Raw genomic sequence first — 288,358 nt, forward strand, 5'->3', positions numbered from 1 at the left:
CCCTCGCTGGTTCTTTCATGTTCTCCTTCCATATTTGGATGTCCGGCCCACTCGGCAACCAAATCCTGCGCACGCCACTGTTATGGTGTATTACAAAGCTGTATTCCCATACCAGCACCACACTGACAATGCACAGGGGGTAAATAAATGCACGGCGAGCGGAACCCCCATAGTGTGAAAGGGGGCTGCAAAAATAGGCTCATTCAAGGACGGGAGGAAACTCGTTTTAGTCGCTCTTGCGCTGCTCAGGCAGCGGTTGCAAAAGGGCGAACTCTCTCCTTCTGTCTCTGTGGGCGCTGATAAATTCAGAAGCAAGCCCGCGCGCTCGGCGCCGGCTCAGCGGAACAGGTGCCTCTCAGCGGACAGCGTCCCCCCCCCCACTGCACTGCAGCGGAAGCGACGCTCAAACCGCGTACGCAGAGCGCGTCAGCCACCACACGCGGCAGCGCGAGAGTACCGAGCCCCCGCGGTCCGGCTTGCGACGGCATGCGGTCACGCGCGGTGGCATGCAGCGTCAAACAGCACTTGCGCAAGTGCCTCTGAAGAGCGCCGGCCACGGGGTCATGGTCCGCCGTCCTACATCCGCGGAACTGCTGCTGCCCTGTGCAACGGCCGCTGCTGTTGTTGTAAGGGCCATTAGCGTTGTAGGAATCGGCCGTGGGCTATGGTTGCGAGCCGTATGGTCCGCGGGTGAGTACCACTTTGCGGCCGCCGTGAACTGTCCGTTTGCAGGTGTGTACTGTTGCGACCCTTGCTCGTTTTAATTACACGTAACGTAATTGAAACGTTCGGAGACGTTGTCATGCGAACGTTATGAAACACGTGCGAAGCAAGATTCACCAGCTTGCGGTGCGTTAGTCATGATATAAATACAAAGCAGCATTTCTACAAAACAGCCTCCGCCCCCCCCCCCTTCCCCCCCTTCCCCCCCCCCTCCCCCCCGGTGGGATTCTCAAGCCTGTTTCATAGTGCAGTGTGTGGCCCATATTAGGCAAGGCATTCTGCCTTGTCTAATATGGGCCACATACGATTTTGCTTCTATATTCTCCAAAAAAGAGGGGAGGGGGAGGGGGGCGTACGTTACGTCCTTACTAAGGGCACTCATTACGCTTCTGTTTCGTTTCCTTTCCGTTGGGGCTTTTTTTTCTCTCCAAAGTGTGCAATGCGGTGTCGGTATTGCCTGCAAGATAGCAGCAGTCAATAACAACGGGGAGTCTCCTCGCTTGCAGTGTGCCATTAACACCAGATGTTGCTGCTGCTGATGATGATGATCACTAAGGCTACTATGATGTTGATGATGAGAATGACTAAAGTGTATAACTGCAGACCACACTAACTGATCAGCTAATTTTACGCTTAACCTGTGAAGATTTCAACATTTCAATGTTATCAGCCATTTTATTACGAAATGTTACGTGCATGCCGGTCTCCGAGTAAAGATTTGTCTGTCGTAGGTTCATCACGGTACACAGCGATCATCATTCACAATCATGACGGCCCGCACCTCACCACCTCTGTGCTCATCAATCGTGTGTGGAGAGGATCATCCCGTAAAAAAAAAGCAGTCAGGCATTCCACTTCGCCGCTGCCTGGCTTAGATGTCATTACAACTGGTTTGCCTCTGTACACTGAAGCTTGATTTTGGGACAGCAAATATTATTAGTCCTGTAGCGAAAGTGCTGCGCCGCATCCTCCAAACGAACTGCCCAGTGAGCATTTTTAAATTTCGCGCTTCTGAGAGAATAAGGGGCAATGGTTTACTCTGCCCAGGTGTATGCTACGAACGACATGCAAACAAATTCGCTTGTAGAAGACGCAATCTATATTTAAAAACTGGAAAAACTGATGCGTGTCATTTATCGTGCGCTGTTCTAGCGCTTTGTCTGGTATTGCAAAAAATATTGGCGCAGCTTGCACTAATGGTGCAAGGCTGGAGAAGCAGCATAGCTGGCGGCCCCTCTCCCTTCGTCAGAGACCCGGCTATTGCACCTCACATTTATTACCGAACTTGCCGCCGAAAGTTATCCGTGAGTAGCAGGCCCGGATCGTTTCGTCCGCAGGCTTTCACATCTATCCGTTAGCACGCGCTAGAACCCGCGGTCAAGTTCAAAGCCACCGCCCGCGCTACCAACACAAATGAAATGCTGTGCGCCCGGAATGCGATGGTCGCTTCTGCCGCTTCTCGGGGGCAGAAATAAACACGGCCAAGTCAGAAGGAGCTTGGCTGGGTGAGTGGGTTCGTATGCCCAGACACCTCTTCAGCATCGACTGGAAGGAGAGTGTTGGAAATTGCCACGGCGTAAATCTCGACTTACGGGAGGCGTGCGTGCCAAGATGGCGGGGGAAACTGGCGGCTGCCGAAAGAAAACTCCAGCCACGTAGGACGAGGCACATCGCCATTTTCCCAAGGGCACAAGTCTGCAATGCCTTTGTATAGCCTGTCATGCTGTACGGAGCACGCATCACTACGATTCACGCCTGCCCAATAATCAGATATCACCGGTTATGGGCCGTCTTCGTCTGGAGGTCAGCATATGGCCCCTGCGTCGCTCCAACCTGTTTTGGAGTCTGGAGAAGGAGGTGCGGGAATTGTGAACGTGGAGCTCAACGTGATCGTACAGCACTTCTTGTACTTCCGCGACCATCCGGATTCTTTCCTCCGCGCGACATTACAGTGGTTTGGCTCCCTACACCTAACCATGTGGCTCGCCCTGTCAGGAGGCCTTAACCACGGTCTGAGTCACACCGTTTTCAACCAAAAGGTCGCCGCAGCCATCGTAACTTTGAAGGAGCAGTTTTCGTGGTGGTATCTCCTCACCGCTAAGCCATGAAGGCTTTACTGGGACAGGACCTCCTGGCGAACTTCCTTCCGCCTCCTCTATATCGGCAACCTTTCGAGAGAGCGCCAGGCCCGAATGTATTGACACGTTTCCGAGCCCTTCCTGTGCCCACCGAATCTAAAGATTTCTTTCGTGTTCAGGCCGGAGTGCTGCCAGTTATGGCGCAGCAGGAGTTTCGGGGCTGTATTATGCCCTGCGGCCCGGAATGCATCCTGTGCGGTAAAACAGAGACGCCTGAGCCCGTCCTCCTGGCATGCAACTCTGCCGACTGCTTTGGGGCGAAATACAGACTATCTTCGGCACACGATGCCAAATTACCTGGTCGAGCCTGCAGGTACCTAAGTGCGGAAGCGGTATGTCCCGTCCTTCGCGACTGTGTTCTCCTCCTGGGCATCCACTCCCTCTGGAGGGCATGGTCGGAAGCGCTTGAGTGTGCTGTGAGCCCAAGACCCGCCTGGCCTAACTTCGTTAAAAAACTCAACTGAACGACAAGTGCACGAGGAAGCACTGCGCAATGCAATGGCGCCAGGTTGTTAGGTGGCGATTTCCTTTAAGAAAAAGCAGGCCATCCGCCGAGACAACCACGCTATTCGAAAGGTGTAGGCGTGGAAGGCGTAAATCCCGACAATATGCGGGCAGTATCTACCATCGCCATTTATTGTTTGTTTGCTTTTTATTTACTACTGATACTTTTTTGTCAGGACTTTTTATGCTTCGAATACCGCAGGGTCCGCAATTTTTTATTGGAGTTGTTTTTTCCTGGTGCACTGTGAGACATTTCCAAAGGACAATACAAGTTCTTTAGCCTTAATCGAGATCTTTTTTTCACTGTGTGTTTATGTGTAAGCATGTCCATGTGTGAATATGTAACGTAGTCTCCCTCGGCTGTGCTCTCATGCTTTCATATCATACCTCGTCCTTTCATGTCCCTTGTACCCATATTTATTCATGTAAATAAGAAGAAACTGTGGCATTTGTACATAGTGTGTATAGTTCGCTTGACCAACCACCTGACTAGTTCCCTCTTTTGAACGCTTGTGTGTGTTTGCCTGAATTTTGATGTATATGTGCTTCTCATAACTTCAGTGTATTCTTTTGTTTGCTTGTATTACTCGTACTGCAACGTCTGAGCGCATTCGCCCATGTAATAAAGAAAAAAAAAGGTAGCTCATACGGATAGACGTTAGTCGAATAACGCGAGGGACCCAGGTCCGAATCCGTCCACGGAACGCGTTTTTTTTTTTTTTTTCAATTGGCTGCACATGTTATTCCCCTCCGCTGCTAACCCCACGCCCCTCGGGCCCAGAGGTTAGGTTGCCGGTTGCACAGCGAACGGTCCCGGGTTCGGGTCCTCCCCAACCACGTTTTTGTTCTTGAGGTTTCGGAGTTTTTTGGTGCGACGGACGGAAAAGGCTCCGCCTAAACATCTCAGCTGTTAGAACTTCCCAGCTTTGCAAGCCCTTTGTGGCGGAGGAGGTGGTGATAGCATTGACCATTACAGTTACCCCAAAATAAAATTCTCAATCATCACGAACTCCCACGCCACCTGCCGCCAGCAAAAAAACCGGCTTCTAAATTTGTCACCAAATTCTTACCACCCATACCCCTGAACGAATTCTTACAATATCTGGGATATGGAGTTACAAACTCCCACGGTGGGAAGCGAATGCACTCAAGTGTCAGCCGTAGTTTTGACCCTCCGCGCATCACCAGGACAGGGAGACACGTCCTTCCCGATCTCTAAACCAACCATGAAATCCTCAAACATCCTATCTTCGCCGCATAAAAACTGTAACGACAAAACCGCCGATTGGCGTATGCAATGAAGCAACGCTTACCATTATCTTCTCCTCCAACGCTCCATAACCCCACCCTTTGCACCACGAACAGATACAGTGTTTAACTATAGTACCATCGTCGAAACCTTACAGAATTTGCATAACGCCTTTTTTTTTCATTTTAACTTGACTTTCGCAACCCTAGATGCTACTGCCATGGAACGTCACTCCACAACATACAGATATTGCTAGAAATGCATTACCCACCAGGACCTTTGGTGCGAACTTGGGTGGCGCGTATTCCGAACCTTACTATAGTTTTGGTGAGTTGAGTAAGGTTGAAACACAATTTTTTGTCTTCGCAGTGGCATTTCTCCGCATGGTTTTGTGTGTAAACGAAGTCGCTTATATCTTTCATGGGAACGTAAATCACTTTTACCGCGAGTATTTTTTTCGCCGTGCTCATGAAAACCAAACTTAGCTCAGTAAACATGCAAGCTAGTGGCGTGCGCGGGAGTTCATTTGGGGCGGGGGTCGGCCTCCAAAAAAATGAAGCGGAACATAAAAAACGGGAAAAACGCACGGTAAACAACAAAAAGGTAAACCAAAAACCTATACAAAGATTCAACTCAAAAATATTATAAAAATAACTTCGGGATCCTGTGGGAATACTTTACATGACATTCCGACTGTTTTTTTTTTTTCATAAGTATTACAAAATTGGGGATCGTCGTGGTGAGAACAGGAATGGAAACCTCACAAGGTAAGTGCGTAGATTACGACAGACAAATCTATAGTAGTCATTTCATGATAGGCAGAGTTACCTTGTCCGTCTCCCGTATCCAGAAGATAAAATTTCAGACGGCGGTGGGTCCGAGAGGGCGTACGCGAGTGATTTAAGCACAATCCTGCAACCTGAACATACGCCCCAAGTTCCGACACGCCTAATAAATGAGAAGTAGGCAAGAACTAGATTTTTAAACGATTGTAACTGCGTATTTGTCACGCGTTTCGGCGCCGTCCCAGGTGCAACTACGGGATGGGTCATCCTGGCGCGTGTGAACCACAAACCGAAGCGGTCGAAGCCGCTCCTTCCCAGACGCCTCGCTTTCGCTTCCGATCTCCCGTGCCGTAGCTCGTCGTTGGGTTACTCGATCGTGGCAACACGCTCTAGCAAGCCAATGTGAAGCCTGAAAACATCGTCATATGTGCGTCCAGTCCATTAGAAATTGCTCATCGGCTCACGTTTTGTTTTTAATGCGCTCAAGTTGCTAACAAGGGAGATGACAAGTGACAATAAAACTTTACCTTGCATCATCACATCCACCGGGAAGTATTGAAAATTGGACATTGAAATCTGCGACCTGAGCTGCAGGGGAGAGGCGTTATAGGAGCGGCAGCGTTTTGGGCGCTCAGGCACTCTGGCATTCCTTGTGCCTACTTAATACTTGTGCAGGTGGTAACAAGATTTATCAACACGCATGGGCTTACCCAAGGAATAACTCGACGCTGAAGTTTACGTTGCTTCTGCTAGAAAAATCGCCACGTTATCGTGAAAAATGTCGTTGTCTGCGCTAACGGCTACAATCAGGCGAACGAAAATTAAATGATGATAAATAGTGCAGCTGCTTCACTTTTACTGAGTATTCGAAAATTGAATCACGTTACCAACCCAATCTAAAACAGTACCATGTTGGGCTAGTTGGTAGTGAGATACAAAGGTGGAAACAGCGCACATTTTGACGTTTTGACATAGGACGGACACAATCACACAATCAACTCGCCGCTCGTGATGAGAAGCTCCGGTGCGCGTCGCAAAGCACGCAGAGCACTGGTGTGCTGCAGTGAAAGCAGATGACGAGTCCACGCTTGCACAAATTACCAACTTTAAGAACCTAATTTGTGGCTAAAAACAATATTTGTGCAAGAAAATTTTTGAACAAGACAAGAAGCCAATATATTGTTACGAGGAAGGCGCAAGGAAAACTGGTGTATTAGCAGGTATTTACAAAAAATCAGTCCGAGTGGAAGGAGTGAACAGTCCGGCAAGGTGGCCGCAATATTGTTGTTGTTGTTGTTGCGCCTTTTGGTATGGCACATACCCAATCAGGGGATCGGCCAATCAACAGAGGATGGTTAAAATGAATGGAATTCTTATCTAATCACGAGACGTTTAGGAAAGATAATTTAGACCGGTTTGAAAAATGTTTGGGAAAAAAGGAAAAAGAAAAAAAAATCCTGAAAAATCAAAGCGAGGGTGACCAATCGCAATCATAAAGAGAATCGTTTTGAATTTTCAATGTAGCGCAGGAGGGCAGAGCATACACCAGCGAGAGACAAATCCTCGTCTTCCTCTTCGTTCCCTGTCAGCGCTAGGCGCATAGCCGGCATGGCGTGGGCACATAGCCCCATGGTCTCTCAGGCGGCAACCATGAGGTTTCGCCACATCATCCTCGGAACAATATGCAATTAGGTATTTCTTTTTTCTTTTGCTCACTGATGTGAGTTTGAGACCCCTCCCCTAAACGAACTTTGGCAGAGCTAGGTGCTTTGGTGAGAATTTTGTGATTGAAGCTTTAATATTATTTTAGATTTAAAATATAAAAATGCAGAATCTATAAATGTGCGTATAATTGGTGAGGAAGCTTATGCTGAAGAAGGCACGCACGCGTGACATCATGTGAGAGCAGGAATTCAGCAGGTCGTACATCATGACATCATGCCGTACCTGTCATGCACGAAATTGATTGATGCCATGTAGTCAGTGATATCAGGAGCGTGACCTGCAGGGAAGCATTAGTAAGCACGGAACACAAGGTTCTTGTTGCCGAAGAGAGGCTGAAACTAGCTGAGAATTCCCGTAAACGTGGTGCCAAATTAACTATAAAAAAGGGAGAAGGGACAACGAATAAGCATTCAAGTAAATGGAGTTGATGAAGCAGCCGTGTCTTCAAGGGTGGTAGGGCTAACTGTACTCTTGCTGGGAACATATTGGAAACTACATGTTTGGTCGAGTTGTTCTTGCTGGGCGCGTAAGAGCTGAATCTAGTGGTGAAATGAGGGATGGGGCATGGAACGCAAACGCCGCTGGCGGCAAACTAAGGACCCAATCCCTAAAGGGGTTAGGAATACAAAATACAACTTTGTTTAATTTTAAGGAAATAGGCTTCAGTACCTCACTCAGCTCCGTTCCTGCCATTCAAGACGTTTCTTTAACCGAAAAAACGCAAGAAGTGTTGAAAAACTTTCAAATTTCGCGCTACGATGACGTGATAAGGGGCGGAGCGACGTCATATAAGCAGCATAAAACGATTCTCAGTGTGTTAATTGCACGCTAGCATTCAAGTGATGCGATAAAACGAAACTGGAGGCCAATTACAATCGCCTAGTCGGGACTTGGTGATGGGTTAGCTCGGCGGCCTCGAATCACACAAACAAGATTTTGTGCCGTAATGGGCCAGTTGCCGAAAAGTGGCTAGAAAGTCGCCACTGTTTCACTTGTTTTCTTTAATATTGCTATTATTTTTTCGAAGTTTGCGATAAAATTGGTTGATTGCTATCGGGGCAAAGCAGTATTTCTAATGAATCAAAATGGCCCCTAAACCTGACTGCGTCTCAAATAAGTATTCATTGCTTGCAATAAGCTAAATGCATTTCGAGCATATTTGAAGCACGTCGAAGTGTGCCTGTAACTTTTTATCCTAAACATCGGCCTGGGTAGGTTTTAGTGGCTCCGGCGTTTCACGCAGAATGAGTTGGTTGATATCGATATACTTGCTGGTACGCAAAAGGATAGTGCCATTAGGAGATATATTTCCACCTCAGCTTGAGGTTGCAGAGGTACTTCCCCAGCGATCGCAGTCAACATGCCCTCTCAAAGTACACTTTAGAGAGAAAGCTCTATTACTTCGTGTACAAACCCAGAAAGCGCCTCATTCCGTCAATCTGACCTTCAAGCTCAGCTAAGGTCAAACCAGCGCCTCGTGCGGTTGCACAGCGAAAGTTTCTCATTTCTTTTTCGTTCCAGTGGAAGGAGTGCAGGTCAATGATAATAGGAAAGAATAAGGGTGCACTGGGTGCACGCGTCGCCATTATAAAATGTGTTTGTCCACTGGGAGCTCTCGGGGCGAATATCGAGCTATCTCTCGACTCGGCTTCATTCCCACTCTGCGCATTCACTGCGCACTAGCGCTGACGGCGCAGAGCACTGTATGTGCATTGCTTGGGGTACCATTGTAGATGTGGTTGTTGCTGCTACAAAAGCGGCTGTCTAGCAACCGCGCTTCGCCAGAACCGAACTATCGCTCGACAAACGTAGTTTAACCACGTTCAACTACGGCAATTTTTCTCGTTCGTGACTTTCCACCCGAATTACAAAGCATTCCTTAAAATTTTTGTGGCGTTTGTTTATGCTAGATCATAGCAGATGGCACAACTTCTTTTAAATATAATATGTATAAAAAAGATTTACACGATGCAAGAAGTTTTCCAGGAGTTGGCTGGGGGATCATGTATTTGTAAATATGAGTGACAGAAAGACCACAGTAAATGAGAGTGAGTGTCACTAGAAATTGCACGAGATGAACACAGCTAAAGAGGAGAAAGCAGACTAATAGGATAAAAATTACTTTATTCGCGGAAATAGCTAATAGGACTAATCATCTGGCTTCAATAAAATCTTATTTCAATTTAACTCTCAAAGTGTGCACCACTTTTTTGCAACACGTCAGAGAAACGCGCATTTTACCATTTTTTTTTATCAGCCTTCATGATCTAATTGTACAAAACTCGAGTTCCGTATCAAATTAAATTTATTTTCCGCTTCCCTCCCCGCCGTGCGAGATACTGCACACCTGAAAAACGCATTTTAGTCTGATTCACCGCAACACACCGAAATAATTATTGATTACCATGAAATAACCAAACTGGGCCAGTGGTGAAACCCACCACCTGACTTGAATCGAAAGAATGCTTGATTGCGGTGTGACAATTACTCAGTGCAACCACGATATTTTGCATTTCGGGATGTTGCGGCGAGGGTAACATTTTCGAAACATCGTACCCGGCACCACGTAATCGCCACACCAGCCCCTTGGATTCAGTGATTGGCCATTACTGTGCAATGCGGCAAACGAGACCCTCGGGGATTTTTCAGAGCGGAAAGCCGTTCCAACGTCTCCTAGGTCCGAAACGTGCGACCAGAGAATGATCGTAGCGTGGATGCATTGGGAAAGCGCGGCGTGAGTGCCAACAAAGCCGCGCCACTTCCTGCATGTTCGGCGGCCCGTAGCTCAAACTCACAGCATGATTTAAGGGCTGCCCCGTTCGCGCGCGTTACAAGCTTCTTACCCCGCGTAGAGCTACTTGCAGCATACGGCCATGACTGCTGAGTGAACGTATATTATGCTGTGAGGAAACGACCCGCTGTGTGAACAAGGGTGGCCTCTGTTTTCAGTGTGTTCTTCCGTGTATTCTCTTGGGCGCGCTGGCTGGCCCACGACATATGCGCTACCACCGTGATGGAGGCAGAGTTTCTCCATCCTGCCTTGTGGACAATTTATTTCCACTGAGCCTGTTTTAAATTTCCAAACGTCGTCACTGAAAAGCAAGCAGGAAGAACCTCCGGGCAGGCGAGGTGATGGCTGGCGACCTTGCGTAGGGAAAATATTACGACGTCGCCGCATTTTTTGTAACGCCCAGTGATGATTCCGGGGTTGGCCTATACGCACAACAGACGTGCGTAAACACATTCTTATCGCAAGCGCAGTTTGGTGTCAGCTTCGTTTCACCACATGACGTTCGTCTACAGAACGCGTAGCTGGCTCCACGCTCACTCTATACCCGCATGCGAGGAGCGACCATTTGTCTACCAGAGCGCACAGCAGAAATGGACGTGCAGTACCGAAGAGTGTGGGAACGATCACGCGTACGAGCTTCGCGATTGCATAGAAAACAACACATCATGTCTGTCACGTCATGTGGAGGGTATACATTTCTATTTAACAATTTCCTTGTTGAGTTTATGTGTGCCGCATGGTATTTATGTGCGTCTTCTCTTACACCCCAGTGATGGAAAGTTTTTGGCGCGGCAACTGGTTTTCTTTTTGTTCCTTTTTGTTCCTTGTCACTGGATGTGCCCCTGGATTTTAGAAGGTAAACTTTTCAAACGCAAAAAAAAAAATAATTCAGGGCCTGCGCGTATTGCCGGACTTTACTGGTCCAGTTCACCTTACATAAAAAAACTTCACTCATCGCAAGTTTAAGTAAACGTCGTTGTTACACCAATTCGTTTGTTCGCTGTATTTTATTGGATCTATCTACGTGGGAAAGTATACAAACTCCTTATTTTTTCACTAAATAAATTTTCTATATAAAAAAATTAAGTATACATACTGCAATCTGCGGAAGCAGTACATCTAAACACCATGTCCTTGTGGTGGTCTCTTGCGGAGACGGGTGTTTCTCATCTGCGCAGCCCATGACACCCATCCGACCCGCCGCGATGGCTCAGTGGCTAGGGCGTTGTGCTGCTGAGCACGAGGTCGCGGGTTCGATTCCAGGCCGCGGCGGCCGCTTTTCTGATGGAGGCGACAAGCAAAAGCGCCCGTGTGTACAAGATTTCGGCGCACGTTAAAGATCCCAAGGTGGTCAAAATTAATCCGGAGCCCTCCACTACGGCGCGCCTCATCGCCTGCGTTGCGTCGGCGCGTTAAACACCACAATCAATCAATAAATCATGACACCCATCCATCATACACTTGTCACGAATAGTAACAGCAAGCACCAAATTACGGAAGGTTATGGAGCTGGAATGTGTGAAATGAACAATAAACATCGTGCTTAAACAAATAATTAGGACAGCATACCACTCTCTTCAGTTAGAGGGTTACCATGGCGTCATAGCAAATTTTAAACATTCCATTTATTAATACAAATATGTCCGTTGGGCGCAGATTGCATTTATTCATGTTTGATGATAAGAAAATTGATTACAGGGTAGCGGCCCCTTGTGGCACTGCGCTCACTCAATGATAGACATCACTGGGAGACGTCATCGACAGGTCTAAAGGAGGTCGCACATACTGTTGAAAACAAACGCGAAATCGCCAAAGGCCTGGGGCCATTTGTGAAAGGCCGTTGAGCAGAACGACTTGAAAGCGTCGGTCACTCTAGCCCCTCCTCGAGAAATCAAAATCAGTGGATGTAACAGGAACTAGTTGCGCCCATATTTTTACAGAAACATTGAGTGTTCAGGTGGGCTTATACTGTAAAATTTGAGTTTTATACAAACTTGAGCTTGAAGTTAATCACTTGAAGCACGCATGAAACCTATGAACAGGATTTTGCACCGAGGAAACGCTCCGTAGGTTTCATACGTTTAAAGGGTCCCTGCAACACCTTGTTCAGCTTTTTTGTAACCTTAAATGCTTGCACAAGGTAGTCATCCACCGCACCCAGTACTTAGATTATAAGGTCGCAAAGTACCTCAGCCAAAAATTACAGCTTTATGCCCATCAGATAACTTGTAAACTCGCTCTAAAGATTTTTCTCTCTTTCCCGGTCTTGACGTTCTTCAATGGCTCGAATTACGTCACAAAGGCCATGTAGCGGCTGTTGGCCGGTTTTCCTTCAGTTGCGGCAATGAACGCTTTTCGATAGCAACTTAAAAAAAAGACACGAAAGCAAAGTACAAATGGAAAGCGTATCTGGTGCGACGAGCAAATCACGCAGTGTCGCTCCGTGCTGGCGATAACTATAGCTCTCGCAGTGGTTCCAGACGCGAAGGAAAGAGTGAAAGCGCTTATCGAAAGTGTTGCAGGGTCCCTTTAACGGTGATAGCCGAAGTTTCGCTTTCTGTCGAACTGCACCCATTTGCGTGTAGTCAGTGTACAAAGTGCCCTCATTTTTCCAGATACGTAAAATACGCCATGAGACTTTCTGCTACGTCATAAGACTGTGTAAGAAGTGGTTAGGTACAAATATGTCAGTTTAAATAAAAAGTCCCTCTGTAACAGAAATAGTTTGAAGCGAAGGAAAATTATAGAGAAGAGTGAACTGCCAAATCTTCAGAAAAAAATTGTATGTTGCCTTCAAGATCACTTCAAGACCATTCCCAGCCGGACTTCCTGAAAACGCCGCCCGGCATACACGGGCGTTATTTCTTATCAAGAATTCATTGTTGTGAAATTCTATGAAGAACCCACCGGCATCATCCGCCAAGATGTTTACGTGGGCTTCATAATAATCTAATAATGTAAATGGACGCCATCACACCTATGGATCCCTCAGCAGGCACCAATTCACTCGTTTCAATCGAGGTAAAGATGCCAATTGCGTCGCAGCACGTTGTACAGCCTGCAAAAGCCCACGTCACCCCGCCGTTTTACAAAATAACAGTGATATCAGCAGACATCCTTCATTCTGAACACTTAGTTCTGTGTCACGGGAACATACAAAACAGTACACCAGGCAACAAGAAAGGACACCTTCCGTTGACGCAACTGCCACAAGCAGAAAAAAATACATTCCACCAGACGACCTCACCACAAGGACAAACAAGCTCTCGAGAAAAGCTTTAATCGTTATTACAGCTTCTTGCACTTTGTCAAGACGCCACACGCAAATTTTTAAATGGGAAGAATAGTGTACCACGAAAAAAAGTCAGGTATGAAAACAATAGGGAAGGGTTCGAATAGACTAATTTGTTAATCACGCTACTCCAAACGCGGTTGTGTAAGGTCAAGTTTGCCCTCAACATGGGTCAGCACTGCTGCCATTCATGAATACAAATGATTCGCTGACGCTTCATCAGAATCACGCGCTTACTTCAAGCAAGGCAGGTCTCTGCAGTTTACACAACCCTTTATGTACGCGTTGTACGGTCTCTGCAGTTTACACTAACCGGAATAACACCTGTTCAGTTATTTCTTGTCATAATTAGGTAGTTCACTGGGAAGCCGTACATATTTAGGAATTCCCGCGTGCTGTCAAGGCGTGGGCTCCTACCGGAGGCGTGTGGTAATTTTTTTTGTTTAATTTCAGCAATATTGAGCTCTTGCATCGTCCGTGTTGCAGTTCCGTGTTGCAGTTCCTTGCTGATCCGTGTTGCAGTAACACAGCCCTTTATGCACCCGTTGTTGATTGATTGATTGATTGAAGGGTTTAACGCGCCGACGCAACGCAGGCAATGAGGCGCGCCGTAGTGGAGGGCTCCGGGTTAATTTTGACCACCTGGGGATCTTTGACGTGCGCCGAAATCACGAACACACGGGCGCTTTTGCTTTTCGTCTCCATAAGAAAAGCGGCGCCGCAAAAAGCGCTTCGATATTAAACGGGTGAGCGAGATAATACCAAATTTACGAAAACACAATTTCCGCCTTTCCCTCTGTTAGGAACACGATTTCGAAAAATACCGCCTTCTTGAGTCCCTACACCATGACACAAATGTACTCCCGCAATTTGAAGTCCCTAGGTCTAGCAGTCTTGGCTGTGCGTTGATGAGTCAGTCAGTCAGTCAGGGAATTTATAGGTATAGATTATTTATCACGCCGTACAGACGGTCTCAGGTCCTCTTTGGGAATGTGACGGCCCGACAATAGCCCTATAACGCTAGGCTTTGAAGTCTAACGTCGTCACCGGTACCCGCAACTTAACGTACAATTAGTTTGACGCTGCTTGGCACGTAATTAGGCTCAACGTTAGGGTCCATAACGTTAATCCTGAATGCAGGGCTTATGCATGCTTACTCACGTAAATTCTTCAGTGAGGATGACAGTATCCGTCAGAATCTCATGGCCAATTTACCAATTTCCACTCGTCTGCGACTTCACAGGCTCACCCAAGTGGATTGACAATCGACAGTTACAACTGCAGGGAGAAGCTCGGTGCCAATTCACCGTTTCTCATTTGTCCAGGACGTCAAGGTACGGAGCTACAAAACTGCCATGCCCACTCAGGTTCATTCGCCAGTGCCGATGACCGCAGCCGTCAGTGGTTCGTGACCGGTTCACAGGTTCCAATTGACAGCGACGTCGACATATATGATTTCACAATTCAACGAGGTTTGTTCACACATTTTCATGGCATAAAGAAGTCTTAGGTGCCCCACGACTTTTACAGACACTCTGTTTATGGCTATAGGATCCGGCACTCTATAGCATTCGCGCGTAATAATTCTACACTGAAAAGTTAGAGCGACAGAGCCAAGCGAGAGAGAAAAATCTAACAAAACAAAACAACAACAAAAGCTAACGCATATCACCAAAAGAACCGCATATCACCGCTCGCGTCGGAACTGCGTCTCTGTGAATGTATGACGTAGTGCGTGAGGCACCGTGGGCCTGGTTTATAGACCAAGGAGAGTTTCAGTACCATTTCGCTCCAGCACTGTCCCGGAACCATTGGCGGTGTATCAGAGCAGCCGTTATCATTTGCGGGACAAAATAAGGATACCAAAACAGAGAAATTCAAACACAACGCCAATAGTGAATCTCTCTGTATTTGCACGAAGGGTATATTACATGGCAATCACATGGTTACATAAAATGCGTCTAATTACATGTCGCGTGACTACTAAATAGGCAATAACAGCTCCACCAACCACCATACGCTGCTCAACCACCCTGACAGAAAGGAATGGCAGACGATCTTTTTCATGCTATGGATTGCAAGTGAACTGTGCAGCGTGGGTTAGTTCCGACATCTTTTCTAGTTCCGACAGCGTTCCAACTTGGAAATTTTCTCTTCCAGCGGAAGGATTCGCAGCTACTGGGTGATGTAGAATTTGGGGCGGCAAGTGCGGCAGCGGCTTTCGGTCGTTTTTACGCCCATTCGCGATTCTGTGCATTACCCGCAATCATTTGATAACGGTGCTACCTCCGTTTTCAGCCGATTGCGCAACCTGTGAAAGGCACATCGGTGGTGGAGAGGGGAATAAAAGTTGTGATAACAGTTGTGAAAGAGGGGTCGGCGTGGCATGGAGGCGCCCCTGAGTGGGGCCGAGTAAATCAGCTTCACCGGAATGAAAAAAAAGGTGGGGGGGGGGTTAGACATATACTGCTTTGCAACAAAATTCCGATAATCTTCTGGCTTACCTGGCACAGTTTTCTTTCCGGTATGACGTCATTACCGTCACAGAAACATGGTTAAAGGGAGGGGAATCTGATTTTTACACCGGGCTACGAAATGCTATCGCTGCCTAGGTGCAGCTCTACTTGCGGCGGTGGCGTAGCCTTTTAGATGCGACGCTGAGAGGAGCATCTCTTGCCGGCGGCCCTGTCCTTCCTGCGTCGTCGTCGTCCGCGTCCGCACAGCTGCGTCTCTCCTCCGCTCACCCCCTCTCCTCTCTCCGATAGCGAACACTCTCGCCCAACATCTGCGGGCGCGTGGCGCAGCGCACTCTCACTCCGCCGATGGGCGGCGCAAGCGCGGCGCAAGCGCGGCGCGAGCGCGCTGTGTGCATGTGCAGCGCCCTCTCTCTCCGCGGTCTCCTCTCCTTCGGGCGCGCTACGCATATAAGCGGAGTGCCGCGCTCCGGCCGGTCTCTCAGTCGACGGTCGTCCGTGCTACGCTTGCTCTCTCTCTCTCTCTCTCTCTCTCTCTCTCTCTCTCTCTCTCTCTCTATCGCATTACCCGACGATTGCTGACGCAATTCGAGTAATCGATCCAACGGAAACGCACAATGGAACCCCCTTCAGCGTCGCATCACACCAGGGTTCCCGCGAGGGGAGGTGGGCGTAATTTTTTTTGTCAAAGCTGGACTTTCCTATATTGCACTTCTGAAGTTAAGTGCCACACCTGAAGCCATTTTCGTAAACTTTCAGTGTGGCCTCATGATTGGTGTTATTTAGCGTCCGCCGAATTCTCCAGTGCGAAAATGTGATGTCATATGCGACAAGAAGCAATCCCATTGTAGCCTGCGGTGATTTTGACATTGATCTATTACCGGACGAGTGCCTTTGCCATTCTTTTGCAGTCATTAAATTTAAAAAATGTCATTAACTCCCTAGCTCGAATTACCAGTCAATCTGCATGTCTTATTTATCACATGTTGTGCAACCTAGATATGAATTTGCGTGCCGGTGTGTGCGATGTCGTTGTCGCCGATCATTGTCCAACGTCCACGTTCCTGCCACGAACCTGTATGATACCGCATTGTCAAAGTCACCCGAAGTGAACTTGTCGTATTGATTATGGGAGCGTTAGAAAATTACTTGAGCGTGATAACTTCGAAAACCTGGTTATTGACAATGTCAATATTGACTTTGAAAATATTGTTTCGTATATCCCAAATGTAATTGCTCAATCTACACGCGAATATGTCAAACATAATAATGAAGATCCTCTGTGCCCCTGGATAACTCGAGACATACTTGTTCTTAAGAGTAAGGACTCGTGCTACAACAGATGGAAGAGAAAGAAAACAAATGAGTATTACCGCAAGAAGTTTAGTATTACAGAAATACGTCAGTAGAAATGATTAGAAAATCAAGAAAACCGTGGGACGCAAAACTGGTTACACAAAACAAAGGTGACGCGAAATAACTCTGGGAGCTAGTCAGAAACGTAATTGGAATAGATCGACAAAATAATGTCACACCCAATACAATAAACTTTTGGCTGAAAAGGGTATCAAAACCTCCCATGGCGCGCAGTTTTTAAAGGCATTTTGGCTACAAAAAAGGGTGTAAAAATGAAAAAAAAGGGCGTTCGTGTCCCTGAAAAAAGGGCGTAAGGTTGCTTAACGCCCTAAAGTAAGGGTGTGGGCAGCACAGCTACGTGTGACAATGTGGGTCGGCTGAGCATGACATAAAGACACATTCAACACGCACAAGACACACTTGGACCACAAATGAATTGAGCAAGAAAACCAACGCGATGCATGGGTGCATCGAGTGCATACTTACTCAGATATACATGTGCTCTTCTTGCTTTTATATCCAGCAGAGGAAAGCCCTCCGATAGAGTCGGCGGGCTTGTCACAAAAACGAGATATTTTAGCGCTAATTTTGGAAATAAGTATTTTAATGTGAGCATATACAAATCAGCATGCGGATTTGAAAGAACGTTTAAATCTCGAGGTAGTTATTATGTTCAACAACTCATAGAATTTTATTAAACACCAAACAAATACTCCCCGCAATCTCAACATCTTTTAAATAGGGTATTCATTATTTCAACACCCTTTTTCCCACAAGGGTGTAAAGCTACAAATTGGGGTGTTGGAAACTAAGAAAAAGGGTGTAAAGAAGAGGGGTGTAAGGAAAAGGGTGTACGAAAAGACCGCCCACTGAGAAAAAGGGGGTAAGAGACCTCCAACTTTGTAAGTGTTATGTACCTGTTTACACGGGTGGACTGAACATTTTCTACAAGCGGGGGATGTTTCGTACCTCATGATGTTTAAAGCAATATAAATTGCTATAATTTATTACCAGTAAAGCTGTTTAAGCTTGAGTTCATTTCGGTGGCGTTACCAAAAAAAAACCAAGAAAAAGGACTGCGCCGCCTGTAAAGGGCGTACCACAGCAAATTCGGTATTATTTGTTTATTTTATTTAATACATACTGCAGACCACACTTCGGTCGAAGCAGAAGGGCATGGTACAATGCAAAGAGCAATACAATAAAACATACACAAAAAACAATGCACAGTTACCCAGCATCGGAAGGACTTCATTCGGTTACCTGGTTCCAGTCTGAAATGGTGCGTGGGAAAAACGAAAATTTGAACACGTCCGTCCTCGCGAAGTACGGAGTTAGTGCGTTTGGTTGGTGATGTCTTGTCGGTCTTGTGTTTAAGGTTTAATTATAACAGTGAAGCCGCCTTTCGAGCCTGTTCCAGTGTGAGCACAAGGGGCGCATGCATATGCGCACCTCTTATTATACCATTGCAAAGGTACTAGCACTTTTGGGATTCTGAAATTAAAAAAAACTGGAACTGGTACTGGTGGTGCAAGGCTGTAGAAACAGCAGAGCTATGGGTCAACCTAACTTGTTTACCCCTTGGATCCGCTGTCAGTGTGGGGGACACACTGGAATAGCCTTGTAAAATCCGGCTAAACTTGGCCTCACCCCGCAGCACTTAGCCTAGCCTAGCAAGAACATTGCAAAACATAAAAGTTATCAAAGCCTAGCAAAATGTATTCGAACTTAGTAACACCGGAAGAAGCTAGGTCAATCCCCAGCTCCGTTGTTTTTAGATGCGAAGCATCTCATGGTCGGGGCTATGCCCCTCCCTTGTCGTTGTCGTTGTTGTTGCGCCGTCCACACCACCACTGCGCATGCTCGGCTTGCTGAACGCCCAGTCCCTTCTACGGCTCCTGGAGCGACAGTGTTGCCGGTGTCTTCCTGGGCCGGCACGAGACGAGCACGCTTCACGCCCCTTCGACGTTTCATCGTCGTCGTCAGCGGCGTGCGTTGGCTAGTCTCGGCGGGCCGTGATTACAAGCGGCCCACAACCATCCGGGGAACGTGCATCGACCTCATCTTCAGCAACTTCGGGGTTCATACACCACAACAGCCCTTGACTTTACATTTCACAGACCATAAGGCGGTCATAATCAAAGCGGAACGCCAACCACAGCTCGGCGTCACCTACGTTGAACATGATGGGGATAATGCTTAAATAAAGACAAACTCATACCACGTACAACGTCTCTCTCTCTCTCTCTCTCTCTCTCTCTCTTTATGTCTCTCCACTCTAACACCCCCCCCCCCCCCAACATCCCCAATAAAATTACACCACCTTCCCGTAGGGGAACCCTGAGTAGTATGCGAAACAGCCATGGGGTCAACGCAACTTCCCATTTCGTAGTTCCGGTAAGTGAAAGGTGTGGTAGTTACCATGGAAACCAAAGGGTAAATATACGTACCTCAACCTCACGGAAACGACGAACTGAAAACTAATGGGCACTTGAATCGACCCCATGCCTGCTTCGAATACTACTCAGGGTTTCCCTACGGGAAGATGGTGTAATTTTTTGCAACTGAACACCTATTTCGCACCCTTTCAACACCCTACAGAAGACAAAGCGTGTTGCAGTCGGTCAACATCTTTTTCGCCGCAGAAATATAATCTTCTTAATTTTAAAAGTTCAAATTGATGTTTCACGTGCCAAAGCTAAACTCGGGCAAGGAGGCGTACCACGTATATGGAAACGAGCGATCACTGCACGCGAACAATATGTTTTTGCTTTTGAACATTTCTTACGAGGTGAAAAGGAGGGTATGAGATGATCCCTTGTACTTCAAAGTGCAATTATACATGCGTGCATGGCGTTAATGAATCAAAAGCTGAACACTTGTTGCACACCCATTCAACACCCTACGAAAAACCTAGGGCATTGAAATTGGGGAACACAGTTTTTCAACACAAAAAGGGTGAAAAGCTACGAAAAGGGTGTTGAGATTCAAGAAAATGGGGTGTAATGGCCTCCCAACACCCTTTTTTCACGTGACTTATGCTACACCCTTTTTGGCCAAAATTGGTGTAAAAACGTTTAATGTAAAAATTATCCCCCCGCACGTTGCTAATAAATTTAATGATTAATTCATTAATGTTGGTTTTGGTCTTACCAGGCAATTTCCTTTGCAGTTATCTACTGCACAACTTTATGTAATAACTTCTGTTTTCATAAAATTTCTATAGGAGATGTAATATCTTCCGTGAGATAGGATGGCAGTAAACAAAGAAGCGGGCGTTGATGACATCCAGATGCGGGTTATAAAAGAAAACAGTGATATCATTGGCCCTTACTTATGCCACCGGTTCAATCACTCCCTTGAAAATAGCTGTTACCCTGATATACTCAAAGTTGCAAAAGTGGTCCCGATATATAAAGATGGAGATCCAAACAAACTAGGTAGTTACAGGCCAATATCATTACTGAGTGCGCTCAACACTCTCTTCGATAAGCTAATTGCGCAACAGGTAAAAAAAATTCTTAAGGAAAATAATATTATCACACCTCAGAAAATAGATCTACTTCAACGGTTGTACTTACTTTATCCCAGGCTCTTGATTCCCCGATGCATCAAAATAACATAGCTGTCGTTGTTTTCCTGGATATTAAAAAGGCATTTGAAATGGTTTACCATGCGATCTTGCTGCAGAAATTAAAAAGATAAAGCTTTACAGAGAGCTCACCTAAATTCTTTCATAGCTATTTAACCTCCCGAAAGCAAAGGGTACTTATTAATGGTTTCATATGGGATATTAAAGAAATAACTTGCGGTGTACCACAGGGCTCCGTTATGGGTCCCATATTGTTCTCAATTTGTATAAAAGGCCTCCCAAAGCCTCTTAACTATTCATAATTAATAACGTAGGCAGATCATGCCACTCTTATTGTTACTGGAGCATCTCTTCCCTGTAATTCAAACCAGAATAACGAGTGAGCTGAAAAACACGTCTTCCTCGTTTTCTGAAAACCATTTAACACTTAATGTAGACAAAACTAAGTACGTCATTTTTAACTCCCGGTACAAGACCCCCAACAATTTTTATACACTTGCTCTTAGTAGCTCGTTAATAGAGCAACTCTCGTATTTCAAATACCAAGGAGCTATTTTTGATTCTCATTTACATTGGAGATAACAAATTAATAACGTATGCAAGAAACTAGCTTTGGATGCCACGAGCTCTTTAAGGCGAGATATTATTTTCCGTACGATGTACGACGCTTCATCTACTCTGCTTGATGTCATTCACATATCAGTTATTGTTGTGAATCTTGGGACAAATATATACACCTACCTATCGCCTTTATTTCGTATGCAAAAACGAGCATTGACCGCGATGACTACTAATTCAGGTCATTGCAGGAGCAACGTTTTCCATGGTAATCATGTACTGTACTGTCGTTTTGGTCCTTGCGCAACTATAAAATTACGCTCTTGATCCACAATACAATAAACATCAATTCTCCCCTTCCGTTAAGCCTTTTCGCCTTACCATCTCGTAGTACAAGGCAAGCCTCAAATTGCAATTTTAGCCTTCCCAAATGTAACAATGTATATGGTGAACGCCTAACGAGTTTAGTCGAGTCAAAATATGACACGAACTACCGACAGAAGTGAAAACAGCGAGATATTTTAAAGTGGCCACAAACAGCATTACAAGTCTAGTGAAAGTTTATCTGAACATCTTGTTATGTGAATTTTTTTAGTGTCATATTTTTTTCTTCTTGGATTTCCTGTGTGTGTATCTGTGAGCAAGTACACTTACAGTTGTATGGGATGTAGTATTGTATATCTAAATTTTTTCTTCAGCCCTTCACGCTATAGGTTAATTTCTTGTAAATTGCTTGTGAATTGCTTCTATTTTTTTATATTTAACCGACCACTAGCCTTTGCAGCTATCGGTCCATACAGTGTTTTGTACATAATTCGTGTTTTATGGAAGAAAGATTCCTATTTAAAAAAATAGAATGGCTATGCGACTCACCAGCTCATCTACCACACGAAAACATATGACGTCATATGCACACCCGCGCGATTGTCTGGGGCCGGCAAAAGCAAACGCAAGTTATGCATGGCTTATATGCTTGCAGAACAAGCCATTTTCTCTTAAATGTAATGTATATTCCTTTCATAGCAGTAAGAATGGTGGGGTAAACAATGAAGTTAAGAAAGTACACGTAAACATAGAAGTGCCACTGCGTACACATCTTGGTACTGCGCGCGCTACGCTTGTCATAGCTGCACAGCAGTCCTGCACTTTTGGAGTTGTTTCACACGACACTGGCCGATTGGAGTAAGAGATATTGTCTTACGCGACCCTGTTTGTCGAGCATACCCCATGTTTCACAAACAATTTCTACCTACCGTAACAAAAACAAGCTAGGTGCTAATACGGTCAGAAGCAAATTAAAGGCGAACAGCGGTTTTGCCGAATGTGGCGGCCGTCTAAGAGAAATGACAGCAAACAAGGCGTTCCGCCGTCCACTGCGGACTAAACAGCGTACTAACATTCGTTTTAAGACCTGCCCTTTTTGCGTCATTGCAGACGTCACGAAACATGATTTGGCGGCAGAACGAAAATTTTTACTTAAGTGGAATAATTTCTCAGTCAATAATACGTTTGCTGCCGCACAAGTGCTGGGGACACTATAAAACACCAAATCTTTCGAATATAAAAATCCCGGGTCATCTCCAGTAACGCGAATCCTGGAGAGGGGTGAAGCATGTATACGTGTATTCAGAAATTGAAAGTCCCTCTCTTGCCACACAGCGCGCGCTGATTGGGCGCTGGAGACGCGCCGGTGAGAAAAGCGATCACGCGCTTGCTGAGGCGGTGGCGCCCTCTCTTGCGTTGAACCGGATTTAAGCAATTAAATGAGACAGACTGGCCGTAAGTTGTCTTCGTGTTCCACGCCGCAGCATCCCAGAAGTATGCTCTCAGGAGAAAGCTGGCATTTGAAACCAAATTGGAGACGGAATTCGAGACGGAATTTCGAGGTGGAGGGTAGGTAATGTTTCCCGTCGTCTCACCGGGTTTGTCCCTGGCGCGCGGCACTACATCCTTCAAGCTATTAACACCACGCCCCCCACACTCCCTACCCCTCCCCCCCATACCAGATCACAACCGCGCACACATTAAAGTCCGCCCTCTCCCTAGACACATGCACCCCACATACCATGCAGAATTTTGCTGTTGATGGGGATGCTGGCAGCCTGGAGATCACAGATATAGGTCGGCAAACTCACTCATGAGTGCACTCACACACCCCCACTCACCACTCACGAGTGAGTGGTGAGTGAGCCTCACCGTCGTTTTGGCCTGGTGAGTGCGAGTGCGAGTGAGTGCGAGCGCCACTCACGGTGAGCCCCGTTCACCACTCGCGAGTGCGAGTTCCACTCGCGGTGAACCTGGCGAGTGCGAGTTGCACTCGTGGTGAGCCCCACTCGCCACTCGTGAGTGTGAGTTCCACTCGCGGCGAGCCCCGCTCAGCACTCGCGAGTGCGAAAGCCACTCGCGGTGAACCCCACTCACCACTCGCGAGTGCGAGTTCCACTCGCAGGGAGCCCCGCTCACCACTCATGAGTGGTGAGTGAACGCGGGCTTCTTGCGCGATGTGCGGGGCGTACTGCGGTGAACATCACTCGCTGTTGGCATTCGTCACAGGAGCCGCTTGCTGCGTGGTAATTGCTGCTGGCGATATCCACTCGTACGCACAGCTACTAGTTAATGGAACGACTGCCTTTAGCTTCGGGAATATGTGGCTACTCCCCTTTATAATTAAGGCACCGTGGAATCAACTCTCCAGTGACCTGTTTATTTAGGAATACGATTTGGATGGACGTCTGACGCCATAATGCACTGATACTCTCACTGTCATGACATCATTCCGCGCACTCTCGCTGAATGATGTTTCTGGCTCGCAGCGTTTTGTGTTGGAATTAGTGTCAGTAACGTCGTCGCAACAAAGCGATTGCACTTCACTACCGCTGAGCGCTGCGATGGAGGCATTAGGAAGCACCGTGGTCTAGTGCCGTAGTACTTGGTGTACATAATTGGCCGGCTTGCTGCAGCTGTCAATAGGCCAGCTGTTCTGAAGCGCGAATTGTGAGTGCCCGTATTCGTTTGCAAAAGGTATCGCCGATTTTCACGGATTCGCGTATCAGGATGGAGGAACGGTTTGGATGGGCGAGTTGTGTGTTGTGGAAGCAGTAGCTCATTTTTGAGGCATTGGCGTATTAAAAGTATAAGTGTTTGCCATTGCTTGTTACGGCTGCGCTCTGTTATGATGCTCGCTTCCACGCGGACCTGGCATCACACATCCTTCTACGGCAGTAGCGGTGCGTACCTTGAGGCATGTGATTTGCTGCTGTCCGGGTGTTTGACACACCTGAAAACTTCACCACTGCTGTTTTATTGCAAACTTCACCAGAACGTTTACGTTTCGTTATGTTTCGTGAATATTGCATTGACTCATATACGCCGATGCGCGTACCTTTCGCAAGCAAGCGAAGTAAGCTCACTTTAGCATTATCTCACATAGTATTTGTAATGATGACTCGCCGACTGCACCCCTTCGTTTAGTTCCCTGTCTCCCTCTGAAGTTTGTGTAACCGTTCGTGCAGATTCACAAGGATCGTACGTTATGTCTGACTCCTCATTCGCCTTACCGAATGCGGAGTTCGAATCGTTACTGTTGCGTGCATTTTGTGAAATATATATTTCATATCTTCAGATCGCGAAAGGTAAGATACTCGCTGTTCGTGCTGCTCTGTTGTCATCGACCGTCATTTACCATTACGCTTGTGAATTTGCCTGCCCGAGTAGAAATTGTGTCGCGATCAATAGCGTTGTGGTCAGCCCAAACACTGTAGTCCCCGTCATGCTTGCTGCGCTGATTCGCTGAAAAGGGCTTCGCAGTCTAGTGTTCCTCATCTTTTGTGCCCCGTATGTAGATCGTCGTCCGCGTGCCGATGGTGTGCAGACTACCGGAGGGGTACTGTGACCCCTGTGGGGTGTGACGAATAGTACGCGTTCCCGGCAGTCGGATTTATTTTATTATTTATTTATTTATTTAGTACCCACAGCGCCTTGCGGCATTACAGTGGGGGGGGGGGGTGTACAAAAAAGGCAGTCACAAGAAGTACTTATCAGCAAGCAAGAAAGCAAGTTATAAGAGAACGCATATATACATTTCAAATAGCTGAAGACATTCCACGAAAAAATACTGCATTATTACAATACTTCAGAAAAAGGCACTCACAAGTACTTTACACAAGCGGGAATCGAAGGTTCAAAAAACGACAAAGCAATGGAAAGGGCATATAACATTTTCGATAGCCCTCAGACACACCACGTGAAAAGACGGCATTGGTACGATAATTGAAAAAACAGTGCGTTCGGCGAGGCTGAAAAAATGCAATTCATGTAATAAAAGAAGCAATTACAGAATAGTGAGCGGACAGGTGATTTGAGGAAACAGCAAAACCTGCGCTGTAGAAAACACATGACAATGTTAGTTTAGGCCTTCGAGTGACGTAACTGTGGGCAGGAACGTGTTACTAGAATGGTGTACAAATACGGAAGGAGGTAATCTGTTACACTGACGAATGGTTTTAGGAAAAAATGAGTGAAAGAACGCACTAGATTTACAATCCATCTCACGAACTTTATAAATATGGTCTATGCGGGCGGATATGTGATGAGGCGGGAAAATATACGATTCGCGCGGCATACCATTCTGTGAAAAATAAACTTCATAAAATAATTTTAAGCGAAATACAGTTCTGCGATGCTCAAGTGATTCCCAATTCAGTAAGTTCAAGCGGGTATTTCTACTAAAACTTGTCTCTTTTGCCAATTTTCCTAACACATACCTGGTGGCGAGGCTTTGAAGTTTTTCTAATTTAGCTTTATCAAGCATGGTTGGCGGGTCCCATACCGTGCAAGCATATTCGAGTATAGGCCGTATGCTTGTTTTGTACAATATTTCTCTCACAGTTTGCGGAAAGGTGCTTGTGTTGCGGCGCAGGAAACCTAATGTCCTTGAAGCCTTACGGGTAATATAATCGATGTGTCTGTGCCAGCACAGTGTTGATGTAAAGTAAACTCCTAAGTATTTAAATTCCCTTACACACTTTAATGAGCAATCTCTTATTTTATAAGTTGGGTAGTGGACTTTTTCTTTTCTGGTAAACCTAATAAAGACAGTTTTTTCCAGGTTTAATGACATGCCCCATTTTTCGCACCAAGTATTAATCTTGTTCAGATCATTTTGAATTACGTGGGTATCACTTTCACAAGAAATTTTCCTGTACAGCACACAATCGTCAGCGAAGAGCCTCATGGATGATGTAATGTTATCACTGATATCATTTATATAAAGCAGAAACAACAAAGGCCCCAAGACCGATCCCTGTGGCACCCCTGACGACACAGCTGAGGTATGAGAGGCTGCACCATTGATGATTACATATTGTTGTCTACCGGTAATGTACGCTGAAAGCCATGACAAAGTCTTAGGGGTGATACCATAGAAGGACAGTTTTTTCACTAACAGTTTATGTGGTACTACATCAAATGCTTTTCTAAAATCTAAGAAAATGCAATCAACAGATTCACGACCATCAAGTGTTAGTGCGATATCATGCGTGAACTGTATGAGTTGAGTGACGCAAGATAAACCCTTCCGGAATCCATGCTGCGATGGGTTAAACAAAGCGTTATTTTCAATGTGTTTTACTATGTTGCTACACAAAATATGTTCTAGGACCTTGCAGCACACACTAATTAGAGAGATGGGGCGGTAATTTGATACAACAGAACGTGGGCCGGTCTTGTGAATTGGAGTAACACTCGCTATTTTCCATTCATGTGGAAGGACGCCCTCTTGGAAAGATTTTTCAAAAATTATTCTTAAATATGGTGCAACAGAAGACGCGCAAGGCCTTAGTAGTGCATTTGGTAATTGGTCTGGGCCAGCTGCTTTTGAAACATTTAAGTTCTCCAGCAGTTTTTCGATTGCGCGTGTGTCAAAAAGTATATCTTCCATTGGTTTTTGCACTACAAGGGTACTTATGCTATGTTGATCAGTTGGCGATAACGCCGATCGAAATACAGAACTAAAATAGCGATTGAAACATTGCGCTTTTTCGAAGGCTTCCTCCGTAACACTGTCACCTTCAACTAGAAGTGGAATCGAGATGCTGTCTTTTTTACTACTTTTCATGTATTTCCAAAGCTCTTTTGGGTTCTGTTTAAGCCTATATTCAAAAGAATCGAAAAATCGGGACTTGGCTTCTGCTATGGCTGATTTGACATGGTTAGATATTCTTTTAAGCTTATCTGCATTTTCTGCGCATGGACTGTGCCTAAAAAGCTTATAAATCCTCTGTTTTCGTTGTGTGAGCCGGTGTAATTCTTTTGTGAACCAAGGTTTATTTTTACTACGTCTTGGAGTTAGTGACCATGATGGCACGTATTTATCGCGTAGGTCTACAATTTTATTTTTGAAGATGTGCCAGAGCTGATTTACAGAATGTGATTCCGCCAGCGTTTCAAAAGTAGGGAAATAATTATTTAACGCGGCATTGATTTCTGCTATGTTAGCTTTTGAGTAATTAAAAATTTTCCGGCAGTTCTTATTGTACGAGTTAGTATTCTTTAGGTTCATTTCACAAAGGACAGCTTGGTGATCACTAATACCAGGCATAATGACAGTTGATAGCCCCTGTTCAGGTGCGTTGGTTAAAACGATATCTAGAATGTGGTTGCCTCTGGTGGGCTCTAATACCATTTGTGTTAGTGAAAGCAAGTTTACAAAATTAACCATTAATGTGTTAAGGCTACCAGATATTCCTGGAAAAGCGTAATTTGTGAGTGGGTGAGTGAGTGAACGAGTGCATGCGTGTGTGCGTGTGCGTGTTCACGTGAGAGCGTCTGCGTGCGTGCGAGTTCGTATGTGTGTGCGTGCATATGCGTTTGTGTGCGTGCGCGCGCGTGTATGTGTTTGTGTGTTGAGTGCCTGTGCGTGCTTGTGTGCGTGCGTGCGTGTGTGTGTCCGATGACTTATTCTTCCCGTTATTTCGGGTAAACTTTCGACGTGAACTTGTTTCGGTGCCCGGTGCGGGCGCATGACGGTGTATTTTAGGATCAAGCTGTGGTTTACTGTCAACTACTGTCAAATATTGCTAGCAATTCGCTGATTTTTTTTTCTCTTTGCCTGAAAAGGTCCCTGTCCCTACTCACCGAGTTTCCGTCCGGCCCTCCGCCTTTTCGGCTTCATACAACTTGGACCTCCACCTTAAAATGGTACCGAACCTTGTTTCTGTTAAGTGCGAACTGAGAATAGATGAAGCAAGACCGTAATTAACAAAGTAAGAGCCAACAAGGAAACAAAAAGGCCTTTAAGCTTGCCCGAACGCTTTGTTCTACGGTTTCTGCTTTCGGAATTACAAAAAATTTCACGCTGCTGACGTTCCCGGCATTTGATGACTGCACCACGATACAAAAAAAAAATGGTGCCCTTACACTCTGTGAAGAAGGATGAGCTGCGGAGCTGGACGCAGTACACGAAATGCACGAGACAAGACACGTTGGTCTGTAGTTTGCGATCGAGCAATTACCATTTACCACATCGAAACTAGGAAGAACTCGAAATTTATTCTAATGGAATAACCTGAAGCTGTCTGTTTCCCTCCCGCATCGCAGGCATCTTAGTGTCTGCGTAACACCAGCCCAATCCGATGGACCACGGAGGACACCGGAAAGCTCGCATTGCAATGGGGCGGTGGAAGGACACTTTCAACCTTCCGCCAGCACAATGGGCATGTCATTAGTGAGGGCATGAAACCGATATATGTGCGTGCCCCCCTCCCCCCGCCTTCCCTCTACTTCCAGCTCGGGCCTGAAAACGGGCAACCAGTTATGTGCGTGTGCTTAGAAGTGAAAGGCACCGCCCGAATTGTCGCTCTGAAAGCCCTTTAAGCTGAACAAGAAATATTGGCTCACACCGACGCTGCTGTTAATCCGGGAGAGATTCCCAGCTACTCGGCAAGCTGGAATGTGCGGTAGGAACGGCGGCGGAAGCGGTTTTCTGCTGTTTTCACACCCATTCGCGCTTTTGTCCGGGCAGACGCTCATTCGATTCCCGCTATTCTTCCTCCGACTGAACGACACGCGTCTGTCCATGGGGAGTTAAAACCTGGAAATTCTCGAACTTTATTCTAGCTAGTGGACAAACAGGTTGCTGTCCGTTTCCGTCCCGCGTCGTAAGCATCCCACTGTCTGTGTGACACACCAACCCAAACCGCATTCAGCACAGCTGACAGGTCGAATTGAGCCGCGAGAATTCCATGTTTAAATTTCCCGCCAGCACGATGCGCATGCCATCGGTAGCAGCATGAAGACTAGCTATGCATGCACGCCCCCTCCTTTCACACCAACCAGTGCACGCATAACCCGGCAACCGGTGATGGCCGCGTGCTTAGGCGTAAAATACAGGGTAAATGTAACTGGTAGCGAAGCTTCCATAGAACCCCATACGTTCAGAAAATGGCGGCTCTTAAGCTGCTCATGGGGCTTAGCGCCATCTGTGTGAGGAGGGAACACTTCCGGCGGAACAAAAAATAAACAGGGTGTGACGCAAGATACGGTCCAGAAAGTGACGTCATTTGGGTGGCATTTGCGCGAAAATTTGAGTTCAAAATAGCTTTAGCAGGCCTCTGATCACTGAGGGCTCATGTCACTGCTATCTGACGCAAGTTGGCGAGCCCTTGGCGTGTGTGCTTCAACTCAACGCCAGCTTAACTAGTACAGACTCGTGACTAGAGAAACGTACTTTTAAATACTGTCGTATGATCCGCCTCGGTGTTAATAAAAACATCTTGCATTTTCTCTTAACCTTTATTCTGTATTCATGCCTTCCACTGCTGTATAAACGCAATCAGTTGTATTGTGATTGCAGTGGGTGGCAAACCGGTAAGGGAACGTACCCTCCCGCCTCCCCCCACCTCTGCTCCCCCCCCCCCCCCCCGACCGGAATTTTTAAATGCAGCGCATTTCTTTAACTCACGATGTTATGCGTCCGTAACTCAGCGTCCGCACCACGGCAGCTTCGCCCTCTCCCCCACTCCTCCTCGCCCTCAACACGCTTGCAACAACAGGTGCAGCGCGCGCTCCGGCGTTGCAAGCACCGTAGCAACAGCAGGTGCGGGCGCGTCGTGGCGTGACGGTGGCGTGATAGCGCGCTCTCTCTCCGCCTCCTCTCCCTCTACTGCGTTCGTTGGGAATATAAACCCGGGTGTCGGCGCGTCAGCCGCACTAAATAATAATAATAACACTTGACGTTACCTAATACTCGTCTCTTCTCTCTCTCCCTAATCATACCAACAACAACAACAACCCTACCACCACCATTACAACACCCATCGCCACCGCCACGCGCGTAACGCCGCTAATGCTGTGCATTTGATTGATTGATTGATTGATTGTGGGGTTTAACGCGCCGACGCAACGCAGGCGATGAGGCGCGCCGTAGTGGAGGGCTCCGGATTATTTTTGACCACCTGGGGATCTTTATCGTGCGCCGAAATCTCGTACACACGGGCGTTTTTGCTTTTCGCCTCCATCAGAAAAGCGGCCGCCGCGGCCGGGAATCGAACCCGCGACCTCGTGCTCAGCAGCGCAACGCCTTAGCCACTGAGCCACCGCGGCGGGTAATGCTGTGCATTTACTCGTGCCCCTCCCGCGGGGGCATGTCGGGGTCCCTTTTTTTTTCTGCCTTGGGATACAGAGCGCAAAATGACACTTCACCACTCTCCCCGGCCCCCCTTTCATATCAAAAACGTGCCCACTCCTTAACCCGATACAAATTTCTACCAACGCCACTGCTGGGTTTAATTGCGTCGCACATACGCAGGTTGCGTGCGTGCCTTAAGTATAGATCAAGGTTATATAATGCTTGCTCAGTTTGTGTACCTCTGTTCTAAGAGAAGAAATAACGCATAGTCATGCTATAATCAAGACATTTGAATTTTATTCTAGGATGAAGATAAAACAACTTTACCACACTGCAGAAAATCAGCACGTATACAATAAGCACAAAATGTTCGTAGGCACTACATGCATTATGATTTTCCTTACGCGCCGAAAAATTGACTTTACCCGTAACATAGCATTATGAGCAACGACAGCGTCAAAGCAGAACTACTTCGAAACAAAAGAAAAGAACTAGGCGCTGCATCTTGACGCAGAAAACCGGGCCGCAGGAATGCCGATTCACGAAAGTGCAGCGAGCACACCGCAGCTGTCCCGGCGTCTTATCAAGTACACATGGGTTTCTACAGTAAGTTCACTCAGCATTCACGCCGGCCTGCCATTTCCTGGTTGCATTGTTAGGTAAGTGTCGCAATAGACAAGTAAAAAGAGAAAATATGGATCAATGCAAAAGAAAGCGACGGCAGTATGTAAAAGCACATACCAGGAAAGATCTGGCAGCAGCGCAGCACGCAACAGCACAACACAGTACTGCGATGAAAATAATGATTACGCATACAAGTGCGGGAAGCAACGATCACTACAAGCCTTCTAATGCAATAGAGGAGGCACTGATATAGACAATTAAAGCGACTCGTTTAAATTCGAGTGGTACTACGCTGTGAACCCGCCGCGGTGGCTCAGTGGCTAAGGCGTTGCGCTGCTGAGCACGAGGTCGCGGGTTCGATTCCCGGCTGCGGCGGCCGCTTTTCTGATGGAGGCGAAAAGCAAAAACGCCCGTGTGTACGAGATTTCGGCGCACGTTAAAGATCCCCAGGTGGTCAAAATTAATCCGGAGCCCTCCACTACGGCGCGCCTCATCGCCTGCGTTGCGTCGGCGCGTTAAACCCTTCAATCAATCAAACTACGCTGTGAAGTCCTAGAGTAATTGACACCACTTGCTCCGAGCCAGCCTGGGGTGAAATCAAGATTGATTGATTGATTGTAGGGTTTAACGCGCCGACGCAACGCAGGCGATGAGGCGCGCCGCAGTGGAGGGCTCCGGATTAATTTTGACCACCTGGGGATCTTTATCGTGCGCCGAAATCTCGTACACACGGGCGTTTTTGCTTTTCGCCTCCATCAGAAAAGCGGCCGCCGCGGCCGGGAATCGAACCCGCGACATTGTGCTCAGCAGCGGTGAAATCAAGAGATAACTGTGATATAACGATTTCACTGCGATATAACAAAGCTGTAGACCCATTTTTTTGAAGCACCACCAGGTCTCCTTACACAACCCCCGTGCACGTATTAACAGTACTATAGTTTCGCGTTACCTGTGGAAATGAGAGCAAAATGGTGCGGTAAAACGCCAGGCATACGGGAGTTGCTGTTGCAACCTTGTACAGCACATCATTTCCGTAGGTACCGCGGAAAGCTCTCGGCTCCAACCGTTGGCAGCATCGTCCCGTAGTTCACCGTACCCGCCGGGCACGATACTAAACGCGTTCACCGACGATACAACGCACCTCGCAACTCCACGCACAGCAAAAATTAAGTTCACACCAAATTAACAAGGACAAACGAATGCAAATGCGCACCACCAACACACGCGAAGGGAGCAGACGAACTATAGGAGCGCCTTTCCGAGCACTAAGTCTGCCTCACAGAGAAATGACATGTGCCATTCTTTAGAGGGCGCTACAAAAAAGGTTTTTGAGAATGAACAACATTTGCATAACTTTTTTCCACACTGTGCCTAAATAAATGTGATTCAGAAATAAATATCGTTCGTAAAATATCAATGCTGTTTTATTGTTGAACAAAGCTTGGTTTTTTGTTACTAGTGTTTGTTCCCTCCGCACCTAGTCGCGCTTCAATCGCCACTCCCATAAGCCCCCATGCTGATGTCGCTGTCAATAGGTTCTGAACCGCATTTCGCCCGAAGTTTAGCTACCATTTATATTTACCTTGTAAAATACATGGGCGAAAATATCGCGCGGAAACCTCTCGTGCTGAAAAATTAATGGCTCACGTTGGCGTTTAAAGCCGGCAAGTTAGTCTCGTAACGCCTGATAAGGGCGCTACCGCCGTTATCAGCCGGTTGCGAAGCTTGTGAAAGAGAAATCGGTGGTGGCGAGGGGAATAACAGTTGTGAAAGTGGTGTGAACAGTGGCGAGGAGAAGTCTAGTTTGGTTCGCATTATTGTGGGCTGCGTTTCAGGTTTCATGGTACACCAAAATTAGCGAGATCACACGAACCAAGGGGACAGCATAAACCCAGGTATCAACTTATTTATTACAAGTACAATATTTGCACGGACATCATGAGGGACAGCAAGATGCCTCAATAAGAAGCTTCAAGAACACCGCCACACATGACAGTAAACAGCCACCTCAGGCAATCTGTCGCTGCACTGGATTATTGAGAGTGCAGCCCAATGTTTGAAAATTCTTGTTTTGGAAAAATAACAGATCAACCACTCGCGAAACTACGAACCACTCGCGAAACTACGAACCCCTGTCACCTGTGAGTTATAGTAAAAAGTTTCCCACACTTGCCCCTCCCCCCCTTCTATTTGTATCTTGTAACACTACCGACGTGTTTGGTCTCCAAGGAAATAATGTACTTGTAATAAATCAATTTACAGTAGCGCTTACACTGTCCACTCCGTGTGTCTTAATTTTTTTCACCCTGTAACCTAAAGCGCAGTCTACAAAACGGAGGTTAAATTCATTCTCTTTGACGCCACAATTTTTTGGGGCTACCGTTCTAGCTTCTGCGACGAATTTTCGCAGTTTATTCCTAACTAGCACTGATCAGCGGGATGCCCTTTTAACTTCCCCTTAAAATTTGATACCCTCCACTCTGCCAGAATTTCGTTAAATTTTAACCTAATTTATGACTTAGCATGACTATCGCATGAGCGTAACGAGAAAGCATCTCTTATTTGTCCCAAGTTATTCCCCTCGCCAAGACTTTCAATTTGATACCACATACCTCGCAGTGGCATCACTTTGATTTTTACCCTATGTCATGATTATGACTATGACTATGACTATGTCATGATTATGACCAGGAGGAATTTTTATTGGTCTCACATGATTTCCCTCATTGAGACCTTCAATTTGACACCCCACAGACCCTAGCACACATCACTTTGAATGTTAACCGTAACAATGACTCACCATGACTGTGTCACAATTATAACCAGGTAGCATTTTATTGTCCAACGCGAATCCCCTCACCCCGATCTTCAATTCGATACTACCCACGCAGTAGTGACATCCCAATGAAATTTAACCCATTTTATGATGCATTGTGACTATGTCATTATTACTACCAGGATGTAATCCTTATTTGTCCAATGTTATTTCCATAATCGAAACAGTTATGTGAGATCCCTTACGCCTAGGGGTCATCATTATGAAATCCAACCTTTGTTATGACTCACAATAACTAAGTTATGATTACGACCACAAAGTATTTTTTGTTTGCCCCACGTTATTTCCCTCCTCGAGACCTTCAATTTGATACCCCGCATGCCCCAGCGGCGCATCAGTTTAAATTTTACCCCAATCTATGACTATCCATTACTCCCATGTTACACGATTCCCGATTTCTGATATTGCTTATTATTATTTCATTTGCTTAGTCTTTTTTTTTTAATTTTGTTCGATCATTCATTTGCATTTACGCTTTTATAATGATTACAGGTTGAACTTCTATGGTATCAGCATTTTTGTGGAAATGCAGGGCGTTACACGATCCTGGCCGAGGGAGCACTAGGAGGGTACCCGGCAAATAAGGCTACGAAATAAGAAAATGCTCAAGGAGAACCCCAACAACGACTACAAGGAACTGCTCCGCAAGCTGCAAGTGAACATGCTCAAGGGCGTGGAAATGTCTGCGCAGGAGGCCGCCTGGTTCTTGCTGCGGCAGGAAACTAAACATCCCCCTCGCGAGGGGCACGATCAAATGCAGAGCATTTCCGGGGGCGCACGACGTTAAGTAGTTTGCGTTACGTTAATGTTGTTGCACTTGTTGCTGCTGGTTGTTGTATTGTAATTAAATGAGGAGACGTAATTACGTGGTCACGTTACATCATTTATTAGCAGGTGGGCATGATTACTGTGGCGCAGTGGGAAGAGCACCATGTACATCGCGTTCCGCCCACAGGTAGTGAATGCGTTGTATCAGCAGCTTCTTGACGTAGTTTGAATGAGTCAAGGATATAAGGCGCGTTCGTAGCCCTCCATTCTGTGTCGGCTTTGTGGCGCAGTGGGTAGAGCACCATGTACCTTGCGTTCCGCCCGCAGGGTCGTGGGATCGAAACCAGGCGCCGGTAAGTATTATTTTTTTATATAGTGTAGGGGGAGGGGTGCGGACTACTACGGACAACTAAAACGGGTGACATCGTGAGTTAAAGAAATGCTCTGCATTTAAAACGTTTAATGAGCCAAAGGGAAGGGGTAGAAGGACGTGGTTAGCCTCCTAAGTCCAGGAGGCTTCTTGTCCGGGCTGCCTCCAGTGCGCGCCGCACCAGGGCCACCTGGCGCTCCGGTGCGGAGCTGGTCAGCTCGAACTCCCCCTGCTCAGTGGAAGGGGAAGGGTGGGGATGTAAGTGTTGGGGCAGGAGAAGACGAGGTGGTCGGTGTTGAGAGGGATGTGACAATGTGGGCAGTCGGGAGGAAAGAGAGAAGGGGAAATGGGGGATAGGACGATGTGGTTAAAGTAGGTTTCGGTCTGTAGTCGGCGCAGGATGTATCTGTTGGTCAGTGAGGGAAAGGTGTGGAGGCGGGTATCGCCGTCGGGATTTAGTGTGGTGGGAGAGGATGGAGTTGTACGTGGGGTCGAGAGGTGTCAGGACTGCCGGTCGGGGGGTGGGGGAGTTGCTTGGTCGACGCGAGGCGCGGGAAGTGCCCGGGTAATGAGTGCGCGGGCTGCGGCGTGGGCCGCCTCATTCCCTGCCAGGCCGGAGTGGCCGGGGGTACAGACAATGGAGAGGTCAATGTCTTCAGGGAGGCGTTGAAGGAGGTGAATGGCTGCTGGAGGGGCGAGGCCGGCTTGGTAGAGGCGGCAGGCTTCCAGCGAGTCTGTGATTATGGTCAGGTAGGGTTGGTGGCAGTGGGTCAGGTCGGTCGCAGCGTAAATAATTATTTACAGCCTCTTTTATTTGTCAGTTTCGGTTTCGGCAAAACGAACACCGAGGCGACCTTCACGACCGGACGGTGCTCGTGACGTCACTGTTCTTGGCGCGCTATTGCCGATCTGGACGCGCGCGTGCGCGCACACGTCCAGACCGGCCGTGGCCTCCGCCGTCTTCACGCCCCGGGGCAGCATGACGTCAGTCCCAAAACCGTGACGGGATACACACGCCGGAGCATAGCGCGCCAACCGCATCCAGAGCGTTAGCCACAACCGCAGCCAGCGCCATAAACGTTGGTCAGCGCGTTTTTTCACGTCGGCAGTTAAAGGCCAGGGGGAGCAGATGGCGTCATGCTGATGCCGATTCCGAAAGGATATTCGTTGTGAGCTTTCTCGGGCTCGGAAAGGCGGAAATGGATTTAAAATAAGTTACACCGAACGGTTGCTGTTGAAACTTGCTGGGAGATATCCCCATAAACAAAGGAAGCCTTCTACATAGTTATCTCAGCTTTCAAATTTCGTGTCAGTGCTCCTTTAAACATCTGTGCTGTTAAAAAGACATGTTTGATCCCACAGGATATGAACCCGGGCCTCCACAGCAGCAGCCAAACGTGCTAGCAGCTGCCCTGCACGCGCACGCGTGGTTTCTTTCTTCACAGCACATGCCCACGTGGGGGATTGAGAAGGAAGCAGGGGCTTTTGGGGGCTGATATTCACGCTTTACAAAACCCTGAATTGAAAACGCAAATGTTCTAGCGTAGTGCATGGGAAGAGAGAACAGGTGCACGCTAGCCGCCGCAGAACTCTGACTCAAGGGAAGCTGCGGCGTACCGCGGTACGCGTCGTTCGGGAGAAATTTGCGCCCTAAGATAAAAAAAAAATGAAGGCGAAGAACGACACGTAAAAGAAGCCGGTGGAAGTAATTCCCAGCAAAATACAAAGTGCATGAAAGCAAAGACAGAGACGCAAAGACAATGCAGCAGTAAGTTGTTAATAAGCATCGCCAGACTTTCATCTTCAAAGCCTGTAAGCAGACAATTTCCTAGAGAAATTTTATTTTTCGCTGCCTAGTGACACGTGCGCGCTTGCCTTTTGCTTATGAAAACTTCGCGTTGGTATCAGAGTCTTCACAAAGGTTCGATAGTGGAGCGGGAAGTATTTGTATCTCAAAATTGGCCTCCGGTTTGGCTCTTGAAAGCGTACACACTGTCGGCGCTGGGACGCACAAACACGCTTGGCATCGTTATCACCGCGCGCAAGAAGCGTGTCTCTGGAAGTGCCCCATCCAAGCAGAGCAGGGCGAGTGACGTAAAGAATGCACTGGAACGATCCATCGTTACAAGAAGGAAGCTTCGCGGGCGGCACACGTTGGATTCTTTTTCAGCAGAGTGGTCACCGAGGAAATTCCCCTTTCCTAACGTTGTGGAAACGGCTGACTGTTGCGCAAGCAGCAATGAGAAAGTTTATTACGTTCTATAGAGGCGAACAGTATAGAAGCGCAAAGGGATAAGGAGAGTTGCGGCAGAGGGTTAAATTACACTCGTACTTCGTCATCTACGTGGTCGTGATGCGGGTCTGGTGCTGTTGAAGCTCACCGTGAGCGGCCGGAAGGAGCTCGATGTTCTCTTCATTCGCGTCGAGTTCATCGAGGTTTTCGACGTGTCGACGGGGTCGAAGTCGTCGTCGCCGCAGCGTCGTAAGTCTCAAACTCGTCGTCCGCCGTTTTTCAGAGAGCACTAAGTACGTTGTCACAGGGGTCAGCAGTACACAGACACAGGGAAAAGAACGCGTACAAAGCAGCAGATGAGGGAGCTTTTTTTACACACCACGCAATCACAATGAGCACGTACGGGGATAATTTTGGCCATCACGAAAGAAAAGTGGTGTTCAGTGAAAAGGAACCGATGATGATGATGAATAAACATTATCGGAGTAAAAAAAGTCAAAGGAGGCGCAAAAAAAAAAAACAAGGTCGTGCAGGCTTGAGAAGAGTTGAAATCTTCAGCGCAGCTCCACCACCTTCACTGTGCTAGTGGCAGTTCCTTGCGCTGAGGCGTCTTGGAAGGCAGGAGGGCGGATTGGATCTGGGGCACCACTCCACCACCTGGAAGTATGACCCCCCTCATGAGAGGGGATAACTCCGCGTCCATGCCGATGGCCAAGGCCAGGTCTCGCGGCCGAATCCGCCTCTTGGAATTGTCCTTGGCACATTTGCCGCTCAGGTACAACATTTCTGCTACTAGGTACTCCAGCGTCGCTGCCAGGTACACAGCAGCGGTGGGGCTGATGCGGCGCCGGAGCAGACTACGCCGCAGGCCCCGCCGCACTCGAGGCACGGACAGGACTAGGCCTGCCCGCGCTGTAGTCGACTTCCGGCGGGGACGTTCCATCGTTACCCCTGTAAGACAGTGTTGTGTAGAGTTACAAACCCATCTCCCGCTCAATGTTTGACAGAGACATCTTCGTTGGCGGTATCAATCCATTCAGACAACCTCGGCAACTGGGACATCAATACAGCGCGCTATTAATATATGACATCAATAAAGCTCGTTCACGGCTGCATAGCCGCCGACTACCGGGGCCTCGGGGGCCCGAGCCCCTGCTGGCGATGCTGACGCCGTCCCCCCTCCCCTCCTCCTCCTGCTCCCCAAAGTGTCATTGCCAGAGTTCGGTTACCTACATAATTTCAGACTTCTGTGGAGTTGCCTCTACCTTTTCAGTTAAAAAATTACCGATGCAAAATGGAGAGACAAGCTAGTTGGTGAACATCCATGAGTGAAACTTAAGTGCAAAGAGACAAATCTTTTAGTTCATAGTAAACGCTGCTGTGGTTTCCCTTTCTCGTCCCTGTGTCTGTTTGCGCTTAAGTTTCACTCATAAAAAATTACTGTGGCAAAATGCTTACTCTGAATCACCTGAAATCACCGGCGGCGTGGGCGTCATCCGTATTTTTATTTCATTTTTTAACTGATTACTGTGAAGGCCGGGTGCACACAAAATATATTTAAATATAAACACAGGGATAAGTCTATTATATTTTTTAAAGAGAACGACGCAGTCTGCTCGCCTTCATTTTCTGGTGTTACAGATAGCCTATGCTCAGGGACTGAATATGTTGCTGCACGTTCACTTGGTTTTAAATTTCTTTGCGTGCTGTTTCGAGCCTAAAAAAAGGCGTCAGTCTTCAGTGACCACTTCGGCAGAATTCCAACAGCGGAGCTGTTCCGGCTGAGCATTATCCGTTCGTCGCACCGAAAAACCCCAAGTGAGAGAAGGTGGCCAGGAGGCAGGGAACCCACGAGCAGGTGTTGGGAGTGCGTGCCTCAAGAAAAATATGTGGTTAGTGAGGTCCCGGGAATTAAATTTGGATACCTTCACGCTGTAAGAACGGCTACCTAACCACTGGGCCACGCCGACGGCTCGAGGGGTACGGGGTTAGCAACGGCGGGGAACAATAACATGAGCAGCCGATTGGATGATGGTGATGAACAAACGTTTATTATAGAGCAAAGGGGTAAGGGCAGGGGGTTTGGTCAGCCTCCTACGTCCAGGAGGCCGCGAGAGGACGCCGCCGTCACCAGCCGCTCGAACAGCATAGCTTGATCTTCACGGTCGGAGCTGGTCAGCAGCCTCTCCCACTGCTCCCGGGAAGGGATGGGGTCAGTAATGCACCTGGCGACGCCTACAAACAGATACCTACTACCAGAGTTACTTGATATAGGAGTTGCGAAACTCCCCATAGGCCCCATATATCAAAAAGTGGCCCTACGATTGGTCCACTGCTTTGGATCTTGTTTTACAGTGGCGCCATCTTTTGGTGACAAAATAAACTATAGAACTTGCTTGGGCACTCGAGGACCTGGGCGAAAAATGGTATTTGAGTGCTTACGTAAATTTGTTATGCCAAAGGAGCCCAATGTGTTGAACTATGAAAGTGTTTTATATATATAGGCAGCAAAAGTAGTAAAAAGAAATGCGACCACGGGGTCAACCATCGCTTACGCACTGTCGTCTGCTGCGCGTCCTCTTCGCTCTTCTGGCGGCAAAAAAATAAATAAGCCGCTTCGACGGCTTTATGCAAGCTGAAAATGATTATTTAGAGCCTCGTGATCGGCTACTCGATTAGTTTTGGCATACAATGAGCTGTAGGCCAAACGATAACTCCAAATTTGGTACTTCAGTTCGGACCAGTTCGGACCTATGTTGTGCCGGACCGGAGTGCCCGCACAAGCGAGGCAGATGCGCGGACGCAGACACAATCGCCACCTAAAAACCGGAGTTAAGATAGCAATAAATAACTTATTAAAGCACAAAAATAAGGAATTATGCACTTTAAACAAAATTTAACTTTAAATTGTCAATTTGAATAATTAGTTTGTTTTTTGGATAGTGCAGTGGCACCAAGGTACGCACGATCCAAAGCAGGTGGGTCCAGGTGCGGGCCGTTTTTTGAGGCGGAGTTTCGCAACTGCCTACATCCAAGAGCTCTGACCTACAACAACTGCACACGACTTCACCACATTGCTCCAACGCTCTACACGAAAACCTGTCAACCATGTGACACCCCACTAGACGCTTTCCATCTTGTCATTGAATACCCGCACTCTCCACCCCCACCACCCCGATTGACCCCCAGCCGATTAGAAAGAGAAAAAAAACGCTTCACGTGGTCGGAATTCGACCTGGGGCGGTATTCTCGTAACTGTCCCTTTTGAAAACGTCCCTTTTGCGCCCCTTCCTCGTGACGTACTACCGGTTAAGTAATAAGCGTTGGCAGTAGGTTTTCCGCGTTTGCGTTACGTCACTTCCGGTTGTTTGCTTTTAGCCAATCAGGGCTTGCCAAAAGGGACACTTTTGAAAGGGACGCAAAAGGGACAAAGCTCGAGAATACCGCCCCTGGGTTCTTTCGAGCTATGAAACCGGCGTCTGCCCGATTGAGCTATCTTTTTTTTTTTCTTGGTTACCGATTGCGCTATCATCGCATTCCAGGCGCAAATCATTTCATTTGGGTTCGTAGAGCGGGCATTGGCTTGTGACTCGGCCGCGGGTTCTAGCGCGTGCTAACGCAGTCTGCTTTAGGAGAATGCGAAAGCCTGCGGACAACACGATCCGGGCCAGCCAGTCATGGAGAACTTTCTGCGGCAAGTTCGGAAGCCCATGTGGGGTGCAACAGTCAGGTCTTCGGCGAATGGAGAGGGGCCGCCAGCTCTGCTGTTTGTCCAGCCCTGCAGCACTAGTGCAAGCTGGCCCAGTTTCTTTAGGGCTTGGTAGTGCGAATTCACGCCGTTTATACAAACTTGTTCTAACGCCGCCGAGCAGATCCATGACCACGTATTCGGTCTGAAACGCTTCGCCCACTGTTATGTCGCTACGGAGCTCACTATGACAGTGCTGGCCAAAGCGATCTAAGAAGTGATTTAGCTGGGCGTGCCAGTCGCGTTGCATTGTACGAGTCAAAGCTGGGTTGTCGTTCCGGGGCACTTGAATACGCTTAGGCTCCCCTTCCCTACGCTAATGAAGACAAGTACGTTAGGCAGCATCGACATCTTCCCTCAACGCTCGTTGCGTGTAACATCCAGGTAAGCAAGTCTGTCAATTTCGGTGTTTCCTTTCCCGAAGGAAACCACAGTTGAGCAGAAAAGGTATAGGTGTATAAATTTTTTGTAACCTATCAAAATCTGGACAGGTTTTATGCGCTGAAGGTACAAGTGGGTTATGAGCGCCGTATTGGAGAGCTACGGGTAAATTAGTTCACCTGGAAATGTACATGCTTTTCAGCACAATGAACTTATTCATTCGAGCTAGCTTATACAGCTGTGGGAAGGGGTCTGACGCAAGGAAAACCGCTGTAAATCAACACTGCGGTCATTATTCGAATTCTACTCCACAACAACGTCCTCTCGGTAGGAGCCCGTAAGCTACAAATTCTGCCAAAATTTTAGGCGTTGTAAACACGAGAAAGTGAAATGTACAATTCAATCGCTGAACCTAACCAATGTCCGGAAGAAGAAGGCGAAACGAGACTGGGCGCTGTCGCCAGTCTCCAACCAGCGCCCAATCTCGTCTCGTCGGCTTCGTTCCGTCGTAGCGCGGTTTTCTGGAACCTTACCAAGCGGGGAGGATGCTGTGCTTACGGTAGCCTCGACTTCCAGTGATAACGATAGTGATGACGATAGTTTGTCTTCCAAGATCATGCCCCGTGCATAGGAATGGGATTGGCCGGGACTAAACAAAATTTTGCTTGCGCGAACACGGAGCAAAGACCAAGCAAGCAATAAAGAAAAAGGCGCAGCGAAGAAATCCCAAAGATAAATAAGAAGAACCCGATATGCTGTATCTCGGAACATGGCTTCAACACAAGCATCGGGCGCGTTCGCTCAGAAATGCGAGAACAAGATTAAGCTACGTTTTCTTTTAAGGCAAAGCTTTTTACCTCTACCCCCCAAAGCTTCTTTCGCAACCGTTGGTGTCAACAGGAAACTCCAGCGAACAAATAAAAGAATTTACTGGCACCGCTGGGAATCGAACCTGGAACTAGTACACTAACAAAGCCAGAGCCCGTTGTCTTACCGATTTAGATACGAGCCCACGAAAACACGGGGAAGACAGGTGGTGTACTCACCAAGCACATCTACGGGTTAACCCCCCTGCATTCTCGCTGAATGCCACGTGAAAGAGACACGCGACCTCTCGCGCCGCTGTGCGGTCCGCCCACGGCCCGTCTAACGGCCCTGTGCGCGCCTTGCGCATGTGCTAAGAGTTCAAAAAATGAAAGAAAACTCACACCAATGCATGGCATCTCACTTCTGGTACGCCAATGTGCTAAAGCCTGTGGCCTCCAGTGTTCACGTAAAAAATCACAGCTCCTTGTCGCCCGCCCTCACGCAAATCAAGGAACACATTCAAATACTCCTTGATGGCCAGGCCATCACCAAGAGTGACGTTTCCTTGCAGCGCCTCAAACACAGCATTCATCAAATCATACACATGATCAGGCGAGTTGCCACCACAAAGCGAGGCCTCAAGGAATCTGACACCTTAATTGAAGCATTTGTCCTCTCGAGAATCACTTATGTCAACCCCCTGTCTTCTTCTCAGCAAGGAGGACATAGAGATGCTTTATATAATGATTAGAAAGGCGGTTGAGCAGGCCATTGGTCTTCCCATGAGTGCGTCCACAGAGAGGCTGCTTAGCACGGGGCTCCACAACACGGTGGAAGAGCTGATAGAATGCCTTCTTTCTAACCAGAAGCTCCGACTCGGAACTGCGACGGTCCCCGCACGTTTCACCACATTGGCTGGGCAGCACAGAATGTCACTCCGCTTGATGTACTCCCGGACTCTTGGCGATTAAAACTAAGGATGATCCCTTTGCTTAAAAATATGAACCCCTCACACGACGAGGGTCGCCAACAATCACGGGCTCAAGCGCTGAACACCACCCCCGGTGGGGATCATGCACTTATCTACACAGACGCCTCACAACATCGAGGCTACCTCCAGAACCAACCTCCTTGCGTGTACATCACTCAAGACCCAAGAAATGACGGCAGCATAAAAGGCAAACATAACCTTGGCTCTCACTCAACCAGGGGTTCGGAAGGTAGTCACCGATTCCCAGCAAGCCTCCCGGAATTACCAGTCGGGTCGGGTGTTCCGACCTGCACTGCGTGTGCTAAAAACCACTCCCGAAACGGTTTCATTCAGCACATCCAGACACCCGCCCACGCTTCCATGGATACGCCCACCAACAAGCCTGCGCTTTTACCTCCCGTGCTTACCCGCTTAATAGACCCTATGCAAAATGCGCCCCGCCGTCTCACGTCGACTCCAGTAACCAGGTCCGCCATTTTGGTACGGTCGTTTGAAACCGAAACCAATTAGCAAAACATAGAAGGCGGGCATTGACCGCTCTTGGTGATGGACTACAATGCCGGACCATTGCTTCGTGCTGCAGTGCACGCAATGTGGAAATACCGGTCCAAATGGAGAAAAAATACGTGAAGTTCCACGTTTTTGAACGAACTTTCTGACGCGAACTATGCCGGCGCCAGCAACCTTTGTGATACGCTGGGCGCGGTGCGCTGGGAGCGAATATTTGTCGTTGGTTCGCTAAGCGCGGGATTCCGTAGTCGCTGTCCGGATGAAAAATACAGCTGCGTTAGAGTTCTGTGGTCCAGCCTTTGTATTCTAAATGGAGCCTGAGCGTGCGCCACCTATTCATGCGACTGACAGCGGCGCTCGACCGGGAAAACAGTACCACACGTTGCCAAAATTAGGCTGTTTCTTTACTCGTCCCTGTGGCTCTGTGCCCGCTTCATTTCATTGTTAAATGGTGCCGCTTAGCCCCTACACGAGCCCTTATCTTACCTAGGGCCGTAAACAAACTTTTCTTGCCGCACTACGCCGTCACGGCACGGTTGAAAATTTCCTCTCTGGCAGGTGCGCACGGAATGGGAGTGTGTTGTTGGTTTCTTTTACGTTGCATTTAGCCGCGTGTCGTTGCAGAAGTGGCGTACAGGTGCCGTCAGGAGTAATTGGAGCACGGGAGCTGTGGCCGAACCGCATCGGAGCGCCGTGTAGCAGCACCGGCAATAAACGAAATGAGCAGAACACGCATGCGCGCCTGCCGACGGTGATAGCCCATCTATACTTCTCAACCCATTTCTTTTAACGCGGCTTCGAGTGAATTATTCGCAGCATACTGGTCTCGGCGATGGCGCTGATAGCAGAGGTGGTATCTGGCAGCGTCGCTCACACACTTTCAGCGCCCGCGAGTTGCTGGAGAAGCGTCGAAATCGCAAGGGTCTGAAACGACAATTTTTCTTTTCGAATATGTTTAGGTGGGTATGCTATCAGCGCCATCGGTGAGACCAGTATGCTGCGAATAATTTGCTAGAAGCCGCGTTAGAAGAAGTGGGTTGAGAAGTATAGATGGGCTATCACCGTCGGCAGGCGCGCATGCGTGTTCTGCTCCTTTAGTTTACCGCCGCGCAGCTACAGGGCGCTCCTATGCGGTTCGGCCACAGCTCCCGTGCTCCAATTACTTCTGAAGGCACCTGTACACTGTTTTATGATGATCTAACGATGGAAAATTCGAGCTTTTGCACTTGGTTCCCGATTTGCCAGGCTGAAAGGTTTGTTGTTACGTCAAGTTAACTTGGTGTCCATTGTCATTTCAGCCACGATGTATTTACTGTCGAATATTTTGCGACTAAAATACACACTCACTCCTCTAGTTTGTCACATGCTGCATGCATGCCTCCGACGTAATGATAGTGGCCATTGATGTAGGTAGCTGAGACAATTTTCAAGTTTTATTAAAAAAAAAGAAGAAGAAAACGGCCAGAGTTGCCTCAGGCCGCCGCGCATTAGCTTGAGTGCTTTTGCATTTTTTGTATCCACAGAGAAAATCCCAGTAAATTAAACTACTTTGCTGATTTATAGCGCGTAAAGTATAGCAAACTGGGGATATAAATTGAACAAAGGGAAGCATTCGCGCACCCCAGCATGCCGTGGTCTAGTAAACACGACGTTGCCCAGCCTCTGCGTGCTCGCGAGATGACCATGGGTAAATGTGGCATGAATGCTTGCTGGTAACTCATAGATTCAAGTGCCATGCTAGTCCTTGTTTCTGTCACTGTTGGGGGTGAGGCCAGCACAACTGGGGCAAAAAAACCCATTCCCAAGGCTACCAAGTTTTCTCCCAAGCGCCTGCACGGCACTTTGTTGCTGCTCGCATTGCTCCTGTACTCGACGTGCATCGAACAGACGCATTGGCAAGGGAAGGGAGGGTCCATTTTCTCGCGGGCTTCTCCAGTCAATGTCTTGGAAACTCGCTGGCTTGATGCCCTGCTGTCTCGGACGTCCCCACTGTTGTGGCAGCTCAGTGCACGCAAGCTCCGGTGGCGCCTCTTAAAACCTTCGGCTTGCAAGAGGGCGAGTAGGTGCACAGCAGCCAGGATGTGACACCATGCTCCACTGCAACATGCCGGGGAATCACACGCTGCCTCACAATCGCCCCACTGTCCGTCTCAAACGTGAGGCACACAACATAGGGCCGGACCCTTTTCTTCTGGGAGCGAAAGCAGTTGCTGAGCACATAGATGAGGCCCAACCTGCAAGAACAGAGAGAGAGTAACAGTAAATAGCACTCAGGGAAGAACAGGACTAGTCCGCTACAGTTTATGGCAAAGGGACAGAGCAGAAAGAAGTGGCCGCAAGGAACAGACTCAAAATGACCAGATTTTGTGTCTTGCTTAACACTGTTGCAAGAAAATAATCTACACCTCAAACAGCAATGATGTCAAAATTGTTTGTCAAGTTCGAGCGTGCAAGTATCTCTGCATGCTTTGTTAATGCATTTTCAAGAGAAGGAAGTTTTAACATTTAAAAACCTCACCATGGGTAATGATACCAGTACCCGCATAATCGTGTTCGTCATAACTTAAGCAAGCAATAATATGATTATCTGGAACTCACTTCCACAACCTTTCGAGATAAACAGGTGGACATTCGGGCTATACCGATGACCCATCGAATTAAAAAAAATCTTCTAGTTCAGTGAGTTCGAGCTAACGAGGTTTTACTGTATTATCTATTCGTGCACACCAAAAACATGCGCTTTAGAAACAAACACAACCACCCCACCACCAAAAAAGGAGAAGAAAGGCACACAAACAGATTTTTGCGCCAGAACATGCGCAATAAATAATGAAAATACACACAAAAAAGAAAATTCAAGGCGAATGTGCACTTTTGTAGTTGACTTCGCCGCAAAGCGCGATTGCTTTGCGGCAAACGCGCGGGCGGACGACCGTCACGGAAAACAGCCGCAACCTTTCCGTAAACATCTTTGCCAAATATCATCTCGTAAATTCGATGTACAGCATTTGAAAATACCTAATCCACCCACTAGCGGTACGGTCTGGCGATTGTCGCTTTCCTCTTTCAGGGTTACTGCAAAAGGGTCGCCGCTACACATTTGCATGGTAAACAACGGTGAACAAAGTGCTATAAAAATGCTCATACCGGTTAACTCGCGTCACGTAAAAAACAAAGAAGGATTTACTTACTGCGAGTCGCACGTGTTTATCCGCACCGATGAAGGCGAGCAATGCGCCTCAGTGGCTAGGCGGCATGCCCTGCGCCGCTGCCGCTCGGATGGGTTTTTGGCGTGGCACCCGAGTGGGATGAGTCTTCAGACACAGTCGGCAGCGCAGACAAGTCCTTCGTCCACAATCCGCGGTCGGGAGCCGGAAAACGCCGTCCAGTTTGAGCCATACCGCGTTACCTTCACCTACTCTTCCACAGTAAACAATACGAGACTTCCCAATCGGCGCCCGTACCAATATGGCCGACGGTTTTGTTTACAGCAGTGTTGCTAGATCACCAAGCAATTTTGCATAAGGTCTATTGTCATGTTCAGGGCGATAACCTTGCATTATCGCTTTTAGAGACAGACCCTACCTTCGCCTTACCCTCACCTTTCCAGACAACAACAAACTACCCTACGGCTCATACAATCCGGCTCCTTCCCACACCCGACGCGTCTTCACTAAATGCACCCGAATCGCTACGACGCTGAATGTAAATTTTGCTCAGAAGTAGGAACAGTCCGCCACATAATTAGGGTGTGCGACTTTAGCCCTGAGCTCTCTCCTCTCTTTCCGTCAGCTACCCAACAAGAGAAGGGAGATGCCGCTGTCCAGCACCTCTCTGCCTACGCAGCTTCCGCTGGTGGACAGAGCACAGCGGCGGCGCGGACTGCATATGGGTTCCAGTGAAGAAGGAACCACTCCCCTGGGTCGCACTTTGGGCCGTGCATAAATCGGAATCGAAGTATTTCCTCCCCCTCCTCCTCCCGCTCCTCCTCTTTCTCCTCCTGCGTTTCTGCCGCAAATCTCGTCCCCGTCCGCGGCGCAGAGACGGAGAAGCAAGATCGTGTAACACCGAGTTTCAGCTTCCTTTAATTTTATGAAAAAAGAGTTTCCACTCATGTGCTACACCAATACAACTCAACCAACCACCATTCATGCATCATGCATTGATTTAACCTTACCAAGAATATCTCTTTGAAGCAATAAATGGTGTGGTTCAGTGCATTTCACTTCCCTCTGGTTTCACTATTTGTACAGCGACGTGAGTAAATTTAAGTGGCGTTGGCTGGGTAATCATTGTGGGTGCCGTTTACAGCTTTGCTTTTCAACCACATTCACAGGGTGGATTGGCGCGATTTTTTTCTTCTGGCTATGTGATCTTCGGAGTGCACGTTGCGGGGAAGTGGTTTGATTATTAGCTTTGCGTGGATGTGTGGTGGTAAGGTGTGTATAGTTGGTGTGGTGTCCAATAGATAGCTCTTGGAGTATGTGTCTCCCTGCGGCTGATGGTAGGTGGACCTCGATAATTTCTCTGACTGTATTGTGGAGGCCTAAGCCTTTGAGGCGGGCAGTGGATGTGCCGGGGATGAGGCCAGGTGCAAGTTTATATGTTCGCCTAATAAGTACATCGACCCGTTCTATACCTTGCCTAGTCAAGCGAAGGTGAGAGAGAGAGTATATCAGACGACTTAAATCGAACGCCTGTAAAATGCTAACTTTTTCATTCTCTTTCACGCCTTGATGACGATCAGGGATTCTGCGTATTAATTGGGCCGTTTGGGTAGCGTTTTTTTTTTTTTCATTATATTTAGGAACTCTCCATTTTTTCGGTCATTTTGAATAAGTAAATCAAGTACACGGATGCGCGAGACCACTTGGATAGGGTGTTCTTGAATGTGTAGCTTAATTTTTTCTTGTCCGGTTTACGGGTTTGTGGTGATAGCAAAATTAACTCTGTGATAGCAAATATTAACGTATCGACACTTCGGGCCACGGCACTGCCGCTGCGGATCAACGCTCACCCATCATGTATCTGCAGGTGCTGCTTTTTGCCGTCGTGGGCCGGCTGTCCTCTGTATCATCGGATGACCTACGGACTACAGTCATCGAAGATTCTGGCGTGTGCTCGGGTACACCTTTGAGCAGCTTTTACGCGCACCACAGCCCGTTTTTTCGGGCTTCGTATGGTTGGCCGTCCGGCAACATGATGCAACATCGGCTGACCCACCTTTTCAAAAGCGCGCCGACTGCATCGACACTTCGGGCCACGGCACTGCCGCTGCGGATCAACGCTCACCCATCATGTATCTGCAGGTTAGTTACTACGGCTGTTGTTCCTACCGGGATGATGATGTTTGCCTTTTGGCGGCGTCGTGGCCTTTTGGGTTTTTGAAATTTGCTCGGAGTGCAGCGTTGTTCCTCAGCCGCCTTTTGTTACTTCACGGTGACGTGGAGGAAAACCCTGGACCAATGAACAAGTCCCAGGAAGAAAAATTGAACTTTGTGCTCGATGCTGTTAAGCGCCTAGAAAACAACAACGCTACCTTGCTGGAATCCGTAAATAAGGTTTTTCTAACCCATATTGCTATTCAAAACGATGTAGAACAGCTCAAAACTCGGGTACAGGCTATCGAATCCAAAATGCAAACCAAAGATAACACCGTAACTCTACCGACCCACGACCAACATTTTTCCGCATTACATGACAAAATCGACGACCTGGAAAATCGCTCTCGGCGTTCCAATGTTCTTTTCTTTGGCGTAGGTGATAAAGAACCATCTGAAACATGGGATGCAACTGAGGGTCTCGTTAGAGAATTTTGCGCGTCAATGTTAGGCATAACAGTAGGTTCCGTTGCCCGAGCTTATAGATTGGGTCGTTTTGTACGGGACAAAAAGAGACCCATTATAGCCAAGTTATTTAACGATAGGGAAATTGAAGCAATTTTGAACAAAGGACCTAAACTAAAAAATACGCCCTTCAGCATCTCGCGCGATTACTCCCTGCCCGTTCGCGAAAAGCGCCGAAAACTTGCCCACTTCAAGAAATCAGTGGCGAAGGAGGGAGACCGCTGCCGCCTGGTATTTACTAAGCTGTTCGTGAATGACGACATCTACGTGTGGGACACTGAAAATGAATGCTGAAACGAACACGCCGGGGCAGTGGCTGGGCCAAGACAAAACGTTTATTGCGATAGCGCGGGTTAATGTAGCCTTGTGCGAGAGGGGTTAAGAGGGAGGGGAAGGAGAAGGAGCAGTGGCTGGCGTGACGTCACAGATACATCGTTTCGCTCTCCCTACGGTGAGTAAAGGTCTGGCGGTTTGCGTTGCCGCGCCGACCGACGCAACACCGGAGTTGAGGTGCTCCCGGCGATCTCGTTGCTTGTTGGCACTCGCCTCGGTGTTCCTCCTGCTGGGGGTCCACCGGCAGTCTCCTGGCACCCGGAGTCACTTGCTTCTCCCTGGTCGTGCTCCAACTCCCGTGGCTTCACCTGGTCCCTGTGGCGCCGAATGGTTTCCCCCGCCGGACCGTCGGCATTCACTAGGCGGGCTCCGTCTGTCGATGTAATGCTGGCTGGAGTCCACGGCTCGCCTGGCCCGAAGTTCCTCACCCAGACTGGCTCACCGGGCTGCCACACATCGAGGGAGGGACGGTCAGCTGGCGAGGGTGGAACGGACACTGCGTTGTCCAGCCTGGAGCGAAGATCGTAGCCCATTAGGAGTTGCGCTGGTGTCCGGCCCCCGGCATGCGGCGTCCTGCGGTACCTGTGCAGAATCCTTGCAAGGCGGGTTTTCAGTGACCCTTGCACATTCTTCTTGAAAGAAAATTTGACAGTACGAACAGCCCGCTCCGCGAGCCCATTGGACTGGGAGTGATACAGTGCTGTTCGGAGGTGTACTATGCTATTCAGCTTCATAAAATTGCGAAATTCCCAACTCGTAAACTGTGGGCCATTATCGGATACCAGCGTCCGGGGCAACCCGAATGTACTGAACAAGGTGCGCAGAGCCTCTATCGTGGCGTGCGTGGTGGAACTCTTCATGGGTATCGCTTCTTTCCACTTACTGTGTGAATACACCACAATCAGTAGCATGTGACCATCGATCGGCCCCGCAAAATCAATATGCAGCCTCGACCAACGCTCATCCGTTTCCGTCCATGCAACAGGGGGTTTCTTGGGGGGCATAGGGGCAGCTTGGATGCAACTGGGGCAGGACTTAACCATGTGCTCAATGTCATTATCGATCCGGGGGTACCACATCAAGGAGCGCCCTAGCCGCTTCATTGAGCAAATTCCTTGATGAGTATCATGCAGCAGACGTAACATTACTGCTCGGGCATTCTTAGGGACGATCACTCGATGGCTCCAGTAGAGAAGCCCGTAACTCCCCGTTATCTCAGCCTTCCGGTTGAAGTATGGCATCAAGTGCTGGTCCTCAGGCCCCAAATTTCTTGGCCACCCCTCCTGCACCCATTTTTGCACCTTTGCTAAGTCGTCATCGAGCTCCGTGAGAGTGCCCAGTTGCTTCGCAGACATGACACCATCATTGAGGGTTTCCGTGAGCAGGACATACTCACCGGCCCCAGTTTCTTCCTGCGTCCTTGGCTGGGAAGTTGCTGACGTGGGGAGCCGGCTGAGGGCATCTGCTGGAACGTTGTCTTTCCCAGGCTGGTGTTTGATGACGTAATCGTATGCGCTCAGCAGCAGGGCCCATCGCTGGATTCGCGCAGCGGCCATCACGGGTACTGGCCTGTCTGGATGAAAAAGTCCCACAAGCGGCTTATGGTCCGTCATCAATGTGAAAGTATTGCCCAGTAAGTATTGCGGCTTCGGCTGGCGTGACATCACAGATACATCAAATGCGCTGTCCGATTAAATCCTCGTGATAACGTACACGCGGCGCTAACCCCCGTGAGTGACACGAGTGAATGACTGGCTCTCCCCCGAGAATTAAGTGTTCTTCGCCACTTATACCCCGCCCCATAGTCAAGCATTTTCCATTCTTGTTTACAAATATCCGTAGTGTTCTTTCAAAAACTGTCCCTCTTTCTTCACTGATAGACTCGTCGTCAGCATCAGTAGTAATATTAACCGAAACATGGCTTAATGACACTGTTAGTGATAACAATATCTTTGTTTGTGCATCTGAATTCATGGCTTAATGACACTGTTAGTGATAACAATATCTTTGTTTGTGCATCTGAATTCAACTTTTTTCGTTGCGATCGAAAGCACCGAAGGGGTGGTGGTGTCCTCCTTGCCGTCAAGAACGATCTTGTTGTTACCCCCCCCCCCCCCCCCTCAATATGTTCTTTTCTAGAATGTGCCTTTGCTTCCTTGAAGTGCGCTGGTAATCATGTTATAATTGCTGTTTTTTACCGTCCCCCCGATATGGGTTGCATGTTTTCGGATGAATTTTCCCGTGTTCTGGGCGATATTCATACCCGTTTTCTGAACGCTGTTCTTATCATTTTCGGTGATTTTAATTTTCCTGCCATTAATTGGAGTGACCTTACCGTTCCACCAAGTGATGTTGAAGCGCACACATTTTTGCAGTGTTGCCTTGACTTTTCTTTAACTCAACTAATAAGTTTCCTACACGCTGCTCAGCAACAAGTTCGAATATCCTCGACCTAATTTTAACAAATGAACCCGATGCTTGCTCGAACATTAATATTTTTGGTGGTCTTTCCGACCATGCCATTATTACCGGAAACCTGATTCGCCCACTCGTCGAAAGAATAACAACTAACAAATCGATTAGGTGCTATAACAGAGGTAACTTTGATGGCATAAATAATGAATTATCGGCCTTTTACGAAGAATTCATACATGGTCACCTCCAGCGCACCACTCAAGAAAACTGGTTGCTATTAATAAATAAACTTACTGTTAGCATCAACAAATTCATACCTGTCATCACTGTGAGAACCCGAAGCACGGTTCCTTGGTTACTTAGCAGCTCCGACGGTTGAACAACAACAAAAGTTTATATAGACAGGCTGTCCAAACGGATACCTCTAACTCCTGGGCGAAATACAAAAAATGCGGTAAAGAATATCAGTCGCTTTTAAAATCTACCCGCCGCCATTTCTTTAACCATGATTTATCATCTATACTTGCAAATAAACCACGCAGATTCTGGCACGTTGTTAACCCCAAATGTTATCCTGATATAGTCCTAAGCAATAACGATGACGTTTCAGTTCCCACATCGCAATGCGCAGAGGTCTTAAACCAGGCGTTTTCCTCAGTTTTTACCAGAGAAGACGTTTCATCCGCTCCCATATTGCACAGTTTCAACAGCACAGTCATGCCGGAGATTGTTATCAGTGAGGCGGGTATTCTGTCCCTTTTACAGAAACTAAAAATTTCTTCCACCTCGGATAATATAGGCTTTAATAATAAAATCCTCAAATCTATATCATTCACCATCACCCTGTTTTTATGCGTTCTCTTTTCAGTCTTTGTCTACCGGAACTCTACCTCAAGACTGGCTAACAGCTAAAGTCGTCCCCCTCTTCAAATCGGGTGACCGGTCCTCAACGCTAAATTACAGGCCCATTTCCTTAACTAGTACCATTTGCAAACTCATGGAGCATATCATACACACTCAAGTCATAAACTATCTGGAACGTCACAATATCATCATCAATTTTCAGCGCGGTTTTCGCAAGGGATTTTCATGCGGCACCCAACTTGCCGGTTTTGTTCACGACCTTCATAAATCTATGGATGCTGGTTGCCAGGTCGACGCAATTTTCTTAGATTTCGCTAAAGCTTTTGACCGCGTTCCTCACCACAGATTACTACTAAAGCTAGAACAACTTAACATTCATCCTAACGTTCTTGCATGGATAAAAGCTTTTCTTTCCTCCAGGTGTCAATTCACCTTTCCTATGAATGTTTATTCTTCCTCTTTACCAGTAACATCTGGTGTACCCCAAGGAAGTGTTCTTGGTCCTCTACTCTTCCTCGTTTATATTAATGATCTCCCGAATTCTTTACCTTCACACGTTCGACTTTTTGCGGACGTCTGCGTAATATACCGTAACATTTCTTCTGATTCGGACCGCTTAGCTTTGCAATCTGACCTTAACAAAATTAATCATTGGTGTTCAACTTGGCTTATGTCTTTAAATGTTTCTAAAACAAAGTGTATGTCATTTACTAACGCTGCTACCCGTTTTCCTAGCCAATACTCGTTGAATAATATGAAACTTGAGTTAACATCTACTTACAAGTACCTCGGCCTCCACTTTCAATCGGATCTATCATGGCACTATCATATAGAACTCACTCTTGCAGCTGCTAACCGGTCTCTCGGGTTATTGAAACGAAATCTTAAACAGGCTCCATCGCATTTAAAAAAGCTTGCTTTTACCACTTTAATTCGCCCTAAAATAGAATACGCCAGTGCCATTTGGGATCCTCATCAAGCCTACATCGTATCAAATATTGAATCATTGCAAAAACGTGCTGCTCGTTTCATTTACTCAGATTATTCTTCCTATTCCAGCGTCACTAACTTAAAAAAACCGTGCTGAGCTAGAGGATTTGGCCCTTCGTCGGAAATATGCGCGCTTATCACTTTTCCACAAACTTTACAATCACCCGTCATTACATGACAGTTTCTTTGAACCCCCCTGTACCATCTTTCCACGCCGTGATCATCCTAACAAAGTTAAGCGCCCGCTATCTCGCACACTTCGTTTCACTTAGTCATTCATCCCGCGCACTATTATTGAGAGGAACAGTTTACCCGCACACATTGCCACCGAGAAAGACTCGGCTAAGTTTTTAGAGCTCATGCGCGCTACGGTGACCAACTAATTATTTTTTTTTGCTTTTGTTGTTCTGTTTTGTTTCTCTTTTTTTAACTATTGCATAACGCCATGAAATTGCTGCTCGTATTCATGGTTTGCGTTTTGTTGCAGTTGTTACGTTGCATTGTATCTTGTTGTACTGCTTTTTTTCTGTTTTTTTTTTTCTTTTTTGGTTGTTGTTTACACACCATGTTGTATTGCCCCCCCCCCCCCCTACCCATGTAATACCCTCTTCTAGAGGGCCTTTAGGGGTAACCTGAATAAATAAATAAATAGACTTATAAGGTGAGCATGAATGTCCTACCTTGGCGGCTTCTTCGACCACGACCTATATGCCTTGCTGGAGGACTTCCTCTATATGCGCGTCACTGCCTCGGTTTGCCGAGAACGTAATGTCGTAAGCGTATAGGCTATGGTAAAGACCTGGGATTTGGCTAAGTTTTTGTGGTATTGTTAGAATGGCCAGATTAAACAGAAGTGCTGATATGACCACTCCCTGGGGCGTGCCGCGACCCCCTATGTCGATGGCGGGGGTGTTTAGGCAACCTGCGGGAAGGTGGCTAGGCTGTTGCTGAAGGTGGCTAAGCTGGCTCTTGCGCAGTGCTTGATTCTCTGACTGCAAGGCTAAGTTATCTTTTTGTAGTTTCGACATGCTTTGTTTGAGCAATTCGATTTCCGCTCGAATGCTAGCTAGTTCTTGTGCAAGTGCCAAGGAGGGATGGAGGGTTTGATGATACTGAGGAGGATGGGAACCCGCGCCGCCCCAGCTCACATGCTTATTGTTGTGCTGAGACGGATTTCTCTTTGCTTGCCGAGCAACGTTTTTTGTTGACCGATGAATTGGAGCGGCTTCTTTCATGTTCCGGAAGACCAGGCCAATCTTTTGGCCTCCTGAGTTGAGGTGGCGGTGGTGGTTGTGGTGGAGGAGGGGGTGGCTGTTGCCAGGGTAACTGTTTATTGAAGGGTGGTGGTCTCCTCATTGGCTGGATCCTGCATTGACATTCCGCAGAGCCGGTGATGTGAGCGCCGTTGCACACTACACATTTGGGCTGGCACGGGTCATCTGTATTTGGGTTGAGTAGTCCGCACTTTGGGCAACGCCCCTGGGAGGTTGGGCAGACGTCCGGTTGGTGTCTTGTGGGTCAGCATCGGGTGCATGCTTGTTTTTCGTCGGAAAGGTTGGCATCGGTAGGTTGCTCCTCGGTATAAGACGTGGTAGGGTATAATAGTAGCGTCGAACAGGATTCGCACCGCGTTGTAGTTTCCCATCCTTCTGGCGTTTAGGATGCTACTTGTCGGGTTGAATTTTATGAGACTTTCAGTAATGGCCCCAGGAGAGTCGTCAACGGGGACGTTGAATATTATTCCGGTCGATGTGCGAGATGTGGCGGCGACATTCGTGGCGACCTCGAAGGTCCAGCCTCTGACATTGATATGCTTGATCGAGGCTATTATCTGCATCTCTCCTCCGAAGGGGTGTTGAAGATGAAGTAGTCCGAAGTCACGTTCCTTCTTAGTTGCTCACCTTGTACATATGATAGCCCTGCTAACTTGTACATGCAATCCAGGATGTCGGCTTGGCTTGTTGTGCGGACATTGAGTCCGTCATGAGGTCGGAAGACGATCTTGAAGTCTTCTTCAGGGAGCTTCTATAGAGGTCGAATGCGTCGCTTCGGGCGAGGGTGATGCTGCTTGGTCGCATCGTCGGCCGAAGCTGTTGGGTTGGGCGCTTCAGCGATCGTCTTGGCGGTCGCGTTCTCACGATGTGCATGGTGGATGTGCTTCTAACCGTGCTTTTGTAGTTCGTCAGGGAGGATGTCTTTTCCTTCCACGACGACTTCCATGGCGCCTCTGGACGCCGGAGTGGACGCTCGGCCTAACGGGGTAAGCCTAGTTCCAGCTCGCTTTTCTTTGGTGGCAATGACTCCGCAGATCTGGGCCCGGGGCCCAAAAAACTCGTATTGGTCGAATACTTACACAGCACGGGTCCTTTTTGCCAAAACACGCGAGGAAAAACGCTGGTGTTCCGCTCAAAAGCCGAAAAACGACGGAGCCGAAGTGAGGCACGTCTGTTCGCTGCGGCGACTAGAGCTCCCCACCCCCCTCCAGGCCATCGACTACAGCACGCGAGCATGGGCGGGAGCCAGTCAACATAGCATCGGTTCCGACTTCCCAGCAGCACCGCCAGCGTGCGCATTCATGGTCCAAGCGGCGGCGGTCGGGCTTCTGCGTCCAGCATCAACGCTTAGTAAACATACCCCCCCCCCACCCCCCGGCTACGCTTCCAGATCGTCCCGGTGCCCCCTGCTGCAACAGGGACGTGTCCCCAAGTCAGGGGCTGGCTGCGGCTGCCACAGGGGTATCCACCGAATACCCACGTCGGGACGCGCGGCGCAATGACGAAATCCCTCAAAATATCGCGCAAAGCGATGACCCTCCCCCCCCCGGCTACCACGGCATCATGGCCATGCAACATCTACACCACGTCAGCCCGAATGACAGGGGTAGGCCCGTCCACTGGAGACATGTAGTTGTAGGACATTGTAAACATTGCATTTATAATCGTTAAAGGGGTCATGAAGACAAAATACAAGTTTGTTTTATTCGAAAGATTTAATGTATTATATGTTTTATAGAACCCCAGGGCTTGTCCGGTAGCAATCGATGCTTTATTCAGTAAGAAAGTAATAAATTTAAGTAAAATTTTGATTGTCCCGCCAAATCGTGTTTTGTGACGTCTGCGATGGCGTAACCAGGACAGGTCTTCAAACGAACGTTAGTACGCTGTTTAGTATGCAGTGGACTACGGAACACTTTAGTTACTGCCAGTCCTCCTAGATGGCGCCACCATACTGCGCAAAACCGCTGTTTGCCTGTAATTTGCTACTGACCGTATTTGCTGCTGGTTTGTTTTTGTTACAGTAGGTAGTTATCGTTTCGTGAAACACGGGGTATGCGCGACAAACAGGGTCACGTGAGACAACCCCGAAGCGCCGCAGTGCTGTGCAGCTGTAACAAGCATAGTGAGCGCAGAACCAACAGGAGTACGCACTGGTATGTCTGACGTGCACTTTCGTGACATCCATTGTTTACCCCACCACTTTTACTACTATAAAATGAATATGCATTACATTTAAGCAAAAATAACTCGTTCAGCAAGCTTATAAGCCCTGCCTAACTTCCGCTTGCTTTTGCCGGCCTCAGTCAATCGCGCAGCTGTGCATATTACGTCCTGCTAGTGAGCCGCATTACGAGCTAGTCAGCCGCATGGCCGTTCCTTTTTTCCTAATTATGTAGCTTATTTGAGCGAAGTTTGTGTTAAAAGTGGTGCCAGCATGATTTAACAAGGCAATCATTTGAATGAACCAAACTTGTGTTTTTTTTCTGCGTGCCGCCGTTAAGGGTTTATTTAAATTGACTTTGTAAAAATAATTGTACTGAATTTTTGTTTCCCTTGGCTTGTCCATTATGATGGTTGTTTAGGGAATTCAGTGTTGGTTGGTTTTGTGTTGTTTTGTTTGTAGTATGGTTTGTTTTGCGGTTTCTTGGTGTAAAATAAATGTCTGTTTTATGCAACTTGACATTTCCAATAATTATATTCCAAGACATCACACAACACTACCGACTAGATGGTCAACATTACCTCCTCCCTTCCAAATCCCAGCCCACATACAACTCCAGAGAGCGCAGGAAAGACAAAGCTGCGCCATCCGGGGAAACGCTTACCGCCACTGCGCACGAAATCACATCCTGGCCGCATCCCCCCGCAGCGTCGATTCTGCGAAGCCCCCTGGGCACTCTTTCACAAAGCAGGCGGCTGCGAGCGAGCCCCACTACCACCCCCAAACATCTACCCCACTCACTAGTTTTCGGAAAGAACCTTAGCCAGCTCCAATTCCAAGGACTAGCGTCACTCGGCCGAGAGAGCAGACAGCGTGTCCCGTGCCCAAGGTATCTTGAATTGGGAAAGCCATGCTTAAAGGAGCCATGAAGAGAAAACACAAGTTTGGTTCATTCGAAAGATTGCCTCGTTAGAGCCATAACGACACCACTTATAACGCAAACTTCGCTCAAATAAGCTACATAATTAGGAAAAAAGGAAATGACCATGCGACCCAACAGCTCATTTTCCGCAACAGAACCTATGATGTCACTCGAGAATGCTCTGCGATTGGCGGAGGCCGGCAAAAGCAAACGCATGTTAGGCAGGGCTTACAGTTTGCATAGCGAGCTAAATGCCCGTGAAACATACTGCACATTCTTTTTGTGACAAAGAACGGTGGAGTAAACGGTTGAAGTTCCGAACGAACACGCAAGCGTGTATGCCAATGCGTACGAAACTACCGCCAGCCAAACTCGACATCTCGCCGTCGCCACCGTCGCGCAGACGAATTTTCGGGTTCAAGGCTCTTCGGGGCCAACGAACCGTCCCAGCACGCACAGCCGCGACCTTGCTTGGTATCGTAATCCCTTCACAGGAGGTTGGCCGTCATATCGCCAACCAGCAAAGGAAAAATAGAAACAAGGGGAGTAAGGAACACAGAGCAGCAACGAGATAGTGCCACTCGTCGCACAGGTTTCGGTATGGAGGTTGTGTTGGCTTGCTGCTGTCGTTACGAGCTCGTTTACAGTTTACAACCACTGAAAACTTCAGTTTGTTCGAGTACTTTACAATGAAATTTCTTTGCTGTGTTTTGAAATGCCCATGTAGTACGGGCAAATCGTCGAGGGAGTGCGACATCCCCGCCGGTGAGATCTCCTTTCATAAGCTGCCCAACGACGAACCTCGGCGAAGCAAGTGGCTACGTTTTGTGAACTTTGCAAACGGAGGAGAAAGAGAGCTAAAGGAAGTACGAGTGTGCTCGCTTCATTTCCGAGGAAGTGATTACGGCAGGGACCCGGACATGCTGGCGCTCGTCGCCGACTTCGTCAAAAGCGCTCTGACCTTGGGGAAAAAAATTGCCGTACACACCGCGCATTGACGCTCGAATCTTTCTGGTCGGAGCAGAGAGCTCGAGCGAGCGGCTTTCCATACACGATACCGGCCAACTGGCATAAGCGATACTGCTACTGAAATTGAAAATACGGCACATACGTACCAGTCTGTATTCGTCCGTCGCGACGGGGCTGACGAGGCAGCGGTGCCGACGGTTGGGCGTTCGTCTGTTGTGGCTATCGCGGAATGGTCGCTTTCCCGTCCACCGCGTATCCCACAACTCTTGCCGCTCGTGCACTTAGAAGCATTGAGCGTTCAAGTGGTGTGAGGTTGTTAAATGCAAGCCCGAGCTCCTCGGCGAGAGTTTTGGTCGCCGGATCAGGCGATTCCATGACTAGGGCTGCGGGTGCACTAGGTTTTACTAGTATTTTTAAAATGGCCGCCGTCTCGGTCGACTCCCGCGTGTGGGTGCTATATGGAGTCGACATACTAAGTATCTGTTTCATGGACCGGCTCGTATGACGCCATTGTTCACGTGGCGAAATGTGCAATTTTAGCGGGAGATTAAAAATTTTGTCTTAAATTTCCTTATTTCTCAGTGAATAAAGCATCATTTGCTTCCGGGAAAGCGCTTGGGGTACTATGAAACACCTAATCTTTCGAATAAAACAAACTTTTGTTTTCTCTTCATGGCTCCTTTAAGCCGCGTGCTATCGCTCACAAAAACATTTATTTCACCTCTCCCTCACATCATGTTAGAAGAGGAGGTTGCACAACAGAGTTGCCCTGGAGAGAAATATTTAGAGTTGGTTTATAAAATTGTTTCATGTAAGGTTTGGCTTCAGACACTTTTTACCGTTGCGTTTATTGCTCCTAGCTTTCCGGTTTTCCTGGTGGATAATCGAGGTTGCCTACTACCGGATTACCGCTAATTCTGCCGCGCTCCTTCACCATCCGACGGACCAGGGTTATGTTAGCAATCGCTGCTTCTTTATCCGGGTCGGTTCGCTGCTTGCGCGGGGGTTAGAGCTGCAACGACCAACACGAGCACGCCACGCTCCCCGCCCGTGACCCCGCGTATTCCGCAACCTGAATGGGAAGACACATGGCGTTGACAAAACAGGGAGGAGGGGGGCTCTCTCGCCGATTATTTTATAGAAAAGCTTTACTTCTTTCGTCCAGCGGTTTCGCCGCGGATGCGCAAGTTCACCTTATGACCGCAGACACACCCCCGCAACACACCCCTTGAAGCGCATCGCGTGATTTGCCGGGCCCGCTTTCGGCGCTGCGCACAAGGCCCCGTTTTCAGTCGTTCTGCTCAGTTAGCGGTGGCGGCCGCCGCGGTTGCGGGCGCTCAGCTGATTGGCAGCCGACCAACCCCGCCGTCTCCCACGCATGCGCCGCTGGGTCACCTCCGGCTACGTGACTCGTCTCGCGCCCGGCGAAGAGCAACGCCGCGTTCGTCGGAATGATAGCGAGGCGGGCGTCCTTCTGTGGGCGTTGCACGGAACCGAACAGCGTTGAGCCGTTGTCGGCAATATAGGTACATGATAGGTTAGCCAAGCGAAACCGAGACTCAACCATCTAAGCCAAGCTTTTGCTTTGCATTTTCAAGGTTAGCTGACCTAAGCCGCAGCCATTTTTTCACTACATTGCGGGACAGCGCTCAACCTTTACAGCCGCAAAGGTGCGGCCTCGGGACCCTAGATAGAGAGCTTGCGCTTCGACGTGCAAGCCTGTCAGATAGAATTAAAGAGGCTCAGCAAAAATAAAACTTTTTTTACGCATATCTGAACGAGTGTAGCCGAACGTAGCTTCAACCATGGATGAGCCTCTCAGATATAAATAAAAAGGCAAAGCAAAAAAATCGCGCCAATCCACCCTGTGAATGTGGTTGGAAAGCAAAGCTGTAAGCGGCACCCACAATGTTTAGCCATGCAACGTCACTTAAATTTACTCACGTCGCTGTACAAATAGTGAAACTAGAGGGAAGTGAAATGCACTGAACCACACCATTTATTGCTTCAAAGAGATATTCTTGGTAAGGTTAAATCAATGCATGATGCATGAATGGTGGTTGGTTGAGTTGTATTGGTGTAGCACATGAGTGGAAACTCTTTTAGATGCGACTCCATCTCATTCACTCGCCTTGTCCCTCCATACGGCGTTGTTGTCCGTCCACACCCCTCCCCCTACATACAAATAAAAATAGTTAGCGGCGCCCCGTTTCGATCCCACGACCCTGTGGCCGGAACGCGAGGTACATGGTGCTCTTCCCACTGCGCCACAAAACCGAGACAGAATCAAATGCTACGAACGCGCCTTATATCCTTTACTAATTCAAACTATGTCAAGAAGCTATTGATACAATGCATGATGGGGCAATGATTAACACTTGCAATAAAAGAAAAGGAGCTCCCACTTACAGCAACAATCATGGAGTAAAGGACGTTGCGACAGCGAAGCCCCAAGCATACCACTTAGAGAGATTGACCAATATTGGCCAATAAAACATAATAATAATCATAAAACATAATAATCATACGCATTCCCGACACGTTTCACGCGATTTCAGAATCAATCCAACGGAAACACCAAGTGAACCCCACGATGCGTCGCATCTACACAGGGTTCCCCTCGCGGGGAGGTGGGCGCAATTTTTTTTTTTTTTTACAAAATTTAAGGAAACTGAAACTCGGTGTTACACGATCTTGCTTCTCCGTCTCTGCGCCGCGGACGGAGGCGACGAGATTTCGACAGAAACGCAGGAGGAGAAAGAGGAGGAGCGGGAGGAGGAGGAGGAAATACTTCGATTCCGATTTATGCACGGCCCAGAGTGCGACCCAGGGGAGTGGTTCCTTCTTCACTGGAACCCATATGCAGTCCGCGCCGCCTGTGCTCTGTCCACCAGCTGAAGCTGCGTAGGCAGAGAGGTGCTGGACAGCGGCATCTCCCTTCTCTTGTTGGGTAGCTGACGGAAAGAGAGGAGGGAGCTCAAGGCTAAAGTCGCACACCCTGATTATGTGGCGGAGTGTTCCTACTTCTGAGCAAAATTCACATTCAGCGTCGTAGCGATTCGGGTGCATTTAGTGAAGACGCTTCGGGTGTGGGAAGGAGCCGGATGGTGCGAGCCGTAGGGTAGTTTGTTGTTGTCTGGAAAGGTGAGGGTAAGGCGAAGGTAGGGACTGTCTCTAAAGGCGATAATGCAAGGTTATCTCACTGAATGTGACAATTAAGCGGGTGACTGTCCTCGTGCAGCTCTAGCACGGGAGGTAAAAGCGCAGGCTTGTTGGTGGGCGTATTCGCTGCCCTCCATGGAAGCGTGAGCGGGTGTCTGGATGTGCTGAATGGAACCGTTTCGGGAGTGGTTTTTAGCACACGCAGTGCAGGTCAGAACACCCGACCCGGCTGGTAATTCCGGTAGGCTTGCTGGGAATCAATGACTACCTTCCCAACCCCTGGTTGAGTGAGAGCCAAGGTGGTGGCTGCCTTTTATGCTGCCGTCATTTCTTGGGCCTTGAGTGATGTACACGCAAGGAGGTTGGTTCTGGAGGTAGCCACGATGATGGCGTATTGCTGCCCTCGATGTTGTGAGGCGTCTGTGTAAATAAGTGCATGATCCCCACCGGGGGTGGTGTTGAGCGCTTGAGCCCGTGCTTGTTGGCGACCCTCGTCGTGTGAGGGGTTGATTTTTCTAAGCAAAGGGAGCATCTTTAGTTTTAGTCGCCAAGAGTCCGGGAGTACATCAAGCGGAGTGACATTCTGTGCTGCCCAGCCAATATGGTGAAACGTGCGGGGACCCGTCGCAGTTCTGAGTCGGAGCTTCTGGTTAGAAAGATAGCCTTCTATCAGCTCTTCCACCGTGTTGTGGAGCCCCGTTCTAAGCAGCCTCTCTGTTGACGCACTCATGGGAAGACCAATGGCCTGCTCAACTGCCTTTCTAATCATTATATAAAGCATCTCTATGTCCTCCTTGCTGAGAAGAAGACAGGGGGTTGACGTAAGTGATTCTCGAGAGGACAAATGCTTCAATTAAGGTATCAGATTCCTTGTGGCCTCGCTTTGTGGTGGCAACTCGCCTGATAATGTGTATAATTTGATGAATGCTGTGTTTGAGGCCCTGCAAGGAAACGTCACTCTTGGTGTTGGCCTGGCCATCAAGGAGTATTTGAATGTGTTCCTTGATTTGCGTGAGGGCGGGCGACAAGGAGCTGGGATTTTTTACGTCAACACTGGAGGCCACAGGCTTTAGCACATTGGCGTACCAGAAGTGAGATGCCATGCATTGGTGTGAGCTTTCCTTAATTTTTTAACTCTTAGCACATGCGCAAGGCGCGCACATGGCCGCTAGACGGGCCGTGGGCGGACCGCACAGCGGCGCGAGAGGTCGCGTGTCTCTTTCACGTGGCCTTCAGCGAGAATGCAGGTGGTTAACCCGTCGATGTGTTTGGTGAGTACACCACCTGTCTTCCCCGTGTATTCGTGAGCTCGTAGCTAAATCGGTAAGGCAACGGGCTCTGGCTTTGTTAGTGTACTAGTTCCAGGTTCGATTCCCAGCGGTGCCAGTAAATTCTTTTATTTGTTCGCTGGAGTTTCCTGTTGACACCAACGGTCGCGAAAGAAGCCTTGGGGGGTAGAGGTAAAAAGCTTTGCTTTAAAAGAAAACGTAGCTTAATCTTGTTCACGCATTTCTGAGCGAACGCGGCCGCTGCTTGTGTTGAAGCCGTGTTCCGCGATACAGCATATCGGGTTCTTATTTATCTTTGGGATTTCTCCGCTGCGCCTTTTTCTTTATTGCTTGTTTGGTCTTTGCTCCGTGTTCGCGCAAGCAAAATTTTGTTTAGTCCCGGTCAATCCCATTCATATGCACGGGGCATGATCTTGGAAGCCAAACTATCGTCATCCCTGGAAGTCGAGGCTACCGTAAGCACAGCATCGCTTCGATAACACTTTGCTCCGCGCTTGGTAAGGTTACAGAAAACCTTAGTTACAGAAATCCTCAAATTTTGGCAGAATTTGTAGCTTACGGGCTCCTACCGAGACGACTTTGCTGTGGCGTAGAATTCGAATAATGACCGCAGTGTTGATTTACAGCGGTTTTCCTTGCGTCAGACCCCTTCCCACAGCTGTATAAGCTCGAATGAATAAGTTCATTGTGCCGAAAAGCCTGTACATTCCCAGGTGAACTAATTTACCCGTAGCTCTCCAATACGGCGCTCATAACCCACTTGTACCTTCAGCGCGTAAAACCCGTCCAGATTCTGATAGGTTACCAAAATTTATGCACCTATACCTTTTCTGCTCAACTGTGGTTTCCTTCGCGAAAGGAAACACCGAAATTGACAGACTGCCTTACCTGGATGTTACACGCAACGAGCGTTGAGGGAAGATGTCGATGCTGCCTAACGTACTTGTCTTCATTAGCGTAGGGAAGGGGAGCCTAAGCGTATTCAAGTGCCCCGGAACGACAACCCAGCTTTGACTCGTACAATGCAACGCGACTGGCACGCCCAGCTAAATCATTTCTTAGAGCGCTTTGGCCAGCATTGTCATAGCTCCGTAGCGACATAACAGTGGGCGAAGCGTTTCAGACCGAATACGTGGTCATGGATCTGCTCGGCGGCGTTAGAGCAAGTTTGTATAAACGGCGTGAATTCGCACTACCAAGTCCTAAAGAAATTGGGCCAGCTTGCACTAGTGCTGCAAGGCTGGAGAAGCAGCAGATCTGGCGGCCAGAGGTCGGCGAAGTCACTCATGAGTCCACTCACTCAGACTCATTTGGACTCAAACTCACGCGTGAGTTTGAGTTTGAGTGAGGGCGAGGCTAGTGTGGCATGGTGAGTTTGAGCTTGAGTGAGTTTGAGCCGAGTGAGCCCGACTGAGTTTGAGTACGCCTGAGACCTAGTGAATTCTGAGTCTTCTGAGTCCATTTTGAGTTCTGAGTACATTTTGAGTTTGAGTCCATTTTGAATTCTGAGTACATTTTGAGTTTGAGTCCATTTTGAGTTCTGAGTACATTTTGAGTTTGAGTCCATTTTGAGTTCTGAGTCCATTTTGAGTTGAGTCCATTTTGAGTTTCAGTACATTTTGAGTTTGAGTACATATTGAGATTTGAGTACTTTTTGAGTTCTGAGTACATATGAGTTTTGAGTCCATTTTGAGTTGTAGTACATTTGAGTAGCCTAGCAGCAGCTATGGCTTTCTGTTAAGTTGCATGCGTCACCCGCCGCGGTGGCTCAGTGGCTAAGGCGTTGAGCTGCTGAGCACGAGGTCGCGGGTTCGACTCCCGGCCGCGGCGGCCGCTTTTCTGATGGAGGCGAAAAGCGAAAACGCCCGTGTGTGCGAGATTTCGGCGCACGATAAAAATCCCCAGGTGGTCGAAATTGATCCGTAGCCCTCCACTACGGCGCGCCTCATCGCCTGCGTTGCGTCGGCGCGTTAAACCCCACAATCAATCAAGTTGCATGCGTCGCTGTGGGCTCGGAATTCTGGTTACCTGCGGGTACGGCACCATTCGCGATCCGCATGATCGGTTTGGAGGGAGGGGTGTCTGATTTTTTTTAGTTTCTTGTGGAATTTTCTTGACCCTAAGCACTTGCTGTATACCAAGTTTTCGCGCCTGGGCGCGTGAGTGATAATTGACTGGTGAGGTCATAAAAAAGGGTTATCTTAACTTTCCCTCCTGATGCATCCTCTAAGAGGGTGAGAAAGGGTGGTGGAAAAGCATACTGCGACACCTGCTTTCTGGTTGTTCGCCTGCTACTGTTAACGGCTTGATATACTAGGGGTAACAAAGGAAGAGGTGAGAGCCGGGGGGAAAAGGGGGCGGGGGCTGTCCCTTTTGCTGTTTCAAATGAATTAGCTGAATTGACTGGGCAACGCTCCTTTATACAGAATAATGACCGCATTAGATTGTGTGAAAAGTCAAACTGATGACGCTAAGGCGTGTAAGGTATCAAATGAAAGGTCCCGATTAGCGGAATCACGCGGTGTAAATAAAAAAATGCTTCCTGATTGTAGTCATAAGGCAGTCATAATGAGTCATAGATTGGGTTAAAATTCAAAATGACGCTGCAAGGGCATTGGGGAATCAAATTCAAGGTCTCGATATGGGGAATCATTCGGGACAAAAATGAGTTATGGTTATGTCATGAAGTAGTCATGGTTAGTTACAAATTCGGTTAAAATTCAAGTTCACGACGCTAGGGAGTGTGGCGTATCAAATTAAAGGTCTCGATGGGGGTAAGCGCGTGCTTCCTGATTATTATCATGACATACTCAAGGTGGGTCATAAATTAGGTTAAATTCACAATGACGCCACTGGGTGTGCTGGGCATCAAATTGAAGGTTCCGATGAGGGAAATCATGTGGGAAAAAATGCGGTATGGCTATACCATGAGATAGTCATGGTTAGTCATTGATTGGTTTAATATTCAAATTGATTCCGCTAGGATGTGATGGGTATCAAATAAATGGTCTTGATGAGCGGAATCACGTGGGAGAAATACAAAAATGCTTCCTGGTTATAACCATGAGAAGTCATGGCGAGACTTATATTGGGTTAAAATTCGAAGTGACTCCACTAGGGCGTGTAGGGTATCAAACTTACAGTCTTGACGAGGGGAATCCCGTGGTACAAATAAAAAAAGGCTTCGTGGTTTTAATCAGGAGATAGTCATTATAAGTCATAGATTGGGTTAAATTCAAGGTGAGGCCGTGAAACCATGTGGGGTGTCAAATTGAAGGTTTCAATTAGGGGAATCACGTCGGACATTTAAATAATGCGTCCTGGTTAAAGTCATGAGAGTCATGGTTAGCTTGACTGGTATGAATTCCATATGATCCTGCTAGGGTGTGTGGGGTATCAAATTAAAGGTCTCGTCGAGGGGGAACACGTGGGACAAATATAAAAATGCTTTCTGGTTATAGTTATGAGGATTTAGCAAAAGGTATTGCTGTGTCGGGTTTAACCAAAATTTCTCGCCAACCCGTAAGGCAGTTGTGCTATATACATGCGAAGGCTTGTCCAGAGATGTCCATCAATTCGGTATATAGTAATAGAAATATTGGCGTCTAATTGCTTAATCATCGAGGCAGGATGGCATGGGGTAAAAACAAAAGCCATGCGAAGCTCTCGAGCTTAAATCACCAGACTCAAAAACTCTCTGCTTATAACTGCCGTTCAAACGTCACTTCCTGCATTTCCCCGTGTCCCAACAAACAAGCAATCCTTCGACACATATGGTGTCGTGGAAATTGTGGACGACCATAGGTAACAGGGGGCATCACAGTATATCAGAAAGGCGAATTTCACATTTGTTTATGAGTAAGCCTTGCGGGCGCGTTTCGTATCCGTAATTTCCTTCCCTCAGTGTACCAACGTGCACTCGAATCCAGAATTGGCCAATTACATGTGAGACATTAACTCCTTGCTAGAGTGTAGGAGATAGAGAGGCAACAGAGCCACCAAGACATAAACAGACATTGCGACAGAAGGAAAACACTTCAGAAAAATAAGCAAGCGCAGTTTGTGTGTGCGCTCGAACTGATTTTATTACAATAAGAAATCAGCGCAAGATATCAAAACTAGCACATGATAACAATGTAAAGGAAAAGAATTAACTCGGGCTCTGCAGTTCTCCAACGACTACATGTCAAACACAATGAAAGAACAGATGACTGACGCAATACACACACACACGCCCACACGCACACACGCCCGCACGCACACGCACACGCGCGCGCGCACACACACACACGCACACACACACACACACACACACACACACACACACACACACACACACACACACACACACACACACACACACACACACACACACACACACACACACACACACACAAACACACACACACGTGCATGCTGGAAGTTAACAGCTGGGTACGGTGGCGGTAATTGCTTGCAACGATAGCGTGGTGCTTTTCCGAGCTACGAGAGCTCATCCCACCTAGCAAATGCTAATAAAAACTAATACAAGTGCCTCAGCAAACAGCGAGGCACTTTTCTGTTTGTCCCATGTGATTTACCTCTACGAGACCCTCAATTTGATACCCCACATTCTTTAGCGCCACATCTCTCGGAATTTTAACCCAATCTGAGGCTATCCATGACTCCCGTGTTACACGGTTCGCCATTTTCGATATTTTTGTATTATTTTTTTAGTTGTTTAACATTTGGTTTGATCAATTGTCTACATTTACGCTTTTATGATGATTACAGGTTGAACTTCCCTGAAATCTGCATTTTTGTGTAAATTCAGGGCGTTATATGAACCTGGCGGGGAGAGGGGGAAGGGGGTACTCGGCAAACAATGCTACGCAATAAAAAAGCAAAGGCATATCCATGAACGCCTCTCGCTTCAGAGATTCGCGGGGACAGTTCGCTTTGACACAAGGCGTTTTTTCAGGATGCAGAGCAAGAAGGCACGGAACCGTAACCCTAAACAGCTTCGACGTAAATGAACGGAGCAGTGAGCGCTCGTCCCCTCGCCCAATCTTGCTTGTTTCGACCCAGGGACCCAGCACACCATCGAGTCTGGACCGCCTCTGTCATAAACACGAACACGGACCCTACATCAACAATTTGGTATCCAATATATACGTACAATTGCTTGCAACCAGCGCTAGTCATCATGGGCAGCAGATATAGCTGTATTAAATCTGCAACGAAAATTCTTTCCGACCTCACAGGAGCTACGTTGTCATGTCATGCCGAATGCAAGAGTTTGAGCTCACGAATTTGCACCCGTAATTTTTTTACCACGCGTGAATTTGAAAACACTGAATGCTAATGAAATCAGAGTCCATCTGAGCCCGAGTAAATTCCTAGCACGAGAGAGTTGTGAGGCCATTTGAGTTCTGAATTCATTTTGAGTTCTCAGCCCATTTTGAGTTCTGAGTTAATTTTGAGTTTTGAGTACATTTTGAGTTTTGAGTCCATTTTGAGTTTTGAGTCCATTTTGAGTTTGAGTACATTTTGAGTTTTGAGTCCATTTTGAGTTTGAGTACACTTTGAATTTGGTACATTTTGAGTTTTGAGTACATTTTGAGTTTGAGTACATATTGAGTTCTGAGTACATTTTGAGTTTTGAGTCCGAGTGAGTTCTGAGTTTTGCGCTCAATGTAAGTTTGAGTTTGAGTGAGCGCAGCATTGAGTCTGAGTTTGAGTGAGTGGTGATTCGAAAAAAAAAATTGTAAGTGAGTTTGAGCGAGCCGCGCCAACTTTGCCGATGTATGCTGGCGGCCCCTCTCCCTTCGTCGGAGACCCGGCTGTACGCACCTCGCATGGATTTCCGTCATGCCGCTGAAAGTTCTCCTTCGTGACTGGCAGGCCCGGCTCGTTTTGTCCGCAGGCTTTCACATCTCTCCCAAAGTGGACCGCGTTAGCACGTGCTAGAACGCGCGGCCGAGTCAAAAGCCAATGCCCGCGCTACGAACCCAAATGAAATGATTTGCGCCTGAAATGCGATGATAGCGCAATCGGTAATCAAGAAAAAAAAATATAGCTCAATCGGGCAGACGCCGGTTTCATAGCGCGAAAGAACCCAGGTCGGATTCCGACCACGTGAAGCGTTTTTTTTTTTTTTTTCCAATCGGCTGGGGGTCAGTCGGGGTGGTAGGGGTGGAGAGTGCGGGCATTAAATGACAAGATGGAAAGCGTCTAGTGGGGTGTCACATGGTTGACAGGTTTTCGTGTAGAGCGTTGGAGCAATGTGGTGAAGTCGTGTACAGTTGTAGTAGGTCAGAGCTCTTTGATGTAGGCAGTTGCGAAACTCCGCCTCAAAAAACGGCCCGCACCTGGACCCACCTGCTTTGGATCGTGCGTACCGTGGCGCCACTGCACTATCCAAAAAACAAACTAATTATTCAAATTGACAATTTAAAGTTAAATGTTGGTTGAAAGTGCATAATTCCTTATTTTTGTGCTTTAATAAGTTATTTATTGCTATCTTAACTCCGGTTTTTAGGTGGCGATTGTGTCTGCGTCCGCGCATCTGCCTCGCTTGTGCGGGCACTCCGGCACAACGTAGGTCCGAACTGGTTCGAACTGAAGCACCAAATTTGGAGTTATTGTTTGGCCTACAGCTCATTGTATGCCGAAACTAATCGAGTAGCCGATCACGAGGCTCTAAATAATCATTTTCAGCTTGCATAAAGCCGTCGAAGTGGCTTATTTATTTTTTTTTTGCCGCCAGAAGAGCGAAGAGGACGCGCAGCAGACGACAGTGCGTAAGCGATGGTTGACCCCATGGTCGCATTTGTTTTCACTACTTTTGCTGCCTATGTATATAAAACACTTTCATAGTTCAACACATTGGGCTCCTTTGGCATAACAAATTTACATAAGCACTCAAATACCATTTTTCGCCCAGGTCCTCGAGTGCCGAAGCAAGTTGTATAGTTTATTTTGTCACCAAAAGATGGCGCCACTGTAAAACAAGATCCAAAGCAGTGGACCAATCGTAGGGCCACTTTTTGATATATGGGGCCTATGGGGAGTTTCGCAACTCCTATATCAAGTAACTCTGGTAGTAGGTATCTGTTTGTAGGCGTCGCCAGGTGCATTACTGACCCCATCCCTCCTTCCCGGGAGCAGTGGGAGAGGCTGCTGACCAGCTCCGACCGTGAAGATCAAGCTATGCTGTTCGAGCGGCTGGTGACGGCGGCGTCCTCTCGCGGCCTCCTGAACGTAGGAGGCTGACCAAATCCCCTGCCCTTACCCCTTTGCTCTATAATAAACGTTTGTTCATCACCATCATCCAATCGGCTGCTCATGTTATTGTTCCCCGCCGTTGCTAACCCCGTACCCCTCGAGCCGTCGGCGTGGCCCAGTGGTTAGGTAGCCGTTCTTACAGCGTGAAGGTATCCAAATTTAATTCCCGGGACCTCACTAACCACATATTTTTCTTGAGGCACGCACTCCCAACACCTGCTCGTGGGTTCCCTGCCTCCTGGCCACCTTCTCTCACTTGGGGTTTTTCGGTGCGACGAACGGATAATGCCCAGCCGGAACAGCTCCGCTGTTACAATTCTGCCGAAGTGGTCACTGAAGACTGACGCCTTTTTTAAGGCTCGAAACAGCACGCAAAGAAATTTAAAACCAAGTGAACGTGCAGCAACATATTCAGTCCCTGAGCATAGGCTATCTGTAACATCAGAGAATGAAGACATCAGAAAATGTCTCTTTGCACTTAAGTTTCACTCATGGATGTTCACCAACTAGCTTGTCTCTCCATTTTGCTTCGGTAATTTTTTAACTGAAAAGGTAGAGGCAACTCCACAGAAGTCTGAAATTATGTAGGTAACCGAACTCTGGCAATGACACTTTGGGGAGCAGGAGGAGGAGGGGAGGGGGGACGGCGTCAGCATCGCCAGCAGGGGCTCGGGCCCCCGAGGCCCCGGTAGTCGGCGGCTATGCAGCCGTGAACGAGCTTTATTGATGTCATATATTAATAGCGCGCTGTATTGATGTCCCAGTTGCCGAGGTTGTCTGAATGGATTGATACCGCCAACGAAGATGTCTCTGTCAAACATTGAGCGGGAGATGGGTTTGTAACTCTACACAACACTGTCTTACAGGGGTAACGATGGAACGTCCCCGCCGGAAGTCGACTACAGCGCGGGCAGGCCTAGTCCTGTCCGTGCCTCGAGTGCGGCGGGGCCTGCGGCGTAGTCTGCTCCGGCGCCGCATCAGCCCCACCGCTGCTGTGTACCTGGCAGCGACGCTGGAGTACCTAGTAGCAGAAATGTTGTACCTGAGCGGCAAATGTGCCAAGGACAATTCCAAGAGGCGGATTCGGCCGCGAGACCTGGCCTTGGCCATCGGCATGGACGCGGAGTTATCCCCTCTCATGAGGGGGGTCATACTTCCAGGTGGTGGAGTGGTGCCCCAGATCCAATCCGCCCTCCTGCCTTCCAAGGCGCCTCAGCGCAAGGAACTGCCACTAGCACAGTGAAGGTGGTGGAGCTGCGCTGAAGATTTCAACTCTTCTCAAGCCTGCACGACCTTGTTTTTTTTTTTGCGCCTCCTTTGACTTTTTTTACTCCGATAATGTTTATTCATCATCATCATCGGTTCCTTTTCACTGAACACCACTTTTCTTTCGTGATGGCCAAAATTATCCCCGTACGTGCTCATTGTGATTGCGTGGTGTGTAAAAAAAGCTCCCTCATCTGCTGCTTTGTACGCGTTCTTTTCCCTGTGTCTGTGTACTGCTGACCCCTGTGACAACGTACTTAGTGCTCTCTGAGAAACGGCGGACGACGAGTTTGAGGCTTACGACGCTGCGGCGACGACGACTTCGACCCCGTCGACACGTCGAAAACCTCGATGAACTCGACGCGAATGAAGAGAACATCGAGCTCCTTCCGGCGGCTCACGGTGAGCTTCAACAGCACCAGACCCGCATCACGACCACGTAGATGACGAAGTACGAGTGTAATTTAATCCTCTGCCGCAAACGCGTCTGTTCGCCTCTATAGAACGTAATAAACTTTCTCATTGCTGCTTGCGCAACAGTCAGCCGTTTCCACAACGTTAGAAAAGGGGAATTTCCTCGGTGACTACTCTGCTAAAAAAGAATCCAACGTGTGCCGCACGCGAAGCTTCCTTCTTGTAACGATGGATCGTTCCAGTGCATTCTTTACGTCCCTCGCCCTGCTCTGCTTGGATGGGGCACTTCCAGAGACACGCTTCTTGCGCGCGGTGATAACGATGCCAAGAGTGTTTGTGCGTCCCAGCGCCGACAGTGTGTACGCTTTCAAGAGCCAAACCAGAGGCCAATTTTGAGATACAAATACTTCCCGCTCCACTATCGAACCTTTGTGAAGACTCTGATACCAACGCGAAGTTTTCATAAGCAAAAGGCAAGCGCGCACGTATCACTAGGCAGATAAAAATAAAATTTCTCTAGGAAATTGTCTGCTTACAGGCTTTGAAGATGAAAGTCTGGCGATGCTTATTAACAACTTACTGCTGCATTGTCTTTGCGTCTCTGTCTTTGCTTTCATGCGCTTTGTATTTTGGTGGGAATTACTTCCACCGGCTTCTTTTACGTGTCGTTCTTCACCTTCATTCTTTATTTTTTTTATCTTAGGGGGCAAATTTCGCCGAACGACGCGTACCGCGGCACGCCGCAGCTTTACCCAGCCCCTGCAAAGGGTCTGAGCAAGGCCGATGAGCGAATACTGCGGCGCCTGCAGACGAACACATTTACGTGCCCTGCAGTAGCAAAGCATTTCGACCCTAAAACCGATGGGCGGTGTCTGCACTGTGGGGAGGTGTCCGACACCTTCCACATGGTGTGGGCATGCCAGCGCAACCCTGCGTTATCCCCCATCCCTTCCCCTACCAGAGAGGCATGGGAGGCAGCCCTGCTCTATTGCTCGGGGCTGGAGTCTCAAAGGGCTCTAGTTCGACGGGCGAGAGTGGCGGCCTTGACCAATGGGGTCCCGGAATAGGGACTGCACCTGTGCGGAGGGCCACATGCCCTAACTCTCTTTTATTCTGATCAAAAATAAAGTTTCACTCCTCCTCCTCCTCCCTAGAATCAGAGTTCTGCGGCGGCTAGCGTGCACCTGTGCTCTCTTCCCAATCCGTTCAGGTGTCATAAACTGCGCTAGAACATTTGCGTTTTCAATTCATAGTTTTGTAAAGCGTGGATATCAGCCCCCCAAAAGCTCCTGCTTCCTTCTCAATCCCCCACGTGGGCCTGGGCTATGAAGAAAGAAACCACGACAACATATGCTACACTGGTTGTAACGTGCGCGTACAGTGCAGCTGCTAGCCCGTTTGGCTGCTGCTGTGGAGGCCCGGGTTCATATCCTGTGGGATCAAACATGTCTTTTTTAACAGCACAGATGTTTAAAGGAGCACTGACACGAAATTTGAAAGCTGAGATAACTATGTAGAAGGCTTCCTTTGTTTATGGGGATATCTCCCAGCAAGTTTCAACAGCAACCGTTCGGTGTAACTTATTTTAAATCCATTTCCGCCTTTCCGAGCCCGAGAAAGCTCACAACGGATATCCTTTCGGAATCGGCATCAGCATGACGCCATCTGCTCCCCCTGGCCTTTAACTGCCGACGTGAAAAAACACACTGACCAACGTTTATGGCGCTGGCTGCGGTTGTGGCTAACGCTCTGGATGCGGTTGGCGCGCTATGCTCCGGCGTGTGTATCCCGTCACGGTTTTGGGACTGACGTCATGCTGCCCCGGGGCGTGAAGACGGCGGAGGCCACGGCCGGTCTGGACGCGTGCGCGCACGCGCGCGTCCAGATCGGCAATAGTGCGACAAGAACAGTGACGTCACGAGCACCGTCCGGTCGTGAAGGTCGCCTCGGTGTTCGTTTTGCCGAAACCGAAACTGACAAATAAAAGAGGCTGTAAATAATTATTTACGCTGCGACCGACCTGACCCACTGCCACCAACCCTACCTGACCATAATCACAGACTCGCTGGAAGCCTGCCGCCTCTACCAAGCCGGCCTCGCCCTTCCAGCAGCCATTCACCTCCTTCAACGCCTCCCTGAAGACATTGACCTCTCCATTGTCTGTACCCCCGGCCACTCCGGCCTGGCAGGGAATGAGGCGGCCCACGCCGCAGCCCGCGCACTCATTACCCGGGCACTTCCCGCGCCTCGCGTCGACCAAGCAACTCCCCCACCCCCCGACCGGCAGTCCTGACACCTCTCGACCCCACGTACAACTCCATCCTCTCCCACCACACTAAATCCCGACGGCGATACCCGCCTCCACACCTTTCCCTCACTGACCAACAGATACATCCTGCGCCGACTACAGACCGAAACCTACTTTAACCACATCGTCCTATCCCCCATTTCCCCTTCTCTCTTTCCTCCCGACTGCCCACATTGTCACATCCCTCTCAACACCGACCACCTCGCCTTCTCCTGCCCCCAACACTTACATCCCCACCCTTCCCCTTCCCCTGAGCAGGGGGAGTTCGAGCTGACCAGCTCCGCACCGGAGCGCCAGAGCCCTGGTGCGGCGCGCACTGGAGGCAGCCCGGACAAGAAGCCTCCTGGACTTAGGAGGCTAACCACGTCCTTCTACCCCTTCCCTTTGGCTAATTGACCGACCGCTTAATGTGCCATTCTATAACATAAAAAAAAAACTTAACCCAAAAATTTCGGGTCAATCTTCTAGTTTCGCCATCCAGCGCCACCAGAAAAATCCACCGAAAAAAAAAAGATATCGAGCGCACGTGAGCGTACGCCTGGTGAGGAGCGCCCGGCGTCGGCCAGCTGGACCTTCGAGAACACTCTGCCCAGCGTTCGGGGCGTGATACCTCGCGTGCTGTTTTTTCTCGCCAGTTCACGTGCGTTCGCGCCTGAAGTGGGCAGCACAGACGCTGAGTTTGCGAAGCCGGTTGGCGCGGGTTACAGCGCGTGCTAACGCGGTCCACTTTGGGAGAGATGTGAAAGCCTGCGGACAAAACCAGCCGGGTCTGCCAATCACGATGGAGAACTTTCAACGGCGAGTTCAGAAATCCATGCGAGGTGCAACAGACCGGCCTCCGACGAAGGGAGAGGGGCCACCCACTCTGCAGTTTCTCAAGCCTTGCACCGCTAGTGCAAGCTGCGCCATTTTTTTATTTACTGTGTACGGCGCGGCTATTTTCGTTACCGGACAACTTCAAGAACGACGAAGGCGGATTTTTGCAAGATGGGCAATTAAGGCTTTACGCCTTGAAATTTTACAACCACCTGAAATGCAGCCATAGGCTGCAAAGGAAAGCGCTAACGCGTTCTCAGAAACACCGGAGGAAAAAAAATGCGAGTTGGTCCCAGGTTTCGAGCACCGGCCACCGCCTTCGCAGAAAGGCGGAAACTTATCTCCGTCTTGGGGCATCCACTAAACTCGTCGATTAACACTTGTCCCTCACTTCCAGCTCTTGAGCTTCCAACGGCTGGCCTCCTGATTTAGCTCAGTTGGTAGTGCGACCGCCCTAGTTTGGATCTGGTGCCGGATTCAAATCCTGAACCGGGGCGAATTTTTCTTTGACTGAAGTTTCTTTGAAAGCTGTGTAGTTTTCCTTTGTAGCCCTACGGCTGCATTTCAGGTGGATGCCAAATTTTCCCTTCGCAGAAGCTTACTCCACTTTAGGGATTCCCGATAAACCGGTCGATTAACAAGCATGTGTCCGAACCGCCGCGGTGGCTCAGTGGAAGGCGTTGCGCTGCTGAGCAGGAGGTCGCGGGTTCGATTCCCGGCCGCGACGGCCGCTTTTCTGATGGAGGCGAAAAGTAAAAACGCCCGTGTGTACGAGATTTCGGCGCACGATAAAGATCCCCAGGTGGTTGAAATTAATCCGGAGCCCTCCACTACAGCGCGCCTCATCGCCTTCGTTGCGTCGGCGCGTTAAACCCCACAATCAATCAACAAGCATGTGTCCAGTAACAGTAACAGGATAAGAAACCGTTGGGTGCTATCGTGACCTCTAATTACTATTCACGCCATTTTCGGTAGCCGTTGGTCCATATATTCATGCCGTAATAGTGATACTGGGCTCATATTTCATCGACTGGTATTTGCACCCTCGCGTTGCTCTACCCAATGCGGGTTTCGCATCTGGGTCTTTCGAAAAAGTCCTACGTCGTGAAGACATATTTTTTAACGCAAGTGCAGCGGACGCAAAGATGGGGACGCGGACGCACGCTCTAGTGCTCCTCCTACTGTAACCGCGTTAATGGCCCTGTTTCAGAGTAGAATCGACCCGCGCAGCAACAAGCCCTTTCTAAGTGAGTTAGTGCGTGGTTCCAAGGTATACGGCTTGCTCCTCACGCAATACGCGTAATCACTATCGCATTCGTTATTTATAACGTTAAGCGTCCTGACGGGGTATTCATGAGGGTGTTACATGTGCGAATACCTACTGTGTATACTGGTTTTATTATTCCTACGAGAGCACCAAGCCTGGGAAGAAGTTACGTGAGTGTGTTGCTGTCCCTTCATCGGTTTCAACGGCATAATAACACTTGCGCAACCCACGGATGCCTGAAATATCCGGCCAGTTTCGTAAATAACTTTTCGATTGAATGCTTAAGTTCTTAGACAGATCCTCATAAATCTGTACGATTACCGGCAGTGATTATGCGGAAGACCAATCATTCTTGATCAAGTTATTAGGCCCACGTTTGGCGCGCTTTTGCAGCATTACCAACTGGAACCGGTCCTCCGAGCGTGGTGGACCGCTCGCACGTGCTCAGGCAATCATGCAGCTCCCACACGCTTCTATTATCGCTTTGCAACTCTCCCACGCTGAAATAATGGAAGCACGATCTTTTTCTAAATTAAGACGTTCCTAAACAAGTGGTCGAAGAACTCAGAGTAAACGGGAAAATGCGAAGTGACGGCGAGGGCGAGAGTAACGTTCGAAAAATTCTAGAATACTTTGCAAGGTTTGGAGAAATGCTCGATTCTGCTTGATCCGGAGGCAAAGGAGAAAGTGAGCGGCGAGTGAAGAAGAGGTTAACCTCCCTCGGTTATATAAAGCGCGTGCTCGGCGACGACCGTCATATCACCAAGTGGTGTCACACTATCACCGAGGTCAGACGTACCCAAGGAGTACCGACGCTATATGTTGAGCGTGGTTAAGGTGCGTCACCGTGCATGGGTCCGCAGCGAAGGCGGCCGCCAAGCGCAAGGCCCATCGTGCTAGGCAGGAGGCCGAACGCGATCGGTACTTTGAACACAGGTGGGACTTTGACGAACTGGAGGAGCGAGGACGTGGTCATTTAAAAAAAAAAAAGGCAAATTGGTAGGCGATTGTGACTGATACGCTAATTGGGGGGGAAGGGGGGGGGGGTAACCACATGTACATTTAAAGTGATGTACACAACGCCCCTTCAGATATGGCTTCGCCATTATACAAAGGTGCATTGCTCAGAAGATATTATTAGTCCTCATATCAAAGTATGAATGCCGTTGCTCCTTTTAATAATAACGTTTGCGTATGCGGCGAAAGTGCGACACATCCAGTACACTGCCGCAAGCTTCAGACGGCAACTGTCATCATCAATCAACCGGAGTAGGCGTGTGGTTGTGCCTGTGTTCAGTCTTAAAGCGTGCTTACCTTAAAGGGACACTGAAGTGAATTTGTCAAGCTCCCGTTTTTGCTTGCACTGCGTAGACTGGCTCAAATTAGCACACTTTTCATCGTTTATCCGGTTGACAAATCGGTAATTATTTTACAAAGCGCGAAAGAAGAAAAACTACCATGCGCGGTTTGCGGCGGCCGCACCAACTAAGGCTGTGACGTTGAGAGGAGGGGCGCCGTGATTGGACGATGCCCAAGGTTAGCAATCACACAAGTTTCGGTTTCGGTTTCGGTTCTGTAAAACATAACCAATGGCTTTGTTGGATGGGCATTCTCAATATCTCAGTAATCATCGTACCGCGCTTCTGCCATGTAGTCGGCTGTAAAATGCACAAGATAAGCCTCCCAGGACGGCTTGTAGTCGTAGCATTCACTAGCCGAGACCTACGCAGTGCATGAACGCCCTCCGCGTACCCGCAGACGCCCAAATGTCATGCGCTTTTCCCCCATATTTGGAGCTTGCCTCCCTCATGCCTGTATCGTAAAAAGCGTGTTCGCACCAGGCCAAGGGTCTGTTCATTCTGGCCTGTGCCCACTGCCTGCAAGCAGTCGGTGCTTATGGCAACAGCACGCCAACGAGAACTCGCGCGCCAGTGCCAGCCTGCGCGGGTTTTGTGAACTAGTTCGTGTAGCCATGAACGTTGCGGGCCCAAAAAAGGTGAACTCAATATAGAAAACATCGGCGGAAAACAAAAAAGTTAACTTACAAAAAAAAAAAAAAAAAAAAGCACGTACCCGCGGGGATTCGAACTCGTGACTTGTAAAACATTTGCGGTGACACACCCAGCGCCCCAGACCGCTGAGCTACGGAGCGGGACGCGCTGGCCTTGCTAATATACGGTATATATTGTACAACCGGTTTACACTTTTATTTAGTTTTGGCATTTCAAGCCGCTTAGGTGACTATTTGTTGTACTGCGATCGTGCAGTAAGCGTCGCCCGAGTTTCCACAGTAGCTCACGTCTAGCAATTGCATTTCGTAGACGGAAAAGCGTTCGCCGATGCGTAGTCGTGCTGCTGACCGCTGTGCTTGTTCGCCCAGCGCAAAGAAGTGCTTCCCGCGCCCTAGTTTTACGCTGTACGGTAAAAATATCAGTTGATTTTATTTCCTTAGTACCTATATTGACATCGCTGACTCTTCTCCCGCCTTCAAGAGGCCTTATATTTTCCTACTGGCGTAACAGTCAGCGAAGCGTCGCATGTGCAGCGCTTGTGTGAAGCGACCTTGACTTGGAGCTAGATACAGTGTACAAACAAACCAAGTAAAGAAATGCACATTCTTCCATTCACAAACGTGTCCTGGCTTCGTTTCAACTAAGCGAACGAATTGCGACCAAGCAATTTTTTTTTAACCTCCTTGATTGCGACGACCCGCCGGCGGCCGGCGGACGAGACGCTGGGCCGACTGACTCTGTCGGCCGGGGAGCCGTGCAGTAGCGCAGCCGTGGCGCAGCCAATTGCCAGCTCATCCCCTCCTGACGTCACACGAAAACGCCACAGAAAATGGGCGAGCGTAAAGAGAGGAGGACAGCGTTTTCGAATTAGTTTTTCTACTAAATAAAATCGCGTAAACGCGCCTAGAGTGGTCGAAACATGGCCTGGGGACTCCGGACTACAATTTGCGCTAGTAATCCCGCAATGTTTACATATCACTTCAGTGTCCCTTTAACGTTGAGCTTAGCTACGTGCCGCGCAACGTCACTGCCATTGTACGCCAAACTGCTTTTTGTAAGTCCAAGGCCTCACTAGGTCCCCGCTTAGTTAGCTAGACCCACCAAGCTGTAGCGGTGTCGGATCGCATGCTGAACTGACATTCCGCAAGCACTGGGTTCGCTTCCCATACAGTCACACATTTTTCTGACTGCCTTTTCTGTCCAACTGCTTTAGTTTCATTCGCTTTGCGCTGTCGGACATTTCAGGGTCCGTTTTGCTGCTACAGACGCAAACGCTGGACAGTGGCGTTTCTGCTCTGTGTTATTTAAGGCTTTTGCATTATAACTACGCCCAATATTTTGTAATATTATTTCATGTGAATTTTGCGTCCTTACTAAGCTTTTTCTGGCATCATAGGTACAAAAGCGCTTTAAAAAAGCTTTTCTGATCCTGCATGTTGGGGATTATAACCTGGATGCGTGAGCCCTCTTTAGTGCCCCGCGCGTGGCAATCTGTCTGTCACGTACGACTCTACTTTTGTTGCATAAGAAAAGGCTTTATTAGTAGGCTTGTGGGCCTTCACATTTCTCTATAAAACCACTCACATTGCCACAGACAAAAGTTCTTCCGAGTATTGCATTTTTTTGTGTATAGTGGGCATATATGAGGAGTTTTTTTTTTTTTTTTTACTCAAATGACTCAAAAACAGAATTTGAGAAAACAGAAACTTTGTTACGAGACCTAAATGCAGCGCTGTCAATGCTACTGTGGGGTATGTTTTACTGTCAGCTAGGAGAAGTTTACGCACACAAGTAATTAAAAAGTAAATAACTTATAATTAGCTGTTAAGTTTGAATTAATTCTTTAAAACTCGAAAAAAAAAATAAAGCCGTTCTACTCAACGTGAAAGCTGTCGGAAGTGCAGAGCAGTGATTCGCCATAATGGTCTGTGGCGCCGTTATCCGCTAACTGCTACCACCCATCCCGCTCTTCGCCTCCCCTTGTCTCCCCTCTCTTGATGAATTGAACGGAGGTTTGTCCAATGCAATTCAAATTTCCAGCCTGTGCAGTGCTCGAGCGCCCCCTGCCTCGAGCAGCGCGAGCGGGAGTTGTGTTCTTTTTCGCTTGCTTTCATATCGCAGGTGACGGCGCCTTACTGCGCTGTTTGGAACAAACCGTTTTTTTTTTTTTTTCGATTACTATCGTAAAAACCAACCCAACGAGCGTTCCTAACTAAATAAACGCGTGGGCTTCCGGTTAATTAGATACATTTTGCCTCAAATGTACCTGCAGTTTTGTTTGCGCTAAACAACAGGGTGATATATGGCAAGCGCCAGCGATTCACGAGTTTCCAACGGTTATGACTATATAAACCGCTCGTTTTTCGAAGCTTGCGCGGTACGCCTTTGCGGTTACGCCGTGGGGCTCCAGATGAGTCCGTAATCTCGCTGCGCCGCCTGATTGCAGCAGTCGCTTGACATGGAGGAGAGTTACAGCGAAGGAGCTACGACGACAAGGCGAGCCCTTAAAGTGCTCTGTACCTAATAATATCCTAAATAATTAATTCATCCCGCCTGAAACTCCGAGATCTCAGGCGGGAACTCACAAGGAGGCTGCCATGTTGGTTATACGACGTCGTCAAACCAGAAGGACACTCGCATTCGGAAAATAGATTTGGCTCATTTCGCTCCATGCCACAACAGAATCTGGCTCAGTTTCGATACGAAATACGAACTTCGTGCACGTTCGCCGGGCGTTATCTGACCTGTTTTGCTGCAGCCTGTTTTCCTAGGAAAAGTTGCCGAGTTTTCTTTGTCATATCGAAAAAAAGTCCTCCTATACTCTCCGCCATACTTAGGCATTAACCAACAATTCCAGCTTGGGCGTTTCTCGAGACTTGGCGATTTGTCACAACCACTTCATGACTCGAACAAGTCACACTTACTGCAAGAGTGATATTGGTGTCAAAACTCTAGGATATGGGTGAGCGATTTTATACACCTGAACACACTTGATTTCATTGGGCCCATAAGAGTTATGTGGTTAGTGATGAATGTTTCTGACTACTTTTTCACCTACTTGGGCCACCACGGGTATTAAATACGTACATCTAAATTGCCTGTCTTTCAGTTATATTATTGGAGCTCGAATCCGAACTACGGTTTCTTTTGATGTATCCATGGCTCGTACGGCTTTAAAAATGTCGTCCAGGGCAATATTGACTTTAAACAGCTGGAATTTCGGTAATATTGTTGGCAACAACGGAACATCTAATCAAATAGATGCGGGAGATACGGGTCTGGCACAATGGGTATCAAGTAAATGAAAGTAAATTGCGTGTCCACACCCTGTGCGATGGGGGCCTGTCTTCGTAGTACGATTTGTGATTATGCTCCACAATTGTGCCGGCAGCAAATTTATTGCTAGCTACTGTGCCCCTGATATTAAACAGCTCGTATATGAGTAATTTTATGCGCATGAACAAAGCCTTAATTTAACAACTATGCCAGAAAGAGGTCATAAAATGTATCGAACGACACAATAAAGCAATGTCAATATAAATATCGATTTGATTCGCCATATCTTTTCACGAAAGACAAAATTTTCTCCAAAATTTTCTTCAATAGGCAGCTGGTTACCTTGAACAGGTTATCGCAGGAACTCGTACGTTTTACGTTCTAAACATTTGAACGCCCAATCTGGCCATCGTCGCAGGCGCTGCTACAAAGGCATCACATAGCCGCAAAAAATTCCAATTTCCATTTTGGCGTACGGTCATTGAGAGCGAAAGCCAGCAAAATGCCGATTATTGACGCGTACGCCGAGGTATGGTAGGTTTCAGGAGCTACTACGGGCAGGGATGCACGACCGGGTGCGCGTTGGTTCCCGAAATGCAAACAGGGAAATTGACACTAAAGCAGAGACGCCAAGGTTGCGCAAGCGGGAAATGGTGTATGTCGGTTTCATACGCGAGAACCAGACCATTTTAGGTTACCACAAACGGGAAGTAGCATGTCGGCTTCAGACAGGCGAACCGGGACATGCAAAAGTTGACTTAGCATTAAAGTTAGCTTTCACATTAAAGTTGGCTTCTCCGCAAAGATTATTTAGGGCTGACAACGCGAGGAAATTGTCTGAAGGTACCATTGCTAGTGTTGATTGATTTATTGCAGGGTTTAACGCGCCGACGCAACGCAGGCGATGAGGCGCTCCGTAGTGGAGGGCTCTGGATTAATTTTTACCACCTGGGGATCTTTAACGTGCACCGAAATTTCGTACACACGGGCGCTTTTGCTTTTCGCCTCCATCAGAAAAGCGGCCGCCGCGGCCGGGAATCCAGCCCGCGTCCTCGTGCTCAGCAGCGCAACCCCTTAGCCACTGAGCCACCGCGGCGGGTATAGCTAGTGTTGGCTGTGAAACATGGCCGGAAGGCATGCATAATAAGTGCACGTCTTTATTCTTTTTTCTTTTTCGTCGCCTAGAAGCCCGAAGCATTTATCGAGCGGCCTGAGGGAAGTCTGGAGCCCGATACCAACGTGCGCACAACTGATTTTCCACTAACCTCACTCTCCGATTTATTTCAAGCAGCTCACAAAATTAATGGTGCCTCAGCGGCTGAGGCGTTGTGCTGCGGAGATCCAGGTCTGACTCCCGCCCCCGGCGGCGGCTGTTTTTTTTTTTTTTTTTGGCGGCGAAGAACAGTCTCTGTTTGTGCCAGAATATGGTGCATGCTGAAGAACCCGATATGGTTTTAATAAATCCGAAGCCGCCTCTACAAGGCGTGCCTCACAACCGAGGTGCAACTTGGGCGCCTGGAACGTCAATTATATACGAAATTGGCTAAGTAAAAATTAAAATCCGTTCATCGCCTCCCGTAAGCACGTGGCGCTCTGAATTTAAGGTATCCCAGAGACATAAGTTACCGAACGATAGAGCTATTTACCAGAATATGTGTCGATGTGCTATAGTGGCTCTGTCGCCTTTCTGCGTCTGAGCCCGTCCTGTATGCAGCTGTACACATGTATTTTCGTTCTCTCGCGATAAAGTGCCAGCTGAAAGTCATCGCCATGAACGTCTTCCAGTGGACTCCGTTCGCCCATACTTTAATTTCACTGTTTAATAAAAAATGAATGTACACTAACATGCCCAACTTCTCATTCTGTGTACCTTACACCTTGTTGCCTACATAAAAAAAGTTTGAATCTCCCGTCTAACGCACGCGCGGCTGCTCTTCGGGGTGTTCAATATGCCCTCCCGTATTCATGCTCAGACAGATCAAGATAACGCGCCCCATCAGCCTGGGCTTCCCGCCACGTCACTTCGGATAGGGAGCCGCTGTTTACGCATGCTGCCAGCGAGGGGCGCAGCTCTAGTGACGAAAGGGGCGTAATTTTGGCAGAAGGAGCGGCACATTTGCAGTGGCTGTGGGTGCCTTAGCGGGAAGCGGCGATCATTGCGGGGGTGTCCGAGCGACCACCTCCGTCAAGCGTCCAGCTATGGCAGAAGCCGACGCGCCCGCACAGAGAACGGTAAGTATAGTGGAAACTTTTTTATCTGCAAAAAGGGTGGGGGGAGCAGAATTTTCTATTTAGTTTGTAGCGAGAACCTGCATGGACAAGCTTACTTGTCGAGGCTCCATGTAACGTGCGCGCTCATCACTACTTTCTGATACCACTGAATTACTAAATTACTTCAGTTGCTGACGGGATCCCGGGCATAAATTATATCCTTTAACTGTACAGGGGGGATTAAAAGAAATGCGAACAACGGAGCGCACAGCCTCCGACGCATGAGGCACTGTCTGGCTACAAAGTCAGTAAACTGCGCGCATGCGCACTCCTTCGAGAGCGTTTTAGAGTGTGGCCTACATCACTGAGAAATGCTTGATCAAGAAGCGACGCCGGTCGTTTATTTTGAAGCGCCTTTTCACGCTGCGTCGCCACTGAGCAGGATGATCGTTCAAGAGCATCATGCTAGCTGCAATCAGCCTGCTGCGCGCTTGGTCCCCGAATGTAATAGATAACAGGATGCTCAGTGGCGACTGAGCCTAACAAGACGCTTTAAAATAAGTGACCGGCGTCGCTTATTTATCAAGCATTTCCCCTAACAGTAGGCCACACTCTCAAACGCTCTGAAAGAACTACACATGTGCGCAGTTTACTGACAGTGCAGCCAGACGATGCGGCGTGCGGCGGAGGCTGTGTGCTCCGTTGTTCGTATTTCTTTTAATCCCCCCCCATGTACTTGTCCCATGCTGCTTTTATATGTGTCACCTTCAAGGCGGCACAAAATTAATTGTACTTTTAAGTCCTACCCTGCCAAAATGACAGTAAGAAAGAGCGATCGCGTTGTGACACAACAATTGTAGCTCTAAGGGATTTCAAACCAGATGTGGGTCTTTAACTTGCGCGGAAATATTGAACACGGGATGTCCTATCGCCGTACAGGGGGAGTTAAAATAAATGCGAACAACGGAGCACACAGCCTCTGACGCATGCCGCACCGTCTGGCTGCACTGTCAGTAAACTGCGCGCATGCGTAGTTCTTTAAGGGCGTTTGAGAGTGTGGCCTACTGTTAGGGTAAATGATTGATAAAGAAGCGACGCCGGTAATTTATTTTGAGGCGCCTTTCTATGCTCTGTCGCCACTGAGCATCCTGTTATCTACTAAATTCGGGAGCCAAGGGCGCAGCAGACTGATTGCAGCTAGCACAATGCCGTTCAACGACCATCCCACTCAGTGGCGACGCGGCGTGAAAAGGCGCCTCAAAATAAACGACCGGGGTCGCTTCTTGATCAATCATTTCCCATAAATGTAGGCCACAATCTCACATGCTCTCGAAGAAGTGCGCATGCGCGCAGTTTACTGACTTTGCAGCCAGACGGTGCAGCATGCGTCGGAGGCTGTGCGCTCCGTTGTTCGTATCTCTTTTAATCCCCCCTGTACGTAATGTGCAGAAGGAGTGCCAGAAATGCGGAGCGCGCAGCCTTTGACGCATGCTGCACCGTCTGGCTGCAAAGTCAGTAAACTGCGCGCATGCTCCGTTGTTCGCATTTCTTTTCATTCCCCCTGTACGGCGATAGGACATCCCGTGTTCAATATTTCCGTGCAAGTTAAAGACCCACATCTGGTTTGAAATCCCTTACAGAGCTACAACTGTTGTCACAACGCGATCGCTCTTTCTTACTGTCATTTTGGCAGGGTAGGACTTAAAAGTACAATTAATTACCCGAGGTCTATGGAGCGGTGTATTTAATTGCGCCTTTTTAACATGAAGACAGCTGCAGCCCTAACGTATATTCTTATCACAAGTCTACTTCGTGCTTGAAAAGGGGATGTGGTGACAGCAAGGCCTTTAGCCTTGCTCTTAACTTCACACTCCAGTTCTGAGCGCACGTCCTCAACGCGGCAGAAGCATGGACACATTTTACCTTAATAACACGGACGACCGAGCCAGAGCCACAATCAGAACGGACCTTGCAGAAGCGAAAGGTTAGGCCCCCTCAGCTTGCTTCATGATTTCTTGCGGTGTTAAAACGCGCAAACAAATAAATGTACTATCGTGATGAATACGATTATAACGGAGCGCGTGGCTTTCAGTACACTCCGCGCATCCGTCGGCGGGTCGCTTATGCGTAGTGCGAACAAGTTACGAGAGTTTGTGTTCAACGTTGATACATTCAGCCTCCCTCCTGCAATACAGGGATATTGCCCTGCACTACCGCCTTCTCCGCCGCCGATACCCACACCTCTCCCCGGAGGCGGGCCACATGCTGCGCATCCTACAAACACACACCTTCCCACACAGAACACAATTAATACACAGTCATCCACACCTCTTTACTGAACCTACCTGTCCATCCTGCGGGGCACTCGACACTCACTACCATTCCCTCTGCGAATGCCCCGTAGACCCGTACCCCCCCGTTCCCTCCCCTCACCACTGGGAGCAGATGTTGCGTGACCCGGGGGAGTCAGGCCAAGTCCTGACCACCTCCCGGGCCCTGGCGGTCGCGGCGGCCCTGTGGGCCTCCTCCACCCCCAACACCTGATCCTGATGGACGAAAAAACGTATTCCTTCCTTCCTTCCTTCCTTCCTTCCTTCACGCCGCGTTCGGTGCCCGCTCACGCGAGCGTTATCTAACTTCGTCGCTGCGCGGAGTAGAAACTGCGCGCGCAGCTATATTCCTTCATTTTCTTTATTTCGTGCTTAGCGGCCAACGGACGATGGAAACAGTTTCTTACAATATATATATACACTAGAGAGGAATCTGGCGCTAACGTCTATGTGGCTCACATCATGGAGGAAAGAATGGCTCACGTAAAGGCCGTCTGTGCCGTCATGGGCCGCCATTACATCATACGCTCACCTTAGTTTCGTCATTGGCTTGGATTGAAACGTCTTAGTGACCACAAATTTAAACAAAGTGCCACAAAAATGCAAGAATAGTGTGCAATTATGAAAGTGGGAAATAAAACAGGCTGTTTTAAAACAAACGAAAAAGGAAGTAAAGCCCATTTTTGTCGGAACGGTTGTGCCTGCTACTGCAGGCCTAGGTGGTAGTTTCGAACAATGCTAAAATGTAGGGGGGAAACTCATTAGACTTTACCATTGTTTCAAAAAATTAAGAGTTTGGAAAGTTTTTTGAGCGTGCCTGTAAAAACGTTGCCTTCGTGGTGAACCGGTGCACCGACCGCCAGCTAGTTCAACAAGAAAAACGAAAACGTGGCGTTAAACAGTCGTGGACGATAAGATAGGACGGATACAGGCGCCCGTATCTGCCGTATCTTGTCTTCGTCGAAGTTCGTTTTGTTGATTTTTTTTTTCGTCAGCTACAAATTTCGCAGCGGCATATTACCCGCTCCGTTATACGTCCTTCGACTGCGGCATGATCAACGTCAGGTACGATCACGCACTGCCTTCTGTTTCACCGAACACGGCTACAACCAGAACAGGGAGAATTTCGGCTTCCTCGTAGCTCGTAGACGTGTTAATGCATAGTCAAGAAAGCAAATCCCTAAAACCGCTTAAGAATCCAATTGTCATGCCAAGCCCAAGCCAGAAAGGGGGGTCTTCCCATAAACCCGCACGACGACATGGATTACCAGACGCAGTTTCCTCTCTAGTATACTTACTAAGAAACTCTATGGAGCAGGGCGCATCGAGAAAAGTGCTTGTGAATCGCGATCACTTTATTAACGCGATAGCGTTATTAAGCTCATTTTTAGATTCCCCCGTGGCTCCTAGCCGTCCGCTATCAGCTGTGCTCATCAGGCGTCCACGGAAATACGTCACCGCTGCCACCCGGAAGCTACGACTGAACAGCAAGATTCGAGGGCTCCGCTGAACCTGTAATGTGGCGCTACGGCAACAGTAGTTTGGAAAGGGGACGGGGGGGGGGGGGGGGGTGGGAAGGGGGGCTGGAAAGGGGACGGGGTGGGGGTGGGGGTCTGGAAAGGGGACGGGGGGGGGGGGCCAATAATACAACGTCGGGTATACGAAAGAAATGAACGCCTTTTCACCAGGTGCCGCACCTGCGCGGAGACATTTGTTCTATGCCCAGTCGGGGGTACCATGCTCGGCAGACACGTATAGCCATGCCCGCCACTTACGCCATCACACCACAGCATGTTTCCACTAGAAGATAAAAAACAAATTTCAGGAAATTCATGTCCCGAGGCTACTCGTGGGCTCCGAAGCATGTCATTGTGGAAGCCTCCGGAAGAGTTTTGACCCCTTCGGGATCTTTAACGGGTGCCCACATCTCGACACACTGGCGTTTTCGTTTTCTGCTTTCCTCAGAAAAACGACCGCCGCGGCCGGGAATTGAACCAGCGCCCTTGGGCTCAGCAGCGCAACGCCTTACCCGCTGAGGCACCGCGCTGTGTTTTCCTCCGGAACTTATGGCGGCACCAACAGTGGGGAAGCTAACTAAAACAGGGGACAAAGGACTAACGCCACTCTCTCAGAAATAAAAAAGGCACAGATTGAAAGCCGAAAATTGCTAAAATAAAGCCCACTATATAGCGCCTAATAACAAACGTTCTCAAAATACTTTTCAATATTCACATGGTTATATATCCGCTGAAACGTCGGTTTCGTAAACGACAGATGGCGCCACGCGGCCAAGTTAAGAAGCACCCTGAAGATTTGTACGAATATCTTCCCAGAGAACAGTCACGTAAGAATGCTCGGCGGGGTACTAGAAGCGGGTAGTTCCTAACTCGCAATCGCCAAAAGAAAACATTTAGCCAATTATTGCCCACAAGCAAAACGGCCAACCAAGAGGAGAGCAAGAAAAGAGAAACGATGATTAATGCAACCACTGATCATGACCAGAATATTGTAGAGCCTGCCTCACCACAAATTTACCCGCACCAAAGAAAGTGCAAGAAACAGCATCATATTAGGACAGCATATAACGCAGTTCACAACCGCGCAATTTGGACCGTGAGACGAACTAACAAAGGGTGGACCATCAGGAACACAAAATGAACATGCATAAATAGATCTAGAAGAGGACGGCTGTTTACTCGATGTAGGGAATATTCGGAGCGAAGAATGTACTCGTATGGTGGCTAGAAGTGGTCGGGAAGCTCAGGACAATTGCGGGTGAAGGTCAATAGGAGAGGCCTTTACAGTACAGTCGTCCTAGATATGATGTTAGTGACAATGATGCTGAATATGCCCTCAACTTGTGTCTTCCTAACGTATTTCAAGAAATCGGAGAAACCACTCTCCTAGCACCAAGAAAGCGGATGGAAAAAAATCGTGCCAATCCACCCCGTGAATGCGGTTGGAAAGCAAAGCTGTAAACTGCACCCATAACGATTTCCCATGCGACGTCACTTAAATTCCCTCACATCGCTCTACAAATATTAAAACCAGAGAAAAATGAATTGCACTTAACCACACCATTTATTACTTCAAAGAGATATTCTTGGTAAGGTTAAATCAATGCATGATGCATGAACGGTGTTTGGTTGAGTTGTATTGGTGTAGCACAAGAGTGGAAACTTTTTTTATAAAATTAAAGCTCCAACCCGGTGTTAGACGATCTGACTTATCCGTCTCTGTGCCGCGGACAGAGGCGACGAGATTTGCGGCAGAGAAGGAGCAGAAGGACGAAGAAATACTTCTGTTCAGATTTCTGAATGGCCCAGAGTGCAGCCCTGGGGAGTGATTCCTTCTTCTGTGGGGCCCATATGCAGACCGCGCGGCCTGTGTTCTGTCCACCCGCTGAAGCTGGGTAGGTTGAGAGGGCCTGGACAGCAGCATCTCTCATTGCTCTTGTTGGGTAGTTGACGGAAAGAGAGGAGCGTGCTCAGGACTAAAGTCGCACACCCCGATTACGGGGTGGAGTGTTCCTACTTCTGAGCAAAATTTACATTCAGCGTCGTAGCAATTCGGATACATTAGGTGAAGACGCGTAGGCTGTGGGAAGGAGCCCGGTTGTATGAGCCGTAGGGTAGTTTGTTGTTCTCTGGAAACGTCAGGGTAAGGCGAAGGTACGGTCCGTCTCAGAAGGCGGTAATGCTGGGTTATCTCCCTGAACGTGACAAGCGGGTGACTGTCCTCGTGCAGCTCCATAGAACGGGAGGTGAAAGCGCAGGCTTCTTGGGTGGCGCATTTGTTGCCCTCCATTGAAGCGTGAGGGGCTGCCCAGATGAGCTGAATGAAACTGTTTGGGGAGTGGTTTTTTAGCACGCGCAGTGCAGGTGAAGACACCCAACCCGACTGGTAATTCCAGTAGGCTTGCTGGGAATCGGTGACTATCCACCGAACCCCTGGTTGAGTGAGAGCCAGGGTGATGGCTGCCTCTTCTGCAGCCGTTATTTCTTGGGTCCTAAGCGAGGTAGACGCAAGCAGATGCGTTCTGGAGGTAGCCACGATGATGGCGTATTGCTGCCCTCGATGTTTGGAGGCGTCTGTGTAGATAACTGCATGATCTTCACCGAGGGTGGTGTTTAGCGCTTGAGCCCGTGCTTTTCGGTGACTCTCGTCATGGGAGGGGTTCATATTTCTAAGCAAAGGAAGCATCTTTAGTTTTAGTCGCCAAGGGTCTGGGAGTACGTCAAGCGGAGTGACATTCTGGGCTGCCCAGCCAATCTGGTGAAGCATGCGGTTACCCACCGCAGTTCTGAGTCGGACCTTCTGGTTAGAAAGATGGCCTTGTATCAGCTCTTCCACCGTGTTGTGGAGCCCCGTGCTAAGCAGCCTCTGTGTGGACGCACTCATGAGAAGCCCAATGGCATGATCGACCACCTTTCTAATCATTTATAAAGCATCTCTATGTCTTCCTTGTTGAGAAGAAGACAGGGGGTTGACGTAAGTGACTCTCGAGAGGACAAAAGCTTCAATTAATCGAAAGGTACCGGATTATTTTAGGCCTCGCTTCTTCGTGGCAACTCGTCTGATCATATATATGGTTTAACTAATGCTGTTTTTGAGGCGCTGCAAGGAGACGTCACTCTTGGTGTTCGAGACGTAGGTGTTCGAGACGTCACTCGAGATGTAGGCCCAGGATGTTGACGCTGGTGCTTGGAGTGATGGCCTGGCTATCAAGGAGTATTTGAATGTATTCCTTGATTGGGCGTGAGGTCGGACGACAAGGAGCTGTGATTTTTTACGGGAACACTGGAGGCCACAGGCTTTAGCACATTGGCGTACTAGAAGTGAGATGCTATGCACTGGTGTGAGCTTGCTCTAATTTTTGTAACTCTTAGCATATGAGCAAGGTGCGCACAGAGCCGCTAGATGGGCGTGAGTGGTCGCGTGACGCTTTCACGTGGCATTCAGCGAGAACGCAGGGGGTAAACCCGTAGATTTACTTAGTGAGTACACCACCTCTCCTCCCCGTCTTCGCGTGGGCTCGTAGCTAAATCGGTAAGACAACGGGCTCTCGCTTTGTTAGTCTATTAGTTCCAGGTTCGATTCCCGGCGCTGCCAGTAAATTCTTTTATTTGTTCGCTGGAGTTTTCTGGTGACACCAACGGTCGCGAAAGAACCCTTGGGATGTAGAGGTAAAAAGCTTTGCTTTAAAACAAAATCAGGAAGGGCCATCATATACCCCCTCTGAAAAGAAACGGACACTCCAAACATGCACCTCCAAACTGAAAAGACAGGCACCCCCACTCTTTTCAAAAGAAACCACTGCCCGCCATGATGGACATCGCACCGGTCCAGTGAACCCGTGTAAAAACTATCCTCTACCAAAAATATGTGTACCACCCTACACGAGAAGGGGTGGTATGGCAGGCTCAAGTTCAATCGGGGAAAGTGTCAATATCATGAAACACAGTATACACAGACTCCGGGATGTGCGAAAGCACGAGTCCTCAATTGTCGTAGTTGAATACTCTGGCAATCTTTGACTGCATGACCCTCCAACATACAGGAACAAAGTGAAATCCTCTTGGCACTCCGAGCAACGGAAGTATCAAATACAATCATAACATCATTACAGACTCACAAAGGCAAAGGACATAGTTTTCTGGGGGCAGAATACCAAGCGTTTCGGTAAGACATTCCCATCCATAATGTAGAAAGTTAACGTCACCTGGACATACGGATCCAATGGTCTGAAAGCAAACTACGCACTATGCAAGAGGCACACGAACTCGCATACCGGGCTCCTTGTGACCACGACTACCACACTGCCCTCTTCGAAAAACGTTAAGAACGAATCCTCATCCTATGCCTAGGAACACAATCTTTCCCCTTGTTAGAACGAGGTCTCAATGCCGAAGAATCACTCTGTGGACGAAAAAACAACACATTTATCTGAAAATCCATGCGCGTTAAGGTGTTCGGTGATAATATCAGACATTAACTTAGAACTCCTAAAATAGGGGAAACATCCACCCTCTTGCGCGCTACCTAGCAATGTCCAAGGGTATGGCGAGAAGAGAACCAAAACATGACACATTCCACTTCCTCGAGGAATGGGAGGCAGATTTGACCAGCTCGTTACCTAAAGATCAGCACAAGCTGATTGAGAGGGTAAGGGGAGGAGCTGCTGCATCTGGTGCCGTAGACCCGGGTTCCACCTTTGAGCTCCCTGCGTATATATTTGCCCCATTTTCGTAAACCACAAACTACTTCTTCGTGAACAAAGATCTCTCTCTATGAAAAAAAAAAACATCCCCCTAGCGAGGGGCACGGTCAAATGCAGAGCATTTTCGGGGGGCGCACATACCCGATTTTATCTGGTTCGAAAGAAATTGACAGCGAGAGCGAACGCCGAGAACCGCCCCATCACGGCCCGACCGCGCCACGACCGCGCCACGACTACGTCACGATCACGCCACAACTGTTGTTGCTCCCGCGCCAAACTACGACGCATGCGCGCCCCACCTGTTGCTGAACGCGATCCGAGCACGCAGAGGACACGCGAGGAGCAGCGGAGAGCAGGCGAGGAGGAGTGGGGGAGAGGGCGCACCTGGAACGGCTGTTGCGGACGCCGAGGTACGCCAACGCCGGGTGACATCGTGAGTTAAAGAAATGCTCTGCATTTAAAAGCAATATTGTTCAGTCCATCCTAGGAATCACAGAATAAACATTTTTATACACTGACAGTGACTCCTCCTCGCTCAAACTGACCAACACTTCGCATTTGCAACCTCTCACGCTTACATTTTAAGCCACAGAAGCCTCCAGAGCATTTGTCTCTCCTGGAACACAGCGATTAAACCTGGTTGCTAGTCTTTCTCGTTTCGATAACCTTTCCAGCTCGTGAAGCATAGATCGGAAATGCAGCAGCTGCGTACGAACACGCGTTGTGGGAGCCGAAGTATCGTTATCGCGCCGTACATCTTAGGATAGAAAAGTAGATGTCTAACTTTTTTTGTTTTACCTTATATCTGGCCCGACTGCTTAAACCTTGTATTTGAAAACTTACCGCTGTTATTGTGAAAAGGCAGTATTTTGAATCTGTTTATATTTTTGGGTTTATGCTCGCTTTGAACTACATTTTTTTCTCACTTCGCTGATTACTCAACGCGTCGAACCGATTCGGCCCCATGATTTGTCGAACCTGAACTGAACCGGAATAAAATGAATTCACCCTAACCGTTACCGAAGTGGTATTTCTTTCGGTTCGGCACTTTGCATTATATATTACATTGCTGTCGAGAAGTGGGAGCAAGTTTTCATCAGCTCGTTACCTCAAGATCAGCGTGAGCTTATTTAGAGGGCAAGGGAAGGATCTGCTGCATGTGGGGCCCTGGACTTCAGATTCCCCCTTGAGCTCCCTACTGTTTACCCCTTTTCCTGAACGCCAAATAATCTTCAGTAACAAAATATCTGAACTCCCTCCCTCTCTCTTCACAAAAAAGCAAAAATGTTCAGTTCGGCTTAGACATTCGAAAAAAAAACCTTGAAACACTGACACTGACACCTTCTCGCTCAAACTGACCCCGCAGCCGCAACCTTTGACGCTCACATCTGAAGCCACAGAAACGCAGCGGGCCTTTGTCTCTCTTGGGTGACGGGGATTAAAAACCCTCGCTGCTAGCCTTTCTCTCTTCGCTAACATTCAGTGCTCGTGAAGCATAGATCGTAAATACACCAACTGCGTTCGGAAATGCTCCCTGGGAGTCGAAGTTACGTTATCACGTCTTGCATCTTAAGACTCAAACGTTGTCACGTGCAACTTTTTTGCTGCAGTAGATGGTAACCTTTTTACGAAACATTGAGTGTGGCTCCACAAAAGTGGCAGTGTGCTTATGCCAGTTGGCCGGTGCCACGCGCCCGACGGCTCTGCAGGGTCGTCGGGCATACTGATCGTGTGCTTCTATGTTTACGTGTTCGTTAGTAAATTGCCCCCGCCCCCCCCCCCTATCCTGACTGCTCTAAAAAGAATATGCACTAAATTTAAAGGCAAAAGTTAAAATTTATGCGGAGGAAAGTGTGACATCCACCTAACTGCACGCATCCACCTCACTGCACACATCTACCTCACTGCAGTCCTAAATCTGGTCGATCAACACCTGTCAATCACTTCGAGTTGATCAATTCGCTCTCGCGCTACAAACGACTAGCCTCCTGGTTAGCTCAGTTGTTAGAGCCACCGCTCCGGTTAAGCGGTGGTCACGAGTTCGAATCCTGGACAAGGACGAATTTTTCTTCAACTGCGAAGTTTCTGAGAAAGCTGTTTAGCTTTCCTTTGTAGCCGTATGGCTGCAGTGAGGTGGATGTCAAACTTTCCTTCCCGAAAGTTAAAATTCCTGTTAATTTTGCGGTGGACTTTGTCAGCCTCACCCAATCGCAACAAACATACGTCGTAAGTTCATTGCGAGAAAGATAGCTGGTGAGTGACATGGCTATTCTGTTTTACTCATTATATAGCTACTATGAGTGAAGTTTACGTTATAAATGGTGTCAGTGTTATTGTAACGAGGTGATCTTTTGGATGAACCAAACATGCATTTTGGCTTCACGGCCCCTCTAATCGGAACCTTTACAAATCACGTTCCGGTGCGTTTTTGTCTTGCTATATATATTTCACCAATGGCCGTGAGTTCTTTGCCGTGGTTGTCAACGCTGAGCCTTTCTTTCATGATGTACGAAGGAATAAGTTTGCGCAAAAGAGGAGGACGAAGAGACGGGAGGACAAGACGAGCGCAACTTCCGACTTTTTTTGCATTAAATAGCAACACACATATATACCTCCCACCGGTGTTACCCTCTTTCCTATCACCAGTTGCACCACCCGATAAGGCGTAACAAGAATCACAAACCAAATACAACAAACAAAACAACACAATTCGATAAAAGGGCGTAACAAAACAGTATGCACCAGATAGCAGATACTACTTGGACTGTGTACGTCTTCCACACACAAAAAAAAAACGGTGTCGCACTTAAAATCAAAGGCGAACGAATAAAATCAGCCAAAAGGGCATAAACCACTAAGAATAAAATAACATAACACGGGTATAAGAATCGAAGTTAAGAACACAGCTAGCATTTCCGAGACTTATGAAAAGCTAAAACGAATCCAACTTAGAGCCTACACAAGCTTTTTAGCATTAACCGTGTCAACCCTAAAACCAAAGATGAAAGAATAAAAACATAAACTCAGAGCCAAAAGGCATAAAAACGCTAAAAATAGAATAACATTGGTGGAAGATTGCGTCAGCGCGCCCTCGGTAAGCCTCCTACCCACTGAAGTAGCCTTCTTAGAAGGTCATGTTTAAAAGATTTCGATATTTGTAGTCACTTTTATAGCTTTGTTAAATGTTGCAACGCACACTCTGTTTACCACTTCCACCATGTTGTTATTCTATTGTTAGTGTTTTGATGCCTTTTAGCCCTGATTTTATGCTTTTATTCCTTCACCCTTGGTTTTAGGGTTGACACGTGTTAATGCTAAAAAGCTTGTGTAGGCTCGAAGTTTGATTCGTTTTAGCTTTTCATAAGTCTCGGAAACGCTAGCTGTGTTCTTAACTTCGATTCTTATACCCGTGTTATCATGTTATCATTTTATTCTTAGTGGTTTTATGCCCTTTTGGCTCTGATTTTATTCGTTCATCTTTGATTTTAAGTGCGACACGTGTTTTTGTGCGTGTGTGTGTGTGTGTGGAAGACGTACACAGTATAAGTAGTATCGGTTATTTGGTGCATACTGTTTTGTTACGCCCTTTTATCGAATTGTTTTGTTTTGTTGTAGTTGATTTGTGATTCTTGTTACGCCTTATCGGGTGGTGCAACTGGTGATAGGAAAGAGAACACCGGTGGGAGGTATGCGTTGCTATTTCATGCAAAATAAGTTGGAAGTTGCGCTCGTGTTGTCCTCTCGTCTCTTCGTCCTCGTCTTTTGCGCAAACTTATTCCTTTGTACATCATGAACCAACTAGCCAGCAATCAAGTCCTACTTTCTTTCATCGATTGCGCAGCTGTCGAAGTGGGTTCGCGATGCAAGTTTTGATTGATTTATTTAATGTAGGGTTTAAGAGGGTTCAGCAGTGCCGGCCTCCCGTATACAATATATGGACACTTTCAGAAGCCATAAGGCGTCTAATATGTGGCCCAGACTTATGCGGTAAGTGGCAACGTTTTCCGCTGTCGAAAATGGAGGGAATGTTCAGAATAGGTTTTTCATCTAGGATCTTGACTTTTTACAAACGAGTAAGAAATAAGAGCAAGAACATGGGTTTTCGGGGTGCCTGTGTTTCTACACGCCGCATTAAAAATGATCGCCCAAAATCAAAATTCTGTTCCCAACATTCCGTTCTGTTCCCCTTTGGCTCTTATGATTGCATACATGCCTGGTCGAATTATTGAGTAGCGCTGGGCTTTCTGGAAGTTCCGCAGCTCGACAACGCCCGAAATCAAATATCCCGCTCTTGTTGGTGGCTCCAAGAATCAGGAGGAAACATTATTAGGCCGTGCACTGACCGCGTACACGCTGTGGACTTGCTATGTTACTGCGCGGATCGGCATACTTTTGGCATAGAGAAAGAAATACTATGCTTTTGGGCTCATGCGGCGTGCGCGGGAGATTGAAAAAAAGATTGCAGTCGCTCACGGGGTGGGCACCACCGCTTTGATAGAAACTATGCATTGCAGTGTCATCTCGTGCGAGTCGGGTTCCACGTTTATCGGCGTGCGGGGAATAACAAGGTTAGACCGATGGCGTAGGTCGAAGCGGTGCATGTTTTGCTTTTTCGCCGAACGATGGCTTGCTTCCGTAGTAATGCTGTTGTCATGTATTATTAGGGAAGACTAAGAAGCGCTCGCCCGGAGTGATGCAACCCCAAATCTTGAGGGTTCAGCTGTTGCATGTCGTTCATTGCATGGCGGTGTCACTGTGCAAAACTGCAGGAATATTTTTTTTTCTTCGAGGTTGTGAAGGGGGAAGAGGTCAAGGGAATGGTTTCGGACTTGGGTCGCTAAATAAAGTTTATTGGGGCTTCCTCAACTGAGGACGCCAGCCACTTTCCTTATTTTTCTTATTGCTCATGAAAACGTCTTGCCTCTCTCTCTCTCTCTCTCTCTCTCTCTCTCTCTCTCTCTCTCTCTCTCTCTCTCTCTCTCTCTCTCTCTCTCTCTCTCTCTCTCTCTCTCTCTCTCTCTCTCTCTCCGTAGCATAAGGGATAGACATTTCAGGAGGATCCGTTTGTTCAGATTACGGGAAGTTTTTTCTTTAGCTTCAGCTTCGGAATTCTTGCGAATGGTTACTGAGCTTACATAGCCACTTGCGTCTGCACACGCGTACGTTAGCGGAGTAATGTGTAAACTCGCTGACTCGTGCGGTAATTTGAAGCAGGTCTACCACATTATTGTATTTTTCATTATGCGTAGAGATCTTCCTAAATGTAATGGTGCCTTTCTAGAAATCGTAAAATGTAACGTTTTTATTTAATCCATTCCACGCGGAAATTGCCAAAAGGGGCAGACAGAGGTAACTGTGCGAGCCCACAGAATGTTAACTTCACTGTAAATTAAGGATATTAAAGTACAAATTTCAGTCTCCTTATATTAGTTAATGGAAGTTCTTCAGGCAGACCAATGAGTTAATGTTATTGTCGGTATGAAGCTTAATTTTTCTGCAGTTTAAATGCGCTCTTCCAAAATTGCTCCCAAAATCCTCCTTCACACCGTTGCATTTTTATTCCCCAAAACAAAAAATGCACTGTGTGCCGTAGGATGCATTTATACAACGCAGAAGTAAAAAAAGCCATGCTAGGAAGTTTAGTTTAGTCTTTGCAAGTAGGAAATTTGTTTTTTGTTTTTACTTTTCCTGTTCGTTTATCTTTTGTTTTTCATCCCTGCTTGCGCGGTATTTCTTTAATAGGAACTTTGTTTTTATTTCCATTGTTTTTATTGCGTTTAGGGTTCATCGCTTATTTTGATCCTTTTAAAGCATGGATAAACGATTGGTTGTCCTTGACCGTTCACCTGTGTTCGCCTTCTCTCATATTTTTTTGTGTCAATTCACGCAAATACATCTTCTATTTATTTTTGCAGACAGGTCAGTTTGGGTACAAATGAGACAGGAATACTATTACAATATTGCCGCGAAGAAAGCTTTCCGACAAGGCGCCTCCCCCGGCATTGGGAGCGTGCTCTCGTGGCGCCGTTCCACGAAGCCACGTGGAATGCGCGCTAGTGCGGCGGGGCCAGTTTGGAGTGCGACGCTCGTGGGGAGATGCGGTCGATGGTTACGTTGTGGGCACAAGTTCGCCTCAATAATTACAATCCATCCGTGCAACGTCCTGTCGCTACAATATGTTTCCTTGTATCTGCGTATAATACGTATTTTCTATGCGAAAGTGGAACTTGTATGTAGTTGTAACTTGTATCGACGTGTCGAAGCGCAGCACAGTACCAGAGACACAAACTCAGAAGACGCAGAGAGACATGCACACAGCGCACTGTGCGTCTTCTGCTGTGTTCTTCTCCCTCCTTTTGCACTGCTCTTCCACACGCCGTTATGTACCAAGTTACTACCAACTCGCCCAAGCCACTACTCTGCCGAAACTCGTATGCATTTATATGTCCAGTGTGTTCGCTGCAACAGCACTTGCCTTGTTTACGGGGCACTTTCCTCGTCAAGCAGATCAATGGCGTTAGGATCTAACTAAAGATCAAGAACTGCTGTTGTTGACGTTGAAATAAAGGTTTGAGGGATTTGTAATTGTTAAAATGCTTTTTAGCGGGTACTTTGTTTATTTTCCCTTATTTATATTCCATCGGAGCACGCTCGGTGCATTTTTGTTACAGACGAAAGAGCAACCACCGGCAGGCCATGACGGCGACTTGTTAGATTTTGGCCCCTCCATCATGTTGGCGCCATGGCATGTGCTAACTCAGCATAGGTTCTGTCCTCGTGCAGCTGCATTAAATACTACCACCACACTCTTAGTACTGCTAAAAAAAAAGCCTTAAATAGTATTTCGGTTGAAACAGGTTGGAGCTGTTCCACATTATATCTGCGTCTTTCCCCTTTGTTCACCTGTACTTAAATATTCTGGTCCCATACATGGGTGTGTAATTTACGCTGTATGTTAACCGAGGGATTGATGAAGCAAGGCATGTCCAGTTCAGAAAGATACTTTCGTCTTCAAGTAAAATCTGTGAACTCGTTTCAGTTTCTTTTGTAGAGGTCACACATTCCTTCTTTTTTGTGTACGCACCCATGCAACGCTCTTTGTGTTTTTTTATCGCTTATCCTCCGCATTTAAAATGCACTTGGGACGGCGAGATTCAGTGACCCTGTTTATTCAAATTTTTTTAGACCATTTCGATAACTCCGCCTTGGGCTGCTATCCAAGAAGCGCAGTGCAGGCGCGCATGTTTTGGAGTTAACTGTACGACTCCGAAGTGATTCTGGGAACGTCTAATGGACAGGGCGGGTCTGTACCTGATAATGCTACGGTGACGCATGTAGATTCATCGTCATCAACAACAGCCTATTTAGTTTTACTGCAGGACGAAGGCCTCCCCCCTTTACCTCCTCCCGTTTCTTTCCTGTGCTGCCAGAGTCCATTATTTGCCTCCGAATTTTCTTATTTCGTCTCTCCATCAAGTTAATGGCCTTCCCCTTCTTCTAGTGCCGTCTCTCGGTGTCCATTCTGTTGTCCTTATGGTGCACCTTTTGTCCGTTCGTCGTATCACATGGACAGCCCGAGTCCATTTCTTTTTCTTAACCTGAACTATGATATCATCTAAACGAGTTTGTTCCCTAATCCAGGCAGCTCGTTTTCTGTCGCTAAGCGTTACTCCTATTGCACGTTGAGAAGACCTAAGCTTGCTTTGTAATTGTTTAGTAAGTCGCAAAGTTTCCGCTACCTATGTCATCACCGGCAGGACGCATTGGTTGAATAACTTTCTTTTTAGGGATACAGATATCTTACTTCTTATTATTTGCGAGTGCTTCCCGAATGCACCCCATCCCAGTCCTATTCTGTGCCTGATTTTTCTCGTGGTTTGGGTCCGCACTGGCCATCTGGCCAAGGTAGTTATATTCTTGTACTTGTTCAGTGTTTCGTCTCCTAGGCTAAAAAAGGCGCGTTCAGCGTGTTTATTTTTCATCACTTTGGTTTTATGCATATTTATCTTTAGCCCCACAGCGAAGCTCTCTGATTGTAGTTCCTCAGTCATGTTTTGGAGTCTCTCTGCAGATTCACTGAGCAAGACTGTCGTCCGCAAACCTTAAATGGCTCAAGTATTCGCCGTTTATCCATAAGCCTATAAGTTTTCCGAGTCAAGCCTCATGATTACTCTTCAAATATGTTGTGAACAATTTTGGTGAGATGGTATCTCCTTGTCGCACACCCTTTTGGATCGGGATACCATTTTGCTTGTCGGGATACCATTCTACTCTGCGCATTTTTCTATTACTTGGTTGACGACATGGATGTGATCCATTGTAGAGTCTCCTTTTCTGAACCCAGCCTGCTTCCTGAGTTGTTGGAAGTCTGGACTGGTTGTTATGCGGCTAACTACTATCTTGGTAAGCAGCTTGTGTACAACCGATAGAAGGCTGATGGGTCTGTAGTTAAGATCTTTATCTCCCTTCTGGTGAATTAAAACTATGTTGGCGTTTTTCCAGGCTTTTGGTACTTTTAAAGCCCTTCAACACTCTGAGTGAGAATAGTTCAAGCTTTTCTAGTATATCTCCACCCTCTTTCAGAAGGTCTATCGTTATGCCGTCCTCGCCTGCAGCTTTCCCTCTTTTCATGCCCTTAAGTGCCTTTTCTACTTCCTCCCTCGTTACTGGTGGAACATCGCAAGCAACGCTTGTAGGCCCGGCACTTTGCCCCGCTCCAGCGTCGCTGGAGTATAGCCTGGAGTAGAATCGTTCTGCGATTTTTATTATCTCTTCCATATTGTGCGTAATGTTACCCTGTTCTTTAAGTGCGTACATCGTCTCTGCCAATAGCCAGCTTCCTCCTTGTCGCCTTCAAGCTTTCTCCTTATTCTAACGTTTCCTCGATGGCCGCCATCTTGTACGCACGAATGTCATTTGTTTTACTTCTGTTTATCAACTTTCACAGCTCCACTAGTTCAGTCATGATTCACCGTACTCGACAATATCATCACCATCATCCTAATTAACATCATCATCATCACTAGCCTATCTAAGCCCACTGCAGGGCAAAGGCCTCTCCCATTATTCTCCAAATACCCCGGTCCTGTGCTAACTGCGACCAATTTATCCCCGCAAACTTCTTGATCTCATCTGCCCATTGGTGCGACCGAGTGGGGGCACCCGATTCGAGCTCCGTGGCCTCCGACATACGAGTGGTAGCGTGTATGATGCGAACGGCCAGCCGCTGTTGCAGCCGTGAAGAAGTCCCGAAGCCGTAGGCTAACGTAACTGTTTACTTCATAGCGAGAGGTGAGCCGATGCCAAAGAACAATGCCCCGACGGGCGAGGTTAAATTACAGGACTCGAGCAGAGCGACAGCATCGATTCGCTGCTCTAAAAGGAATGGTTTACAGCGCTTGCGGGGGTCTATTTATACCCAAAAGCGGTAACGGTCAAAACGCAACAAGCTGCAACACGCCACGAACGTCACACACACACAACGCTCTTTCCAGAGTTCGTAAGCCGTTCATAGCCTCGGCGCACGTTGAGTCCGGGAGAGGGGAGAGAGGACTCCGCTGAGTTCGCGGGGCCTCTGTGTCCTTGAAGAGTGTGGAAACGAGCCTCGCTGGCAGCCGCCGAAGTTTTGAAATGCGCCGAAAGCGAAGCGTCTGCCTCGGCTTGTCGAAACTTGTCACCGACATGGTGGCGCCTGTTTTCGAAGGCGCACGCAGTGGTTTCGCCGCAAAGCCGAGGAGAGATGCGGGACATTACGGCGGCGCTGGCCGATTCGTAACAGCTTCTCCGCCGGGGGTCCGAGATCCCGATGGATAAGGGTCTTCAACCGTTGTCCGGAGGGATGCTTTCGAAGTGAAGTGCTCGGCAGACGCTCGACTCCAGGCCTTGGCTGTACGACACCGTGCTGGAGCTTCACCGGGCCGGTCACGGGAGGAGTAGTGGCTCCCCAAGAACATCTCTGGCTTGGTCAGGCAAGCAACAGAACACAGGAAGACACAACCGCATCGCCGGCAAGTGCGAAGACAAATCCACACTGAAGATCTACCAGGCTTTTAGTTGCGATAAAATACGCTAATAACTAACTACACTAGTTATATTCCAGCAGTACTTTAGACAAGTGAACAAACCTGAAAGTTGACATTTCGCGTTATTGGAAATGTCCCACACACACAAAAAGTGTAATCGTAAAGTGCGAAACCTGCTCCAGGAAAAACAATGAAATTGAGAAAGTCAGGCGTCTACAGGCCACTTCTCGCGCTGAGAGCCGCGATTTGAGCTCTCGTCATTGCTCCGTGCTTTCCCCAATTTGTACCGCACTTTAGGTGCGACCGTTCTCTGAACGCTGCTGCGACCGCGTGAGAGGACACCGGCCGTTCTCTTCGACAACAGTCGAGCGCGCGGAGGAGCGAACGAAAATTTCCAACGTTCAAACGAGAGGCGCGCACTCCTTCTTGGAGGCGGCGTTCCCTTGGCGCGATGCGAGCTCACGGCTTTACCCCTTGGCGTGCCCGCACTGAAACACGCGCCGCAAGTACCCGCGGAAGTTTTTGCTATCTCCTCGTTGCTCGCCTTTTTACGAACGCGTCCGGCAAGCGAACATCGGAACGCGTTTGCGTTCTCTCCTCTCGGCCGGTCGGTTCCCGACTTCGGCTCAGCCACAGGCGACACCGGAACCTCAACTAGCTCAGCTGATGTTGGCCCATCGTCGGGAGCATCAGCTGGGAGTGACAAGGGCACGACGTGCTCACTAGACACCTGGTAGCTTCGAACAGACCCTATCTCGGCGTCCCTCGCCTTTTCCGCAACACCCTCAGTAAGCGAACACCGAAGGGTGTTTTCGTTCTGTCTTGCGGCTGTCAAGGCTACACTAGATCCAAGCTGCCCTGTCTCAAAAGACGGCTCAGCCGCCCGTGTCACCGGAATCTCAACGACCTCCGCTGACCGTTGCTCAAAGCCGGTTACCTGAGCTGGTGGCATGACGGAATCGGCTTGCTCAGTGGCGAGATCGTCATTTCTCCCAACTGAACAGTGCAAACCGTTCAGTGCCTTGACTGCAGGCTTTCCCACTACGTCGCTCGTTTCCGCACTACCGTCCGAAGGAACAACTTCCGTTTCAGCGGACTTGTGCGGCCTCTCGGTAACCTCATGGTTTACGCACTCCAGCGAAACCTCGCTATCTCGCGAAATGTTCACGTTCAAGTCGGTAGCCGTTCCCAAGGCCTCCCGTGAATCTGAACCGTCCGAACACTCCGCCGAGATCTCCAAGACAAACGCCGACACATTATCGCACTCAGTGGACACGCACTGCCCTCTGCCGCCTCTGCCGACAGTCTGAGCTAATGCGCCGTCGTTATCTCTCTCAGCAACCTTGCTGCGCTGCTGGGCCGCAACCGTCGCCTCCGACTCGCGCTCCCGAGCGTCTGCTACTGGCAGCGCTGGCACGGTGCTTTCCTCGACAACGAGGTCTTTCTCGAGCAACAATTCTAACTCGGGCTTTCTGAGCTTCGCTTTTTCGCGCAAGAGTTGAATGTCGTGCTCTAGTGCCTTACTCTCCCGTTGGAGTGTCTCTCGCTCGAGCCCCCTCCTTTCCCGTCGGATTTGCCTGAGCTCGAGGTCGTACCCTCGCATCTTTTCCTCGTGTTCCTGCTCTCGTTTTCTTTCCTCGAGTTCCTCCTCTGCAGCCAGACGTTTAGCCTCTGCCTCTGCCTCTGCGGCCTGACGTTTCGCGGTCTCCCTGCCATTGACCCGCTCAATGCATTCAGACAGCTCGTCATCGTCAGCCCCAACAGCGAGCCTGTATCAGCTCTGGCTTTCTCAGCGCGTCCGTAACATCCAAGCGCAACTCTTTTGCGATTTCGGCGCACGTTAAAGATCCCCAGGTTATCAAAATTAATCCGGAGCCCTCCACTACGGCGCACCTCATCGCCTGCGTTGCGTCGGCGCGTTAAACCCAACAATCAATCAATCAATCAAGCAACTCTTTTGCAAGCTCCAACAACCGCGGTTTTTTCAACGCCTTCAAATTCATGGCCGGTCTAGAGTACTGCTTTCCCACTTCTCCAAAAATGTTTTGTGCGAATAACCTACGCGACAAAAACACACGCCCTACCAGCTATCCTCAGAAGCCTGGTAAAACTCAGTGAAGGAAAGTCCCGCACTCACCCTTGACCGCCGTGAATTCTGCGAAGTCCGAAGCCGCCTTGACGTCCGTGGTGTTGGGTCTCGCACCGCTGGCTCCAGGTGTTACGAAGTTGCCATTCGACCGCTGCCAACCAGTTGTTGCCACCGGGAAGGCCAACTGCAGCCGGGAAGAGGTCCAGAGCTGATAGGCCAACGTAACTTTTTACTTCATAGCGAGAGGTGAGCCGAAGCCAAAGAACAATGCCCCGACGGGCGAGGTTACAATACAGGACTCGAGCAGAGCGACAGCATCGATTCGCTGCTCTAACAAGAATGGTTTACAACGCTTGCGGTGGTCTATTTATACCCAAAAGCGGTAACGGTGAAAACGCAACAAACTGCAACACGCCACGAATGTCACACACACACACACACAACGCTCTTTACAGAGTTCGTAAGCCGTTCATAGCCTCGGCGCACGTTGAGTCCGGGAGAGGGGAGAGAGGAGAACTCTGCTGAGTTCGCGGGGCCCCTGTGTCCTTGAAGAGTGTGGAGACGAGCCTCGCTGGCAGCCGCCGAAGTTTTGAAATGCGCCGAAAGCGAAGCGTCTGCCTCGGCTTGTCGAAACTTGTCACCGACATGGTGGCGCCTGTTTTCGAAGGCGCACGCAGTGGCTTCGCCGCACAGCCGAGGAGAGATGCGGGACAGTACGGCGGCGCTGGCCGATTCGTAACACCATCTAACTTTCTGCCGCCCTCTGCAACGCTTGCCTTCTCTAGGGATCCACTCTGTTACCCTTACTGACCAACGGTTATCTTGCCTTCGCATTACATGCCCTGCCCACGTCCATTTCATTTTCTTAATATCTACTAATATATCCTTTACACGCGTTTGTTCCCTGACCCACTCCGCTCTCTTCTTGTCCCTTAATGTTACACCTATAGCGGTGGTGTAGAGGTAGAGCATCCGCCTCGCGTGCAGAAGGACCGTGGTTCGAATCCCGGTGTCGGACAATTCCCACCGGCTTTAAAAAAAATCCGCGTATTGATGGAATTGCAGAAAGTGGCTTGGGGTGCGGCCTGACCCCGGCGACCATTGCCGGTAACGCACTCCCTCACCAGAGCAGGATTGGCCACCCTGGTGTAGTAACGGCCCCAACCTCCCATGAACACGCCAATATCATCTTATGGGGCTACAAAATAAGTTCCTTCGTTTGCCTAGCTAGTGTTCCAGTTTGCTTCCTACTGCTGCTTCTCCATTAGCCGCTGCTACAGTATAAGGTACAGCCGTGAGCTGAAGTAAACGGACCACGGGAGCGGTGGCCAAAACTAATCGCTGCGCCGTCTGGTTGCGCGGCGCCTGCTGTCGAGACCGCGCACAGCGCAGGCGCGGCCTACCAGCACAGCACACATGCCGCTATCGCTCGCCTCTTCACGATTGCCTCGCGCTCCGATAAATTGACGCCAGGGGAACCGCGCGGCCCTTTGGCTGTCTGCTGTGGAAACGGCGCGCTGGCGCAATCGGCGGCAATGCGGACCCGCTGGCAGAGTTGGCGCGCTGGGGATTATCTCGTGCTTGTAGCTTTTTTTTTTTTTTTTTTTTTGCACCCCCCCCCCCCTCCGCCCCCGCGTCATATATTGAAGCAGATAATGAAGCAAAAAAAATTCACTGAATGAATGAATGAATGAATTTATTGTAATCAAGGAAAGGAAAGACCACCAGCAGGCGTAGTTTGTCTCACCTAAGGGTGGACACCGGAACGCCTGCTGGTGTGGGGGGGTGTGGGGAATGGGGAAAACAGTTGTACAGGTAAGGGAGGATAGAGAGAAGAGGTTACATATACAAGTCTAACAGGACATACATGTACAATATATACAAGGTAAACACTTTTTTAAAACACGAAGACAAAAAAAAACACAAGAAAAAAACGTAGCACCCACACACACACCGTTTAGTTTATGTGGGGAGAAAGCGTAGAGCCGGGAGGAGTCCTGAGGCATCCAGGTACGACCCCAGGGCTTCATGGACTCCGTCCCGCTCTCTGGCACTGCCTGGCGGCCACAGAAATTCTTGGAGGGGCCGAGCCCCTCCCCCGAAGGCGGCCAACAGTTCGGTCCTCCCTGCCACAAACTGGGGGCACTCCAGGACCAGATGTGGCAGGGTCTGGACAGCCGCCCGGCAGTGCTGGCACGACGGGTCATTGATGAGTGCCAGGCGGTGTTTTCGCTCGGCTGTCCACACGCACCCCACGCGTAGGCGCAGGACAGCCGAGCGTTGATGTCTCGGCATCCGTGAGGCCCGGACGGGTGGTGGGGCCTCTCCAGCTGCCAACCTCGGGTCCGGATGCTGGGCCCGTACATGTCGCTGTATCAGCAGGCGGGCGTCATCCGCAGCTGCGTGGGCTGCCGTGGGCGTCGGCGGCCAGTTCGTCTGCAGTCGAAGAAAATAAGTCAAAACACCATCTTTGTCGGTTTTTAAGGATAGATACGAAATTATAGGCGTCCTGAGGATGCCAGCGAAGTTGTAAAATTATTGATACTAAGCTTACATTAGGTTTTGACACATACTGCTGTGTTTAGGTATGTACTGCAATGCTTTATGAAACTTCGTTTGCCGTAGGCGGGATATGTGTCATTTCGCAAGTGTTCGGGGAAATCTAGCTTTGCAGTCTTTTCAAGTTCGAGGCACCGACACATACATTTAATGTTCAAAAACTGCGTTGCGATGTGCGGTACCATTGAATCCCGTTTTGAAAGCCCGGCGATTATTGAAACGCATACAAACTACAGTTTTCAATGCCATTATTTGCACTTGAAAACAGTATTGACAGTTCTCGCGCACTTCTGTGACAGGAGTTGAAATTGAAGAATTTCAACCAAAGAGGGATCGGTCAGTCGATCATTTAACATAAAAAGATTACTAGCTTACGGTCGACGGCATGCGCCAGCAAACGACGGTATAATTTAAAAAAACTTTATTTACACGTATTATTTTACAAAGCAATGCACAGGGCCGTCATTCTCAGGTGGGGGTCCGCAGAGAAAGGTCGGTGAAGACACGTCCGACTCCGTGGGTCCCTCGGCGATACTCCCAAGTTCCTTTTTTTTCCAAATCCTGCCGTGAACTAAGAAGAGTGGATTTGCCGCCTTGTATGCTAGAATAACTTCTCCGCACAGCACAAATTTTAAAGCTGGCTTTTTGCACAACGTTTCAATTATGCAAAAAAGCCACACTCAAAAGGCGGGCATAAAGAGATGTGTATGAGTGACTTTGCCTGCAAGGGTTTATTGTGTGACAATACGACACGTATGACTATATTTCATCGTGGCGTCGCCCACCACTTTTGCAAGCCAACAAGGAGTCCTCGGTACGCGACTGGCCGAGTACCACTGACATAAAAAATCAGAGGTCAGGCAAATCCCAAGTCCTTCAGGCAGCCCTACTTCCTTCACAACGCCATGCTCTTAAGTTTAATTACAGAACTCCCGCCTCCAAAAGAGACGTCACAGCGGATAGTGAGGAGGACCTATATCAATTAACCGATACTAGGACGCTGATCGGCCAAAAATGCAGTCAATTGTGTACACAGATTGCCATATGACCAAATTTTAGCTCGCACTCTCATGCGGAAACTCCAAGGTGTTTATCAAAAACACGCTACCGAAGAAACAACACAACAGATCTTAATTGAGAAACTTGCGCCACTCAACAATCAAACCTCGGGTGCTCCGTATGAATTCCCAGCCATGCAATGCACGCCTAAAATTAAGTTCTGCGCAGAAAATTCCCTTCTCTGATAGCCGGCGCCGGCATTCAAAGAAGACTGGCTGCGCGCGCATTACAAAAGAGCCATCACTCACTCCTTCGTCAACATATATCTGCGGTAGTGGCTACAGCCGTAGACCCGCGACAAATCGAAACGCGACTGCGTAGTTTTAGCAACATAATCCCCGTGGACACATTTTCGCGTTCACCCCGTTTAAACCTCCTGACCCTTCGACTGACCTCACAGTTCTCGTGTGTTTACTGGGAGCTTCTATCTACCATGATCCTTATAACACCCTCAAAAACAATTACCGTCGCCTCCCTAACACGGGAGAAAAATAGTGCCACTCAAGTGACAAAAACACTGGTAAAAATGTTATGCACTTCGCCAGCTCACCTCCGCCCGTTTCGGGCATAATACGCGACATCCAGACTTTCCTAGATGCGACGGAAGGCAGAAAACGTTCCCACACGTGTGCTCCGCACCCCCAACGCACATCAGCCCAGCCGACATACAACCAAATAAACAAACGATCAAAACAAGCAAAATAGCCCGTACACAAGCACCCACGATGGTCGGCCCTTTTTTCGGATGTATTTACTACACTGCTTTCCCGCTGTGACCTTGTGATACCTAAGAACAGAAAGGGCACGAGCCGTATACGCAGCCACAGCACGCTATGTGTGACAGCGTAGAACCATTGCCGCATATCAGGTGAGTCGCACCATTTTCAATATAGGGCAGTGCCCGGCAGTGCTCCTCTAACTGCTCGGCGTGATTCCCCTGGCGCTGATTTATGGAAAAGAATTAGTCGCGAAGAAGCAAGTGATAGTGGCATGCATGGAAAACTGGTTGGCAGCGCCTGCGCTGTGCGAGGTCTCGACAGCAGGCGCTGCGCAACCAGATGGCGCAGCGATTAGTTTTGGCCACCGCTCCTGTTGTCCGTTTACTTCAGCTCACGGCTGTACATTTTTCCTTTCACGTTCTGAATGGAACGTTGAAAGGCAGTTTCAAGGAAGTGACAGAAAATATTGCGTTCAATTAGTCTGCATGGGTCTTTCCAGGGTCCGAGAGAAAGCAAGAGCGCATCAAAAGCAAGAGCGCATCATTGAGAAGTCTACAAACACTTGCGGAAGTGTTTGTCAAGTTCTCATCGAGTTCCGCCTGACGCCCTGTTTTATTAGATGCGACGCATCTCTTGCTCTGAGGCATGTCCCTCCTGCGTCGTCGCGGCGTTGTCCGCACGCCACCTGTGCATGCGCGACTCTCCTCCGCTCGTCTCTCCGACAGCTGTGCGCAACGCTCTCACTCCGTCGCATTAGCATAACAGCAACAGCTGCGCGCGCTTCGCTGCGCTTCCGGCTGCTCCGGTGCGAAAGTGCGAAAGTGCGCGCCTCTCCTCCGCTGTCTACTCTCCTTCAGGCGCTGTGAATATAAAGCGGGTAGCGCACTGTGGCGGTTCAGTCAGCGCTCGCTCTCGTTCGACTCAGCGTGACTTGCTTGACGACTTCCTGCTTGGCTTGATTCTTCCGATGAAGACGTCATGGAAGCGACGGTCCCTTCAGCGAGTGGGCTGACACAATCCAATACCAGCGTCAGCGCAAACGCTCAAGGCAACGTTACGACCACCGAATTACGCCCATCTTCCCGCGTATGAGAACACCCGCATGTAATGGAAAAGCATCATACGCGTTCACAACACGTTTCACCCGATTTAGAGAATCAACCAAATGGCAACGCCAATTGAACCCTCCGATGCGTAGCATCACATCAGGGTTCCCTCGCGGGAAGACTCTTGTTTCGGGCGTGATGTTCTTTTAATTATTGAGGGCATTGCTGGAAGTTCATTTTGTCAAGTTTTTTAAAGTTTTTGGGACGTGTCCATTTCGAGTAGGGCACAATTGGGTATTTTGTCGTATTTATTTTTCTGTACATTTTAACATCGAAGCTCCGGTTTCACAGCAACAACAGGGCCCAAAAATATTGATAAATGATCGTGCATGTGTGGAAAAACTTTTTAGCTGAATTTTTTCTGCTTTCGGGGGTGTTTTGTTTATTGAGGAAGGCTGCTAGATTCACGGCCAACAAAGTGTACAAACACGTACTATTTTATTTATTTGAAGTGCTCACCCACAGTGCTGTGCCTTCTCGGGTGAGGTACTGAGTAAATGAGGATAAGGCATACAGAGAGACATACAGAGTGACAGACGATATAAGCAAGGGTATTGAGTCAATAATGGGTTAAATAATGGTGTATGTGTACAGGGTGTTTCAGGGAGACTTTAAGTAATAAAAATGGGCTTTTGCAAGTAAAAATTGCTTTTCTCGCGCTAAGTGATCAAGGGCTGTGGCGGCTGCTATAAAAAGGGTACCAAGTGCTATTTAGGTGATTATGTAACTAGACTTGTTTAATTACCTTTTTTAATTATTCGAAGTTAGGTGTCTGGTCCTAATAAGGAAATTGTACAGGATCATAAGTTCATCCGGTATCGGTTATTAGATTTCCGAAATCGTAATTGCGTGCAGAGGTACAGCGCTCAGAACCTCGCGTCTCCAGATGCACGCAAAGGGCTCCAGGCGGAGCTGAGCGCCGCAAAGCCGCGCCCACCACCCCATGTCACTCGGAGCTGAACATTTCACACGTACACCGAGCTTTATCTTCGGCCCGATACGAGGCAAGGGGCTACCTGAACATGCGAAAGGCCGGTGGCTCAGTTGCTAAGGCGTTCCGCTGCTGAGCACAAGGCCGCGGGTTCGATTCCCGGCCGCGGAGGCCGCTTTTCTGATGGAGGCGAAAAGCAAAAACGCCCGTGTGTACGAGATTTCGGCGCACAATAAAGATCCCCAGGTGGTCAAAATTAATCCGGAGCCCTCCACTACGGCGCGCCTCATCGCCTGCGTTGCATCGGCGCGTTCAACCCCACAATAATAAATAACATGCGAAAGGCATCTGATAGCCGGATTTGTAGATTACAAAGTTATCAGTTTCTTTTACTTTTATTTTCTTTCACATTATTTGTGCACGAACCGTGACCGCCGCACGCGAATGACCAAATGACGGCAGGTCGCGGCCGCACTCGGAAATCGTTTTTACAAGTCATGCCTGGGCGGGCGAGGAGGTTCCAGCGGATCGATGATGCACACGACGCCGCGTGCCTGTTTTCGGGCGAAAGATAAAAGCCTGGTGTGCGTGTACGCGTACAGCTCCTAGTGACATGAGCGTGTGGTAGTGGCTTTGCAGCGCTCAACCTCCGTCCGGACCCCGTTGCGAGGATCTGGAGAGCTGAGGCTCTGAGCGCTGTAGATCTGCACGTAATTACAATTTCAGAAATGTAATAATCGACGCCAGATAAATCACGATCCTCTATAATTTTCTCATTGCAACCAAGCACCTGACTAGAATTAAAAAACATTTTTCCTTCAAAAGCCCATTTTTAAAAATTGCTAAAATCTTCCATGAAACTTCCTGTATACGAAAGTGGAGTATGATCAGACAAGACAGACATTTTCTCAACAAGAGCTCAGAGGTCCTGTGTAGACTATGCATTTGCGTTAGCATCTAACCCCGCACGGGGCACTTTGAGCAATCTTGGTGACGGTGTTGGCGACACTGCGTACCCCGAGCCCCCATACATAAGCTGGATCCAACCGTGGCGATGTGTTTTAAGGTGAAGGGTAGAAACCTCAAACGGTGGCCGTCGGAGCCCAGGTCAAGCTCCGGCGGATGGGCTCCCTGTCTGTCTACCAGGCAGGGAGCTCCGGGACCTCTTTGACTACCAGGGTAAGGTCAAAGAAGAAAGTACCCTCGTCTCCCTGTTTTTATACTATGCTATATGGCATTTTCAAAACCCCCCCCAAACGTGATCGGCCCCCGAAAAGGGGCCGCACCGAAGTTTCTTTTCCACCACTTCCTGACTTGAGTCCTCCGAAACCGAACAACTATCCTCGCTTCATCGTGATGGAATCTGTAGACCAATCAAAACCTCTTCCTTCACAGTCGGTATTTCTGATTTCAAAGTTTCTTGACGGTATTGTTGGAAGGTCGTATAAGGCCAAAAAACATCGAACCGGTGAAATTCTTGTCGAGGTCAGTAGCCAGGATCAGGCCAAAAAACTTCTTGCTCAAACCAGCATCGCCGATCTGCCAATCCGAGTCACGCCCCACCGCAGCCTAAACAGCTCCCAGGGCGTGATTTCCGAGTATGACCTACTAAATGAATCTGAAGCTGACCTGCTGGAGGGCCTTCGTAGTCAGGGCGTAACAGCGGTCAGGCGCATAACCATCCGCAGAGACGATAAACAAATACCGACAAAGCACCTCATCCTAACCTTTGACAAGTCCACCCTTCCAGCATTCATCAACGCAGGCAGGGACGGATCCAGGCTTTTTCTGAGAGGGGGGTCAGCTCCTATCAGTGATGATGATGATGATGATGATGATGATGATGAGCAGGATGAGGATGAGGAGGAGGAGCCTTATTTATTCACTGAAATTTGGGGAAAGCAAAAACACAAGGACTACAAGTCATCAATTCACCTTTTTCTGCGACCTGAGTGGTCATCTTCTTGGGGGTTTAAATTCAAAAATTAAGGAAGGGGTCAGGACATCCGGACCCCCCCTCTGGATCCGCCAATGAACGCAGGTTACATCCGATGTTCAGTCCGGCCGTACATCCCGAACCCGCGGCGCTGTTTCAAGTGCCAACGGTTCGGGCACGGCACAAACTCCTGTCGCGGCCGACTTACCTGCGCAAAATGCGCCCAGCACGACCACCCGTCCGACAACTGTAACGTTCAAAAATTTCTTTGCGTAAACTGCCAGGGTCCACATGCGGCCTGCTCCAGAAAATGTGAAAAGCTTCAATTAGAAAAGAAAATAATCAACATCAAAGTCACTGAAAACATCACCTTCCCAGAGGCGCGAAAGAGGTTCGCCTCTTTCCCCCTGGGGAGGTACGCCGACGCAGCTCGCCGGTGGGCGGAGCGGCGTCTTGTTTCGGCGGGGACCCAGTACCGAGAGTCGGACTTGCCCCCCCCCCCTCCCCCCCCCCCCGCGTCGGGTTGCCTCTTGCAGCCCAACCCGCCTCCGCACCGCTCGCTGAGCGCGGCGTGGTGGCATCCACGTCCGGTGGGGATGCTGCTGCACCCACCGTTTCCCCCTCTCCACCGGCCCGAAGCACACGCGAGGGCCCGGTGGAGATGGAGGCGGAGGAAACCGCAGCAATTTCCACCTCCGCCGCACCACCTGTGCCACCCGGGGCGCTCCTGTTGCCCTCGGCGGTCGCGGCTCAAACGAAGGGCACCGCAAAGGGTGCCAAGTCGGGGGGGTCCGCTACGCCGGGTACCCCTTCCAAATCTGATTATGAGATGGATGTGGGACCTTTCCTGTCTGCTTTGCAGAGGAAGGAGCGGGTCCCTCCATCTAAACCTCCAGAGAAGGCAAAAAAGCCCCTCCCAAGAGTGCAAGCCCCGAAAGACCCTACATAAATAGTCACACTCCAGTAGCTCTAACACATCATAATGGGCAGAGAAAACATAGTTCAATGGAACTGCAGAGGCCCTCTGAATAATCTTGACGACGTGCATGAGATTCTGCATGCCAATCAGCCAAGTTTAATGTGTGTCCAGGAAACACATCTGAATTCCAAGCACGCAAATTTCTTGAATAGTTACCTGGTATACAGAAAGGACAGGGTTGGCTCTACACACTCTTCTGGCGGTGTGGCCATAATCGCCCGCAAATCCTTAGCATGCCACCCTGTCACCTTGAACACCATCCTTGAGGCTGTAGCCGTCCGCACAATAATATTTAATAGGTTGATAACGTTATGCTCCATCTACATCTCTCCTGATCTTGCACTTCTGAGCTCTGACTTTGAGGCGCTGGTCGACCAGCTGCCTGAACCATACATCCTAACAGGCGACTTCAATGCACACAATTCTCTTTGGGGCTCTTATCGTACTGATGCCCGAGGTCGCCTGATAGAGAAGTTTTTAACATCCTCTGGAGCATGCCTTTTCAACAAGAAACAGCCTACATACCATAACATAGGACACAATACATACTCAAATCTTGACTTGGCTATTGGTTCGGCAGTTCTCTTTCCTCTTCTCGAGTGGGGTGTGGGCACCGACCCATATGGCAGTGACCACTTCCCCACTTCACTAACATATATAGGTAAAGGCCCAAGCAGTTCATCTTCCCATAATAGGTTCAATGAAGCACGAGCTAACTGGAACACATTTACAGAGACATCCAAACTACACCACACATCCATAGGACACCTACACGTTGAAGAAGCTACCCAACTCCTCACGGCGCACATCATCGACGCCGCCGAAAAGTCCATTCCCCACGCCTCTGGTGCCCCGAGAACCAGAGGAGGCCGTGGTGGAATGAGAACTGCAGGTGGGCGCGAGAGGCCCAGAACAAGGCGTGGGGGATCCTTCGTCGGTACCCTACATCGAGTAACCTCCTCTTGTTCAAACGGGCCAAGGCGTTCGGAAAACGTGTGCGCCGTGAGGCAAAACGAGAGTTGGCACACCTTCTTGACATCCATTAATTCATGCACGGACACACACAGTCTGGACACGTATACGCAAGCTCAAAGGACAACAGACACACAGCCTGCCCCTGGTTAGCACAACAGGGGACACACTTGAAGACCAGGCTAACACACACTTCGAACACGTGTCCAGTTCAGCACACTACACAAACACTTTCATGAAACACAAAACATCTGCAGAAAAGAAGTCCCTGCGTGATACAAAGAAGTCGCAAACTTCCTACAATTCTCCATTTTCAATTCATGAGCTGAAGGCTGCTTTGACCACATGTAAACATTCAGCTCCAGGTGCAGATAAGATTACATACACAATGATTCAACACTTACACTCAGACACCCTTGAAACATTCCTACTTTTATACAACAGAATATGGCTTCGGGGCACATTCCACGCTCTTGGAGGGAGGCCATAGTAGTGGCTTTCTTAAAGGAAGGGAAGGACCCTTCCTCTCCTGCCAGTTATCGTCCCATTGCCCTGACAAGCTGCCTGTGTAAGCTCTTTGAGAAGATGATAAACGGGAGACTCGTGTACTTCTTAGAGTACAATGGTCTACTCGAGAGCTGCCAGGCAGGCTTCAGGGCGGGGCGATCTACCAACGATCAACTCGTTGCATTAGAGGCGTATATAAAAGATGCTTTCCTTCATAAGCAGTACTGTATGACAGTATTCTTTGATCTAGAAAAGGCGTATGATACTGCTTGGAGGTATGGTATCCTCATCGATTTGAAGTCCTTTGGCATATCGGGTAACATGATGAACACGCTTGCCAGTTACATGTCCGAAAGAACGTTTCGCGTGCGAGTTGGAACTGCACTCTCTAGGGTTCATGTGCAGGAAAATGGAGTGCCACACGGTGGAGTTTTAAGTTGAACCCTTTTTATTGTGAAAATGAATTCCCTTAGGAAGGCATTGCCACCGTCGATTTCCTGCTCAATTTATGTAGACGACGAACAATTATCTTTTAAGTCTTGTAACCTGTCTGTCTGCGAGCGCCAAGTCCAGCTTCGTGTTAACAAGATAACTGGCTGGGCAGACAGCAACGGTTTTAAATTTAATCCAGGGAAGTGCACTTGTGTTTTGTTTTCCAAGAGGCGTGGCATCCGGCCGGATCCTGACATTCAACTCAATGTCTTGATTCCTGTCAAAAAGGAACACAAGTTTTTAGGCATAATCTTTGACGAAAAGCTCACATTCATCCCACACATAAAACAACTAAAACATAAATGCTTAAAAACAATGAATATCCTGAAGGTTATCTCGCACATCTCTTTTGGTGCTGACAAACAACTTCTTTTACGTGTTTGTACCAGCTTGATAGGTTCACGATTGGACTATGGTAGCGTTGTCCATGGGTCAGCCACTAAAACATCCCTCAGAATGCTGGACCCTGTGCTTCATCTAGGGCTCCGCTTGGGGTGTAGTGCCTTCCGGACTAGTCCAGTTGAAAGCCTGTATGTAGAGTGCAACAAATGGAACCTACAACGTCAGCGAGCATACACAGATCTCCTTTATGCTTTTAAAATTTCATTCATGCCTCGCCATCCTTTTAAATCAGTTTTTCATGATACATCGATGACTGAACTCCTTTTAAATCTACCATCGTTCTCTGCGCCCTTCTCTTACAGAGTTAGAGAGGAAGCGTCAGAGCTTGCTGTCTCCTTTTTAGATACAATCCAAACCTCTCTAACAGATTTATAGCACCATGGCATCTCCGCCTTGTATCATGCGACACATCTTTCACACATTTAGATAAAAACCGAGCTCCCACATGTGCAATTCTGCAGCACTTGTATTTGCAGCAGAAGTATCAGTGTTCTGAATTTTATACGGATGCCTCTAAAACCTACACCTCGGTGTCCTGCGCGGCGCATGGGCCCGGCCTTAGTGTCACGAGAACTCTTAACAGTAATACAAGTATCTTTACGGCAGAGGCTTATGGTGTACTTCTTGGTGTTAATCATATACTTCAAAGCCACATCCCGCAATCCATTATCTATACAGATTTCCTCAGTGTTGTGCGGGCATTGTCGTCAACAAAGTCTTCAAAAATCATGTTGTAAATCTTATCATCAAAGGTAATATGTCTGTGTATGTCCACAAATTTGAACTCGTCCTTTGCTGGGTCCCTGGCCACTGTGGTATAGCCGGGAATGAAGCAGCGGATCGAATGGCTGCTGCTGCTACACTCTTGAATACAGTAGACATAACCACATTACCCTACCGCGACGTGAAACCACACATCAGACAACAACTTCGCAAAACATGGCAAACACACTGGAGTGAACAAACAAACAACAAGTTACAACACACGTAATAAAACCACACTTAGGACCATACACCACCGACACACGTAATAGATACACTGAAGTCGCCTTAGCTAGATTACGGATAGGGCACACACATGTAACGCACTCGCACCTGCTCACTGGATCTCCAAGACCTGTGTGCAGCAGGTGCGGAGAGGCCCTATCCGTGATCCACATCCTCATACAATGTAAGGCACTCGACATTACACGACGCAAACACTTCCCACAACTACACACACGACATACTCCACCACACCCGTCACACTTCTTAGGAGACGATGCCATGTTCTCTGTTCAGCGCACCTTTAAGTTCCTATCAGAAGTTCACTTTTTACAACTCATCTCATACCACCCATAGTTTTACCCCTGGTCCTATACACCAGCCACCTTATTTTTTAACCACTCTTGTTCTTCACCCTGGCCCTTTACACCAGCCATGCTCAGTTTTTAACTGATTTTATTTCATGTTCTCTCCTCATCAAACAACTTTGTGTTTGGCGCCCTTTGCCCATGTCGGCCTTGCGCCAATAAAATCAAACCATCATGCGTTAGCATCTAACCGGTCAGTTAACCGCAGAGGCATAACACCGTTGGTAGCGCTGCAATCCCGAGACCATCTTGTGTTCCATAAAATTATGTTGGTTGTCTCTAAGCGGAAAATTTTCCGTGCGTTTGTATCTAGCGACGCATCATCGAAATCACGATTTATTTCTTATTAGCCAGTTGATTCTCAAGATCCGTGCACGTGGGTGGCATCGCGAGCCTTAGCATTAGGCGGCTCTAAATGCACACCTAAATGCGTTTACCACCTAGCCGCAAAGTATGGAGCAGCAGCTGAGGCTGGTTAGCGCGGTGCCGTTGATTAATTTTACAGCACCTTGGCCACTGAGCCATCGTGGCGGGTCAGTTTAGGAAACTGGACTAGACAATTTCTCGCCTTTTTTAGACGCAGTAACCTTATCTAGGAGTCGCAGGAAATGAATCTAGCTTTTCATTCATACCACAAAACACCCTCCTCGCCCTCTTTGCAAGTCGCCGACTTCGTGTTCCCCAGAAAAGTCTGCATGCAAAAACGCAAGAAACATGTGGACCAAGTCATATGCCAGTGTTCATTCCGTACTAATATCCATTCTTGGCGACGATCTTCGGTCATATCAGAGAATGCTCGTGTCCGCGCACGACCGAAGCATCGTCATCCATAGTTTCTTAGTAAGTATACTAGAGAGGAAACCACGCCTCGTAAGCCATGTCGTCGGGGGGGTTCATGGGAAGACCCCCCTTTTTGGCTTGGGCTTGGCATGGCAATTGGATTCTTAAGCGGCTTTTGGGATTTGCTGTAATCCTCCCTGTCGAAATCCTCCCTGTTCTGTGATAGCCGTGTTCGGTGAAACTGCAGGCAGTGCGTGATCGCACCTGACGTTTCTCATGACGCAGTCGAAGGACGTATGACCGAGCGGATAATATGCCGCCGCGAAATTTGTAGCCGACGAAAAGAAGAAACAAAACGTACTTCGACGAAGACAAGATACGACAGATACGGGCGCTTGTATGCGTCCTATCTTCTCATCGTCCACGGCGGTTTAAGGCCACGTTTTCTTTTTTCTTGTTAAACTAGCTGGCGGTCGGTGCACCTGTTCACCACGAAGGCAACGTTTTTACAGGCACGCTCAAAAAACTTTCCAAACTCTTCAAACAACCTATTATTTGAATAATGATAAAATTAATAAAGGCTCTAATGAGTTTTCCCCCCAAATATTAATTGTTCGTAACTACAACCTTTGCCTGCGAAATAGCAGGCACAACCGTTCCGGCAAAAATACGCTTTACTTACTTTTTCTTTAGTTTTAAAACAGCCTGTTTTTATTTTCCACTTACATAATTACGCACTATTCTTGGCGTTTTTGTGGCACTTTGTTTAAATTTGCGGTCACTAAAACGTTTTACTCCAAGCCAATGATGAAACTAAGGCGAGCGCATGATATAATGGCGGTCCATTACGACACAGACGGCCTTGATGTGAGCCACATAGACGCTAGCGTCAGATTCCTCTCTAGTGTATATTGTAAGAAACCCTATGGCCATCATCGGAGCTATAATTTCTTTCGTGCGGCGGCATAAAGCGCGCTGCGGTGTCCTGGTTGTTTTTACACTGCTAGATTGCTGCTACCTGACGCAGCTTTTTGGGGGCGATATGTGATGCCATCTGTGAAGCAAAAAAGTGCGAATCTGAGTTGGCGCCGAACTGCTGATTAACGCGCCGACGCAACGCAGGCGATGAGGCACGCCGTAGTGGAGGGCTCCGGATTAATTTTGACCACCTTGGGGGTCTTTAACGTGCGTCCGAAATCTCGTACACACGGGCGTTTTTGCTTTTCGCCTCCATCAGAAAAGCGGTCGCCGTGGCCGGGAATCGAACCCGCGACCTCGTGCTCAGCAGCGCAACGCCTTAGCCACTGAGCCACCGCGGAGCGTATGCAAGTTTTCCAATGTCGCATATTCTCAGCTGCGGCTCAGTATAAATTGCAACTTTTTCAAAAAAAAAATCGTAGCTTTATGCGTGGCGGTGATTATGCAGACAAAAAACCGTAAATCTTGTAAATCTTAAAACAACACCCTGCTTGTTCTTGTTCTGCTTTAGAGAGACGAGGAGACCGCGGAAACAATCTCCACGTTCGCAAGATTCCTGTTACGAGAAGAACCGGACCTGTTCGACAACATTTTCCGGGCAAAGCGGTTCCTCGAGCTAGCCGACCGACGCTTTCGTGGCAGCTTCGGAATCCAAGAGTCCTTCTTTGACCCCTGCACAAAAGGCGGAGACGAAAGCTGCTGGGCTCTCGGTCTGCACCAGAGGTGGAACGCTGTGCTCAACCCTGAAAGCGTCGAAATGATTGCTCTCCACGAGGGTACATTCTCCTTCGAAACCTTCGGCGATGCGCCAAACTTACACACCCTTTTGGACCCCAACGACGCGTTCTCCGTGTGCATTTGTCTCTGGATGCTGCGACACCACCGTTGCATTTCAAGAGTGTCCTTGGATGTGTCGGTTATCGCTCCCCATTATCCCCGCATCTTCTGGAGGCTGCTGCGCTTCAATGCCGAGTACCTTGACCAGGTAGAATTGAAAGGCTTGGGCGAGTCGAACGACGACTTCAATATCGGCCACCTTCTTCACAGCGCCGTGCACCTCTCACATCTATTTTTGACCAATTTCAGGCTAACTGACACAGGGGCCGCACACATAAGCGATATTGTGGCCAACAACGACGACCTGGCAGTCCTCGTCTTGAGGGACGTTCGCCTCGGTACTCCGGAAATCCAACATCTCGGAAGGATCATTTCGGCAAATGGGCACCCGTGGACGCTCGAACTAGCAGGAAGCATTGAACCGAGTGGCGGCCGAGACGACGCGGTAGCCAACCTCTTAGACACAGCGCTTGGAGGACTGCGCCTCGGAATTTCGTGCAACTGGACGCCATTTTTTCAACGTCTTGGCAACAACAGTGAGCTCTGCGAATTAGAAATAATCGATTGTGGAGCTCTCCATCTGTCGTTGGCCGACCTAGCGAGCGCCCTAATGGTTAACAACTCACTGAAGCGCCTGAAGCTCCAATTGCGCTTGTCGAGTGCGGAGCCGAGCATCGTCATCGCTTGGCAGCGCCTTAGCCAGGCTATTGGCCAAAACCGAGCACTGCAACTGCTCAGCTTCGCCTTCTCGAAGTTCGGGGACCAAGAGGATGCTGCAGTGACCGCACTTGGCGATGCGCTAGCCGAGAACGAGACTCTGCGAGAGCTTTCGGTTGAGGGTTGCGAACTTTCGTATGCAAGCTTACATGTGCTCCTGGACAACCTCGCTCGGAATATGATGCTTCAGAAACTACTCATCGGGGCCTTGGAGGATGCCGATATGTGTGAGCAAGTGCTCGGGCACATTGTGGAACTTGGCTTGTCCGAACGTGTTGACTGGATTTGCAAGCTGAAGTGCGATCGGTTGTTATGGGCCGCCGTTGAGGTGAGGGTAGAGGCGGCACGACATGGAGCTCAAGTACTTCGCAAAGTGAGCGTGCTGGGTCCACGCGTGCAGGGTGCAGGCGATTCATTCACCGGTCTTTCCCTCATGTACAGGGCTTTGACCTCGCTTTCGATCGAAGGAAACGTTGTCATAAGCAACGCCGGCGCGGAGACCCTCGAAGACTTGTTTGCAAGAAGCAGCGTTTTGGAAAGCGTTACGCTGCTATTTCCCGTTGGTGAGAGTCTGGTGGTAACGATACTAGCTGGGCTGGCGTCTTCAAAGACCGTTTCATCCGTAGTAGTCGGTGGGGGCTGGCCCTTGGTCGGTGCGGCGTCGGTGGCGTTCGAAAAACTTCTCGAGACCAACAGCAGCATAGTGGAGCTGTCCATCGTCGAACGCACCCGGGTTGGCTTCGAAGATCTCAAGTGCCGCCTTCAACGAGGATTGAGGCGCAACTACAGCGTTTCCAAGTTGCGACTCCTGTACGGGGAGGAACGAGTCGAGTCACGCGACAGCAGGGTCGTTCGACTCTTGCAATGTAACAGGATTATGACAAGTTGGTCGTCTGATGCGATCGTTGGATGCCACATGACCAGGGGTGCCGCCTACTCCATCCATCGCATCAACACCTGCGACAGCGGGCGACTCATTTTGCGCACTGGCACTGGCTACAGCGACGAGGAACTGGACAAAAAATTACCGGACGCTTTAAAGAAGGCGAAAGAGATTCTCAGAAATATGGAGACCTCTTTGGGGTTTAAGCGACAACCTGAAACTACTGCTTCTGAAGGACAGGATGCGGACATTCACATGGACTTTTTGAGGCTGTTCTTTGAGGAATTGTTTGGTCCTCTGTGCAGGTTGCATACTTTTACCCTCCAGGCAGGAGAGTAGACGTGACAAATTAGACAGGCTGTGTCTTGCGTGCAATTTTATTTGTCGAAACTTTAGACTGAACGAAGCGAGGCCAATCTTTTATTCATTTTTACCGTGTATGCGCCACTTTTATATGCTTTAACCTGTAAATAAATTGCTGCAACCGTAATGTTCTGTGCGTACTTCGTACGGGGTAGTCAAGTGTGCCTATAAGTATGTCAATATACAGTGGGTGAGTAGCTGGCTACAGGATCGCAGTAGCGCATTGATACCAAAGTTAATTGATGCCATCTCATGGCGCCAACGCAAAACGCCCTGTTCGCCGTGTTTTAGGCCCCAGGAATGAAACTAACTTCAAAGGACTGCCATCGCAGAATGCCCCATCAGCGGCACCGTTGCGCAGTGCATACAACTAAATAAGTTCCACTAAACGTGAAAGCTCTCTAATGGGGATCTGAACTATCCCTTTGTGATGCGCCGGACACGCTTCATCACTCTGTGAATGTCCGCGTGACCCCTTCCCACTCTACCCGCTCCACCCTCTGGAAACAAGGAATTGATGCGCCTACTTCGGCGTTGTCCCTAGGCGCTCAAATAAAAGTCCAGTGACGTCACGTTTTGATCACGTGACCCAAAGATTTCTGTCCTCCTCCTAGCCGCTCCGCTCTTCGGTGGCCTTGGATATCACAGCCCAGGAAGTTTTCTCCTTTTCTCCGCAACATGGAGGGGTCTGTTATGGAACGGGACGCAGACGCGAGGCCATGGCTGAGCCGGACCGAGGTTTATTAGCTTCTTTCTCCTCTCTCCGATAGTAATGATAGTACGCGGTCGTCTTCCTCTTCTTCCATAATTCCGCAACATACCCCCACCCCCGACGGTGGCGCTAGTGGTGAGGAAGTGCAGAGCAGATTAGTCTAGGCTTGCCGTAGATTAGTCCAATGTCAATCCTGCGGAGTGTGGAGGTGGTAGATGCCTTTCTGCTTTATCCTCCATCGATGCTTTGAGGCACGATGCCTTCTTCTTGACACTTTCTTGGCTAAGACGGGGCCCGAAGTTTTTCTTGAATGAGACTGCCTTTTGAATGATGCAGTGCAGTTGCTCCACGAGTGAGCATGGACAAATCGTGTTCGGAATGCAGCCTGAACCTTCTGGTCAGTGGTGCCCTTTTCTTTGCCTGTTCGCCTTCGACGTTCCTTTCTGCGTACTGGCTGAGTTTTAACCACTTGCATCTGTGTCGTCGCCATGGATCTGCGTTTTCTGTTTTCTAGCGGTCGAGCGGACGCTTGTCTTTCCCGTGCTTGAATTCGCTTGTTCAGAGACTTACTGCCGAACCACTCGTTTCGTAACGCTGGCCCACGGGTGAATGTCTTCTCGTTGCACGCGGGACACCTGTCATCCGTTGACTTCACCTGAGTTTTGCGCATGCGCGATGGCCTTTTTGGCTTGGCCCCGAGAGCATGCGAGTCTGGGATGGTATTTTCCTCACTTGGGCGGAATGGCACGGCACCGGCTGCTTCGTCGAACTCGGTATTGCTTCTGCGTCCCGCAGCCTGGTTCACCGACGACGTTGCAAATGCAGGGGCGCTGTGCTGCTCCGTGTTCTCTTCCGCTGAACACCACGAACTCGCGGTTTCGCAAGCAGCCCTTGTTGCGAATGGGAGTGCTACAATGGCCGCGTCCCTTTTCATGGAGGTGCCCCCTCTGAAAGGATCTTGCGTCGGTTGAGGTGGCGACAAAGTCTTCGTCGCGGTGAACGACGTCCTTAACCTTGCCTGAGAGATTCGTTCCGTTAACGAAACCCTCGTGCGACTTATCGCATATGAAAACTCTTCGCCTTCTTCTAAGTCTGCCACAAAACTGTCAAAGTCGAGAAAGCTCTGGATATGACCGTCCAGCTTTCGAAGTTCGTCTTGTTTTTGTTCTGCCATACGGTGCAAATCGATGAGCATACTTATATTTAATGGTGACGATTCGAAGACACGAATAGTGGTGTTGGCTAGTTCCGTTATGTCCGCCCGGAGGATGACCCGCGATCTGATAAGTTGGTCCACGACCTGCCTGTCATCCAAAACAGAGAGCGTAGCGAAGCAAGGGTCGGGACTGTCCGATGGGTGGGGTTCATCTCCGGGTTCTAGGTGGGGGGTCTGTGTCCAGCACGCAGCCATGGCAGGCACCGGTAAAGGGTGAGGCCTCCGAAATGAGACGATCCGACGTACCTGAGGCCACGCACTACCTTGAAGGCGCTGCGCCGTGGAGCCGCTGGTCCGTCGTACCCGGGTTTCACGGCACCAGAAATGTTATGGAACGGGACGCAGACGCGAGGCCATGGCTGAGCCGGACCGAGGTTTATTAGCTTCTTTCTCCTCTCTCCGATAGTAATGATAGTACGCGGTCGTCTTCCTCTTCTTCCATAATTCCGCAACAGGGTCTATTTCCGTTCTGGTGCCTCAAAAAAACAGGCATGTCTGCCTGCTCGAAAGCAAGCGCTCAGTCTGGAAGGGCGTTTTTGAAGCAATAAACGGTTGTTGTCGAGTGGTCTGGTTGAAAGAGGAGTGTTGAGTTCGTCACTCAGTCTCCGCGCCCACTGAAAACACAAGAAACCCTGAAACTGTGCGCACAGGTTCAGACAAAACAGGTCGGTACACAGCGCCGACGACGGCGGGTCGTCACAGTTGACATGGCCACAATGACGTCGTTTAGGACATGCTAGGACACGCATGTAATGCGAAGGCAAGATAACGGCTGGTCAAGTGGATCCCTAGAGAAGGCAAGCGTTGCAGGGGGTGGCAGAAAGTTAGATGGGCAGATGAGATCAAGAAGTTTGCGGGGATAAATTGGTCACAGTTGGCACAGGACCGAGATAATTGGAGAATAATGGGAGAGGCCTTTGCCCTGCAGTGGGCGTAGATAGGCTGGTGATGATGATGGTGATGAGGTACAGTGAACTAGAATTATTCTAGTTCACAATATGCCAGGGGTGCATAATGAGGAAAATTGAAGAGAGTGCGGTTGGTTTTTCCGCGCCTTTCACAGCAAATTGCGCGCACACCGCTTCACGTGCACGTGCAATATTTGGCTCAGGTATTCGTGGCAGTGTAATCTAAACATCGCGCAGGTTTGCATAGCGCAACGAGAGTGCAGGTCGTTCACTGAATAAAAATAGCTGCCGGACAAGCGCTGGGGCACTATAAAGCACCAAATCTTGCGAATAAAACAAACTTGTGTTGCCTGCATAGCCCCGCCACGCATACGCAACACAGTTTGGTTCATTCGAAAGATTGCCTCGTTAGAATCGTACTGGCTCCGCTTTTAACGCACACTTCGCTTAAATAAGCTATATAATTAAGGGGCTCGCCTGCGTTGCGTCGGCGCGTTAAACCCTACAGTCAATCAATTATATAATTAGGGAAAAAGTATGGCCATTCGACCCACTAGCTCATTTCCCGCAACAGAACCTATGATGTCATATGCCCAGGTGCGATTGGCTGAGGCCGGCAAAAGGAAACGCAAATTAGGCAGGGCTTACCCTGCCAAACCAGCTATTTGCGCTTAAACGTAATGCATATTCATTTTAAAGCAGTACGAATGGCGGGGTAAACATTGAAAGTTACGAAAATATACGTGCACAGAGAAGTATCGATGGATGCGCACTGCCGTTGGTACTGGGCGCCCTATATGGTCCCTGAAAATATTTCTAGGGACCATAGCACTATGCTTGTCTTAGCTGAACAAACCTTTTCTTTCCTCCATGGCTGAACAGCAGATCGCCATTTTGGAGTTGTTGCAAGCGATTTGGGGAGTTGTTGCAAGTGATTTGCAAGCGATTTGGGGAGTGACGCGACTAGCGATCGACTACTTTTCGCCGCGGACCAAATCGCTCACTTCCCGAGAGCGGTAAGGGGCGCAACTTCCGGCTTAGGGAGAAAACCCGGGAGAAGGGGCGAGAGGCGGCATATACGATCGTCTGCTCGCTGAAATATGTTTATTTCCAGTTTTTGTGACAAATGCACACATCAAAAAAAAAAAAAAAACCTTGCGGCCGTGTGTACTTTGATAATCGTATTGGGCGCTGTGCGGCAATATTGGGATCGCTCGTCACGTCGCTCGCGCGATCGCTATAGCTTCATGTGGCTGCCTCAGCGAGCGACTCTTTCGGATCCCAGTCGCGTCGCTCGTCGCGTCGCTCGCAATATTCGCTGCATGTGGTTACTGATTTACACGGTCTTACACGACACTGGCCGACTGGCGTAAGCGACGTACGTTGTCCTAGAGTTGTCAATCGATGTTGTCGATTGACAACAACTCTATAGGCACCGATAAGCCCACGAAATAAGAAATAATCCTGAGACAACTCCAAACACACTTTCCCACATACAACACGCCTGTCCCATACTTTATGACCCCGTGTATCGATTGCCAAGTCCCAGCCACACTCTACCACATTGTCTGGGATGGCCAGAAACGCACATCTTCCTCTCATTCCGAACCCCTCACGCGAGCAGTACGTGTGAGAGTGAGCTGATCAGCTGTTGCCCTGACGCGCAGCTATTGTTTACGAAAATGGGGAAGCGGCTGGCCGCACCAACATCTTGTACTGAAGACCCCGATGACGTACATTCTCTCTTCAGATCTTATTAAAGTCTCTCTCTCTCTCCGTCTAAAATCTGACCCGGAAAAAAAGCTCCTACAAGCCCTAAAGGCACACGTGTAGTACTGGGAACGTCCAGTCGGACACTGCGACATCGATCGCGCATGATCTATACATTATATAGGCCGGTGTTACCAATACCGTTTACAAGACAAGATGCTGCTGCACCAAAGGTTGCCTAGAACAGTCAGCGATCTACGTGGGCTGCTGTGCCTCATAATTACACACCGGCCCTTTCACTCCAAAACCCTGACGGCAACTTTCGGATGCCTAATGGGCTGACCAAACATGATGAAGCGGTTCTTCACCGCGTGCGATTTTCGATTCAAGAGCTCTTCTAGTTCATCTAGCACGCACCTCTATTTTCAACCTGATAAAGGGCGCTGTGCATGTGGCTGGGCTCTGCGCCGCGAACAATTCCCTAAACTAGAGTGTACTAGACGTAAATAATTTTAGTACTACCTATAAGCACTGCAAGCTGGCCATCGTAGATTTTCATATAATGAAACTATGCTGGCCATGGCCTCCATGATCAGCTGCGGGTGCGGCGGAAACGGAGCTGAAGCTGGAAACGAAGTTGTCGCCACTAATTTAAACCGATCGAAGTTCAATCGCACGCTTTGCTTAGAAACATCGCTGTAACTTCAAATTTATGTAGTCGAGCAGGGACTGAGAATATTAGGTAAAAAATTGGTGCTTGGGGCTTTCTAAAAGTGACACCGATTGCTGCAATAATATTTATTTGCCTAATGGGCGCTGAAGGTAAAGAATGAAATTGTGGAGTTACGATGCTGTGAAGGTTCCTTTGATGCACCTCCATAAACTAAAGGCCGACGAAGGGACGTTTCCATACGGGCCATCGCTGCCGACGCCAGCGCCGTCGTATCGACGTGGCCAGTTCAAGTGGTTCAGCCAGGTGACTCGTTTTGGCGGTTAAAACGTGTTACCGGGAGCAGAAGTTGTGTGGGTTATGAGCGTATAATTTGATTTTTGGGCAACAGAAAGCTTTTATCTCTCACCGGGAAGTATACTTCCAAGCCCAGAAGGTTCATTTAAGGGTTGTCATGAATCCCTCTGAAAGATTTCGCCGTTCCGACGACGTTGAAGGAGCCACTCGGCCCGCGCATTTGGTCGCGAGCCGTCAGCCTCGGAACCAACGGACGTCCTTGCTTCCCCGAGCCTCCAGCGGGCAGTTGAACCGACTGGTTAGTATCGGTGTTATCGAAACTGTGCGAATGATTCGAGTGTCATGTCTGGCGGGAGCGGTCCGTTGTCTGACGGGGCTGTTGTTGCTGTGTCGCCAACTTGCAGGTGCCGATGAACGCCCCGCCGCAGCATTCAAACGCTCAGCCGGCGGAAAGAGATAAGATAGTTCAATGGGTAAAAGAAATCGCCGATCCGAACACGCGTGCAAACGCGCTTTTGGAACTCAGGTATGTGGTAGCTGGCAATGCTTGCCCACTGCTTCTGCCTTCCCCTGTTCCCGGGCGGGTGGAGCCAGGCATACAGAGCCGCAAAAGGCAGAACTGCCCACACCAGTGAGGCTCGCGTACCCAACTTAGGACCCTATCACTGCACAAAGTGTACACCAAAGAGAAGAAAGCGCGGAGGCAGAAGATAAAGGAGAAAGCGAGGGAAAAAAAAGATGAGTAGGAGTTCAGTTCTTTGGCGTGACCCGAACATGCTGCTTCGCCGGTAAACGTGCATAAACTGCTATTTTTAATACGCCAGGTTAATGCCTCTTTTATGACTGCACGTTGCTTTGGGACAGAGTGAAGAAATGAAACGAACTTGCAGTCGAGAAGAGAAGGTGCAACTGGGGTTAAACCAATGGTCAAGAATGAATGGTGCATGTTGCCTTCATGGCCCTATTATTCAAATGGAGACTTAAGTGATACCCATCACTGCCAGAAGTTGTGGGCCTACTCAATTATTAGTCCCTGAGCCCCTGCAGACTGTTTGAGATGCTTTTCAGTATTCAGTTTTTTTCTATGTGTCCGTATGGCCCTTCCTACCTGTGGAGAGTCAGGACTGCCAACAGGCTGTCTGGGTCTGATAAATCAAAGGGGCCTGGTGGCTTCAGGCCGCTTTACTATGTGCAGGGTAGCAACAGCTTGGCACTTTTGTTAGCTTTTAATGCCTTTGTGTACCCAGTACAGGTTACAAATACTGATGTTGGATTGACCTGGACAATTCATCAGTATAAAGCTTTATTGTTAACAAGAGTGTTGCAGGCACTGCAACATAAAAAGGCTATGCAGACCTTGTGGCTAAGGTAAGATGCCTGAGAATTGCCGCATCTTTTAACTTTGTAATTTTTTGCACTATTTACGATGCTGGAAAAAGTGCCCTGTTTGTATTGGCAAGAAGGCGTACCAGGTCTGGAAGAATGAATGTAGACTTATGAAGTGTGGGTAAATCGTTGACTGCATTCCTAACTTATGACAGGGCTAGGCGAAGGTCAAAACGTGACAGACATTGCATGGATGTTTTAGCCCTGACGTCACTATGACTGAGGTGTAAGCAAAAGGCAGAGTGACTGCAATGGTGAGAGGTATCCACACCTTTTGTTTTTGTGGTGGCCTGGGTGCCGACATGATATGCTAGGTTATGATATGCTAGGCTGGAGCACACAAAGAAGTCTCTAGGAAGTTTTCACCCCTGAAGGGTGTAAAACACAGGAAAGGAAGTGAAGAGGGGTGGACATCCTTTTGTTCCGTGGGCAAGGTGGTGTGTGTACAGCTTGAGAGGTGGCTCTGGTGAGGTGCGTGCAAGCACACGCAACGCTTTGTGGCTGATCTAGTTGAATGCGTGGCAGATGATACCGTGTCTTCAATTAGCAATTCTGTTCAGTGAATAAGGCTAGAAACAATGCTTTTCAGGGTGCGTTCCAATGGTGTCTGTGCATGTCCTGCATAATATGAGAACATCTAAAACACAGGAGCTCTAACAGAACAGCTCTTGCTATGCCTCTGCATTGTTGTTGCTTGCAGGGCCTTCTGTGTCTACAAATGGGACCTTCCCCATTCATCGTGGTAGACCATTCTCCCAGAAGCAACTTGTAGGGCAACAATTTTTTAGGCGCCCATATGTGCACCCAGCAGATTGTTGCAGCCCATTGCAAATGGCTGTGCGCATAATAAGTGAGCACCTATGTCATCTTGCAGCAAGAAGCGGGAGGTTGTCCCTGACTTGGCTGTCATGCTGTGGAACTCCTTTGGTACGGTCGCAGCGCTTCTGCAAGAGATCATCAGCGTCTACCCTTACATCAACCCACCGTCTCTCAGTGTGCGTGGCCCTTGGTCTGTTATGGATGATAAGGATATTAAGTTGGGATATTGTCAGCTAGGGTAGACAGGAATTGAGAAAATGTCTCATTCCTGCATTGATCCGGTTGCAATGTGAGCCACAGATCAGTTTTGCCACCTTGCGGTTGTAACGAGCTTATTTGTGTGGCAGTTTAGTATTTCCATGATGCATTCTTAGGTAGTGCGTACTCTGCACGTCATATAATACTGCACGAAAGTTGGCGCTGATAAGCTTGTGAACTTTATGCCTTTTACTTTGTGTCATAGTTGAATGTTAACTTGCAAGTAGAGAAGTCAAAAGGGCAAATGGGGGCATGTGTGCCTTTACGGGAAAGACGAATGCAAAAGATGAGATAAGGAGCAGGACAGACAAATGCTTCGGTTGTGTTGCCTTCTTGTCCCATCTTCATCAAATTCTGTCTGGCCTTTTTAGTCCAAAAAGGTACTCTTGAGAGCAGGAAAGCTGTCTGAAATGTGTGCAATTGCAATTTTTTTATGCTGTCATATATAAATCGCTGTACAGCAAAACAAGTGAAAGTGCAGGTGAAATATGCGATGCTGCTTGATCATGCCTTTCCTTTTCCCACCTCCAAAATTATCCACAGGAAGCAGAAAGCTAACATTTTGCACCAGGAATGGAAATCAGCTAGTAGAATACTAAGGCACTTCTATAAATTTTTTCTGACCACTTGAAGGGAGTGAAAACTTGAATGAGATGTTTTTGTTTTGTTTTGAAACTATGGTGAGACACTGTTCAGAAATGTTTCCAACCCTATCATAGAGATAAGTGATGGCATTTCACATACAAGTGTGTTCGTACCCAAACTGAAGCCCTGTCCACTTTGAACGAGCCTTGGAGCATTACTGCGAAGGACCCACTGCGGTGGCTCAGTGGCTAAGGCGTTGCGCTGCTGAGCATGAGTACGTGGGTTCAATTCCCAGCTGCGGCGGCCACTTTTCTGGTGGAGGCGAAAAACAAAAACGCCTGTGTGTGCAAGATTACGGTGCACGTTAAAGATCCCTAGGTGGTCGAAATTAATCCGGAGTCCTCTACTACGGCGCGCCTCATTGCCTGCATTGTGTTGGCTCATTGAACCCTACAATCAATCAAATTATTGCGAAGGACAAGTTGACATCTACCCATTTGGAGCTAGTGTCACTGACACTACATGCAGCTTTATGATTGCAAAGAAAAGCTAGGCAGCTTTCAGAAATATTGCAGTTCAAGAAAACTGTCCCAGTCTGGAATGGATGTTCACTTGTCCTTTGCAAGAACTTGCTCCACACTGGAGATCAAGTTCCCATAAAATGTTCATTTTACAAGTGCTAAAAACAAAGACCAATCTTGGGTTGGTGTCAGAATGCAAACAATGTGGATGTTCTTTTAATTCTGTGCATTCAGCTGTTGGTTACCGTGCCTGTAATTGAGGCCCATTGTGTTCTCTGTCCTGGCGGTCACCCACACAGGCGCACCAGTCGAACAGAGTCTGCAATGCCCTGGCTCTGATGCAGTGTGCAGCTTCGCATCCTGAAATTCGCCCCAGTCTGATTGCAGGTGAGCTGTTGGGCTTGTGTTCATTTCAGTGGAAACTTCTGTATGCCGAAACCTTGCACTTTGTCACCTGTGTTTGTCACCTACATTGCAGCCCTTTGTCACAGCCTGAACTGAGGCTAGTCTACCTGTTACCAACTGCACAATAAATTACTAAGGGCACTTAAATGGGCCACGAAGACAAAATACAATCTTGGTTCTTTATCAGAGTTGGCTTTGTCCCAATTTCAGTGATCACAATTTTTTCGCAAACAAGTAATTTAGATGAAAACAGATGAAGCAGTGGCAACTTACCAGCCACTTTCTGACCAGGTTCTTATGACGTCGCAGGATCTTCTTTTGTGCTATTAGTGACCTCCGAACAATGCCACTGAGAAACACGACTGTGCGACTGTAGTGGTGCCTCTTGTTTTGCTTTGTCTTACGTGCAGTTAATACGCTGATAACTCTCTTCAGGTTTCTCTTTATTGCATCACTGCTGACATCATTTGCAAAATTATGGCATTTCAATGTCTTGCTTTTCTTTTCTTTCTTTTTTGTGGTTGTAATAGAGCCTGTGTGGGTTACTGAAGAGTACAGTCGAACCCGACTATATTGAACCCGTTTACATCGAATTATCCTGTATGTCAAACTATTTCTGGTTACGGTATACAGGGGTGAGACAGCTGCGCATATTGCGCAGATTTGATACAAATTTGTTTTCCTGCTCCAGGCTGCTCCAAAAGCTTGAAAATTGGTAAAATTGCGCCAAACTGCTCCAAAACAGTCTGAGAGCCAACGATTTTAATGCTCCCATCAGTTTCAGTAACTGCAAAAATTGTGCCAAAGTGCTCCAGAACAGTCCGAGAGCCAAGGATTTCAACGCTCCCGGCAGTTTCAGTGGGGAAAAATGCTTACTGATGGCATAATTTTTCGGCACCCCCAAGGTGATGCTGTTAATGAAGGTTTAATTGATTGATCATTCAATAAAAAAATGCATAGAATTGTCCCCAACAAAATAGTTCTTCAAAAGTCACAATGTAGGGTTGCACGTGATATATTCTGAGTTTTTGAAGTTTTCCTATCGACAACCATAGCAAAGTTCTTCAGAAAAAATTATTGTGTACTGAGATGACAAACTACGTCCGGAACGACATTACTTGGCGCCGCCGTCTTGGTATGGTGAAGATTGGAAAACATGGCCGCCAGGTGAAGCAGTTGCTGCTCGTGGTTCAGGCAGAGTGCTCTTCGCCAATTTCTACAGTGGTTGTGGTTATGGGGGTGACTGGGTCTACATGTAGTCGTCTGATCTGTTGCGGGAAGTTGTGCAACTCGAAAGATGGGAGTTCATCAAAAACAATACGGTGCCCGCGAATTCGCCGTGTTTCGGCCTTGAAGTAAAATTTCGGACCCGTTGCGGTGTTATAAAACGCTGAGTTATTGCTGCCTTTAACAGCGAACTTGCCATTGGCGGGAATGGGATGATCGACACTGCAAAAGTGGCGGCGCAGGCTACATCGCCGCAAAATGTTGAAGCAGTGTCCGATAGTGGGACAAGCTATTATTGCATGCTAGTAATAATGGTTCATCTGTCTGAAGTGAAATTTAATGCAAAGCGGCAGGTGGCTAAACATACCAACGTTACTAAAATTACGATCGTAATGAGCGTGTACTTTGGGGATTGAAATGGGAGGGCTGGTGGGGTGCGATGACTGTCACCTCGCTTCGCGCAACTTTTTCCATGGCTCTACACTTGTGTGTAAAGCCAAGTGTGGGATTACACAAATAACCATTCCAGCATTCACATGATAAAAATGCCTTACGATTGCTTAGTTTTTTCTATTCGATATTTTCAATGGTCCTCCATATGCTATTTATGCATAGAGCCTAAGAATTTAAAAATAATTTGTAAAAAGGTAGTGCAGTTTGCACCTTATGATATTCTGGTAGAAAAAACTTTATTGAAAGGCTGTTTCAGTGTTATGTACGTTCAAAACCGGTTAAAAGTTGCGCTTTCCTTCCCAATTTGCCAAAAATGTGATTGGTTAGGCTCCAAAGGTGACAATAAATGTCGTTCTTCTGCTCCAAAATCGAAATTTCGCTGCTTCAGAAACTGCTCCCAAATATGATTCAGCTGTCTTACCCCTGCAATAAGCACGGTTATATGGAACAAAAATACCAGTGACTCGTTATATTGAATGCCAAATGCTGCAGAAGTGCCCCCCCCCCCTCCCCCCCTCAAGTTGGCTTTCCCTTGGGGCAGAGGAGTAATTCCCACGGCACACCCCTAAAAGCCGCTCATGGGCAGTTCATGGGACTCTTTCTCCTTGCTCTCTCTGTTGTGACTGCGCCACCGTGCCGTGTAAGGCGGGCCATCGGTACCCCCCATGCAAGAAATGATCTTGGCCCATCTGCTATGCTTTTCTACGTTGTGGTTGCGTTGTATGTGCATTTTGGGCTTTGTTCCGAAGTGCAAGTGTGGTGGCTAGCACTAGTGCCACTAAATGAAGGCTTATTTGGCAGCTGTAGTTATAGCAAAAGCAGCTGAACTTTCTTTTGCTGTAAAGCTGTCAAACATAAATTGAGTTGGATGCAGGGGAAGTTGCACGTCCCCACAATGCGCAAGATTGCCAAGAGCATGATCGGCGGGGAGTTAGGCTCTCGGCAGATGTTTCTTAAGAAGCCGCCTGAAACTCCTTCAAATCTGCCAGCTTCTGGGTGCCGGTGATGATTTTGAAAATGCTGAGGAGGGCAACAAAGCCACCACTGGTGTTGCCAAAGTGGGGAGGGAGCTGTCAGAATTTCTGGATGCCGTTGCCGGGTCAACATGGGTGAATTCGTCGAAGACTACACTGCCGACGTTGTACCGAGTGCAATTGGAAGTGGGAGCAGTGAGGAAAGCAATGACGATCCTATGCCCACAATCTGAGGTAAAGGATGCACTCACACTAGTCTGGGGCTTCTTCACGAATGTGAAAGGTTGCAGCCTCAACTGCTCCAGCTCTTTACACATTGTGGAGAAGTGCATATTGTCAGGGGCAGCAAGTTTGTTCAAAGCAGAAGGTACAGGACTTTTTGTATGAAAGTAAGGCAGTTTTATAAATAAAGTGTATATAATTTTATGTGCTTTTATGATGTCCAATTCCTAGCATGCTTATATCGAATTGTGCCCTATATCAAACTGATAGGTGGTCTTTTTAGAGTTCGATATAACCGGGTTTCACTGTAGTTCTTTCAAATTAAATGAGGTTGTATTTTGTCTTTATGGCATTTGTCCTTAAGCCACACTTTCGTTACATTTTAACCTACCCACTTGAAAGTTTCACTGAAGTGTGTTTTGGTACGTTGACAAATATTCAGCTTTTGCCTATGCGGCATATTTTTGAAATTATGTAATGTTATGCCACACTGTTTCGCCCAAAATTTTTACCAGGTACACACAAAATACTGACTATGACTATTGGGGCTCTCAAGGACCCAAGAGTGTTTTGTTAGCCAGATATATTGCTAACCTTGTCATTGCAAAAATTAAAATGGTATGAAATTTTGTTACAAAGTGCTAGTGTTTTGGCCAAGTAAGCTATAAAATATTTCATGCTTGTGCAAACAAGTGATGCATTTTCATAGCTCTATTGCGCTGTGCAGTTCATAGGCTTGTGAACGCAGCATGTAAGCAAATCTGACAAGCACATCTAGGAACTGCGGGCTACAGTTGGGCTCCTGGCAAAAACGTGAGAATGAGTCTAAAAGTGTAGGCAACAAGCTAGAGTGCAACAACTCGGTAAATATTCAGGCTAGGACTGTAATATAAATGCGCTCGTGGATGCTGCAAGCGATCAGCAAAAATCGGCGATGTTGAAACTGAAAATGAAGAAAGCATGGCCATTGAAGTGACGTTGCAGCCGGCCAGTGAGCGACCCGATGGTCAGCAGCTCGGGAGCAAGCCTGCACGCAAGCTCTATGCGCGCAGTGGGCAGCAACTGGGTGAAGCATTCACAGCAGAGCTCGACCGGTTCTCCAGCTGCGTGGCTGGCCAGAGGACAAAGCCCAGGCCGGCTGGTGCGCCCAAGGCACGCGGTCATGGCAGTGTACCCAATCCGCCAGCAGGTGCAGTGTCGTCTGCGGCAGAGCTATTTTAAACACTTCTGACTGATTAACGAGGCATTTTACGGGGCTACCACTCGTCTCCCAGCTGATTTGGTGGCACTTACTGTATGGTCAAAATAAATTTGGTCGAGGTGAAATTTCTGTGCAGTTGGCTTTTAAGCTAGGCAGTGGGAAAGGTGAAGGTTGCTCCTCAAAACTTTGTGAAATAGCTGATAGGTGTCATCAGACGACGTTGCTCATCAGCCTGTGCAGACTGGTTTAGACAAACGTCCACCCTGAAGAGGTTGTGCCAAAGACGGGGCACCATCCTCGTGTGGCTCCTCGAACAAAGTGAAAACGAAAGTGGTGCTCACTCTAGTCAGGTTGTGCACAGTAAAAATCAGAAGAAACGTCAAGAACTAGAGGTGCTTGTTTTCTCTTAAAGGCCAACTGCACTCTAATTTTACCTTGACCAAATTTATTTTGAAAGTGCAGTAAGTACCACCAAATCGGCTGGGAGACGAGTGGTAGCCCCGTGAAACGCTTTGTTAATCAGTCAGAAGTGTTTAAAAAAGCTCCTCCGCAGACCACACTGCACCTGCGAACGGATTGCGTAAACAACCACGATGAGCCTGTGATGCTCTGCTGCGAGCGGGCCACCCATTTGCTGCCCCGTGCGTGCGCTCCCGTGCTGCTGACCGTCCGGCCGCTCGCTTGCTGGCTGCAATGTCATTTTAATGGCCGCACTCTGCTCGATTTCGGTTTCAGAATCGCCGATTTTCAGCGATTCAGAATCGCTTGCGGCGTTCACAAGCTTACTTCAACTGTTGTATTTCGCATCTTGCTTTCTTTTTCAGACTTTATGGAAAATAGTGTTTTCAACAGGTCGAAATTTTGAGTGCCGTTGGCCTTTAAGAGCAGTGAGATTTCAGTTGGGTCCTAGTTCTATTCTAGTCATGTTAACCTAAGCTTGAGGTTCGCTGTCTGAAGCAAGTAGGGTACCCACACCCAGGCTGTTACAGATGTGAAACCCTCCATTAGGTTTTACAGGGTCAAAACAGCCTCAGGCCAATTTTCAGTTCCTGGTGGACTATCTTTTTGCATGAAGTCGGCATATTTCCGTTTTTGTCTGCTCCTTCATATAGTCACTAGGAAACTTTGGTGTGTGATAGGACATAGGAAGTGATCAGGCAATTGAAAATGTGACGTTTTTGGTGGCAATTGCTTTTAAAGGGGAGCTTGCATCTCTCACTGACGTCACCTGTAGTCCAACCAAAACACACTGAAGGAAAGCCAACTTTTTCTGAATACGATGATGATTCTGGGTGAAGTGAAAAAAAATTAGAACACTTCCCGTGATCGGAATCGAATCTGGGTCCCCCGTGTTATGAAGCTGACATCTATCTGATTCCACCACTTCAGCATGGTTGAAGCAGTTTGGATTTGGAGAGGGGTGCATGGACGTGCAAAATTAGACAAAATGCACCCCTCCGTCTAAGATAATGGTCGAATGCTAGGGAAAGCCATGAAATGCCCGTATCATTAAAGCAGTTGCAGTGCTTTACTGATCGCAGTGCAGTATAAACAGTCTTAAATAAGAAACAGGTGCTCGCTTCTGGGTTGGTTCGTTTGGGGTCGGGCTTGATTTTGGAAAGCTTCACATTCCCCCATTATTGTGGTTTTTGACAGAGCGGTAGTTGATTTTTTACTGGAAGCATCAATTCTCACTGAACAAAGTGAGGTGGGAAGTGCCCGATCTTTAGGACAGAGCAAAGTTGCATGCATTAAAGTGAGAGTGAAGACAACATGCAATGTTTTCATCTCAAATTAGGGCTCATGCTTACATCATACTTTACTACTATTTTTTTATTGGCAAACGGTGCTTTAACAGAGGGAATTTACATTAAAAGGGCAGGTTTAAAGTTACCCTCTGTCTTCCTAACCCCCATTACCTGCCGAAATTGCTGCACGACTTGGTGGTGTCAGTGTGCTGACTACTTGTGAAGGGATGCAGTCTAACTCAAAATCCACCTCCTAGTGAAGTGCAGTGGAGCATTTCACCTCTGTGAAAGTGTGGCTGCGGGTATGATGCTTGTTTCTGAAGGTGAACCGCAGGCTTATGTCTACATCTGACTAGAACTGGGCAACTAATTATAGCTCAACCAAAGAAAATCGGTGACTCAAGCTCTTTATATTTCTTTTTATTTTGAGGCCATGCAGTAAGAATACAAGTTTGTTTTAATTGTAAGATTTTGTGTTTTATAGTGCCCCCACCGCTTTTCCGGAAGCAAACGGTGCTTTATTCACTGAGAGATTAATCAATTGAAGTTAAAATTTCGATTCCCCCGCCAAATCGTGTTTTCATGACGTCTGCAATGATATCACAAGAACAGGTCTTCAAGCTGCTGCGGAGCCTTATTTACTGTTAGTCAACCTAGATGACGCCACCATACCGGGGCAGGCTGTTTTCTGCCTTTGCTTTGTTTTAAAGACGATAGTCTTTCTTGGGCTACTTAAACCCAGAAATTTTGGTCTGTCTGTATGTCTGTGTGTCTGTATGTCTGTCCGTCTGTCTGTCTGACTCGATTCAGCCACCCGGCCAAAGCAAAACAATGCCTGCGCAATAGTCTTATATAGTCGCAGCTAAATCTACCCGTCTTGGTCCGGTGTAATGTTCATACGTGTCAACATTGTTGAAGAAGAACAAGACATTACGCAAATATGAGACGACAAATCAATACAGAAGTGATATTTGCAGTGTTCCTTTATAAAAATTCAAACATGCTTGACTTTTGCGAAATTAAATACTTAATCAACTGCAGAAAAAGAATTCACTCCGCCGTCGCCTGCTGTCGCCAGCGGCACTATAGCTTCTGGCGCCATTTTAAGAAATCAACCGGCAACAGTTACGCAAGGTTCCACTAGATAGGTTCCACGTTCTGCTTGCAACGCACGTGGAGTATGGAAACGCGGTTCTATAAACGTTGAAGTAGGGCGCCTCGATTAACGCGCGTCTTCGCCGTACGGCAGCGTTCGCATCGAGACACCCGGTTTGAAGCAGTGGAACGCGGGAAATTTAAAATGATTTAAGCAAACCTTTGGTGTCTTTACCTTGGGAGGAGCGCGACGCAAGAGGAACAACATGAGAGGTGAGTGGTAAAGCGAAGGGAGGCATTTACTTGGCAAAAGTCGATAAAGACTATCGTCTTTTGACGACATTTGCAACGAAAGGAGCAGATACGCGGCCAATTTTTTACCGTATTTGTGCCTGGTTTGTTTTTGTTAAGGTAAAATATAGTTTTTTGAAACATGGTGTTCACTCAACAAATATGGTCATGTTAGACACCATCGCTTACGCCAATTGGCCAGTCTCGTCTGAGACAACTCCAAAGTGCCACAGGGCTGTGCAGCTAAAACAAGCTTAGAGCGCACAGTACCCACGGCAGTACGCATTGGTACTTCTATTTTTACGTGTACTTTTGTAACTTCTACTGCTTACCCCTCCATTCTTACTGCTATAAAAGGAATGTGCCCTAAATTTAAGCGCAAATAGCTCGTTCGGCAACCTTATAAGCCCTGCCTAATTTGCGTTTGCTTTTGCCGGCGTCAGCCAACCACAGAGCAGGCACATATGGCATCATAGGTTCTGTTGCAGAAAATGAGCTAGTGGGTTGCATGGCCATTTCCATTTTTCCTAATCATATAGCTTATTTGAGCGAAGTTTACGTTAAAAGTGGTATCAGTATGATTCTAATGAAGCAATCTTTCGAATGAACCAAACTTGTGTTTTGTCTGCATGGCCCTTTTAAAGCCCAAGTGACTCATAGCTTGAAGCTCCTTCCTTTGCGGGGAGCATCGGCATACAGCAGTGGTACACCATTGTCATCACATTTGGCTTCAAAGACTGTTTTTGGGTACCTTTAATAGTGGTATCGCCACCGGATTTTTTCCTTTAATGTTGGTAGCAAACTGTCTTCCCCAAATTCAAATGCATTTTTGTTTGACCAGAACTGAAATCTTGATGAGGTATAGCCAGGCTTTGCAGGCCAGTGGCTACAAAACGATGTTTTATCAGCGATGCTGTTTATTTTAAGCTGGTGGTTGGGCTGTCGATCATGTGCAGAAAAATCTTGCCAAGCGGTGGCGCCGCAGCTTTACCGTAGCTTTGCTTCGCCGCGCATGAGCGGGACTCATGTCGCCGCCTGTCGGAGTCCTGATACAACCAGTGCAAGCATGGGTTTACAAACGCGTCGTGGGGTGGCTCGCTCTATTGCTTTTTGCGACGATTGTTGCAGTTTTCACACTGCAAAGAGAACTAAGGCCAAAATGAAAGAAGCCGAAAGGCTGAGAAGCGATAATGTTAATCACCTTCTTAATTAGCGTCCCACGCTCCAGCCCACACAAGCTGAACGGTGGCCGCCAAACGAGTTCAAAAATTTTGAGCAAACGGTCGTCCTGCTGCGCCCTCCACTACTCTTGGAGCTCCACCGCAAAGCCAGTGGGCACGTATACATTGTACATACTTTAATGAACAAGTGTTTGTTGCTCTTGACGAAGTGTTTGTTGCTATTGACGACACCATGCAGAAAACTTGACCGATTCTTGAAGCATAACCGTGCATAAACATAGCCGGACGAAGAATAAGGTAGGTGGGGCCACCAGCTTTGCTTTTTGCCCAGTCTTTGCACCACTAGTGCGAAGCTGCTCCAATTTGTGCATGCGTGCGTGTGTGTGTGTTAGCGGGGAGGAGTTTTTCCTTCATTCCTTCATTTAAAGAAGAGTTGAGAAGGGATGTAGAATTCGTGATCCCAAAATGTGTTGGTTCTTACTGAGCAAATTTTCATTGTGACCGCAGGGAGTGTGACAAGGCAGTTTCAAAGGAAAAAGAAAAAACCTAAATAAATGCGATGGCATGCAAGCATAACGGTGCTTAACACAATCCTGTTGTGAGTTACAAAAAGATTGTGAGCACCAGTGAGTTTTGTGTCACTGTGCAAAGCAGTTTCTTGAAGCATAGGTTGGCCACACATGCATCGCAGAAAACGTTGGTTTTCTGCTACACTCTTTTTTGTTTGTAGCACAGTTTACACTTTCGATACTTTTGCACATTTGGGGCTTGCGTTGAGCAGGCATATCAAGTTCGGGACCAGTTTGGCACACTGTCCCTTTCGGTCACCTGTAGAATCGTCCAAATTGCTAAAAATGCATCTTTCCATGGTGCTGTAGTGTGCGATGTCGACACGCATCTCAGTATCATCAGAGTGCCCATTACATGACACCGGCGGTGATTTCGAAAATCGGCGTGCAGAAAAACAAATCAAAGAGGGTGTAAGTGTCTCCGCTACTCAGTAGATGGCGCTAGCTCTCAGAGCGCACTCGGAAAGCGCCAAATTCAAATGGAAAAGTGTTAAAATTTCAACTTGAAAGCGTCAGTAGTATACTGTCTATTTGAATAGATGTGGGCAGGAAAGTGTCAACTAAAGGTGTATGTTGTCAGTGGGGAGCAGAGGACACAAGGGCAACGCAGACAAACTGACTGCTGTGTGAGATGTAAATGCAAGGATGATGTTGAAACGTGCAAGATGGTACCAGGATTTTGGTGTAAGCAAATGAAAAAGTTACAACTTTGCAGCAAAGCTGAGAGCTTTTCACTCTTTCAAAAATTATACCTTTCACAAATGTCATAGACCACATAGCCAGGCATGTGGTCAATGGAAAAAACATTAAAAAAAATTTAGTGGTAGTGAATTGATTCATTCTATTTTGATGGAATTGAAACAAGTTGTTATAAAGAACAGCTGAAAATGTTTAAGCAGTCATTTACACACATGGCATGAACTACTGAAGACTACCAGCCAATTTTATAACTTGAGACATGGGAGTCTTCACAGGGCTTTCTTGCACTAATGCACCAGATTTTTTGTCCATTTTCAGGTAGCAGATATGGATCTCATCAATGCATTAGGCTTTCTTTTTTTGTGTGTGTGTGTGTGTGTGTGTGTGTGTGTGTGTGTGTGTGTGTGTGTAAGCAGATTGTATGTGGATAGTCAAAGGACAGCCTTGTCATGCTTGCACTGTGCTGCCAAACCACGTCGTTTCTAGTCGCGACAAGAAGCTGTGTTGGATTGATACCTTGGGAAATTTCACGCCTGACTGTGATGATCATAGTAGCACCATCCACTGTGTGAAAAAGCACTGTTAGAGGTTCATATACCGTTGAAGAAATGGCAAAAGGTTCATGGCAAGTGAGATCATCACAAGCCAAAATGGAGGCGATTAGTCAAGTGACTGTGGTGTGGATGATGCCCATTGAGGACAGCAGTCGTGGAGCAGCTTCTCTTGTGCAGCCAACATCCCGATGTACCTGTACCCTTTCCTGCAAACCGTGAGCAAGAATAGGCCGTTTGAGTTCCTGCGCCTGACTAGCCTGGGCGTGCTCGGCGCTCTGGTCAAGGTGAGTGGCATTTCAAGGAAGAAAAATTAATAGCGTGGCTGTTTGAGAGGGGGAGGGGCCTTGTGTGGCCAGTGGGCGGTAGTGTTGTGCAGCTGCTGTGCTGCAGTTATTGCATGTGCGGAGGAGTTCCTGCTCCTTCAGGAAGAAATAAAAAAAAAGACATTTCTTTTTGTGGTCATCTTTGCAGCCTTGCTTGCCATGCCTTGTGCCGTTTGGGGGTGAACTTGCTTAGTAAGGGGAGTTTGGAAACTCCACATAGGGGTAATGTATTTATCGAAGGGGGGAAGGGTGGTGTCCTTCCCCCTCTTTGATGAGGGTCATGCATGTTGTGCAGCCATCTGTTGAAAGAATTTAAACCAGCGTACAGGTGCCATCGAAGTAACTGGAACATTGTCGCGTCAATTTTCTTCTTCCGGAAACTGCCTGGCTGCATTGGTTTGCATTAAAAAGAGTCCTTCCCAATAGAAAAAGCTTCCTGTAAATCTGTAATGGCTGTCATAAAGCCAGTAGGCAAATATTTTGTGATAATCGCAAATCCTTGTTCCAATTACTTATGATGGCACCTGTACAGTGTAGTGCAATGTTAGTGCATTGATCAAACTTCCTAACAGTTTTCCTAAATAGCCTCCCTCCCCTTTACAGGTAAGTGAAGATTTGTGATGTTTGAAATTCTCCGAGGATTTTATTCAGCTGCTGCGTGTTTCTTCTTTCTCTCTCTCTCTCTCTCTTTTTTTTTTTTTTCTTTTCCACTGGCAAACGTTACACCTTTATGCATATGCTTGTTGAAATTTCTGCCGACAAAACTCGCCTTCTGTACTCTCGGGGTCAAGTGAAACGCAAACACGAAAATATGAACCTGAACACACAAATAGCACGATTTCTCTCTATGCAAGCCAAAATTACGCGCGGCTTAGTTACAAAAACAAAGTTTGGAAAAGTGGATTTCTAAACATACCAATAGCAAGCCATTATATGAACTCGATGAACAGTATTTTTCAATTTTGCACGTTCTGGTTCATATTTTTGTGTTCGCGTTTCATTTGACGCCGGTAGTACACCTCTCATCACAGGGTGGCTTTTCACTATGCTTTTTTATGGGAGAGTTCCACAACTCCCAGCGTGTGCTCTCTGTGGAAAAATGACATCAAATCTAAGCTGTCGTACGGTTTTCCGTTTTCTCGCCTTTGGGGTTCCCAAAATAGGCTGGAAAGTCTGTTTACATTGAAGAAAGTACTGGTTCAACGCTGCCCTCTGTCAGTGCAAATAAAGCTCCCACTGGAACATAGCATGCGACAGCCAGGTGCACTTGACAGCGTAGTGTCACGTAAAGCATTAAATTTAAAGGTGCAGTGTCTAGTGCTATGTTAGTGTGCCCACTTTGTAACGTTTTCATAGCAGAAACACCGAGCAGGTGCTTTTCCAGGCATGGATAATGCAAAAGTTCGAGGAGAAGCGCTCTAAAATTGCAACGAGTAAATGTTTCCTCAACTGGCTGCCTTGTTTTCTTGTATTCCCCATCCCCTGAGGCCAACTGCTTCCCTCAATATTTTCTACTGTCCTGGTCGGATTTACATAATTTTAGCTGCACTCAAAAGCTTTTGAATTGATTGGCGCAGAAAATCCATAAAAATAGAACATTTATTCTTGCTAGTGTAAAATTTTGCACTTCGTTTTAGTACAAGAATGTTACTGTTTCCTGACCTGATATTTGATACGATAGTAGCTCTTCGAGTAACAGTGGTACAGTTGCACTTCCTGGTCTTTCTAGAGCACAAATACAGTTAAGATATTTCATTGTTTTGTGGACAGGCTACAAAAAAGGGTGAAAAGGAATGGCATAACGTACTCTGTAGCTTAATAATTGGGCCATGTAGGTAAAAACGGACTGCATATTGGGACTCGGGGGGGGGGTAAAACAGGCTGAAATGTAAACATAAAGTGCACAGGTTAAATAACAAAAATGTCTTTAATGCCAATGTTTAACAGTTGCTCAATGTTGCTGTTTTACACCACATTTACTGTATGGGACATTACATTTCCCTGCTCCAGCTGCTTCATTTGCCTGCAGATGTGGAAGGCTTTACCTGAGGCTGGGCTCTGTCACGGGCATGCTTTTTCAGAATAGCTGTAGCTTGTCTTAGTCTTGTAGTGCCAAGTTGATGGAGTGGTTTCAGGGGAGAAACACCGTACACTCTGCATTATTCGGTCTCTGTGCAGTGTGGAATAACACAATTTTGCACCTCGACAATACATTTTCTGACAAATCGTGCGTGTGTAGACCTCATTTTGATCATAACCATATTTCAACAACGTATGCATAAACTATGAAGATCAAGGATAACAAGTAACGAGAGGTGTTTCCTAAAGATAATTTGGCCAAAGGCTCTAAAAAGTTTTAGAAGGTTTTTACCTTCTTTTCAAAGTGAGCAGCAAGTTAGAGGGTGTTGCCAGAGAGGAATTTAGATGTTTTAAAGTACAGTTCACATGAATGAAATTCATTGTGCATAACGTCGAGAATGCTCTTTGAATCTTGACAACCCTGTGAGCCTGCACACACCTTGGCAAGTTGCTACACGGAGCAAGTGTAGTGATAGTCACGGCCCAGCCCTGATTGAAAGGAAAGGACCGAACCTCACTACACCTTTGCTTGACGAAAAACATTTCTGCAATAGTGAAGAATTTGTGCTTATTTCATTTTAAATTCTCATCCTCCTACATAAGAATAGGGTTGTTTGTACTAATGGCTTTGTGATGTACTTTGGGGAGTAGCCAGAAGCAGGCAGTCGGTACATTGGCTGAATGCCAACAGCACAATTTGCAAGTTGGGGATAGCCAACTCTTTGCCTTGTAATGGTGCAACCATGGGTTTTGTTCTTGCTTGGACGATAAAATTCGCTAGAATTTTTTACTTCATCTCGTGTTATAGTGCCCCTCTGAGGAAACGGGGGCAAGATACGTTTGTAATTTTGGTTTCAATTTCTGTTGGCTTGACGGAAAAGGAAGGCAGGGGTAGAGCAATGACCTTAGCATTCGTGGTGTTTGCCTTTAAGTCTGGTTCATTGTTCGCACATTCTTGTACTGTAGCCGTTTGTTAGTTGCCTTATTGCCTTTAGCTGGAGCTATTGATGGGAAATGTTTTAGCTGTTCAAGATTTTATTGTCATGAAATGTGAAGCCCAAGTATTTGTGACACCCAAAAAGCAAAGCCTGGAGAGAGGGCTAGCAGGAGGGGAGGAGAAAGATTTGCTTCTGATTGGTGGACAGGCGAGAGAGGAGGTTAACATGCTGAGATGAAGAGGGTGACAGGTGAAGGGGGTAACGAAAAGAGGGAAGGGCTTGATGGGCAGGGAAGGACACGATGCCCATTGATTAACTTGGGATAGGGACGGTTCTGGAGGAATGTCATTCTTTGTAAACTGATTATCGGCAGTACTGTCATCAACTTTATCGCTTCATCCTAGTAGTTCTAATAAGTGCACTCATTGGAAGGTTTCAACTGCTATGACTTCTCTAGAAAAAATAACCAATTGACAAAACCAATAGCCTATTGAGTTGTTTACACCAATTGCTATTGGTGTATCAGTCTATGGGTGCTTTGGTATGTTGGCCTAGTCCTATACATGTATTGGGTTAGCCTAGGCCTATAGGTGTGCCAATATGAGCCCATTGGAGCACCCATTACATAATGGCCAAATAAATGCCAAGGCCATTAGTCTGTTGTGTTTATTTGGCCACGTTACACTTGCTTCAGTGAATTTCTGAAAACATGGTCACACCATCCTTCAGGTACCACAAAGCCGTAAATGCTAGTTGATTGCATCTTTATTGCACAAAACTAACCATGTCCCACGGGCTGTCAAATTATATCTGTGCATTTCTCAAGTCATAGCTGTAAGACCTGCAAAAACAGCAAAACAATTAGGAACTTGCGCAACCATTGTAAATTTTTATGAGCGCATCTAGCATTCAATCCAGACAGAACCAACGAGATTCTTTGGCAGCATGCCACTAGACCCCAATGAACTACAATGCATGAGTACGCTGCAGTGAACACTACATTCGGAAAGCTAGACATCTATTTCAATTTTCTCTGGACGAAACATTGGACGAAAGGAAACATGGACGAAAGGAAACACTTTGTTCCACCTGTACAAAATGCTTATACAGAGTCTGTGAAGGAAAGTTCGACATCCACTTGAATGCAGCCGGACGCGCTACAAAGGAAAGCTGTACAGCTTTCTCAGAAACTTTGCAGTTAAGACAAATTTTTCTTCAACTGCAAAGTTTCTGAGAAAGCTGTGCAGCTTTCCTTTGTAGCCGTACGGCTCCATTCAGGTGGATGTCGAACTTTCCTTCACAGAAACTTACTCCACCTTAGGGATTTCCCCTAAATCTGGTCGATCTATATACAGAGTCGTTTATAGGCGATGTTAAAGGGACCTTGCAACACTGTTTGAGCAGTGCAAGTAAACCTACACGATGTTTATATTACACTGCAAGGAATACCTGAGCCAAATATTACATGTGCACGGGAAGTGGTGAGCACGCAAATCGCTGGGGAAGACGCAGAAAAACCAACCGCGCTCTCTTCAGTTTTCCTGATTATGCACCCCCGGCAAGGCCTGAACGACGTCATTGCGGCCATGGCTGTCCTATTGACTGTCGCTGGTCAACTTCGCGGCTTATGTCTCGCATTTCCTGTGACGATCCGCCGTTGTCAGTGCTGTGTACCAATTTCTTCTATGCCTGAACCTGTACCCAAATTTTTTGTTTTTATGTTTTGAGTGCGCATGGAGCTTGCGTGACGCTTAATACTCCCCTTTCAATGAGACCACTCAATAACAAACGCTTATTGCTTAAAAAAGCCCTACCAGCTTGAGTGTCTGCTTGCGAGCAGGCAGCCATGCCTGGTTTTTTGTGGCACCAGAGCGGAAATGGACCCCTTCACGTTGTGGAGAAAAGGAGAAAACTCCTCGGCCTGTGATATATTGAAGGGCGCCGAAGAGAGCGCTGCGAGCCGCCCCCTTCTCCAGGAGAGAGTGCACAGCTTTTGTCGCGTTGTCCGCGGTCGAGTTGAGTGGGAACAGTTATGCGCTATTTCTCATCGCGCGTAGTTTCGGTGATAGTGAATGTATTTTCATAATTCTTGCGGGAGGAGATTGCTCGGATAATAGACTTTAACCCAAAAGGAATTCCGAGTAGTCGATGGTAAGTGCTGCAGGGTCTCTTTAAATACAGCAATACAAACGCCAAGTCCTGTGTGAATTTGTATTTGGTTCACACATGATTTGCATTGATAGTTACTTCTCCAAGAAATGAAAGCACCGCTTGTTGACCTGCTCTGCTGTTTATAACATAAAAGTTTATCAGAAGAAGAAAAAAAACGCTTCGACGGTTTCATGGCGAAAAGAAATGTATACAGTCAAAGCTCGTTAATTCGAACTCGAGGGGGACCATAAAATTGTTCTAATTAAGCAGAGTTCGAATTAATGGGCAGGCACCAGAATGAATGCGCATCGCACCACACTGCGCGGGCAGAACACAAAGCCACCTCTGGACTCGTTATCACGAATTAGGCGCTACTACACTTTTTTTTTTTTTTTTTTTTTTTTTTTTTTTTCTCGCATGCCACGTGATCGCAGGCTCAGACCAGTGACTGCGGCACAAAGTAAACGTGCAACGGCATGCACCGGAGCGCTGGCACCCGCTGCGGAAGCAAAATGAGCTGTTGGAGCAGCGCAGCGCATGTGCTATGCTGTTGTTTTTCTGCTTCGTTGTTTTGCATCTCTAGCAAATTTGGCTTGGTTTGGATTTGAAACGCATTGTAATCACTCTGGGCCGACGGCTTCTGCGAGGAGCGATGAAAGCCAGGTGATCCGACTTCGAATTAACCGTTCTGGATACTCACGCGGTCGAATTATCGGGAGTTTTCCCCCATTGAAATATACAGGGCTGTGCCGGGACTGTCAGTTCGAATTAACCAAGTTCGAATCAATGAGCTTTTACTGTAAATACCTTCAAATGCAGAAATCTGAGCAGCGTAATGCACACACGTTCATCATCTTGCCCATGTGTGAAGACATGAATCCTTGAACATGAGCGTTGTCATAGGTGTCTGTGTTTTTATTTGAGTCTAAAAAAAAGCAAGAAAGCACCGTACAGAACCAAGGAGGTGGCAAGTCTTTTATCAAGTGGGTACATTTTATACTGCCAAGGTCAAGTGCAATGAGGAGAAACTGGGCAAGTGTGAAACAATGGGGAAAAGAAACTGCAAAAACGGTTGAAAGAATGGAGGGAGCTGCGTGGACAGGATATGGTGTGGCAAGGTTTAATTTAAGAGCATCCTATACACCCACACTTGAATCAGGCTGGCTACTTGGGTTTAATCCACTGAATGAGGCCTGGGATTTCATTAGGGGTCAAACCATTTATGGAAACTCTACGTATGCTATTCAATTATGTATTTAGAGCAGTGGTTCTCAAATAGTGATCCGCGGACCCGAGAACCTCTGAGGGGTCCGCGAGCCTCTCTCAAAACTTTTCCACCCGCCATTCCTTTCTCGATTTTTCCGGCACTTCCTTGCACTGCAAAAACGTGGCTTCGCCACATTACATGTACACTTTGATTCTCCTAGTAGCACATATTCTAACATCTACATTTTGCACAACACGTTAGCTCTGGGAAAAAGAAAAAAGGGAGGCAGCATATCGGTGTTTAGAAGACTTTTAGATTCAAGCACTAATTGCTTATCATTATGAGGTGCATCGTCATTAACGTCAAACAGAAAAGGCGGGCATTGTGTAAGTGTGTGGGCTACGTAAGCTGCAAGTACAATTTGTTTGGAATTATGATGCTGATGAACATATGCTTCATCGTGGGATCCCCCATCACTTTCGCAAGCCCAAAAGAGGTCCTCAGGGCAGACATGGCTGAAAACCGCTGATTTAGAACATGCTGTCATATTCGATGGGAATGTCATTAATCAACCTCAGTTGAAAACTTCAGTAACCAAGACATTTTAGTGCACTGAGTTGCTTCTAAGGATCATGAATCATTGTCAGCCCTGCTCTTGATTTCATTTCGACTTCAATGTATTTTAGCAGCAATGTCATTGTGGGTGCTCGTGGCTTGTAGCAAAAACAAAAACAAAGCCTTTTGTGTCCCATGGAAACCTACTTACATCATAAAGCTGTGTTCTTTCCGAATAGCTTCGGAGAACCCTGGGGATGCGTTCACTGGAGCAACTTGTACCTTAGCAAAGAGGCAGGCCACTGGCGGGCAGGGAGTGGCAGGCAGGAATATTGGCTTTGTCACAAAGAGTGGTCTCAAACCACACATTATCCGTGGCCCCTTGCCTGGTGTGGGACAACGTTGAGATGTGGCGTTGTGTGTTGAATTTTGTACATGTTTGCAGTGGCAACTTGTTTCATCTGACTGCTGTCATTTTCTCTGCTTCTCTGTGAGCAGTCGGACGAGCCGGCGGTCATTAGTTTCCTGCTGACCACTGAGATCATCCCCCTGTGCCTCCGAGTGATGGAGTCTGGCTGTGACCTGTCCAAGACGGTAACACTCTGCTCGCAGGCAGATATATTGCTGGGAATTTCGAGGCTTCTCAGCCTTTCTTTCACAGTTAGATTGTACACTTGACTAATTGCTTGCTGCCCAACATGAGGGAGGGGTGGTTCTGCTGTCTACCAGGAACTTGCCTAGAAAGCCATCCTGCTGTGAAGATCTTCTTTGGAAGTTTTGAATTAAATGTGGATTCGAACTTCGAATAAAATTGTCTGTGCAGCCATTGCAGAGTTCGAAGATTTGCACATCTCTAAAAAAAGGGAGCAATCCATTGGTGATATGTGGTCATTTACTGAGTCATGCAATAAGCTTTGTGAATGTTGGGGGGGGGGGGGGGTGTTAGTGAAGGCTCTACCAGGGTGTGCTTTTGTTGGGGACATTAAGAGTAAGTGTGAAAGAAGTAGGAACACGAGACGATACAGTGGCATCTCAATGATATGAATCTCGTGGGACCACGAAAAATATTCGTATCATCCGAAATTCGTATGAGCCAACACAGACCGAGAAATTGAGCACCAAAAAAAGTTTTCGTTTATTTCTTTTCTTACTTTTGCGTGAAAAAATCCATGTTGTTCTTCTTTTTTTTTTTAACCTCCATGTCACCGAGCAGTCCTTTCTGAGCACGTAAAACTTGGCACTTGTCTCACTCACAGTGCACAAGCTTGCTGCACGCCACAACACGTCAAGGGCATGCAGGGTTTTGCTTGTTGATGGTGCTAGTTCACTTCTACCGCAGCCTCGCCGTCACTATAAAGCACCTCGTCTTTTGCGACCTCCCAATGACCGTTAGCTTTATCTTCTTCGACCCATCGGCATTACAGCAGAAGAGCACAGTTACTCTTTGCTTACTGTTTTGTTCACTTTGACAAGCTTCGCCTCTTAAACACAAGCTTTTGTTGGATTGCGAATTAAAAAAAAAAAGGCCCCACCTAATCTGCGTTATATACCGTACTTACCCAATTCTAACGCGCACCTGATTTTTCAAGCAAAAAAAAAAAAAAAAAAACTTGCGCCTCCGATTGTAATTTGCATGGAACTTTGTGGCCAAGAAAAACGAATGCGAGAGAAACGGGCAATTTATTTCCCGAAGTAATCTCACTCATCTAACTCCTCGTCGCTCTCCGAGAGCTCCTTGTTGCTTTCCACTGACCACAACATCTTGTCCTCGGTGCCATCAAGCGCGTTTGCGATGCCACACTTCTGAACGAACGTTCAACCATGGTCGATGGGATCGTGGCCCACGTCTTGCACGCCCATCCCACGAGCTTCTCCAGAGGCACATGCTTCAGCCGACCACTCGTTTTTAATGCGTGGGAGCCGCTCATAAGCCGCTCGTGGAAGCGACGCAACTTCGTTGCTGCTGCTGCCATTGCTGTTATCAAGCGCACAAGTGGAACGATTTGACGATTTGTGTGAACACCGATAGAAAAGCCTAGGCGCCTAGACTTCCTGCGTCCGAAAAATCGTTGCTAAAAGCTTTGAGCTTTGGCGCCATCTTGAGATGGCGATGACGATGGATGGAATTAAATTTCCGCGGTTTCGGCAGTTTCGGTTTCGTATCCGATTCTAACGCGCACCTGATTTTTTGGCCTTTTTTTTTTTTTTTTTTTTTTTTGAAAAAAGTGTGCATTAGAATCGGGTAAGTACAGTAGGTCCCGTGCTTCGTACTTTGATCGAAGCATCAGCAGAGTGTCAGCCATCCAGTCGCTCACTACTGAGTCGTCCACCTTCTTTTCTTCGCCACACACGGTTTTGTATACAAGAGCATGCTGCTGCTTGAAACAGTGAACCCACCTGCCGGAGGCCTGAAAGTTCTCAGGGGTGGAACTGCTGCGCCAATTGCGCCATTGTGCGCCAATTTGCCCTGCTGCGCCAAGCTGCGCAGAAATGGCAATTTGCGCGATTATTGTCCATTGAGAGCATACAACGCCAAATTTAGCCAAGTCTTGTCGTCGTCCGGGCAACACTGAGCGCTGGCTACACAATAGACGCAGCCGGATCCACGCCGCATCCATAGCCACGGCAGTTTGGTGCACTTAGAGTGAACTAGAATAGGGGAGTGTCCCGAGCGGCGGCGCCGAGCCTCTTCGGTTAGCGTCGACACCGCCAGGTGGCGCTACTGCTGCGTTTCACAGCTGCCCTGGCGCAGCGAAACCACGCGTCTGGACAAGCTTTGCGATCTTTTCGCGTTGTCTTTCTGTTTTCAAAGGCGTTCAGAGGCTAAGCAAGATTGTAAACGGCTAAATGCGACTTGTGCTTTACTTACTGCTGCTCCGGATATGCAGGCCTCGATGTGATGAGCCGTAGTGGTTGCAGGCACCTCTGGTTATGTTATCGGCAATTCTGACTCTCTCCGAGATTTATGTCGCGCGCGGACGCTTTTAAATGTCTATGCACTGTTACACGTGTTCTCGACTCGCCACATACTGCCTGCCGCAAGAGGATGACGAAGTTTTTACGAATTGACAGCAGCTGGTGTTCAGCATGAACTGCGAGTCTCTACGAATCGGAGAGCCTGGCGATTCAGGGAAAAAAAGAGCAGATTTTTTCTTGTATTGCAGCATTTAATGGTGACCAGTTTATTAGCTGAGGTGTTGCAGCCAACTCAATATATTATTCTGCGGATGTAAATACAAAACACTTTAATTGCTTCTTGCCATAAATGCATTACTTTGGAGACTTTACATAACTCTTTTTTAAGTTTAATAAATTCAGCGCTATTCCCGATTTAACGAAGTACTTGGTGTTCCACAAGCCCTCAACAGGAGCAAAAAAAAAAAAAGGAAATCCTGCCCCATTCCTGGGAGCAGCTTCGTCGGCTTAATGAGGTGGCAGCAGATCTGAGCTTCCATGACTGTCTGAGCGTGGATGCGGACGCAGAAGCCTACACGACGGAGGTTTTCAACGATGAAGAACCCGTACAGTTAGTTTGCGACACACAAGAGGTCGCAGAGGTTGATGACGGCCCAGAAATCGCCGAAGCTTCTGTGCCTGCTCAAGGCCAGGTGATAGATGATATTGACTTGCTCAGGCGCTTTAGTGGGGCTCACGTAGGAACTGAGGACGCGTTGAACGCCCTAGCGTGCTACGAAAAGTCTGTGCGCCCGATGCTAACAAAGCGCACGCAGGCGAAAATTATAGGCTTTTCTCCCAGTAAATAAATTTGTTTCCCCCAGGAACCCTAGCGTTTGATTGTAATTATGTAATTCACCGTGGCCGCTGCTATTACGGTATCTCTTGGTAGCTGCTGGAGTGAGCCTTCACTTAGACATCGAATTGATGGAATCAACTCCTAGTAAATAAAAATTCCCGATTTTACGAAGTTCTCGATTTAACGAAATAATTTGTGGTTTGCGATGACTTCGTTCAATCGGGATTTAACTGTATATTTCCTATTGATAAGTACTAATAAAAACGGAATAACATTTCATGGTAACGCGCTTGCATGCCATGCTATATGCTGAGCACGGCAGGGCTAATGGTACAGCTTCCCTCTTAACAGCAGAGCCATTTGAGCTCTTAGTTCCGCCGTTCAGTGTTACGAGAAAAAAAATTACAAGAAAAAAAGAGAACACTCTGAACATCGTTTCTGGCGGGACCTATCGCGTGCTGTTGTTGGGAGCACAGACGCTGAGTTCGCGCTATGGACGCCTGTAGTTCGCGAATCCTAATGCAGTTCACTTTGTGGGAGATGTGAAAGCCTGCGGACAAAACGATCCGGACCTGCCAGTCGTGGAGAACTTTCAGCGGAAATTTCGGAAATAAATGTGAGGTGCAGCAGCCGGGTCTCTGACGAAGGGAGAGGAGCAGCCATGGAGCTCTGCTGTTTCTCCAGCCTTGCGCCAATTTGTTTTTAAAACTCGATTTAAAAAAGCACATGCATATACAGTGAATAAGATGCAACTGATTTCACTTCAGTGTGGCAGCAAAGTTTATTTCATAGCATCTAATTAACGTTTTCTCCAGTTCCGTTATCTTTTTGCAGCTGCGTCCACTACTGGCCTACAAGTGTGGATAGCCACTTTGACAGCCTGGGGCAAAGCAGTGGTAGTCCGTCTTTTTTTAGGCATCTTTCTCGCATGTTGGCCATTGAAGAAACACACTTCCTCAGTGCTTTAAATAAACACTTATACTTTCGCACAGGTTACACTGCACGCACATGCGCACCTCACCAACCGCGTTTCCTCCCGGTGGCCGGCGCCGGCTGATCAGCTGCGAGATTCCGCACCAGCGCCCCTAGCGGCGGTCAACTGCGCACGGCGCGCCGAAAGCAACGCTGCCTCCGCCCGCTCAAGACACTCCCCTATTCTAGTTCACTCTAGGTGCACTCGTGTTCTCTCGTGGAGTTTGTCGCAACGTTGTTATCGCCGCGGCTTTCCCGGAAGGCTGTCACCAGCATGAGTAAAAGTAGTTTGAACAGTTATCTAGTGATATAACTTGAGGCATGGCCTCTGGAATTTGCAGCTGCTCGAAGTAAGACGAAGGACCCTTACGCACATCCTTCGCATCAGAGGTTCTTTTTACGCAGTTACTGCGTAACGCAGTTACGCAGTTACTGTGATGATCGAAGTCTAATTTTTCGGGACCTCCACGAACCGGGAACTGCATGCGCCCGATGACGCGAGCTTCCGCGCGAAGGGCCCTTCTACGATACTGAGCGCATGCGCACGCTCCTCTAGAGTGTTGCGGCGGCCGCTATCACTTTCCTTTCTGCTGTCGAGTGGGTATTGTGGGTATTTCGACAGCTGCACGACACGTGCGCGTTAGCGTTCCTCGGTGGGAGTTTTCGGTGCGCACAAACCCCGAACTTACGACCGAATTTTTCGCGCTGCTTTAATGAAAGAAGTGGTGCCACACAGCCGCCGTACTCGTTCGCGCACCGACGAGGCCCGACTCGACCGCGAAAGCGGGCGTCTTGATGGGATGCCGTGCCCACTTTCGCCTTCGCGTCTACCACGGAATCAGGTGTTGGGAAATCGCCATTTTTGTTCGCTGCCTGCCTTTGCCTGCCTTCTCGGTCGACGCAGCGGCGGCAGCTTGCTGCGAATGCGGCATCGTATTGTACGGCGCCCGTCTTCGTGTTGGGGAATATCGATGCGAGGTAATGCACGCTCGGCGAGCGCGCTACCCGCACGGCGCTCGCCGCACGACACCTGATTTCACAGTTGCGGTGACGGCGGCAGCGGGGCGGCGCACTGCACGCGATTGTTTTAGCTCGAAACTATTTTACCAAAAAAAAGCAGCCACCGTTAGTAATGTAGTGTTGATTATTATACAAATAAAGGCCAAAAAGTTGCTTCGCTGAATTTAAAGGAATTGGCAAAAAGCAGGTTTCAGTCCCAGCTTCAGTCCCAGGAGCTGGTACTTTCAGGTACCAGCTCCTATTTGATTTATTGCACTCCTTCTAAATAAATCTGGCCAATTCTATTTCTCATGCAGTTTTTGGATTAGTTCCTCTTAAAACGGCTCAGCCGCATTATTTAAGACCGTCAGTGTGCTCCAAAAGTGCTCAGAAATATCCCCTAGATTGCTCCAAACCTGCACCAAAAGGGGATTTTTGCTGCTCCAAAGCTCCTGCTCCAAAAAGCTAGACCCTGCTTCCACCCCTGAGTTTCTCAATTCCAAGCGAAAGGGCGACGTCGTCGGCTTTCTGCTGGAGCACTTTTCCGTCAATGTTATCTCCAGCCACAGTCACTTCCTTGAACCACGTCGAGAGGATGTCTTCAAGTATGACATGCTGGGCTGTCTTGGCCTGCTTGACGTTCAGATGAACTGCTGCAGGTTTTGCAAAATCACGTCCCGTTGCCCAGTGATGGTGCACACGTCGACGGTGGCAAGCCAAGCTCTCTCTCTCTCTCTCTCTCTCTCTCTCTCTCTCTCTCTCTCTCTCTCTCTCTCTCTCTCTCTCTCTCTCTCTCTCTCTCTCTCTCTCTCTCTCTCTCTCTCTCTCTCTCTCTCTCTCTCTCTCTCTCTCTCTCTCTCTCTCTCTCTCTCTCTCTCTCTCTCTCTCTCTCTCTCTCTCTCTCTCTCTCTCTCTCTCTCTCTCTCTCTCTCTCTCTTTTTGCCAAGTCGCTGCACTTCCGTTTCGGTTCGCTGTCGACTTTATTCAGGATCACCAGCTTCTCCTTGAAGAAAAGGGCCCTCCTTTTGCGCTACGTAGCTGACAGCAGCCTGGTTGATTTGGTTAGGAGAATCCCGTTTACAGTAAAAACCTCACAAACGCGTCTCGGCAACTGAACATCCACCATGAGCAGACAGTGGCAACGGCTAGGAGTGGCGCACTCCGATGTCGCGGTCCCCCACCCACGACCAGTGAGACGCCAGCAACTGAGTGACGTCGAGTTGCTACCCGACTGCATCACTGCCTGCCTAAGGCCATCAAGGTGTCCTCCCTGGTGGCATGGCAGCGGCAGACTCGGCGTTCCGTGCATGCTTATACAACAGCAGCACGGCCCTTCCCGGAGAAAGAGTGACAAAGAGGGGAGAGACAGCCTGTGCAACGCCGTCGCTTGCTCGCTGGGCAGTTGTGCGCCTCACCGGCTCATTCGTACCGTCCACCGGGCCGCGCAGGTCCGTTCATAACACCCGAAATTTTCCCTATTGCAAACAATGCATTTTCGCCAGGACTTCTCAAAAATTTGTATCCCGAAATTCGTATCATTGAGATTCCACTATATTGGAATACTGGTGTTGGACAACTGGCAAGCCAGCCTATGTCGCGCGGAAACCTACTGACTTCATTAGTGTAGTGGGAATAGCACCACATCTCTTGAAAGGGCAACCTTGGGGCCAAGTGTTGCAGTGTACGACTCTGCAACTTGTTGTTCTCTGTCAGCCAGCATAAGCTTTGCCGGTGTTTTTTGTTTTGTTTTGCTTTCATTCTAGAATTTTTAGGTTGACTTGGGTCAGAACTCCTTTACACATTGTATCCGTGGCTTTATCCCCCGATGTTCTGGGTGCACTGCTGTGTCCAATTGTAACCTTTTAACCAAGGTTTATTGAGCTATGCAGATGCACTTATGTCTTGCTTTTGATCTGAATGCATTCCAGGTGGCTACTTTCATCCTGCAGAAGATTATGCTTGATGACACTGGCTTGACCTACATCTGCCACACCTACGATCGCTTTTCTCACGTTGCCATGATTCTGGTGAGTGGCAATATTTTAGTGGTCACTTTTGGTCTCTCTTAGAATTTTCTCATCTTGTGTTCCACACACACTCCCCCACACACACACACACACACACACACACGTGTGTGTGTTCTCCCGCCCTCCCTACTCCCCAAAATTCCATTGCCAGTGACATTACCAGTTAAGGTTTCTGTTGTGTGGCCTCTACCTTTTCACTTAAAATTCTGTTGTGGTTAAAAGCTTACTGCATCACTGTTGGCACAGACGGGCACGGCTTGCTTTCATACTTTCTATTTATTCTTTCAAATCCTTTACCATAGGAGCACAAGCGCTCTAGAAACACCAGTGGTGGTTGCATCGTCCGTATTTTAACAGCGGAGCTTTTGCACAAGCCGTAACTTTGCCATTGCAGGAAAAAATAGCAAAAATATGTGCAGCGCTCGTGAACGCATGCCTCGCGGTGACCGCCGAGCGTCCTCGGCACGTGCAGTGGCTTTAGCAAAAAAAAAAAGAAGAAGAAAAAGAAAAAAACAACTTAAAAGCAGCGAGGAGCGTGAAAATGGCGAGCGCTCGTGAGCGCGGTGACTGCAGAGTCCCCGGCTCGCCGTGCAGTGGCTTTAGCAAAACACACTACCTGCTTGGGAGAGGTTACCGCTGCCGCCGCATTCTCTAGAGAAGCCATTATGGATAATTGGAGACGAGTGTGCCAGTCCTTTCCAAGAAGTCTTGCAGATCCCCGCCACCACTAACTCGAGTCAGTGATGAAAAGCTCAGTGAAATCAATCAATCAAAAATGTTTTTTATTTTCACCAGTACAGCACTCAGTGAAAAAGGGGTGTGGCCGGAGAAGATGCCACTTTTCTATGGCTTGACAGCCCTAAAGTGGGTACTTTGACCAAAATTTCATATGCATAGTACATTCACTTTGTTTTTTCTACACGCCTGCAGCACCTCTGCACAGTGTTCGCGCGAGGGCAAAGAATCGCGTAAACACCGTTCCCAAAGCTTAGCACGGCAGCACTTGGAAAAGGCCTAGCGCATGCAGTCAAGCTTGTGAAGACGCATGATAAGCTGAGCAAATAAAGCAAGAATATAACTAGGCACAGTTACTAACCAGCCATAAAACATCAATCGTGGCCATCACAATTAGCTAGGTTTTTTTAAATCTCTTCACGACGAGGCAGGTTTTCCCGAAACCGTTCGTCAAACACATCGGATTGCTGCCTGACGTTTCCCCAAGGCAGCTTCCACATTTTTAACGATTTTAGTCTGGTCATTGAAACAGCTGTTATGAAATCTGATGACGGACAGCTGTGAAATCGAAAGTTAGACCAGTTGGACTGCGCCCGGTTACCGGCAGATTGCACACAATGGATGGGAACCAACCCTCCTACTTGAGGCATTTCTTACCTTTTTCACCGAACGGAACGGTAACGATGCATGCAGGAGAATAATAAAGACCGAACTTCACTGAACCCGAGTTCTTTATTACAAAAAAAACGACGAGGGCAGACTCGCCTCCGGGTGCACGACTTCAGAGATAGCCCTGTTTTCAATCTCATCGGAGTTGCGTTTATCCACAGCGGCCTTGTTCTTGGCGGTAGAGCGGACCATCTGCTTAGACAGGCCTGTACTTCTGGCGATGTCGGCCTGTTTTTCCCCATGTTCGACAGCGTTAATTGCGCGTAATTTATCCTACAGGGAAATCAGTTACCCTGCCGCTCATGCCGCTGGTCGCACACACAAAAAAAAAAAAGCCACTGGCACTGGCTTGGCTGCGACGCCGACCCGGCTGCCATCAATGTTGCCAGACATAAGTTTTCTTGCCAAAATAAACAAAGAAAGAGGATATCGGGTGCCGGCCCCGCGGAAGTCCGCTATAAACATTCATCGAAACAATTTTTGCCTAAAATTTAGTCTGTTGTAGCCGATAGTCTGCTCTAGCCGGGTCCGTTATGAGCGGAGTGGACTCCATTTAAAATGCATGGGGACAAGACAAACCTACAGAAATGGTCTGTTGTAACCGAAAGTCCGTTGTTGCCGGATCCGCTGTAACGAGCGTAGACTGTATGCAGCTAAAATTGCACTTTGCGTTGCAGTGGCCTGGATCTTAGTTTCTTGCGCTATGGGGTCTGGTCGGTAGCCGTTACAACAGCATGGCATGGCAACCGCAGACTTGTTCATCACCACAAATAACTATCTATAAGTCTAGTCTATAAATAACCTCCGAAAAAGTACTGCATCCCACTCTATATGCTCGCACCACGCTCGAGACATTGGTCAAGCTTTTGGTGATCAGTTCAGTTTCTCTAAGCTGCTGAGACATGCCGACTTCATAACATCATTGTCAAGTCTCTCAGTTCATCAAAACTAATGCCCGTAGGAGAGTTAAGAGGAATTACGACTGCGTAGACACCCAGCCGCTCAATCTCCGCCAAGCCATTCAGGGGAGTTGGTGCGAGCAGCTGATGGTGATGATGTGGCTTGTCCCTTTGTAGTGGGTGGTGGACCGAAGTGGTGTCCCAGCTGGTATTACAAAAAAAAAAAAAAAACGGGGGAACAAAAAACAAGGGAGTTATCGAAAAAGTTTATCGTGAAAAAAGTGTTAGCCAAGCCATCGGCTAACACTGCCACTTTGCGACATGTTGCGGAGTTAGCCAAATTACATGTTTTTGCTGGGGGACGCGCCAAATGGGATGGCCGGAGGAACGGCACGCCGCCGGCAGCTGACCGCGGAGGCCAGGCCGACACATTGGTGCTTTCACTTTTTGCTTCAATCAGAAAAGCAGCAATCGGAAAAGCGGCAAGGATTGAACCCCGCATTCTTGGGCGCAGCAGAACAATGGGCTCAGCAGTACACTGAACCACCGCGAAGGTTTGCTATGAGGCAGTTATTCGATAAAGTGTGCTTGAGATAACTCTGAGTTTCTTCCAGCCACATGGGATCCACTAGGTCTTCAAGGTTAATATGTGCCTTGCTGTGTGTGCAGGGCAAGACGGTTCTCAATCTGGCCCAAGAACCAAGCCCGCGCTTGCTGAAGCACGTGATTCGTTGCTACCTCAGGATGTCGGACAATCCCAGGTACTTCCTCCTCTTCCCCCCTGCATGTGGGGTCAGCTGGGCTCCGACTCAATGCTGCCTGTGTGGTGGCACATGCTCATTTTAAGACTTATCTGGGGCGGAGGGAGGCAGAAATGCGACTGTGAGGACGCGTGTTAAGCAGGCGGGTGTGTGCCTGCAGAGGAAAAGCCTCGAACTCGTCGGTCGACTGTGTTGAGGCCCAGAAAACATGTCGAGGCACGCAAAGACTTTTCCCGAAGATGTCAGTCATCACAGCAACTTTGTCCGTTCTAAGGATGTTTTCGGGAAGCAAAATTTTTCTGTTTCAGTTTTTATTCTGCAACCTCGGCACTTGTATTCAGATAAAGTCAACCTGGATGTAATAGGATTCTAAGGGGATCGCAGAATATTTTGATATATCAATAATTCTATATTGCAAATCACTCCAATAGAAGTCCAATAGGGAACCTTGGCACATCTGTGGTAATTGTCTTGAGTACAAAAAATTGGCGCAGCTCGCACTAGTGGTGCAAGGCTGGAGAAACAGCAGAGCTGGTGGCCCCACTCTCTTCTTCATTGGAGGCCCGGCTGTTGCACCTCGCATGAATTTCGGAACTTGCCGCTGAAAGTTATTCATGACTGGCAGGACCGGATCGGTTTGTCTGCAGGTTTCCACGTCTCCCAAGATGGACCGTGTTAGCATGCACTAAATCCCGCGGCAACCAGCGTCGTGAGCTTGGCATCTGTAGTGCGATCTCGGCATCTGTGCTCCCCACTTCAGGCGCGAACGGATGGGAACTGGCGAGAACAGCGTACCAGAGATCACGCCATGACGAACGCTGGGCAGAGTGTTCTCAAAGGTCAAGCTGGCCGATGTGCAGTGTGGGAAGTTCTTGCCAGTTTTCACTACGACTTAAATTGTTAAAGGCATCATTGATAATAACCATCAATGAAAGTTTGCTTCTGCACCTGTACTGGGCTGCAGAGTTGCAGAGGTCCTCATGTCCATCTGGTAACCTTCTGTAGACTAACTCTTCTAACGTTTAAATTCCACCAGCAGAATGTCGTGTGGGGGTGATAATGGCAACTCTTATAGTTCATCTTCCGCTACAAGCTCTTATTGAAGACTGACTGCTTGTGCGTCTGCATCACATGTTTTCAAGTCAATACTCTGCTGAATGCCAGTTCTGTTCACAACCTGGAACTCTACCTCATGTTAGTACAGTGTGAGCGCAATCCCAAACTTCTGCCTCTCCGGTCCCCTCTTCCCATCCCTGAGCTGTGATGACCAGTGGCCATCTGGATGTAGAGCAACTCCTGACATCCCGAGCGAAGGCTTTCTGCTCACCTCATGGATTCCCGGGCTAGGAATCCATGAGGAAGCCCACTTCAGAAAGCTCAAATAAACGTTTCTCTCTCTATCTCTCTCTCTCTATCTATCTATCTATCTATCTATCTATCTATCTATCTATCTATCTATCGATCTATCTATCGATCTATCTATGTATTTATCTATCTATCTATCTATTTATCTATCTATCTATTTATCTATCTGTCTGTCTATCTGTCTGTCTGTCTGTCTGTCTGTCTGTCTGTCTGTTGTCATACCCACCCGACATGGTGCAGGGGAAAAACAGCTAGCATCACCTAGTAGCAACTTGTGGTATTTGGTGCACATTACTTGTTTGGCTGCAGTTTTGTTTGTATTTATTATTTTTTCATTCACATTTTTCTTTCTTTTTTTTTTCTTTTTTTTCAGTAAAGTATAAGAGCTATGTATTTTTCTGCCCAATTCCTCAATATTCAGCCATTGCATATTGTTGTGCGATATTGCGTATATGTGTACAGTTTCGCTGGCATTGGTATGGCCTGTTCCTTGCTAACAGGCATAATGGGATTATGAAGCATCATTTTTTCAACTGCATCTCTCTTTTGTCTTCTATAGCTTCTAATATGCTTTATCAATTCTTGAACAGTCACACACCATAAACTTTGAAGCAATTTGAAAAATCGGCAAAGAACATATCGAGCACCTATTCCCCTACTTAAACCCTTTGCCTGCCATAGACTAGCTGAGCTCATCCACACGGGTTGTACCACTCTTATTGAAGGTTAGCTACACTTGTCCACGCTAAAACAAGCGCTTGCGTGCACCGCAGTCAAACTACCCTGAAATATTTTGTGTAGTTTAAATTGACTTTAATAGACGGTGCTGTAAAAAATTTGAAAACCCGCTCAAAGCTCTCAAAGTATGCGTTTTGGTTGAGAAACTCTTTGATGCTCGCAATAGACTTAAAAATGGCGTCCTCCTCTGTGCGCGCGCATACCGGCACCGTCTGCACTCCGGAAAAAAGAAGAAAATGTGTTTTTGCAGAAGTTTTCTCGGATTCTTACTGTATAATGCGGAATATAGGTCAAGCCAGAATACAGGTCGATTTCCTTACCTTGTAGCCACAAATAATAATAACAAAAAAAGAGATCGGTACACATTGTTTTGTTGAGGCTATGACTTGTTTCGTCTCAGATTACTTGTTAGTGTTGTCTGAGACATAGCCTCCTTTATAACGGCTTGTGCCTGCTCAGTGCCAGAAATTCCGCCGTTCGCTCTGGTGGCGCCCTAATCCCAGGTTGTCCTGTGTTGGCGAGGGCACAGTAAACATTTGTCTACACACCTGGCAACAATGAGTGGTTTAAAAAGAAGTTGTCAAGACCCTTTGCAAACAAAAAAACGGGTTGTATAAAGGTGACTCTGGCTCTGAAATTCACGAGGCCAGAAATAAAACCACCTAGCTAGGGTGACGCTAGAACTTAACAGTGTAGTTATAAAACAGATGATCTTTCTCGGGCTATCTTCTTCGTTCGTAAATAATTTAACACAAAAATTTTTTTTCTCCGTTTCCCTCGATTCAGCCAGAAATGTTACGGGTGAGTTTACTAGTGGGTTTGTGACCCACTGGGAATTGATCGGTTATTCGGTAGGTGATTGGTGAGGTAAGAATGAATGTACCGGGGAGAAGTAGCGAGAGAAACAAGCTAAGTGCATGCTGAATGTTTATCCTATGTGTATATAGGGGCTCTCAAATACTGAGCATCGCCTTGAGCTAAAGATTGAAGTCGTCATTCTTTGTGCAGCAGCCAGGCATTGCCGATTACCGCGTCGTCAATATATCTACTACATGCGCGATGGCAACATTTCGTGGAGCCGCAGCGACGGAGAAATAGGGAAGGGATGGAGGAGGGTGGGCGCGTACCTTTTCTGGGACCCTAAAAAGTATTAGCCGCAGGACAACACTTAATGGACTCGTAAGTAAAAAAAGGGAGCTCAACTGTTTGGACTTCTTGAAACAAAATTTAATTAGTATGACTCAATAATCACTAAACATCGAATCTAGAATCATGATTTTTCACTTATCAACATTTCACTTATCAGCGGGAGAAAAGTTAACTGGCTCTTATCGCAGTGACAACATTTTGCATACATTTTGTTAGAAACTGCCGTAGCGAACCCAAAAGGGCGAGCGTGCAGGCGGAAACAGTACACAGTTTAGTAGGTTTGCGACACCACCCATAAAGCTTCGGTCTTTAATACTGGCTCATGAAGTTCAAGCTCGCCGTTTTGCGGACTTTTGTAGCTGGAAGACGCCTTCGTGTAGCAGACGACGCCGAGGTGCGTTTCAGTTCACCTCCGCCTGAAACAGTAGTTCGCATCGGCATGGCCATCGAAAAACCTGGGAACTTGGCGCCCCCACAGTGAACGGGCTGCTGCAATGGGTTTCGGGGCGATAGAGCAGGCACAGTAGGTTATATAGGAGGCTATGTCTGAGATGTCGTTGGACGACTGCTTCTCGCTGGCTGGCGCCCACATAGCAAGTCATGCCGGTGCAGTCCAGGAAACTGCTTATGCAGCACTTCTTAAACACTCACAAGACCATGTCATCATGAAGCGAGCACAAAGCGTGGGGCACTCATGTGCAGACTGCAGCGAGAGCCAGTCTGTGCAGGCGGCCAGCAAGCATCTTGGTGCAGAGACGTCGCACGACGCTTGCGGACAAAAGTTGCCGCTTTGTACAGCACGTGCACAGAGCAGCAGTGCTAATGAACCAAGGTCTTCCAAACATTGCTCACCGAGAGCTGCCCCTTCAGCTAATGCCAGTAGCGTACACTTCTTTTGGTGACACTGAACTGGCACAAGGCAGACACATCGTGGAAAACTTCCAAATTTTTGTTTAAATGCTGCTGTGAACTGGCACCAAGCGCTTAAACTCATTTTGAGCAAGAAGAAAATAGTACGCACACATCCACTCATCCACTGACAGCGACAGAAGCAACAAAACAAAGATGACAGCGCGTCCGATTGGTGGTAATGGCGATGGTGCTTTTGCAGTTTGGATGGGCTTGATGGGCTGCCTGGTTGCCGAACGACAACTAGAATTATGGCAGTGACCGCTATATAGGTCGAGAAGTGACTTTACGGCAAATTTTTTGGTAAAAAATCTCGACCTATATTCCGCTTTAAGGGGGGACACTGGTCTTGAGGACATTTTTGTTATTTTTTAACCTTTGTGCTTGAGATTTAAACATTGAGTATAGGCTTGGGCGAATAGTGGAATTTTGCTTCAAATCGAATTCGAAGCGAATAGTGGTTTTTCTCGAATAATTTCGAATCGAATAGTTCGAATATCATTACAGTTGAACCCCTTTATAAGAGACACATACCGGGGAGCAGTTTCTGTCTCTTATATGAGATGTCTCTTATAAGCAGGGTACCATGTTTTCACTTACTAATCAGACCCTAGTTCAATGTGGGCACCCTATGACTAAAACAAGCTCAAAAGAATGCTACAGCATGTTTCAAAAGACTCATTCTAATTTATGTTTGGCCCCCAGAATTTATGAAACGGTTCTGAATCTTTGTTTGCTTCATGACTGTATTTACACTGTATATTTTACAACCGATTCTGCAAGCTTTTTTTTCATTCCTCATTTGTGGAAGATGAATCGTACATGTTGAGTTCACAAGCCTGATGAATAGGCGGAGTGCACAGCTTCTTCCGCTGTGTGCTCAGGCTATTCATTATGCTTGCAGGACTCAACATCTGCGGTGCTTTTTGATTGGGAGCTATGCCCGCGGGGGAACCCGCATGTGCGATCGCGCTCCATCCAATGGATGGCAGTGAGCTTCAACCACTTCTGTAAGTTGCATTTCCATTGGCAGGGCTTCTCGTCGTCATTTTATAGCTGACTGAACCACTGTGTGTTTGCTGAAGTTATAATAAATAGGGACTGCAGGCGTCTGTCGTCCACCTGAGCTTCCAGGATGGAAGCAACTGCAATTAGTGACTGGTGGCACTGCGTCTGAAGTTAAAATGTCTATTACAAGCGAGATTATTGATTAAAGTTCAAGGGTGACTTGTCCCTTATAACCAATCTTCTACATCCAATGTCTGTTATAAAAGAGGTCGATTTAATGGGAAAGATAGGGCAGCCAACCATGTGGGTCAATAGTGTCTCTTATACCCATTTGTCTCTTACATCAGTGTCTCTTATAACGAGGTTCAGCTGTACTACTTTTTCTCACATACTTTGGAAAATGATAATCATTCATCGTAAAAATGCACGTGCTTAAGTAACTGATACTCATACAATAAGTTTCGTGAGTCTGAACTGTGTTCTTGCACTTTATTTTATGAACACTGGGGGAAGGTAACATCAAATGTTCACATTATAAAAATAATAGGAGCACTGCAAATGCTGCACACCTCGTGTCAACAGCTGACGGCACAGTTACAGGTTCTCATGAAGGAAAACAAGCTGCTCGACATGCTGTGTGAGAAGCAGCTCTGGCCTGTTGCTAACTACACCGCCTGCAGTTGAGAACAGTCTCTCACTTCTTGTCTGAGTGGCTGAGATGGAGAGGTACCTCTGAGCTACTTTAGCCAGGGCTGGGTACGATTGGCTCCCACGACCTTTCCACCAGTCCAATGGGTTCTCTGCTCGAGGCAGCAGCGGTGCACTCAGGTAGTCGCAGACTTGCCTAGCGGTATGACCATTGTCAGTTTCTTGACATGCGGTGGAGCTCAATGTAGAAAAAATAGTCCACACAGTGCTTGTCGCACCCATTGCTGATTCTGGCACGACAGAACATCCTTGGTCCTGTTTCTGCTGTGACGGCAAAAGCTTTTCCAGAGTAGACACAAGCAATGCTCTTGCCCGCTTCTTTTCAGCTTCCGTGGTGTAGCAGATACTCTTGAAGTGTGGGTCAATCAGCATGGCAAGTGCTGGCACTTTGGCCATCTTGATGTCGGGGAATCATGTCGAAAGACTGCGCAAGAGACTGGAGGCAAAAGGTGCTGCTTCATCTGCTCCAGATACGTGCTCCTCAAGCATCACACGCGTGCAGTGCAGGAGTGGAATAACTAGTGAAAGAGTTGGATAGTGGTCTGCAGAAAGCTCGGCAGTAGCCTGCACTAGGGCTGAAGCACTCTGATTATGGCATTCATCAGCTTCAACTCTTGCGCGCTCAGATTTTCCACCGAGTCTGACTCCGACAGCTTTACAGAAATAGGAGCCCGAAGCTTCAGCAGCCTTGCCAACATTGCATGCTCGCTGTTCCAGCGGGTTGGGACATCTTGGATAACTTCAAGGGCCGGCATGTGCATGTCATTCTGTATTTCGAGGAGCCTGCCTCGTGCTCGCGCGCTTTCCTTGTAGTGTCCCACAATGGACTTTGATTTCACACAGAGTAGGGCAAAACTTGAGACTTCCTTTTTTGCATCACTAATGCACAGTTGAAGAGTGTGTCCAAAACACTGCAGTCCCTCCCACGACGACCTGGCGACAGCCGAAACAGTTTCTTCCATTGTCCGTGACAACAAAGGTAGGGATGTCTTCGGGAAGGTCCCACTCTTTTACGACCGCTTGAAGAAAACGCAGGATATTGTCTGCCGTGTGACCTTCTGGCATTGCTTTGCATGCCAAGGCAAACGCATGCTGCATGAAGTTACGATCCAGCATGTGAACGGTCACGCTCACGTAGCTGTCGCCCGCTCGCAATGTCCACGCGTCCGTTGTGAGCATGTAGCACTCTACTCCCCGGTAGAAAATTTCCCGCAACACCATTTTCAACTTGTTCATCTTCGCCGCATATAAGTCTGGAATAATCGTCCTTGAAAACTTATTTCGAGAAGGGATGACGTACTCGGGCATTGCGTAGTTGATCATATCCACGAAGCTTTTAGCTTCGACCACACTGTACGGCTGAAGGTCGTGGGCAATGAAAGTGGCGATTTTTCGTGTCATCTCTTTCGCTCTTGGGGACGTCGGCTGGAGCTTTGGCTTGAAAATGGATGCAACTGAAACCGGCGACGAGCTTTCCTTTCCCGCGCTCCGCTTTGAGGCCACCATTACTTTACGCTGACGGTCGGATAAGTAAGCATTGTACTTGCAAGGGTGTCGCTTCAGGTGGCTCACTAGCGTTGTAGTCGTTCCGGTTGGGGTCTTCAAAACGGACTGGCACGATTCGCACCGCGCTGTGCCGCCACCGGGAAGCTTGGAGTAGTATTTCCATATTGGATTTGCGAACGTTGGGCAGGCGTTCGTTGGGCGTGAATCGTCTTCCGACGTGCGAAATGACGTTGACGCCATTTTGGAAATAGAGCTGTGCTGAATGGATTGGATTGGCTTCTATCTCCCACCTTCAAGCAAAACGTGTTAGCAATGGCGATAGGACTGACAGCAGCTATACGTGAATGGCTGGCTGCGTGCTGCTACACTGTAGTGCCGCTTTGCTTGCGCCACTTGCGGTCCGTGCCAACCATGACCGGCTTTATAAAGCCGGTCGTGGTGCCAACGTTCGAAGACCGTGCCAGCGTATTCGGTGACGCCGAATAATTCGAAATTTTCGAATGCTTGAATTTGAGTCGAAGCGAATTCGAATAATAAAATATTCGATCGAATATTCGAATTTGCCGAATATTCGCCCATCTCAATTTGAGTATATTTCAACATCCTGAGCACAAATATGCAGTCAGTTTTCGTCTATGGGGTGTAAGTTTAGAGTTGTGCAACATGCTATGTCACTCCGTTTCGGGCAATTTTTTCATTATGTACCTATGAAATACTCAAATAGCTTTTGTCCCTTTGTGCTCTAGAAGGACCAGGGAGTGCAACTATACCACTGCAGTGATTTTAGCATGGTTTCTGCAAACGCTGTAAGATTCGTAAATGTCAGGTCATCAATTTACAATGTTCTTGTAAAACTAACTGCATTAATCTTGTGCCAGCAAAAAGAAATTCTGTACTTTTGTGGTTTTATTGCACTGTTCAGTTCATAAGCTTTCGAATGCAGCAAAAATGATGTAAATCGAACCAGTATACCCCAGATATTGTACCCGACAGCTGACCATGAGGGAAAAAAATAGGTTCAATAGGTTCTGAGAAAACAGGGCACGAAGATTGCAAACATGGGCAAAAAAAAATGGTCATTTAGGTAACTTCAAAGGGCGACAGCTTTGTGAATACCTATGATACAGCTATGATATTTTGCAGGTACATTCTTTAGAACCTGTAGACTGCAAATAATATTAATACAGAAAATTGATTTTTTTTTTTTTTTGGCAAATTTTCGGTCCTCAAGACCAGTGTCCCTCCTTAACGGTATTTGGGGAACTTCAATTCTTATCCGAGAGTGGAAGTGACGACACAGAGCAGCACATCTTCTCAGAATCATCGTATTTAGATGCCGACAGCATCTCAGCGTGTCAGCAGTGGATGCCAATAGGTGTAAACAAACTGCCACTGCCACCTCCAAGGTTGTTTTCACGGCCAAGCTTGGCCGTGAAGCCTTGGAGGCGGCAGTGAAAGTGACTTGGAAGGAGTTGATGTTGGGAGGAGTAAATGTGTTTCTTTAAATAATTATTCTTCAGGGGATAGTTCAAAAACCAGAAATTTCTACGTATGGGTCGAAAAGAGCGATTATCCAAACACCAATCTCCACAGTTTGCGCACCTTTTAATACGGAAAAAAACGTCCGCTGTAGCCGAAGTATGCAGTATCCGACCGGTGTTGGGGGTGGGGGGAGGAGGTATACGAGCGTAAAAGTGTGAAATTTGACCAGTACTGCACATAAATGCTACAGACCCTATTCTTTCTACACGCCTGCAGCACCTCCGCACAGCGTTCACGTGGTGGAAAGAATCACCTAAAAACCCTGTTTCCGAAGCTTGGCACCGGCCCTTGGAAAAGGCCTAGCATATGCGGTCGAGTGCGTAAAGACGCACGCTAAGCTGAGCAAAGAAAGCAAGAATATAACAAGAAGCAATTACTAACCCGCTATAAAATCAGTCGTGGCCAGCAGAATCAGCTAGGCTCTTTTAAAACCCTTCGTGACAAGGCACCGTTCGTCAAGCAAATCGGATCGCTGCTTGACGTTCCCCCAAGGAAGCTTCCACATTACTTTTATAATTATAGTCTGGGCATTAAAACAGCTGATACGATATAATCTTATGGACAGCTGTAAATGTCCAAAGTTCTACCAGTTGGACTGTGCACGGCCACCGGCAGATTGCACACAATGGATGGGAGCCAACCTCCTACTTTAGGTATTTCTTACCTTTTTCATCGGCCGGAACTCGAACGATGCATGCGTTGGAATAATAAATGCCGAGCTTCACTGAACCTGAGTTCTTTATTACATAAAAAAACCTGTGAAGATGGACGGCAGACTTGACTCCGAGTGCGCTGTTGTTCAATCCCACCAGCAGCGTTTATCGGCAGCGGCCTTGTTCTTAAAGGGACACTGAAGTGATATGTAAACATTGTGGGATTACTAGCGCAAATTGTAGTCCGAAGTCAATAGGCCATGTTTCGACCACTCTGAGCGCGTTTACGCGAATTTATTTAGTAGAAAAAGCAATTCGAAAATGCTGTCCTCCTCTCTGCACCCTCGCCCATTTTTTGTGGCGTTTTCGTGTGACGTCACGAGGAGACGAGCTGGCAATCCGCCTCTTTCACAACCACACTGCGCATGCGCAATCCCCTAGCGGCCAAGTCCCTAAGCAGTCCAGTAGGGGCAGCAGACGACATTCTCCACAGCTCCCGCACAAGCGGGAAGGGGCCGTGGTTGTACAGTTGAACCTCGATATAACGAACCTCGATTTAACGAAATTCGCGATATAACGAATTTTTTCAAGTTTTCTAACAAAATTTTGCTAAATGCATGTATTTTTGTCTCGATTTTACGAAGTAATTTTGTGCGGCGCTTTCGATTTAACGAAGTCACGGCAAGAAAGGAAGAACGAAATTCCGGTCGAGGCACGTTTTATTTTGCCTCTCAGGCCCTACGTTGAAAAAATTCAGTGCTCAAATTGACTCTTGAAGGCTAAAATGAAAGAAAAGCGGTGAAATCTACGGTTAACAACAATTAAAAGCGAAGAACGAAGCTGCACAAACCGCTAGCGGTCATAGACGGGTTAATAGTGCAGCCACTATTTTGACGTCTCCATCGTTGCCTACGCCAGCGCCCTCTATGCTTAGGCTACCGAAGCCTACTTCAAGCTTTTTTTTTCTACGCGTCATTGCTCACGGTGCTGCTGCTCTAGGTTGTGCTCGCTGATAACCAAATTAATATTTGGTTCGTGCATCGTTAGGTGAGTCTTGTCAGCAGCATGAGCACTCCAAGAGAAAGAAAAGTGTTCCGAACAAGAGCCTGAGGAAGTTCGGTGGAACTGGCAGCCACCGAAGTGTGATGGATGCCATCGATGTTCTGCGGAGGCACGCAGGTGCACACGAATGTTTAAGACCTTGTTAGCGCTGTCAGCATACGAGCGTCACGTAAAGCCCGCCCTGGTCAAGAAACGCCAAGCACTGTTTACGGACTTCTTCACTACGGCTTGAACATCGAGTGCTGGTGGCAATAAATTGCTCTCTTTGAACGTGGTCATCTTCGTTTCACCAGCGTTCATTAGACAGCTGCGGTGCGGAGAAATCAGTTTCGTAAGGGCTCAGTGGGCATAAAAGTAATTGCTTAATCGAATTTGGCCGGAAGATTTTTAATGCAAGCTTTCCGCTTTCCGGAGCACGTAAGCGCTGCTCCACAAAGTGAAACGGTCCGCGTGTACTCCGCTCAACTCGCAATCATAGCTTTAGCTCGAGTGTTGTGGTTGCATCACGTGCCCATACCATAGAGACTAATTTTTTCTTTCTCTATGCCCATACTGCGGAGCCTTTGTACATGAAAAAAGTCTTTCGAAAGTTTCATAGTAGCCTTCCGCTGTTGGCCCGCCGCGCCTAAGCCTACCACTGAATGGACGAAAAGAGGCGTAACTTCGAACGAGCACCTCGGCGGGGTGAAGTTCACGGGACATGGACACGGGTTCAATTGACTAACAGCGGCATTTAGTAGGGACCGAAATGAAAAAAGAAAAAGTGGAAACCTAGTCTGCTATCATATTTATTGAGGCGTTGCGGAAAAAGCACCAGTTTTACGATGACGCATGAACTACTGTCGGCTATCCGAATTCCATTGCCCAAGTGTTGAAATTCACACAATTTTCGCGGCCAGTTTTAGTACAAATTTCGGTTTAATTGGAGAGGTAACTACATAGCAGTTGTTGCCTGGCGAGGGCCAAAGTGTTAAAACCCCAATAACTGGTTAAATGAACTGTAAAATCGAAACCTCGATTTTACGAAATTCTCGATTTAAGGGGGCAGACTGGTCTTAGAGCTATTTTTTTTATTTACCAACCAATTTTAATGAAACTGCACTGCGTTATCGAGTTTTTTGTGCTGATTTCAAATCTGCCATTAGATTGTTTGTAAGTTGATTATATATTGAGTTAATTAATGATTAATTGCCATTATTTTGGGTCACAGTTACAAAATAACCACTCCATACAGAATGGCAATTACCACATGGCTAGGCAGGCAAATGACTAAAGAATACAACATAGGAAGTACTTTTTTGATTCAGCTATTTTTGGTCGTTTTACAACACAGGGAACTTCACTTCTCCCGTGCTCTGCCAGAAACCGCTCGCAGGTGGTGCCAATTGAACACAATAATAATTTTCCAAAGCCTCCATTTGAAAAATTTGTTTCCAACATTGTATTCTCCACACATTTCAGTATCAGAAGCAAAAAGAATTACAGTTGTACCCGCTCTGGGTGCCAAGATATCTGAGGATGAAATGCTAGCTTTGCATTGCAAGAAAAGTGCCGTTTCACCATCGAATTATGCGCTAACTGAGCTGTAGAGTGCACTTTAAAATGCTATTATAATATAATAACAACAAAATGTGGTGCCTTTTGATGAAGAAATTTACAGACTGATAGAAAAATGACCGTGGAGGCCAAAAATGCCATTTTTGATAAAACGCTTTTTTTGACCGTTTTTCGGCCCCAAAGACCCAACTGCCCCCTTAACGAAATTTGCGGCCCCAAGTACGACTTCGTTATATTGAGGTTTAACTGTATTTACATCGTTTGATTTTTTGTGTGTGCTCGTTGTGCGCGGAACAATGCCCACAACTTGTGCTGCGTTCCACTGTAACTCGGAGTGCCGAAAAGAGAACGGTGTCGGCTTCTATCGCTTCCCGTCGGCCGCACGCGATCGGCTACGGCGGCTTGCGTCGCTCGCGTCGGCTCGGGTGATGGGAACTCTAGGCTTAGCATCCTGGCGGATATTTGATCGCCGCTATCTGTGCAACTGCGAATGACAATCCGCAACACAACTTTTCACTACACTGTCATCCCCTTTCTCGCATGTGGAACTCTATTTAAGTTATAACTGCCGTTTGAGCGATCGGTGACCAAGACATCTGCGTAGCCTGTTTCGATGCTTCCGCGCAGGTATCGCCATCTCTCGGCCGCTCGGCGCACCGCGCGCCGCGGCGACCGGTCAGCGTAGGCTTGCATCGCGGCAGATATATCTGATCGCCGCTTTTAAAATAAGCCCTGACAACAATCCCTAGCACAATTTTTCACCACACTAACACATACTTTCTCGTATGTGGAACTTTTTAGCGATCAGATTGATTCAGAAGAGCAGCGACAAGCGCGGTTGCTACCGTGGTCTGCGCCGGTTCGAGCCGCTGAGTGTGCCGAGCTGGCAGGCGCGGCCGGCGTGTGCGCGGACTGTTTCCGAATGCAGAAAACGCTTCACGATTGCTTGCTTTATCCATTTCTTGCGAACAAACGCGCAGAATCTACAAATTCAGCTCAGCGATCATCGTAGTTGACCATGGAGCAAAAACAGTGGGCAAAGCGACGCCGACGACGCATCTCATGCGCGCATCGGGCCGTCTCAAATTCACGCGTACGACTAGTCGTGGCGACAGTCGTAACGATCAGTCGCATGCGAATCGCATGTACCAATCGTATATGTGTCCAGCGCTTAAAGGCATTTTGCGAACTGCCGGCCTTTGTTGAGCTGGCGATCGCACTTCATGCCAGACGACTCCAAGTACTGCTCGCTCTGCTACTCGGACGGCACACGGATCTGTCCGAGATTTCTCTGCCAGCCCTCATTCAGTGATAACAAGCCGCCTGGTATTATGTGATGACCAGGGGCTGTCGTCTTAAGGCGTTATAACACCAACACAGAAGAAAGACTTCGGCTGCTCCTCGCCGTAATGTGGGATTGCCGTGCATACAATGAGAACGCAGCTGGAGGAAACGCCGGCAAACCCTACAGCTTCAACTTACGCTAGGCACGCTAGGTGGCAGCACACCGCAATGAAAGAGGCGGATTGGCTGCGCTACTGCACGGTTCGCCGACCTTCCGATCGAGTCAGTCGGCACAGCGTTTAGACCGCCGGCCGCCGACGGGTCGTCGGAATTGGCTCGCTCAATTGAAACTAAGCCACCACACGTTTGTGAATGAAAGAATGTGCCTTTCTTTACTTTGTTAGTTTGTCCACAGTATCTAGCTCCAAGTCGAGTGAAGGTTGCCTCACACAAGCGCTGCACAAGGGCACATGCGACGCTTCGCTGACTTTACACTAGTAGGAAAATCAAAGGGCACTTGAAGGTGGGAGTCAATATTTGTACTAAGAAAATGAAATCAACTGAAACTTTTACTGTACAGCGCAAAACTAGGGAGCAGGAAGTGCTTTTTTGCGCTGAGTGAACAAGCACAGCGGTCAGCAGCACGACCGCACATCTGCGAACGCTTTTCCATCCAAGAAATGCAATTGCTAGACGTGAGATATTGTGGAAGTTTGGGGGACGCTTACTGCACGGGCGCTATACGACAAATAGTCACCTAAAGTACTTCAAATGATAAGACTAAATAAAAGTGTAAACTGGTTGTACATTATATACCTTATATATCCAGCCTCAACAGAGCTGCTCTGTGGCCGAGTAGTCTGAGGCGCTAGATTGTCGTTTTGAAAGTCGCAAATTCGAATCCCCGAGGGTGCATGTTCTCTCTCTCTCTCTCTCTCTCTCTCTCTCTCTCTCTCTCTCTCTCTCTCTCTCTCTCTCTCTCTCTCTCTCTCTCTCTCTCTCTCTCTCTCTCTCTCTCTCTCTCTCTCTCCTTTTTTTTTTCCCCGTTTTCGGCCGATGTTTTCTAAACTGAGTTCAGCATTTTTGGGCCGTAGCGTTCACTGTTCCACGAGCAAGTTTGCAGAACGCGCGCAGACTGCCACTGACGCTGTAGCAAGTTCTCGTTAGCGTACTGCTGCTTGCGGGCAGTGGGCACAGGCCTGAATCAGCACACCCTTGGCCTGCTGCGAACACGCTTTTTACAATACAGGCATGAGTGAGGCAAGCTCCGAATATGATGGAAAAGCGCATGGCATTTGAGCATCAGTGGTGACGCGGAGGGCGTCATCCACTGCGTAGGCCTCGGCTAGTGATTTCTACGATTCCAAGCTGTCCTGGGAGGCTTACCTCAGTCATTTTACAGCCGACAATATGGCAGAAGGGCGGTACGGCGATTACTGAGATATCGAGAAGGCCCATCCAACGATGCCGTCAGATGTCAAACATGTTGTTTTACAGAACCGAAACCGAAACTTGTTTGAATGATAACCTCGGACATCGTCCAATCACGGTGCCATCTCCTCGCGACGTCACAGCTTTAGTTGGTGCGGCCGCCACAGACCGCGCATGGTAGTTTTTCTTCTTTCCCGCTTTATAAAATAATTAACGACTTATCCACGGGATAAACAATGAAAAGTGAGGTAATTTGCGCCAGTCTACGCAGTGCAAGCAGAACCGGGAGCTTGACAAATTCACTTCAGTGTCCCTTTAACGGTCGAACGGACCGTCTGCTTAGATAGGCCTGTACTTTTGGCGATGTCGGCCTGTTTTTCGCCGTGTTCGACAGCGTAAATCATATTTAGTTCATCCATCAGTGAAATCAGCTAGCCTACCACTCATGCCGCCGGTCCCACAAAAACATGGAGGTCCATGCACAAAAAAAAAAGGCCAGTGGCACTGGCTTGGCTTGGCTGCGCCAACCTTGCCAGACATAAGTTTCTTTGCCAAAATAAACAAAAAAAAGCTTATCGGGTGCCGGCACCGCGGACGTCCGCTATAAGCATTCAGTCAAAACAATTTTCGCCTAAAATTTAGTCTGTTGTAGCCGATAGTCCGCTATAGCCGGGTCCGTTATGAGCGGAGTGGACTTCACTTAAAATGCATGGGGACCAAACAAACTACCAGAAATGGTCTGTTGTAACCGAAAGTCCGTTGTTGCCGGATCTGCTGTAACGAGCGTAGTATGGTCCCTAGAAATATGTGCTAGTCTGCCGTCCGGCGGCCGCGAAGGGGGCTCCTCCGTGATGCATGCAGCGTCGGCGCTGCACGCTGTCGGAGCGCGGCTGGCCAGTGTCGGCGTGGGGAGCAGTGCAGCGGACGGCGCTTCGCTGTGCTGCATTCGTAGGTATGGGCGCTTTCAGCCGATTTTAAGGGCGCATTTTCGTCCTCTACGAAACAGACTAGCCAAATACATTGGTTCCTACGAATACGAAGAGTTTGTTACCGAAGCATGAATTAATGCCAGTACGTTTTTTTGCGAATTAAGAACGATCGAGCCGCCAAACCATGGAATCGTGTCACTGTCTATCCTCGATATCCTCTTCCAGGGAAAAGGTTTCTACACATTCTGGGGGGCATCGGAAACACTTTCGGCACGGAATCTTTTGCTAGCTGGGGCACATCACGCGGTATTTCGACTAAGTTACCCAACAAAGAAGCGTTTTTGTGTATACCCCCGCCGTACACTGCCGTGGATATATAATTGATTGATTGTAGGGTTTAACGCGCCGACGCAACGCAGGCGATGAGGCGCGCCATTGTGGAGGGCTCCGGATTAATTTTTACCACTTGGGGATCTTTAATATGCGCCGAAATCACGTACACACGGGCGTGTTTGCTCTTCACCTCCATCAGAAAAGCGGCCGCCACGGCCCGGAATCGAACCCGCGACCTCGTGGATATATAAGAGCGTGAAAATATTTGTGTTGTAGTAGGGTGCTTCATAATTTTTTTGAGGCGCTTTGGAACCATCCTCACTTCTCTTTGCTTGGGAGTCAAATACATTATTCCCTTGTTATAACGAAATCGCTTTATTCGAAACATCGCTTGAATATATAAGAGCGTGAAAATATTTGTGTTGTAGTAGGGTGCTTCATAATTTTTTTGAGGCGCTTTGGAACCATCCTCACTTCTCTTTGCTTGGTAGTCAAATACATTATTCCCTTGTTATAACGAGATCGCTTTATTCGAAACATCGCTTGGATATATAAGAGCGTGAAAATATTTGTGTTGTAGTAGGGTGCTTCATAATTTTTTTGAGCCACTTTGGAACCATCCTCACTTCTCTTTGCTTGGGAGTCAAATACATTATTCCCTTGTTATAACGAGATCGCTTTATTCAAAACATCGCTTGGATATATAAGAGCGTAAAAATATTTGTGTTGTAGTAGGGTGCTTCATAATTTTTTTGAGGCGCTTTGGAACCATCCTCACTTCTCTTTGCTTGGGAGTCAAATACATTATTCCCTTGTTATAACGAGATCGCTTTATTCAAAACATCGCTTGGATATATAAGAGCGTGAAAATATTTGTGTTGTAGTAGGGTGCTTCATAATTTTTTTGAGGCGCTTTGGAACCATCCTCACTTCTCTTTGCTTGGGAGTCAAATACATTATTCCCTTGTTATAACGAGATCGCTTTATTCGAAACATCGCTTGGATATATAAGAGCGTAAAAATATTTGTGTTGTAGTAGGGTGCTTCTTAATTTTTTTGAGGCGCTTTGGAACCATCCTCACTTCTCTTTGCTTGGTAGTCAAATACATTATTCCCTTGTTATAACGAGATCGCTTTATTCGAAACATCGCTTGGATATATAAGAGCGTGAAAATATTTGTGTTGTAGTAGGGTGCTTCATAATTTTTTTGAGCCACTTTGGAACCATCCTCACTTCTCTTTGCTTGGGAGTCAAATACATTATTCCCTTGTTATAACGAGATCGCTTTATTCGAAACATCGCTTGGATATATAAGAGCGTAAAAATATTTGTGTTGTAGTAGGGTGCTTCATAATTTTTTTGAGGCGCTTTGGAACCATCCTCACTTCTCTTGGCTTGGGAGTCAAATACATTATTCCCTTGTTATAACGAGATCGCTTTATTCAAAACATCGCTTGGATATATAAGAGCGTGAAAATATTTGTGTTGTAGTAGGGTGCTTCATAATTTTTTTGAGCCACTTTGGAACCATCCTCACTTCTCTTTGCTTGGAAGTCAAATACATTATTCCCTTGTTATAACGAGATCGCTTTATTCGAAACATCGCTTGGATATATAAGAGCGTAAAAATATTTGTGTTGTAGTAGGGTGCTTCATAATTTTTTTGAGGCGCTTTGGAACCATCCTCACTTCTCTTTGCTTGGGAGTCAAATACATTATTCCCTTGTTATAACGAGATCGCTTTATTCGAAACATCGCTTGGATATATAAGAGCGTAAAAATATTTGTGTTGTAGTAGGGTGCTTCATAATTTTTTTGAGGCGCTTTGGAACCATCCTCACTTCTCTTTGCTTGGGAGTCAAATACATTATTCCCTTGTTATAACGAGATCGCTTTATTCAAAACATCGCTTGGATATATAAGAGCGTGAAAATATTTGTGTTGTAGTAGGGTGCTTCATAATTTTTTTGAGGCGCTTTGGAACCATCCTCACTTCTCTTTGCTTGGGAGTCAAATACATTATTCCCTTGTTATAACGAGATCGCTTTATTCGAAACATCGCTTGGATATATAAGAGCGTAAAAATATTTGTGTTGTAGTAGGGTGCTTCATAATTTTTTTGAGGCGCTTTGGAACCATCCTCACTTCTCTTTGCTTGGGAGTCAAATACATTATTCCCTTGTTATAACGAGATCGCTTTATTCAAAACATCGCTTGGATATATAAGAGCGTGAAAATATTTGTGTTGTAGTAGGGTGCTTCATAATTTTTTTGAGGCGCTTTGGAACCATCCTCACTTCTCTTTGCTTGGGAGTCAAATACATTATTCCCTTGTTATAACGAGATCGCTTTATTCGAAACATCGCTTGGATATATAAGAGCGTAAAAATATTTGTGTTGTAGTAGGGTGCTTCATAATTTTTTTGAGGCGCTTTGGAACCATCCTCACTTCTCTTTGCTTGGGAGTCAAATACATTATTCCGTTGTTATAACGAGATCGCTTTATTCAAAACATCGCTTGGATATATAAGAGCGTGAAAATATTTGTGTTGTAGTAGGGTGCTTCATAATTTTTTTGAGGCGCTTTGGAACCATCCTCACTTCTCTTTGCTTGGGAGTCAAATACATTATTCCCTTGTTATAACGAGATCGCTTTATTCGAAACATCGCTTTATTCGAAATTTCTTCTGGTTCCAACCCAAACGCATGCTTTTAGGCCGCATTACTCGAAGCGCTCGAAGAGCCTGACCCGCATGAGCGAAGTGTCGAGCGGAGGCGTCGCCCATTGGTGGCGACCCATCAACAAGTCAGGCGGTGAACATGGCCGGTCAACGCAAGCTGGGATTGCCCCGGGATTTTCTGGAGTCAGTTCATGCTCGATTTGCGTCATCCGACTTTAGACAAACGATCCAACTGCGTGGTACGGCCCTTAAATTTTGTTCCTAGACATTGGTCAGTGGCGTGGGCGCGACGGTGTGCAAACACCGACACTCGAACCGTAGAATTAGCAGTGTCGTTGACAAGGGAACGCCGAAAAGCGCTTGTTTTGCAAACTTCACGGCTGCACACCTCGAGGGAAATTTGCCCAGCGATATGCTAAGCCTTTGGTGCGAAAACCGTCAGTTTTCGTGATTGCGCTGTGTACCCAGAGTGAGCGGGTAATCGTTTTTTGAGCGCAACAAGCACAACTCTAGCCATTTGCCATCTAGCCATCTAGGCATTTGCGGCGGTTTCCAGCGCGAAATTCGCGTATCATTCCGTGACGCCCGCACGCCTCCCTATAAATTGGCCACAGCCACTGCCACTTTTATGGGCGACGACCACGGCCTCATGCATTGCTGGTCAAATCGGAGATGGGGTTGCTCGTGCGAGACAAAAACTTGAAACAGCCAAAACTCACTTCCCTTTTTGCAATCGAATAAAGTTGTTCTTCTCTGAATACATTGTGTTTTGGTTCCTTGCAGTTGTGGCGCAATTAAAGCTAATTGCTTTAGCTCTTCTCGAGCGGTTGCTTATATCGAAATACCGCTTATAACGAAATTTTCTGCCGTACTGCTGACTTCGTTATAACGAGGAATTACTGTATACGCTTTGAAGCTTGAACGGAATCTGACCAATTTGCATCGTTCATTAATTAGGCCCAATCGCACGTCTAACGCTGCCTCCTCAGTTGGCAATATCTGTTAAATGTAAATGCCGAATAAAAGTAATAAGAATGTACGCACGCATATGATGTTTTTGGCACTGTCAATCAACAGGCAGAAACTGTGGTACTAGCTTCTATTTTGCGCGCCTGTAATTTTTGTGAATTCCACGATTTGGAAAATTCGCTAACTTGAAGAGTGCGGGAAACTTTTTCACTAGAATCAGGCTGCCAAACAGTAACTGCGCTTGCATTCTTCATTAGACAGGGCTTTCTTACTTTTTTTTTGATGGCCCGCATACTCGGAGTGAATCGCGAGACGCACGCAGGGAAAGCAACAAGGGAGAACATCTGTGCTATGTCCAATCACTTTACTTGCGGCTGTTTGAAATTAAAAAGATAAGCTCTTAAGGCTTATTTATTTCAATGAACATATGCCTTGCTTTAACATCCCCTCTCCCTAGGGGAAGTAGGAGGGCTCGACCAGAAGTATTTAGGAACTGGTTTTTTGGTAAAGCATTTCACTACAGCTTTTTTTTTTTTTTTTTTTTTTCCTTTTTTTCTTTTTTTCTCGAGTCGGCCAGGACGGGTACATGCAGACCACCTTCAATGCATGACGTTCGGGGATAACCACTTAGTTTTCACAATTAGCACAAACACTGCGTGGCGCCGCCGGGCTCTCCTGGAACGGATCTCACTGTCTCAACAATGCGCGAAATAATGGTACCAGCGGTGGTAGCGAAACGGCTACTCTCGTTGCTGCGGTTTCATCCTTCGGTCTCACTCGCGAAGGTAAGCGTCCGCAAATAGCCTAGGCTTTGTAGCCCGATTCGCGAAAAATTCGGGCCGCCGAAATTAAAAGGACCTATATTAGTTCTATGGCAGCTTCCATTGTGAGCTGATGTACCCCGAGCCGATGGATTTCACCACTCTAACTGGCCGTAAAACCCCCATGCGCGCCCGCTCTCCGTGGCAGTAGCGCGCGGCACAGGCCGGCCGGCGGCCGCTCTCGCTCCCGCCGTCGGGCGCTCCGATTGCTGGCAGCGCCCTCTGCGCAGCGCTGCGCGTGCATCAGCAGCGCGGACACGCCTCCCCATAGAGAAGGCGCGCGGACGGCAGACTAGCTCATATTCTAGGGACCATAAGCGTAGACTGTATTCCGTTCTTTGGAATTTACCACACCAAGTCTTATATCTGGAAATCTGATCCCTGCCACAAGCATGTGCTTCGCCTGTCATTGCGCCTTTTTTCTTCATCATCATCCTCTTCTTCTTCTGCCCTTTTTTTTTTTTTTTTTTTTAATAACCAGGAGACATTTTCTTCACCTAAGCATCTAGAGACTCGGAAACTCTCCATGGTGCAGTGCAGTCAAGTAATGTTCTCTTCATACTTAAAAAAATATGTTTCATCTATCATAGTAATAAAGTGCATTTTACTATTTTTTCCGGTTGTTTCAAGATTCGTAGAATTGGTTGGGCGAATAAAAAATAATGGTACAGTCGAATCCCGCTACAACGAAATTGACGGGACGTGCGAAAAATTTCGTTGAAGCGAAAATTCGTTGAGGCGAAATCTGCCCCAACACACCACGGAAAGGCCAGAAAAATAGCCCCGTACGTTTCCGCAACATTGGCAGCATAATACAATGTTTAGAAAAAGGAGTGACGCGCAAGAACTCATGTTTATTTGGATAACAAACATACCAATGGTTATCTGTTTTTTCACCACCCAAAGAACGAGTTACGGAGGGGGGTGAAGATATGCATGCAGGCGCAATACGTATCGCTGTACAACAAGGCGTGCCCACCGAGCTGATTACTTGCAGATAACTGCTAGGCCGTCGGAAGCCCCCCCTCTCTCGGAAGCCCCCCTCTCGCTTGTGGCAGGAGCAGTGCCATTATCTTATCCTCCGACAGGGCACGGCAGCTACTGACCTTGGCAGGCAAGACGCGCGCGCTTGCATTTAACATGACTGCGCGCCCGCGACTAAGATAGGATGACTAGGCTTCAAGACCAAACACGCAAACATGATTTTTGCTCTTGGCTATGAAGAATGGTAGAAGGAAAACAGCAAGGACAGCTGCTCACAACGCATACATGACGGCACCGCACCAGCAGCGGAGCACATTCATGCAATTTCAACTGGATACGGATTGGCTGTAGCTCTGGGGCTCCGCCTTGGTATGGTGGCTAGATGGGTTTTTGCCACCATAGCCTTGGCGAAGCGGGCCTGCGCCTCGTGTAAAGACGGCCAGCCACATCGTTATCACCATCAAGCAATGGCGTGCGCCTATGAGTTATTTTTTCTTTTGTTTTGGGTGGCGGTGTGGTCGCAACGCGCATGTTTTCGGTGAAACTAAGCGTCCTGAATGTATAAAAAGTTGCAGATAGCTGGCTCTATGCTTATTTTATTGTAAAATAATTGTTCGAACCCAGCCCAAATCATCTAAAATTTCGTTGAAGCGAAAGCAAGCCAGACAAATGGTTCGTTGTGGCGAGGACTTTGTTGCATTGACTTCTATGGCTAGCTGACGGGGAATTGGAAATATTTCGTTGAAGCGGAAATTTCGTTGAAGCGGCGTTCGTTGTAGCGGGGTTCGACTGTATTTTCAAAATCTTATTTCGCCAAAATACTCAGTAGGAGCCATGAGGACAAAACACAAGTTCGGTTCATTCGAAAGATTGCCTCAATAGAATCATACTGACACCACTGTTAACGCACACTTCGCTCAAATAAGCTGCATAACTAGGAAAAAACAGAATGGCCATGCGACCCACTAGCTCATTTCCCGCAACAGAACCTATGATGTCATATGAGCCCAGCTGTGCGATTGTCCAAGGACGGAAAAAGCAAACGCAAATTAGGCACGGCTCATAGGCTTTCCGAACGAACTATTTGTGCTTAAGTGTAATGCATATTCATTTTACAGCAGTAAGAATGGTGCAGTAAACAATGAAAGTTACGAAAACGCACGTAAGCATAGAAGTACCGATGCGCACTGCCGTTGGTGCTGGGCGCACTATGCTTACAGGGGTGATCCAGCTGCGCCATTTGCGCCATTTTGCTACAATTGTACTCTCCTGCGCCCAGTGGTGTTTTGCTTGCGCCAAATGCTCCGAACCGCTTCAACCTGCTTCAACCCTGTCTTTCGGCCGAGAGTTGTCCCCTCAAACCAGCTGAAGCGAGACGATCATTCTCCCGCTAACCAGCATGATGGTTCCTAGGTTGGCAACTTGAAAGAAGCGGTGCGCTCGATTATTCGGTTGCCCCAGCCGAGCTTCGCTCATGGTGCAGCCACAGTGCAGCAATAGTGCAGTCACGGTGCTGCTGCTTCGGAGCAGAGAAGTGGTGATTCGGCAAGTCGGCAATGCATACAGACCGATGGCGTGGAGTCCGCAGTGGAGTGGTTTTCCGCGCTGCTGCAAACAAGCATAATGGCATTACTTCATGTGTATCGCTTGTAGAAAACTAGCGATTGACGTTCGGCCACTCGTGACAAGATACGCAAACGAGAGTTTATTCTTTTCTGCGCTCGCGGCGAATCGTTTTATTACTGTGCGGCCTTATATTTAGGGCTAGTGCAGTGGAGTAGCGCTAGCCAAAACTGCATCACCCTAAGTTTAAACAGCTTGCTGTTTGGGATTTTCGCAGCAGGTTTCTCTTTGTGTTTTTTTTTTTTTTTTCTATTTTTTTTTTCTATTTTGCGTGACGGTATTGAAAATAAAGCCCCTTCATATTGCTTCTTATCCACCGCCTGAGTGGTCGGGAATGTGGTGCTGATGTTGGCAATGAAAAGCGGCTCAGGTGGAATTTGGAACAAAAGGGGATATCATGCCGTGCACTGCTGAAAAGGGCTGAAGACATTATTTCAACAGGGTAGGCTTTATTAGCAGAAGGCAACTCTGCCTTGAGCCACACCCTCTCCGAGCTGAATGAACTTAGGAAGGCAAGCAAGAAGCAATAGTATGGTGTGATGTGTGTGAAGTGCAATATTTTCTGTCTAAATATTGTCGAGCCGGACCCTCCGAGCTGGATGAACTGAACGAAACGGCAAGTAAGAAGCAACAAATCAATGCAATATGTTTGACATAGGGAAATATTTTTATTGTAAATAAAATGGGCACCCCTTTGGTATCAGTAAGTTTTTGTAATGATTTCTTGGTGTTTTTTTTTTTTAAGTTAAAGAAACGCTTGTCATCTGCTTCACTTGCAGCGGTGTCTAAAGGCTGTGGGGGCAGACATTTTTGGTGCTTTAGTTACCAGCTTCAGAGTCTACAACTGTGGGGAAGTAGTTAGCGTTGCCTGAATGGTTGCCAGCCTTCTTTATTTCCAGATAAATGAAGATGCAACATAAGTTTTGTGCTGCTCCCAAGCTGCTCCAGAATCAAGCTCTGATACAGTAGTGCTCCAAAATAACATTTTTTCGGCTCCAAAAATTGCTCCAATAGTTCAAATGGCTGGATCACCCCTGTGCTTAATTTAGCTGCACAGCATTCCGCCACTTTGAAGTTGTTTTACAGGACACTGGCCGATTGGCGTAAGCGGCGTTGTGTTACGTGACCGTGTTTGTTGAGGATACCCCAGGTTTCACGAGGCGATCACTTTTTACAGCAACAAAACCAAGCCAAGTGCAAATACGCTCAAAAACAAAGCAACGGCGGACAGCGGTTCGTGGATGACTATAGCAGCGCCATCTGAGAGGTCTGACGGACAGCAAGGCCGCCAACCCGAATGACGCAGTGGAAGTTCGCTTGAATACACGCGCTTCTGACGTCATTGCTGACATTGCGAAAACCGACGATTTGGCGGGAGAATCAAAATTTTAACCTAAATTGATCAATTTCTCAGTGAATACGGCATCATTTGCTGCTGGACAAGCGCGGGGGGCACTATAAAACGCAAAATCTTTTAAATAAAACAGACTTGTATTCTGTCTTCATGGCTCCTTTAAGCTAGTTGTTTCCAAGGACACCAAGGGCTGCTGAGTCAGCGACAGTGGCTACTGTCTGTGCGAATGGCGCTTAGCCACCGCTGTGGGTGGCGGCTCACTACCTTGTCACTTTTCCCTGTTGCTGCCCATTGGTTGCTTATATCCACATTTGTGAATTTCGTTAATTTCCTAGTTTACTGGCCTGTAAGTGTGTTCACCATCAGGGTGCATAGCCATGTTTTGGTGTCGGAACACCTCCCGAAATTTTCTGAGCACCGCATTCCCACTCCTTTCGGCCTTTTTTTCGCTCAGGCTACTTACACACTGCTGCAATATAATCGCGTGTAAAAACTAAAATAAAGGCGACTTATATAGGTATAAAGGCGACTTGTATAGGACTAGTGCAAAAGTATTATTTAAATTTCAGTAATGAGCACTGGTGGCCATTTGCTAGTGGTGCAAAAGCAAAGTCGTTTGTATTGCTTTAGTGGTACCAAGCTAGGTTCCACTGGAAAATAACATGCTCCTTCTGAATTGTCATTGAACCATACAAACTCTCCCCCATTATCCCAATTTTCAGTTTTCAGTGTACACTTACTTGCTGTTTCATAGTAGGCTGGCATGTGAACAGTTGTGTGAATGTTCAAATTTTCAAATACTAGTAGTTTGGAATATTACACTATTCAATATTCGCTTTGAGAACAGTTGTAATATTAGCAATTTTCGAAGTGTTGGGATACTCACAATGGCGAGTTTGTTTGCCGTTTAATAATCAGTGAGGCACAATTTTTAAAATCACAATTAGACTCACACGTTCAGCAAAATTGTATGTTCTTGTGGTAGTTACCTGGAATGCTGTTGCTAGTGGAACCTATATCTATAAATAACGATTCAGAGTCATCTCATAATTTGGAACTCTAGCCCTGACCAGAGATACCCCCAGAATTGTGAGTAGCATGGTTTTTCAAAAAAACAGAAAATTGTAGTGAAATCGGCACAAAAGCTGCAGGCTTACAATAGTGCTTAGAGCAGCACGCATGCAGTTTTTGCTCTCAAAACTCAACCAGAACTGTTGTAAACGTCTTGAAAATGGCCAAAACAGTGGTAATTTAGGGGCACTGGAGGGCCCCCAAAACATGTACAAGAGCAGCAACACTGAAGCTTAGTGGTGGAACATTGTTGAAGCAAAATTTTTAGCCATTGATAACTAAGGGAACTGAAGCATGGCTGTTCATATTGTTGCAGTTTTACTGTGCGTGTTTGGTCATAAAGTCAGTTGCTGATGCACCGCAATAATAAGTGGTCAGTGTTCAGGCACAAGCAACGACCACTCTGCATTCGGCCACTATGTACTTTCACTCTGCAGTAAAAGGGAGGTTTCTTCAAAAAAATTGCCTTCTCACCGCAGCAGTGCAATCAGCACTTATTCTGAAAGCAGTTTTTCTGAGAAACTTTTTGGTGCTGAATACTACTTTGAAAGAGGCGAAATAAGGGATGGGGATCGTGGGGCCACGGTCGATTTGTTCAAATTGGTGTGATGGTGAGGAAAGAGTTGGGAACTGTCCTCAGAGTGGGGTGTGCGCGTGCAGAGTACTTGCTAAAGGAACGAGCGTTCCTGGGAATCGCTGCAAGGCCCGCTCTCAGTGGATAGCAGCAGGTGGCTGGTAGTGTTTGGATGGTGCACAAGATGAGAGCGCATGGCAGCGTGAGTTCTCAGCGTAATCTGCCCCCCCCCCCCCCCCCCCCCCCCCCCTTAAAATTGCAGGGCCCGTGAGGCCCTGCGTCAGTGCCTCCCGGATCAGCTTCGGGACGGCACCTTCGCCCTGTGCCTGCAAGAAGACAAGTCCACGTCGCACTGGCTGGCCCAGCTCCTCACCAACCTCAACTCGGTGCCCCCCAGCGGCCCTGTGCTCGTCTACCAGGGTGCCGTGCCGCCTCCACCGCCGCCCTTCCCCCGTGAAGGGTGAATGGGGGACAGGGGCCAACAGTTCCCCTCTCCAGGTTTACACTCTAGTCTTCCTGTTTGACCTGGAAACGGTTTGAAAATTTTGGAGCAGCTAGGCCAAGAAGTGTCCTTGCTAAAAGTCGTGCTCCGGCATCCTTGCCGATACCTGGTGTTTTATGAGCTTTCCACTGCACTGGCATCATTTTCAGTGCGTGAGCGTTCCTAATGGCCTGTGGCAAAATTTTTGTGATATTTTAGTTGAGTCTCAACTACTGCCACTTACAGGGTTGCGCTGGGTAAACGTCTGTCTGGCTGATTTTTGTAGGCAGAGCCACGTGTGCCTTTTTTCTCTGACTGCCAGACTACTTTATCAGCGGCCCCCACGATGACATTGGTCGTTCTAGCGTGGCAGTTCCAGTGGTCTAGTGTGCTGCACAGCAGAAGTGGTGACCTCTGACGGGGTAATTTACACGAAAGCCACAGAGCTTTGTTAACGGGATGCACCCTCCTTTCTCTTTCCCTCATGCTGCCCCTAATGTTGGGAAATTTCAGTGGCTTCCTTGGCCCACTTCGCAGTACATGTGTCCCTTTCCTTGGCAAAATGAAAGACGTAGTGGCTAAGAGGGGAGAACGAGGGGGGGATGCATACACTGTACTACTGGAATCGCACCGCTATATCGCACATTTCACTGCATCAGTCAAAATGACCTCCACAAGGTGCCAATGGGTGCTAAGTGGGCCTGTGCAATAACTCATGTGGCAGCAGTTCTTTGTTCCTTTTACTTGACCACTGGAGGGTTAGTGGTGGTTCCTCCGTTTATTACGTGCCAACACCAACACAATTCTCATCATATTTATTTATATAATCATCCCGAGAGTACGGGGTGTATTTTATTTTATTTATTTTACACTTGTATACAAGTTTACATGTGGACGTTTATGTAAGAAATCACTTCTCGGTGGTTTTCATATATCTCGTTTTATTTGTTTTACACTTTTATACAATTTTACTTGTATACTTTATGGAAGAAGTCACGTATTTGTTTTTATTTATATAGCCATCCCCAGAGGACAAGTTGTCTTATTGTCTCATTTGTTTTACATTTTTCAAGTTTATGTGTACACATGTATGTAAGAGATCACTTCTCATTTGTTTTTTTGTGTGCAGTGCCATGTTACACTTGTTGACGCTGCAACCTGATTTTACCTGCCACTAGAGGTGGCTTTCAAATGTATACGTGTGTTGTACATCATTAAAGAAACTAAATAAAAAGAATTTTGCTCACCATTGGCACTGAATGCATTGCAAGGTTTGTCATTAAATAGACTAAGAAATAGCATTTTTTTTGGTGCAGCTGTCTTCTCTGAAACAAATTTTAAATATCTAAAAAATTTGGGAGGTGGATGGGTTGTATTCTATGCTGTTTTTTCTTCAAAGTGCCTCTTGCATAGTATGTCTTGCACTTTTATTTGAGCCATTTATTACAAAATGATTCGTTCTTGCTTTAGTGTCTCTTTAATGGGCATAATGTCCACGAGTTCCGTCATGTTTTGTGCTTCAAATTGTCTTAGTACACAAATGAAACATACTGCCCTTTTCATGATGAAAAGAGTGCAAGCAAAGACGAAGACGGAGATAGGGTAAACACACATGCGGCGCTGAAATAACATTTTCAGCACTGCCCTTTTCAGTGGGTTCTGGAGCTACTGCTGCTGTGAAAACTGGCAGCAGAACTGATCTCACCCCGATCTTTTCTTGGTTGTGCAGAAGTTTGATAACATGTTTTTTCCTTACTGGTTAAGAGGCCTTCAAAGCTAGCTACTTAAGATGTGAAACGCAAGTGTTATATTCTTTGTAAAAATGTTTTGGTTTTAAGGGTCAAGTTTTTTTTACTGAAAAATGTTGAAAACTATGCCCTATTACCCAATGGCACTTACAAACAGCATGACAAAACTTCTCGCTACATGCAAACTGTGCCTCAGGCTAGCCAAAGGAGGTCGCAAGAAAAGGCAATTTTTGGGCATGCATGGAAAACTCCATGTTCATGGAAAAAACATTTAAAGCGCTGCAGCTCCACCTTACATTGGTCGTAGTGGCGGCCTGTAAATCCTTGGTATGTTTGACGAGCACTGAAGTTTCGAATTCATTTCCATTAGAAAAATGACATATGGCAGCCGTGAATTGGAAATGCCATCATTGTGCCAATTTGCATGATCTGCTGAGCTCTTGCAGCAGGCCAAAAAAAATGACAACTTGAGAAAGCAAGACACGTCAAAAGCACTGAGGCAGTCTGGACAAAAAAGCTGTAGTTGCGCCTCTATATAACTACAGTGGAATCTCGGTGATACGAATTTCGTTGTGATACGAATTTTCAAAATTCCCCGGCCAAAATGCATTGTACGCAATGTAAAAAAATTCGGATGATCCGTTCGCATTTATCACCCGGTGCGGGTGATACGAACACGCGAGCCGCGAGCAGATGACTGCGGCGTGGACGGGAGGCGGGAGTGTTTGTGCGGCCGTGTGGCCTTGGTCGCACGCAGGCACAAAATCATTAAGCGTGAACTGCATGGAGCGTTTTCTGCTCACGAAAACGCGCCGCGCAAGCCACAGGCGCGCTGACGCCACCGCGAATACCACCCGCATGCGGCGCGCGGCGCGGTAAGCCGCGGCAACATGGCGGCGTCAACGGCCGCGAAGTAGGGCGGGTGGCTCGACCGACCGCTTCTGACCGCTCTTTAAAGAACAAAAGAAGTTGCTTATGAATTAAGGGAGCTGATGAGTCCGAAAACGACACTGTAAAGCATCGTCCGCGCGGCTAGGGAAAGCGCCTATCAAATATCCGCCACCGTGGTAAGCCTAAACATCTCCGGCGGAGCCAGCGGGCTGTCCGGAGCGCTTTCAAACTGCCGCCATGAAGAGCGTGCCTCCCCGTTGGCGCAAGTCGGCAGGCTCCTCCCACTGCCGCGCGCGTCGCGCGTCATTTTACGAGCGATGTAAAATCTGACATGGGGGCGAAATCGTCAGCGCGGGCGTCAAAAGAACGCGCGCGCAAACGCCGACGCGCCCGAATGGCATGCGGTTCAGGCTTGAGTTCGTGTGCGCGCGTCGCGTCGGCGATGAGCGCGCGTTCTTTTGACGCCCGCGCTGACGATTCAGCCCGGCACCCAGGCGCCAGCCTCTGCCTCGGTTACCGCTAACTGCATTGGGAGGAGCCTCACGACTTGCGCCAATAGGGAGACGCGCGCCTCAGGCTGGGCCACCTCCGCGGTGGAGATTTGGCGTAGATGACATTTTATAGTGCTTCTCCCATACTGTCAGCTCCTTTCCCGCATGAGCAATTTAATTTACACATTGAGCTCCGTTTTAACAAAAGGTTAGAAGCGGTTGCTGAAGCTACCTGCACCTCTTCGCGGCAAGAGCCGACGCCATATTGCCGCCGCCTGTCGCATGCGCAGCACATTTCCATTTTTTCTCGTTTTCTGATGATAGGGAGGCGAAGCTAAAGTTTGCCGGGCGAGGGAAGCGCTGCCCTCTCCCCGGAGGGGGAGTACGCCGGGCCGGCGGCCTATTCGGCACGTGCTTTTTTCGCTGCGCGCGTGCTGCATTTCTCGCGCTAGGAAGAGGGCTGGGCAAAATTTTCTTTCGACTTATGAAAGCATACACATTAGCACGTGTCCAGCAAGTTCGGTTTACACGTAGAGTAGTTACTGAGTTCATTTTTGTCGACGTTTGTCTTGTCGTCTGCTACAGACGCGCCGCCTGCTTCCCGCCGCTCGACCGGCAGACTGCCCCGACGATTTTAAGGGCGGAAACGCGTTGTTCGGCGGTCGTCGGTTGCTCTTTTCTTCTGCAAGGCGACAGCTGTTGAACTGGTCACAGCGTACTTTTCTCTTGTTTGTTACTCCCTTCGCGTGCTCGCGCTTCTGACATCCGGACTTTCTGGACTGCAGAAACACTGACGATTGCAAGAAATGTAAGATAAACGTGATTGATTATGGTTAATAGGTTATTTCGTACTCTTGAAACAATCAGCTGCATCTTATAAAAACGCATTAGAAAGGCACACGCTAATAAGGGGTGCGCTGACAGCGCCGAATTTCCATTTTACTTGTCCTTGAAGAAATGTTTGTTTGCAATGTTTGTCACCCACTTGGAGTACAAGTATGGGTTAGCGTGACAGTTCGCGGAAACAACAGAACAGCTTGTGGCGTATAACTTTTAATTACTATAATATACAGAATTTGATGTATACCTCTTCTAATTACCAGTATTGCTAAATGTGGGAAAAAAGCGAACAACGCAGCAATCCCGTCCAGAACACGTCACAATGACAAGACGGACCAGAGCTACTACACCCAGGTAAATCGCTAGAAACTATTTTTTTTTCACCCATGCAAAATGCCAGCCTATTGTGTTATATTTGGACGATATCGAACGGCACCAGCTAAACAACTCCGAAGTTCATTTATTGTAGCGGAAAACAATCATTGGCAGCATGCATTAAAAAAAGTGTAGAGGGGAGGACTCGTTAGAACACTAGTTTGCATTTTCAAAGCCGGGTAATGTAAACAAACAAAACAAACAAAACAGATACAAACAAAAATGTGTCAACTTATTTCACATTTCGAACCGCAGTGATCCATGCTTACCGTCTATCCTTTTGGTGCGCTTTCGCGGGGAATATGCAGAATTTAACGAATGGATCCTCTTCTTTCGCCTTGTTACTGTCGTGGCAGCTGACCATGCAACAATATGGGGGGTTTGCTTCACTTTCATTTAATCTTTTCCTTTCGGGCGAGTGAGGAGTGTTCCCGCCGCCCTTTGTACGTGCTGGCTTAAGTGGCTCGCGCAGCAGGCGGTCGCTTTCTTCGCATTCGTGAGTAGGGGGCTGGATGCCTCAGGCGGTGCGGTAGACAGCGCGAGCTGCGCGTGCACTTGCCAGACGCGGAGGAGCGGGCCGGGAGGCGTCTGCTTCACAAGAGTACTCTTTATCCTGTGAAACAGCCGGGGCGCTTGGCCGTTCGAGCGGCGCGTAGCAGACGACGCCTCTCTAGCAGACGACAAGACATGCACCGGCAAAAATGGACCCAGTAGCTACTCTACGTGTAAACCGAACTTGCTCGACACGTGCTAATGTGTACGCTTTCATAAGTCGAAAGAAAATTTTACCCAGCCCTCTTCCTAGCGCGATAAATGCAGCACGCGCGCAGCGAAAAAAGCACGTGCCGAATAGGCCGCCGGCCCGGCGTACTCCCCCTCCGGGGAGAGTGCAGCGCCACCCGGCGATCGTTCCGGAGCCTATACGAATTTTCGGGTGATACGAATATTTTTGCCGCCCCTTGAGATTCGTATGACCGAGATTCCACTGTAATTGAAATGGGCAGTTTGCTTTGTCGTGCTGAACGGAAATATGCCTACCATGCTCAAGCTTTCCTGGTTCACTTTTTGACTGTAAGCACTCATTCACAACTTCAAAAGTAACCCATCGCTTGGTTCTTGCGTCTGGTTCACAGTTTGAATCGTCAAGATGCAGTGGGGGGGTGTCTAGCTATGAGCAAGGGCCGCAGACCTGTGTGGTACCATGTGTACTATCTTTCCACCAGTCATACCCCATTAAACTCTGGCAGATAACAAATGATCTGCACCCAACGTGCACCAGACTTCACTTCTTGATTTATACTAACGAAACTTACTTGTTGTGCTTGTAATTGTCGACTGGTGGTGGTGGTTGTGGTTTGCGGGAGAGTAAAAGGAAAGGAAATGCACTGGGGACATTTTGAGCTCGGCGAGGAGCTCACCTGCATACAATCCAGTGCGGGGAAGGGAAGTAGAGGGGGAGTGACCGGATAAAGTGGAGGGGGAGAGAGAGAGAGAGAGAAAGGTATAAAGAGAGGATAAAGAATAAGAGATAGTGCTGTCAGTCCGGGCACATCAGTCAGTCACTGCAGTCTAGGCTACAGCTGCTGCGCGAGGGTGGTCGTCTCCAGGTAACGGAGCATATGGGCGAAAACTTCCCGTTGGGTTGCCGATGGCCCCTTTGGGAACAGAAGGTCCGCCATGCTGGCGCTGTAGTTGTCAACTTGAAGCGGTATTTTTCATAGTTTATAACATGCATGTGCCGGCCCTGCTCCATGTGGAAAAGCGCACATGTGGAAAAGCTGGGGGCAAAGTGAGGGAGGGAACCCTGTAACAAAAAATAACACGTGCGGCTGTATCTCCCGCCTTCGGTTTTTGTTGCTGTCTTGTTCTTAGCAGATCACAAAAAGGTAGCCAAATGCCATCGGTTCTAGTCTCACAAGCAGGACTCCTGTTACATGACTTCCTTCAAGGCCGTTGTTTTTTTTATCTTTGAACATGGACCCCAAGAGTGTGGGCACTTGCAAGGGGGAATGTAGACAACTCCACTCGTAGAAAACCCAGGATATATTACAAGTCGTTCTTCTTTCCTGGTTTGGTACTGATTTGCACTAAACCTCATAGTGCTGTACACTTTATTCCTAGAATCTTTACTAAAATCGGGTGCTTTTAGGCTTAGCTACTACTTGCTATGGTAATGGCATGCATCCAAGGGTGGCGTGCAGAAGTTCACATTCTGAATAAAACACAAAGGGGTGGAGTAGAGACTTTGCATAATAAATGTGCTCCCATATTTGCACCATTTCTTGCTTAAGGGTGGGAAAGGGAAGGGAACAATGTTCACGAGTAAATATGGCACTTGTTTCACTGTGTGTGAGGCTTTATGAACTTACTTGCGTTTGTATTGCTTTCACACTGTGTTGGGCAAAACAAAGCACCCGCCTTAAATTACCTTGCACTAGAGAAAATAGAATCCCTATAGATATGTGGCATAAGTACCATAGTTAAAATTGGCATTCTCTTTACAAACAATTGGCTGTACATGGCCGAATGTGGTGCAGCCACAGACAAATGTCATTCCCCTGCTTTATTGGATCTAACTGTGATGTCTAATGCACAGTCATGGACAACCTAAGCTGAAATAACTGTAGGGCGGCTGAAAGACTGGTGACATGGCCCAGCTGTGAGAATGGAAAGTAGCAACCAGGTAAAACGCATTCGAGAGTGCCCTTCGCTGTTGCTGTGCAAACCAACCAGTTTCATCTGCTGCACAATTGTCTTACCAATAAAGGTATATCGAGATAAATGCAAGGGTGAAAGTTTTTCTGTCGCACAGCAGAGAAAACCAGCAGATTCACTGAGAAGCAGCACTCCACAACACGTCTCCGTTTCCATGGCTGGGCTGTGTGCCACCAGTACCCCATGGCCGTCGTTACGTCATATTTCAGCTTTGGCTGTCCATGGCTGTACTTTTGCACATACGTAATGTGAATTGCAAGTTTTCTGGTCATAATTGTTGTGCCTGTGATGATAGTGGTGGGAAGAAGGACACTTGTATCGTTTGTTGGTGTGCATCCTGTAGACCTACTGACCAGATTGGTTTCGGAGGTGTATTAGCAACTGCACTCAAGAAAAGTTGAAGCTGTATAGGTAGAATGCACATAAAAGTGTTTTAGTGACGTTGGTGGTTAAATGCAAAGCTTTCGCGTGAGGAATTCCTTGGTTGGCCAATCTCGCGCCATGAGTATGTGCTACTCTAGAGGTATGCACCACTTTCCTAGAGTAACCGCAGCAACACTCCTAACATTTGGGTTTGGTATCTACGGCGTGAATCGGTACCTGCTGCTTGGCGCAGAGTGATTACTTGTTTGAGTAGGTGCCAGTTCAAAGTGTTGAACCTCAAAATGTGACGTTAGGCCGAATGTCCTAAACATCAAAATCTGACGTTAGGCCTAACGTCCAGAAACGTCATTCTTATCGTACGTCAAGCTGTGGGTAAAGGCTGTCGACAATCACCTGGGAACATAATGCTAGACCCATATATGTCACGCCATCGCACACCTGCGTTACCACCTCGCACATGAACCTTTAGTGAAGGGGGCCTAACGGAGCTGCCACCAAGCTTCGCAGGGGGGGATTTTAATTTTTCTACACTTGATGATGATGATGATGATTGATATTGGTCTCCCCTTTGAAGCGGGTTGATGACATGTCATCTTACCAAAAAGGACTAATATAATCATGTTTTACACTCTTGGTTTAATACTAGCGCTGCTTAGGGCAGGCACTAAAGCTTATTAGGCCCGAATTACTTTTTTTTTCCCTGTTACAGGTAGTAACTGTCCTAGGCAATATTCCCCTCTCTGCTTTTCGTCCACCAGCATTCTAATCTTCTTTTCGTCCCCTCGACAGCCTCGAAGTTAACTTCCTCTGTTATACCCGTAAATCCTAGGGCTTCTGGAAGCCCAATATTCCCTTCATGTAGATTTGGATGGATACCCTCACATTCTAACACTATGTGCCGCATAGTTTCTGTTTCTTTTCCGCAGACCACGCATACCCCATCATTTTGAGAATACTTCCCCACAAAACTCTTAGTTCGCTGGCAACCTGCTCTAGCCTCAAAAAGCAGAGCACTGCCCTGGGAATTATTGTAGATCATCATGGCTTTCCTGTGGTGCGTTTCTGCGTGCGGACATCATCAGTAAGAGGATGAACGCTTTGCTTTACAACATCGTTATCAGTGTGTTAACTGCACGATAGCTTTCAAATGGCAAGATCAAACGGAACTAGGGGCGCTCCACTGCATTCTCCCAGTTGTTTCCTGGTCATCGCTTAGGTCGGTGGCCGCCAATCGCACTAACAAGGTTCCGTGATGTCATAGAGAGAGATATATATAAAACCTTGATTGGCAGAAAGTGGGTGGAGTTTCCTATGGAATTGGTATCATTGTTATTAGAAGAAGCAGTCTTCTTAATCAGCCAAGCTTGAATTTTGTCTTGGTAGTGCTTTTAACAAGGCCTTTATTCTTCAAGAGAAATGGTTGACTGCTGGCCTCAAACAAAACGATGGCAACAGGCAACTGACAAAGCCACAAATTTTACAGTCACTTGTATTGCGGTCCACGGTTACAAGCGTCAGTCCCTTGTTGTCGTTGAGATCCAGTAATTTTCATTAGGTTTACATGTGAGGCCCTCACAAATTTGTCACTACTGAGAATCGCCATGTAAACTTCTGGTTCTGGCGTGTGTTCATGTTGGAATCTAGGAGAGGAGACCGCAAAGGTGGGGCAGAACTTCTGCCTTTGGGTTTACACGTGTGTGTGTGTGTTCTTGGCAAAACTTTAGCAGCGGATTTCTTCATCACAAGTAGCTGAGCAACCAACTCCTGTGTTGTTGCACGAACAACCTGCTTTAAAGAAGAGGAATGCGGTGTTCCGTTTGCAACCTTTGTTGCTTGCTGTACAAGGTGTGAACTTGTGACCAGCTGCCACTACCCAGTGAAGGCAGCCAAGTACACTAATGCATTGCTGTTTTAACTAGTTAACTGCAGCCTGCCTGGAAGAAACAAGAAAACAAAGGCATCTGAATGATTAAAAACAGCAGATGACCACTTCAGCTCAGGTTCGGCCACTTGCCTTCCATGGGGATTTTCCTTCATAGCTGCGGCTTCATCAAGGAGGGTTGCTCTGTAACGGTATACAAAAGTGCTGTAGTTTGGCACTTATTTCTGTTATGCAGAAGGGTTCTGCCTGTGTTCAGCGGACTCTCAGCTTGTAACTGACTCTTTGCATGTGCATTTCATCGCTTCGATAAATATGGCACAATGCAGTAAATTTGTGTGCTCTGCTGTGGCTCGCAGGTCGTCAAATGCTCGATCAAAGTGCTCGAAATGTACCCTCAACAGAACTCAGATGCAACCAACCATGGGCACCAACGTTCGCTAGTGTCTGGAGCTCGGTGCATCTTGAAGCGTGTGTTGGCAATCGGTGCAAAATCGGCAGTGTCCAGAACATGCAGGTTGCAACCTTCCTTGCAAATTTTTTTCTCTGGCTTGCGCATAACTCGTAAAAATATGGGAAAAAACAAAAACTGCACGTGTGCACGCATGTTTGTCCTCTCGTGGAATCAGCCAACTAAAATTCCAAGATTAAGCGAGCTCACAGTCTTCTCGTGTGAAACTGATGAGCTCCTCGTGAAAGGTTAAGTCGCCCACACACATCCACCTGCGCCTTGCGTGGGCACGAGGGAAATAAAAATTTGTTGGAATTCCCGAGTGGTGATTGTTACACGGCAGTGCGTTAACATTCTTTCCAGGACCTCGTGTGCGCACGCACTCCTCTACGCACGTTTGCCTTGGATGCCCTAGGCACCAGGGCTTTTCATTAAATAGAGGGAATCCTATTTAATACCCCACATGACCCATCTATGAAGAGAATCCTGTCCCATGTTTTTTCGGTCAAACAGATGCCTACCTGCCCGGTTCGGTGGGATGGCAGTAGGGAGATGTGACCGGGGAGGGTGGGGTAGCGGATTAGTATGGACCGAATGGAATATTTTTTCATGCATTTTTACTGTAGTTGCAACAAAGCAGGAACCGAAATGTATCGTCCAAACTGCTAACAACCTACACCACTGGTTACTCGCTAAGCCTTCAACGTGGCTGACGCCGCCATTTTCAGGAAGTCCTGGGCACACTGTCGAGCGTAACTGTGACGAAGTTTGCCCCCCACGACATTTAGGCAAAAGAAAGTGACTGACTGTTGTCAGACATGGATACTCCGAACTGGGTGCGACCTTTTCTACTATGCTGAGTTGCCTCTCGCATTCAGCGTACACTTACCGGTTCAACTTCTGCACTACGCTTTCTCAGCTCTTCACTGATAACGATGCCAATTGGTGTAGGATTGGATTGGATTGTCTGGTTGCTTCGGCACCGTGTGGCCAGAGTTGAAGAAAGATTTGGAAAAATGTGGGTGCGTTTTCGGGAGATTTTTGTTTTGGTCGAACAATTGTACAAAACCATCAAAATTCAGGATTCTTCTGGAGAATTCGGGCAACCTAGCAGGTGTGCAGATAGATAGATTTCTCGGGGATGAGAAATCTAACGTCTGTTGCGGATCGGCCACCTCGTTGCGGGTGCGCTGCCAAGAAACGAAGCCGTGGGAGCCCAGATCGAATGTCCCTTTAATGGCGATGACTTAGTTACAATGATAATGATAGTAGTGCACGCTCCTCTCCAGCGCACAGTCTCTTCGTCTTCTTCGCAATTCCCAACATTCTCCTGGCCACAAAACAGATGTGGAAAAAACATTAACACCTTGCAAAAGGCTCCTGGCGAAAACATAGCACCACCGCAGTTCCTGGTGCAGGGCTAACTTTCGGGCCAGTTGAACCTAGATGGTCTTTCTTTCACCGTTGCTTCCGGTTACTTGCTTTCTTTCGGCGTATCCAGGTTGTACACCGCGCTGTACACTGTGTCTGATGTGCTGACGATGCCTGTAGCCATTCCTGACGATGCCTGTAGCGGCTCCCACGTCGGTGGGAGCCGCTCGTTTTCTCCCGGGTTTCGGCACCAAATGTTGCGGATCGGACACCTCGTTGCGGGTGCGCCGCCAGGAAACGAAACCGTGGGACCTCGAGCTTCATCTTGCAATGAGTCTTTCAGCTTGACTGCTGGTTTCCTTGACCAGAACCGTCGACTTGTACGGTTGTCCCGCTCGAGCGATGCGCTGCCGTCTGACATCTGCCGAAGGCAACGAGAAGAGATGACCTCACGGAGATGTTTATCTTCAAGAGTACTTTTTTCTGGATCTTTGATAATCGTTCACACTCCAAAATGCCCTTCAGTGTCTTTTCCGCGATCGTGGGACGGACAATTCTGTTCCAGAAGTCCACCCGGGGTTTCGCTATGGGTCGTGTTCATGGTCTTCGTGATGCAGGCGTTGTGGATGTCCGCGTTAGTGTCCGCTTTTCGAAGCCCCTTCATCTGAAGGATGCCAACCATTACTTGATGACGGCTAGATATCGGCTTGGTGGCCTGCGTCTGCTCCGGGAAATTGAAGTTGGGGCCAGTGTGCTTCTGGTCTTTCTTCACATTGCATGCATAGTGCGGGTCGCACATGGCAGTCGCATGTCTCCCCTTGCACATCCTGCACCATATTTTTCGCCGGCACTCCTTCGATCGATGGCCTACCATCGTGCATCTATAGCATCGCATAGCTTTCGCTAGCCGCTTCTTCTTTTCAGGGATGCTCAGAGAAGCCTGGCATGCCTCCGTCACGTGCTTTGGCGATCTGCAAAAAAAGCACTCGTTTCGTTTGAGCATCACACCTTGGTAGGCGCGTAGAACCGACGTTGATTGGCCGTTACTTTGTAGAGGGCCGCTTGAGTCTGCCGAAGTTCCCACTGGAGCACTTCTCTCTCTCGCCTCGAGCTCAATTTGCAAGTACCACAAAAGTTGGTCCAGTTGGTGGCACGTCGTCACGTTTGCATCACCAGAAGACGATGCCATAGCCGTTGATTTCGCTTGGAGGCGGACGTGTCGGTGAAACGCCACAACGATCTCTTCCGGCAAAACCTTGAGCAGGATGTCGTATAGCATCGCCGAGAAGCTGCTCGTTGGGACGTCCAACACGTTCAGGCAGCGGATGTTTGGCTGAACGGAGTCATATAGACTGCGCAGCTCTCTCGTATCAGATGCAGATGGCACGTGCTGAAGCCCGCGGAGCATTCTAAAATGCCGCTGTACGATCCGGCGCTTGTCCCCAAACCTGTCCTGGAGCTGCTGGATGGCACTCTCATAGCACGCCTCCGTTGTTGGCAGTCCGGTAATGGCAGCTGCTGCGTCACCTTCCAGGTAGTTTTGGAGGTAGTGAATCTTCTCGGTGGTGGTTAAAGCCTGGTTGGTGTGGACTGCGCCGTTGAATTGCTCCCAAAACGACGTCCACTGACACACGTCCCCATAAAAAGGCTTGATGGTAAGCGTTGGGAGACGAGGTCCAGTGATCTGGGATGGAACCGTCGTTGGGGCACGGGGCGTGTTAATCGCAGCCGAGGGGGCAGGTTGCGCCGTGCTGCTGACGCCGAGTTCCTCGAGCCGGTACGTAAGGCGAGTCAGAGCCTCGAGCGTCTGGTCGTTGTAATGCGCCGCCGACTCGTACTCCCTTTCCAGCTCCTCAACAGGAATGGCGTCTTCGACCTGGGTGTCGATCTTGCTAAGCTCCTCGCAGCTAGCCATGAGCTTGTCCAATACCTTTCGGAGCGCGAGCCGGTCAGAGCAGCCGCTCTCGATGAGCGCTGTCGCCTCGGTCGAAATTTTTGTGGCTTGGCTCGCCTGGCAGCTCGTTTCGCCTTCAGCCGGTCCATCGTTTAGCAATAAAGTCCGGCTTACTCGCTTGGTAGGCAGCCCAATCCGCGCGTTGTCCCCCTGGGTGCGGTTCCGAGAAGGACAAAGTTGCTTGGGCGACTGTTTCTGGAAGAAACTCGTCGTCGCCGTTGCTCGTTGCCCACGTCGGTGGGAGCCGCTCGTTTTCTCCCGGGTTTCGGCACCAAATGATGCGGATCGGCCACCTCGTTGTGGGTGCGCCGCCAGGAAACGAAACCGTGGGAGCCCAGATCGAATGTCCCTTTAATGGTGATGACTTAGTTACAATGATAATGATAGTAGTGCATGCTCCGCTCCAGCGCACAGTCTCTTCGTCTTCTTCGCAATTCCCAACAACGTCTGAGAATGCTTATGCATTAATAACAACTTTTGACCATCGCTTTTCTGTTGCGAGTGGCGGACAAAACTTATGACCAGGCATTTTACAATGCTCTTGAAGAACAAGAACACTAACTAGTGGGAAGGTTGGGTAGAGTACGCCCAATGTATCCCGAAGTTTTGGTTTATAAATTTCAACTTCTTGTTTTCGAAGTTGCTGTTCTTTTTTTTTTTTTTTCTTGTGTTCTCCACGTCCTCCCGATATTCTGGGCCATTTGTATTGGATTGTTGAGGCAAGGTTCAGTCAGCACAGAAGCGTTATTTTATGCGCCCCTTTTTCTCAACAACACACATCAGTTTCTAGGACCATGGAATATCGTCTACGCTCACTCTTTAAAACAGCTGGACTCCATCACCACAACTCACCTGTACCCGCCGCAGTGGCTCAGTGGCTAAGGCGGCGTCAGAGTCCTTCAATGCCTTTCTGGTCATGAAACTTCGCCATCATGCTATGGGAGAGCTTCGTTCGCTGCCGCGCCGCGGCGCTGGTGTTGATCGGAGGGCAGCGGGGGGCGTGGTCAGAGCGCGTTTGGCAGGGAACGGACCACGGAGTAAGATAAAACAGACGCTCGCCGCCTTATCAGCAGTGCGCTTTCGCTTTACGTGTCGTGGGCCGCTCAAATGGACTTGTCATTTCGTGAGTGGCGAAAAAATTTCCTGCGAACGGGCATGCTGCTACTGCGTTCCTGCCTGCTTGTCTGGGTACAGAGCAGCGGCGGCCACCTGATGCCCTCCGATCTGCGGTGGCGCCACTCGCGGTAGCCTTTGTCCCCGTACGAAACTTGGCCGGGAGTTTCATGACCAGAGAAGCATTGAAGGACTCTGGTGGCGTGCTGCAGAGCCCAGGACGCCGGTTCGATTCCCGGCAGCGGCGGCCGCTTTTCTGATTGAGGTGAAAAGCGAAAACACCCGTGTCTTCGAGATTTCGGTGCATGTTCAAGATCCCTAGGTGGTCAAAACTAATCCGGAGCCCTCCGCTACTGCGCGCTTCAGCTCACCTGTATACGTAAGCATCCATTGATGAACGTGTGTCACACATTCGCTCGCTTGTTCCTTTGAGGTTAAAAGGGCAAAGTCGGCCAATGATGGTGCCTGCCATACTACATTACTCGTAATATATTCTGCGCCATGACACTGCATGTGCAATACAAGCATGACACTTTCATCACTTAATCAGAGTTCTGCGTCTACACAAGCCTTGTTCATATCTCATGCAGGTGATTGCGATGAACGTTAGCATACTCGCAGAGTCATTAGAAAGTGATGAGGCTATAATAAATCTGCCCCGTGTTCAATAAATAATATAGGCTGAAAGTTGCCATGTTCGGACTTCGCGTCTCAATGCAGCTGTTTAAGCCTCGGCTTAATTATAGTGCCTAGAATATACAGTATATTATATAGGTACTATATATAGCTTAATTAAACCTTGTTCGTGTATACCCCAACGTTCGAAATGTGGGTCTTAAGCACAGAGATACCTCTGGTCTATGAGGAGTGCTCTAATGTATCAGGCTATCCTAACGTATACGGGCCCGTTCTCGGTGGCGTGCTGTTGCCATAAGCACCGACTGCATGCGCTCAGTGGGCACAGGCCAGAATCAATAGACCCTTGGCCTGGTGCGAACACGCTTTTTACGATACAGGCATGAGTGAGGCAAGCTCCAAAAATGGTGCTAGTGGCTGAAAGCTTGTCTACAGTGTGTGGCAAGACAACGCTTGCTAGCTCGGCGAAAGGGCAGCCGCAGTTATCACGTAAATTTCATATTTGCCGCACTTTCGAGGCGCTTTTTTTTTCAAAGAAAGTGCTACGAGTTGTGCCGCGCCTCCACCAGATGGCGCCACGGGTCCACGAGCATTTCCGGGGGCGCACGACGTTAAGTAGTTTGCGTTACGTTAATGTTGTTGCACTTGTGGCAACTGCTGACGAGAGAGCGCTCGTCAGCAGTAATTTGAATGAGTCAACGATATAAGGCGCGTTCGTAGAGTTCCATTCTGTGTCGGCTTTGTGGCGCAGTGGGTAGAGCACCATGTACAGTGCGCTCCCCCCGCAGGGTCGAGGGATCGAAACCTGGCGCCGGATAGTAATTTCTTTTAAATGCGAATGCATTTCTTAGTCGGGGGTTGTCGTGCTCCGTCGGCGTGCGCCTGCATTCCTCCAGCGCGAGCGCACGTGAGCGCGCGCCTCGTAGTTCTGCCTTCGTCGTCGTCGTCGTCGTCTCGGCGCGGCGGACCCGCGCCGCTACAGTCGGGGGTTGTCGTGCTCCGTCGGCGTGCGCCCGCAGGTGTTATCTCCTCCTCGCCCCTAGCAACAGCTGTGGCGCGCCTAGCAACCGGAGCAGGTGGTAGCTCGGGCGGGAGTAGCGGAGGGCAAGGGGAGAGGAGGAGCGCGCTCGGGCGTGTGAGGGCGCTCGCATCGCGGAGCTCGGGCGGAGTAGCGGAGAGTGAGTGGAGAGGAGGAGCGCGCTCGGGTGGCGTGGGAGGGCGCTCGCATCGCGGAGCTCGGCGGGAGAGAGAGCTCGCGCGCGGGGCGGGCGTGTTGCGCGGGTCTCTCTCTCCTCTCCGCGTACCCTCTCTCCGCTCGCTGCGCTCGGAAAATGTATATAAATGCAGTGGAGCGCACGCCTCTCTCCGTTACTGCTTGCCGCAGCGCACTCATCGGTGCACCCAATGCATTCGCATTTCCGCACGATCCCCTTCAGGGAGGTGGGGGGAGTTTTTTTTTTATATAGTAGGGAGGGGTGCGGTTCGGACTACGGACGTCAACGCGGGTGACATCGTGAGTTACTGAAATGCTCTGCATTTAATATGGGAGAAAAGCGCACGGCATTTGAGCGTCTGCGGGGACGCGGAGGGCGTTCATCCACTGCGGAGGCCTCGGCTAGTGATTGCTACGATTCCAAGCCGCCCTGGGAGGCTTATCTTATGCATTTTACAGCTGACAACATGGCAGAAGCGCGGTACGAAAATTACTGAAATATCGAGAATGCCCATCCAACGATGCCGTCAGATGTCAAGCATGTTGTTTTACACAACCGAAACCGAAACTTGTTTGAATGCTAACCTTGGACATCATCCAATCACGGTGCGTCTCCTCCCGTCGTCACAGCCTTTAGTTGGTGCGGCCGCCGCAAACCGCGCATGGTATTTTTTGTCCTTTCGCGCTTTGTAAAATAATTACCGACTTATCAACCGGATAAGTCGAAGCCCTGAAGTAGGAGGAGCATGGCATCTTGAGTGCTCAGGCGACTCCGAAACCCTATGAGTGAGTCGGGGTAGAGTTCGTTGTCTTCGAGATAGCGCTGCCATCGGTTGAGGAGGACATGTTCTAAGACTTTGCCCACACACGAAGTGAGCGAAATCGGCCGGAGATGGTCGATACTGGGCGGTTTGCCTGGCTTCGGAATTAGTACTGTTCTGGCCGTCTTCCACTGTCTCGGGAGGCGACACGCATGCCAGCACTTGTTATAATAGCGCAGCGACAGCCTGATCATTGAGGTTCTTAAGGGCCTTGTTCGTCACTCGGTAGGGGCCCGCCGCCGATTTGCAGTTGAGAGTTTGCAGGGCTGCCCGCACTTCCCAGACCTCGATGTCCCGGTCTAGGACGTCGTTGGCAGCGCCGCCATATTCCGGTTGCTGATCAATAGGGGAATCGGGGAGATATTTGTCCTCTAGGTGTTTGCTCACCTCGGACTCGCCCCGCTCTGCGATGGCTTTGTGAAGGATGCGAGCGAGGGTGTTCTGTTGGTAGCCTTTTGTCTTAGTCTCATCGAGCAAGTGCCGAAGCAGTCGCCATGTCCTACATTTATGTATCGGCTTCGCTGCATACCTCGTGCCACTGTTGAGCGCTGAGCGATTTGTAATGCGCCTGGATCTCTTCTTTGAGAATGGCGACTTTCTTGCGGAGGCGCCTGTTGGTGCGTTGCTTCCTCCAGCGCGCTTGTATGGAACGCTTGGCCTCGAGCAAGTGGGCGAGTCGGCTGTCCATTTGGCTAGCGCTTTCGTCAGTCTCGATCGTTTGGGTCGCCTCGACCGTGGCCTGAATTACTGCTGCTGTCCACGCCTCGATGTCTTCGATTTCCGCCCTTTCCTCAGGTAGACATCGCCTGAACTTATTCCAGTCCGTGAGCTCGTGTGTACGGGTGCTCTGCGCACTCTTGGGGTTCAGGAGTGGAACGCGCACTTCGAGAACGTAGTGGTCGCTCCCGAGTTCCTCGCCCGTGTTCTGCCACCGCGCCCCCGGGGTGGGAGCTGCCGTCTTAATGAAGGTGAGATCCGTGGTAGTATCACGGGTGACTGATGTACCGATACGCGTGGGGTACGCCGGGTCCGTGAGCAGCTGCAGCCCGGCCTCAGTTGCGTCCTGCAGCAAGTTACGGCCTTTGACGGTCGTTTTCGGGTAATCCCAGTCTTGGTGTGGCGCGTTGAAGTCGCCCCCGATCAGAAGTGTGCTACCCGCGGCTAGTCGGTTCGCTCGATGGAGGAGCACCCGAAACCGCTGCTTGTGATGGGTCGGATTGCTGTACACCGTGACGAGAAGGATGCGTTCTTTGTGTTTCTTGCCAACAATCACTTCCAGCGCGCAGTGTTCGATTGCACTGCTTTCGATGAGACTCTGTTCTATGAACATGAGGTCTTTGCGCACGAGAATGCACACCCCTCGGCCGGCCCCCGTGGACGTCGCACGGGGTGGACGCGCGTGCGCCCGATACCCAGAGAGCTGCGGCGGGGACTCGCTGAGCGTTTCCTGTAGCATAATAACATCGGGCTTACGGTTGAGATGTCGGAGGTATTGCTGTAGTATGGCTTTCTTGCCCACGTATCCATTGCAGTTCCAGTGCCATACCAACAAGTCTCGTGCGGGTGAGCTCATTGCGAAAAGTGCCCGTGCGTTGGTTGCTGATTAACCGGCTGGGGGTCCCCACCTAAGCCTCGGTGCGACATTAGCATTTGGAGTTGGGTTTGCATTTGCATGGTCATGGTCTGCATGTTACAGCACGTTTGTTCTAACTTCGCGCTGCGCTCGTTTGACATTTTAATGAAGGCGTCGGTGCGTTCCTCCAAGCGCTCAAGCCGTACTAGTAGCTTCCGTCTCTTGGCGGCCTCGAGAGCCCTGCGCTCAGGTGTCGGCTCCGCTTCCCGCTGTTGACTTCGTGGGTCCTGTTCTGGTCGTGCCTCCAAGGTGGCTGCCTCTGCGGGCGGCGGGTTACCTGATGGTGATGAGTGCCGTTCGGAGGGCGCTTGCTGCTGTAGGGCGAGGAGTCGGTCCAGCTTCGTGTTGATGTCCGCGTTCATGCGTTCAAGTTCAGTGATCTTCTGGCGTAGTTGGGCGTTTTCGTTCTGGAGGGCCTTCATTGCGATGTCCTCCGTTTGGGATGGTCGTAGAGGCGTCTTGGGTGTTTTGAGGGTATCCGCCCAGGCGACTCGTTCACGGGTTACCGAGGGCTGTCGGGCGCGACTTGTGCTGCGCTTGCTGGTAGAGTGGTGTCCACTGTTGCCGCGCGTGTGCGACCGCGATCTTCTTCGTGTGTTCTCGGGCGATGCGGTGCGCAATGGCGGGAAATCGGCAGCTGTGTTGTATTCCGGGAAGCGTTGGCTGCCTAGAGCATCCATCTTGCGGTTCCACTGCCGGCGCTTGACAACATAGGGCACCTTGAACTTGTTTGTGCACTCGCGAGCTCCGGTCACGTGACGGCCGCCGCACAGCTTGCATTTAGGCCTGCAATGGCGGTCGTGGTCCGCGTTAGGGGTAGCCTCGCCACATGCAATGCATAATCGGGCCGTATTTCACATAGTTGGGGACCTTGGGCCCCTCAAACAGGACGATTACCGCTGTCGTGTTGCCGATTCTGTGTGCTTGTAATGCCAGAGGGTTCGCCTCATTTACGATATTGGCATTGATCTCGGCGGGGGAGTCCTAGATCGCGATTCCTCTTATCACACCCTTCACGGTGTCTTCGCGTGCCGCTTAATACGCGCTGACCTCGTAATTCCTGCCTTCTATGAAGAGGCCTTGCATGCTTACATATAGAACATTCCAACGAGGGCGCCGCCATCTTGCGTGCGCAGCGCCCTTTCGTAGCTGGCCGATTTGCTGGCTTGGGCGTTTGCTCCGCGGCGCATAGGCTCTTGCGGCGGCTCGGTGAATTTTTCGTTGTAGCGCGTTGTACGTTCTTTTCCGCAGTATACTTTAAATGTGAAAGTTGTTGCATAGAACGAGTTTAAGCGATCTGGCTTAAATTGGCGGCTTTTTGGGCCGCAGTGGGGCTGAAATTCGCCTCGAGGTAGCGTGGTCCACGGTGGGTAAACGATGCCGTGTCGAGCATGTTTGCAATACTTCGTCACAATTTTTTTGTTTGTGTGTGTGCGTCCGGGATAGCGTATAGCGGGTATTTTGATCGCTTTAATGCAAAAACTGATGTTTGTTAAAACGATTAACTGTGGTACGCTCGGCGCTCATGCGCAACAAACAGAAGCGCGTGTCGGTGTAACAGAATTCTGGCTTCATATACCTGCAGGGTTTATTACAGGTAGTTTTGGGTGAACTTAGTATTAGGCCCATTACATAGTTTGTATATATCTTATCGATATATCAACATCTCACCCTCAGCCACCACTGCCGCCAACAATAAACAAAACCTCCTCTCTCTAGAATTTCAATCGGCTCTGCAGCACAAATTAGCCGTGCACCTAATGTACAACATAAATAAAATAAACAACACGGCTCCTGGAGAGCGTCATGTAAGGACTTATTAAGCGTCCGCCGTTGGCCAACCAGACAAGCGTTCGCTTTTTCCTTGCTTAGTTTGATGTTGCCGACAGAGACATGACATTTGGGAAAAAAGCCTGAACTCTTGGAGTGAGTGAGTGAACAACTTTATTTTGCCCGAGTCGGGGATGAGGGAACAAGGGAGGTAGAATCCCCTTCAGTAGTCCCCTCCCCCTTTCGCTCAGATTGGCTGTGGAAAGGGACAACTCAAGGAGGTAGTAGTCACTGAAAATCGCCAAAGCCATCCCATGTAATACTTGGAGCCGGGTATGCCGCAATGCGGCCGCAGCAATGGTGGAGACGGAACTAATACCATCTGCGGCACAGGCAAGTTTCAGTGACCCATTTTAGTTTGGAAAGAAAGTAGAATTTTCTGCCAGTACTCCAAAGTAGGTGTACCGAAAGAGCTCAGCAGAACAAAATTGCCAAAAATTTTAACGTGCGCAACTCACAAGCTGCTAGTCTGGCTCATTTATTACCAACAGTTCATTAAAATAATGCGTAAATTAGTGGTAAACCCGCACGCGCGATGCCTACAAAGCGTAGTCAAAGCAAAGGAGCAGCCGCGCCAGGCCAACACCAGGTTGTTGGCCAGGCCCGCCGTGATCCAGAGAGGGGGAAAGGCGGCCGACGCGTCGCGGCCGCTGAGTTCGAGAGTACGTTTCCCCCTCGCCCGATGGAACGGTCGGCAGGGATCGGGGGTGCTCACCACGATGATATTTTGGGCCACGTAGGTGCGGATTGTGTCCGCGTTGGCTTCATGTTTCGGGATTCCTGCCGCTGCGACTACGGAAGACATGATAATCGTCGCCTCGGTCCTCGCTATGTTCAGGCCTCCACGTGGCCGCACTATTATCTTGATATCGTCCTTTGGCAGTATCGGTGGCATGCGTGCTGCTTTCGTGGCCGCTGCCGTGGCTCTCCTGGCGTAACTAGCTCGCTCTCGCGCTCTCGACGTATGTTCAATCGATGGGACTCACCGGCTTTCGAAGCATCGTCGGCGGCAGCGGCGGGCTTGGTGCGCTTGCCCACTGTCGTCCATCCCGCCGTATCTCTGTGAGTTATGTCGCTGCCTTGAACTCCGATGCTCGTCCGGCCGTCGTGGCTGCCGAGCTGCAGATCCGAGCTCCTATCTTCCTTCGGTGCCGTGCTAATATCCATCGCCGTGTCCGCGTGGGCCATACCGAGCGGCGGTTAGGCCTAACGGCCGGTGCCGGCGCTCCCGGGGGCCATACTCGCGCTAGGCCTCGGCTAGGCTTAGCGGGGCGGCCACGCTGTGCACAAGAAAATCGTTCGTAAATCGAGTAATTCACGTACCACTTGGTCGACTGTGGTGTCAGTCGGTGCCGGAGATGGTACCGCGCCCACTGTGGTAACAATGAAACTTCGGTATAGGATAATTAACAATGAAACTTCGGTATAGGGTAATTAGCTCTGCGATAATTGGCATATTAGCGGGAGCCGACGTGAAGCGCGTCCGCACTCGCCGGCCTCCTAGCGGCCAATCCGAGATCGTCTACTAGGCTGGCATTTACACGCACCCCGGTAGTACGACAACCCGGTCATACGACGCTTTCTCCCGGTCCCTTCAAAGTCGTATTATCGGGGTTCCACTGTAGTTAAAAAGTATCGGCGGGCTTTCACGTTCAAAGCACGTAAGCAGACTTAAGTGCCCTGAAGAATGTTTTGCTTCTGCTCGTTAGTAGAACAATGATTATAAAGTTGCTCTCAGCCCGCACTACCAGCACCTTTTGTACCACTGCTTTTGTGCCTCTGCTTCTCTCCTCCGCCGCACCCTTCAGTCCTTTATTTCCGACACAGGTCGTTTACACCGTCGGTACAAAGCGCATCTACTTGTTCGGTCATTTTCCAGAACAATAAATTAATGATATTCGTTATGTAGGCTCGTTATACATTTTTTCAATCAGAATTTCTTTTTTCTTTATTTCTAAAAAATCCACAGGCTCAAGGACAGCCGTTCGGTTCCGGCTGCAATGCAACGCTGCTTTTCCGATTGAGGAGACAAGCAAAATCGCCTGTGTGACGAGATTTTGGCGCACGTTAAAGATCCCAAGTGGCCGAAATTAATCCGGAGCCCTGCGTTACGGCGCGCCTCATAGGCAACGTGTAGTTTCGGCGCGTTAAACCCCCTCATTCGAAATAAGAATTTTTTATACTGTTTTCACACAAAAAAAATTCTCATTTTAATTTCGGTCTAGTTCGCCTTGTAAATCCCCCAGACGGTGGGTACGCGCCATTGATAACTTGGCAACAACCAACCACTCAGCTTCACGCAGAAAGACGACGACGCGAAGTGACCATTGAGTTGTGGTCGGCGTGTCTCCCCTGCCTGCCAGAGGGACTTCATTCTTTCCTTCATTCATTCCAGCTACCGATCCGCCGCGCCCGAGAACTCCCTGCAAGCCGTCGCATACGCCGACAAGAACCTGCTGCAGAATGAGGTGGAACTCACGCGAGAGAGAGAGAGAGAAATAACTTTATTCATATAAAGGGTTAGGGCGCGGTGGGCACGACCCGGAGGGTCGCGACGACTTCAGCCGCTCGAGTCACGAGCTCCTTCTGGAGCTGGGGGTCCGAGCGGCCCAACGCCTCCATCCACTGGTCAGGAGAATTAATTGGAGGGAATGGGTCCTCATCACAAGCCCACATATGGTGCTGGACCGTGGCTTTTTCACCGCAGCGGGGGCAGAGCGAGGATGGGTAGAGGGAGGGGTGGACATGATGGAGGACGGCTCGGCACGGTAGAGATTCCGTTTGGAGTTGACGCCAGAGGCGTTCCTCCTCCAGAGTGAGGGATGAGTGAGCGGGTGGAAGCTTGCGGCGGGAAAGGCGGTAATGCTGTGTGACCTCTCGGAATGTGAGGAGACTGTCACTGATCGATCTGGCTCCGTGGAGGGAAGAGTCCACATCGTAGGCCCGGGAGACAAGTGCTCGGGCTGCCGTGTGGGCCGTCTCTATCCCTCCAATGCCCGTGTGAGCCGGGAACCATTGGAGTTCGACCGCGTCGGATGGCGAATTTAGACCGAGAATTTTGTGTGCCGGGGCAGACATGATCCCTTTGGCAAAGTTTTGGACGGCCGTTTTCGAATCCGAAAATACAATTTCAGGGGTGGGCCTTTGGGTTATTGCTAGTGCGATTACCGCCTCTTCCGCGACATGCGGGTGACGGGTGTGAATGGTGAGGGTTGCAAGAGGAGGAGATGACGTGGAGTGAATTACAGCAATGGCGAATGCATCTTTATGCCGATATTCTGCGGCATCGACACAGAGTGTCGCTCGAGAAGGGGGACATTTTTTATCCAGTGTCGTGGCTCGATGAATCCGCCTGTCAATATGAAATTTTGGGTGCATGTTTTTGGGAATCGGTCGAACGATGATATGATTTCTGATTGATGATTTGATGCAGCACACAGACTCGGGGCTTTGAGCTGGTCTGATCCCGAGTTTCTGCAATAGGTGTCTGCCCGCGGAGCAGCGCCCTAGGCGGTTGACTTGGCCAGTGCGGTGGCCTTCGATTAGTTCTGCTGCCGTATTGTATGTCCCTGTTGCCTCTAATCTGGCAGTGGATGCGTTCGGTGGTAACTGCAAGGCGGCTCGGTAGGCTTTGCGGATGAGACCATCTACTTTCTTCATTTCGCTGTAGTTGAGGGGAAGATAGGGAAGAGCATACGTTAGTCGGCTGATAAGAAACGCTTGTACAAGTCTCAAGCGGTCTTGTTCTTTCAGGCCGTGCCCTCGGGCAACGATCCTACGGAGCAGGCCAATTATTTGGGTAACATGCGCCGAGAACTTTTTGATTACCTCCGTATTTCTCCGATTACTCTGTAGCAGTAGGCCTAGAATTTTGAGGTACAGGCTTCCCGTCCACTAAAATATGGATGGAAGCCTCTCGCGAAGGTCCAGATCTTTTTGCTGGCAAGACAAGCATCTCTGATTTGGTGGGAGAGCATTGCAGGCCCGCTACTCGGGCCCGCTACTCGGGCACGACGGCTGTAACCCTATGGGTCACTGTAACCCTATGGGTCACTGTAGGGTAGCGCCAGCTTGCAGGGTTTCTTCTATGTATGCATCACTTCCTCGAGTGACCCATAGGGTTATATCGTCTGCATACATGCTGTATTGGGGCACTCGATCCAGAGCACAGGCTATGTGTGACACTGCTATATTAAACAGTAAGGGGGATATGACCGACCCCTGCGGTGTGCTGCATGATGGTAGTTGTATTTCAGGAGATTGCAAGTCACCCAGTGTCAGCGTGGCTGTTCTGTGAGATAGGAAGGCGCGAACATAGTTGTACGTCCGTACGCCTGGCCCTATGCGTTCTACGCCTGCCAGGATGGCTGAGTGAGATACCTTATCAAATGCTTTTGTCAGGTCCAAGGCTAGAATGGCTGCGGAGTCACGTGAGGGAGGGTCCTTCAGCAAATCCCAGTATAGCCTTAAGGTGGACATCGTTTGTCGCAAGCCCTGCCCTGAAGCCATACATGTTGGGCGACAGCGATTCTTTTTCTTCTATAAGCCTGTTTATTCGTGCCATAATTATTCGTTCCATTATTTTTCCAATACATGACGTTAGCGATATCGGCCTGAGATTTTTTGTCGAAAGATGTTTGCCCGGCTTAGGGATTAGAGTAACATTCGCATGACGGAACTCTCGAGGAAGAGTGCCCTCTTTCCAATGCTTGTTAAAAAACTTGGTGAGATAAGATATCGAAGATATCGAAGTCCTCTTCATGCTCATAGCGCCTTGTAACCGATCGCACAGCTCTTCCCATCCTGATCTCATTAGTTTGTTTGCATAACATTCGATTTCCTTATCTAGGATGGCTATTCGCTTTCTTAGGCGCCTGTTATGCTTTTGAGTGCGCCATCGCCTCTTAAGGCCTTTGAGGGCTTCCCTCATATGCTGCAATTTAGAGTCGACGTGTGGCGTCGGTATTTCTGGATCTAATTCTTTTTGGTGATTCCGTACATCGCCCAGGAGCTGTTCCGTCCATTGAGCTAGGAAGGCAGGTCCCCAGCTTGTCGTGCCTCCCGGAAAGCGTGCCAGTCTGTGATGACAGTCTGCATACGCTTTGGTGGTGTGGGGTGTTTGAGTGTCGTGTGTAGCTGTATTATGTGATGATCACTGCCGAGGGTGTAGTTTATGCTACTCCATTCTGCATGGCCCACTCTATAGGTAAGGGTGAGGTCCGGGGTGGTGTCCCGTTGTACACTCGTTCCCTCCCTAGTTGGTAGATCCGGTGGAGTTTCGAGTGTCAGCTTCTGAGATTGAATCAGATCCCAGAGCAGCCTGCCCTTTTTGCTGTCCCTAGGATAACCCCATGCAGTGTGTGGAACTTTAAAGTCTCCAGTAATGATGAGGGGGAGACTGAAGCGGCTCGTTTAGCGGCCAGGATTAATGACCGAAAATTATGTGTGTGTTGCTTGGGGCTACTGTAAATGTTTAGTAAATGAATAACCTGTTCTGTCCTACACTTCGGGTAGACCGTTACAAAGTCGTGGGGGATGCAGCAGCTATCAAAGTGTGTGTATTGTGCTGATATGTTTCGCTGTACTAGAACTGCAGTGTCGTGTTGTGTTTGCAAGGACTGATAACCTAGACATCTGACACGCTTTCCGGGTTCCTGCAGCGAAATTATATCCGGGGGATTCTCTACCTCTTCTAGCAATAGCTGCAGTTCCGCTCGTTTCCGAGCGAAGCCCCGACAGTTCCACTGCCAGATCACGAGTCCCTTAGAGGCCTTCATCGGTGATACCATTAATTGGGACGTTTTGGAGAATTATTTGTGCGGCCATGTCTCTGACACTTGACAGCATCTCCCGAGTAATGTTCTCAAATCGGGCCTGCATTTCGGTCTGGGCGCTCAGGATGCTGTGTACTGTTTGGGTGTATTCAAGCTTTTGCTCGGCTAGCACCCTCTCTATACCCTGCAGGCGCTCCTCCGAGGGGGACTCGGGGAAGAGATGACTCTTCCCATTGGGTGGGTGGGTTTGGTGCTCTCCGCTTGGGCGGGGGCTCCTCTCGCTGCTTAGTTCGTAACTGCGTGATCTCCTTTTTGAGGGCGGCATTCTCAGCTCGTAGCGCGGCTATTTCGAGGCGCATGGCTTGCAATTCGCGTGCTATGTCAGATGAGAGGGGAGGGGTGGGTCGGATGGAGCTGGGTGATGAGAGGGGGGATGATGGAATGCAGGGGGTGGGGGGTCCTGACCAAGTGGGTAGAGGCGTTGGGACCACTCACCTGTTGCTGTGGGGGTCTGCCGTCTTGTAGGAGGGCGGCTTTGTAGCTGTTACTGAGTTCCGTGCCGTGCTGGTTTCGGGGTGGGTGCGGCCCCGCCTTGTGCTCGTTGCCCTCGGGAAGCTTGTTTCGGTCCTTGGCGTTGCGGGCCTGGCGCTCCAGGTGGTCGGTGCGGGTTCCGTGATGGAGTCCAGGGAAATCGGCGGGCCGGTCGTACGGAGCCTTGAGCAATTTTCCTTGTTCCGAGACCACCTGGGCATACGAGGGGGCTCGCTTGCGTGGTTGAAAGCGTCTTGGGCAGTCGGCGGAGCCCGTAGGGTGAGGGCCCTCGCACACTATACACCGCGGGGTGCACGGGTGGCCATCAGAGGGATTTGTTGTGCCGCAGCTGGAGCATCTCTTGGGCTGTCTGATGTTCGGGCACACATCTTGCCGGTGCCCGGCTTGCCAGCACACCGCGCATGCCTCCGTCTTGCGGCGAAAGGGCTTGCACCGGTACATCGCTGCCCTGTATCTCACCCAGAAGCGTACCCGGTGGCCGTCGAACAAGATTTGTACCATGTTAGAACTGTTCAAACGTTTGGCATCAAGGATTGGTAAGTCCGAGTTGTAATCAAAAATGCTGTCGCGCACTTGTTCCGGGGTGTCTTCCTGTGGAATGTTGAAGATGATTCCCATGCTGGTATTCGCTGGAGCGGACACGTGAGCGGCTATTTCATATCGCTGACCGCGAAGCACGAGACATTTAATCCCGGCGTATCTGGTGGCACGGTCTTCGGAAGGTGTGCTAGTAAGCAGGTAATTAGCCACATGGTGTATCCGGATTTGGCACTCACGGTTGGGCGCCACTCCCGCTTGGGCCAGGATGGCGTCGGCTAATGTGGCTAGCGCTATAGACGAGAGCGCAAGTCCTCCTCGAGGGCGCAGGACGATTTTTACATCAGAAGATGGCAGAGGCGAAGCCGGCGGCGGGCGACGCGAGAAACGCTTCTTGTTTTGCTTTGGCGCACGTGCAGAGCTCGAGGTGTTCGTGCCTCCAGTCGAGGCACGTGCTTGATCGCGCAGGGCGTGTTGCCGGTGGCGAATCGTAGCCCACCCGGGCTGCTGCAGCTCCTCGGGGTCGATGTCCTCCCCTTCCACGATGCTTTCCATCCCGGGTATTGGCTCGCGCGGCCACTTGCAGATGTTGTGCCGGCGGTGATGGCGACTTCCCTAGGCCTGGTAGGCCTAGCGAACTCACGCGACGAAGAAGGCGAGACTAGAGCGTGCTGAGCGAGGTGAACGTGCATTGCGTGTTGCGTGCAGTCACTGGCATCGCAGATCGAGCAGCCAGCGCCTCGTTTCTCCGCTGTTGAAACCCGGTGTGCTTCTGCGCCGATTGAGGACATTCAAGCTCGCAGTGAGTGCATCGAGGTACGATCGGTGCACGGACCTGCAGCCATGTCCGAACCTAGTAGGCACTCGACGGACGTTATGGTTAAATTTCTGAAGGAGCGAGTGGAGTCGCACCAGGGCATCTCGCTCGAACAGTTGACCGGCCATGCGTCCCAGTTGCCGCCGGGACTGAGGGCAACGTACGGCTGCTCACTCCAGTCCGTCATGTTTCTCCTGCAGCAATTCCCCGACGTTTTCGTCATGCGCAATGGCAACGTCTGCGGCGCGACAGAAAGCCGCCGGGCGACTCCTTTACCCAACGGCAGTGCAAAAAGCTCCGTTGTCTCCGCGTCGGACCGCGCTACGAACGAGGAGGACATCACCTGCCTCACTGATGCCACGGGAATTGTTTACCGCCTGTTCACCCTGTACGGCTTCATCTCCATCGAGTCACCCATAAAGGCAAGCGTCTACTTCGACGTGCAGTCTTTGGAGAACGCCCAGCACAGCAGCCTGCTGTTGTCCGGGCTCCGGGTGGGCGACAGCGTCGTCTTCGATGCCAGGCTTGGACCCAAGGGCTGCAAGGCCAAGTTCCGAGCAACCCGCGTCACTATTGCCACACCGACCAAGCTCTCTTCATCCCACAACGCACACGATGAAGAAATAGGTGACTGGAGCTTTTTTTCGTACCTCGTCGACCAACACGGTGTGGTAGAGTGTGTCCGGTCCAGCTTTGGCTTCATAAAATTCGGCCCTGATGAGAAGGAGCGGGCCTTCTTTCATGTTAATAATGTGGAGAGGTCGCTGAGGAGCTCGATCAAGGATCTTCCGGACATGTTCAGCGTTGGTGATGAGGTTCGCTTCAATTCCAAGTTGAGCATGAAGCCGTCAGAGAGGGTCAAGTGGGAGGCTACAGAGGTGCATCCCTGCCGGAGCAGCGATCGCAGTGGCGCTTATGACTACGAAAATTTCAATGACAGTGAATTTTTTGTGTCTGACGATGACTCTGACACCCAGGACCTCCTTGAGACGAAGCTCGACGAGTACCAGAGCCTGGAAGCTGGCTTCAATGGGCCCGATGTGGGCTACGCTGAGTTGGATGCCAGCCCGGATAAGGCGGATTCGCCCGGCTTCCCAGTTAATGGAGAGGCGAAATTGATGTCATCGTTAGAGTGGGAACGCAGGCACAAGATGTCAGGGGAGCGGGGCCTCTTTACCCCGTGACCGAGTCTGTTGGTACTGTAACGTTCGGACCCGACCACGGTCTAACCGCTTGCGCTGCCGTCGAAGTGATGTACCGCGACGAGGAGCCAATCGACAACCTTCTCTGGCAAGTGGCGGACGACCAGGAAGTCAGCCTTCGAGGCCGTGCAAGCGGACGACAAGACGTGGATTGCAACCCTGGTGTGGATCGGGCAGAGGCCGGCGCAGCCGCGAGTCGACGACAGTGAAGACGTGTTCAACAGGATCACCAGAAAGAGTTGGGGCGCTCATAAACAACTGCCAAATGCCGAAGCGGAGCCACGCGGCGAGTTTGGCGGAGAAGAAACGCTTCAAAATGTGGGCCCGAGTTCCCAACTTTTTCATCCAGCGGTAACGAACACCCCGACCTTCATGCGGTCCCCTGTATCACACAATGAACCATCTCCGCGTGAAAGGGCCCCATCGTGTCTTCCTGCAGGCGCAAAAAACTAGGTGCTCAATCGTCTGGCGAAAATGGTGGCATTGGAGTTCATTGTCGAGGAGAAGCTGCGAGGCATCCTCCACGACGTTTCTGTCCAGACAGTTGATGAAGACCCTTTCCCATCCCGAACTCCAGGCCAGATGGACTTGCCCCTTCCTTTGTAAGCTTCAGCACCCAGACTCTGTTCACAGGAGAAATCAAATCCGAAGGGTTGCTTATCAATGATGTACCGTTCAATTGATTGCCATCCGATCTTCCGTGAGAACTGCTTAGTTGCGATTTCCCTTGCATTTCTTTCCCCCCATATTTTCCGGAAAGGTTATTGAGAAAAAGCACGAAGAAATAGCTGCCCTTTAAAACCAAAAGGCGCATACATTTAGTGTCTCATCGTACAGTACTTCACCTGTTCTGCACAAGCGCGATTCAACTTGGAGGGAGTGTTGCTGCGTTTTTTTTAGCAATCTAGCGTTTGAAGTGAATTCAGAAGTGAACCTGTGCTCTTTCTCGCTGTTTAGTTTCTGCCTAAGTAGTCCCAAGTGCTTATGCAAAATGTTTAAATTTTATAAAGTGAGACGTATGAAGTTAGGGTTGTTGTAGTTACTTTATATAAAGGCCAGGAAGGTGACGTGGACCTTGACACCTGACCACTTGTTAATAGGTATTAATGCGGAAGCATTAGCGTTGATCTGCACTTTTGTTCCTTTGAGTTTCGCGAACGCCTGTGTTTTTAAGTACGGTATGGTTTGTAGTTTTTTGACAAGTGGTGTGGGTATATACAATGGGTATGGGTATATATATATATATATATATATATATATATATATATATATATATATATATATACACGAGAGGGTAGACACACGTATGAAAACGATGATCGAACTAACGTTTCGACCGGGGTCCGGTCTTCGTCAGAGACCCCGAACGTATGCTTCCCCGGACCCCGGTCGAAACGTTAGTTCGATCATCGTTTTCATACGTGTGTCTACCCTCTCGTGTATTTTTGAAACCGAATCCCGGAACTTATTCATCGCTATATATATATATATATATATATATATATATATATATATATATATATATATATATATATATATACATATATATATATATATATATATATATATATATATATATATATATATATATATGAGTATACATACGCGCAGACGTATATACCTTCGGAGTAAATACGTCTATAAGCCGAAATCACTTTAAAGCAAAAGCCTTGAATGCTCCACACTACGAAAAACCGCCGCTGTTGAATTGTAGTAGTAGTTTTCCGGTGAAGAAAATGGCCACCGGTGTAGACAGTAAAAAATGGCCGCGTATCTGCTCCTTTCGTTGCAAATGTCGACTAAAGACGACAGTGGACTTGCGCCCCTGCTAAGTAAATGCCTCCCTTCTCTTTCCGGCTCACCTCTCATGCTGTTGCTCTCCCGTCTCGTTCCTCCCAAGATAACACGCTAGTGGTTTGCTCAAGTCGACTTGAATTTACCGCGTTCCAGTGCTCCAAGTCGGAGGGTCTCGATGCCAACGCTGCCGTACGGCGGAGACGCGCGTGAATTGAGGCACTCTACTACAACTTTTATAGAACCACATTGCCCTACTCTGCGAGCGTTCCAAGCGGGACGTCGGTCCCATCCAGTGGGATCTTTCGTTGCTATTGCCGTTTGTTTTCTTAAATGCCGCCAGAAGGAAGCCCGGACAATAGTAGGTGACCGTTTTCTGCCGTTGATGTAGTATTTAATTTGAAAAAGCAAGCGTCCATGAATTTTTAATAAAGGAACACTGCAAATATCACTTAATTATGTATTGATTTTTTTGCCTTATATTTGCGTAATGTCTTCTTCTTGTTCAACAATGTTGACAAGTATGGACATTGACACCAAACTCAGACGTTTAGATTTGGCTGTGAGTACATAAGACTATTGCGCAGCTTCACTTTCACTTTGGCCGGTTGGTTGAATCGAGTCACAGACAGACAGACAGACAGACCAAAATTTCTGCGTTTAAGTCGCCGAAGAAAAATTATTGTCTTTAATAAACAAAAAAACAAGTGGGATCCCATCGTATTTGAACCCTGGTATCCTCACCAGCATGCAGCAAACCGATGCACTACTGCGGTGCTTTCTCCACACTTTTTTATTACCTGGCTTTGACAATTATATAACACATTACAGATCAAGAGTAAAAATCCACACAAGAGGCTGCTCAACCGAGGCCAAGCGTAAGCTTAAAGGGGCCCTAAACAGGGTTCCAATAGTTGCGATTTTACGTGCGCAATCGCTGGAGTGCTATCCAAGGAACGCCCTGCCGCAAAAATGATTTTAAAGCATTGAGTATTACCCGAGTTATCGTTCATTAAAAAGGGCCAGCAATAAGGCCTGGAGCTTTTACCCTCTTATCGCGTCTCCGAAGCACTGTGGAAGCTGTGATGTCACCGACCAGGCGCAAGACCACCTAGAGAAACAGGGCAAGGTTCGAGATTGGCTCTGCTCAGTCACGATTTTTTTTAACACGAAAGTGTTTTATTCCGAGATTCACGAAGATTTCACTTGCGTCATATCCGTCACGGAAATGACGCCAGTAAAAGAAGCAAGCGGCCTGTAAAGGGCCCGGTGCACCCCTGCACACAGGGCCTTCTTGCGGGGAAGCAACCTTTAGAACCATAGAGTACGTTATACTTAGCGTTGTTCGATTTCTGGTTTTATATTTTACCACGAAAGTGTTTTATGCCGGGATACACAAAGATTTCACTGACGTCATATCCGTCACGGAAACGACGCCAGTACACCTTTGCCGAAGCGACCCGCCATCAGGACGTCACTCGCCAAGCACACCCACTAGACAGCCGCCGACCCGCAAATCATGCTCAGGTGCAGATTTCGTTCCACATTTCACTTTCGTGTTTTACCAATTCCTATGACAGAGGAATCAACAACACTTTTTTTCAGCAGTCGACGGCCATGCTGCGCCATACAGCCGCTGAGCGGGGCCATTGGACAGTCGGCCCGCATCGAATGGCCCTACGTCCGTGCTCCTCTCGTCGGTCATGCTCGCGTCGGAACGTCTCTTTTCGAATAAGGAAAAGGGTTGGAAGGCCAGGTCCCAAACGCAACATGCGCGCTCTCGACAGTGAGGATTCCCACCGACGACTACTGGCCCGCTAGCGTTTCTGCATGCGGCGCTGTCGCGGCGCAGAAAAGGCCTAGCATCACCGCTTTTATTCCGTCACCGCTTTATGAAGCCACGCCGATGACGATCACCGGCGATATCACCCCCTTTCACGCATTTATAAACTGATTTTCAGCAATAGTCCTGCTCTGGCGGGTGGATAGCTGCTGCGGTGCACGCCGTATCATGCATATATATACCGCAAAGTATACGCTTGTTGTAGAGTTGTAGACCGTGCAGGCAGATGCTTGCCGCGGTCGCGCGTGTAGCGACGTTTCCGCCTGCAGAGACTCTCCGTGTTTTTCAGCGTTATTCATACCTTGGAAACGACGCGCTATATCTACAAACTCAGCTAAACTCGTGTGACGGATGTTGACGATCGACATTCGTCCCTGTAGGGACGAATGTATACTATACTAGTATACTATACTAGTATAGTATACTAGTGCTTATTTAGTGGCTCTAAGCGCCGATCACTGAAACGTGCACCCGTGTGATTGCACGATTGAAATGGCGACCTTCGGAAGCCTATTTAGGTCCCCTTTAAGTTCCCTCAATGCTGTGAGCTGCTCTGTTTCTGAGGCCACACGGGCAATACCTCTTGAGATTTAATTAATTCAACAAGGCGACCCACGCTTTCTCTGATATACTGCTTTGCAGAACCCGCATCAATGTCCGTTGTACAGCCTTGAGGAGCGCCAGCGCCATATATGCTGTCGAGGCCCAGTGCCATGACTAAGTTTTATGGCACCCCATCCTCCTGATATACGGTGAGATACCTTGTATATACCGTGAGGGTGTATTGCGAAATTGCAGAAATATACCCCCTCCCATCACCGCAGGAAAGCGTCACCCGGCCTATGACGAATGACCAAACGGCCTATTACGAACCGGCCTATGACGAAACGCCATGTGACGAAGGGACCGTATCCCCGGTGTAAGCTTGGGGTCTATTCGTTTCACCTGCACCGCGTGAACCAGTTCAGGCGGTGCCGCACTTCACCGTTCGTTTCAGCGGTGCAGCTCGCGGCACCTGAACCGCGCCGTTCGATTCACCGGTGGTGCCGACGGGTGCAGGACGGGTTCACGGCTTTGCCTGCACTCCCTGCCGAGGAGGTGCAGAAGCAGACGAAAAAAGTGCAGGGCTGGTTCCGCCGATGGCGGAACCCACTTTGCACCGCTGTGAACTGGTTCAAGAGGTGCAGGCTGAATCGAATAGACCCTTGGTCTTTCTAGCTGGCTTCCCTCCACTGCCTGTTCTGCAGAGAAGCATAGCCATCTACGAAAGGAGTACGATTACAGAAAACGGCTTTAACTCTCCTGTTGACAAAAGTATCCCGATACCGATTACATGACAATTAAATGCTAAGACTACTCTACAACCGTGAAACCGAGCTTATATTGTGTTAAAACGGTCAGTTGAAAATCGCGAGAAACGGATGGTTCTGGATAAGACAATACATACATCGATCATGAAGCAGGAGTACAATAGTGCATATCACGTATCGGTATGCATTTAGACTGTTTGTAAATGCGTTTCTAGTGCGCAAAAAAATCGTCCCTTTCGCACTTCTCTCAACTTTCCTTGGGAAGGGATGGTAGATTTTCTATAATTACCTTTTTTGCGATTGATTGATCCTTTTCGGTTCTTTAGTAGGATGTTTAATCGTAAAACAAAATTGTGTTTGACAGTTCATTCATGCGAGCTCGGTATTTCGGTGGCTGAAGCCTGCAACGGGGAACGCGAATCAATTCGCCAGTCAGAATTAGGTTAATTCTCACATGCATGACGCGGCGTAAGGTCCGATCAGGTCACAGACCATGTACATTTCAAGCAGACAATGCTGCTTAAGATGTGCAAACGAAAAGAGGCTTGCCAGTAAAAAATTACACCATCTTCCCGTGGGGAACCCTGATGAGGATGCGAAGCATCGTGGCGGTTCCGTGTGGTTCCATTGTGTTGCCGTTATGTTGAGTGATCTGGTTTTTACTAACGCCAGAGGGAATTCCGCGTACGGGTCCACACCGGTGGCAAAGGCACGCAAGTGCTGTTGTGTTACGGTGAGTAGGCGGTGGTTCTCGAGGCGCCGAAACTCGTCCATCATGTTCTTGTCGATGTTGTCTCTGTGGTAGAATCGGTAGTCTCCGTCAGCTTTGGTGAGGTAAAGGTTGTTGACATTGGTGCACCGGCTGAGAGCAATGTACACGCCCTCCTCTTTGCAGCTTTGTCTTCTCGTTCTTCTTCTTCTTCGGCAGTTCCCCTACGGGAAGATGAGAGAGAGAGAGAGAGAGAACACTTTATTGGCTGAGGAAGCGACCAAAGAGAATTGAAGTCCTTATGTTGGCGACGGGTAAGGGCTGAACGTCCACCCCACCAGGACGTCTTCTCCTTGAGTTAGGTGGGTGATACGGGAAGATGACGACGGTGGTTGAACGCGAACCTATCTCGTGATGGATTCTTTGGTTGGCCAATCCCCAGGGGCATCCTGCCACAATCAGCATCAGAGGCGCTGCGGACGGGGCTGGTTGAGCTGCAAGGCGCGTGGTGCTTCCCGCCACAGCTTTCCCACGGGAAATTCAGCATCCCCCTCTAAAGTTTTCAGTTCGTCGTTTCCGTTGACGTTCAGCTTCGCGTGCCTTCGTTGTATCAGTAGCTTCTTGACGTAGTTTGAATGAGTCAAGGACATAAGGCGCGTTCGTAGCACTTGCTCCTGTCCCGGATTTGTAGCGTAGTGGGAAGAGCACCGCGTACCTCCTGTTGCGGCCAGAGAGTCGTGGGATCGAAAGCGGGTGCCGCTATTTCTTTTTTTTATAGTGTAGTATCGCGGAGCTGTGGGTGTAAGGAGGAGAGTTGCGCATGCGCAGTGAGAGTGTGGGAGGCGCCGCCATCAACGACGCAGGACCAGGCGAGCCTAAGAAATGCTCCGCATTGAAAAAAAAAGTTAGTAGTTGTGACAACGCAGAGCAGCCATCGGGGAAAAAGAGATCGGCCAGGGCCGCAGACACTACTCAACGCCTCCACAGTCAGACAAGAACTGTTTATTTCTCGCTCCAAGCACACGAGGGGCGAGCACACCGCGGCCGCAGGCACGGCGTCGGGTGTCGGAGCGTCGGCGCGAAAACGAGAAGAGGGAAATTGCCACAGTCGCGCGTGAATGCGCCGAAAAGCACGTACGTTATATAAACACAGTGCGCCACGCCACAGTTGTATTAACCAAAATGCCAAACAAGTGAAGTTATTCACCAACAAGCTAGCGCGCTCTAGCGAAGCCTCAGCGACTGTTTGATTTTGCCCGTCTGATTTTAAGCCTTTACAAGCTACCAACCAGTTTTAGGGGCACGAATACGACGGGCAATAAAGCGAAACAAGTAGTGCTACAGCTGCTCTTAAATAGCAGGAGCCGGAAAAAGATCGGTGTACTGAAGAGACCAATAAAGAGACGTTTTTTTCCCTTAGGATACGCCCGAAAATAATAATCAATCAATCAATCAATCAATCAATCAATCAATCAATCTTTATTTTTGGTGCCCAGGAACAACCCTAGGGTCTTGGTACTGGTACACCATATACAAGCATTCATAAAAACAAACTAAAATCAAGACAACACAACACAGAAAACCATATATATGAAAGAAACAATAAGATAAAAATAGTTACAGAGATCCCACAAAGCAAAACAGCAAAAAAAAAGGAAGCCTAGTGTTAGAAGCCATGACACCCGGCCAGCAAAACGTTGAAGGCACGTGAAAAATTGAAAATACACAAGCAAAACTCAATGCACATGACGGAGATAGATTATACACATAAAACAAAGGTTTTGTAACAAAATGTTAGGAAGTTTCAAAATGAAAAAACGAAGTTCAGCGTTACAAGCACTGACACCTAAACCGACAGAAATTCAAGCAACACAAAATCAGGAAAAGTGAAAAACAAACAAGCAAGATGATGATTTGCATAAAATAAATACGGAACCGAAATACGGCACATAAATGACATAAAGGCACTTAAGCTACAACAGTTTTCAATTCATTAGAGAACAAAGACAAAGAGCTCTGGAATATATCAAGACGATCGGAATATTCATTATATGCACATTGTATTCTGCAGATGGACGAGCATCGTTTACTTAAAGCATCTGTTCTGAAAGTTCGAAATCTTCGGAAAAGTTTGTTCGGCAAGTTGACATTGATAAGTGCAACCAAGTCATCACACAAAATATCACCATGAAGAAGTTTATAAAGAAAGATAATGTCAGCTCTCATTCGTCGACACCAAAGGGAAGGAATACTTTTGAGACAAGATATGCTGCCGTTTGCGTCTTCTTGTACATGACGGAAACGGTGCCTAAAGATAGAAAGGAACTTATTTTGAACCCTTTCGATGCGGTCACTATTGGACTTGCAAGTTCCATTCCAAACAACAGAACCGTATTCGAGAAGAGGTAAGCACAGAGCCGAATACAACTTTAAGAAAGGAAGAGGACTTTTAAACTCTCTAGAATACCTGCAGACAGCACCCAGACATCGAAGAGAGCGTCCGGTAATTTGTGTAACGTGGGAAGAGAAAGTCAGAGAAGAATCAAATAGTAATCCCAAGTCCCGAATTTCGGTCACCCTCGGCAGTGCAGTGCTTGCTATTTTATAGGAGTATTGCAGCTGTTGAGTTTTCCTACTATAGGAAACAACTTTCGTTTTTGAGGGGTTCAAAATTAAGTCGTTTTTGGTGCACCAACGATGGAATGACACGATATCAGCCTGAAGAGAATTACAGTCCTGAACATTACGCACTTCTCTGAAGATTTTCACATCATCAGCATACAACAAAAAAGAAGAATTTTTAATGGCAGAAGCAACATCGTTAATGAAAATGGAAAAAAGAAGGGGGCCCAGAACGGAGCCCTGGGGTACACCACTGGTTGCTTTGTACCTAAATGATGTTTGACCATTAACACTTACATAGCAATATCGCTCCTGGAGATAGCAACGTATAAGACCCACTAAGGAAGCGTGAACATCTAACAGAATGAGCTTGGCAAGCAATAACGAGTGGTTGACTACATCAAAGGCCTTGCTCATGTCACAGTAGACCGCATCAAGCTGGCTTCTACCAATGACTGCTGGGACAGCCTGCTCCATGAAGCATGCGAGGTTTGTGGAAGTTGAGCGACCACGCATGAAGCCATGTTGATTAGGAATGAGGACGTGTTTAAGTGAGAAAGACAAGACCTTATGAAGAGATAACTCGAATATTTTAGAGGCAGAACAAAGAAGCGACACTGGCCTATAGTTCATGGGGTCAGTTTTTGGGCCTGACTTGAAAACAGGGAATACACGACAGATTTTCCATGATCGAGGGAACGTGCCAGACCGGAGACAGTTATTAAATATTGAGGTGAGCACAGGAACAAATATATTTGCATACGTTTTTAGAATTGCAGCAGGAATACCATCTGGCCCAGAAGAAAACGAGGGCTTTAGCCGCTTAATGCTGGCCCGCACGATGTTCTCATCCAATTGGAAACAAGCGGAGTAACCGTCCTGGTGACAAGAGACGCTGTCATCATCACTACCACCGCTAAGCCCAAACAAAGAAGAAAACTGACGAGCAAAGCAGTCGGCCGCATCTGCAACCTCATCGCCGTTGGAATCCAGTAGACGGATAGATTCTTTCGTTGTACTAGATCTAGAATGAATGTACTTCCAGAAGGCTCCCGGCTGATGAGTTGCTTTAGCTTCAACTGACGCCAGGTACAAAGCATGATCACGTTTGTGCAATATTTTGCATAGGGCACGTAGGCGCCGGAACTCCTGAACGAACTGATTCGCACCAGAGCGCTTCATCTTTCTGTGCGCGCGTTCTTTGAGTTTCAGGGCATACCGCAATTCAGAAGAAAACCAGTGTGGGAACTTGAACTTCTTTGGTAAATATTGCGGGATGTATTTCTTCATACCCAAAAGCACAATCTCAGTAAAACGGTCAACTTGTTCATTGACATCAGAGTGGTCAATGACTGTTGACCAAGGGGCAGCAGAAAAGTAGCCATACAGCCCAACGTAATCTCCCCGGGCGAAAGCGTAGCGAGGTTGCGCATTGCTTGAAATTACAGAACGGTGGAGCATTGTAGGAAGGCAACAGGAAATAGAAAGAGGAGGATGATATTTGTCGGGTATTACTAAAGCACAATCAGAGCGCGACACATTAACGCCATCGAAGTTTGAAAAGCACAGGTCCAGAATGTTTCCACTGCAGTTTTTTATGTGATTACGCTGTGCCATGGAAGTGAAAGACGAAAAATCTAGTAACCTATTACCCTTCTGTTGAAAGTGGTGGTTGTAGTGGGAACAGGTGAGGTGGCTCCACTGAACGCCAGGAGCGTTAAAATCTCCAAGGAGGAGGACCTTGAGGTCGCAATGAGTAGTGAGCACCTGTTCAATGGAGGAGACTAACTTATTGAACGCGTCAGGAATAATAATAATAATAATAATAATAATAATAATAATAATAATAATAATAATAATAATAATAATAATAATAATAATAATAATAATAATACCTTATTAGCATACATATTCAATCACGGATTTTTATACGGTACCACGCACGTGCGCTTCCTCATTGGTTACGTGTGCTGTGCAGAGGACCAGACAGACAAGGAAACATCGTCGAAATGTATAATTGGCGGTCTTAGTACTAAATAACGAAAACAATGGGTTCGATAGCTCCAGGTAGATACCTCAGGCTCAGGTAACAGTATATTGACAGAAGGACGAAGTTTTAACGTTAAACTTGATGACAGTGGAGTGGAGGCATCTCTGGGCTTTTAGATAGAAAATGCAGGTATATTATTTTTATAATTAGGAATTTATTCGGGGCTGTCTAAAAGTGTCTCGGCTGTGCTCCGGGGTTGGCGCACCACTTTTCCTCGTATACGTGGGCAGAAGTCGCGGCCAAACGATTGCTGTCAATATGAGGACAACCTCCTCAAGTAATGCTGTAGTAGACCGTGCGAGGTTTGTCAGTTTGTCAGGACTGATGAGGTTAGTTAGCCTAATAAGAAACGTAGGCTTTCTCTCGTGCCTTAAAGGACATTCTTCAGTTTCTTCTGTTTTTCTTTAAAGCTTCCAACACACGCCAGTAATTTAAGCATTTCTGTCTTTATTATTTTTAACAAACAGCCCGCGGGTTGCCGCAATAAAGTAAAGTTTTTCTTGAGTTTGTTTGCAACACGGGAGGGAGGAGATTTCAGTCGAAGTCAGAGAACTTCAGGGATGCCTTCCACGGGGCGAAGCCCATAACATCAGCCTCTGCTCGATAAATGAAGGTTCATTCTCTTTGCCTCTTAAAATAAAACCAACCCGCGGGCTTTAAAATAATCTTAGACCCCGGAGACACAACCTCTCTTTCGGAAGTAGCCAGACCATATTACGAATTTTTTTCCGTATCAATTAATGCACAAAGTAACAATAGTAGAAAAAAAAAGTTGTTTACTAATAAATAAGATCGATTTAATTTTGTAGGCCACCTTTTCTGCCTGAAGTATAGCTCACTTTCCGGGCCGATAACATGGCCACAAGGTGCCCTTTCAGCATAAGTTCAGCATAACATCAGCGTCCGAAGGCAAAAGTTATACTTGAGTTAGTCTTGTGAATATGGCCTCCCAAAGCCTCGTCAGGCGGTTTCTCGGAAGGCCAATTCCACCTTCGCACCATCGCTCTGTGAAATCGTGGTCCATGTTTCTCGGCAAAGCTTGATAATTTGAGATTATTTGGACTCAGGCGTTTTCTCCCTCACTTCAAAGTGCACCGCCGCAGTCTCTTCTTTTGATAGATGGAAGACAGAGCCGGTTGAACGGAAGAGGGAGGGAAAGGGGGGAGAAAGTGGGCATTCAGTGCAGGTCGGCGCCCCCTTTTCGCCGGTGCCCTGGCCCCTGGGCGACCAAGCGGCACATCAAGCGGAGGTGCACAGTCGACACGTTATCCCTGGTCAATACCAACGAGCGGGTACGTACCCTATCATCACCATCCTCATTAGAGCACGTGGAAAAGTTGGCTTTGGTACACTGGCTGGCTTTGGCGCAAGGCGTTGCAGGTGTCCACAGTCGTTGCTTTGCGACCACCGGTCAGTGCACACTGCATCGACGGTTGCCGCCATTGGCAGACGACAACCAGAGAATCCCATGTGCACGAGATTTGACTTTAATTCAACACGGTTTGCAGAGAAAGGAAGCTTCGCGTTTCAACCATCTTTGTCGTTAGATGGAGGGGCTTTGATTTTTTAGATGCAGAGCATCTGATTCACTCGCCTTGTCCCTCCGGCGTCGTCGTCGTTGTCGTCGTCGGCGTTGTCCACCCCTCCCCCTTTCTCCTCGCCGCGCCAGCTGCGCTCTCTGCCGCTCACCCCCTCTCCGTTCCGATAGCGAACACTCTCTCGCGAGGGGCATTGGATTGGATTCGATTCGATTGGATTGGATTGGCTTGGCTTGGCTTGGCTTGGATTGGATTAAAGTGGATTGTGTTGGATTGTGTTGCGTCATAGCCGCGGAAGACGCGCTGGGGCCGGCGCATGTGCAGTACTCTCTCTTCCGCGGTTTCCTCTCCTTCGGGCGCGCTGCGCACATAACCGGTGTGCCGTTCTCCGGCGAAGCAACATAAACGCTTGGCTCAAACACCTAGAGTCAACGCCGCTTTACAAGTACGCCAACGTCGTCATCGACTGGGACCGGCTTACGCAGTCCCCTCAACGTTATGCGCGCTATAAAACGCGGTTCCTTCGCCGCTCCGCCTATGCGTAGCATCTACACAGGGGTTCCCGAGAGGGGAGGTGGGAGTTTTTTTCTGGATGTCACGACTTCCCAACATTCGTAAATCATAGAAATTACGAACTACCCTGCAACATCGGCTACAAACCAGGAAGGCACTAATTGAATTGAACTCCCTCATTCAATGCCTCATCGAAGGAGAAATCGAGCAAAGGGTTCAGGAAGCAGACCGGTTCACGCAGGGTTTTTTGTTTCCGAGCAAGGGCACTACTGAACCACCGTCTGAACGGCCTCAGGACGAAACTTTACTGTAGAATATCCCAAGCAACCACCGGACGTCCGACGGCCGTCCGCCGTACGTCCATTCCGGCTCTAGCGGACGCCCGAATGACGTCCGTTTCAGGGCCCATGTACGTACCATGTGCGTCCGTCGGACGTCCGGTTTTAACACTTCCGTACGTCCAGGCGGACGTTCGAAATTGGCTGTATTTTGGATGTTCAGTAAAAATTTCCAGAATTATATAACGAGAATCTAATGTTCTTACAACGAATTGTACACTACACCGCGCAAGGCTAACGCACCACCGGCCAGACAGCATGCATGAGCACAGTGAACTTGCTTCACATGTTTCGTTAGCGGTTCTCAATTCTTATATATGCTTCCACAAAGAGATAATCGTTGGAGTTGGTGAAGTACTTCAAAAATTAAAAAAATAAGGCTTAATATTTAAAATATGCACATGAAACTTCCAACCTACAAGCCAGGGTGTTGATGCACAAAATCTTTTTAATTGATGATGATGATGATGATTCCTATTGGTTTCCCCTTTGAAGCGGGGTGATGACATGTCATCTTACCGAAAAGGACTAATATAACCATGTTTTACTCTTGGTTTAATACTAGCGCTGCTTAGGGCAGGCACTAATGCTTATTAGTCCCGAAATACTTTCTTTTCCCTGTTACATGTGGTAACTGTCCTAGGCAATATTCCCCTCTCTGCTTTTCGTCCACCAGCATTCTAATCTTCTTTTCGTCCCCTCGACAGCCTTTAAGGTAACTTCCTCTGTGATACCCTTAAATCCTAGGGCTTCTGGAAGCCCAATATTCCCTTCATGTAGATTTGGATGGAAAGCACAATAGCTTTTTTTGTTTTTGCTTTTATATTCAATATACGCTATTATTTGATGCATAATAAGAACTTTTTACGTCCGTTGGCGGATGTCATTCGGACTTGTACAGCCGTTTCTGGATGTCCACTGTACTTTCGAAAATGTACGTCCAAACATGGAGGTACAGTGGCCGTCCAAACTGGGCCTTGGATGTTCGGCTGTATTTCGGACGTCCAACGGACGTCCGTGGTTGCTTGTCGTAGCCAATATGCCAAGGGAGTTCGTATGCTCCTTAAAGGGGCCCTGAAAGGCGTTTTGAGCACACTAAATTGACTAGCGCAATCGTTAGATTGGGTCGTCAACGTCATCGTCATCTGTGCCAGGTATTACTCTTTTACGCGCAGCGGAAAGCTCACACTTTTGTTGCAAAGTTTGTCGCTTTTTTCTCACCCTTCCCTTCGTGTTTTTGGACGCCGCCATCTTCACATGTCTACGTCATTGATTCCCAGATGTTCGTCATGAACTTCCGGCAAAGAGATGAGTCGTCTGCTCAGCGTCGGCTCGCCGGCTGATCTGCCAGTGGAGTTATGGTCCCTAGACATATTTCTAGGGACCTTAGCGGAGTGCAGGAGTGCTTGGACATTTCACGACAAACGAAACAAGTGTAAACAAACGCTTAACCGTTTGTATTGAATGTAACAGGGCCATAACACGACATGGATATTCTCTTACTTGAGTACGTTCCATAAAGAAAGCGTTGAAGCCCCGTGGCACTTCTTTCTTGCAATCGCAGAGAACGCCCTGAGCCGAATTTCCGGGTTTGACGGATACATTTTATTCAACTTCAAAACAATCCAGAGATGAATTTCGAACGAACACAACGTCACAACATGCGTTGCAAGCATGTTGTAAGTCCGAACCGCGATTGACAGACGATGGGTTGCCTCCTCCTGCCCCTCGTAAATTCGGCACTCACCTCGCGCGCGGTTTGCGGGGACGAACAGCAAGTCACTTAATTCTGGCGCACAAGCCGAGATGGCTTTTAGCTACGCACACTGCACATACCCCATGCGAGGTTGAGTCATACGCCGCTCGAGAAAGATAATCCAGACCATGGGAAGCACTATATATCCACCCGCAGAAGCACAACGTCGCATTTCATCGCGAAACAAAGGCGTCCACAACAAACACACCATCGCCTCCTGTAATTCCAAACGCATCTCGCACCTCCAAATGGGAGTGAGTAGTATGTCTGCAGTACCCATATGCCGCGAGGTGGGGCCCCGAGCTGAACCGGGATCACGCAACCGTAACTGACTTCTAGAGCGGTTTGTGCCTTGTTGTCAGGGCAACCGATGTTTGATATTGTCAAAAAATGGCGCTCGCTCCAGCGCTAGAAAGCTCAGAGCCGCGACGGCACGCGACGGAGCATGTTTTGCCAACGTTGCCGCTCTCCACCACGCGTCGCCCCAAGCTGAACTGGCGTTTTGTGCACGGGTTCTGTATCGGTTTAAAATGTCTTTTTCACATGCCGCCGGCAGGAATTACTACCGCCACAAAATAAGACCCGGCACCAGCGGGGCCACATCTGATACGGCGCTTTTTGGATAAACAGTGCGCTGTGCATCCAAGGGAGCGAGCGCACGATCCCCCGTGCGGCTGCGAGTTCGCCGCCCATGGAGGAAAGAATACTTTCCTCCATGTCGCCGCCGATAAAAAGTCACGTGCCGCCGATAGCAACTCCAGCCAACGTTACTAGAAACTCCAGCAACGTACACCGCGAAAGGGCAAGGCCAGGCCGCCGCACACATGCGGTCAGATTTTTCGTTCGCTTTTCCAGCCTTGAGCGGAGTGTAGGATTCATGGTGTCGACAAAGCTTGCCCGTAGCAGACGGCAGTGGGAGCAGCGCAATAGCGGAAGTACGTCACCGCCGAGGAGCGCAGCATCATGGGAGGGAAGGCTCGCTCACCGTCAACAGCGGAGAGTAAGTTGAAAGGAGGAGGAAACGCGGCGCGACGATAATGCGCGGTTTTTGATTTACAATTTCTCAGCTAATACTCATCGCTTTAACAAAATTCTTGCGGGAGGAGATTGCTAATACATTGCTTTATTTGGTTACATGTCCATCCACGCATCGGCGGAAGGTATTTCAGGACCCCTTTAATCGCTGAAAACACTTTCCATGGCAAACTAACACCCGTTCTAACGAAAGGCTAAAACATGATTTAATAAGAGGCTCCAGTGATCTCAGTTCAACGCCTTGCCTCACGCGCACCAGTATCTCCGCCAAACAAGAGTACGCGTATTTCCGTGATAACTGCTCCGTACACCCAGCTTTGCTGCTGAAGAAAAGAAAGGTGCGAAGTATGATGCTTTCCCCCAAACTGTGGCGGGATTGAAGCTCCTAAGCGTTAAACTAGTCTAAGATATTGCTATGGGCAGCGTCTTTGTCCAACAAAGCCTCCCTTTGCGATGTTTCCGGCAGATAAAAGGAAACATCACTCGTAAAAACATGCTTATCGTGATTGCGCCTGTGCGTGAGCTATGCAGAGGAACTCTACATCCAGCCAACGCTGCAGAATGGCGACTTGGCAATAGTTGTTTAGGCTCTAAATGCGCTATTCTGAAACTTGATCGTCGAGCAAGGTCAAAGAATGTTGCAAACCACCAAACTCGTTAAAATAGGACTGATGTGGACCGTCACGTCAATGACGTTGAAATAGGCGCCGGACAGCGTCCAGAGGGCGACACGGAGCCCGCGACACCCAGCGCCCCGCCTTCGGCAGATATGCGCAACACTGGGTCGGTCCCCGCAAGCCGTTACGTTCCTGGCTGGAGGGCTCTCCTCTTTTTGCAGAGCGGATGAAGCATATTAGTTGCCCCTTTTGGGTTTAAAACGAAGTAAGAGATTGTACAGTATTCCTGCCACATAGTGCAGGCGAATGAAGAAAGGAGCACTGACACCAATTTTCGGCGTTAATATTATTGCATAGTTTGCTTCCTTCACTCAACAGAATACCCTGGCTGAAATATGAGTGGCCTACGACGCGAAGAACATAGTTCAATTGGATCTCATTTATCGCGCCGACGGAGAGAGAGAGAGAGAGTAAACTTTATTTGAAAATAGGTAGACGGGAATGTGGAAAGAGTTATGGGTGAAGTCCTATTTCCAGGACTCCAGTAGCAAAGGCTCCCAGCTTGGCTCTCTCTAGCAGCTCACGCTGTGTCGAAAGGTCCGAGGTGGACAGTGCTAAATCCCAGGACTCTCTGGAGGTTTGGTAGGTGTTCTGTTGCCAAATTATAGGGCAGTTCCAGACTGTGTGGAATAAGTCTGCTCGTAATTTGCATTTGTGGCATTCTTCGTTATATCTCTCTGGGAACATGAGAGACAGTCTGGATTTGTGTGGGAAAACGTTGGTTTGTAGTTTTCTTATGTTTCGTGCGCGCGCCGACGGAGCAGCGCGCGGAGCAGCGCGCGGAGCGGCACTCAGCAAATGGACATCAGCGTGACATCACTCCAGGAGAGGAAAAAGAAGTGACGCGACCGCGCTCGTCAAAAACTCGTGACGTCACTTCACGCGCGCGGCCCCACGAGCGGCGAGCGGCCGCCGGTGACGTCCGCACAAAGCGGTGAGGTCAGGCAGGGAGTCTGTCATATGCGCCGTTCGGGATGAAAGCGCGGGAATTTGAAACAAACTATTTTCTTCAATGTAATTAACTATAGCGCGCTGAAGTATTTGAAGTGCTGTTTCAGGTTGGCCCGTCCATTAAGCATCGATAAAAGCAATAAAAGTGTAACATAAAATTTTCGTGTTGAAGAAGGATTTATTCGGTTGAATTCGCGTATGGGAAGGCATATAAAGGCCGCATAGGCGTGATGCCCAGAAGAGAAACGCTTCTATACAGCCTGCCTGCGGGCAACATTTTTTCAAGATCAGCATGTTTCCCTTCAAAATAAAACGTAATTTATATTGTTCAATCCGCAAAATAGGAGGCTTTGTCGGCAAATATATCAGACGTTGCGCGATATTTCCGCGCGAGGTATTCCATCCATGTGAGTGCACTTGCGACTGCAGAACTTCTAACTGGACCACATGGGTGTTACATATGCATCTTTGATCCGAATGTGATGCTCCATACATGTAACAGTATGAAATTCACATTTGCTTGTGTATAGCGGAAGCGCCCGCTCCGCCAAGGAACTTTTGGGCTTCCAGGTGTAGCCCAGTACGCCAGCTGTATAAAAACACGCCCCCAAAAAGAAACTCTTCACGAGAAGGCTATCACAAGAAATTTTATTGGGCGAAGAGGCGGTGGGGAGAGGGGCAAGCAAAACATCTAATAGGCGTATCGGAATAAATTACGGAATATTCATATTCGGGTATTTTTTTCTCTCCACGCCAACGGGTCCGGCGTGAGGCCTCTCTTAGCAAGAAATAGTAGCGTCAACACCTTTGCAGCAAAAGCCAAGGGGAAAAAATTTAGTTCCCTGAGGGCACCCCTCACTGGTCCTTAGTGACCGGAATCACAACGGATGGGATAAATAAAGTTTGTCCTCCTGCTTCTCCTCCCCGAAAACTCAAATTTCGTCCTGAGTTCATATATTTCCAACTTTTATTTTGACACGTCTTATCTCTATTTTTCGTTACATTTCAGTGGCTTAGACAACAATTCAATTGCTTGTTTTGCATTATAGCTCGCGAAACTTATAAGAGTGTCCGCCCCATTTGTATTTAATACGGCGACATCAGGGCCGTAGCCAGAAATTTTTTTCGGGGGGGGGGGGGGGGGAGGGGGCGGTATGGATTTTGGTAAGGGGGTATTTTTGCTGAAAGCAACAGTAAGTATTGCTTGCGGGCTGCCTGGCAAAGATTTCGGGAGGGGGTTCGAACCACCCCCTCTGGGTACGGCCCTGGGGGATATGAACTATTAGATGAAGCAGAGTAGAACCGCTGGGTGATCTATAACTGTGTTTGGGGGCCCTCTTTGTTACCAAATTTAATGCGCACTTATGTGTATTTACCGCCTGCTAACCAGCCTATACTAACAAGCTGCTCGTACACCACGACAGCATGTAATTCGCTCGCTTAGTGTGGGCTTTTCAAGATTCAGTAACCCCGATTCGTATCTCCGAAAAAAAAAAAGAGAGAGAAGGAGAATTCGCGGGAGAAAGCAAAGCCTTGAACACACGCTTCCCAGTTGTGTCAACCTACGGCTCGGCAGCAAGGCGACGGCATTTTATCGGCGCCCCGTTTTATTTGGAGGCTTCGCCCTACTATAATAAATTTCTGCATGAATTTGTTGCAGTATGTAGTAGATATACACGCAAATAACGTTATGACACACGTTTTCGCAAAGTTGCGTTGACGGGCGCTGAAGGCGGTGTGGGCGGCGGCGCGGCGGGACCGACTCAGAGTTGTGCGGGTCTGCCGCGGCTGGCGCTGCCACGGCAGACCCGCGGCAGAATAATTGTGAGGGACAAATTACTTGGGAACGAGGGGAATTAAAAGCAGTCCAGTATAGACTACAGCCACCTCTCAGAGTGTATGAAAGGTTGACTCTAATGGAAATAGATGAAATAGGTGCCCACAGCTTAGGAAGTGACCATAAACGGATAACATTGACTTTTGGAAAAATGGAAGGTCAAAACCAGAAAACGGTGGTACACTTCAAATTAAACGATCAGCAAATGGCTAATATTGCCAAAAGCCTGGAGACGGAAATCGAGAGACAACCTACGAAAGATTGGGAATACAGCGAACTGATTGGTATCATTCAAGGAAAGATAAGGAACGCGAAAGAACGCAACTACTGGAAAGGAAAAAGAAAACAAGCTGGTGGAACAAGGAAATCAAGGAAGCTATAACACAAAGGCAGCAAGCATAGAGAGAGCACAGGGAGACCAAGCGAGTGGTAATGCAAACAGAGGAAATAACTTTGAAGTGGAATTGGTACCGCCTTAAGAAGCTGGAAGTACAAAAAATTGTACAGCAAAAACTTAAACGAGAAAGTGAGCGATGGGTCTCGAATATACGGGCAAAGGATAAAGGCGCGCTGAGAAAGTTTTGGAATCATGTAAAGGAACTAAGGAAAAAGACCGAAGTACAACGTCATGTCATAAACGGCGAAGGCCAGGTACTAAAAGGGGAAGAAGCGGTATTTCACATACGCTCAATGATACAAGAGAAGTTCAGAAGAACGGAGAGAGGACTACAGCATGTAGAGAGTGGGTGCGCAACTGAGGTGCGTACAGATAGAGAGCTAAAGTTGGAGAATCTAAACTGGAAAAAAAGCCGAAGAAAATGTTCCAGCTAGTACGGCAACAGGGAAGGATGAAATTCCAAACGGCTGGTCAACCTACTGGGTCCAAAAAGCAAGGCACAACTGATTCGAGCAATCGAAAAAGTGATAAAAACTAAGGAAGTACCGGACAATTGGCGTAAGAGCAGGATGAAGATGATATATAAAGGTAAAGGAGACAGGGCTGATGCCAATTCGTACAGGCCTATTACAGTTACCTCAGTGGCATACAGGCTGGCAATGCAAGCCATAAAAGCGGAACTACAGGCGTGGATAGAGGGGAACAGCATACTGGGAGAACTACAAAATGGTTTCAGACGGGACAGACGCTTAGAGGACAATTTATTTGTCCTAACCCAATGCATAGAGGTGTCAATGGCTCAGGAGAGACCACTATGGATAGCATTTCTCGATATAAAGGGAGCCTACGATAACGTAGATAGAGAACTTCTATGGAGTATACTTGAGCGGGAGGGATTAGGCCAGGACTTTATATAGCTGTTGCAGGGAATTTACAATGAGAGCGAGGTGCAAATTACCTAGCTGGGAGGACCAAAAGTGCACGAAACCGCGGTAGTCACAAATAGAGGTTTAAAGCAGGGTTGTCCTCTGTCGCCATTGCTGTTCATGCTGTACATGGCTAGACTAGAAAGAAAGCTTGAAGGCAGTAAAATAGGTTTCAATCTATGTTATAGCCTCAAAGGACAGGAAGTTGAACAACATATCCCGGGACTGATATATGCAGATGACATAGTACTACTAGCAGATAGCAAACAGTGTCTGCAACAACTCACAGATATCTGCGGGGAAGAAGCCACTGAACTGGGGTTAGAGTTTAGCACAGCAAAGTCGGGAGTTCTAGTTTTTAATGACAACACCCGTAACAAATCGGTATTCGTTCAAAAAGCAGAAATACCATGGGTAACGGAATACAAATATCTGGGCATATGGTTAAACGAAAGTGAGGCGTATCTAAAAACTCATTAGGAGCATTAAGAATGAAAGGCAAAAGAAATGCCTCTATCATGAAGCACAGAGCACTGTGGGGGTACAGATATGAAGCAGTGAGAGGAATCTGGAGGTGAGTAATGGTACCAGCACTCACCTTTTCAAACGCAGTAGTGTGCGTCAAATCAGAGATTCAATCAGGGCTAGAAGTAAATCAGAGGGCCGTAGGTCAATTGGCATTATGAGCACACAGTAAAACAACAAATGAGGCAGTGCAGGGAGACATGGTATGGGCATCCTTCGAAGTGAGAGAAGCGCAGAGCAAAATATGTTTTGAAGAACGACTTAGAAATATGCAGAATTGCTTGGGTTTGGGCGAGTTGTTTTTCCATATCGACTTGAAATTTCAGCTTGAACAAAAAAACGACAGGACTTAGGAAGGAAACACGGACACAGTGCTGACTATCAACTGAGTTCACTAACAAAAAGCGGGAACATATATACATGAAACATTGCACAACATTGGCACAGCGCGACACTCTTTTTTCCGAGATTAGTTAATGGGATAATCGCTAAGCAGTTCCAGTTCTTTCGCTGTCAGCGCCACGGAAGCTGTGATGACGCACTTGTCACCTTTCTTGCTGATGGCTACTGCTTCGACGACCTCACGTGCGAGGCGATTGCGTTTCTTTCGAAGCACGTTGATCTCGTCGATGCGCGCCGTGCATTTGGGGTAAGTGCGGCAATGGGATGATAAGTGGCCTGATGACGTTGTCTTGAGTGAGGCAGCATGTTCACGTGCCCTGTCATTAATGCACCTTCCGGTTTGTCCCGCGTAGACTTTTTTGCATGATAATGGGATGCTGTATACGACTTCATTCTGGCATTCGGCGTATTTTGTTCGATGGTTGGTGGTGCATGTCTCCCCTCTTGCTTCGTTGTTTACGCGTCGGCACATCTGATACGCCTTGTTGGGGGCACTAGAATACTAGAGGATATCTACACGCCTTGTTGTGGATACGCCTTGATACGCCTTGATCCTTGCCCCCAACAAGGCGTATCCTTGTTGGGGGCAAGAATACTAGAGGATATCTACAATGGATCTACAGCTGTCATCATCCTCCATAGGGAGAGCAGTAAAATACCTATAAGGAAGGGTGTCAGACAAGGAGACACAATCTCTCCAATGTTATTCACAGCATGCTTACAAGAAGTATTCAGAACGTTGGATTGGGAACAGGTGGGAGTAAGGGTTAATGGAGAATACCTCAGTAACCTCAGATTTGCTGATGACGTTGCCTTGCTAAGTAAATCGGGGGACGAATTGCAAAGCATGCTTTCCGCAGTGGGCGAACAGAGTAGAACCGTGGGCCTGAAAATTAATATGCAGAAAACTAAAGTAATGATCAATAACCTCGGGACAGCACAGCAGTTTGAGATAGGTGGCGAGGCAGTGGAAGTGGTGAACGAATATATCTACTTAGGCCAAGTTGTGACCCCAGATCCCAACCATGAGGCAGAGATAATTAGAAGGATCAGACTGGGGTGGGGTGCATATGGCAGACATTCTCAGATAATGAATAGCAGCCTACCATTGTCGCTGAAGAAGAAAGTGTATGACAGCTGCATCTTACCGGTACTCACATACGGGGCAGAAACTTGGAGGCTCACTAAGAGGGTTCAACTTAAATTGAGAACGACTCAGCGGGCAATGGAGCGGAAAATGATAGGTGTAACATTAAGGGACAAGAAGAGAGCGGAGTGGGTCAGGGAGCAAACTGGTGTTAAAGACATATTAGTAGAAATTAAGAAGAAGAAATGGACGTGGGCAGGGCATGTAATGCGAAGGCAAGATAACCGCTGGTCATTAAGGGCAACAGAGTGGATTCCTAGAGAAGGCAAGCGTTGCAGGGGGCGGCAGAAAGTTAGATGGGCAGATGAGATGAAGAAGTTTGCGGGGATAAATTGGTCACAGTTGGCACAGGACCGAGGTAATTGGAGAATAATGGGAGAGGCCTTTGCCCTGCAGTGGGCGTAGATAGGCTGGTGATGGTGATGATGTTGGGGGCACTGCAGACAACGAACACACCTTGCCTGGCTGCAATTTTTTTTTAGGTTGTGGGCGAAGCCATGTACATAGGGAACTACCACGGTATTCCCTCTCGTGCGCTGCACGTTCTGTCTCCTCTTATTTCTTCCCCTAGTAGCACAAATTGTTGCCGCAACGTTTCTGCCGCGTTGCCAATGTTGCGTAACGTTAGGCAACGTTACACAACGTGGTGACAATGTTGCCGAATGTGGGCCAACGTTGGACACATTCAGCAACATTGACTCAACGTTTACAACCAATGTATAGGCAACGTTGCCTGTGTGCACGTTTTTTCACGTTGCAGCAATGTTGCCAAATGTGGGCCAACGTTGGACACATTCAACAACATTCACGCAACGTTTACAAACAACATCTAGGCAACGTTGCCCGTATGCACGTTTTCTTGCGTTGCAGCAATGTTGCATAATGTGGGCCAACGTCGGGTACATTCATGCAATGTTTAAAAACAATGCATGGGCAACGTTGCCCTTTGGACGCTTTTTTCGCGTTGCAGCAATGTTGCCAAATGTTGGCAAATGTCATATGTTAAACGATCGTATGGGGAGTTACATAAGCTGCCTAAAAATTCAAATGATCCCATACAGCAAACTTAAATGTTGTCGATATAGTACATGTACGTCAGGATACGTTAATTTCGGGAGTGTGGTTTTTACATATTTAGCAATGTTCACGAAAAAAACCACAACTAACATTGCCTGTGTACATGTTTATCTAGGTTGCCGCAATATTGAGGAATGTTGAATGTATAGCAGCTTTCATTTATTTATTATGTGAAACACCACACTAACTTATGTTTTGGAGGGATTACGTCACCTACAAAAGTTCAAAAGGTTATGCACAACGGACGCCTTAGCCACAGTCCACTGTACCATCGCCTCCTGTACTTTAGCTGCGAATAATACGGCGCTTACATATACACGCACGCACGACGCACGCACATAAATGAAATCCCCAATCGTCAGCCTGTCCACTGCAGGACGAGGGTCTCTCCCAATACGGGAGGTTTTCGCCGCATCCTACGCCAAAGGGGCCAATCTTGTTCTCGTGAACGGATGCCATCTTCTAGGCATCGCCTATCTGGTGTAGCCTCTCTGATATCCGCTGATGATATACCACAGGACAAGGCAGCACCCCAGACCGGGGAATATAACAGAACAAAGGGTGGTACCTGTACCAGATTTGAAGTTATTCAGAGGCAGACAGCAGGGTACCCTACATCGATGTGTGATCATTTAGAGACAGGGCTCTCGAAAAACTGGTCACCGAACGGACCCTCAACGTCGCGGCGGCCCTATGCCCCCCCCCCCCCTTCACCCTAAAACCACAGCCACAGTTCCAAATAAAGTGGATTCTCTCTTTCTCTCTCTCTCTCTCTCTCTCTCTTTCGAAAAACTGCAGAAATGCATGTGGAGGAGTGTCACACTGAGCGTGTAGATTTCCCCATGAAACCTAAAAGAAAGCGCGAACGTTTGAACGTTTCTCAAACGAAAGAAACGCGTGGTGCCGGTTCGATGGATGGCGCAACCAAACTCGGAGGCAGATCCTTTTGTTTTAGTCTCTCATTTGTTGGATGATCGCACAATATTACTTTAGAGTGGAGAAAGCCTAGCATAAAATAATACCGCCATTTCGCGCATCGTGCGTTTCGTTAAAGCCAGATGCTGCGCCGTTCTAAGACGGTCATTTTTTCAAGATGGCCGCCGGCTGTCCCACAATAGAAATTCGTTTCTATTTCATGTTTTTAGTAAGAGTGTAAATCTCATCGCCGTTCTTGGTGTTAATCAATATATACCACAAATACGGGACCTTCGATTGAAGATTGAGCGCGAACAAAAGATTGTTTTTTTTTTCAGGAAAAACTTGCAAAAACGCTCATTTATTGCTGTATCCTTCTGTATAACTAAAAAGATACACAAACAGGCTTCGTTTATGTTGACGAACAGAATTTTAACAGGTCAGGCAGGCCGATTCCCGATCATAGCCAATACTCTTTCTATAGCCTTGTAATCGGTGTCGTGCATGAGCTCGCGTCATCCGCAATGATCGTGTTGGCGCGGCATTTCTTTGTGTCGGGCCCGCGGAGATTTCGTCCACGTGGAAGAAATCGAACCTCCGTTAGTCACGCAGGCGTAATTATTATAATCATCGTATAAAGTACGTCCTATAAATATAAATGTCCGTATTCTACCTGTTTCCTCTTATTTTTACGGAATAGCAATTGCTCAGTTTAAGCCAATCCTTGCAGCGCGTTATTTGTTTTTAGCAATAAACAATGATGAGAAGTTTGAATTCCCCTTCGCGCCCTACTTGTTACTTACCCCTGCTCCATTTATATGTCCCATTTGCACTTCAGCCTTAGTAATGTCGCTCAAAAACAGTCACTTTCAAGAGCAATCATGAATTTTCTACTCGTCGTGCTAGTCGCACTTTTCTTATGGAGTTGCTGAACAAATGTGTACTTTTTTACGGTGAGCTGTCCACAATGATTTGAAGATATGACTCAACACCTATCGAGGCACCTTATTTCTATACTCTTCCGCTTTTTTTCTTTTTTTTTTCATTCACTTTTCCTAAATTTGGTAACGCGTATACGACGTATAGACGCAAAAATTTCTTGGCGGCGTGCATCTGACACATATGAATTTCTTGAGGACAGACTGGATTTAAATAACTGTAAGCCGTCGCTTTTGTTGGGTATCGACGCGTTTCCGTGCAATCCAGTCCCCGTGAAGTTTATGAACGTGTGCGCCCGTGAAATTTATGAACGTGTGCGATGAAGCGTCGCTGTGCTATAGGCGCGACAGTCACGCTCTGAAAAATCGCTACATCCGGTGTAAATCAGATCCGTGTAAGTGATGCATCCGCTAGATCCGTGCAAATGTCACCCGAATAATAGCGTGTTTTAAGCACAATTTCACTGATGTGCGAAACCAACTTCACCATTTTGCGAATGCGCTCTTAAAAATCTGTCAACGGTTCCTACCAGCCCGTGCAGGTCGTGTCGCTCATAGAATTGGTATACCGATTGTCTCATCTTATGGTGTGATTTAGTTATTTTAGGAACCCACGGTGGCTGTTGTGCTTCTGAGCCCAAGGACGCGGGTTCGATTCCAGACCGCGGCAGGCCGCGGCAGCCGCTTTTTTGTGTGTGTGTGGAGGCGAGAAGCGAAAATGCCTGTGTGTTCTAAATTTCGGCGCTCGTTAAATAGATCCCCCCGGTGGTCAAAATTAATCCGGAGCCCTCTACTACGCTGCGCCTCATCGCCTGTGTAGCGGCGGCGTGTGAAACGTCATAATCAATCAAATAAGATATTTTAGTGCGATTTTAACACATCATTAACCTTAAGGAGCAAAACACAGCTGCTGCGTACCGATAAAGCCGCGCGCAGCATTCACCCTCGAATGTGCGTTGTCACGTATGGCCAGCTATCGGGCTGTTTTCGTGTGTCTTTTACAAATGCCGGTCGGGTGCGTTTTTGTCCATGTGTATGCCGCATATATCCAGGAAACTGACCGAATACAGCGCCTGCTAATTAACCCAACGCGCGCATGAAATGGACGGCGCATGCAGCATGTTCCGACGTCAGTGCATGCGTGAGGCACGAATCAGAACTTGGGTTTCATTGCCTTCTGTTATTTCGCACTCATTATTTGCCGAATAAATAAATAAACTGGAATAACAACAAGAAAATAACTTTTTATGCCATCGATCGAGTTTACTGTACTCCGACTTGGCTTCCTATTTCCTATATTGAAGCTCACTTCACCATGTACATACCGAAATTTAACGCGGCCTCTTTACAATGCAGATGTGTTCTTTTGGGGAACGTGCACCATATGAAAAGACAAACTGATCGGGTATACGCCGTGCTTTTCATTCTATGTGTTGGTCATATCTTTAAGAGCTTCGCGCAGATACACCTAGCTGTTTTCATAACTGCCTGAAAACAGCACCCAGAAATGACTTCCCAACTTTCCTTTCCTATTGTTGAAACATTGCGCGTTTTTCTTAGGCAGTAGATTACGGCTGTATTATAAAAAGGTAATCATGAATCGACAAGGGAAACTTCCAGTTCCATTTGGCCCTTGCAGGCTCGGGTCTCCCAGAATATGTATGCTAATAAAGTATTATTATTATTATTTGGCTAAGTTTTCACAAGCGTCTCGCACTGTTAACGTTCTCTCTTAAAGAAGTACTGACACCAAATTTTTACTTCATGTTTTTTATTGGTTAGGTGTAATATGTGGTATACGTTGCCGTGAAGGGGCATTCTAGCGATTGCGCGATTGAAATGGCGACCTTTGGAAGCAGCCTATTTAGGGCCCCTTTAAAGCTTGCATGGCCGGATTGTTTTTATGGCGCCGCCTGTGTATCATCAGACAAAAATAATCTAGACAGAAGGCTCAAACATTTCCTTGTTGCTGGGTCCTCATAATTGTTTGAAAAAAATTAATTTACTGGGGAAATTTTATATGCAAGCTATAAAAACTTTTGTGCATCATACTGGGGTGTGCAAGCCATACATGTCGCCAACTAATTACAATCGTATGTGTTTTCCTTCCAATTGCCGCAGCAATTACACTTGATTCATGAGACAGATTCAAACCCAAAGTTCATGTTCTTTAAATTGCCCCCTTCGTGTGAAATTTAGTCACTTCCCTCTGATCAGCGAACGTTCCGACTAGTCCACACCTTGCACCCTTGTTTGAAATAAACATGAATTGGGCTGTTTTATATTTCAACTTCCCCATAAACATTTTACCTACCTCGAGCGCCAAAGTAGAGCACCATCATGCATATTGTAACAATAAAACAAAACAAAGACCTAACCCTGACACCCACTTTTCAGCCGATACTGCCTGTACGAAAGCTCATTGGCATATTTCAAGGATATTTTCTCATAATACAAACGAACCTGAATTCCAAGTAACCTGAAAACTAACTTCCCATTTTTGCTTTTGTTCCGTTCCAATAGCATTGCACACACTATCTTCAGATTTTTCCTGTTTTAATGTTTATTCGTAAGAGGCTCCAATGCATCGAACACTTGTCGCGTTCTGCTTGGCGCGAAACGAAATACAGGGCGCCAGGCGTTCTCAGAAATTTCGGGGTGCTCGGAGAGGCACGACGTCTCGCGCGTTCCTTTCTCCCTGCATGCCTTATTTTTTGTTTTCGTCGTCGCCCCGTCCCTTCTAGAGTGTGTCGCAAAGGAAGTTTTAGCAGCCGCGGCGCAAAGTTGGGGAGGGCCGAAAAAAAAAAAAAAAAAAAGGAAAACGCGCGTCCTTGGCCAACGTCCTACCCTCCTCTCACACGCGCACACGTGCGCGCGTTCCTTGCAGAGCGGACCCCTCCTGTTCCTCTCTCTCTACGCCTGACAGCCGTGGCTGGTGCGGGGGAGAGTGAACGAAAAGCGCGCGCTTTTGCAGAAACGAGGAGCCATCCTGAGAATCAAGCGGAATGGAGAAGGAACATTGTACGAAATTTCGTTGTGTGGCCGCATGTTACGGCGAATATTAGTGGGCCGGAAAGTTCATAGCAACCGACCAGTGAAGGTAAGCGCTCGATTTTCTGAGCTCGCCTCGTTCTTTCGAACGCAGTTTACTTCGTAAAAGAGCGGGAACAAGACTGCCCTCCCGTCTAGCTTCTAAGCATCCTTCTTGCTTTTGCGAATGCGTACGGTTGTAAAACGTGGAACATGTATTCAGCGCTTAAATCAGGTGGGCGCTCAGAAGTACACCTGTTATGATGCTGAAATCGAGTGTAGGTTCTGCAAGAACCTTGATACGTACGATTCCCTAGCAAAAATTCCAATAGAAATTTGTATTGGTCCAATAGAAATAATGTATTGGTCCTATAGGTCAGGCTATTGGTTCTATTTGAGTATCTATAGGACCAATACAAAATCTATTGGTCCGATAGAGTGACATGTATTGGTCCAATAGACCAATTCGTATTGGTTCTATTGGTCCCAATGGGACCAATAGCAATATATTGGGACAAAAAGCTATTGGAGTAGTGGGACCAATAGCTATTGGTTGTATCAGCCTAATTGGTCAAATACATTGTCCGGTGCTATTGGTTTACAGGCACTAATAAAAAGTAGAGCTGTTAGCTTTTTTTTAGGCGGTGTGCTGCTAAGCCCATAGCGTCACTGAATAAAGGCTTAAGCCCAAGGACGGGGGCGCGATCCCGGCCGCAGCGGTTGTTTTCCAGATCGAGGCGAAAGGTAAAACCGCCCGTGTGTCGATCTCGCGCTGCGGCGCTCAGTACACACCACCGCTGGTCAAAATGAATCTGCCGCCCTGCAAGCAATGTTTCTGCCCGAAAACATTCGATTCACGTTAGCTGCAAGCATTCTGCATTTAGCACGCCTCAAAAATAATGTCCCTGTAGCGATTAAAAATTTCCTGGTAGCAACGAGTTGCAGTCGCCGGCGCATGGTGGTTGCCCGCAATGCTTGCGACAAGCAAAAAACACCGCGCGTGTGATTCTGTGCCTACAGTAGTTATAGATCTTTTCGCGAGCGTCAGCGGTCGCCTTCATAACCATCGCCTCTAATTTTTCCAATCTCGCTGTTCCGCGGAGCGGCCATATTTGTTTTGGGTGCCGATTCAACGGCCGATTTTTAGGATAAGTGTCGTACTTAATATATGTTTGCAAAAAGTAAAGCCTACAAAATCAAAATTAACATCAAAATAATTAATCCCGCATCATAAAATTGCATTATAATTTTAAGGTGAAATACATTACTTAAAACTGCTCAATAATGCTTCTCTGACAAATATGAACCTGGCGGAGGTTTCGTATGCAAGACAAAGCAAAATGGCTTCTTCCATGTCCGGCGCTTCGGCGCTTCGGCACGATCCCGCGGCGCGGGCGTTCATCTCAGCGGCCAGCCACCGTGTTTGTGAATTTTAGTGCCACACATTTTATTTATTAGTTTTAATGTTACGAGGACATCATCTGTGGAGCACTAGAATGTAAAGACACCTTCGACGTCGCTCGTATTCAAGGATTATTGTCTTCACGCACGGCGAGGTGACGAACGTGCACGCATTACGCAGCTCGGATTCTCGCATTTGAAGGTATGTATACATTTCTTTTCACCGCGAAGCTGTAGAAGCTTTTTACTTCCTGATAAAATTTCTTATTAAAAATAGCAGAGCAGGTCGACAAGCGGCGCTTTTATTTTTGGAAAAGCCACTATCGATGCAACCACGTGTGAACTGAGTACAAATGCATGTAGGACTTTGTGTTCTAATTAACAACTGTGCATATAGCGTTTTGTACTGATGAAATGAAGTGCCGCGGGTAATGTTTCATCCAGATGGAATCGAAACGGGATGTCTAGCTTTAGAAGCGTTCCGATCACATCGGCGTACTCACGCACTGCAGTTCGTGGTCGAGCGGCGTGCTGCCGTAGAGTGGTATGTTTCGCCTGGACGAAATGCTAGACACACTTATTAAAATGTGCCGTTATTGCGGAAGTTCCTAATTATTGCCATGCTGTTTTTGCAGGTCTTGCAGCTCTGACTCGAGGAATATATGCACCGGAAATTCGACAGCATGTTGGGCAATAAAGCTGCAGTCAACCAGCACTTACGGCTTTGTGGTATTTGAAGGGTAGTGGGACCACGTTGTGTTTAGAAACTTGCTGAAGCAAGTGTAGCATGGCCAAATGAATGCAGTGAACTAAAAGCCTTGTCATGCATTTGGCCATATTTCAATTGATGCTCCAGTGGGCCCATGATACCAATACACCTATAAGTACCAATACACCTATAGGACTAGACCAATACACCAATAGGTACCAATACACCTATAGGACTGACCAATACACCAATAGCTATTGGTGTCAATAACCCAATAGGCTATTGGTTTTGTCTATTGGTAATTTTTGCTAGGGATTGGCTTTTAATTTACTTCTCGCCACAGCTGCTGTCGCGGGCGAAAAATATCTCATAAATTTAACTTTGTTATGTTTAATTTCACGCGAGTTTCAGCGGCATGCTAGCTGTTCCAGAACACAATTAGCGTTGCAGTTAAGAATTATCATCTGGTTATGCTAACTGCCTTACGATGTAAAACAACGCCTGACGTCTTTGTAGCATTCACAAACTTTCCATGTGAAAAGCTGGTCTACGTCGGATGCTTATAATTATAAAGAATATGGCATACGCAAAAAAAAAGCAGCTCAAGGCCAGTTTTAAGCACATTTTTCGAGAGCAAAAGGTAAAATAAGGCAACCAAGAAAATACGCCGTTGTACGTAATTTTGTCTAGTTGTGTAATGTTTCCATTCTTGACAATTGCCTATTTTCTCATTTTTGTTCATTGCGGGCTTCTCTTGTTCATTGAAAATTCTCTCGCACGCTGTCTGATGACTTTTCAGTTAATTACTGAATTGACCTGTAAAGAAATTTCTGTAAGGTATTTTATATAATTAAGTATTTTTATCCTTTTCTGTTTTCTAGGGATGCTTGAGCTAAACCCACTCATGCGATGTGCGTGTCCACACAGGCATTAGAAAAAGTTAAACAAGCAAGACAAAATGGAAAGTGAAGCGGCCTGTTTTGCTGTATTCCTTCCTAAAGGTAAGGTTTTCTCCATTAGCTAAAATTTGCTTTACTTCAGTTTTCTGCACCCCTTCTGACTGTTTTGTTTTCAGAAATGCCTTAAGATTTACCAGCACCACAAAATTGACATGGGAATAAGCTAGCTCACCTGGCAGCAAACGTCATCCAAAGTGCAGGTGAGCTTTTGAGCACCCTGTGTGTTACAGCAATGCCCTTTTGTTTGTTTCTCAGGAATGGCTGTCAAATCTCAATTGAACAAGAAAATCAAGAGGCCATATTGTATACCAAAAGTCCTGGTGTTCTGAGAGGTGAGACATTGTCTAGGCTGTAACAACTTTGCAACTTCTCCTATAAACTACAACTTTTGTTCATTTCGCAGAATTAAGCGTCGCAGTAACAACCCTACGTGTTACTGGGTTCATGGCTGTCAAGTATGTCATCAAATTGACTCGTCAAGGCGCAGAAGAACAAGCGAGCCCCGGAGGAGGAAAACGAAGACATCGTCTGAAACAGCGTACTTGCGAAATTCAAGGCTTTAACAGAATGCGTATTCGGCTCGATTGTTAATGGTAAAATAAAAAGCACATGTCCTTTCATTTTAAAGAGTCTCAGTGTTGTTATTTACGCTAGCTGCGTGTTCCTTGCTTTAAAATTCTGCCATTTCTTAGTTTGTTATTTTGCCAGACTGCCTTAATTGTGTGTGTTGGTCAGTGCAGGGATCAAATGTATGAATATACAGGTCTAAAATGCCGGTTTATACCTTTCAGGAGTTTATGCGGACGAGGTTTGAACCGCTCGCTTATCATGCAGTCAACAATCGTCTCTCTAGGAAAAAGTTTTCTATTATTTTCATCTAGTTATTGTTGCATGTATATTAGATTCGTGTAACTGTAAGTTACCTGTACATTGCTGCAATATTATTGCTTTGTAAGAGAAATATTGCTTGAAAGTCATCAACAGTGCGCTGATGTGGCCCTCGATCGTGGTGAAAAAACGTATCTGTAAAGTCGCGGTAACGTTGTAGGAAGCATCGCTTGAACATTAAAGCGACGTTTTCTAAATGTTACCCGCACGTTGGAAAAATATAGCTGGAAAGTTACCGCAAAATTGTAGCAGTGTTATTGCAACTTCATAAAAACATTGCTTGAACGTTGAAGAAACGTTCTTTGTATGTTAAAAGTGTAAATCTAAAGTTTCTGCAATATCGTAGCAATGTTATCACAACGTCTGAATGATACAGGGATATGCTTAAATGTGGTAAGCACGTTGCGAAAATGTAGGTGAAAAGTTACTGCAACGTCACCAGAAAACGTCTTATAAATGTTGTTCAAATGTGTCCTGCACGTGGCTTGAAGGTTGCTCCAAGAGTGGAGCAACGTTGGCGAACGTCAGAAACAACGTTATCCAAACGTTAGAACAACACCCTTCAAACATTGCCCCCATGTTGGAGCAATGCTAATATCATGTTGACGCAATGTTTTTGGGAAACATTGCACTAACGTTAAAAAAAGCGGACATTAGCCACGTTTTGGCAACGTTAAGGGGAAACGTTGCAGAAATGTTCGGGCAACATTCTGTGCTACCAGGGTCCCTTCACACGCTGCAGTAGGCTTTCGCTCACAGCCGCCAGGAGGCTTTCCGCGAAGCCGGCGTTACGCAGCCTGGTTACCTGCCGGTTGAAGCTCGATGTCATCTGATGCGCACAGGACTTCTCAATGGCGGAGCGCAAAGCCATGGTTACAATCGCTCGCTTCACGTTCTTGGAGTGTGCCGAGTCGTGGGGTAAGAAGCCCTTACTGCACCGTGTCTCGTACCGCCAGCAGATATGCCCCTTGTCGAACCGCAGGCTGAGGTCCAAAAACCTCAGACTCAGCACTGTGTCCGTGTTTCCTTCCTAAGTCCTGTCGTTTTTTTTTTTTTTTTGTTCAAGCTGAAATTTCAAGTCGAGTTAGAAATATGAATGAGCAGAGATGGGCGGCCAAAGTGTTACGGTATCTTTACATGAAAAGCGTGGACACACAATGGAGGAAAATAACCTGCAGAAGGCTCAGGACACCTGGAAGTGCAGGGGAAACGACCAAGGCAATAAAAAATGAAGTGAAAGAAACAGAGACAACGACCTGGAAAAAGAGGATGGATGCGAAAAAGTCCTTAGATATCTACAGGATCGGGAAGCAGGAGATCACAAGGGAAAAATTATTCGATAATACCAAAGGGAGTGCATTGCTTTTTGAAGCCCGGGCGGGTTGTTTGAGGACAGAGAGAGAGAGAGAGAGAGAGAGAGAGAGAGAGAGAGAGAGAGAGAGAGAGAGAGAGAGAGAGAGAGAGAGAGAGAGAGAGAGAAAATCACGCCATATCCACGGAATGAATGATGATAAATGGGGCGAAGCTCGAGAGGGGGAGATCATCGGTAACAGTAACTCTCCCGTGAAAGTTCGCCCATTACATCATTAAGAAAGACGTACGACTGTGTGCGTACATTGTACAAATCAACTTTTATTTTCGCAGTCAATTCTCCCAGGCCCAGACCTGGTGAAAGACCCCGCGCCATCGAGGACTACCCCGCACCTCCACCACAATTTGTCACGTAGGATGGGACACAACGGTAAAGAAAGAACTTTTATTTAGGGCGAACTTGTGCCCGAACAAGACGAGAGGAAACGAGCAAAGGTTCTTGCGTCTCGTTCGATCTCCGAGAACGACTGCCTGCGTTCGTGGCGTGATCTCTTGCGTGATCTCCCCCTCGCAGTGCACGTGCGCTCGCGCCTCCGTTGGCGAACACAGACAAGCTCGCGCTCCCGGTGCCGAGTTTGCGCTGCCGGTTGCAGCCGGTTCTTGCGCGTGCAACGCGGCCCACTTTGCGACATCTCCGAAAGCATGCGGCGGTCACGTACCACGAGACACAAGGGATGGACAGACCCATGACTTAAGGAGCTTCGCCCCTAAAACTTTATTTCTGGTCAGATTAAGACCTATGCGTCGTACTCTTCCGCAAGAAGGATCATGGCTCGCTGGTCAACGAGGGCCGCCGACGCCAACCACACTCGCCAGTTCGGAGGAGGGGGGTTAGGGTAATGAGGAGACTGCTGGGCAGCGGGGCAGGAGAAAAGGATGTGCGTATGCCTGCGGCGTCACCCCAAAGCGTGCCCGTCTTGCCCTCTCCCACTGCGCCTGAATTCCGTGTGGTGGCGCCACCCACCGATCCTCCCGCTGCCGATCCTCTCCCGCTAGTCGCGTCGCACGGTAGCAGACGATCCGCGGGCAAAGCGCGCACTGAGCATTCTCGCTTCTTGCCAGCATTCCTGTCGTTAAAGCCGAGTAAGTAATGACTGCCCGCTAATTAAGCGACGATTTTGCTCGTGAAATAAGTATACCTTCCCAGCCGAAGAATGCGATGTTGCTGCGTTCCATTCTGTACATCAAGCGTGCGGAAGGAGGAGCCCAATGTCTCCTACCATGAGTTCCCAGTGGACGAAGCCCTGAAAACGCAGTGGTTAAAGAACATTTCTAGGAAGAACTGGGAACCGAACTCAACGTCGAACTACTCAGTGGTCTGCAGCCTTCACTTTCGGCCGGAAGATTTTCGGACTGACACGAAAAGGCGTAGGTTGAAGCAAAATGCTGTGCCTAGTGTTTTCCCGCACTACCCTAAGTACATGAAGCCGGCTCCGAAAAGAGAAACAAGAAGCGACGCCAGCATCAAAAAAAGAAAGCGGGAACCCTCACCAGCAAGAACGACTAGTGCTGCACACAAAGCATCATCCACGTTGGTGTTACCAGCAGTGACTTCACGAGATGCTGCCACGGTCGCAGCATGTTCAACTCAAGGCGAAGTCTCAGAGATGGAGGGAATCGATATTTTTGGCCAACGCACGTCTTCAAGCGACTGCCAAGATTACGAAACGGACATGGATGAGGCAGAAACGATGGCAGCAACACCTCGCCCTGCGTGTGCCCTACGGACCATTGGCACGCAAGCAGAAGTACGGTACACCTCGGCAGCTTACTTGGAAAGGAAAAAATGGACAGATAAACAACGAGCATGGAAGGCACGCAATGAGAGGTTGCAAGCAACTGTTGATGCCTATAAAAAGGAGCTTGCTCGTCTGAAAGAAGATAACAACGTGGTCAAGTTCCTAAGCATTGTGAATGACGCGCACCAGGGAAATGCAAAAGCAAGGCTCATCATGGATCAGGTGGTCAACTACGAGGCGAAAAAGCCGGCATGGAGCGAAATTACCGTCAGACATTGCATCATTCTCAGAAACCTTTCAACAAAATCCTATGAATACATCAGAACTGAAAACTTGCTCGGCCTTCCATGTCGCACCACGTTACAAAAGTATTTGGGAAGCGCTTCAGGAGAAACCGGTTTCAGTGACCTGGTGAAGCAAAGGCTGAACACCGAGCTGGTGTGCCTCCAAACGCCGCAGGCAAAGGTCTGCAGCCTTGTTGTGGACGAGATGCGGATTAAGCAGAGGCTCGAGTACCACAAACAAAGAGACGTGTTTCTTGGAGACGTCGACGTGAGCAAGGATCTTGACCACCTTTTATCTGCATCGGATAAAGGTGAACTCGCCAACTCACTTCTCTGCTTTCTGCTCTGTGGGTTGCACGCCAAATTTAAGATTCCCGTGGGATATTTTTTTACGAAAGGCTGCACGGGCGAGCTGCTTGCAGAAACCATCAGACATGTCATAAAAAAAACCGAGGAACTTGGATTTCAAGTTGTCCGGCTGGTTACGGACAATCACAGAACTAACGTTGCAGCGATGGAAATCTTGTCGGGAGGGCAGCTGCAAACTCAAGTAACCCATCCGGCCGACCCATCTAGGCAACTGCTCCTTGCTTTTGACCAGAGTCACGTTATCAAGAATATTCGATCACAGTTTTTATCCAAGGACTTCGGACAAAACCAAGAAATATCATCGACGTATGTTAAGGACCTCTGCGAGCTGCAGCGGGGAAGCAGTGTGAAGCCTGTCCGGTTCCTCACCAGAAGACACCTTTACCCATCGAACCTCGAAAAGATGGGAGTCAAGACTGCACTGCAAGTGTTTTCGCCAGCTGTAACCGCTGCCTTGAGTTTCATGAAAGACCAGGCAGGACACACCTGTGACGCAAAGTTTGCAGGAGTCGGCCCAACAGTTGAGTTCATGAGCAACATGCACAAGTGGTTTGTGCTTATGGATGTGAGCAATTGCCAACAGCACATCCACCAAAACAATCCAGACACCAAGGAATTTTCTGACCCTGACGATCCACGACTTCAGTGGCTTGAACTTGTATTCATCGAATACGTTGAAAACCTCAAAGAGACAAGCTCAGAAGACAGCTTTCTCACAAAGGAGACCTACCATGCTCTCGTGTTCACCACTGTCTCTAACGTGCAGTGCATCAGGCTTCTGTTGAGTGAGCTTCGGTTTCAGTTTGTTTTGACAAGGAAACTTTCTAGCGACCCAATAGAATCATTCTTCGGAATACTGCGGCGCTGCGCGGGCTGTAACGATATGTTGGACGTGCGGAGCACCCTTTGCGGCATAGAAAAAATGCTGAAGACCGGAATCGTGGCTTCTTCAAAGAGCAGCAATGTCAGCAGCTCGACATCTTTCTGCTCATCCCGGGCCATTGTCGGAAGCAACGTGCACAGCACTGAGATCACACAGCAAGCGCTACGAGACGTCTGCACGTCGGCGACACCAGTCCTTTCATTCGTCGGAGGATACATAGCTCGTGCTGTAGCAGAGAATATCGCATGTGACAAGTGCGTTGCTTTGGTCCAGAAACCGAGGGGAAGCTGCGCCACGGATGGGCTGATATCCCACCAGGACAGAGGTGGGCTGTCATATCCGACGCAGCAGCTAGTGCGACTGCTGCATGGATTGAAGAAGTTTGTTGACGCCATGCTTTCTGATCGTCGCTCGCTTACGAAGCCCCTAGAAGCATGCTTGACGCACAGCGTTGAGCTCATCACGTCAATGCCAGTCTTGGTGTGCGCAAATTCCGACGAGAGTCATCGGCGAGAGTTGGTGGAACTTATATGCAGAAAGTTCATCAAGCCGCTGCTGACCAACCATGCATTTGATATGACCGATAAGAATGCAGTGAGAAGGATGTGGTGCACAAAGCCTCTCTCACGAAAAGTTCTCAAACTTTGAAAATCGGCTTTCCACATGCACGTGCAGGTGCGGCGCATGCAGTGTAACATAACAACTCTGTTTTCACATCTGTTTTGTTTGTGTTCATTTACAATTGTTCTTGAGCTGTTTTATGCCGGTTAATTTGTCTGAATTTGTAATAAACGTATGTGTGTTGTCGGATGCGCGTCTCGATCGTATCGTTGCCCAATGAAACCGACAGCTTCACCGCTGCTGTCATGAGTCGAAACACAACCATTCAGAACATATCAGAACAGCAAACTGTACAGGAAGCTGATTACGTGTAGGGAGTTACACCTGTCTATTCAAAGTAGCCAATATATCCGCCAAAGAACAACAAAACCGATACAGTTAAAGCGCGTACCCATACACTGTACTAGGGAAACAGAATCTGTTCATTTAATGATTGCACTATAAAGCACTCTGGAAAAGAGCACAGTCATCTAAAATAACAACAAAAACGCAGGGATACAAGTTTTATTTTGTAATATACTTCAGATGGAAGCAAAATCGCGCACAAAAACCCGGCATGAGCTGACGCCAGCAACCGCTACCGAGGATCGGTCACTTGCGCCACCCCGCGGTGAGTGAGTGAAATAGGCTGGCGATCTGGCAGCAATGGGAACCGGCGCGACGCTGCAGGCATCGTAGCACATTTGCGCACGTAGAGGGGCATTTGGGACAGTATGGGTCGGAGCGATAGCCGTAGTGGTAAAGACGTGCCGGAGTGGTGAGGGTGTTCAGCTGGATTGCCCGAAGGGTGTGCACTTGTGCAATGGATAGGGTAATGTGTGGTGGCGGAAGAGTCTGTAGCGAGTGCCGGAGGTGTTGGTAGTGCTCTTTGAGGGTTTTCTTGTAGAAATATGCCTCGTCCGCCATGGGAGGGAAAGGCCAAGGGATCACCAGGCGCCCGGTTAGTAATCTCGCGGGCCAGCTGGTGAGCCAGCTGATTGCCAATAATCCCTGAGTGGCCCGGCACCCACACCACAGCGACCGAGGCAGGAGAGAGGAGCGAGAGAGTTTCAAAGAGGTCGTCATGCAGATCTTCGGCAATTCGGTTGTCGCGAAGAGCTCGAATAGCCGCCATGGAGTCGGAGCATATGCGGTAGCGTGGGGAAGGGGGTAGGGAACTCGAGCGCGCAGGGGTTACCAGAGCGGGGCTGACAGATCCGCGGCCTTTACTGGCCCTAATACGTTTGTAGTACCTCCCGTGGTGATGAAGCGAGAAAAAAAAAACCCTGGCTCGAGCTCGAGCCCGCGGCGCGAGCGCGCATGGGTTTGAACCAGAGCGGGCTGACAGATCCGCAGCCTTTATAAACGGGCCCCAATACGTTTGTAGTACCCGCGAATGTATGATGCAAGCTAATCAACAGAGGGAAGTCCTGATCTGGCAACCATGGTAGCCCCGCGGAAAAATGGCGGGAAAATTTGCGGGTACGCCAGCCGAAATGCTACCCTTAGTTCTCTAGTTGCGTGAACGATCGCCGCGAGTTCGAGAGCTAAGGGAGAAGTAGGATGGGAGTAAGGGCCTGCTGTGGAGGTTATTGGGGTGTCAGTGGGGCGGGACATAATTACGCAAGCAGTGGAGCCACAAGCTGGGTGATATGCCACGTCAACATAGCATGTGACAGTGTCCGGAGGGAAGGGGTCGTGGTAAAACGCGCGAGCTTGCCGTCTGCCCTCGTGAAGGGGCGGGGTCATGTTGGAGGGAATGGGGGCACAGCGGAGGTTACTAGGAAGGGGCCGTTGGGGGGTGTGCAGAGGAAAGTCAATGGGCCTGATGCCCGCCCGCTGAAGCAGCCAATGGCCCTGCGCTGAGCCAGACAGACGGCCCAGCTGTCGATTCCTTTGGAGGCGCAGATCAGGAAGAGGAAGGAAGAGACCTGTGGCGTATAATTTCTCTGTAGAGGCGTGTGTTGGGAGACGCAGGGCAGCTTTGTAAAGTGTGTTAAGGACAGATTGAACACTTCGCATGTGTGCCTGTGTTAATGTGCAGTATGGGAGACAGTACAAGATTTTGTTCAGGGCGAAAGCTGTTACCAGCTGACTGGCTCTGCGTTCATCAATGCCCCCACGCCGCTTGACCACCCGTCGGACCAAGTGAGTCACTTGGTGGCATGTGGTGATCGTGGACTTTATTACACGGGAGAAGGAGTGGTCTTGGAGGGGAAATCCCAGAACCCGGCAGGATGAAGATCGGGGGACGGGAGTGCCATCGAGGGTAAGCGACAAAAGTGGGTTGACAGATCGTTGGTATTTAGTTGTGGAAAGTAAAAGCAACTCTGATTTCTCTGGAGCTGCTTGCAGGCCTGAGCAGGCAAAGAACTGAGAAATAAGGTCAAGGCCAGATTGCAACGTTTGTTTCACCTCCCCCGGAGACCCATGGGTGTACCAGAGGGTAATGTCATCGGCGTATAGAAGCGACTGAAGGTTTGGGATCTCGGACAAGGCTCTGGCAAGGGGTCAAGGCCGAGGTTGAAGAGGGTAGGTGATAGTACGGCACCTTGAGGGGTACCGCGGGAAGGGTGATGGGTGGGGATAGAGTGGTCCCAAGTCGGAATCGAGCCTGTCGGGAGCGAAGGAACGAACGAACATAAGAGTAGAGGCGGGAGGCGCAATGAGTGTCTTGGAGCGGGGAAAGGATGGCGTCGTGAAGGACGGTGTCAAAGGCCTTGCGTACGTCCACAGTCACGAGAGCATGAACTTGAGGCCCTGAGGGCTGAAAGAAAGTTTGCTGAAGAAGAAGAAAGAGGTCTTGGGTAGACACATGGGAGCGAAAACCGACCTGATTGTTGGGTAGGAAGTTGGTACTGTCGAGAAGGTCTGTGAGACGCGCGAGAACCATGCGTTCCATCGTCTTCCCGACAAGAGGTGAGAGAAATTGGGCGAAGGTTTGGGAGGGTGGCGGGCTTACCAGGTTTGGGGATGAGGGAGATGGTGGAAGAAATCCAATCCACAGGCAGCGTACCTGTGCTCCAGTATTCATTGATTTGGGAGAGAAGGAATTCATTGTCCGAGTCAGGGAGGTTTTTTAGGATGGAATAGGAGATCTGGTCCGCGCCCGGAGTGGTACCAGCTTTATTTTGAGCCAGAGCACGTTCCAGCTCGGGTAATGTGAAAGGGCGATCGAGATCACTGTTCGGAGACCCTGTGTACTCAGGGTAGAGAGAAGGGAGTGGTGGCCAGAAGCGCCAACTACGGGGGGGCAGTGGGGCTCGTGCCCCCCCCCCCCCCCCCCCCGGACGGCTTTACGGGGGGGCAGAGCCCCCTCCGGCCCCGACTGAGAATTTTTTTAATGGCTTGGCTCGGCTCTGCACCCGTCGACACCGGACTGTTAGCCGTCCTGCCTGCCATCTATTGTTTACAATAGGGGTTGGGATCTTGAAAAACAGTTCCGTCCTCCCGATGGGCAGGGGGAAACGCAGGGCCGTGTCGCTTTTCTTCACGGTGAGTTAAACGTGCTCAGTGTGCGGATTGTTGACAACAATGTAGAGCTGCGCTTGCCAATAGTGGCTAGAAGCGTGGCCCTTCTATACTCGGTTACAACTCAAGAACGGCACCACCTCATGTAGTGTATCACTCCGCCAAAGCGCCGGACCCGTGACGTCAGTGCGCGCGCGTTTTGAAAGGGGTTTGCTATGAATGCGTGATATCGTCTGCCTTGTCTCACGCAGCTTGTTTGTCATCAGTGCAGTCGTTTATAAGCATATAAAGTCCAAAAAATCACGGGAACGGCTCACGCCATGTTCAAAATGTTCCCAGTAACGCCCTACTTGCGCCGCGCGGAGAAACATCCGGCTACGGTGATAAGGCACAGCGGCAACTTCTGGTGCCGTTCTTAAGTTGTCACCGAGTATAGTCACCATAGCTTGGCTTCAGCAGCACGCCAGCAAAGCGACATTTTGTCGGGAGCATAGGTCGGCGCACTCACTCGTGAGTACACTCATTTGTACTCATTTGTACTCAAACTCACGAGTGAGTACGATGATGAGTGAGTAGACCCACATTAATAAAGTGAGTATGATGACGATTGAGTACTACTCGTGAGTACAGAACTCATGAGTACAATACTCATGAGTATGAGTACTGGTGAGCATGGTACTCATGAGTACACAGTACTCATGATTACAATACTCATGAATACTGTATTTTCGAGTGCTTTCACCCGTGAGTATACATGTACTCATGAGTACAGCAATGCAAACAAGTTCTATCACAAACTCAAGTCTGGACGCACGTGTACGAGTTTCAGACATTTAGCTGTGGCGCTGTGCTGCTCAACTCTCAAAGATGGTAAAATCAGGCAACGAAAACTGCACCCTGTCTTTGTTTGGCGCTGTTAGCGTTTTTCGGCGGTCGCTCGCTAAGGGGTCGCGGTGAAAAGGGAAAAACGAGGGGGTTAGGTCCCGGTGGGAAGCGCGGCCATAGTTGCTCTGTTTCTACGGCACCTGCTGATTGGAGCAGTTATTTTTGTTTACAAATGCGCGGCCTGGGAACGCCTAGCTTCTTTATTCCGATTGCTTCATTCAAATTGTTTTAGGGGAAGCGATGGGGGCGGCTCACAATGCATGCACTACGCGCACCAAGTCGCTCTTTCCATAGATGCATGTCATGCTCTGGAGTCGTTCCGTGAGCGGAACCGCTCATTTAAACAGTCGCAGTTAGTTTACGTGATTCGCGTCAATTTGACTGCACGGTTTGTGTCAACCACACGGTTTTATTAGGCTCCCGTTTTGAAACTTTTTGCTCAGGTTTGGTACGAATATGTCGTCGTGCTGTCCATTTACAAGTGAGCATATAACCCCACCGTGCAGGTTGTGGGTTGTTAATCGGACATCACAATGCCCAGTCGAACGCGTGTGACGCCTTGTTTCGCCTCGCATATTTTGTCGAACAGCGCTGGCATCTTGCTGCTGGAGGAACGTTCTGCTTTCGAATGGCAACCCGATGCGCTGCTTCTCGTTTATGCCACCGTGTAATGATGAAGCTGACGACGACGGTGAATTTCGGTGGTTGTCCTTCCCCTACCTTCATCTGCTGTTTACTGGCGGGACGACCACTCCTCGCTAGCAACTTGTGCCGAGTTTAAGCTCGCACTGTGGAACGCCTCGTGAAAAGGCCGTTTTATATGATGGACGCCAACGCCAGACGTTGGGTTTTTAGCTTTGGCTCGCGTCTTGGAACGTCTCGTAAAACATGTTGCTTGCCCATAACGACGCCACCGCACTTTTTTATCGATAGCTCTCAGCTTCATCAGCGCTTCTCGAACCAAGAGCTGCAGATTTCCACTGTGCAACCAACGCACTAACACGGGAATACAGTGACGTCAGTGCAAGCTATCACGCCTCCGAAAAGCCTGTCTGCAAACTTTGTTTTCGAGGTCACAAAGCACGCCAGAGTAGTTGGACAGTGCTGTAACGGCTGCCAAGCACCGGCAGCAGCTGGGTGCACTGCAGCCGTCGACTGCGAGCGATACCCGCTCCAAGCCTCCAAAACACCTACACATACACTGTTGGGACTGGGCCATCCCAGCTCAGTCACTACTGTTGCGACGTTGCCCTGCCCAGTCCGCCATCGACGCGGCGCAGACAATAACGACGAAGTAGCTGAGCTGACGGTTATTTGAAGCAGCATTTATATACAATATATACAAAGGTAACAAGAGCGTTACATGGCTAAGACAAGCGCGATAGCGCTTCTCAACTCAGGGTCTTCGATGAGATGCCGCCGCACCACCGCTTCTTCCGGGCTGGTTTTATACCCCCAGGGTTCCGTTGCAGCCGCGTGCACTTCCGATTCCTCCAGTCGGAGCTATAACTGGCCGCATTATGAATCTGGCAAATGGAGGCGAAGCGATTGCGTCAGCCGAGCCGCCACGACCGGGAAAGGGAAGGCGACTCTGCGGCGGCGTCTCCAGGCGCTACTTGCTGCGTGTCTGCGGGGATTTGTTCGTCCCAGGCATGATTTGGTCCAGCCGTCGCGACGGGAAAGGGAGAGCAGACTCGGCGGCGCCTTTCCCGCCAACTCGCGGCACGTCTGACGCGGGCGGTTTAACCTAGGCGCGAATCAACCCCACCATCGTCACGTCGCCAAGTGCAGCGAATTTGTGTCGGGCGCTCTGGCACAACACACACACGGATACAAAAATGAGTGGTCAAAGTCAGACCCGTTTCGGGGGCTCTTAACGGAAATGAACATAGCCGCGCGTAGCGCCCCTGTCCTGTCCCTTTCTCGTGCCCCTTTCTTTTTACCCCCGAACCGCCCATTAAAAGAAAAACAAATCGACTCGTTTTTTTTGTGCTGATGGTTCAGTCATGCAATATTTTTGAATAAATCGGACCAGTAAAACACGTATTCAAAGAAATTTTTACTGGATTCGTCAAACCGCTGAAGTTCACGGTTCATAGATTTGCGGGACGTCTTATTTGGGGACACCTCGTAGTTAGCCGACACAATGTAAAAGGCCCTCACTGCTGCAGGTGCCCCTTATGATGATGATGATGACGATGACTAGTGGTAGCCTCTTTGTAGCGGGGTGATGACGTGTCATCTCATAGGGACCCCCCCCCACCGCTTCCTCCCCCCTCCCTTCGCCGCTTCGAGGCGCACTCCAGGTCTGCCCCCCCCCCCCCCGGGAAAATAAGAAGTCTACGCCACTGGTGGTGGCGGAATGTATAAATCGGTCACCTCTCGGATAAGAGAGTCAGCGTCGTGTAGAGAAAGGTGCTTTTGGAGAGTGGGGAGGGGAGCCGGCTGAGGACCAAGAAGGGAGCGGAGAAGAAACCAAGGGGATTTAGTGTGGAGCGAACAGTTGATGGAATCGCATATGCGATTCCAATTTGCTGAATCAAGTGTGGAGCAGTGAATTAGTATGTCGGTGTTCGGGGTGTCTAGGCTATGCCTTAGCTGTGTGTTGTGGGGTTGGTTACGTATAAGACTAAGAAGGCGTTTGCGGCGTCTCCACATACGCATAAGGTGTGGATCTGGGTTGTCCGACGGCGGGTCGGCCACGGTGGTGGTGGTGGTTTCAGACTGCGCCCTCTTCAGCGATCGTATCCACAGGCCATAGTTAGTTGTTGGTTCTTGGGCTCGCACGTGGCGAAAGCGGTCCCAGTTAGTATGGGTGACGACTCGTTTCTTAGGTTTGTGTGTGAGCATGAGTGTAATTTCAATGATGTGGTGGTCGGAGAGAAGGGTATCCGGAAGGACTTGCCAGCTTGCCGGTGGATTCGGTCCGTTGTGAAAGGTAAGGTCAGGTGTTGTGGGGCGTTGTGTCGCGTATCCGTCTCGTGTGGGCGTGTCTGGAGTATTAAGGAGTGTATATGAGCCCTGCATGGTGTGTGCGTGGAGAAGGCGGCCCGAACGAAGGGTGTTCGAGTATCCCCAGATGGTGTTTGGGGCGTTAAAGTCTCCACCAAGGATTATGTCACGCCGTTTGGGAAAGGATTGAAGCAAACGAAAGAGAGGAGAGAGCAGGACTGTGGAATTGGGGGGATTGTAGACATCCACAAGAGTAAGGGGTGGCTGCTCGGGCTCTGGGTAGTAGGAGAGGGCCGTAACGTATGGAAGTAATGAGGAAGGGACGTCTTCCTGTTCATATGCGATATCCCTACGAATGTAAATGGACGATAGCGGCGTAATAGGGTCGGCATGCAGAGCTCGATAGCCAGGGATGACTTTTGCATGCCTTGTCTCTTGTAAAAGAAGAAAGTGAGGGAGTGTGGCTAGCGTAAGGAGCCATTGATGCAGAGGCGTGCGATTCGTAGAAAGGCTACGGCAGTTCCACTGTACCAATTTTAGTGCCACAGGGGAGCTTATTCGGAAATGTTGGGTGGGACGAGAAGGGTGGCGGGCCTAATTTTGGGGGCCACCCCAACAACCGAAGCGGAAACCGGGTGCGCGCGTTTAATTGATTGGCTTGTGTCTTCCATGGGTGTTGGGGCGTCATCAAATTTTTTGCTTATGGTGGCAGTTCGGTTGTTAAGCGACTCCGTGAGCTTTGTAATGAGCGTTTCGAGGCTAGAAGTGCGTGTGTCTTGCGCCTCGAGACGTGTTTGTTGGTTCTCGACTAGCGACGTAAGGGCAACTACGCGCGAGGTAAGCTCGGAAAGCCACTGCTCGAGCTGGTCGACGCGACAAGGAGTGGGAGAACTTTGGGAGGCGAGTGCGGGTGTAATCGGCGGCCCTACCTGCAGTGCGACAGGTGGTGGCGGGGGCAGGTCTCGATTCACTGGCGCAGACTTCGCTTGTGCAGTCAGTGCGGGTTTAGGTGCAGGGGCTGATGGTGCAGGGGGTATATTTGATCACTGACCCCCCCTCCCCCCCCCCCCCCCCACGTGGCAGACGGAGGCAGTGCCACGGATGAAGTGGGTGGCTTTGAGGGTGCAGGGGGTGATGCCTTCGTTGGTAGCGAGGCGCTTTGATGAACTTTTTCGAGCTGTCTGTGCCGTAGGAGCTGCTTCTGGGCCGCGTTAACGGCACATGCCTCATCCCGGGTCTTGCGGATGGTGCAGACTTCAGCGAAAGGGGCGTGGTGGCCTTCACAATGAAGACACCAAGGTGTGCAGGAATGTGGCTCGTCGGGACGGGTGGTGACGGTGGAGCAAATGGGGCACCGCTGCTGGTTGCCGGGACATGCCAGCGTGCGGTGTCCGTATTGCAGACAGACTGTGCAGTGGTGGGCACGAGGCTTGTGGGGACGGCACCGAAATTCGATGCGTTGGTAGTAGACGAAAAACGGAACATGCGTGCCCGAGAATGTAAGCATGGCACAGCTTGTATTACCCATGCGGCGGGCGGACAGGATGTCGGATTGGTAGCATTCCAAGTCCCGGATAAGGTCGTCAGGCGTGGCATCGGGGGCAATTCCGTAGATTACTCCGCGGCACGAGTTGGTGGGGGCCATGAGGTAAGGAGCTACTTGATGTGTGCGTCCGGCCAGGGTGATGCATTGTACTCGGAGGAGGCGGTTCACGACTTCGATGTGCTCTGCTTTGAAAACAGCAAGGCGGTCGCGATGGCGTAAGTGGAGTGAAATATCGGCGCATGTATGCGCCGGTAGCTTCGCCGCTCGGATGGCGGCAGGGAGAATTTCGAGCCGCTCCTTTGGCGCGTCGGATTGCATGGCTGGCAGGTGAAATCCGACAGCATGTAGGTCGAGGCTTGGGCGGGCGGTGAGTTTAGGCTTGCGGGCTTTCCCGCGGGTTATCCACTCCCCACCTTGGTCATCCAGCTCGATAGGGGCATCCTGTTCGTACGTAGATGTGGAAGCAGGATCCAGTGCGCAGACTTGAAGCGGGGGCTGTCCGGGAGGCAGCATAGTACTGCCACACGAGATCGTTTCCGGGGCCGGCGGCGCAGACGCTCCCGGAGAGATGCTCGCTGCTGCCGGGGTGAAAGCTGATCCCTCCGAAACGGAGGAGCGCGAAAAAAGCACGTCCGCTCAGCTCAAAGGCTCCGAGTAGACTCCCTTGCGGACAAAAACGCTTATCCGCGAGCCGGTACAGGAAGAATTATGCGCAGGCTGCGGAAATGAGCCAGAAACCATGCGACATATTGTAACGGAGTGCAAAAGTATCCGTCCAGCCCTCAGTGATGGAGCCATCCAGCTTCCGGAAGCCCTTGGCTTTAAGGTTAGCGGAAAAGTGAATTGGGCAGCAGTAAAAGAAGGTTAGAATGTTGGTGGGAAAAGAGCAGAGAACAATCCTGGGTCATATGCAGTTTGGCCACGATGCTGCTGTTTGCTAACTAAATTCTGGCAACACTATACTCAGAGTCACAATAAACCAACTGATTATGCTTTTAGGCTGAAACGCCTGGAAAAATTTAGTACGCGAGTAATAAAAATATACAGTCTACATGTTTTTTGTTTTTTTTTAGCTGCATTAAAACTTGGCAACATTGGCTTGTTTTTTAGTTACTAAAACCTGGCAACAAGAAACCAGTAACAACCAAAACAACATTATTAATTTTGTTTATGTTATACTTAGCACGGCCGCAAATATTAAGTTCAATCGAAATAATCAACTCCCCCAATTAGAGCAAAAAAATAATTGTTATAAACCAAAGTCTACGAACAATGTCTTACTTCAAAAATCTGGCAACGGATCTGGCTTTGTATTTTTTTATTTTTTGCAGATTTCCTTCCGAAGACATCAAGTTATCAAATCCTTCAATTTTATCAACATGTTTTCTTAACCGCCTTTCAACACAGCTAAAAAGAAGCGCCCCATGACAAACTATCATTCAACAAACAGAAGAAATCCTGTCATACGTGTAATAATCAGTTAACAAGTACACACAAGGCGAGCGAATGCACCGTATGAATGACGACCGCCGGTCGTGGTTTGAGCGTTTGAGTGCATGAATTTTCCCCGTGCTTTCAAGGCAGCGCCCAGATCCTGTCTACATATCATTGGCTAGCACCTGTAAATGCCTAGCTCTTCCCTGGATGTTACACCCGCGATCCCCATGCGGTATGCATAGTTTGCCGCCGCTAGGGATAGTGTCCGGTTGTCGCCGCTGAGCTGATGGAGCTGTTTTCGTGTTCCCCCGCGGGAACGCCCCAGCCCTGGATGCTGACCTTTTGCAAGAAGAGAAGAGATCACTGTACCCCTGCGATTGGCGCACTGCTGCGCGGGGCCGTCGAGCGCCAGTTCTCGCTCGACGCCCTCATCTGCGTAGCCAGCAAACTCCGAGGTACGAGACCGCCGTAGAGGACTGCTCGCCTCGTCGCTACACCGTTCCCGGCAATGTTCATCTCCCAGACGCAGCACTACGCCAGACCAGTGTATGTGATGTTTTGTGCGTGTCGATCCCTGCCAGAGAGGGAAAGCGCTGTGTTTGCTTTCTGAACACCTTGCCTTTTCTCTACCCGGTTCTATAATCCTTTGTCCTGCCCGCTCGAGGTGTCTTCCTTTGATGATGTGCTTCGACCTAGAAATCTGCATTCAGGTTGCAAGAAAGACACCGAGATCAGTTGTTAGGCTGACAATGAAGGCGCTTTGAGACGGCGAGGTTCACCTTCCGTGCGTCAGGCTTTGAGTAGCTAAAACGCTACGCCACGGCAGGTGCGCATGTGGGGTCGCGGGTCCCGGTACCCGCCGACCCTAGGCGTTTCGTGCTAAAACTCTCTATTCTTACAAGTACTTTTTATCGATCTAAGTGTTCTTGGGATCAATGCCCACTGCAGGCAGACTACGCATTTTCGCCGAATAAGGAAACGTTGGCCTCGGTTATGCACATTAGAAAAACAAAGTGGTGGGCGCCTCCTATAACTACTGCCTAAACGAGGCGGTAACATGTCATACAAAATTCTTATGAATTTGGATGTGCACATGTGCACACAATTCATATGGAATAAAATCCCTCAGGTAAATATTTGTTTTTCTATGGCTACATCGTAATTTTTACCATCGAAGGAAGCCCCGGAAAACAAGATCGGCTCACTAACGTTTTTGTTTTTGAAGGAATGCAAGGCTAATTAGTTTGCATGCCATCAATGGCATGCATAACTTCGCTTAGCAATTCGTTTGCTTCTATATCACCAGGATGCCCAGAAATGCATAACGTCATTAGTGGCAACGTCGTTTCTTTGTGTGCTTGTTTCTTGCTGCAGAACACCAGCAGTAGCATCCACATCGACAAATGTGGACGCTGTTCCTCGAGAGTACATGGAACGATAAAAAACATGCGACTACAATTTATCAAATTTCTTAGATGAGATTAGAAGATGCAGAAAGGCCCTCAATTATACCTCAAATCTCGGCGCTTTCGATGCTTTTCCAAACTTCAATGCTCTCCAAAATAGGGAAAAACCATAACGAGCCATTTGAGAAGGATTACTGCCACCAGATTGCCCTCTAACGATATCGCCCCCAAGGTGTGTGTGCAATACTTGCCACTGTTGTGTCCAGGACAAGTTTCCAGCTGCACCAAAGTAGGCACCAATCATGAGGATGACTATGCATTGCAGAGATTTATTTGTGAAAAAAACTGCATGACAGGAGGCCCTGGTGATGTGGCAGGAATGGCAGTATGCAACAAACATAGAAAAAACATGCAAACATACAAACACTGACATTCAGCAGACCATACATGCAAAAACAAGATATCACTATCCCCAGCAGGACCAGCATGCTAGCTCGAGCCTTTCCCTGCATCATGAGTAGGGAAAGGCCGGAGCTAGTCTGGGTACCAAATTCATCATTTTCCGCAGCTTCCTCTTTTAACCCCTTGCACCACACACTAAGGGTAGCTGCTTACCCTGTGTCATCACTGCACAAACTTGTTAATGCACTGGTTTCCGTAGAACAGTTTGACCTTGTTCATCAGCTTGTCCCGGTCCACGACCTTGGCCTTAAATTCGTAGCCTTCCAGGTCTTTCTTGCTCTCCTCGCCGATGGTCTTGACGCCCTCCAAGCCCACAGCGATGGCGAACGCGGGCACATCCTGCGTGCCTTCTGGGAGGGCTCGGATGTCTTGGATGGGCAGAAACTAGATGTACCCATAGTCGACAAATTGCACGCAGAACTTGCCACCCTCCCTCGTTCGGTCTGACATGATCACAGCCCGGTACCATTCATCGTCCTTCGGGTGCCGAGCAAACACACATTCTCCCAGGGACACCCGCTTCAGGACCTTGGGTGGTTTAATGTTCAGCTCCACCATGAGGAACTGCAGTGCCGGCACCAGCTTCAGCGGTTGCAAATAGAGGAACGGCCCCAGGGCAGAAATGTGCGAAACTTTCACTTTGGTGCTCCCGTCAGGTAGTGATCGCTCTTCGAAATCACCCTCCTGTGCCTTTGGGGGGAAGGAAAAAGACACACCAGACAGTTACTGTGGCACTGCACATCATGGGGGAAATCCTTGAAAGAAAACTTTCTTTAGGAGTACTGACACGGAATTTTCGTATTGTTTTTTTCACTGCTATGGGTGCCTACCAGTCCACTGATCATAGAATGGCACGTTAGATGGTCGGTCGCAACGTAAATAAGTGTTTACAGCCTCATTTATTTTTGTCAGTTTCAGCTTCGATGAAACGCACACCGAGGTGGCCGCCATGACGTCACTTTTCCCTGGTTCCCGTCGCACCACGGCACGTCTGAGCACGTGCGCGCGTTGATACGGCTGTGTCTGCACGCGCCCGGGCAGCATTACGTCAGTCCTAAAACTGTGACATGACGATGCACAAGGCGAAGCAGAGCGCCCTAACAACAGGCAGCAATTTGGCTACGTCACGGGAGCCCTGGCGTCGGCAGTTCGGGGTGAGGAGCAGATGGCATCAACGATGGTGTTGAAAGGGTGTATCCATTCTGAGCTTTCTGAGCCGTGCAAGGTACAAGTGATTTAAAATATGTTCTGCGGAACAGTTACTGTTGAAATTTCATGGGAGTTATCTCCACATACAAAGGGTGGCGCCATTTCTGACTGCATGCCAGTAAACAGCAGCAACAAACATCCGCTGCATGCTGGTTGAAACCAAGCATGACTACTTCGAGATAGCTCTCTATCAAATTGTGCAGTAGAAATGCTTTTTCTTTCTCATTTTTACCTTCTTTCATTCACCACGTGTAATGATTAAAATACTTTGGGACACCTGGGCACGTTATCAGTTCGTTTTTGACAGGCACTTCTCCTAAACTTGCGATCAAACAAACCGAACAAGTTTTCATGGTTACTTCCAATTTGTTTCAGTGGGAGTTTACTATATATGAAGATGTTTCTGTATATGTTTGTAAAAGTTTTTGAAAAGGAACCGTTGAATCGGTGCTTATCACTTTCATGTATCCTTAATCTCAGGGAGACTAGGGAGTGCATTAAGGGATGACATGAAGTTCATTCTAAAACAAGATTTAAAATCTACGTGTGTTTCCTCAATCATGAATTAGGCAGAAATTACTTCACATTTGATCTGAAGTAGCCCTTGATTGTGACACCATTGTCGCAAAAACTGGGTCACGTCTGTTGGTGCACGACTGAAATGCAGAATGAGTGCTTTTACATACAGTAAACTCCATGAAGACGGACTCGGTGTTCTATTAGTTTTCAACCATGGAAGTACAGTTTGATGCATGACATTTTCCCCGGTCGCAGACGAAGTTGGGTGTCACAATCAAGGGCTACTTCAGATCAAATGTGAAGTAATTCCTGCCTAATTCATGATTGAGGAAATACACGTAGATCTTAAATGTTGTTTTAGAATGAACTTCCCGCTATCCCTTAATGCACTCCCTAGTCTCCCTGAGATTAAGGATACATGAAAGGGATAAGCACCGATTCAACGGTTCCTTTTTTTTAAAACTTTTACAAACATATACAGAAACATCTTCATATATAGTAAACTCCCACTGAAACAAATTGGAAGTAACCATGAAAACTTGTTCGGTTTGTTTGATCGCAAGTTTAGGAGAAGTGCCTGTCAAAAACGAACTGATAACGTGCCCAGGTGTCCCAAAGTATTTTAATTACACGTGGTGAATGAAAGAAATGTACGTTGGTAAAAATGAGAAAGAAAAAGCATTTCTACTGCACAATTTGATAGAGAGCTATCTCGAAGTAGTCATGCTTGGTTTCAACCAGCATGCAGCGGATGTTTGTTGCTGCTGTTTACTGGCATGCAGCCAGAAATGACGCCATCCCCCACCCAATGAACTCATAAAACTTTTGGTGCCTTGCTGCTGCTGCAAAAAGGTCACTAAAGAATTGTGGCCGGCATTTGCTATGTCACGTTATCGGTGCAGGCCCCGTGGTAGTGTTGTCATTGTTGCCAGAAGATCTTAAAATGCTCCTCTGCCAGGCAGTGAGAGTAAAGCTGGAATTTTTATGAATGACGTGTACACCTCCAAAATTTCATGGTAATTCCAAGATTTCTTTTTTTGAGTTACACATTTAACACAGAATTAATCCTAAAGAAGTAATAACGGCATGAAAAAAGTGCGGAACGTTTAGATACGGGTTTAGGCAAGCTGTCGCATTTTAAAGGCAACTAGCTGTTCCAACTGTGGCCCCAAAAAATCACGTGCGCTCCAGAAGAGCCCCTGCATTCCCTTTGCTCTCTTCCTTGGCGACACCCCCTCTTGCCATTGTGCCCGCATACTTGCCTCTTCCCTTGCTCCTCCCCAGCAGTTGCACACATTATTAGTGCACACGGTCGAAGAGGCACACAGGACTCGCGACTAATTATTTATGGCGCTTCAAGTGACACAGTGCAAGTGCCAAACACAATGGGATTGAAACATAGAAGCGAGTTCAAAAGTAATTTCTTTCTTTAAAACACCCACTGCACATTTCCTTACACTCATTACCAGCATTGTAAATGCGCGCATATTTACGAACTACTCAGCGTGTTTGTTCTCCGAGCCCGCACAGAGCACACATTTTGCTGAAAGTGGGATGCACAGGCAGCGGCAGTAGTGATCAGCTACCATATCCACAGTTGTAATGCACACCAATTTTCGCTAAACGTAGCCTTCAAATTTGCATGCGCATTAGAATCAGGCTCAAAATCAAAATCGACTGCAAAGTGGCTGGCAGCATTGCCATAGACACGAACTCTTTCAGAGATACAGCAGAACCAAGTCGAAAACATCCCGTCAACATCACTTCAGTAAATAACAGTGTACGTCAGCCTGAGGCAGGTGTTGCACAGGTGGCTGCTACTCCTACTAAGTTAGCACATTGTTTCAGTTGTCACGGCCGCTACGAAAAGGTGCCACCATGAAGCGCAATTCAAGCACGGACTATCTTATTTACCAAGATCGGGTAGAACCAAACGGCATCACGCACAGTGGGCGTACCGGAGATGCATATGCGATTGGTGAAAACAAGGGGGTGCCAAGTTTTCATGCAAAACTTCGAGGAAATTATTCACTGACCCCAAACATTTCAACGTTCTCCACTCTAGTGTTTCGGCCAGCAGGATTTTGCTGAGCAAGTGTATGAAGCACAAGGAATTTTCGTTGTCCCAGTTGCATGCGTCAAATAAACTTCTACCAGGTTTGCAGAGTAATGTCTTTTACATCAGTGCAGTACAATTGGCATCAAATTATTATTTTCTTATAATTTCTCGAGTAAAATTACCTGTGCATTACAATCGTGCAAATATGGTAAATGACCATCGCAGCCTGTTGTTAATGCACCTCCCAGTTCGCGTAATGCAACAATGTAACATTTCCCACAAGATAGGGGCAACTTGTACACCCCACACACTTTGCATAAAACAGGGTGCAGCGTGTTTTTTGTCGGAGCCATCACTACTCTAGAAGTTGTTTACCGCAGGGCAGATATGTGCTAGTTTGTCAGGGGGGGAAAAATACTACAGGCATGAAACACTTCCTTGTGACCTTATTAAAAGGGCCATTTTAAGGGGCCATGAGGATGAAACAACTACTTTTTTAAGTACAAGAAAACTAAAATAGCCCGTAACTGCACTCACTGTAATCTTGAAAAGTTGTGACACTGCAAAGTCTCCCAAAGCATAGTTTCAGGTGTTCTGCTTGAAGCATGCTCGCTTTCCTCAAAATCTCTTCGCATTGGTGGTACAAAGACTCAGTGAGGACATGTATGTGAAAAAGAAACATGCGTGCGTTCAAAATTGCTCGAATACCGCCAGTCTTGCAGTTATATCTCACATACACACCCTCTCCCACTGTATTAAGTAGGCTATGAAGACAAAATTACAAGCTTGGTTCATTAAAAATACTGCTCTGTATGTCATAACAACAATGATTCCAATTTTACCGCAAACTTCCAACAAATAAATGATATATTAAGGAGAGTCGATGGAGCAGTGATGACCATCAAGCCACTTTCTGGCCGTGTCCTGACATCACAGATCTTGTTTGTGTGGCTGCATATCAAAGCCATGGTGGCTGCATATCAAACTGGTGGCTGCATATCAAAGCCACCTCAAGAAATATGACCGCATTGTTCGTTTGTACCACTTGAATACCACTGTGCAGTTAATGCAGTGGTAACTACCTATGTTTTCAGTCTTCAGTCTTTCACATCACTGCCGACATTGTGTAGTGAAATAGTTAATTTTTTCAGTATCGCTTGCTTTTTTCTGCTAAAATATTCTTTCATGGCTCGAATAGAGGTGGGTGTTACCAAGGGCGAGTGATTTTTGTATTCAACAAAATCGCATTTTGTCTTCATGGCCCCTTAGGGTGCCTGTAGTATTCTCCCGCCCAGAGAAGCTAGCAAGTACTGTATGCGCTAAGTCCCGGAAGAGCCATGGCTGCGACTAAAAACATGCCACACTCTTTGTTCCATGCAAAATGAATGTGATATACAAGTTGCCCCTTTCGTGTGGGGAATGTCACATCGCCAAACCGGAATGTTCGTTACAAAGGCTGCTGGAGTCATTTAGCTGATCACTGCCGCCACTGCCAGAGCGTCCTGCTTTTGTACTGCACATGTTCAGAGAATAGACATGCTGCGAAGTTTGAGGCCGAGTGCATTTCCAATGCTGGTATTGAGTGCACCAGTCAAGTTTGGGCAAGCCTTTTGAAGAATGAAATCTGTAATTTCACTCGCACACGATAGACAGACTCCGGCAATCCAAGTAAAGCTTTATTGTTTGGCAAATACAGGGTACATACCAGCAACACAACTGTTGCTCGCGAGTAGTAGTGCTTGTTTTGCTCAATCCAGCCGCACGTACCCACTCAGATATCTGAGCACGTACTCAGACGTGCTTATGGGTACATGCTCACCACAGCTGTGAGAAGAGAGCCTTCCTGACGACCGGTCAAGACAAAATCTCTGAGCAGTGACCCGGCGGAGCACTCATGCCTCCAGCTCGTCAGCTCAGGGGAAAAGGAGATGTCCCCCGACGGTCGGGGGAGGGCAGCTAGGTGGAAGGCAACAAGCTGGTTCTCCTTCCCTCGCAGTGTCATGCGGCGTCGCACGCGGGGGACTAGTGTGCCTCGATGCATGCACTCCGCTAAGCCCGCCAAAACGTGCGCATGAGGCTTAGGGAAACAAGGATCCTCACAACCTTCCTCTGCTTAAGACCGAGCCCTCTGATGCACAAAAACAACAGAAAAAAAAAAAAAAGAAAGCTGATGTGACTGCATCCTCTGGCCTTACGAAATTAATAAGGTCCTCTCTGATTGATTGGTTGTAGAGTTTAACGTGCCAACACAACACAGGCGATGAGGTGCGCCGTAGTGGAGGGCTCCGAATTAATTTTGACCACCTGGGGATCTTTAACGTGCGGTGAAATCTCGTACACATGGGCGTTTTTGCTTTTCGCCTCCATTAGAACAGCAGCCGCCGCAGCCAGGAATCGAACCCATGTCCTCGTGCTCAGCAGCACAACACCTAAGCTTCAATATGTGGTCCTCCCTCCTGCTGTCGCAATCACCACCGAGTATTAACCCACCGCGGTGGCTCAGTGGCTAAGGCGTTGCGCTGCTGAGCACGAGGTCGCGAGTTCGATTCCCGGCCGTGGCGGCCGCTTTTCTGATGGAGGCGAAAAGCAAAAACGCCCGTGTGGACGAGATTTCGGCGCACGTTAAAGATCCCCAGGTGGTCAAAATTAATCCGGAGCCCTCCACTACGGCGTGCCTCATCGCCTGCGTTGCGACGGCGCGTTAAACCCCGCAATCAATCAACCACCGAGTTTCATCTTCGCCGGGGCTCCCTCTGCCGCATCCTCAAGGGTCACACAAAGTGCAGGTGGCAGGGGCAACTCCCCATCGAATAGCACCACCCCGGTCACCCAAGAGCTGGTTCGCCGCACCTCCGCCGTGATGGCCGCGGTGAAGGCCAGGTCATTCGCCGGGCCCCTACCGCCGAGTTGATGATGTTTGGCAAGGCGGCCCTGATGAATTGGTTGGCCAACACCGGGTCAAAGACAGCAGGCTAGACCAGGGGGGCCACCAGCGGGACCACGTTGGCAGCAGGGGCTGAAGCCCGAGCAGGAGGCAGCGCTGGGCTCTGGAGGCTCGGCTGTCACAAGCCGGGTGGGAGGACAAGGACTTGAAGGCAGCGGTGGGGTGCGGGCCCAGTGGAGCTTTGAGCGGTTGCAAACATCGTGAATGCAGAGACCCGCTGCAGGCCCTGCAGTAGCACACCCTGGATTTGGGATAAGGGATGCACCACCCGCTGCCTCTGCCGCCATTTCGGATGCCATCCGTCCCGCGAACATGCCCAGGGATTGCCTCTTCCATGTCCTCTTCCATGTCCTCTTCCTCTTCCATCGCCTCTTCCATGTCTTCCAGGGACTGCCGCTTCCATGTCCTCGACAAAACGAAGCTGATGGGCGGGCATGTGTCAGGTCCTGTCGGGCATGTCGGGCCGAGCATGTGGCAGGTCTGGGACGGGCCAACTGAGCTGGTGCCGGGCGCAGGGCTGGATCGAGGGTCCCGAGACTGGTAAAGAGCAGCCCAGCTTGCAGCTGGGCCAGCTTGCAGGTCGGTGCTGAGGGTGGCCAGAAGGTCGGGCAAGGGAGGTGCTTCTTCTTCGGCAGGGATGGCCAGGCAGACGGGGAGCCATGGAGACGATGTAACCTGACGGATGCACACAATCAGGCTAACTCTTCCGTGTTAATTCAAGATCAGTCAGAAGATGTATCCCCCCAAAATATTGAGCTTTCGCCACCTGGCGAGGGTGCAGTGGCGCCCCACTTCCTGTTGGGGAGCCGACTAATCGGGAGTACAGAAGGGGATCAAGAAGGTTCCCCCTGTCACCCCTGTTCCGCTGGTGAAGGCATCCCTTTCCCCCTACTGCTCTTAAGGCAAATGGAGGAGAAGGATCCTCCACCGACCTGTGTGAGTAGCTAAGGAAACAAACAACCCACGTTTCTTCTCGCAAGGAAAGCGCAAGGGGTTGAGAAATCTGTGTCACTGTGGAGGGCGGAAACTGTGATTCGAGGCACTTATGTAACCGGTAGCAGTAGGTGCTCGGGCGTTGGTCCACGGCCCTGCGTCTCAGCTGCTTTTGCAGACAGGGAATTCCCTCGCCTTCATTCCAATCATCACCATGTGCAACAGAAGGTTTGAGGCCTGCGGCGCACTGGTTTCCCTTTCGGATCCACCAGCTGACACACGAGCGGAGTGTATCAGCTGGTAACACCGAGTGTAACACTGACTCGTCATGGGCCTGACCACTGGGCCGCAGGGATGCCCCTGGGTGCGTCACTCAAGTTGTGATTTTGTCTTAGGACCTGGTCACCCGCTTTGTAGCGGACCCCCCTGTGCATCTTGTTGTACTGGGCCTTCTGTCCAGCATGCGCTTTGCCTAGGTTTCTGCAGGCTAATAAAATCGCTCGCTCCATCCCAGTGTGCAGTTAGACCACGTACTCACTCGGGGCTGAGAAAGCGGCAGCCCCCCACCATCCCACCAGCCCGAAGAACGTGGTTTATCAGGTTGGGCAGCTCTCTCCCGAAATAGAAATGCGGGCATGAAGCTAGTTGAGCAGTTAATGGTACTAGTACGCAAAGCAAAGCTGCGTGTGAGCAGGTAGGCATCCCAATCTTGGTGCTGTTCGGCAAATGCCCCTAGCATGTGCTTCACGTTCCGATTCAACTGCTCAGTGGGGTTGGCTTGTGGGAGATGCGTCGCTGGTTTCCAGTGCTTAATGCCGAGGGCGGCACAAGCGTTGATGAACACCTTCGCCGTGAAATAGGACGTTATTAACTCAGCGGGGAAGCCAAACTGAATGAACACCTGCGGCAAATTGTCTCGTATTGTGCGTCTGTGGCTATATCTTGAAAGATGTCAAACTGTGCCTGCAAGTAATGAGAGCTGCCAACTCATGCAAAATTTAAGCACTGTTAACACAGCCACCCCTCAATGCTGCAGGTGTCATCATGCACCGTCACACACATACAGGTCGTTCAGTTCCTGTTGAGGTGCACGCAGTGAGAATGTCAGCAAGCCACTAGCAAGTAATTGACACAACCATGCAGGTCTAGGCAGCAGTCATGTGACGGTGGAAACTAGGGAAACCGCGATGAAAATGACCAAAAATAAAATAAAAGCAAGTGTGGAAACATGAAATGAAGGTGAACTAATGAGGGGGAGAAGGAAGGGTGGGAGGGACAGCTTACGAATCCAACAATGGGTGATAGTTTGGCTGTCACGGTTTCCCTTAGTTGCACTAAAAAACAACTACAGTAGACTCTCAATAACCGAACTTCAAGAGACCGAGAAAAGTAGTTCCGTTTAACAGGAGTTCCGTTTACTGAGATAGATGTGCGAAAGTGCAAATTTATGTGCTTGCACAGTCTTAATAACTTTTCATGAAACTTTAAGCACTAGAATATGAATGTAGCTGATAGTTTTTCAGAACGCAATACAACTACAAGAGGTTTAGTCACAGCATTCACAAAGTTGATTTGGCAACGATGAGTCGGTGTGCACTACAAAATGCATCAATTATTTTTGTTTGAAACCTTGCAACTGCATCTTTACGGAGGCTAGAGTTCCCAACTTCGCGAGAGCTTACGAACCACCGAATTTAGAAGACGGCAACGCGGCAATGAAGCGCAAATAGCTCTGCGATGGCACGAACGAGGTGGCAGAAGCTGAACCCTGTAATCTCGGCGTATTGAATTGAGACCTTACGTCTGGAAGAAGAACTGCGATATGTTGCATTCTTTGCGCTAACACGGCTGAACACTAATGAGACAAGGCATACGAGACTAACAAGGCTAAAAACACATGGAGGAAGAAAAAAAAAAAAAACGAAACAGCCAGAACCGTAAAAAGCTGATTCTTATGCCAATGGGTTTCACAAGAAGTTCCATTTTTGGTTCTGTTAACCCGGTGACACGGAAATTTTAGTTCCAATTACCGAGAGTTTTTTTACGTTATCTAAATACAAAACCAACCAACTTACAGGCTACTGTTCCATTTAAGCGGCAGTTCCGTTTAAGCAATTTCGGTTTATCGAGATTCTACTGTATTCCTAATCACAATCTATAATCGAGTGTTGATGGCTCATACTTTCAAAGTTATTGACTTTCGCTGATCGCGCCCAGCGATGCTATGCATAGAGAGATGAAGAGTACAGAAAGGGGCATCCCATGGGCCCTGTTTAATACAACTAGAAAAACAAGGAATAAGTAGCTTGTCTAATAAATTACGCCAGAAAGGGAACAGTCATGTAGGGAATTATTTAATTTACTTAGCTGTTAATTAGGCTGAGTTACATCTACGTCTTTTATTTCACGCTTGTAGTAAGCTAAAGGCTAAATAAATACATATTTGCGTGTTTTCTGTGTTCCCAGCATAATGAAGCACGTAGCGTTGCGCTAATTTTTTCTATTTGATCATGGTTTTTGAGGGGGCCGGGGCCTCACACAGTTCTAAGTAAAGAAGCATTAAAAGCTGATGACCTTAATATTTTTGCTTTGGTAGGTGCATCTTGGGAAGGTAGAGTGCGAGTGAAAGAAGGACAGAGAAAGAAAATGAACAGCATAACAAAAACAAACACATGGTGCAGCACCCCTTTCCATCCTTGAAGATTACCGGCCACGGCGGCCGCCTTTCTGATGGAGGCGAAAAGCAAAAATGCCAGTGTGCACAAGATTTTGGTGCACGTTAAAGATCCCCAGGTAGTCGAAATTAATCCTGAGCTCTCCACTACGGCGCGCCTCATCGCCTGCATTGCATTGGCGCGTTAAACCCTACAATCAATCAATCATCCTCGAAGATGGTCGAGGGATAAACAATAATTGAGGTGGGTGAGAGGGGCGGCTACTGTGCCAGGCTGAGGTGGGGCGTGCTGCAAAGCACTTCTTATGCGTTACTATAAAAAGCATTTGGCAGAGGTCCGTCAAATGTCAAACACAGCGCAACAAAACAGGATGCCAAGGTTCAGTGCACTGAGTGTCCTTCCTTATGCATTGGTGAGACGAAAAATATACAGGAACAAATTGGGCAACACAAGAAAGAAAGACATCACACCGCAAAGGCGACTTCGAAGGAACAACTATTTTTGGAAAGCGTGACCAACTGGAGGAATGAATGAATGACTGAAACTTTATTAACGATACGGGGGGCTTGGTAGCCTAGTTGGGGAAGAGGGAAGAAGGGAAAGGGAGTGGGATGGCCGTCAGAGTCCGGTTAGTCTGCCGGTCGCACGAACTCCCACAAGGAAAGGATCGTGTTTGCTGCATCCAAGTGAGGGGGCGGGGTTGTCTATTTCTCCAATGAGGTAACGCCGGCGCCCTTGTGCCTGTTCCTCAGTGGTGGAAGGCCGGGGCAGTCCCACAGTAGGTGCCTTAACGTTGGAGAGGCACCGGTATTGCACGTGCAGCACGTTGCAGTGGCTGCCTGGTTGCCCTCCTCGTTCTGATCGGTGATGTCCGCCTGTGAATCACCACCACAAGTTCTTTTGGATGCAGTGTGTGCTCGCCACTTTTCCAGAACATCTTCCGTAAGGGCAGCACCTGTCCTAGCCTTGTAGATTAGTACTTCCGCACCACGCAGAAGCCCTTTGGGAAGTGGGTGGGGATTGTGCGGCACCTGTGCCCTCAGTTCTCATTAGGCTTGCACCTTTATCCACTCTCGTTCCTCGTCCGGGTCAAAGAGCAGCGGAGCCTCAGGGACTACGTCAAGCGGAAACGTGCCAGCTCACTCGCCTCGTCATGGGCGGCGCCGTTACCGATGCTGCCTGCATGCCCCAGGACCAAGTGTACCCGTACCGTCACGCCGAAGAGCTCGTGAAGAGTTGCGCAAGCGACTTTCACGTTGTGCGCCAAAGTGCCGGCTCTAGGTGTCTTCGTCAGATTTTTGAGGGCGTCCAATGAGTCGGTAGAAATGGTGAAGGGTTGTCCTCGCACAGAAAGTGTGCTGGTCCTTGCACATTCAGTCAACTTCTCTAGTGCATAAATGATGGCCTGCAGTTCAAGTGACCTCACAGGTTGCTCTTGGCAGTATTGAAATGCCTGCGCATCCCGCTGCTGTCCTCGGACGGCAGTGACTGCTCCCCGGAAGGTATCTGGATCCCAGGCGGCGTTGTCCGGGAAGTCAGCCCTCTCAGCAAGGGCGGTTCGTTGGGCCGTGTGATCCCCTTTCGTGCATCGGCGCATGACTGGCTTCGTGGCACGAACCTGGATGTTGCCCCAGGAAGCGATCGCGCAGAGCACTTCTATCTGTTCACCCAGCTGTTCCCCGTCCAGTTCTAGGAACGACTGGCCCGTTCGCGTGTAGAGACGGCAGCGATCATGTCCTGCCTTGCGTTCTGCGATGATGTCTCAGCAGTGAGATGCGAGAGTAGCGGTGGAGCTCCTTGACCCGGGCATGGCGGGGCAGGCCCGTTATCACCCGAAGACATTGCTGACGTAGTCTTTCCAGCTTGTGGTATTGCGATTTTGTCAGGTCGAAACACACAGCTCCGTAGCAAACTTTTGACGTTAGTATTGCCATTGTGAGGGTACAAGCTGTGCGTGTGCTGGCTCCTCCGGATTTGTGGGCTATGCTTCTAACAAGATGCAGAAGCTGTTTCCATTTAGGCTCTAGCTGCTGCAGCCACGTTGCCGCACCTCCACTTTCGTGTATCGGGATGCCAAGAATCTTGATGTACCGGCCGAGTGTCTGGCCGGCGAGGCAGAGCTTGACCTTTTCGTTTTCAGCCGTGGAGCTGCCGAGGAGAATGTATTTTGTTTTTTCCGGAGACACTTCCATTCTCGTACTCTTCAAGTAGTCGGTTAAAGTATTGAGGGCATCTTGTATAGCGTTGGCTGCGTCTTCTGTTGTTCTGAAAGGGTCACCGGGCTCCATCCACAGCATCACATCGTCGACGTACATGGTGAGGTGCACACCATGAATTCGCCGCAGACGTGTAGCCAGCCCTCACATCACCAGGTTAAATAGCGTAGGCGACACTATGGCCCCCTGGGGAACGCCAATGCTGCTGCTGTAAATCTTAGGGTTCCTATTGTCACTCCGAATCTCAAAGGTGCGTCCCTTCAGAAATGACCTGACGATGTTCAGAATGCGGGCTCCTGGCTTTGTGTCTTCGAGTGCGGAAATTACTGCATCGTGCGTTACAGTAACGAACGCCTTCCGCAGGTCGACAGCTACCAGTATGCCAAGAATCCTTTTCCCCCCTCTCTGCTTTTGAAGACAACAGCGGAGCAAGAAAAGGCTGTCCTGTGTGCAGAAGCCTGGTCGGAATCCTGTCTGGCCCGGGTTGAAGTAGGGTTCTTTTTGTGCCTCTTCAAGGTGGTAGTTAAGCTGGGGGAGAACCATCCGCTCCAAGAGCTTGCTGAGTGTTGAGGTAAGCGAGATGGGCCTCAAGCTATGTGGCTGTCAGGCGAAATTCCTGCTGAATGGAAGCACTCCGTGATGAGCCCCATTCCCAAACCAGGGAAGCCAGCCAACACCAACCGGAGGAAAACACTTCCACATAAAATAAGAGAGCAGCGCAAAACGCACATCGTTGCCTCCATACTCTCCCACTTGTGTGCATGCATGGACTGCACACCGCAGCGAGGCGCTTTGTGACTGCCCATGCAGGCGCTGCTATAATGTGACACCAATCACCTCTGAGGAACGAATCGTGCTGGTTTCCAAAATGTTGGTCCCTTCATAGGTACTTCTGGTTGGAGACTGCAATTTATTTCCTCACCAACTGGAAAAATGTGATTCATCGAAGAGCCATCTTGAGCTAGTGCATTGCACAACGATGCGAGCGCAATCATTGCCAACAAAATATTGGGATGGGTGAAACCGAAAAGTCTTCCCTCCCTCATCACATATCCAGCTGCATGGCTCCCGGCTGCTGGTCAGTGTGGCTGACGTGGAACTATATTACGGCGCTGATTTACTCGGGCCCATACAGATCTCATATTTTACTTAAGCATTTCCTCCTCTATCGATTAAGAACCTCCTTCAATACGGATTTGCCCCACTGGCCCACGGCACTGCCCCGACGTTGACAACCCAATCCCAGCCTCTCCACTGGTAAGCTCGAACTGGCTATTTTATTCTCTGCTAATTTTTCCAAGACCCTTAACTTAGTATCAAGTGCGTGGTGGAATACTTAGCTGTAATGTACAAAAGGAAACAACAACATTGTTGCAGACAAACGTCCTTACAACCAGCCCTACACTGGTCGTAGACTACTCGTGTACGTACGACTAGTCACCACTTTCCGTATTAATATCTTTCTGTCTGCTCCTATTCTCGATAACCAGCTATCACCACAAAAAAACATAACGAGAATTGACAATGTATGTACTATTGTAACCAATATGAAAGGGAACACAGGAATGCGTAGAAAGCACCCTCAGACCCAGTTATGAGGGATACGCAGTGGCCGCGGTTGGAAACAAAGCAGAAAGGGGGACGCTGTTCTAACAACTGTTCCCATGGATTCCCGCCGTGCATCTTATCAACTGCCCGATGATACTACATTATCGGCGAAATGACGCAAGCTGCTGCTTTGCAGAAATGCCAGCAAGGTGGGAGTGCACGTTAATGGAAGTGCGCCCTCCTTTCCCCCTTTGTTTTTCACAGCGCCATCCGCGTATCGCTCCGAGTCCGTTTGCCACGTGTTCCTGTGTCCCCTTTCATATTGCTCATAATAGTACTTCAAGCATAAAACTCGTGGCAAAGCAGATGCTTTTCACCTTCTGAGATGCTCATGATCATCTAGAAAAATTTCCATAGCATGTGATGATGCCTCTCTAATGTTTAAAGTGGATGTCGAAGACTTGAATACAACTGCAACAAGATCACAGCAACAAGACCACAAGCAGCACGTAATGGTGCTCATTTAGGCTGGGAATATTTGTTGCGCTACTTCTTTTATTAAACTGGTAGCCCGCCATTTCCGGTAACAAAACCTTTTCTTTATCGTCACTAAGGCCTTGTATGCAAATTATTTTGTGTTGTAGCCTTATATCTTTCCCGTTGTGCCTTCGTTATTTTTTTGTGGGGATTCTGCTTTTTCGCAATCCACATTTGCCTTCAAACAACACTGCCCATTTTTGACTAGTAATTAAGATTTGTGTACGACGCGTTCTGTGTGGAAGACACCATGTTGGAGATTTTGCAGCTAAAGAGATATGTACTCAAAGTCACTCGCATGCATCAGAATATAACAAAATCTGCAGACTGTACTAAACTGTAGCTGTGATACAATATCTGCTGATTGTAGTATACTGTTCCCATAATATGTGGCTAAATTAAAAATTGTGATTGTCTGCCAAACCTACATTTTCTCTTGATTATTTTTACCATTTTGTGTCGGTGGCATCGTGTGAAAAGCTTTCTTTGAGAAAATGGTAGCTGGTCCTAACTGGGAATTCGGCCATAAACCAGCTGGGACCATGGAGCTACCATTTTCTCCAGGATTCTCTAAACTAAAGATGATAAAAATATTTCTGTGATCAACGATTCCCAAAGATAGGTCTAACCTGGCAATATTGACTATGTGAAGGTAAGTTTTGACCTTACTACACAAGAATTTGCTGAAATAAAGACCCGCAAGCAACAAATAAGAAAATTTTGGTCGTCAAACAACGGCAAATCATGGTTTTTTTTTTAAATCATTACTCTTCCATTTCCTTGTCTTTATTTCAATGGGCAGTGCAAGTTTTTACGTTTGTAAAATCTCCATTACGTTTGCTGATTTGGCAAGTCCCATGTTATGACTCGAAAAATGCTAATTTTAATTGCTATCACACAGTTATGGGTAAATGTTCTGGTAGTGGCAGGCAATATCTCTCCAATGTTCAACAGTTGCTGGCGCAGTAATCTGCCAATACAGCCCCAACTTTTTTACAGTGCAGAGTCCATTTAGATGCGTGTAGGCATTTCTTGCTCATTTTTAATGCAAAGTGAAACATTATGCGGATATGGATATAAAATGGTACTATGATGAAGAGCTTTCGTATTACTAGCTCGAATGCTGTTGTCTAAAAATACTCACCTTGATGGAAAAATGAATCGCAATGAATATTATTCACACAGAGACCAGTCTAGTGACATGCATCACAATCGGCTTCTGGGGTGCTTTAAACTGAACTCGCATAGTTATTATGGTTTAGTTTGCATAAAGAACACTTTCAATTTTATTTTTGCTTCCTTTTTTGATATATTATGCAGTGTTTATAAATAGCTTAGACAGTCGTTAAGATTTTCTTTCAAGCCACATGCTGTATATTTTGTATCGACATATCAAAGCCCATGCTTTCAGTACCCGTGAATTGTTTTTTGTACATTTGTATCAAAAAAGGATACGTTTTTAATACCCACCCTGTATTTCCTTGATAAAATAGTAATAATATAGCAACAATGTAAGACATTAACAGTAACATGAAAGTAATGCTGTCATTATTATTGTGTCATGTCTGTAAGGTGGTGACAAATTTTTTGTGCCCCAGGTGCAAGTTTAGGCAGCCACAAACTTGAACGCTGGCAAAAAAAAAAATCTGCACACGATCCCGAGGCTCACAATGCAATAATCATACCTGCCAGATTTGCCGGGATGGCATTAGGGAGATCTTACCGGGGGCGGGGGGGTCAACAACAGAATGCAACAACACAATGGGTAACTTTACACACATTTTTTTATTTACTTACAAGATAGCATGAAATGAACTGTTTCTTCGCCCAAACTACCAACAAGGTACACCACTTAAATGTTCGACATTGCTAACGCCGCCCTTTTCAGAAAGTCCTGGAAATAGTACATACTGCAAGCGCAATACAAAACAGCAGGAACTGAACTGTTTTGTTGTTTCGTCTAAACTAACAACAAGCTACACCATTGGAGACTTGCTAAACCTTCAGAATGGCCGTGCTCGTGCGTAAATGAAAGTTGCGGCGGCGCTGCGTTTCTATAAACAGTAAACTAACAATGGGACGGACAGGTTCACCGTCTGCGCATGGCCGACTACGCTTTTTAAGCACTTCACTGATAACGATGCCAATTGGTGTCGGGTTGGATTGTCAGGTATACCTCCGGTGCATTGTGGCCATACTGGGAAAAGGATTAAGCCGAAGACGGGTGCATTTTCGGGAGATTTTTGTTTCGGTCGTACAATCGTACAAAACCATGAAAAATTCGGGAGTCTCCCGGAAAATTCGGGAAACCTGGCAGGTATGAATAATAATAGTTGCTGTAGTAGGCTGCAAAAACCGTGGGACTGCCAGTTCATTCAGCGGCAAGGACAGGTGTCACACCACCCACACTGATGTGCAAGTGATGCCTTTCCTGGCGCAACTCAGATGGCAGGCACAACTCAATTACCCTGCTCCGTAATTGCTAATAAGAGCCACGTCAAACCCCAACAAAGTCAGTGAAGCATTTGCTGCTGGTGTAAAAATAGAGAGAGAGGGAAAAGTCTAATGGTACCAGTGAGGTTGTCTACCAATTGGTCTGAGGTTGGTTGTGGTCAGGCTTTTTTTTTTTTTGGTATAAACCAGAATTTTGCAATGGTCTAATGATTAATTTCACTAGCACCATTTTTGAACTTGACGCACTTACCACTTTTTTCTGATTGCTTCCATTGCCTGAAATTTTGGAGATGAAATAAACATCCACTTGGGTATTAGAGAAACGTTTTGTGGTCAAATATCAGGAAATGCCAGGTATTGCCCCTACACAAAGGTGTTCCGGAAAGTACAAGTACCTCCCATGCACGTGCCTTTCACCGCGAACATCACTGCTTACAACTCTGGTCAAACACAAAGGTTAGCAGCTCAACGACAGTGGCACAACTTGCCATCACCCCTCAGCACTGCAATAAAGTGGTAATTGCAAGTGTGACAAAACTACTCGCTTGATCGCCAGGGGCCCAGGGTGCAGTTCAGGCACTCCCCGGACGAGTTGAAGGCAACCACAGACGGCGGGCCATTTCCTCGTTTGTCAGTTGTTTCAATCCTTACTTCCTGCCCCAGGTAAGGCCGCAGTTGGCCATCTGTGAGACGCCCGACCATGCTGTTGAGGCACACCTTGAGGGCCAAGCAGGGCAGGCCGCTGACAAGATCTCGTGGAATTAGGCAAAGCGCATCCTTCCGGACCACTTCCAAGGTTCCACAGTCAACCATGAACACCTTGTATAGTTCTCCAATTTCAGTTGTCCTTGCCATGGAAGTGACAGTGGCACGATACCACATCTGGTTTTGCGCTTGTGTGCACACTGCATCGTAAACTGAAACCTCTCTGGGGGCACTGTAGGCAGCAGCAATGGCCTTCAGTTTCAGCTTCAAGTACTCGAGCATGTCACTACCGAGGGTCATGCGCAGTCTTGGGCGGTAACGTGCACTAGTAACGCGTTACCGGTAACCAGTTACATTTTTCAGTAATACCCGTGCCACACGTACAGGAAAAATGACATTAAGTGCTTAATGCCTTAACTTTTAATGCCATTAATTCGCTGCTACACGCAAAAATCGAATGCCATTCGCTCTAATGTCATTTTCGTTTAAGGAGTTCCGCACAACTCATTTAGCTTCACGAAACACCTTAAATCTGCCTACCCTCGAACCCGATGAGCACCAAATGAAACCAACGAAACTCTCAGCACCAGAGTGTTGACACGGAAACGTAGCTGAACTTCAAAATCAGGCGATTTTTTGTGCACCCTTGGTGCTGAAGATTTCAAGAAGACGAAGTTCACTAAAACAGCGGCAAAAAACAAAACATTGTGTCACTCGTCGTGCTAAATTTTTCGGATTTGGCTACCACTGGCAGGCGATGGCAGCTGATGAAGCCACTTTTAGAAATGGCTTACACTATTTTTAAGAAAACACTGTTTCCCATAACGTTTTCTTTCACAAAAAAACATTTGTAACCCTTGTAAGATGTTTTTCTCTATGTTAAAGACTTCTAAAATATGAATGAATTTCTCTTTTTGGTCATGATCACCATCATGCCTAACACATTTAATGCCTTTGCGGTTTCGCGTGCAGCACGGCCCAGCCAGTTAATGTCATTTGGCATCTTAAGGCCTTCAGCACTTAATGCCATTTTCTGTGTACGTGTGGCACGGGTATAACTTGTAACTGTAACTGGTTACTATAGTAACTTGTAACTGTAACACTGTTACTTTTTTATGGAGTAACTGTGAGAAGAAATACCGTTGCAGTTACTTCATTTCTATAAAAAAATATCCAACAGTAACGCTTGTTAACGGCCGATGTACAGTTCGCGCTTTCCACTTATTCGGACTTAAAAAAGGTTTCCATTTCCAGCTGGATTATGGAACTGGAAATCTCTTCCAGCTGGGAAATATCCCAGCTAGAAATTTGCTTTCCAGGTGGAATGTTTACCAGCTGAAAGAAATTTCCGGTTCCATAATCCAGCTGGAAACTCCGGCTGGAAATTTCTCATTCCCAGCTGGAATGTTTCCCAGATGGAAGAGATTTCCGGTTCCATAATCCAGCTGGAAACTCCGGCTGGAAATTTCTCATTCCCAGCTGGAAGAGATTTCCGGTTCCATAATCCAGCTGGAAATTTCGTATTCCCAGCTGGAAATCTTGGACTTCCAGGCTGCATTAGAGCACTGCACGGGCCTGATTTTAAGGCCCGAGCCCGGCCCGAGCCCGCTTTGTAAAGCCCGAGCCCGACCCGGGCCCGTAACACCGAGCCCGGGCCCGGGCCCGGGCGTTCATAAGTGAGCCTAGCCCGGGCCCGGCCCGGGCCCGTCGTCTCAAGCCCAGGCCCGGCCCGGGCCCGTCGTCTCAAGCCCACGCCCAGCCCGGGCACGGTCTTTTTTTTAGCCTAGTGAGGGCCCGCATGTGTGTGACCAGGCCTGGTCTTAAACGTCGAAGAAAATTTGTTTATTATATTTGGTCGAGTGTCTTCGTAGCGGGAAATCAGACGGAGCATCTAGTCTGTACAAGCACGACCTGAATTGTAACGCAAAAAATAAGGGTTTAAAACTACACGTAGCTTAGCTCACACCGTCTGCAGTTCCTGCCACATGGGCGTAATAATAGCTCGTATTCTTACACAAAAGACACCATCACCTTTGATGACAAGACTCTTGGCAACTTCATGTGGTTGTTCACTCACAAGTAGATATTAATGAAATTTTTTGCTCTCCATTTGAATCCACGAATATGTGCGTGCGTTGAAATATTTTCCCTGTAGTGGTTGTTAAGCGGTGGCGCTTCTCTAGCACGCGAGTTTGATTTCCAGCCACGGCAGCCGCATTTCGATTGGTTCGACATCTAAAATACACGTACATAGACATAGGTGCAGAGCTCCACGGTGGCTTAATTAATTCCTTTTCCGCTAGGGCATCCTTGTAACCGTATCTTTGATATCTTATACACTAAATATATAAAATCTTCATCCAGTAGATGAAATGTCATTAAAGTTACAGTAGAGAGAGAGAGAGAGAGAGCTCTTCATTAGAAGAAAGCAGAGAGGTCTGCAGGCATGTATTCGCCTACATGCTACTCTGCGGGGATGGGGTGGAGGAAGTAAAGGCCCTAAAGGAAGTAGGGCGAAAGAGAGGGGAAAAAAGGAAGAGGTAAAAAAGAAGGCAACATGGAGTTTTCCCTGGGTCACGTAAAAGTCCAGGTGTTCTCACAGGATGACGATGTGGAGTTCTACAGTGTCTCTGCGACGCCGATGTCGTGTAAATAATCAAACAATGCATCTAACACTTTTCGCTGGGATGATGGAGATGACCATGGTCCAAGAAGAGCTTTCAATGATAAAAGTTCATTGTTGAGGCACTCGATCTTCTTGGCGAGGTCGTTCCTTTCCTGGTTGTACGCCGGACACTCTAATAAAACGTGTTCAGCAGTTTCTGGCATAGTGACTATCAGACCTAGCAAAACACGTTTTTAAAACAATGTGTACAACTAACATCAAAAAGCACGTAAAAGTATACTCGGAATATTCAATTTTATGCTCTTTTCTACACTTCACGTCAGAACTATTAACGGCCGGGCCGATGAATTCATGCCCGAGCCCGGCCCGGGCCCGTGGCGTCGAGCCCGGCCCGGGCCCGTGGCGTCGAGCCCGGCCCGGGCCCGCGGCACTGAGCCCGAGCCCAGCCCGGGCCCGCGGCACTGAGCCCGGGCCCGGCCCGGGCCCGCCGATAATCGACTTCGGGCGGCCCGGCCCGGCCCGCGGGCCGGGTCGGGCCCGGGCCCGTGCAGTGCTCTAGGCTGCATTTCTAGCTGGAAATATACGATTTCCTGCTGCATTTTTCGCTAGTATTTTCCAGGGCTCGGTTACGTACCCAGATGGGGTACGTAACCCCAGCCCTGAAAAATACCAGCACAGTAGCACCTGATACTAGCACCTGAAAAATAGAACACAGTACAGTGCAAAAAAAGAACATTTTACTAAGGCAAAGTGCTTCCGAGTGAAGATAATGAACATGCAAATACATCCGCATTTAAAAAATTAGGCAGAACAAACAGTCTTACGTAATTTACTGCGAAAGAATTTCTACACAACAACGGTCACGCAGGCAGCAAGAAAGCCAACACGAGCGGAAAGTACAGGAAAAGATTTTATTATGCATTACGCAACTTAAAACGGGCAAATGTGGTGTTGGGCTAGTTGGTGAATGGCAACTTACAGAAGATAGAGCTGTAGGTGGACACAAACAAAAGCACAGTTGCTTGTCTACGTGTGTATGTGTGTGTGCGTGTGTGTGTGCGTAGTTTTAGTGCTTCATTTTGTATACAGGCCCTGATCTGTTCTTACAAGCAATAAAAAGACAGGTAATAAACA

The 288,358-nt window shown here is 48.2% G+C and overlaps 3 protein-coding genes, 1 long non-coding RNA gene and 1 pseudogene across 7 annotated transcripts; 3 read left to right on the forward strand and 2 right to left on the reverse strand.

The window, feature by feature from the left end:
• Positions 1-38,217: 38,217 nt before the first annotated feature.
• On the reverse strand, positions 38,218-38,586 carry LOC144158633 (histone H2A-like). The gene has a single exon (XM_077689658.1). It carries the CDS (start codon positions 38,584-38,586, stop codon positions 38,218-38,220), a length of 369 nt encoding a protein of 122 aa, XP_077545784.1.
• A 10,687-nt stretch (positions 38,587-49,273) lies between these two features.
• On the forward strand, positions 49,274-73,206 carry LOC144169312 (histone H2A-like). Its single transcript, XM_077698405.1, has 2 exons — positions 49,274-49,389; positions 72,441-73,206. The coding sequence occupies exon 2, from the start codon at positions 72,449-72,451 to the stop codon at positions 72,815-72,817; it is 369 nt and encodes a 122-aa protein (XP_077554531.1). The 5' UTR covers positions 49,274-49,389; positions 72,441-72,448; the 3' UTR covers positions 72,818-73,206.
• Positions 73,207-84,921: 11,715 nt separating this feature from the next.
• Positions 84,922-189,134, forward strand: LOC144144548 (CCR4-NOT transcription complex subunit 9-like). Of its 4 annotated transcripts, XM_077676075.1 has the most exons (10): positions 84,923-85,165; positions 129,065-129,188; positions 129,295-129,416; positions 131,151-131,271; positions 132,759-132,846; positions 143,256-143,362; positions 150,830-150,925; positions 157,985-158,083; positions 161,056-161,147; positions 187,662-189,134. In XM_077676075.1, exons 3-10 carry the CDS (start codon positions 129,301-129,303, stop codon positions 187,861-187,863), a joined length of 921 nt encoding a protein of 306 aa, XP_077532201.1. In that variant the 5' UTR covers positions 84,923-85,165; positions 129,065-129,188; positions 129,295-129,300; the 3' UTR covers positions 187,864-189,134. The 4 variants fall into 4 exon arrangements, with proteins under 4 accessions (XP_077532195.1, XP_077532201.1, XP_077532208.1 ...); XM_077676069.1 differs by lacking the exon at positions 129,065-129,188 and having other exon boundaries at positions 84,922-85,165; XM_077676082.1 differs by lacking the exons at positions 129,065-129,188; positions 129,295-129,416.
• Positions 166,811-168,701, reverse strand: LOC144169322 (zinc finger BED domain-containing protein 4-like; annotated as a pseudogene).
• A 58,970-nt stretch (positions 189,135-248,104) lies between the features above and the next one.
• On the forward strand, positions 248,105-249,126 carry LOC144169332 (uncharacterized). Its single transcript, XR_013322427.1, has 3 exons — positions 248,105-248,548; positions 248,623-248,706; positions 248,910-249,126. It is a non-coding gene; the product is annotated as an uncharacterized LOC144169332 (long non-coding RNA).
• Positions 249,127-288,358: the final 39,232 nt, after the last annotated feature.

This window comes from Haemaphysalis longicornis, unplaced genomic scaffold (genome assembly GCF_048455015.1).
Source record: "Haemaphysalis longicornis isolate Haplotype H1 unplaced genomic scaffold, Haemaphysalis longicornis Haplotype H1 scaffold_1, whole genome shotgun sequence".
In the NCBI taxonomy this organism is placed as follows: domain Eukaryota; kingdom Metazoa; phylum Arthropoda; class Arachnida; order Ixodida; family Ixodidae; genus Haemaphysalis; species Haemaphysalis longicornis.

Excerpts from the sequence above, each read along its gene's own strand:
- LOC144144548 (XM_077676061.1), top strand. The coding sequence starts at position 85,133 with ATGGCAGAAGCCGACGCGCCCGCACAGAGAACG. Across the intron at positions 85,166-121,088 it reads ACGCGCCCGCACAGAGAACG|AGAGACGAGGAGACCGCGGA; the intron begins GTAAGTATAGTG and ends GTTCTGCTTTAG.
- LOC144169312 (XM_077698405.1), top strand. The coding sequence starts at position 72,449 with ATGGAACGTCCCCGCCGGAAGTCGACTACAGCGCGGGCAGGCCTAGTC.
- LOC144158633 (XM_077689658.1), bottom strand. The coding sequence starts at position 38,586 with ATGGAACGTCCCCGCCGGAAGTCGACTACAGCGCGGGCAGGCCTAGTC.